Genomic DNA, 251,540 nt, shown 5'->3' with positions numbered 1-251,540 from the left:
AATTCCCAACAGTCACTTTGTCACTATCCCTCCACCTAAAGTCATTTAGCTAACTATCAACAATTACTCACTGACCCCAATAATCACTCAGTTACTGACCCAGACAATGACTGAGCCACTAAACCTGACAGTCATTGGGTCAGGGAAACTGATAGTCACTCAGTCAATAACCTGTCACTCCATTACACATCCCAGACAGTGACTCCGTTGCTAACCTATCACTCTATCATACACCCCAGTCAATAATACATCAAATTTCCAAATGACTATCTGCGATCTTTGGAATATAGTAAAAGAAACAGATCATTTCACCCTTACGCATGTTCTCATAGTAGTGAGGTCATGGCTAAACTTGGACTAAAGTCATTATATCTGCCTTTGCCCCATACAGCTTAATTTCTATGGTTAACAAATAAATCAATCTCGGATTTAAAATTTACAATTAATCTAACAATTGCCATTTTCTGAAAGAGTTCCAAATTTCAACCACGATTTGTGTGTGTAGAATTATTTTTTTAAATTTCGCTCCTGAAAGGTCTTTAATGTTTGGCTCTCCCTCTCAATTCTAGAAATCCCAACCAGCAGAAACAGAGGGAAACTATCAGTCCCTACCTGTTCTCATTAATATCTTGAAATCTTCAATATAATTATCACTATAACCTTTTAAATTAGTGGGAATACAAAATCCAGTTTGAGTAATCTTTTATTTGACCCTTGAAGTTCAGCTGTCAAACTGTTTCATCTGCACTGTTTATCCTCCAAGAAATCCTACTCAGAATCATTTGCAGTTCTTCAGGTGTGTTCAAACTAGGGTTTCTTAGTTGAAGTATGATTTCAAACTTATGTTGTAATGCCAGCATTCTGTTAAATTTTTGATTATTTTCTGTACCTGTTAATGACACAGGTCTCAAGCTGTCTGTAGCTTGTGCAGGTATCACAGGAAAAATGTCTCAGTATCTGGTTTGAGTTTACACCTGGTGTAGTATAATTCCAGATCCACCCCCCCCCCCCCCCCCCCCCCCCCCCCAGATCTTCATTTCTCTCTGATCTGAGAATGTATTTAGAATAGTACAACTCATGGATAGAATTCTAATCTTATTCTGTTCTGGATGGACTTCAGTAATTCCACACATTGTAATGCAGCTCCTCATCCATTTTAAAATATTGTGCAGAATTTTTAAAATGTCACAGAATGGTGAGAATTGAAACCATGAAACATGAAAACTTAGTAATTGAGTGCTTGGTACCTTTGCTGACCTGGCTGATTAGACCTCCTTGTTGTTGGCTTGAGTTTGGTTAAGTAAGTGGACAAAACTATGGCAAAAGAGTTCAATGTGGAGAAGTGAGAGGTTATCCACTTTGGATTAGTGAAAGACAAATTAGAATGGTTTCTTGCAAAAACTGGAGACTGTGAAGACCAGGTACAGAAAGTAATTGAGAAGGCTAGTTGAATGATGAATGTATCTTATGGAGATTAGAATACAAAGGAGGGAAAGGTTTCCTTTTGTCTTGCAGAACCTGCTAAACTGTGTTCAACTCAGGAAGGAAATATTGATCCTGGATGGACTAAATTTTTAAGGGCAATTCACATAAATTAGACTATATTCCATTGTGTTTAGTAGGTTGATGGGTGAATCAGGGTACAATCCCCACCATTTGAGGTTACAAGGACAGAGGCTTGGAGTACAGTGGTGAGTAACTTCATTGGATGAGTGCAGCTCTACACTATCCAGGACAAAGCAGCCTGCTTGATTGGCTCCCCATCCTTAAGCCTTCCCTAACTCCAGCCCCTGTGTACAGTAGCAATGTTGTGCCAGATGCATTACAGCAACTTGTTAAATCTCCTTCAAGTGCTTCTTCTAAACATGCAAAACCGCTGCCACTAGGGGGAACAAGGGAGGTAGATGCACCACAATCTGCAATTTCCCCTCCAAATTACAGACAACAGTTTTCTACTGTTTCCATGTCCAAATCTTTGAACTCCTTTCCCAACAGTATGCTGGGTGTATCTACAAAATTTTGACTATAGCAGCTGAAGGCAGTTCATCATACCTTCTCAAGGGAAATTAGACAAGGGCAATAAGTGCTGGCCTTGTCAGTAACGCTCAACATCCAAACAAAGAAGTCTTCAAAATGACCCACATTTCCATAATCCAAAATCATAATTTGTTTCCATTTCACTATAGTCAGTAACAGTAGATTAAATGGTCTGTTTTAGACAGAAGTGTATGTTCAGTGGTTGGGCTTAGGAGTTCACAATCAAATTCCATAAATCACTGATATCTTGACCATAATTAGTAAATAATGATATTTTTCAACGTACGTGTCCAAGTTGTGTTTGCAAATATTCACCTTCCTGTCTCTCAGATCTTCTTTCTTTTCCTGGATCCTATTCCCCAATGACCCTTTCAATTGTAAACCCAATAGTCACCACCCTCTCCACCTCTCATCCACCCCAGTCTGTACTCTGGGGAAGACAGTGGCATTGTGGTAACATGCCTGGTCTAGTAATTCAATACCTCGTGCTATAACTTTGGGGACATGGGTTCAAATCCTGCCATGCAGCAGGCAGAATCCCAAATAAATTAATCAACTCTGCAATTGAAAGCTGGTCCCAGTGACCTTGAAACGACTATCAATCATAAAAACTAAGTCCATTCTTTGTGTGGCTCCAGATGCAAGGCAATTTTGTCATCATAGCAAATGGTCTAGCAAGCTTCTCAGTTCAAGGTAAATTGGGTAACAAATACTGGCCATGCTAGTAACAATCAATAAATAAATAAGAATAAATGTTTAAAAAAAGTGCAATCTTAGAGTCAGGTCATTCAGGGTAAAATCAGGAAGCACTTCCTCACTTGAAAGATAGTGGAAATCTGTAATTCTCTGCTCCAAAGGAATATTAACGCTGGGTGTCAGTTGGTGATTTCAATATTGAAATGGATATGTTTTGTTACTTGTGTGTATTGAAGGAGATGGAGCAAAGGTGTATAGATATCATAACATCCTGTTTTATATCAGCAGGCTTGGCCAGACAGCATCACCATCAATGTGAACTGTATACAGGGTGTTGGGAAGCTTACACACAGGAGCCCTATGGTCTTTTTCATTCTTACAGCTCAACTCCAAGCAATTACATTTATTCAAAAGCAGAGCTGAGTGACATTGAAATGCAAGTCTTTAAACATACATGTTCCAAGAGGAGAGTCATATCATCTGTGAGCAGGTTGATTAAAAATACTAAACAGACATTTTCCTGGCAGTATTCATATAAATAACCAATATTTGCTCTTCTGGATAGTGCAGAGCAGATGCAGTATAGCATGGATAAATATGAGGTTATCCACTTTGATAGCAAAAATAGGAAGGCAGATTATTATCTGGCTGTAAATCGAGAGAGGAGAATATTCACCAAGACCTGGGTGTCTTTGTTGATGAGGACTTCATCTTATTAATAGGGATGACTATCTTGGTCAGAGCAAGAGCAAAGAAGTAAAAGGGTTAATGTTTAGTCAAAACCAATCTCTAATCATGCATTGAAACAGGGAATAAGTAGATGAATTAGTTAATCAATTCCTTTCAAAATAGGCAGTCTGGTAGATAGTAACAATAGAAAAGGATCCTGCCACAACAAGTTGCATTAAGTCAGATGTAATTTCCGATTGTAACAGGACAACTTGACTGAAAGGTCCTTTTCTGATTTAAAAAATATTGATTGCATAAACAAGTCAAATCTAAAATCTCCTTGCTCATTCTCGGGCTGTACACCTGCCTAATGGATTATACCATATTAATTAACCTGGGAAGATTTAAGCCAATGTTTTCAGCTGTTCCATGAACCATTGTCACCATTTCCTGGTCATTCAGACTGAATCAGTCTTACTTGACTCTAAACTGGATTTTGGTTGAAACTTTATTGCTGGAACAGCACAGCAGGTCAGGCAGCATCCAGGGAACAGGAGATTCGACGTTTCGGGCACAGGCCCTTCTTCAGGAATGAGCAGAGAGTGTTCAGCAGGAGAAGATAAAAGGTAGGGAGGAGGGACTTGGAGGAGGGGAGTTGGAAATGTGATAGGTGGAAAGAGGTCAAGGTGAGGGTGATAGGTCGGAGTAGGGTGGAGGCGGAGAGGTCAAGAAGAAGACTGCAGGTCAGGAAGGCGGTGCCGGGCTGGAAGGATCCGGCTGAGACAAGGTGGGGGGAGGGGGGATGAAGAAACTGGTGAAGTCCAAGTTCATCCCCTGCGGTTGGAGGGTTCCCAGTCGGAAGATAAGACGCTCCTCCTCCGACCGTCGGGTTGTTGTGGTTTGGCGGTGGATGAGTCCAATGACCTGCATATCCTCGGTGGAGTGGGAGGGGGAGTTGAAATGCTGTGCCACAGGTTGGTTGGGTTGGTTCGTCCGGGTGGCCCAGAGGTGCTCCCTGAATCGCTCCGCAAGTAGGCGGCCTGTCTCCCCAATATAGAGGAGGCCACACCGGCTGCAGCGGATGCAGTAGATGATGTGGGTGGAGGTGCAGGTGAATCTGTGGCGGATATGGAAGTTTCCCTTGGGGCCTTGGAGAGAAGTGAGGGGGGAGGTGTGGGCGCAAGTGTTGCACCTCCTGCGGTTGCAAGGGAAGGTGCCGGGAGTGGTGGTTGGGTCGGTGGGGGGTGTGGATCTGACAAGGGAGTCGCGGAGGGAGTGGTCTCTACGGAAAGCTGATAGGGGAGGGGAGGGAAATATATCCTTGGTGCTGGTCTAAACTGGATTTCCCATCCTACTGTCTCTCCATTACCAAGGCAGCATACTGCAGTACCACGTGTCAGTTGTATCTCAGTTAAAAGCAATTTTCGCCTCCAAGTCTAAAGTTGAGGGTTCAAGTCCGATTCCAGGGCTTAAGCTTAAAAGGTCTGAGCTGACACTCAATTGAAAAATAATGAAGAAACTTCGAAGACATGAGCAGCAGTAGGCCATTCAATCCCTTGAGCATGCCTCAACATTCAAGATGATCATAGCTGATCATCAAGCTCAATACTCAAACCCAATATCCCTTGATCCCTTTAGCCACAAGAGCTATATCTACCTCCGTCTTGAAAACACAATGTTTTGGCCTTACCCACTTTCTGTGCTAGGTGAATTCCACAAGCTCACTATGGGGTGAAGAAATCATTCCTCGTCACAGTCCTAAAAGGTTTACCCCTTATCCTTAAGCTATGACCACTGGTTTTGGATTCCCTCACCATCAGGAACATCCTTCGTGCATCCAATCTGTCTAATCCTATTGCATTTTATAGGTTTCTTTGACATTCCCACCCTCATTCTTGTAATTTCTAGTGAACACAGTACAACCACTCCTCATATGTCAGTCCTGCCATCCCAGGAGTCAATTTGGTAAACTTTTGTTGCACTCCCATTATATCAAGAACATCCTTCCTCAGATAAAGAAGCCAAAACCGCACACGATATTCCAGGTATGGTCTCAACAATGCCCCATATAATTGTAGCAAGACATCGTTGATCCTGTGTCAAAATCCTCTCACTATGAAGTATGAACATTACATTTTATTTCTTTACTGCCTACTGCACCTACATGTACCTTCAGGGGATGATGCACGAAGACACCCAGGTCTCATTGAATATTCCCCTCACTCGATTTACAGCCAGATAATAATCTGCCTTCTTATTTTTGCTATCAAACCTCATATTTATTTCTGGATTAGTGGTGCTGGAAGAGCACAGCAGTTCAGGCAGCATCTGAGGAGCAGTAAAATCAACGTTTCGGGCAAAAGCCCTTCGTCAGGAATACAGGCAGAGAGCCTGAAGGGTGGAGAGATAAGTGAGAGGAGGGTGGGGGTGGGGGGAAAGTAGCATAGAGTACAATAGGTGAGTGGAGGAGGGGATGAAGGTGATAGGTCGGGGGGGGGAGGGTGGAGTGGATAGGTGGAAAAGTCTTATAGAGAGAGGAGGAAAACTTCTTTACCTCATATTTATCCATATTATACTGCATCTGCCCTGCCCTGCCCGCTAACTCAGGCTGGGTAAGCACAGTATGGTCAGAGCTTCTTTATTTGGATGAAAGGTTAAATCCAGGCCCTACCTGCCTTCTCAGGTGAACATAAGATGATTCAATATCATTACTTTGAATACGAACAGTGCAAATTATCCCTGGAGCCTTGGCCAATATCTATCTCTTGATCATCACAAAATAAAGTATTATCTCATCATTACACTGGGATAACCTGATGAATGTCAACCTAACAAAAGCCACAGTCGTAAAACCCTCAGAACAACTTGTTCCCAACTCATGACCAATACTGGCAAAACAGGCGGTTATTCACATTTCTACAGAGCTCTCACCAGCTCAAAGTATCCCAAGGTGCTTTATAACAAATGAAATACTTGTGAAGTGTAGTTATTATTGTGAGACGGGGGGAAAAAAGTCCAGTGTACAGTTGACCCCATTACATGAGCTAAAATCAGTAATCCATTGTCTTGGTCATTGTTGACTTAGTTACGTGGCCACAGGTGTTTCCCATGAAGCTGAATATACAATATTGCTCAGAGATGCAATCTTCAAAATCAGCCAGAAGTCCTTGGAATAATGTGCTTTCCAGGTTCTCATAGATAATGCACAACATTGATAGTCGAGTGAGTTTTCAGGATTCTTGTTTACTTTTGAAGTTACTTCTGGATTATGACAGGTTGCACACATAGACACTGTTTTCACATCAGCAGGAAATTAAGATATCCCGATGTATGATGTGTATCTTTTTTTTAGCACTCTTAAGATTTTCTTGGGAGTTACCTTTTAATTCTCACTAACTCCTTTATTGGGTAATGCAGTCACGTAGCAACATTCGCATCTGTATTTTTGACCGGAGTATTTGGTCTCAGATAGCAGCAAAATTAGAAGAATTCAAGAACATCTTCAAGAAACATTAAATATAAAACTACAACACAAAGGAAAGCATTGTTTTCAAGATAGGACAGTATTTAAATTGGCACACGATGACAATCATAAGTTAGCAACAAATTGAGTTATAAAAATTACTGACAAGAACAAAATGCAAAAAAGCCATCTGCAGATTCACCATAGACAGCGTCCTCTCTGGATGCATCACAGTGTAGCTCGGCAACTGCTTTTCCCAAGACCACAAGAAATTACAGAAATTATAGTGAACACAGCTCAGTCCATCACGCAAACGAGTCTCCCAACCATTGACTTCATCTATACTTCCACTGCCTTGGGAAAGTAACTACATAATCAAAGGCACCTCTCATCCCAGTTTTACTGTCTTCCAACCCCTTCCTTTAGGCTGAAGACATAAAGATTTGATTACACATACAAATAGATTCAAGAACAGCCTCTTCCCCACTGTTATCAGATTTTTGGACAGACATCTCAAGTGTTAATTCTGATCTCTCTTTTTCTGACCCTTCTCTTGCAGCTGTAACACTGTATTCTGCACTCTCTTCTGCTACCCTCATGCACTTTGTATGGTACGATCTGCCTGCAGCGCATGCAAAACAATACTTTTCATGTAGCTCGGTACATAAATAAATCAATTAACTTGCCGACTGGGGAAGATCATAAATTCTTTATCAGAGTCACTCACTTTGAGCAATTTATAGTATGGCATATGGCCATAAGACATGGAGCAGAAGTTAGGCCATTCAACCCACTGAGTCTGCTCCACCATTCAATCATAGCTGATAAGATTCTTAACCCTTTTCTCTTGCTCTCTCCCTATAACCCTTGATCCCCTTAACAATCAAGAACCTATCTCTCTCCATCTTAAATACACTCAATGACCTGACCTCTACAGCCTTCTGCGGCAATACATTTGATAGATTCACCATTCTCTAGTTGAGGAAGTTTCTCCTTATCTCCGTTCTAAAAGGTCTTCCCTTTACTCTAAGGCTGTGCTCTCAGGTCCTAGTCTGTCCTACCAATGGAAACATTTTCCCAATATCCACTCTGTCCAGGCCAGTCAGTATTCTGTAAGGTACAATTAGATCTCCACCATTCACCGCGCCCCCCCACCCCCACCCCCATCCTTCTAAAGTCCATTGAGTATAGACCCAGAGTCCTCAAACATTCCTCATATGTTAAGTTTTTCATTCCTGCGATCATTCTTGTGAACTTCCTCTGAACCCGCTCCAGGGCCAGTACATCGTTCCTGAGATATGGGGCCCAAAACAGTGCACAACATGCAACAACACACACATGAATCCATGAAATAAAACTATTCAGGATTGTAGGGAATTATTTCATTCAAAATTCTTTTCTGTCAAAAAAATTGAAACCTGACCTCAGCTTAAAACGTAGATTTGAAGTGGAACCTCACGCCTAAAGTGCATTGTCTAACTTGATGTCACCTCTTGTACATTGATAAACCCTTCAATTATCTATGGACAAAGACCTGAAAGGAATCTGGATTTTGCATTTTAATCAGCAGTCTACCTCCTAGCTCATTAAAGGATTCAACAGGGCAGCTAGTTCTAAAGTTGTTAACTTTTTGTTTATAAATATTATGTATTATATCTCTCTATCATAACAAGCCTGAGGAAGAAGCTGAGCTCGGAAAACTTGCAATTTCCAAATTGTAGTGTTGCACTATAACCTGGTGTCGTTTGATCTTTGGCTTTGTGCACGCCAGTCCAACTCCGGCATCTCCACATTAGTGTTATTTATAACAGTAACATTCATACAAAACGTTATTCTTTGTTGAACATGTTTTCTATTCAGAGGAGTTCTCCCCCCCGCCCCCACCTTGCTGCCTGCCCCTCCTGCTTCAATAGCTCTCTCTCCCAAAACTCTCCTCTCCCTTTGCTGAGCTCGCCAGTGCCACTTCCTGCTTGCCTCTATGCCCTGCTACCTCAGACAGCCATGATATGGAGGTGCCAATGTTGGACACTGAATTTATAGTAAAAGCTCAGTTTAGTATGATTCTGCCCCCATGAGCTACCTGTTGAAGGAGCAGCGCTCCGAAAGTTTGTACTTCCAAATAAACCTGTTGGACTATAACCTGGTGTTGTGTGAATTTTAACTTTGTCCACCCCAGACAGTGGCAGCACTGTGCACCTTTTCTCTGCATTTTCCCTCAGAGGTGGCTTCCCTCCCACGTTTGCTACAGCCAGGTTCACTATCAGCCTATCAGTTACAAGAGCAGGAAAGTCCCAGCATCTGATTAGATGGAGAGTTTTGCCTTGATTTGAATGTATCCAGGTGGAAGGCCACTTTTATCTGACTGGATTTTCCTGAGTGTTGCGGACTTTTGGGGATGGGTGGATTCGACTCTCTGCTCTGGATCTTTTGAGCATTGACCCGGAAAAATAAATGGAAAATTACATTCAAAAAATGTTTTGCTTCTGTAGGGAAAGTACCTAAGTTTATTCCAAATAAAATCTGAAAGAATTGCAGATGCTGTAAATCAGAAACAAAAACAGAAGTTATTGTAAAAGCTCAGCAGGCCTGGCAGCAGCTGTGAAGAGAAATCAGAGATAATGTTTCAGGTCCAGTGACCCTTCCTCAGAATTGGGGAGGGGTCACTGGACCCGAAATGTTAACTTTGATTTCTCTTCATGGATGCTGCCTGACCTGCTGATCTAGATTTATTCAGTCATTTCAGATATACACACTTCAGAATCTAATAACAGTTTAAGACTGTTGTGCTCAGTGAATCTGATTTTAGTCCCATAAAAAACAAAAAAAAATCTGAAAACAAAACACGATCAAACTTTTGTTCAGTTTACTACAGAAAAAGAAATGCTGTTTGCTGGATAGTATAGGCCTATGAAGCTGGGAATAATTTTAAAGCAGCATTGATTTGGGAATGAGATCTCACCTATGCAACCATAAAACTTCTATATGAAGGGAGGTAGCTGATTGCAAACCACCTCCAAAAGTAGATAGGTGGTAGCAAATCTTTTTTTGTAAACCTACAAAGGAGCTGCCAAGATGATGAACAGAGCATGAATTACAGTGAGAGTGATAACAGAAATGAAAAGACAGAACAGTAAAAGAAAGTGCTATTAAGCCTGATTCAAGGTGACAACATATTACTTTTGCTATAAGACAAGCCATGTGAATGTTATGAAAATGAAAACTAAGGTTTTGTCTATGTCCAGTGGCTGTTCTAGAAAGTTCTGTACAAGTGAAGCTGTGAGAACTGGATACCTGAAGAAGGGCTTATGCCCGAAACGTCGATTCTCCTGCTCCTTGGATGCTGCCTGACTTGCTGCGCTTTTCCAGCAACACATTTTCAGAACTGGATAAAAAAACTGACTTTTTTTTGTGGATATAGGTCAGAACAAAACTGATCCTGGAAGTTTTATAATTGATAAAATAATTCAATTCTTATCTGACAGGTGAGCCATAAATCATTACCTTTAGAGGGTAATGTGAGTAAACTAATGTGGCAGAGGAATGGGAACCAAATGAGGAGGTTAATGGGCAGTAAGGAGATAGGAACTAAAGCCTGTAAGGAACTAAATCATGAAGTCAGTGTGCTTAAGGGGAAGAGTAGGCAGGGAGCAGATGATAAATGCAAAGGGACTGGTGGTCTGAGATGCATTTGCTTTAATATGAGAAGTGTAGTAGGTAAGGCAGATGAACTTAGAGCTTGGATTAATACCTGGGAGTATAATGTTATTGCTATTACTGAGGCTTGGTTGAGGGAAGGGAATGATTGGCAACTAAGTATGCCAGGATATTGATGCTTCAGGCGGGATAGAGGATATCACAGCTGTGCTGAAGGAGGGCACTGTGGAGGACAATATGGCAATATGAGCAGAGCTCAGATTTAGGAAGAGTGCAGTAACAATTTTGGGGCTGTACTACAGGCCTCCCAACAGCAGGTGTGAGATAGAGGGACAAATATGTAAACAGATTATGCAAAGATGTAGGAGCAACAGGGTGGTGGTGATAGAGATTTTATTTTTCCGACATTGACTGAGATTCACTTTGTGTTAGAGATCTAGATGGAGCAGAATTTGTAAAGAGCATCCAGAAGGGTTTTCTAGAGCAGTATGTAAATAGTCCAACTCAGGAAGGGGCCATATTGGACCTGGTGTTGGGGAATGAGCCCGGCCAGGTGGTTGAAGTTTCAGTAGGGGATTACTTTGGGAATAGTGATCTCAATTCTGTAAGTATTAGAATACTCTTGAACAAAGACAAGAGTGCTCCTAAACGAAGAGTGCTAAACTGGGGGAAGGCCAACCATACCAAAATTTGGCAGGAGCTGGGGAATGTAGATTGGGAGCAGCTGTTTGAAGGTAAATCCACATTTGATATGTGGGAGATTTTTAAAGAAAGGTTGATTAGAGTGCAGGACTGATATGTCCCTGTGAAAATAAGGGATAGAAATGGCAAGATTAGGGGATCGTGGATGACAAGTTAAATTGTGAGACTAGCTCAGAGGGGAAAGGACGCATACATAAGATCGAGGCGACTGAAGACAGACGAAGCTTTGGAAGAATATCAGAAATATAAGACTGACCTAAAACGAGGAATTAAGAGGGCTAAAAGGGGCCATGAAATATCTTTAGCAAACAGGGTTAAGGAAAATCTCAAAGCCTTTTATTCATATATAAGGAGCAAGAGGATAACTAGAGAAAGGATTGGTCCACTCAAGGACAAAGGATGAAAGTTATGCATGGAGTCAGAGAAAATGGGTGAGATTCTAAACGAGTACTTTGCATTGGTATTCACCGAGGAGAGGGATATGATGGATGTTGAGGCTAGAGATAGTTTTATTTTACCCTAGGTCATTAGGAGGGAGCAAGTGTTGGGTATTCTAAAAGGCATTGAGGTGGACAAGGCCCCAGGTCCTGATGGGATCTATCCCATGTTACTGAGGGAAGTGAGAGGAAATATTGGGATCTTAATGGATATCTTTGCAGCGTCTTTGATCACTGGTGAAGTTTGCAGATGACACTAAGATTGGAGGAGAAGCGGATAGTGAAGGGGACTATCAGAGAATACAGCAGAATATGGATAGATTGGAGTGTTGGGCAGAGAAATGGCAGATGGAGTTCAGTTCAGATAATTGCAAGGTGATGCACTTTGGAAGATCCAATTCAAGAATGAACTATACATTAAATGGAAAAGTCCTTGGGGAAAGCTGACATACAGAGAGATCTGGGTGTTCAGGTCTATTGTTCCCTAAAAGTGGCAATGCAGGTCGATAGAGTGGTCAAGGCAGCATACAGTATGCTTTCCTTCATCAGGCGAGGTATTGAGTACAAGAGTTGGCAGGTCATGTTGCAGTCATATAAGACTTTGGTTTGGCTACATTTTGAACACTGCTTACAGGTTTGGTCACCACATTATCAAAAGGATGTGGATGCTTTGGAGAGGGTGCAGAGGAGGTTGATCAGGATGTTGCCTGGTATGGAGGACACTAGCTACAAAGAGAGGTTGAGTAGATTATGATTATTTTCATGAGAAGAATGGAGGTTGAGGGGGTCTGATGGAGGTGTACAAAATCATGAAAGGTATAGAGAGGGTGGGTATCAAGAAGCTTTTTCCCAGAGTGGGGGATTCAATTACTAGGGGTCACGAGTTTAAGGTGAGAGGAGAAACGTTTAAGGGAGATATGCATGGAAAGCTCTTTACGCAGAGGATGGTGGGTGCCTGGAATGCATTGCCAGCAGAGGTGGTAGAAGTGGGCATGATAGCGTAATTTAAGATGTATCTTGACAGATACATGAATGGGTAGGGAGCAGAGGGATACAGATCCTTAGAAAATGGGCGAAAAGTTTAGATAGAGGACTGGATCGGCATAGGCTTGGAGGGCTGTTCCTGTGCTATAATTTTCTTTGTTTTTTGTTTGTTGATATGGGGTTGGATCAAGCCCCGCTGTTAGCAAAATATGTGATTTTCTTTCTAGAAATTGTGTGAAATAAAAGTGTTTCATGCAAAGCATCAACTGAAAGTGTTAATTATTCTATTGTATGGAATGAACCTTAACTATCCTTTAGTTATTTAGTCTTATAATATGGGAGTCGTGTCCAAAATGCCTGATACTAAAGTTGATCTTATCTTCAGAAACAATCTGGCAAGTATGATACTTCTGAACATTTCCATAGAATCTGTTGAGATTATTAAAGCTAAATCTGCATTGTTGAGATGAATGGACATGGGAAAACCTATGCTTGTTTCTGAATCTGTTGTGGAGGATAATGGTTTGACTGAAGAGTTGTCAGTTCAAAACACTGAAATTGAAAAGACATTAAAATCTCAGACTGACAACAAGGAGTTAACAACCTTTGAAAATGATTTGACTCTGAATCAAATTTGCCTCAGATCATAATCCACAGGTATCAAATCAAAATTCAGCAGTCTTCGAGTCTAATCAACAAACAGTAACAATGCAAAACAAGGTAACTTGGCTGGAACTGATGTTGTTACTGTGGAACTCTGAACAAATTGAAAATAAGAAATCTGTGGATCTGTTGCTTAGAAAGAATTGCACAAAGTTCATGTTGAGTGGTAGGATGAGAATGTATAATAACTTTAAAACTGACTAAAATTAAGTGAAAGGGGCTGAATCTGACTGGAAATCAGATAAGTGTCATTTACGTTGAATTTCATTGAGAATTTCTTCCTCAAGGCTAAGATAGTTTTCTCGTTCTAGCTTCCCACATTCACCTCATTACTTGTGCCCTATGCCCTTGTGGCAATGCTCTCTCCTTGTTTTCTTACTTTCTGAACTGGAAGTATCGCTACCACTGACTCAGGATCTCTGGTGCCAAACATAGCAAATAGGATCAGGTGTAGGCTATGTGGCCCTTTGAGCTTGCTCTGCCATGCAGTATGATCATGGCTGGTCATCCTACTCAATACCCTGTTCCCGCTTTCACCCCATACCCTTTGATCCCTTTAGTCCTAAGAACTGTATCTATCTCCTTCATGAACACAGTCAATGTTTGGCCTCAACAGTTTTCTGCGACAGAGAATTCCACAGGTTCACTCTCTGAGTGAATACATATCTCCTCATCTCATTCGTAAGTGGCCTACCCTATACCCTTAGACTGTTACACCTGGTTCTGGACTCCCTGGCCATGGGTTATATCTTGCATTTACCATGTTTTAGTCCTGTTGGAATTTTATAGGTTTCTGTGAGAATCCCCCTCATTCACTGCACTTCCTCCACATCCAGAATGTCCTTCCTCAGACAAGGAGAACAAAACTGCACACAGTTCTCCAGGTTGTGTCATCAAGCCCCTATACAATTGCAGCAAGATATCACTGCTCTTGACCTTAGATCCCCTTACAATGAAGGCCAACATGCCATTTGCCTTCTTCACTGCCTGCTGCTCATGCAACAGGTGTACAAGTACAAGTTTTGTTGTACCTCCCCCCTTCCCAATCTATTGTCATTCACATAATAACCTGTTTTCCTGTTTTTACTACTAAAGTGTTTGTTTACATTATACTTCATCTGCCATACATGTGCCCACTCACTCAACCTGTCCAAATTTCACAAACCATCTCTACATCTTCCTCACAATTCACCCTCACCCCAACCAGCTTTGTGTCATCTGCAAAATTGCGGATATTACATTTAGTCCCTCATCTAAACCTTTAATATATATTGTGAACGGCTGGGGTCCAAGCACTGATCCCTGCGATACCCCCTGGTCACTGCCTACCATGAAGAAAATTACCCATTTATTCCTATTCTTTTTGGGGCGGCATGGTGGCTCAGTGGTTAGCACTGCTGCCTCACAGCACCAGGGTCCCAGGTTCAATTCCAGCCTCAGGCAACTGTCTATGTGGAGTTTGCACATTCTCCCCGTGTCTGCGTGGGTTTCCTCTGGGTGCTCCGGTTTCCTCCCACAGTCTAAAGATGTGCAAGTCAGGTGAATTGGCTGTGCTAAATTGTCCATAGTGCTAGGTGCATTAGTCAGAGGGAAATGGGTCTGGGTGGGTTACTCTTCGGAGGGTCGGTGTGGACTGGTTGTGCTGAAGGGCCTGTTTCCACACTGTAGGAAATCTAATCTCATCTAAATTTACAGAGCAAACACACTGCATGTGCCTTATTTCCTGTCTGCCAGTCAGTTCTTTATCAGTGTCAGTCCACCACTCCCAATCCTGTATGTTTAATTTTACATGCTAATCTCTTAAGTGAGACCTTAACAAAAGCCTTCTGGAAGTCCAAGTAAACCACATCCATTGGTTTCCCCCTTATCAACTCCACTAGCTCTCTGTCAAATCCTGCTACTGGTTTCCAAGAGTTCTGCTTTTAATTCTTTTATAACTGATTCTAACATTTTTCCTACAACTGATGTCAAGCTAACAGATGTATATTTCCAGTTTTGCCTCTACCTCCTTTTTTTAAATAGAGATTTTGCATTCGCTACATAGGAACCGTTCCAGAATCTATAGAATCTTGAAAGAATGTGTCCAATATTTCTAGGTCCACTTCCTTAATTAGTCTGGGATGTAGATTATCAGGCCCTGGGGATTTGTCATCCTTTAATCCCATCTATTTCTCCAACACCATTTATCTACTAATATTGATTTCCTTCCATTTGTTTCCCACTCTAGACCATGCATTCCCAACATTTTTAGGATGTTATTTGTGTCCTTCTTTTTGAAGTCAGTCTCAAGATATGTATTTCATTTGTCTGCCATCTCTTTGTTCCCCATTATAAGTTATACTAAAGACCATTGTGCACCAGTCAAGCGATGTCACTCTGAAGTGGCCCTGCATGGTTCCTGTGAATTGTTCCAAGCTTGGGAAGACAAGGGAAGATTGGCTCTAAGCTTTGCAGACAGGGACCTAGAGGACCTGGTGTATGGGTGCTGGAGAAGAGGGCCATCCCTCTATCCCAGTACGAGCAGAGAAGGCTACAACACCAGACTCCGCCAGCTGAATCCAAGGTTACTCCCCTTGCATCACTCAGGGGCTGGGAAGAATCCTCCCAAGATGTTTCCACTGGAGCATTGACACAACCTCAACAAAGATCTTAGAGCAGCTAAAGAGGATTTTACTCAACAGAGTAAAATGAACAAAGACTGCAGATGCTGGAAACCAGAGTCTAGATTAGAGTGTTGCTGAAAACGCACAGCAGGTCAGGCAGCATCCGAGGAACAGGAAAATCGACGTTTCGGGCAAAAGCTCTTCATCAAGAATAGAGGCAGGGTGCCTGCAGAGTGGAGAGATAAATGACAGGAGGGTGGGGGTGGGGAGAAAGTAGCATAGAGTACAATAGGTGAATGGGGGTGAGGATGGAGGTGATAGGTCAGACAGGAGGCTGGAGTGGATAGGTAGAAAGGATGGGGATGGTGCTGATTTCCTCATTTCCCCTTCCCCCACCTTACCCCAGTTCTAACCTTCCAGCTCAGCACTGTCCCCATGACCTGTCCTACCTGCCTATCTTCCTTTCCACCTATCCACTCCATCCTCCTCTCTGACCTATCACCTTCCAGTATTTAAAGAGGAGGAGGGTCATTCTGTTATTTGTCTGACTGAGGTGGAGGATAAAAAAAATCTACACTTGCAACAGGGAATGGAAAAGTAACTCCTGAGAAAATGTTGAGGATTCTTAAAAAAAAATGACTCCACATCATGCATCAGGCGATTTTTTTAAATTGCTGTTGATGTATAAGTGGTTGCAATCTCTGTGTGTAATCTGTCATAATTCAACATTGACTTGGAAAGTAGTGAACGATCCTGGAAACTAATGTCATTGTTGCGCATTATATTTGAGGACCTGGAAAGCCTGTTACTCCAAAGCCTCATGCAACGCTTTGAAGATTATATCCCTTAGAAATGTTGGGTGTTCAGATCCAAGGGAATACCCAATGGCCAGGTAACTATATTGACAATGTCTGGCAGAGCTGGTTACCAACTTTAGCTCAATATAATGGGGTCAGACGTAGATTGTGCTGCCTTTTTCGCTGTCTCACAATAGTAACTGCACTTGACAAGCGCTTCATTTATTGTAAAGCACATTGGGACATTCTGAGCTGGTGAGAACACGATATAAATGTGAATGACGATGTGTTTTTGCCAGTATTGGTCGTGAGCTGGGAACAATAAGTTCTGAGGGCTTTATGACTGTGGCTTTTATTTGTCAGATATTCACCAAGTTATCCCGGTGTGTTCACGTTTTTGGAAATTGCTGGGAGAGATTTATGTGGTCTTATGATTTCACTCACTGTTCATTTGATGCAATATCTTATCCAGTGTCCACATTTGTGACAAATGACCCACAATTCTGACAATTTTACCACATTTCAAAGGCACAAAGGATAATGTGCAGAAACTGCAGCTGCTGACATGTTCATTTCTTCTGACGTTTTTAAAACACTATTTATCAAAGTGGTCAATGAAATGGTCAAACCTAATGGTGTGGGATAATAACTGCAAATGTGATAATGCATTGTGGCAGATAGATTTTTGAAGTTCTGTAAGAATTATTACTGCATTTGATGCCTAGTGCTCAATAATCCATTCCAACTTCACAACATTCAACAAATACCAAAGATTAAATACCACTGAAACAAGAGTAAAATATAATCACATAGAGCTTTCAGTGCTGGAAAATAATCTGGAATCAGACCTTGGATTTCTGGTCCAAAGACTGACGCCAGAATCTTCCCAGCTCTTCAGCAGCATGAACAATGGCAAGATATTTGCATGATTTGAAGATGCTGGTGTTGGACTGGGGTGTACAAAGTTAAAAATCACACAACACCAGGTTATAGTCCAACAGGTTTAATTGGAAGCACAAACCTGTTGGACTATAACCTGGTGTTGTGTGATTTTTAAAGAAATTTGCAAATCACATAGCAGGAATGAAAGAACAAGATTCATAATCTCGAGAAAAAGAAGTCTGATTTTACCCTTAAGGCTTCAACAGTTAGGTGAAAATCTTGCTAGTTAGCATCAAAAGCCCTGTTTGCAGGTATTAGCATCTTGTTATTAGCTAATCAACACTCATTTTTATGCAGTTTGTGAGTTTCCCATGTGAGAAATTAGATGGAACCAAGTCCCAACTTCAAAGTCTAAGCACTTACCTGGCACTGCAATTCACTAGTGTATTCTCTTAACTTCCACGTTTGCAATCATTCCATCCCCATAGCCATGGATGTCAGCATTGGCAAAGCACTAGTGCAATCACCTCCTCATCGCCTCAGAAGGCAATTCTGTACTCATTACCGCACTTCAGAGCTCACTAGCACCTTGCATTGAAATGATCCTGCCAGGCCATTTTGTGCACAGGGCCATTCACACATCTCATGCATCTGCACAGGCTGTATATCAGGACACTGAGCTTTTTCTTTAATTCACTCATGGGCAAGGCCAGTTTTTATTGCATGGCCCTAGTTGCTCTTGTTTAGATGGTGATGATCTGCCTGTTGAATTGTTATAGTCCATATGCTGTAGGTAGACCCACAATGACCTTAGTGAGGGAATTCCATGATTTCTACGCAGTGACAGTGAAGGAATGGCGGTATATTTCCAAGTCAGGATGGTGAGTGACTTGGGAGGATCTTGAAGGTGAAGCGTTTCCATGTATCTCCTGCCCTTGTCCCTTTAGATGGTAGTAGTCATGGATTTGGAAGGTGCTGTCAAAGGACCTTTAATCAATTTCTATGGTGCATCTCTGTAGATATTGCTGGTGGATTGTGAATGTGGTGCCAATCAAGAGGGTTGCTTTTTTCTCAATGGTTTCATGCTTCTTCAGTGTTGTTGAAACTGCATTAATCTCCAGGCATGTGGGGGTGTATTGCTTCACAGTCCTAACTTGTGCCTTGAAGATGGTGGACAGGCTTTGGAGAGTCAGGGTGAATTACTTGCTGTAATATTCCTAGCCTCTAATTTGATCTTGCAACCATCGTGTTTATATTTCTCGTGCAGTTAACTTTCTGGTGAGTGGTCAATAGCTTGCTTTATTAGAACTCACTCAGTTTATGCTTACTTGGACACTCACTCCACTTTGTTTTTAGGGCAGACAGAAAACCAGGCAGCTCATCATTGCCAGCCAGTACTGATCAGATAAGGAGGTTGGACATGTGGCTGTACAGCAGTGTGCTATGTCAATGGCACACCTGTAGCATCTGCCAACAGCTTCTGTAGAAACATACTGCATGTGCTTCACCCTCATGGCCAAGTCTGAAACTCTAAGGGGACTTGCCTAGTCAGAACTATGGTCAGTCAGTGGTGCCATCAGAATCAGGGAAGGGCATTGACTGATCTCAGTTCAATGGATTTACCTTGGTCAGAAGAGCACTTGGTAGGATCAGATTCTAGGATTTGGCCATGGACAATCCTGCTGATCAAGTCTGACCAGTCTGGGGAGCACAGGTAAGTCAGTCAGGGAACTGCAGGGACATCAATCAGGTGTCTACCGTCATCAGTCAGGCCTGTTCTCACAAGTCAGTCCAGAGGATGGGACATGGTCAGTCCCAGGGTTTTGGATAGTAAATATCAAGAGGGTTATCAGAGACCACAAATACCAGGTTGGGGAAAGTAGGAAATGCAAGTGTAGAGATTGGAGACAATACACTGCAATACAAAGGAACTAATGACTATGAAGGGGGTCAACTTCAAAAATAAGGGTGGCATCTGATATGGCATGGGATACTGCAGGGAGTTGGAAGGGTGCATGGCATGTTTACAAGTCAACTCCACCTGACTTCAGTGGTAGGACAGTGGATTTCAATTGCAGACGGTGCTATGAAACAGACTGGGGCTGACTGAAAAAATAGGGGCTATTGATTGGTAAGTAAAAGGATTATATGGGAAGAGGGGAAGCCTCAAAACTGATGGGGTGATAGGGACAGTGATACAAAGGATACCTTAAGGGCTGGAGGTGGAATCTTGGCTTTGAGGCAGAGCCTGGAACTCAGTCTCATGAGTGTGACCTGGATACCGTTGCATCTTCCACCAAATCACAACATTGTAGCAAGAATGAGAAATGGCTGCCAGCACATTCACAGTGGATAGAGTAAGTTTGTTTTGTTTCCTCTGTTGGGGGTGAGCTGCACTTGTGGGTGATATGATGTTCTTCAAGCTGGAATTGCATTCAGGGGATGTACAGATTCAACGACGACACATTTTTGGCATTGACTTACTCTAAACGTGTTGCTCAGACACTGACTAACAACGCACATTACATATCATGGCTTCAAAATCATGGCCATGCATTGATCATCATAAATTAATCCTAATAAATTTTGTGAACAGAGGTGATTGCAAAAGGTGTTTACTGTTGGTGTAAATTTTCAATCAAAAGATCTTGTGGCTATCTGCACAAGAACACAGAGCTTCTTCCTCTCAAAGCGAAGTTGAAGTATGTGTGAACATACGCCCTTATGTTCATTGTTATATTTAGGGCCTGATTGTGATGGTTGGCCAGGGCAAAAGGTACTATTCCTACCAACCTCAGTTACACTATCCCAAAGTAGTTCTGCTTGTGATGGCAGGGCTTGTGATACATACATCTACATTGTGTCCATGGTCCACTTCATTGCCCTCATTTTGGGAGACCTCATGTCATATTATAAAGTGGTCTATGGTAAACCCTAATTTATGTTTGATACGACCACCTGGGAATCACCTCACTGTTGGGGTGTTATGTTTTTGATAATCCCCACATAGGATCTTTGCATCCATCCTGAAAGATTCCCACACACGTGCTGTTATCTCTATTGCAATCAATACAAAGACAATGCAGGTGAATTTGGGAGGTTCAAAGGCACTAGAAACACAGCAATCTCAGGCAGCTGCCTGACACCCTCTTTGTGAAGATGTTGCAGCAAAGGCTCCTCCCAGAAGGTGCAGGAGTTTTCAAAGGCCCAGATTGTACTAGCCTAGCTCTCATCTCCTTCAGATGACTGAAGCTCAGTGTAGGCAAAGACTGAAAATGTCCCGTAACAGGAGAGATCCCATAATAGAACTGTATCATCTGCTGGAGTAGGACGTGCTCTGAAGGAGTCAGTGACCATCCCCTTCTAACTGACTGTCAAGGTGAAGGAGGACTTAATTTTTAGGAAACTGGCTCAGTCCTCAAATATAAGTGCACCAAGGATGTTAAAAATGCAACTTATGCAAGACCATACCACTTCATACCATTTCCCTATGATGGGGTCAGTGCTACAGCCTGGTCAGTGGGATTTTCCAACATCACTGACTACTGCAGGTGCAAAGTGCTATAGATGGCTCGCACATATTATAATGTGGCTGAATTCATGACAGGAAAGGGTTTCACTTGATCAATTTTCAATTCATCTGTAATCATTGCTACCATATCTTCCAGGTAATCCAGAAGCCACAATGATGCCTATATTCTTGATAACTTGCAAATTCCTGCCTTGTTCCAAGGTGAAATGCCTTCCAAAGGTGACGACTGAAAGGGCCACACTCTCTAACACCTATAAGGAATCCCTTACCAAGGCAAAACACAGATACCTTGCAGCACACTCTTTCACTGGACCATCACAGAACAGACAATAGGATTCCTCGAGATGAGGTTCCAGTGCTTGAGTTGTTCTGGAGAGGGCATTGTAGTACACTGCAGATGGAGCAGGTTAGGTATGAAGAGGGGTTGGATAGGCTTGGGTTGTTTCCTTTCAAGCAGAGAAGGCTGAAAAGGGACTTTATAGATTATGAGAGACGTGGATGGGGCAGATAGAAAGCAACTATTCCCCTTAATTGAAGGTAAAAGCAATGACTGCAGATGCTGGAAACCAGATTCTGGATTAGAGTGGTGCTGGAAAAGCACAGCAGTTCAGGCAGCATCCGAGGAGCAGGAAAATTGACGTTTCGGGCAAAAGCCCTTCATCAGGAATACAGGCAGAGTGCCTGAAGCACCCTTCAGGCACTCTGCCTGTATTCCTGATGAAGGGCTTTTGCCCGAAATGTCGATTTTCCTGCTCCTCGGATGCTGCCTGAACTGCTGTGCTTTTCCAGCACCACTCTAACCCTTAATTGAAGGGTCAATAACAAGGGGACATAATTGTAAAGTGAAAGGTGAAAGTTTAGAAGGGATTTGAAGAAACTTTATTCCCAACAGTGTAAGAGGAATCTGGAATGCACTGCCTGGGAGGGTAGTTGAGGCGGTAAACCCCATAACCTTTAAAAGTACTTAGACAAACACTTGAAATATCCTAACATTCGAGACTATGGACCAAGTGATGGAAAATGGGACTGGTGTAGATTTAGAGTAGCTCTTTGGAGTAGAGTAAGTGCAGATGAGATGGGCTGAAAGGCCTTTGCTGTAATGTATGATTCTATGAGAGTGCCATTAATACTGGTTTGCTGTTCCCTGCACAATTTGAGCAGGAAAAGAGGGGATGTCATGGGCACTGAGGAGTTGGGTAAATAGCTGCAGTCTTCTGAATAGGAAAATGAAAGCATTGCATAGGAGGGACATCACTTTCACTGGCACTGAGTGCAACAAACCAGACTGAACTTCATTGATACTCACTTTCAAGAGGTACTGAGTTAGGTGAGTATGCCATTCACTGCATATACATATCTTTTGTCACAAAGACAAGCAGCAATATTGATGTATAAAAACAAATGCATTTTCTTTGTTATTTCTTTCTCTGCCTTTTCTATTGTGTGATGTTAGTTACTGTTATCAACTGTTTGAATGCATTACATCTTTACTGTTCACATTCAAGATTGACAACATTGTCTGTTCGGATAGACATTAGAGACAGATTAACACTGATTCAAACCATATTCTAACATTGTTTGGCACTAAGGCTTCCATCACACTCAGGCGTCCAAGAGCTACGCATTGAGGTCTGCCTTGGCCATTACCAGTGTGAAAGGCATTCCTACGTAGACCCTTCTTACTCACCCAATATGGTGCATCATCTGTGAATTTGCACTCTGTTAAATGAGCATGTAGTGTTTCAGTAAACTTTTCTACAACATCTAAAGTTCCAGACAGTGCTTAAAAACTCTTCTCCAAATATACAAATGCAGTATATGACTGTAAGTGGGAGTATTGGACATCATTCACCCTGGAATGAATGAGTGCCTCCTTCTAAGGCATAAATGTAGAATGAACCTTTGACCCCCTGAGAATTGTAAAGTCATGAATGAGCACTTATTTCCTCACACAAAGTGACCATAAATGTGGCACGAGCGGAGGCAAGTAGGGAGGATATTTTCATTAATTTTGCAATCAGCAATCTCCTCACTAGCATACCAAGTCTTGGCTGTGGTGATGAATGTAATTGTTGAAGGATGTGTAGAATCTGTAGCTATTTAGCATGCCATTCAGATATAAGCAATGTCTCACTATTATAACTTCTAACTTCCATGAGATGTCTGAAGGGATTGCTTAACTTTGAAATGATCTTCAGTTAACCAGGTTCTACATCTAAAATGACAGAGATTGAAGGTGTACATATTTACAGATGTTTCTATTTACAATGCAATGTAAATGTGTCATCTTTGTGTCCTAAGGGTTTTCTTTTTCTTTGCCTTTCTACTGTATCTAGATGCAATGCCAGGTTCCGCAGCGGGGATGAAGAGAGCCTGCTCTGTTATAGAGCCTGCTGGTCTTGAAGATTTGAGCGAATGACCTGAGGCAATTTGTGGCTGGGAGATCTAGATATGTTGAGAGTGTCCTGGCCAGATACTGTTGCACACTCCTTAGCTGCAACATCTACATGACTGGGGATCGCAATCCCCAAAGGAGATGGAGGGGCTGGACAACTCTGGAGAGTCCTGGGAGAAGACTCCTTGGAGGGGGGGGTGATGTTGCTAACTGCAGTTCCTCCTCCATCTGGATGCCTGCTAGCACTGCCTTGTCTCCTGTAGAGGAAAAGTCATATGGAGTGAGTTTGAAGTCTTTTGTTCCCACGTCACCTTGCAGTTAATACTAATCACCAATGGCCTAAAGTGATGGTGTGCAGATCTGTGTGTGTTTCTTGCAGTCACTGCAAGTTCTGCTGGACCTGACATTCTGTGCTGCCACAGAATCTCTCCGTGGAGACAACCAGATACACTCATGTCAGAGAGAGGACAGTACTGAGAACAATGATGGACTCCTCCAACCTTTGATTCAATGTTCAAGTGTTTCTGATAAATCTGTCTGCCTGAGCATTTGCACAAATGGATTTAATGGCTGACACCACAGGGTCATGTCCTGTCTTAGGATGAGTAGATAGCTGGTCTCTGACATTCCTCTGAGTGCCAGTGGCTAGGGGCATTCCTTTCTCAGCCAGTTCCAGATACATTCCAGTGATGTAGTCAATAAAATGTGCTCGCGATTCTAATCTGGATAAAGTAACTAGTGAGGAATTGGTATCTGAGCTGGTAGAGAGTGCAGGAGGCAACTTTCTCAAGTGCATCCTCTGAGGGATCTGTGTCTGTTGGCTGGATGGGCTGACTTGCTGTGAAAGAAAACTGTCTGGGTGTCGTTGGTGCCTGCAGCAGATGGACAGAGAGAAATAGTTGCGCAACAGGAAGGTTGAGAATATTATGAACATGTGGTGCTGATGGGAGAGCATCTTAACAGATCACAATTAATTTTATTTGATTGCTTGGCCATGGAGATCTCAGCATGTGTCGCTAATTCTACAAATTTTTTTTTAAAGGGGTGAATGTTTTTCACCCTCCCACATGTTTCTGCTCTTTCTGATATGTTATGAGAAGGTTTCCCCTGCCGTAAGACAAAAGGAGGGATTGAGTGAGGTGAAAGTGCCTAGAAGGACAGTTAATTAGGGTGGTGCAGGAACAGGATTGTTGGTGAGATGTCCCTAGTGAGTGAGTAGGCAATGCAGAGGGCAGGAAATCTCATTGTATAGGAAAATGAGATTGGGTAAGCGCTGTTAAGTGAGGACCATGTGTACAATATTGACATTGGTAGACCGTGTGCCTTTGTGGGAGTTGTGCACAATGGCAGTTTAATAATAGGTAGTATAGAGAACTTGGTGGCATTTACCCTTGTGATGTGCAGAAGGTCATTAACCTCCTTGAGACATTGCTGCACATTTCTCCAGACCATTACCTGGGTGTTATCTCTGACCAGGCTGACAGACTTTGGTGCCATTAGTCCTGACAGATGAGGATCATTATGTTCTCTGCCACTCCGTCCACCAAGACTGCCAGCTCCCTGTGGTTCTTTTTGGATTGCAAAGTTCAGAGTGATGTGCAGCTGGCGTTTAACTATGTATTGGTAGTTGCTGACAGCAGGGAGCATTCCCGGTTCTGCAAGAGCACAAATCAATGAGAAGGGCACCATAGAGGCTGGTTGCATAATTAATGAAATGAGCAGAGGAAGACTATGTGAGAAAGGTTGCCAGGACTCATGGAGGGAAAGCCTCCGTGAAATTCCCTGAAACTGACAATTAGCCAAGATCCAGCCCTGTGTTTAAAAAGAACATCCTATTAATAATATATTGTCTGGTTCTGCATGAAAGCAAATGCATACTGAGATTGGATGAGAAATGGATTTATAGTGCAGGATTCTGTCCCAGTTTACAGCTTATACCTAATGGAATTTGAAAATCACTGGAATTGTCTGTCAGTTTCAGCCTTGACAAAATTCCCCATTCCAAATCGATTGGGAAATCTTTTAACCTAAAACATGGGAAGCACTGTGAAATTGACACAACAGAAATCTTCTGTGACACATAACTGAAGGTGAAGCCACTAGTCGTGAAACTAATTCTTAGTTAAATAAGAAGAACTAACTCCTAACTTTATAATCATTTTTTGATAGAGGCTAAACTTTGTGATGTTGTCAAGATAGATTGTCAAGTGGAAAACTTTGACAACAAAATTCAGAAATACTACTTGAGCTGTATATCGTAAGTTTGTGGGTTGAGTATTTAGAATATCTTATTTCAGATCATGGTTTTGAAAAATCATCATCATGGCATTTCATCTTTTAGGGTTGGGTATGAGATTCATAAGATTACTTTGTTTTTGAACTGTGTCTTTAGCATAAGATTAAACTGTTCATGGGACCCTGTCCTGATGTCTGCCTAACATCAAACCTTGGTGAGGGGTCTGTTAAAGATTAAAGGAAGGCCCACACTTATTTATTGGAATGAAAGGTGTTCACATAGAGTAATGGATTCATACAGCATGGAAACAGACCCTTTGGTGCAATTCATCCATGCCAGCCAAGTTTCTCAAACTAAGCCAGTCCTACTTGCCTGCGTTTGACAAATATCCCTCTAAACCCTTTCTATTCATGTACCTGTCCAAATGTCTTTAAATGTTGTAACTGTACCTTCAACTACTGCTTCATCGGGTGGTTCATTCTACATATGAACCATCCTCTGTATGAAAAAGTTTCCTCTCAGGTCCCTTTTAAATCTTTCTCCTCTCAGCTTAAAAATACATCCCTCCAGGGAAGAGACCTTTGCTATTCACCTTAGCTATGCCCTTCATGATTTTATAAACCTCTCTAAGGTCACTCCTCAATGACAATAACAATGTGATTATTGGTTAGACTTCATCATCAAAGTACCAGTAAGGTATCAAAAATGCCTTATTGTAAACAGTTATACTTCAGATTGTCCATTTGATACAACTTAAAACAGAGTTGGAATCTAAAGAAAATTTAAACAGTGGTTCTAACTGAATATAAAGGCCACGTAATTCACATTGTGTTGAAGATGGGCTTTGAGAGGGGGAAGAATCTATTGGAAACTATTTGTGGGATTGGGTGACAGGTTTTCCTTTCTTGGAAGAACTTCAGCTTCCTCAGTCTCAACCAATTGATCCAGAACTGCTGGAATTGGTAAAATCATCCCCAGTGAAGGCACTTTCCAATAAAATATCAACACCATCAATGGGCAAATTAAGCGCAACATTCACAATTATACAACTACCAATTAAACCACACTTACACACCAGCTCTGACCACCAGCAACCTGGCTGATCCAAAATCTCTAAAAGTAACAACTTTAATTCCTTTCTTGGAGACAGTGTCAAAGAGATTTACAAAAAATGATTCCAGAGATTAGAAATAATGTTTGTTAAGTGATTAAGATAGATTGGATAGGTTCAAACTGATCTCCTCAGAGAGAAGGCTAAAAGGAGATCCGATCAAAGTTTTGAAAATCATGAGAGATCTGGATAGAGTTGATAGAAATGGTTCCTGCTGGTAAAAGGATCAAGAACAGGAGGGCAAAGAGTTAAACTGATTTGCAAACAAAGCAAATATGTTGTGAGAACAAAATGTTCTTCACACAATGTGTAGTTCGGTTCTGGAATGCACAGCTTGGAAGTGTGGTGGAGGCAGAGTCAATCGAGACATTCAAGAGGGCATTGGAAGATTATTTAAATAGAAACAATGTGTAAGGGTATTGGCAAAAGGCACGTGAATGGCATTGAGTCAGAATGGCCCGCTGGAGAACCAGTGCAGGCACAATGGGCCGAGTGGCATCCCGCTGCATCATAACAATTCTGTGACTACACAACAATGAGAATACTTCATCTTTAAACAGAAAACTTGCATAATCCCTTGCAGCCAGTCCCATTGAATTAGTGAAAGCAGGAGAACCTGAAGGTTTGTCCTCAGTTTTACCCATTGCAACAGTAATTTCTGGAGAAGTACTGAATAGTTCCACAAATGCTCCAATCTTGCTTTATACTTCCTAGCATTCCACTTTTACTTGTCTTTTCTTAATGAGAAATATGAAACCATTGAAACAAATTTAATTACAGGATTGTCTCTCTTAGTGGTCTGAGAAGAATTTGCAAACATAATCTGAAAAAAAAAGTCCAACTTTCTTCTGGACATTATGGTTTCATAGTAATGTTTTGAAATGACATACAGTGCATTTCAACTCCTTCCTCACTGAATTTATGTGCTATGTGAATATTGCTTCCCAAATTAAAACCAAGAGTTACATCTAAGGCACACTGATCAATGTGTGCAGAACTTCATAGAGGCTGCACAGGTTGCACAACTTAGAAGGAATGTTGCATACATACCTAGAATCATAGAATCCCTACAGTATGGAAGCAGGCCATTCAGCCCATCATGTCCACACTGCCTCTCAGAAGAGCATCTCATCCCCTCTATCCTAACCCTGTAACCCTGCATTTCCCATGGCTAATCCACCCAGCCTACACATTCCTGGGCACTATGGCAATTTTGCATGGCCAATCAACCTAACTTGCACATCTTTGGACTGTGGGAGGAAACCAAGGCAGACACAATGTGCAAACTCTACACAAACAGTTGACTGAGGCTGGAATCAAACCCAGGTCCCTGATGCTGAAGCAACAGTGCTACCACTGAGCCACCATATCATCCTATGTTACCAGAACTAACATAAGTATTGCCTCAGCAGGTAAGCTGAAGGCAAAAGCTGACAACACAATGGTAGATCACTTGTGAAATGAATTTAAAACATGAACAGATTAAATTAAACTCAAGTCATAAAAGCAAGTACAGAAACAAGCTAGAAATAACGTGGAGTTATTTTGGAAACTTAGAGGGGGGAATGGTATAATTCCATCACATCATTAAAGCACTTTAAATTTTGTATGAGACACTTGCACCCTACAGGAAAGTACAGGTCTGATTGTTGCAGTAGTCAGATTAGAAAGGATTGTTCATTTTACAATTCTGTGTGCTGCACAAAGGAACACTTGCTATTGATGTACCAGAAGAGAAGTACAAAAAGGAACACAACCATCTACTGTTCAAAGTGAGGAAGAAGGCAAATTTGAGCTTTTTAACGCAGATATCATGATTCAGATGGCCTGGTGTTTCTCTGAACTTTGTCAAGGCTTGCTAAAGGAAGACAACAGCAGGTAGTAAAAATGTGCAGGAGTTTCAGGGCACTCCAGGAAGATGGGTGGCTTATTAAGGGGAAAGAAATCAAATAATAATGACACTAGTCACCAACTGAAATACCACTTTCTGTTTGTCTAACTTGAGCTGTTGAGATCAGTGATTGCAGCGAAATATGAGAAATTAATATGCTGTGAACAAATCAATGGCAGCAGTACTAGCTGAGATAAGCATTGTAGAAAGATGAGGAAGAATGAGACTAACAAAATATCTTGAGTTTACAAAAGTATGATTGTTTGAATAGCCTCCTTCTTTGCTGCAAGTTTCAATTTGAGGGTTTTGGCCCTACCATTCCAAACTCCATTATTAAGACAGACTAATTGATTGATTAATCAGATCATTGACTGAGACTTGGAGTGCTCAGACATTTCATAATTGTACCACACACAATCAGCCTTCATGATATGCAAGCTCAGAACCAAAGACATAGAGCTTGTCTCTCAATATATCATTGTCACAAAAGGATTTAGTGCTGTTGTCCAATAATAAGCTGCATTAGTTAGGTGGTGTGTAGAATGTTTTATAATGCTGCTGCTGAAGACGTACAAGAGGATTGCCTCTCAGACAATTGTAAGGACAGTTTGATATTTCCTCCCTTTTTCCAGCTACGACCATGACAGCCCCATTTCTAGTCTGTGTCCTTCCCTCCTGACCAAATGGAGACCACAAACCCAGTGTGTCCAAAAACTTCATAGCACCTCATTTTATAAAACTCTCTGCACTGGTTCATCAGATCAGTCACTAGTCTCAGTAACCATTCCTTTCACCACTGGTGCGCAGTAACTGCAGTGTCTAACTAGAACAATGGTTCTCAAACTTCTGGGTTGACAGATCACTTCTAAATTGATTATTTGTCACAAATTCTAACTATAAAGACTCAATGTGATAGCATAGTATGTAAAGACAAATTTAATAATGTCTTTAAGAAAATGATAATTACAAAGAGTAACATTTTGAGAACTGTCTCATCGGTGTAAGCAGTGAGGAGGCAGATTGGATAACGCTAATGTATGTGTAACTCCACTAACAATCTAGTTTTTGCCAAATGAAGTAAATTCTATGTGATTAAAGATGGTCTGTTAATACCATAAATAGCCAATCAGTTCTTAGATTATACCAGCTACAAATAACTTTTGACAAATCTTTGTAACAGTGGTCTGACCTTGCTCAACAGCTCAAGGCAGGTTCTTATTTAAATTTAAATAAAATTTCCAAAAACACGAGTTTTATTCTCTCCAATTCTGTTGCCAAATCGGACATTCTCTGGAATATTATTCAGACCTGTACTAATCCAGTGCAACTTTTTCTGTAGCAAAAATAGAAAACACTGGAGAAACTCCGCAAGTCTGGCACCATCTGTGGAGAGAAAGCAGCGTTAACGTTTTGAGTCCAGTTAACACTTCAACACAACTGAAAAAGCATGGTACTTGAAGAGTGCTGAAAAAGAATCCCAGCAGACTGAAATTGTTAACTGTTTCTCTCTGCACAGATGCTGTCAGAGCTGCTGAGTTTCTCCAGCATTCACGGTTTTTGTTTTTTCAATAAAAATTCTTTGCTTTTATTTCTGGCCGAGAACATTCACGTTGAAGTCGCAGATTGTTGAAAAAGTACATTCAGGTTTCCTTGTGGATTTGAACCATGGACACCCTGGCAAGTACACTATCACTGCACCAACAAACACCCTCTGGCTTAGTGGTAATGTTTTGGCTCTCCTTTCAGTGGGAAACAGTTAATAGAACTGGTTCCTAACCAATCAGAAATGAGTTTGTATTATTGGAGTCGTTCTGCCCTAAGACAATGAGCGCCAGGTGAAACATTTTTAAGTGAGGGAAAATTTTAACAAAATTGCAAAATGGAAGAGCGGGTATCTTGACAGTGAGCGGAAAATGGTTGTTAAGAGTTGGGGGGTATTTTAAAAATATAACGTGCATTTGATGTTACCTTCCCATGGCTATTAGTCACGTTATTTTGTTGAGGTATTTAACCCATCGTTTGTTCCTAGAAACAGATAGCTTCCTCACAAATACTTGGGTGATAGAAGGTTTAATTTCAAGCCATGGTTTCATTTTTCGAGAATAAATTCTTCATTTAGCGGCGGAATTTCCGGATTAATGCGGTAGGGTTTCAGGAGTTGGCGGTGGCTGGGTGGAGAGCCAGGCTGAGATGGAGAAACTATGCCACTATGAGATTGTTGGGGAACTCGGCCGAGGGAGTTACGGAACTGTGTACGAAGCAAGACACTGCAAGAGCCAAGTTAAAGTCGCCTTGAAAAAAGTGCTGTGTGGCTCTCCTGAATCTTCGGAACTGGCTCTGCAGGAGTTCTGGGCGCTGAGCAGGGTGAAGAAGAGACACCAGAACGTGATCTGGCTCCATGAGTGCATCCTGCAAAAGGAGCAGGTCATCCAGAAGATCAGGAAGGAATCTCCGGAATCAGACAGCCACTTGCTCCTCATCGAGACTTGCCTTAAGGGGAAGTGTTGCTTCGACCCTGGAACCACCCCCCTCTTGTGGTTTGTGATGGAGTTCTGTGATGGGGGCAATCTGAATGACTACTTGCTGAGCAGAGACGCTGACCGAAGGCTGAACAGTCACTTCATACAGCAGCTCGCTGCTGCTGTGGTGTTCCTGCATCTCAATCAGATCATTCATAGAGACCTCAAACCAGACAATGTCCTAATTGTTAACACTCCAACCGGACCCCTCTTAAAGGTGAGGAGTGAAGTTATTATTCCTTTACGCTAGAGGGTAATTAGAGGAATTGTTGGCACTTCCGTTATGGAGAAAGTGAGGACTGCAGATGCTGGAGAGTCAGTAGAAAAGTGTGGTGCTGGAAGAGCGCAGCAGGTCAGGCAGCATCCGAGGAGCAGGAGAGTGGATGTTTCAGGCATAAGCCCTTTGGGAATGTTATGGTGACTTTGGCCCACTGTCTGCAAAGGTTCTGATACCTGGTACCAATTGTCTCTGTGCCCATATTCCTGCAGACTGCCTTCTATCCAATACCCTTTTGAATGCCTTTACCTCATTTTGTGACTTTAGGATGACAGTGCTGCGTCCAGTTTTGTTTGTCGTTTATGTAAATAAATTTAGATGAGAATATTGAAGGCATGGTTAGTAAGTTTGCAGATGACATCAAAATTGGTGGTCTAGTGGACAGCGAAGAAGGTTATTTAAGATTATGATGAAATTTTGATCAGTTTGGCTGAGGAATGGCAAATGGATTTTAACTTGGATAAATGTGAAGGATTGTATTTTGCGAAAACAAGAGGACAGGATTTAATAGTTAATGGTAGGGCCCTTGATAGTGTTCTAGAACAGACCTAGAGGTACAAGTACATAATTCTTTTGAAGTTTATTTCTCACAAATAAGGTGGTTAGCATGCCTGCTGTCACTGTTCACTCCTTTCGATAACATGATATCCCAATTCCTGTAAATGTTGTCCAGGATGTTTGTAAGATCTCTTCTGTCGTACTGTACTGTGTATAGTTTTGGTTGCCTGTTTAGAGTAAGGACATCATTAAACTGGAGATGGTTCAGGAAAGACTTATCTGGTTGTCACTGGAATGGAGGGTTTTTTAATAAGGAGAGCCTTTTTCCATTGGAGTGTAGGTGGTTGAAAGGTGACCTTTGTAAAGCTCTAAAATCATGAAGGGTATAGATAGTGAAGACAGGTGCCTTTTCCTTAGGGTGGGGAATTTCAAGACTAGGGGACACATTTTTAAAGCGAGAGGACAAAGACTTTGGGGGCAATTTTGTTTTGGTGTGTGGAATGACCTTTTAGAGGGGGTAGTGGATGTGGGTACAGTTAAAATGGTCAAAAGACATTTGGATAAGTACATAAGAAATATTTGGAGAGTTATGAGCCAATCATAAGCAGGTGGGATTATGGTTGGCATGGACTGGCTGGACTGAAGAATCTGTTTCTGGACTCTGACAAAGTGCTTCACCGCTGATAAAGTGTAATCACAATTTTATGAAAGATACCAATTTGTGTCAAACAGGCTCTGAGATAGACAAGAACATCAGAATGACTAAGCAATCTGTTTTCCATGTTGAAGTATCAATATTGTTGAGATCTCTACTTCATGTAAGACCTTAACAAATAGGAGCAGGAGTTTTCCATTTGGTTTCTCGAGTCGTCTGTTTCACTATTCAGTAGGATTATAGCTGATCTGATATTTCTCACCACTTTTCTGCTCTTTCCCCATAACCCTTGATGCCCCTACTGATCAAGAATCTACATGTATCAGCCTTCAATGTGCACAAAGACTGTATGGCAAAGAGACTAAAGTCTCTCAATCCCGAAAGAAGAAATACCTCCCCATCTCAGTCCCAAATTGGTGCCCCTTTTTTATTTTGAGACTCAACCCCCCTGATCCTAGGTTGCCCCAAGAAGGGAACCATCCTCCAACTCTACCCTGTCAAGCTCATTGAAACAAAGATTCTTAATGAGATCACCTTTCTTTTTAACTCCAGTGAGTCTGAACTTCTTCAGCCTTTGTTCCAAAAGATAACCTGTCCATACTAGGAATCATCCTGGTGAACCTCCTTTTTGAGTTGACTCCAGTTAAATTATACCTTTTCTCTTGCAACTAATGCAGCAGGATCTTTTGCATCTGGTACTCAGTGTGGTGACTGAATCTTAAAATGCAGTTGCACAGTCCAGAGTTTATGCATCATCTTTTGTAAATGGGCTTGAACCTATGACCTTGATCAATGTACAAACTAAGTAATTTTCTTTCTGGGGATTCACTCTAACTTTAAGGACCCAGACACTGTAACCTACTGACTCCATTACCTATTATTCATTCAGACCTCAGCTACTGATTAGAATCTAATTTTCCCATTAGAAAGAAGCCTTGCAATCTTTGAACCTGAAATGTAATTCTTTCTTCACCCTGGAAAAAATAGCCTGACCTCATGAAATTATCTGTTTAAAATGCAGCCATCACCATTTGAAATTCTTCTGATCAGTTGGTAGTGCACAATCCTGCTCCATTGTAGGTCCACACCTATTCTGAAAGGCCCATATTCACTCTTGAATTCCTTTTACCCCACTTCCCCACACCTTTGTTTTAAATGTACATTTTAATCTGAATTGTTGCAGAATAAGCTGGAAAATATCCTGTCCCTGATATATGCTTACTCTGGCACAAACATTTCAGTTCACACTTCTTGAAAAAAAAATTTACTCAGACCAGATCTGACCATCATTCCTCTTAATATATTTGCAAGCCTTGTCAAGTTAGTACAACTTAAACATTCAAAGTCTTTTCATAATTTTAAAAAGTGAGCTATTGCAAAACATTAAGCTGAGTAGATTTTACAGTGTGGATCTAATTGAAAAGTTATTAATGGCAATATTTAAATGATAAAATTTAGAAGGAAATCACAAGCTGGTTGAACAGCTGAGACATGGACCCTGACTTTTAATATTGGCTGTAACAGCGTCTTAAATTGACTGACTGTAGCAGATATAATTTTTTTTTAAAAGTCATCTTTACACAAGTGTCATAGCTTACAGACTGAGTAAGTAGTTGAACCAGGATCCTGCATTTGCATCCAAGCTCGTGGATACAAAGTTCAGTTTATGTGCAGGTGCTCCGGGAATGTTTTTGATTCCCGGAGAACAGCATCTTGAGGGGCTAAGAGATGAAAGTGAACTGGGCTCAGATGAGATTAAAGTATGAGAACAAAAATGAAAAATTGCAAAGGTGGAGGGCTGAGTGATTGATTTAAAACCTGAAGCAGAATAATACGACTGTGTAAAACCTAGGATGCTGTTGTGCAAAGAGGCCACAAATCAGAGTTTCCATATTTAAAAAATCTCTGGATATCAATTTAGTGTGGAGGGTTGACCTCTGCAGGAGAGAGGCTAGGTTTGAGAGGGGGAGAATGGGATTGTTTTTGTTAAGATGGGATCATTGCAACACTCCTATTACCATAATTTCAGGGGATTAACCCTGGCTCTGTGAAGAGTGCAGGAGGGCATTCTAGAAAGCCGTAACAGGAATACCTGAAAATAAGACTTCAACCCAGTGAAGCCACCAAACAGGATTACTTGCATGCCAAACAGCATAAGCAGCAAGTGACAGCTATAGATCCCACGACTGATGGATCATCTCTTAGCTCTGCAGTCCTACCACACATACCGTCAAGAATGGTAGTGGACAATTAAACAAGCCCATGGAGAAGAAAGGCCCACAAACAACCCCATCAATAATAGAGCCCCACACATCTGTGCAGAATGTAAGACAGAAGTATTCACAGCAATCTTCAGCCAGTAGTGCTGACTGGATGATCCATCTCAGCCTCTTCAATGGTCCTCAGCATCACAAACTAATCTTCAGCTAATTTGATTCACTCAGTGATATCAAGAAATGGTTTGAGGCACTGGCAAGTGCAAAGACTGTGGACCCTGAAATATTCTGGCAATATTTATGGAAGAGTTGTGCTCCAGAACTTACCACTCCACTAGTCAAGCTCTTCTAGTAGTTATAACACTAGCATCTACCCAACCAATGAGGAAAATTTGCCCTGGTGTAGCTTGTACACAAAGCAGGACAAATCCAACCCAGCCAATTACCATCCCATCAGTTTACTTTCAATCATCAAAATGATGGAAGCTGGCCTCCCCAATGCTATCAAACAGCACCTGCTCATTAACTGACCTCATTATGGCCTTGATTCAAACATGGACAAAACAGCTGAATTCCAGAGGTGAGAGTGACAGTCAAATGCAGCCTTGATGTCAAGTACTGTCAGCAGAAACCCTAGCAATACTGGAATCCATGGGAATTGGGTGAAACTCTCTGGTTGGAGTCATATCTGCCACTTTGGAAAGTTGTTGCAGTCATTGGGGGTTCAGTCATCTCCGCTCTAGGACATCTCTGCAGTAGTTCATCAGGATGATGTCCTAAACCCAACCACTGACATTGCCTCCATAATAAGGTTGGAAGTGGGGATGTTCACACATGATTGCGCAATGTTTCAGCACCACTTGTGACGACTCCAATATTGAAACAGTCAGTGTTCAAATGCAACAAGGTCTGGACCATATCCAGGCTTGGGCGGAGAAACAGCAAGTAACAACTATGGTGCACAAATGTCAGGCAGTGACCACGTCCAATAAGAATTAATCTACCTACTGTCCCTTTTGCAATTCAATAGTATTTCCAACATTGAATACCCCACAATCCTGGGGTTTACCATTGACCAAAAACTCAAATGGACTCACCACATGAATGGTCTCTACGAGGGTAGGTCAGAGGGTACGAAAACTGTGGCAAATGTCTCCCCATAGCCTGTCCACATCTACAAGGCATGAATCAGGAGTGTGATGGAAAGATTCCCATTGCCTGGAAGTATGCAGCTGCAGCAACACCAAGCTTAACATACCCAGGACAAAGCAGCCAATTTGATTTGGCACCACATCCATTCTCTCCATTGCTAACGCTCAGCAGCAGTCTGTATTATCTACAAGATGCACTGCAGAAATTCACCAAAAGTCTTTAGGTAGCACCTTCCATCTAGAAGGTCTTGGGCAGTGGATATAGGGGAATGCCACCTCTTGTAAGTTCCCCTCCAAGCCATTTGCCATCTTGACTTAAAACATACCACTGTTCATCTAATGTTACTGGGTCAAAATCCTGGAATTCCCTCCCTTAGGGCAGGTGGACTGTAACATTTCAAGAAAACCGCTCAGCACCACCACCTTCTCAAGAGCAACTCGGGATGGGTAACAAATCTTGGCCAGCTAGCAGCATCCACGTCCCATAAGTTGTCAATAAAACATTCTTTAATATAGGCAACTGTTCAAGTAGCTGCCTCCAGTGCAGTAATATTTCCGATTCCATTATCTCCCCTCTATCTGCTTTTTCCTAGCTTAGCAATGGACATCAAACACTCAATACCAGCCAAAAAATTGACAATGGTAATACTGCATGATAAACAATTTTTGGCAGGACATGCAAGGGAACTAAAGAATTACAAACTTCTAATTATAAATGCTGAGGGTTGCCAGCTGTTCTTTTTTTTTTTACTTTGATTTTCAGCTTCTGTGATTTTTTTTTTGTAGCTGACCGAATCAGTGCTGCTTTTCATTCAAATGTGGGAGATTAGACAGACTAACACCACTTCAATGTTGTCATTGCTGTAAACACCATCTCCTAGTTAGTTCTCAACCACTTTTTGAAAAGAGAATTTAACTTTCTGATTTGGTACTTAACAATTGAGTCTGAAATTCATTCATTGAGTTAATGACTTGAAGCAGACAGTGCAACAGTATTTAAAACTGGGGTAGATGGGTGGTGGAAAGAATAAAGGGGTGTAGGAACCAAGCAATTAATATATTAACACTGTTGTCATAGGAAGTTAAACACCAATATGGACATGCTATTTCTGTCCTATAATTGCATGTTCCTCCTCAATTTTTGCTTCTCTTGTCCATAATGTGAAATCTACTGGCTTAAATCACAGGCCCATCTGCTAAAATCCTGGTTTAATTAACCATCTGATTATATTCAAATGGTCAAGAGCAATGAATGTTACAAATCTTCTCTTTTTAAGATAAACAATCAAATGCTCATGGATCCCACAGAGATCCCCATTTCCCAACTCTTGGTATCTGGTCAGTAGTTTACTCTCCAACATGCAAATGTGAAAAAAAAGCTTTTGAGAAAATTGTTCATTAAGCATGAACAGCATGGTAATTAATCAGTGAGAAAGTTTGCTTCAGTGTGTCCTCTGCTCACTTCTTGTATTCCAGGTGGCTGATTTTGGCTTGAGTAAACTGTGCCAGAATAAAGGCAGTGTGAATCAACGGCAAATGTCAACAGCATGTGGCTCTGATTTCTACATGGCACCAGAACTCTGGGAGGGGCAGTACTCTGCTAAAGTTGACATCTTTGCCCTTGGGATCATGTTCTGGGCCATAATTGAGAGAATCACATTTCGAGATGCTGAAGTCAAAAAGGAGCTGCTGGGTGAGTGAATATCCACCATCTGTTGGTTGGGTGGGGTGTTGTTACTGGGTGTCAGAATTCTTCAAACGCCCCTCTGATAGCAAAAGTGACACGTTGAGCCTTCAAATATTGCCTTCCATCACAAGTAAGCTGTTTATCTACGTGGAACAGACCTCAAAATGAGCACCACTGGACCAACAAGGTTGTGACTTATACAGTGGCTTTAAAATAAAATGGCCCAAAAAATTCATGAAGTAACATAAAATAAAATTTTCTGGATCCTTTTAAGGAGACATTGAGCTAGGTGGATTTTGGGGAGAGGGAGACCTGGAAAGGCTTGGATGAATTTCCAGAGCCTGAGGCCTAGGCAACTGCAGACAGTGATGGAGTGATTTTTAAAATTGGAGTTGCTTTAGAGGCTGCAACTGGATGAATGCAGATTTCCTACAGAGTTAGTGTTATAGAAGGTTATGCAGATGTGGAGAGACAGTGTCCTGGAAGAATTTGATGTTAAACCAGGAGACGAGCTAAGTCTGTGAGCATAGGGGTGATGAGTGACTGGATGTGAATTAGAACATGCATAGCAGACTTTTGGATAATGACGTTTGTAGAGGATAGAACATTATTGATGACCAGGAGTGTGCTAGAACAGTCAAATTTCCCTAAAATGTAGGGATGATGGGTTCCAGTGTTGGGAAATAGGTTCTAGTGATTGGCTAAAATCAGAAGCTTATCTCTAGGTCAAGTATGATACTTAAGTTGGAAATATTCTGTTTGTCACCTTCTCCTGGAAAGGATGGAGTTGGTTAAATGGACTGAGAAAAGTTGTGCTTTCTCTATAATTGGAGGAAACTTCTCATTCACAGTGGATGGTACAAGCAGTTTAGTGATGAGAGGTGCTGGTGATGAACGTAGTGTCATCAAATTGCATGTGGAATCTGATGCTGTGGATCTTTGCATCATGTAGGTAATCTCTGAGCAATTGGCCTTTGCAGATTTAGGTGTTACAAGCCAGACACTGAACTTCATTGTTTCTGCATTAAAGTACACAGTAAAGCAGTAAAATAAAAATAAAAATGGAATGACACTAAAACAAATTGCTAGAGAAACTCAATAGGTTGGGCAGCATCTGTGATGAAAGTTTGATGTTGTTTGAGTTTAGTGACCCTCCTTCAAAAGAGAGAAGGGCCACTTGATTCAAAATGCTAACTTTTTTTTTCAGATTTCTTTTTCTAGCATCCACAGTTGTATTTTAGTGTAATATTTGAGACTGACACTTGTATCTCTCCACAGGTGCTACCAGACCTGAATATTTGTTTTGTTGTTTCAGACCTAACACTGCCTTAGAAATGTGATGCATTTTTCTCGCTACTCTGTTATGACGGAGGTGCTGAAAGGTCCTATCTCAACACCTGCATTCTCCATTGCCCCCCAGTCCAGCTCCTAAAGAAAAATGTTTTGATCTTACCCACTTTTTCAGTCAGGTTGATTTTCAATTGGAGGCTTTTTTTAAAAAAAAAACTTTTTAGACTTTGTTTACTTAACTAAAAATTTTCTTTTTCAAGTGCTGATTTCAGGTTAGACTTTTGAACATGATTGGAATGTAAAATCAGTGACAATTGACTGTTGCACAAATCCTCACCCAATTCAATGAAAGGACATGCTGTTAGACCACATCTTTAAGTGCCAGTTGTACACCCCAGGCAGGAACTTCACAACCTGCCTTGATTATTGTCCAGGTGAGCAATAATGCATTGTTCTCACTCATGAATATTGAATCTTAACCTCATGAATAAAGGAATTGGAACACCCAAATATTCAAGTTACTCAATGTGATCTAAAACCAATATTTAATTTCACTGCAGTAACCTTCCATCAGATTACAGCAAAATGTGAACCATTCCAGCTTCACAAAGAAAGGAAGGGGATTCATCCATAATTAGCCTGTAAACTTTTCTCCCCCATTCACTATAATTTTGCACTTTGCCACTTTTCCCTCTGTCCAATTTTGGATGTTGTCCGTCTGGCCTGATCTTTCCTAATGTCTCACTTTCTATTGTCTAACCAAGATTCTGGTATTTTTCCAGTGGTTGTACTTGCTCAGTTTCAAGAAAGGGAATAGGATAACTGAAATGTTGAAATTTTTAAGGGGTGTTGGGTGGTATCCGAACCTTCTAATGTGGGATGTTTGGGTTTGCTTTTGCAGGTATATATCTTTCTCAGGGGCATGAATTGGTCCCTGTGGGAAAGGCATTAGTGGAAAACCCCAGCCTGGCGCTTCCAATTCCTTTGAATAGTAAAAGGACTATGAATAAAGATATCAAGAAACTTCTAAGGGACATGCTGGCATTTAACCCACAAGAACGGCCAGATGCCTTCAGCCTACAGGAACAAGTTGAGTATGTCTTCAGGAACAAGATGATTCTCCCCTGAACCACCCACAAACTTCTCCTTGTTGATCTATGGGAAGATTTGAATGAATGTGAACTTATCCACAGAGCTGACACTGGCCTAGTTTTTAGATATTATGCTGGATGCTTATTAATGTAAAGACTTGGGCTTGTGCATAGAATTGATGTGTATTGAGTTGAGGTGTACATATTCAGTACAGGTTACAGTTCATGTCTCAAAAGCAACTTTTCAAATATTTGTAAGAAATAAAGGACCGAATCAGTTTTATTTTGGACTATGAATAACTTTGTGGTGAGTGGGTATGGCTGTTTGGCTTCTTGTGTATTTGCACACTCTTCAATAATTATACTTTAGCTACTGGCTACCCACTAAGCAAAGGTAATTTTCTTTTAATGACCTATTGCTTATTATACGTCAGGATAATACTGTACTTCACTAGGTTGATAAACTAATCTATATAATGGATTGTCTCCATTCAAACTGAGATCAGTCTCAGGACTGAGATCTGAACAAAGGTAGTGACCTTTGTTCAGATTGGTACCACTTTCATCTTCCCAGTTCTCAGATGGATAGTTAGTTGATTTTTAAATCTTTATGGTGTATGTACCAAGACTTGTCACTCTGGTCTGATTTTGTTGATCTGTCTTGTAATGTTTTTATCAACTTGTCCAGACTTATGACACATCTTTGAACCAGGTGGGACTTGAACCCAGGCCTCTTGGCTCAGAGGTAAGGTCACTAGCACCACATCACAAGAGTCCAGTTCTGCCTTGTAACCTGGAGTAAATGGTACTATGCCAGGGATTGTATGCTAATACCTGACTTTCATTTCCTTAATGTTTTGGGACACTGCTTTGACTTTGGATCCCTCTTCTTTTTTACCTGTTGGTAGACTGTGAATTTTCTCTCTTGATTGGAAATGTGCAATTTATTTTTGTTGTTTGTTGTAAATCTGAATTTTGAGAATCTTGTCCTGGAATTTTCCAGGACTACTTACTTTTATTTTTGTCTCCTGGGATGGGGTTTTTTTAAAAAAAAAAAAAAAGTGCTCTCAATCTGTGCTGGATTCCAGGTTTGTTGGGAGACCATTGCAGTCTGTTTGGTTTCAGTAGAACTCCTATTTACATGCAATAATGTTTTGGGTGCTGTCTGAGGCTTATTGTCTATATTATGTATGAGTTATACTAGGTCTTTAGGCAATTGGACACGTTAATAATTTCTGTTTGTCTACCTATGACTTTTCTGAACCTGATGTTGAAATGTCAACCTTTTACCTCAAACAGGTATCCTGCAACTAGACCACAGGATAATACCCTATCACACAAAACTCTACTCTGCTGTCAGTCTTTTAACAAAAACACCATAACTACTGAGACTGCAATAAACTTCCTGAACTGCCATAGACCAGTGCCATAACCTTTATGCAGGACTGGGATACAGTGGTCTGTACATTGAAATAATTTTAACAAATCCTAAGACTAGTGTATCTGTATCTGAAAAAGCTTCAACTTCCCCTTTTTATTTACACAAACTCCTAAGAGACAAGGGGTGGTCAGTGATTGAATAGAAAGATAGTGATGAAAAGGTTCTTATGATCTGATTTTGAGTTTGAATTTGTCCCTACCCATCTCTGTATAGAATAGATAAAGTAATAAAATCTCTCTCTCCTATCAATAGCAAGAGTTGAAACTGATGAAATGAAACCACCTAGCTTGATTTAACTTTTTTGCTATGGGTGAATCACTTGCAGAGATGAGTCAGTCTCTGCATCTATTACTAAAACAGTCCATCATCTCTGAAATTCATTCAAAAGGTTGGTAGCTGTTATGTTGACCAGCCCAGACTTGATGGACTGAAGAGCCCTTTTTGTGCTATAACTCTATGATAGCTGTTACAGGAGTAGTAGTAATGGACAACATAAATGAACTTCTGGGAAGCTCTGGTGAAAACATCATTCTGTAATTGTAAAACTATGAAGTATTACTTAATCTGTTAGCTAAATCCATCAAAGAAGCTCAACATCTTCCAGGAGAGTGCACCCAGCTTGACTGACCTCTTTATACTGTTTTGAAACTTTATTGCTGGAACAGCGCAGCAGGTCAGGCAGCATCCAGGGAACAGGAGATTCGACGTTTCGGGCACAGGCCCTTCTTCAGGAAAATGCCTTCCTTGAAGAAGCTCTACCTCACTTTCTTTTTGACCTCTTATACTACCTTGAGTATTCACTCCCTCCACCAGTGGTGTACAGTGGCAGTAAACATAAGCTGTTGGAGAAACTCTGCAGGCCGGGCAGCGTCTATGAAAATAGAAATTAACATTTCCAGATTGGTATGACTCTTCAGAACTGGAAAGGTGTCAGAAATTGCCTCTGTCAAAAGTATTTTAAAAAGGTATTTTGTCCATCCTAGTCCACTCCTGTCATTTCCTAATCCTATCTCACTCCCCATGATATCTTCCTATGCAATAGCAGGTGTAACAGTTGCCCATTCACCATCACCTCAGCAAGGCCCTAAATACACCATCTAGCTGAAACAATGTTTCACACATACTAATTTTGATCTAATCAAAATTGAGAGACACCAAATACTGACTGGAACACCTCCACTCTGTCCCTGACCTCCAGTTTTTTGCCATTTTCAATAAACTGTCCTGCTAACATTTAGAATTCCCTACAAGTGTGGAAACAGGCCCTTTTTGCCCAACAAGTCCACACTGGCCCTCCAAAGAGTAACCCACCCAGACTCATTCTCCTACCCTATTATTCTATATTTACCTCTGACTAATGCACCTAACCTACACATCCCTAAACACTATGGGCAATTTACCATGGCCAGTTCATCTAATTCGCACTTTTTTTTGGATTGCGGGTGGAAACAAGAACATCCAGAGGAAACTCACAGGGAGAATATGCAAACTCCACACATTTAGTGGCCTGAGGCTGGAATCGAACGTGGGTCCCTGGTGCCATGAGGCAGCAGTGCTAACCACTGAGCCTTTCTATTCTGAGCCTGGTGCAGTATTCCAAGTTCTAGGAACAACATTGTACTTTACAGCCTTAAATTCCCTGCACTGCAAAAAGAGGCTGTTTGGCACACTGAGTATGCACTGAACCTTCAAACAGCATCCCAGTAACTCCGCATTGGTTTTTACCCTGGTATTCCTCTTAATGTTCACATCAGTGGATACTACAAGGCAATTTTTTGGCTCTGCACATCTTTGGACCATCTGCAAGCCACATACCATCCTGATTTGGGAACTGTTTTAATATACTTTTATGGTAGACTAATAGTTCAGAAGATGTCACCTCCACACCACCTGGAGGCCAGTTGGGGTTGGACAATATTAGCTAGCCTACCTAGTGATACGCACATCCTGTGAAAGAATAAAGAAATGGAAAATTCTCTCTAAGAAGTACAGCACAAAGGTTTTCTTTCGAATGAGCTCTACAAATAAGTTTTAAATATATGTGGGACAGTTTATCATAGCCAAATACTCCAACAAACAAATTAAATGCCTGCATATTTAATAGAAATTCAATTTGGCTGCAAAAAGGTATTTAACATACTAAACAGTTATAGGTAATTTAGCTTAATGTGATAATACAGTAATGGGCCAGCAAACTCCAATGACAGATGTGTATTTTTTAAATACATGCCATCCCTTCCTGTCTGATGATACCCAGTTTAAAGAATACAAAGGTCAATTTCCCAATGGAGGATTAGAGTTTGCCCATCTATTTTCTGACAGTCCTGCCCTACTATTGTCCATATTTGTCACTTGGATCTATATAAGTTTTATATCTTGCACATCTGGATCTTTAGGTGTCAGGTTGCTCTGCTGTTATTTTAAGCACTATTAACAATTTGATATTGCTCTCACTTCAAAGAAATTCTGCATTGGGTCAAGCAAAGAACAAGCAGAGTTAGATTAGATTCCCTACAGTGTGGAAACAGGCCCTTCGGCCCAACAAGTCCACACCGACCCTCTGAAGAGCAACCCCCCCAGACCCATTCCCCTACATTTACATCGACTAATGCACCTAACACTACAGGCAATTTAGCATAGCCAATTCACCTAACGTGCACATCTTTGGACTGTGGGAGGAAACCGGAGCACCCAGAGGAAACCCACACAGACACAGGGAGAATGTGCAAACTCCACACAGACAGTTGCCCAAGGCTGGAATTGAACCCGGGTCCCTGGTGCTGTGAGGCCACAATGCTAACCACTGAGCCACCAGTTCATCACAATGGAACTCACCCAAATCACTACATTTCTTGGAATCAGTTTATGGGCTGAGAAAATGCAGGAAAAAGGGAAGAAGTATTTCAGGAACATACTTTCTAAAAACCTTTTTTTAATCTTAGACACGAGATAACATTGCAGAATTTCATCTGCTTTTGGCTCATTATTGAACGTTAAAGCGATCTCTGATTGCTTAAAAAGTGTCTTTGCTGACTGTGAAACCAATTAAGCACTCGTCTATTGAAGATCATCTATTGAAGATCATCTATTGAAGACCGCAGTGAACCAAGCTGGATGACCCCTTTACACAATGTGAGCCATTCTTATCAGCCCAGTAAGTCACTCAGTGATTCACTCTTCTCTGTAATGTGGTCATTCAAACTAAGCAATGGAAGTGAAAATTGCTGAAACTTTCTGGAAAGAATTTCACGAAATGCTTGCAACTCCTCAGCGAGAATCTCCACACAATCCACCTCCCACTAAGTGCATAATTCACACATAAAAGCTCTGATTTGTAATTTGTACTGGAGATTACAGTATGCAGCATCTTGCTTTTTTCTTTAAAGAAAGGATTCATTTTCTGCACCAGCTGATGCATTTTCCATATAGAAATTACTGCACAGTCGAAGGAACAGAACTGTGAAATGCTTTTTTTTTGCTTTCTGAGGCTGAAAAGATTTCTGCTCCTGTGAATACCGCTTATTTAATGGCTGATAGATTAATGATATTGAGCTCAGCAGTGGCCTGGTTAAGAGTGAGAAGTGCCATCAGAGCCACATCATGTAGAGTGAAAATGAATCAAGGTGTCTATAATATGTCTGGAGGTGGCAGAACAAGTGTTAATTTCCTCAAAATTTCTCCCATTCTATGTTATACCTGGTCAAAAATCTATTCCGATGCAGTGAAGAAATACATCCTCACTAAATTTGCAACTATCCCTTTAGGCAGAGTTGACCAAATGGGAAGACATAATTTTTGAACTGTAACTTTGTTTTTGGGCTTTCAGTATTCTGGCAAAGCCATCATTTATTGGCCATCTCTAGTTGCACCTGAAAATGTAGTGGTGAGCTGCCATCTGGAACTGCTACAATTGATCTGGTACAGGTACACCGACAGTGCTATTAGGGTGGTACCGGGGCCTGATCCAGTGACAAGTGAAGTAATGACAGTATTGTGCCAGGTGAGGAAGGCTGATGACTTGGACAGGAACTTGCTGGTCGTGATGTTCTGATGCACCTGCTGCCATCATTCTTCTGGGTAACACAGGTCAAAGCTAAACAAATGTTGCACATTATCTTAAATAAAATGTTTCAGTTGAACAGGATTTGCTTTAAGATTTTGGTCTACATCTTAAATATATTTTCTAAACAACCTGTTCGGGGATTTTATTATGCACCTCTGGAGCAGGTGGGACTGGAATCCAGGTCTCTGCTTAGATTTAGGGTCACTACCACTCTTCCCCCAAGATGTTTGATTTTCAGCTATTGCTGGAGAGCTTTAGTCTCCGTATAAAGACATTGGAGGCGTCTTAGAAGAGGTTTCCTAAATTGATACCTGAAATGAGTGGGTTGTCTTGAGAAAAGGTTGAACAGACTCGGCGTGTTTCCACTAGAACTTAGGAAAGTGAAGGGTGACTGTATTGAAGTGAATAAGATACTGAATGGTCTTTAAGAAGGTTTACATGGAAGGATATGTCGTCTTGTGGATCAGTCCAGAATCAGTGGCGCTGTTTAAAAATTAAGTGTACCCTTTTAATGCATATGGGCATTATTCCTCTTAAGGGTTTTTCAGCTTTGGAACTCCCTGCCTCACGGGGCATTGAATATTAAGGTGGAAGTAGATTCTCGTTAGTCAAGGGAATCAAAGGTTTGGGGATAGATGGGAATGTGGAGTTTGAAACATAAATAGATCAATTATCTTACTTAATGCCAGAATAGGATCTAGGGCTCCTTCTGCTCCAATTTTCATATATTCATATTTTAAGAAAGAAATCCATCAAAACAAAACATTCTGGGATTCAGTTCACCATCTGTCAGTGAAAAAGTCAATACTTAAATGTGAGATCAGCACAATGATCAACAGAATATGAGAAAAACTAAGTAAGGAAAGTTCCATGTCAGTTTCAGTAAGGGGAGGTGGCTCCACACAATGGGAGAGCAGTAGAGAGCCAAGACATGGAGCTATTGATAAGAGGCTTTCAGTGCCTCCAGTATGAATCTTTCACTGTTTCACAGTGGAAGCACTTTGCTGCCAATATGGCAGCTCATTCCCTCACCTCCAGCTTTTTTGTTGTTTTGTTTTGCAGTAAGTAAATTAATTCTGTGATGAATGACTTTCCCTTTGGAAAAATTGTACTGTAATAAGATAGTCCTAAGTGTACAGTTTGAGAAAAATTGTCTTGCTTGTAGCAAATGTGTGTATGTGTGTTATCTAATAAAAGATGTACCAAGTGTTCAGTCAAACTCTCATTGATCACCTGGGGCAGTTTTAGTAAAATATAATTAGATAATCAAACAGATCACCACGAATCTAATAGGCGGGCAGCAAGCTTGTGGAAAATGACCAATACTGAGAAAATAATAATTGAAGCAGCTAAAAACAAAGAACTAATAAGTCTTATGAGCAGCACTTAAATTTGGGAACTGTTAGTAGTGGGGCACCCCAGCACAGACAGAAGTCAGCCTATAGAGTAATTACTGTGTCAGAGATCATTAAGATCAGATGATCACTGCATATGTTAGCACCATTAATATTGTCAGTGTCTGCTGGAACCTGTGCGAAGTGAAAAAAGGGATTGGAGGATTGCTCAACTATTTCAAACCAAAATGAACACGTTTGGTAAAGTACTGCCAGCTTCATGAACAGAAAATGACATTTAAAAGTTCCCACTTTATTGAATTAAGTATGCAAAAGATTTTCAGAATTTCAAAATATGTAACTCAGCAATGTCTAATTTTTGCAGCTGAACTGCACTGGATGATCTTTCAATCTGAGAAGTCCATGACATTTTTTTCCCCAAAATGTGCTTCCATGTGATTTGTTGCAAAGATTGGCAGCACTCACAGCTGTTAAATCGTTTGAGAGTAGTTTCATTTGTAACAGCCTGCTGTTGCATTTGACTTTCCACATAAGCAAAGTCAATGAGTGAGCCTATCTGAATTTGTAGGCAAGACTTCAGCAGATCAATTCTACAGTTGCTACAGGGCTCGGGTGAGGAGTGGAAGTGGTGAGATTTAGGGTGGTCTTTGTCAGGGAAACAATTTTTTTTCAGGGGGGTGGGGGAGAAGAGGAGGAAGAGATGACAGGGAGGAGAAGGCAGTGATCAGATGGTAGTGTTTTTAGGTTTTAGAATCCTTTCAGTGGAGGAGATTGTCCTGATGGCGTGGGAAGGGATGTCATGCTGTTCTAGGCAATTTCTCTTCTGTATTTCACATAACTTTAGTCCAACAATTTTTCTACCACAATGGTGAAGCAATCCTACAAATACTACAACTGAGATAAAGAAATTAACCCTTTGAAATAAACATCCTTTACCATAATGTCAAGATTTGTTGAACTCATTACAAAAATAATTCACCCCTTTTTAATCAAGTAAATGATAATGTTAAAATGTATTTAATATTTCAAACATTCATCAGTTAAATTGTAATGGTTACTTTTGCACCACCATCTCAATGGACCTTTACCAATGACTGACCAATTAACCTGTAAATATTGTAAACTCCATTTCCTAAAACCACCTGCTGTTGAACAACTTCAACAGCTGGAACGAGTGCTCAGTCCCAACAACCCAATCTGTCAGAGTCCTGTGTATGGAGAGGCAGGTGCCTTTCAACCTTGAAGAACAGAAGAAATATGGGAAGAGGAAAGCAAAATCTATGAATCAATAAGTAATTCGATATTTCAGTGGGGAGCCAAATAACCACCTGTATCCATCATTGTCTTGTGTGACAATATAAAATCCTCCTTTGGCTGGATCCACACGTGTATAACAAGGATAGTCTATTGTTGTAACAGAGGGGAAGCCTGCTCACAATCCTTATGTGACTGAGGTCATGTTGGACCTGACAATCAATTGCCATTTTCAATCCAGACAAGCCACATAGTTTGTCAAAACTAGCATAATGAATCTATGATTTTGCTGATTGGGTGGTTCAACAAAGCAAAATCATTTTTAAAAGCACAGCTTGCAGTGGTCAGGATTTTCAAACAGCACCCTGCTCAACAATTGCTGGAAAATGAACGAGCTCAGTCCAAACGTTTGACCATATACGGTCCTTCCAATTCATAACCAATCTTCCTGTAGTAGTTCCTTGTACCAACACCTGGAAAAGAAAGGACATCACATTAAGGAGAATCCAAAGAGTTTTTACAAATATATTAAGGACAAAAGGGTAACTAGGGAAAGAATAGGGCCTGATTCCTGATGAAGGGATTTTGCCCGAAAAGTTGACTTTCCTGCTCCCTGACCTGCTGTGCTTTTCCAGCATCACTCTAATCTAGCGCCTCCAAGATCAGCAAGGCAGCCTTTGTGTGGAGCTGCAGGAGACGGGGGAAATACTAAATGAGTATTTTGCATCAGTATTTACTAAGGAAAAGGACATGCAAGATATAGAATGTAGGGAAATAGATGGTGACATCTTGAAAAATGTCCATATTACAGAGGAGAAAGTGCTGGATGTCTTGAAACACATAAAAGTGGATAAATCCCCAGGACCTGATCAGGTGTACCCTAGAACACTGTGGGAAGCTAGGGAAGTGATTGCTGGGCCTCTTGCTGAGATATTTGTATCATCGATAATCACAGGTGAAATGCCGGAAGACTGGAGGTTGGCTAACGTAGTGCCACTGTTTAAGAACAAGCCAGGGAACTATAGATCAGTGAGCCTGATATCGATGGTGGCAAGTGGTTGGAGAGAAATCTGAGGGACAGGATGTACATGTATTTGGAAAGGTAAGGACTGATTAGGGATAGTCAGCATAGCTTTGTGCGTGGGAAATCATGACTCTCAAACTTGATTGAGTTTTTTGAAGTAACAAAAAGGATTGATGAGGACAGAGCAGTAGATGTGATCTGTATGCACTTCAGTAAGGCTTTTGTCAAGGTTCACCATGGGAGACTGGTTAGCAAAGTTAGATCTCATGGAATACAGGGAGAACTAGCCACTTGGATACAGAACCAGCTCAAAGGTAGAGACAAAGGGTGGTGGTGGAGAGTTTTTTTTCAGACTAGAGGCCTGTGACCAGTGGAGTGCCACAAGGATTAGTGCTGGGTCTACTGTTTTTCATCATTTATATGAATGATTTGGATGTGAGCATAAGAGGTATAAGTTAGTAAGTTTGCAGAATTGGAGGTGTGGTGGACAGCAAAGGTTACCTCGGATTACAATAGGATCTTGATCAGATGGGCCAATGTACTGAGGAGTGGCAGATGGAGTTTAATTTAGATAAATGCTAGGTGCTGCATTTTGGAAAAGCAAATCTTAGCATTACATATATACTTAATGGTAAGGTCCCAGGGAGTGTTGCTGAACAAAGAGACCTTGGAGTGCAGGTTCATATCTCCTTGAGAGTGGAGTCACAGGTAGATAGGATAGTGAAGAAGGTGTTTGGTATGCTTTCCTTTATTGGTAAGAGTACTGAGTACAGGAGTTGGGATGTCATGTTGCAGCTGTACAGGATATTGGTTAGGCCACTGTTGGAATATTGTGTGCAATCTGATCTCCTTAGTATTGGAAGGATGTTGTGAAACTTGGAAGGGTTCAGAAAAGATTTACAAGGATGTTGCCAGGGTTGGAGGATTTGAGCTATAGGGAGAAGTTGAATAGGCTGGGGCTGTTTTCCCTGGAGCGTCGGAGGCAGAGGGGTGACTTTATAGAGGTTTATAAAATCATGAGGGGCATGGATAGGATAAATAGACAAGGTCTTTTCCCTGGAGTGGTGGAGTCCAGAGCGAGAGGGCATAGGTTTAGGGTGAGAGGGGAAAGATATAAAAGAGACTTAAGGGGCAACTTTTTCATGCAGAGTGTGGCGCATGTGTGGAATGAGCTGCCAGAGGAAGTGGTGGAGGCTGGTACAATTGCAACATTTAAACGGCACCTGGATGAGTATATGAACAGGAAGGGTTCGGAGGGATGTGGGCCGGGTCCTGGCAGGTGGGACTAAATTGGGTTGGGATATCTGGTCGCAATGGACGAGTTGGACCAAAGGATCTATTTCTGTGCTGTACATCTGTACGACTCTCTGAACAGAAACCTAAAAAGACGACAAGGGATTTCATCATCTGCCATTTCACCAGCTCAAACCCCATCTGGCTAATTACCAGTAATCAGCTCAAACTACACTGGCTCAGTGGCGGTAACCAGTTCAAACCCCACTGGCACAGTGCTGGTAACCAGAGCAAATCCCACTGGCACAGTGCCAGTAACCAGCTCAAACCCCACGGGCACGGTGCCGGTAACTGGCTCAAACCCAACTGGCATGGTGCCGGTAACTGGCTCAAACCCAACTGGCACGGTGCCAGTAACTGGCTCAAACCTCACCGACTTAGTGCCGGTAACTGGTACAATCCCCATTGGTTGCTTTTCAGTAAAACGGCTCACACCTCATTGGTTAAAAGGAAGGTTTATAGTTAGAGATGATCTTATCCGCCTCAAGTATATATGTGTGTTCTATTTGAGGAGACATGGAATACCACATCACTGTGTTAACGTCTCATTGTGTATACAGTGATGCCATTACTGGACTCTCAAGTCCATGTGCTAAACCCAGATAGCTCTGTACACAAAATATGAAGTAGTGTCAAAAAATATACACATTTTGCCCTGTCGAGCACCCATATCTATCCATTTACTGCTACGATGCCCCACAAGGATATACAATTCATACACATTATATTGATGAGTAAAACAAAGCAATTGTGTATTGAGGTATAGAAATCAGACAAAACTAATGCACATATTGGAAGAGTGTTCAAGCATTTTACTGTAATGTTGCCCTCTCAAGGGATTTGGAATATGGAGAAGAAAATGATTCTTCAGTTGGACAGAGGTCAGTTGGTTGGAATCATGTGGAGAACTGCATTCAATTCTAGGCCATCCACAGTTTAAAATGATGATGGAATTAGACAATTGACAGAGGAAAGTTCCTTCCTTTAGTGGGGAATCCAGAGTTAGACAGGAAATCAGGAAATACATCTTTATACAAAAGGCTATGGACTGTGATGATTAGAGCTTTCAAATCAATGATTAATATTTTATTGTTAGATGGGATATCAAAGGATCTGGAGCAACAGGGAGTCAAGATGCAGATCAGCTAATGAACCAACAAGATGGGTCAGACTTGAGGGTCTGAGTGTCTGTCTCCCTGTTCTCACAAAGAGACAGCTTTCTGTCCCACAATCACACACCACTTTGTTCCCACCCATCCAGCAGCAATCTCTCTAAGAATAGCAGCAACCACGTGACTAGAACAAGTCCAATCCCCAGCTATCAGGTTAAGTTGCGTCCACCCCAGTGACAGCTCTTTCAAAGTATGGAAAGGAACCCGAAAGTCAGCAGTGTCTGCAGAAACTCTGCTCAATGAGTTACTACTGTCAAGAAAGACGGCGGGTGCAACAATCAGAAGGATCGTAAGAGGAGGAATATAAAAGATCAATATTATTAGCAGACATCTGTGTTTCACAATAAACCATAAAAACACAGCAGAGACAGCAGTGAATCTTCCTGAGTAGAGGATATTAACATTTACCGGAATTATATTGACGCAAGCACCTCACACACCAGTGAACTCAGGAAATTTAGAATCTGACAGAGGCAGCACATTAACCCCAACAGTTTATAGGCATCTTCCAGCTTTCAAAATACATTCTGAATATTGATTTATAGGCAACAGCAAACAAACTATATATATATATATACACACACACACGTGAATTGTTTGAAACTGTGAACAGTACTTTTTGCTAAAATGCCCTTTCACTCTTTTTGCTGGATTCAGACTGCTGGATTCTCTCTCTCTGCTGGCTTTTAAAGGATCCTTTTCTAAAAGAGTCTGGGCAGTCCTAGTTTAATTCCAAATGGTTATTTTGGTGAGATATAACATAAATTCTTGCTCCCAAAAGCCAGGACTCCTGTGTATTAATCGAAACTTTTAAGATGGAGAACAGTAGATTTTTGCTGAACAAGAGTATTAGGGAATGTGGAACAAAGAGAGAGTTGAGGTACATTACAGCAAAGATGTAATCGGATCACTGAATAGGCTCACGGATCCAAAACCTGGTATTTTGAGTAAAACTCAAATAAACAATTGTACGAACTCCATTTGTAAGAATGTCAAACACTTGGAAAGGCTTTATTAGAATGGTATTGGAGAAAAGTTTGTGGAAAAGTTGCGGTTAGAGAAGAGCAGAGAAGATCATGAATAATGACCGGCTTTGATAAATTAAATAAGAAAAAAACTATCCAGTCGTACAACGGTCAGCAATCAGAGGATGCAGTGAATTAAAATGATTGGCAAATAAACCAAAGATGAGAAGAATTCTTTTAATACTGTGAGTTGAAGCAGAGTGAATGGCAACATTCAAAAGAGAACTGTATAAATTTAGAAAGCTATGGGGACAGAACAAAAAAATGGGTTTAATTAGATGGCTCTTCTAAAGAACTGGCACAGGATATAACAGGCCAAATGGTTTTGTTGTGCTGCAATAATTTCATGATAAACACAATTGGAAAATAATGAGCTTTAACTGTGTGAAATACCAAACAGTTCATCAGCTTACATGTTACACATAGTGCACTGCTCCAAAGATTGTGGATACTAACGTTATTTGGTGTTACTTAGCTTTCTACAGGGCAAAACTTCAGAGTTACTGATGGAGATTCAACCAGGGAATCTGTATCACAGGATCATTAATCATTGCAATTGTAACATCTGTCAACCCTTATCTTGTAATTACACGAGGCATTCTGAGTCACAAGGACCCCTTGAACCCAAGTGTAATGGAGAGTATCGTCATATACTGCGTCATTATGTAAATTTGCTCCCTCCCCATTGGGGGAAGGGAATGGAGAGCCAGCCTGAAGACGTCCATCCTACTAAATATAGCTCTATGCTTCCAAACTCTGCATAAATATATATGTATCAATTTGCAGGTTATTGTGCCACAAGTGCAGTTATTTTGTTTTTGAAGTGTAGCTTCAAGGAATTACCTGATGCAAAACCTCCCACTTCCTTTCACAGCTCCAAGCATCACTGTTTTTCACACCTTGAACCAGTTTATTTTCACAACAGCAGCTTTGGAACTTCTGAACTAGAATAATTCAGTTCATCCAAAATCTCATGGCAAAATTCTCTACATTCACTACTTTATTTCAGATTTCTATCTTGGGGACAGGAGAGGGGATGTAGGATCTGAAAGCACAAGTTCTTTCGGACATTTTATTCTATTAAAGCCATTCATTACAAAAATGCAATTTAATTTCAAATGCTTGTCATTGTTCATCTTTTAAATGACTTCTCTGGCTCCTCTGATAGCTTAATGGCTTTGTCGAGTGAGGAGTTGAACACATGGACTAGGTCTGCCATTAAAAGAAGAGGCTCAACCAGCATCCTGAGGTCATTTGGAAAAGAAAACACATCACACCCAATTGCTAATCTGTTCGACACGTGACTGCAGTCTCTCACATAATGCAGCTGACTAAATGCCCATTGCTGTGGACTCGTAAGCTACCCGGTTCTAGCAATCATTATGAAATTCAGTAAGAACAAGAACATTGCACAGACCAATCAATAAGGATCCAAATAAAATTAAAAGAATGCATTTTACAAATTAATCAGTCATTCACCTTCCAAGGTGTGCTAAATGTTTTACACAGGTAAAGACAGCTTCTGTAGGCATTCAGGTCATTGCTGCTTTAGTATCATGAGATTGGAATATCTGTTCCTGTGGGATAAGTAGGCCACTAAATTATTGTTTCACTCAAACATCTGACATAAAGGGAGAAGAAGGGGTCTTGTGGAGCAGCAGTTAATATTTATAAAGAAAACAGCTGCCCTGTGGGTATTTAGAGTTGGACGTCTTGCAATCAATCTTGCCACTCTTCCTCAAACAAAGTTCATTTTGGGAACATCCAGCTGAAAACTTGCTTAAAACAAGATGCACCCTGTGTTGTACTGTAGACTCCACTAGGAAAGTAATTGATTACTGCTTCATTACTGGAGAAAATTCTAAGGCAACTTGGGTTACCAAAAAATAAATTTTAAAAAAAGGGGGGGTGGATTTGGGGTGGTGGGGAGAAGAAGTGGCAATATGTTCAAGAAATAAACCACACAAAAAGAAATGTAAGAAAATTAACTCTGAGAACAGGGTTTAGAGGAGTAAAATAAATAAGGATGGAATTAAAATAAAACCTGTGAGAAATTTCTTTAGAAACTGCAGAATGAGTTCACAAGAGTATGTAATCATCTCACAGTGATGCCCACAGTTGTTATCTAGGCACAGACAGGAAGAACGGTGACTGGTGGAGGGGTAGGAGTATAACAATTAAAAGAAAATACAAAAGATAAATGAGCAAAGTTCAGGCAGACTGGGGAACATTACTTGCAATTTTACCTTTTAAAAAAACTACTAGATTTAAGGATGTCCAGGACTTGAACCAGAAGTGAAAATAGATGTGAATGGATGTCGTGACATGTCAGCATTCTCATGAACCACTGGAGTAAGCAGCTGGCATGGTTCCATTCACTGCTCTTCTAACGAGATCGAAGCATTTTATTAAAGCCCAGTGGATGTAAGTTAAAGCTTGAGGCTAAGGCTGGGATCACAAGCTGCCCTGGTGACAGTTGATAATGGGCCATCTCATTAACCTTCAGCTATGGTATGGGTGTACTAGCTAGCAGCAATCAATAGGTATCAATAAATACACACACAACTCCTAAACTTAACACTGGGATTCCAATGCCGCAGAATTAAGAATTACCCCCTTGTCTACTTTTCACAGGTGGGATAATGCTCAACTTAAGCAGCTATCACATTCAAAGTATAAGCATTTCAGAATTAAACATTTTCATTGAGCTAATGGCAGCTTCTATAGGCACTCAGATCTTTAAGTATCTAGTATCATGAGATTCAAACATCAGTTCCTGAGAGATAAGCAGGCCATGAAATTAAAGGTTCATTGAATCATTTGGACACTGTCACAGTATATAAAAGAATATATATATGGAGGTTTTTAGGGTGCAGTTGTAGTGTCCCTACCTCGAAGCCTAGCTTCATCCAAATCCTCCAGAGGTGTGTAATAACATCTCTGAACAGATTCATTAGAAAAAACCTATAAGGGAAGAAGGGCTCTTGTAGAGAAATATCTAACACCTGAAGCTGACTTTGTACGTATCAGGCTAGTATAGGAGAATCAGTTCAGATTCACAGATTTAGCTGGAGATTACTGCTTGCTGTGTGATCAGAACTAGTCACTTGATATCTCATAATGCTTGAACTGACTGGAAATATATTAAATGGAATGAACGGAAAGGTAAGCCACGATACTCCCACAGGACTATAGACAGTTCTCTCTTCATTGGAGAGATGAGACCGGGTGGTGAGTTTAACCTGAAAGTGGAATGAGTTTGAGAAGGTGACCCACACTGATTTGCAAACCAGTCGTCTAGCTAACTGATCAACAAAACAGAATTTCATCATACTTATAGCAAATAAACAGGCATTGCACCCAATAGTCTGTGTCAGTGATTGTTCTTCACCGAAGCTTGCTCCCACACCTCCTCATTTCACACTTAGTGCAAATCTTTCTGTTGCTTTTACCCTCATATACTATGCATATACTACTCACTTCAACTGCTAAGGTTCTACATGCCCACCACTCACCGGGTAAAGAAGTTTCTGCTGAAACCTCCGTTGGGTCTTTGGTGATTATCTTACAATTACAACATATGTTTCAGACTCCCCACAAATGGAAAGATAATTAGTTTCTACTATCTTGTCTAGCATAATTTCAAAGACTTCGAACTGCTCACTATTAATATTCTCAATTCTAGAACAAAGAGATTCAACCTGTTATATCTTCCATGATAGTTATAATCTCAGATCTGGTGTGAGCCTTGTAAATGTTTCTGCACCTCTTTCAGTGCCTCTTGATCAACTTTAATTTGTAATAAGGAGACCAGCACATGTCCACATAGTCTAATCATGGTTTTATACAAGTTTAACAAAACTATGTGCATTTCAATTTAGTTACACTGAAAATGAGCCCCAGTGCCTTGTTTGTAATTTTTTATGGCCCTTTTAAACTATGCCGCTATTGCTAATGATTTGTGCAACTCTAATCCTAACTCTCCCCCATTGAAACTATTATCTGATCAGTATATCACATCTTATTCTTGCTAACAATAGGGACCACCTCATCCTTAGCTACATTAAATACATATGCTATTTATCCACACTTTCCGCATGTTTACTATTATATCATTGCATTTTGTCATTATCTTCATCAGTATCAATTATAATCCCAATTTGTCGTCATTCACAAATTTTGAAATTGCACTTCTGATTCCAGAGTTCAAATCACATGGGCAAATTGACCCAGAATCAGGTATAAACAATAATTAAAAAGGCTCTGGGAAGTTTGCCTTTTGTGTCAAAGGAGCTAGAATACAAAGAACAATACAGCACAGGAACAGGCCCTTTGGCCCGCCAAGCCTGCGCCAACACATTTTGCCTTTCCATACTAAAACTGTGTTCATTTACAGGATCCATATCTCTCCATTCCCTGCATATTTATGTATTTGTCCAGATATTTTTTGAATGCCACTATTGTATCTGCTTGCACCACCTCCACTGGCAGTATGTTCTCGGCACTCACTGCCCTTTGTGTGAAAAACTTATCTTGCACATCTCTTTTAAACTACTCCCCTTGCATGTGGAACCTGTATCCCAGAGTAATTGATCCTTCCACCCTGAGAAAAAGTCTCATACTTTCCATTCTATCCATGCCATTCACAATCTTTTTAACTTCTAACAGGTCACCCCTCAACCCCCTGTGTTCCAGTGAAAACAAACCCAGTCTTGCCACCCCTTCTTCATAGCTAAAATTCCCCCATTCCAGGCAACATCCTGGTAAACCTTTTCTGTACCCTGTGCAAAGCATCGATATCCTGCTGGTAGTGGGGTGACCAGAACTGTACTCAATATTCCAAGTGTGGTCTAACTAAAGGTCTATAAAGCTGCACATCACTTGTCTATCCTTAAACTTGTTGCCACTTCCAATGAAGGCAAGCATGCCATATATCTTTTTACTACCTTATCTACGAGGACTGCAACCTTCAGTGATCTGTGGACTTGCACACCCAGATCCCTCCGCATATCAATATTCCCAAGGGTTCTGCCATTCAGTATATAATTTCCACCTGTACTTGACTTTCCAAAATGCATCACCTCACATTTGTCCAGATTAAATTCCATCTGCCATTTCTCTGCTCAGGCCTCTAACTGATCTATATCCTGCTGAATCTTCTGACAATGCTCCTCACAACTCCAACAATTTTTGTATATAAAAGCATGAAGGCTATGCTAGAGTTGAATAAAGTTCTGATCAGACCTCGTCTCGAGTCCTTTTTCAACTCTGGCACTGTGTGGCATCTAGCTCTAAAGCGGAAGCAGATAATACTGGGTTAATTTATATAAACGTATAAATCAAGAGAAGGAATAGGCCATTCATCCCCTCAAGTTTGCTCCACTATTCAATAAATCTGACTGTAATCTCAAATTGATACTCCTGATAATCATGGTTAACGAGAATCTACCTACCTCTTGTTTTAAAAGTATTCAAGCACTCAGCATCCACAGTCTTTTCAGGGACAGTTCTGAAGGTTCATGTATCTCAGAGAAAAATGGGAACTTCTGATTTTTAAACAGTGATGCCTGTTCTGGAATCTACCAAAAGAGAAAACATCCTCTCCATAGCCACTGTGTCAAGATATTGGTGGACTAATCTATAGACCCCCTGCATAGTTACCATATTATAGGACAAAGAATAAATCAGGAGATAATGAGAGAATGTAAAAAAAGGCAGCACCTCAATTATGGATGACTTCAATCTTCACCTGAACAACACCTGATATTTCGCCTGGGCTACTTATAGCCCAGTGGCCTCAATGTTGACTTCACCAGCTTCAAAGTTCCTCCATCTCCAGCCTTATCCCATATCCGCACCACCATCCTCCTCCTCACCTCCCTGACCTGAACTAATCAGGAATAGATGATGAAGGGCTTTTGCCCAAAACATCGATTTTCCTGCTCCTCGGATGCTGCCTGACCTGCTGTGCTTTTCCAGCACCATTCTAATCTAATCTGTTCAGCTTCCTACTCACCTATCCGCTCCCCGCTCTCAACTGACCAATCACAATAACCCCCCTACTGCATCCACCTATCACCATCCCATCTACCATTCCCCACCCCCTTCCTTCTAAATACTTCACCGCTCCCCTCCCATCTCCAGTTCTGACAAAATGTTTCAGCCCAAACCGTTGACTTTCCTGCTCCTCAGATGCTGTCTGACCTGCAGTGCTTTTCCAGCTTCACATCTATTGACTCTGGCTTCCAGCATCTGCTCTCAATCTTCATGTAGATTGGGAAAATTGAATTAACAGAGGTCGCCATGAGAAAGTGTATCTGGGACAATTTCTGAGGACAACATATTGTGGATCCAAATAGGGATCAGACTATTTCAGATCTGATAACTTGTAATGAGGCAGGTTTAATACATGATCTCAGAGTAAAAGATCCCCAAGAAATAGATACCATAACACTGTAGAATTTAGCATTCTGTTTCAAAGGAGGAAACTTTGGGTCAGAAACAATGCTGCTAAGCTCAAATGAGAATAATTACATATGAATTAGTGCAGAATTAGCTGAAGTGGACTGCGAAAGAAGTTTAATGAAAAGGGGTTTAGCAGGAAAGACAGTTCAAGAACAATGGCAGATGTTTAGTCAAATCAATTATGACTCACCATAAAGATATATCCCAGTGAAGTAATAGTACTTTAGGAAGGGCATTAACCAATCATGGTTAACCAAGGAGGTTATAGATACCTTTAAAATTAAAGATAAAATGTACAATGTAGCAAAGAGTAGTGGTAAGCCAGAAGAGTGGGAACATTTAAAAAATCAAATGACCAAAACAAAGGAAGAAGAAAAGGGTAAACTAGCTGCAATATAAAAACAGCATAGTAAAAGTTCATTCTAAACATAAAATGAAATAGAGTCTCTGGTCACTCTGGATAAGTAAAAGTAAAACTAGATGGGGGCAGTCCCACTCAACCTGACAATGCTAAAAGGTATTAGAGGCGGATGGACTTGATGCCTCTGTGTGAATAAGTAGGATATAATTATGTTAAATTTAAGTTTCATGTCCTTGCTGAATTACCTTCTGAATTCAAAATTACATTTCATAATCACTACTCCCATATTTTCAGACAATAAGTTTTAGTAATGGTTCTGCTTTTGCCATTTACATCTCCTTTAGATCTTCTGTTTTACTTGCCCCACAGTGCTGCCACATCCTCTGGCTTTGTTCCTTTTTTTTGCCATTTAATCTCTCCTGCCCCCATCCCAACACAGATCAACCCTTTTGTTCTTCACTTCCCTCCCTGCACTTGTATAAAAATATTTAAACACTCTGCAGCAAGAAAAAAAAACAAAGTTTCGAGTCCAGTGATCCTGCTTTTATCCCTACAGACACTGCCAGAACTGCCGAGTTTCTTGAGCAATTTTTTTTGACATTTGTTTCAAATCTACACCAACCATAGTTGTTTGTTCTCGTACATAAATTCTCTGGAGACCTGATGAAAGATCGTTAATCTGAAATGTCAATTCTTGCTTCATTTAAAAGATGCTGTTTATCTGATAAGTATTTCAGCAAGTTCTACTACTTCTATAATTGTGCTTGTGGCAACTCTTTCTTACTACATTGCAATTTTTATGGGGTGGTGGGAACTGTACTTGAACCAATCTTAATACCCTGCCCAAATATCTCCTCCTCTCTTGACACTGTGTCTTAGGGTCCAGTTGAGAGATTAAAACTGCTCTCCATTTATCACTTGCATGGATATGCTTGAGCATAACCTGTGAATGTTGTTAGGCTAATCCTTCTTTGGTAGAAACTGAATTTAATGCAAAGACAAAGAGGATTAAATCATGCATATAGATCAGCCGCGATTAATTATTTTTCGTTTTATCTTTTCATAAGATATGGGCATCATTGCCAAGGTCATTATTCATTACTCATCCCTAATCAAAGATTCCTGATTATAATCGCTTCCAACCTCTTCAGTCCAGCTGATGATACAAAAGCCAACAGAATCAAGAACATCTTCTTCCCTGCTGTTATTAGACATCTAAATGGAGTCCTCAAATTTTAGATTTAATGTTGATCTTGCTCTTTGTACACCTCCTCTGCAGCTGTCACACTGTATTTTTCACTCTGTTCTGTTACCCTAATGCACTTGTATGGTATGATCTGATCGTACTGCATGCAAAACAAAACTTTTCACTGTACCAAGGTGCAAATGACAATAATAGATCAAATCAAATCGAATCTAACTATCCTCGAACTGAGTGAGTGATTTTCTAGGGTAATTCGAGCAGGTAATATTCAACTAAATAGCTGTAGGTGTAGAGTCACAGATCGATTGGATCAGAGAAAGACATCAGATGTAAACCAGATGGATTTTCACAACAATTAATAACAATTTTGTGGTCACCATGTTAGTGAGACTAGGTCTAGAATTATTAGTTTAAAATCTACCAGTTGCCATAGTGAAGTTTGAACCAAAGCCCCCAAACTTTATGATGAGTCTCTAGATTGTTGGTCCGGTGATAATACAACTAGCAAAATGAACTGAATGGTGGAACAGACACAACAAACTTAATGGCCACCCTCCTGTAATGGGTTCATGGGACAGGATGATTGACATTCTGATTGGGCTAAAACCTGTGACATTACAGTATTTCAGTTGAAAAACAGTTGTTTCTAAAATCTCATGTGTGACTCTATATTCTTTTAAAAATCTACTTGAAATAGCAAAGGATTACTGCATTTCAAAGGTTGTTCACACTATAAACGCTGTGAGATAGTTAGAATGAAAGTAGGAAGCATTTTTCTTAAACAAAACAAACAGAGAAATCAGGAACATTTTCCCCAAAAGGCCATTGAGCTGAGAGTCAATAAAAATTTTCAAGACTGAAATCGATAGACTTTTGTTGGATAAGGCCAAAGGATATGGAAGAAAAAAAAGTGTAGATCTAATACTATATCAAATTAAATAATGGAATGTGCATGAGGGGAAACAAAAGCCAACATACATTATCCTGATTCGTAATTATTAATTTTAATTATACTATATGCAACTTTAATTCAATTGCATTTTCATGGTGTGATCCAATTAAGGATCTTTATCCTCAGCGCCATACCACTTGCCTTATATAATGAGAAGTGTTAGAACAATCCTATCAGCTTCAAGACTCTGACAGATTCTTTCTACCTTTGCTTCATTGTCTGAAAATCTCATTGGAATTGGTAGTCTGCAGTTCACACTCTGATACCTACTTCATTGTTAGTTTTCTGCATTCTGTCTGTCCATTACAAATTGGTGCCCTCAGAATGGAATTCAGTTTTAGACCTGTCTTCAGGAAAGGTATGACAGAAAATGAAAGACGACTAGCATCAAGGAAACAAACTTAAAAGCAAGGTTTCATTTGGTCAGAAAGCTATTATATTTGAATCCACTGTACATGTACTAACAACCATCTTTAAAAATGCTGCATAATGCTTGTAATTCAATGTAACTCTTAATTCTCCTTTAATTTAGTCTCTAACTTCATAGTCAGAGTGGAAAAAGGACTGAGAATTCTAACAGTTACCATGAAAATGTAACCAGTGCCTACAAGCAATTTAATAAATGTTGCAATAACACAATAAGCCAGCTCATTATTATCTCAGGACCCAGAAGTACATCATTGGGTTTTAACTGTGGGCAACACTTGCTGATCATTGTGATAGGGATGCACATCAAAATCACAATCCATGAACTGTGGTAATAGTCTGACGCCTCCAAATAATCACTTTGTGCAGTCTAGACCCATACGCTGATTTATGAGAGGCTGTGAAGGGATTAACTGGAGGGATCAGGTACAATTCATCAAGGCCAATGACTGCTGATTCAACATTAGTATTGTGGTCAGAACACTGAAAGTCTTCCACTTAACCATTTAAACGTCTTATTGCAACTGCTAAAATTCAAATTAGCCGGCAAGCATGAGAAACTTTTATTGTGGCTGCTTCAGTAATTCAGTTGTTATCTGTTCATTGATCATTACCAGTGCAAAGCAATAACAAATACTATTAGCCCTATAGCTTTCTCCAAAGAACTATCGAATACAATCAAATTATGCATCTGCTATTTGAGTCATTGTGTACCATTCTTCTCCTCCCATGAAACTGTACTGACTTCACTGTGTGACTTCACACTCAGACTTGTCAACATTCACACTTTAGGTTCAAGAGGAAATTCTACCATGTGCTTCAGCAGTTCGATCTAATAACATGCCCAGGCTGGAGCAATGAAACTAGATTTATATGCAGCAGAAAATGAATACTTTCTTTTGCCAGATTTGACTCAACTACAGTTAATGTCACTTGACATTAAACATAATAATGTTTAAAGCTGGTTTTTCTCTACTTGCAATTTGTGCAATAATGTATAGAGGCTTTAAAACTTAAAAACCACTCTATGAGTGATAGAGAGAGCCAACGATAAAATAAGGGAAAGTAATACAAAAATATTCACATTTTTCCCTTTATTTGCCACATGTCATAATCAGAGTCATAGAATTGTACAGCACAGAAACAGATCCTTCAGTCCAACTCATCCATATCGACCAGATTGCCTAAATTAATCTAGCCCCATTGCCAGCATTTGGCACCATATCCCTCTAACTTTCATATTCATATACCCATGCTGATGCCTTTTAAATGCTGTAATTGTACCAATCTCCACCACCTCTTCTGGCAGTTCATTCCATACATGCACCACCCTCTGTGTAAAAAAGTTGCACCTTAGGTCCATTTTAAATCTTTCTCCTCTCACCTTAAACCTATGCCCTCTAGTTTTGGACTCCACTATTCTGGGGAAAAAAAACCTTGGCTATTCACCCTATCCATGCCCCCCCATGATCCTATAAATCTGTAAAAGGTCACCCACAGCCTCCGATACTCCAAGGAAAGTAGCCCTAGCCTATTTTACCTCTTCCTATATGTCAGACCCTCCAACCCTGGCAACATCCTTTTAAATCTTCTATGAATCCTTTCAAGTTTCACAACATCTTTCCTATAGCAGGGAGATCAAAACTGAATGCAGTATTCCGAACTGGCCTAATCAATGTCCTGTACAGCAGCAACATGACATTTCAACTCCTATACTCAATGCACTGACCAATAAATGTCTCTTCACTATCCTGTCTACCTGCGACAGTATTGTAAGGTAGCAAACACTGCAGGCAATTTGCACACAGCAAGCTCACACACACACAAAAAAGCAACAATCATTACAATCTACTTTTTGTAATGTTGACTGGGGGACTAAAGATTGGACAGGATTCTGTGGACAAGAACCTTGCTCATTTCCAAAATTGTTAGCACTGGATATTTTATATTCACCTGAAAATTTAACACTGAGGTGTTTTCATTTTAATTCAAACAGTGCAACATTCCCTGCACCAGAGTATCAACTTTTTTGAGCTCAAATCTAGAGAGGATCCAAACTCAGAACTTTGTGACTTAAAGGAGAAAGTACAATCAACTGAGCTATGGCTGACATTGAGGAATTTGTACTGCACAACTAAGGAAATTCTTACAAACAACACATAGGACCACAGTAAACATCCAAACTCAATACCAAGCAAACAAGGAAGAATAGCTTCTGAATTTCTCCAAGCACATGTGCAAGTGAGGAAGGTGGCCAGCACACTGCCCAAACAAATTTATTCATGTTTGAAAGTTTGAGTAGAAGCTAATGAGATCAGACAGTGCAGCGTGCAGGTAGTCCTTTAATATCCACGGAACCCAACTTTTCCACAACTTCAGAACCTCCTTTCCCGATGTGTGCTGTAGTTTAATTTTCATATTCTGACCCAGTCTTGACTTGTGTTGTGGATTAATCTCACAGATCATGATAGGAGGATGACATCTCCCCATCTAACTGAGCATGAAAAGAATCCAAGAGATGTCTTGGCCAAGATCAATTTCTTCAGGGACTGTACCGGAGATATTCCGAGAGGTAATGCTTACTGCGTGACAAACTTTTATCCACTGGACCATGGGGTGAGGGCCCATGGTACAACGACGAGATCAGGTCCCTGAGGAAAATGCATGTCTAGGAATCATATGAATTACCCGTTTACTTTGGACTTCACACTCACTTTTCAATGCATCGTCTCTTTTGTCAGTGGCATATTGGAAATTCACACAAAAGATGTAAAGAACCATTGAAACTAAAAGCTGCCTAATAGATTAACCATGCATTTCACAATATGATCGTTCCTCACATTCAATCTGTATTCAACGAAGTTGTTCATAAATGTGCTTTCACTATCTGGCTCATGCTGAAACCTGTGATGAATGGCAGCTGGTGCTGACTGTGTTTTGTAAGAAAATGTATTGTCCAGTCTTCTGAGAGCAATCTAACTTTAAAGGAACACTCATCTTTCTTATTTAGCAACAGCACCAAGTTTTCAGTACTGCACACAGATACACAACATCTTGGGCTCCATTTTCTCTGGCTTATTAGTGTCCAAGATTTATCAATGACCAGAATCAAGCAATCTTCTGATAAATATTTAATATACTTTCAGGAAGCTAATTTATACACTCACAACTGGGCTTGTAACCGGGCAACGCACTTAGATAATTTACGAACAATGATGAATGGAAAATAACTTTTTGATCCAATCAGCCTGTCAACTGTGATATATTGTACATGACAACGTTTATATTCCCACCCAACCCAAATCTGCGTGATCTTCAGCAAGATGCAAAATTGGAAGGAAACTTGGTAATTACTCTCCAACTTATACTCCGGCTTCTGATAACTAAAACCAATCTAAGGATATGCTCACAGCTTCCAGAGGACTGAACCATGTAGTTATAATAAAGTCTGAAACGTTGATTCCAACCAACTAGCCAGCCACAATGGACAGCAAAGAACATTATACTGCAATGGCATTGTGACAATGCTGTCAGAAGCAGTAGAGTAAGACATCTGCATTAATAGAATTCTGTAGTCCAGTAAGAAATGAATTTAATGGCCCAATACTGTCAAGGTGAAGCTCTTCTTCATCTAAATCTTACAGTCCAAACAGACCAGCACCACCCTACTATAGCCTCAGCATGGTACCCCTCCTCCTTCAGTTTCCCATTCCTCACCTCCAATCACATTGAGACATCTAACCCCTTTGCCTCCCACTCAACTTACCTACCACACACGTGTTTCTACTTTTTCTTAACAAGCTAGGTTGGATTAGGTTGCCTCACGTGTGTGGTAGGTCAACAATAACCAACTGATACGCTTCCTGCAGGAGAAGCTGACACAGCAGAAGAAAGAACAGAGACTCCAAAACATGAGGCAGGCATTGACAGTCTGGCCCAGAGAAAGGGGAACAGCTTTGGTCAGATACAGCACGTATGTTTGCATTTTTCTCTCATTTAGGTATCAAAATGGCTTCAGTGCTAGTACACTTGATTCTGAGTCAGATTGCTGTGAAAGCCCGATTCCAAAGACTTGAATACAGTGATTGTTCAGTACATATTCAACGATGAAAAACCAATATATTTGAGAGATATGTACAAAGTAAAAACATGCATTGTAGAAAGAAGTGCATTAGGTGAGAACAATGAACTTTTCATCAGCCTTGAGTGTTAGTGCACCAGGATGTATTCTCGATGAGTCTGAATTGAAGAATCAGCATGTAAAATTTGAGAAATTTAAAGCTTGACTTAAAATTATATTCAACAACTCCGCACCATGTCATAAAGGACTTGAAAAGGAATTTCACTGTCAAGAACTTCAATAATTCCATTAAAAGTTTAAAAGTCAATAAACTTTCAGAGCTCCTCTGATGCAAACACACAGAATGCTGGAGAAACAAGAGTTATATTGGACTCAAAACATTAACTCTGTTTCTGGGTCCTCATATGCTGCCAGACCTGCTGAGTTTCTCCAGCATTCTCTGTGTTTGTTTCAGATTTCCAACATTCACAATATTTTGCTTTTATTTCAGAACTTGGTTGTGTGGCTCATGGTTGAAAATTTCTACATTGCAGTGATTCTCCACAATGCAATATATACAAGTATCACATGGTTGCAGGAAATTTTGTGTAGGAACATTGTCATCAGTGCAAATGTTGCCATCTAGAGATCACGAAGACAAGGCAAAAGCTGCAGCAGGACAAAAAACCAGGAGTTTTTTGGGGTGGGGCGTTGCAAGCACTGGGAGCAGTATGGATGGAGTCTTCTGTTTTGCCCGTGGCGGTGAGAAGATTGGGGACACTGGGAGGCCACGTGGAAAACGAGAGAGAGCAGGAGGCTGCTATGGTAAAAACAATTCTTCATGTTATCATGCAGGCTGGTTCACTTTACACTGTAAAGAACCATTTTTAGACAAGCAGCTTTTTCCTGTCACTTGAGAATTATGAACTGAACTGTGTAATTATAACACAATCTGAAACATTGATTCCAACCAACTGGCCAGCCACAATGGAAAGAGGTAGCAGAGCAGAGGAAAGAACATTATACTGCAATGGTGTTGTGACAATGCTGTCAGAAGCAGTAGAGTAAGGCACCTGCATTAATAGAACTCCATAGTGCAGTAGGAAATGAATTTAATGGCCCAATACTGTCAAGGTGAAGCTCTTCTTCACCTAAATCTTATGCTCCAAACAGACCAGCACCACCCTACTATAGCCTCAGCATGGTACTCCTCCTCCTTTCACTTCCCATTCCTCACCTCCAATCACATTGGGACATCTAACCCCTTTGCCTCCCACTCAACTTACCTACCACACACGTGTTGCTATTTTCTCTTAACAAGCTAGGTTGCCTCATATGTGTAGTAGGACAAACAATAACCAACTGATACTCTTCCTGCACTACCCTATGTCAATTTTTATTCTGTTGTCTGCAGCACCTTGAGGTGGCAGAGGAAACTCCATCTTTCTTCACTACAGCAATAACAACACTTTGAAAGTAACTTCAGAAGCTGAAGAATACATATCCAGTGTTTGTGTAAAAGCACTATAAAAACGCAAGTCTTCTTTTTCCTTTATTTTCCTAAGTGCAGCATCCTCGTCACTCAAACTCTTGCCAAGTTTCGTCTTGTTCCACTTTGCAAGTTTTGCATTGCTGCTAACTTTCTTTTATTTGTTGGTTCATGGGATGTGGACATTGCTGCCTAGGCCAGTATCCATTATTCTTTTTTAACTGGACAAGGTGGCAGTATCTTCTTGCACTGCTGTTGTCAATTTGGTGCTAGACACACTCTCAGTGCTGATAAGGAGAAGTCCTGGAATTCTGACCTTATGACAGTGAAGGAACTGCAATATGCTTCCAAACCAGGGTAGTGTGAGGCTTGGAGGGATACTTACACGGAATAGTGTTCCCATGCATCTGGTGTCATTGTCCTTCTAGGTGGTGGTCATAGGCTTGAATGGTGCTGTCAAAAAAGTCTTAGTGAGTTGACGCAGTACATCTTATAGATAGTACACCCTGCTGTTACTGTGTAAATATGGTAGATGGATGCCAGTCAGGTTTTGTCCTGGACAGTATTGAGCATATTGAGCATTGTTGGAGCTGCACTCAACTAGGCAAGAGTACAAAGAACAATACCTCCAAGCCTGCGCCGACACATTTTTGCCTTTCATAGTAAAACTATCTTCAGTTACAGGATCCATATCTCTCTATTCCTTTCCTATTCATGCAGATAATATGTCTGCTTCCACCACCTCCACTGGCAGCTTGTTCCAGGCACTTACCATCTTTTATGTGATTAACTTGCTTTGCACATCTCTTATAAACTGCCCCCCCCCTTGCACTTTTAACCTGTGTCCCCTGGTAATTGATTCCTGAGGGAAAAAGCCTCACACTTCCATTATATCCATGCTATTCGCAATCTTACAAACTTCTATCACTACACCACTCAATCTTCTGCATTCCAGTGAAAACAAACCCAGTCTATCCAAACTTTCTTCATAGCTAAAATCCCCCATACCAGGCAACATCCTGGTAAACCTTTTGTGTACCCTCTGCAATGCATCGATATCCTTCTAGTTGTGTGGTGACCAAGTGTGGTCTAACTAAAGGTCTATAAAGCTGCAGCAATAACTTATCTATCCTTGTACTCAATGCCCATTCTAATGAAGGCAAACATGCCATAAGCCTTTTTTTAACCACCTTATCTACCTGCGCTGCCACCTTCAGTGATCTGTGGACCTGCACACCCAGATCTCTCTGAATATCAATACTCTTAAAGATTCTGCCATTCGCTGTGTAATTTCAATCTACTTGACCTTCCAAAATGCATCACCTCACATTTGTCCGGATTAAACTCCATCTACCATTTTCTGCCCATGCCTCCAACTGATCTATATCCTGCTGTATTCTCTTGACAATTCTCCTCACTATCTGCAACTCCACTAATCTTTGTGTCGACCGCAAACTTACTAATTAGACAAGCTATGTTTTCCTCCAAATCAGTTAAGTAGAATTCCATCACACTCCTCTCTTGTGCCTTGTAGATGGTTGACAGGACTGGCTGCTGCAGGTTACTAGCTGCAGGATTCCCAGACTCTGACCTGCTCTTGCAGCCATGGCATTTATATGACTGGCACAGTTCATTGTGCAATCATTATTGCACAGCCCACTTCTAACTTTATGATGGAGGGAAGGTCTTGTGGGGTATATTCCCCTGATTCTCATCAATTCAAGCATTGCTAGGGCTCTTCAATGCAACACTAGATTAAATGCTGCCATGACCCTTCATCAGGAAGGTGAAACGTTGATTTTCCTGCTCCTCAGATGCTGCCTGACCTGCTGTGCCTTTCAAGCACCACTCTAATCTTGACTATAATCTCCAGAATCTGCAGTACCCACTCCTGCCTAAATGCTGCCATGGCATCAATGGCAGTCATTCTCACCTCACATCTTGAATTCAAACTTTTTGTCCATATTTACACGAACAATACCATGAGGTCAACTCAAACTAAGCATTCGTGAACAGGGCATTGCTGAGTTAGCGCCACTTCACAGCACTGTCAGTAACACCTTTCATCACTTTGCTTATGAACAAAATTAGATTGATATGGTTGTAACTGCACTAGTTAAATTTGTGTTGCTTTTTATGGATATGGCATACCTGGTCAGTTTGGCATATTACTAGGTAGCTGCACTGGATCAGCTTGGCTAGAGGCATGGTTAAATGTGTAGCACAAGTCTTCAGTACAATTTCTCAAATGTGGTCAGGTCCCATAGCCTTTGTAGTGTCCAATGGCTTCAGCTGTATCTTGATATCAAGTGGAGTGAATCAAATTGGCTGAACACTGACATCTATAATGCTGGGTACCTCTGGAGGAGGCCAAGATGAATCATCCACATGGCAATGGCTGTCTCACCATATTAGTAACATCCAGAGATGCTCCATTATCTTCAATGCTACTTAAATATTACCTGTTCAAAATGTATATAATATTCACTAAACAGGACTCATCTTTAGTAATTAATACTGACTTTCTTCGATGAGTTTGTGCAACAGCATAATCATCCTGTTCCTAATGCTCTCATAAGCTTCTGCACAACAGACATCAACCTACAACGCCTATAATGTTTTTAGTTTACCTTTCCTTGCTTTCTTAAATGACGTGTGATGCTGGGAAATTCACATTACAGAAGTCTGTCTCAAGAATTTTGGATGATCATGATTAAAGTGTCTTCAGAATTTTGTTTAACCTATTGCTTACAATACTCTGGGTTGGAAACCATTGGTCTTGGAGGTTTCTCGCCATTTCTAGATTCAGTATTTTCTCAAATATTGCTCTTTTTAAAACTTGTATTAAACTCTTAAGTTCCTCCTCTCAATTTATTTTTTGTTTTCCTTCTATCTCTGATACTTGATCTTCATCCTCAACAGTGAAGAACAATTTAAAGGAACTGAATTCCAGAAGGTCACATTGGTTTCAAAACATTAACTGGGTCTCTCACCACAGAAGCTGCCAGACCTGCTGAAACGTCCAATACTTCGTTTTTATTTCAGGTGGGCAAGCATTCAAATTATTTTACTTTCATTTGTATAAAAAGTATTTAGCAAGGCTATCATTTCCTAATTTTCAATTATACTACCACTTGCATCTATCTTTACACATTACTTTTACTTTCTGTCATTGAATATACTGTATATCTAAAATACTTCAATGTTGCCCTTGATAAGGTTTTGTTGGTATTGCTTGTTGTTTGCTGATCCAACTAATTTCTCTGTATCTCTTTGCTGTTTCTATCTCTTCCAGTCAAGAGGGGATCTTGCATTTTAATTTTCCATAACCTTTTTGACCAAGTTTGTTTACTTATATAAAAGACAGCTTGCCAAGGTTGTTTGCTTATCCAAGTAAATCTCTTGGGTGCAGACAGAACTTGTATCTGATCAAATACTGTACTTAATACTTCCCACTGCTCATCTGTGGTTTCATCTATCAATTGTTCTGACCAGTCGAGTATTCAATTTCTGCCTCATCTTCTTGACCATACCTAATTTTTAAACCTCCATTATGACTCACCCTTCTCCCGCTCAAAGCTAATATCAAATTTAATCATCCATGGTCACTCTTAGTCTATCGTAGGTGAAAGTTCCAAGGAACTGCTTTAAATCTGACTGCAGGTAATAGGAGTGGAAATAATCAAACATTTCCTTTCAATTCCCTACAATCATAATTATTTACCTCCTCATTCCTTGTCAATGTCTTGCTTTGGTTTTATTCCACATCCTGTTGGAATGAACTGCCAGAGGAAATGGTGGAAGCTGGTACAATTGTAACATTTAAAACTGGATGGATACACGAATAGGAAGGGTTTGGAGGGATATGGGTCGGGTTCTGGCAAGTGGGACTAGATTAGGTTGGGATATCTGGTTGGAATGTACTAGTTGGGTCAAAAAGTCTGTTTCCATATTGTACATCTCAATGACTGTGTAGATATATCTTTTCCCAATAAACAGCGCAATCTGTTCTTTCTCAGCCTGTAATCAAAACTGCCACTGAGAAAGGGTAACAAAGGTTCACCAGGTTTGTTCCCAGGATGGCAGGATTGTCCTATGAGGGGAGGTTGAGCAAAATGGGCCTGTATTCTTTGGAGTTTCAAAGAATAAGAAGTGATCTCACTGAAATTTACAAAATCCTTAAAAGTCAGAGATAGGACAGATGGAAGTAAGAAGTCTCCCTTGGTTGTGGAGTCTACAACTAGGATGCACAATTTAAAAATAGGGAAAATGTCATTTGCCTGAGATGAGGAGAAATTATTTTACTCAGAGGGTTGTGAACCTTTGTAATTTTCTACCACAAAGGGTTGTTGATGCCCAATCTTTGTGTATGTTTATGGGAGAGATTGATAGATTTCTGATTATCAGTAGCCTACAGGGTTATGAGAATGGGTTGGTAAAAGGCATTGATGTGTTTGATCAGTCATGATTGTATTGAATGATGGGCCAAATGGTCTACTTCTGCTCCCATGTTCCAATTGTATGCTTTGAGTGCGCTTGGGAAGGAGAAAGGGAGAACAACACTGAATTTGACAACTGACTACAAAAAACAGGACCAATCCAATGCGGCCAATTACTTCTCTTATCAGTCTATTCTCGGTCATCAAACTGGTGGAAGGGGCTGTTCTTTCAAGTTGCATTGCTTAGCAATAACTTGTTCACTAACACCAAGTTTGGATTCAACCACAGTCACTCAACCATGACTTCAGTACCCAACTCTACCTACATAGATTCTACACCTTCTGACCCTATATTGTGTTTTGCTATCAATTTAATTTCATTTCTTCCTAACAATGCAACCCTGCTCCCTCTGTCCAACTGCCTGCCTTTATGATAGGACATGTACTGCTAGAAATTTAATTCCCAGCCTTGATGTCCTTGATGTCCGTTATTACAAATAAATAAAGATAATATTCTCATATATATGGGCATAAGAAAACTGCTTTTCTTTGCAAATACTTTCTTCACCGGAATGGCACACTGACCTTTGCTATGACTGTGAAATATTAGTTGAATGCAGTGGTAAGCTGGAATCAGCAACAAAAAAAGTGACAAGTTAATCTGATCAGCTGCCCATCTCTCTAGTTACAGCTATAATATCCTTTATTCTATTGTTAATGAGAGTACAATGAGATTGCCATCATCTTTCAATGTTCAGTTTGCTACCAGTCCCCTTAGTCATTTATAATTTATGGAGCAGCAGTTCCTCAATGATAATATCAGCTTTCAGAATGTAATGACAGAACAAATGCCATCAGTGACAATTGTGTCCAATACTCGGCTAATGAACCAGCACACCAGATGGGATTGCTAAATGTTGGAAGCAGTGTTCCCAAACATGCTCAATCCAACTGCTTTCACATGATCAGGATGTTGGACAGTCTAGCAGGACCACTCATTCTAGACTCACACATACTTAGGGCATTCATCCATGTAGAGCATGAAGATTAATTGTTGTGTGCTGCGCTGCAGATGAAACCATGACTAATTTGTGTTGAAACACAGTAATATCTGCTAAAATGTTGTAAAAACATAGCTGGTTATCTAACTATCCCACCGCACAATGTGATTCTAGTCTTATCCTATGTAGTGATGCATTCAGGACCACCAATGATATATGATAAATACTACATTGCCAGCATTGACCATCTCTCAAGGTCAAATTATAAACAGAACATGAGAAATGGTGAAAAAAAAGTAATGGAAGTATAGATGAAGCATTACCACAGTAATAAAGGGCAAATGATCCATTTTTATAAAGAAAAACCAGATCTTAAGCAGGAGAATTTTGACATCTGGACATTCCCATTAAAATCTACGAGAAACGTCAGAATCAGCTTCTTTACACAATGGGTTGTGGAAATCTGAACATTTTCCTCTGAATGGCTAAGGTTGATGGATTTTTGTTGAATAACTGTATTTAAAGTTAGGGAAGCAAGGTGGACAGATAAAGATGCTATACAGATCAGCCATGATCTAAATCAATGGTGGAACAATTTTGAATCCTATTCCTGTGTTGCCAAGCTGGGAAAGAGTACTCTTATTTACTATTCACTTCCTGTACACCAAATCCCAAATTACCAAAAAACAACTTAAATTTTACATATATTACAAGTAACAATGAGTTATGTTTTGAAGTCTGTTACATTTTGTGCCAAATCCTTACACCTCTACTTTCTGCTGATGCTCATATCCATGCTTCTTCAATGAGAATTATTACAAAGAATTAGCAAAACACACTATACTTAAATGTGTGTGCTGGAAAGAGAGAGAGCAAGCCTTATACTTCAAAACTGTTAGTCATATCAACCACACCAGCCCTTCATTCTATGAACTGTAAGTGAAGGTTACCTGAAATAACAGCTATTTTGGATGATCCGTGTTCTTCTCGAGCAATCCGTTCTGCCTCTTCCATTAAAAGCATTCCAAAACCCTGGAAAACAGAAATTTTAACAAAACTGATCAACTATACAGATCAGCCATGACTTTACTGAATGGCAAAGCAGACTCAAGGGGTGGAATGTCTACTTCTACCCCTATTTCATATGTACAAAAGTGGCAACTCCAGATAAGCAAGAACTACGATTCAGACGAAGGAACTGAGGGCAGATGACACAAAGTAGGTGGAGGGACTGGTAGTGCTGAAGAAGTGGGTAGGCTGTGGGCGTGATGGGAAAGTGGGCAAAGATGGATTACAGACGGGCTAGAAGTGTGGGCAAAGAAGTGGCAGATGGAATAAAATGTGGGAAAATGTGAAATTATGGACTTTAAAAAATAGTCTACACCTCTGTTCTCCCTATTAAACAGGGAACGGCTTCCGAAATCTGAAGCACAAAAGGACTTGGGAGTCATAGTTCAGGATTTTTTTAAAGTTAAAATGAATGTGCAGTTGGCAGTTCAGAAAGCAAATACAGTATTAGCACTCATTTAAAGAAGGCTAGATTAAAGAGAAGAGATGTACTGCTGAGGCTGTATAAGGCTCTGGTCAGACCCCATTTGAAATATTGTGAGCAGTTTCGGTGCCACCATCCAAGGATGGATGTGCTGGCATTGGAGGGGGTCTACAGGAGGCTTACAAGAATGATTCTGGGGATGAACAGTTTGTCAGATGGGGAGCAGTTGAGGACTCTGTGTCTGTACTTGATGCACTTTTGAGGATGAGGATGAATTTGTTAGTCACTTACAAAATGCTGAGAGGCCTGGATAGAGTGGCTGAGGAGATGATGTTTCCACTGCTAGGAGAGACTAGGACCCGAGAAGTCAGCCTCCGAGTGAAGGGATGACCCTTTAGAACTGAGATGTGGAGGAATTTCTTTAGCCAGAAGATGGTTAACTTGTGGAACATATTGCCTCAGAGCAACTGTAGATGCCAAATCATCAAGTGTAAGAAAGACAGAGATAGATAGGTTCTTGATTTGAAAAACAATGTCCAGTCTCTTTTCTTTCTGGATTTTACCTCACCCTCTGTTTGTTTTCATTTCCTAAGAGCGTATTCCTCATTGCATTCATTCGTCAAAGCAACAGGATACCTTGTTTTAAATGCTTGATTAATTTTATTTAGGATAAAGGACTCTTCACAATGCAACACAAGATTTCAGTTTCGTCACGCACTAGTCCTTTTAATTACAAATGTAATTTATTGATTATGTAGGGCTATTTGTGTAAATAGACACCCTAAAGCACTTAAATGGAAACATGCAAAGAAACAGATGGAGTACTTTTAAAGTGCAGTCAATAATGTAGTGTACAAAATATGACAGCCTGTACATAAATTGTCTACTGTATTTCCCTCATTTTAACAGTAACTGCTTTTCAGAACTACTCCATTTGCATTATTTTCCCTGTCCATATTCACTTGTGCAATACTGAATTATTTATTTATATTAACAATGATATAAAATGCAAATTATATTAAATAAAATAAAAAGGTTGACACATGGAGACCTGAATGAAAAGGATAACAATGATAACTACTTCGTGTTGAGTTCTGTATTTGAAGAGTGCTTTATCCTAATCAAAAGAAATCCTGCATTTTTGATCATACTTCATTTCTTTTTTCGAAAGGATGCAAGAGGAAATGAGATACACAAAATACTGAATGGCAAAGCATAACTGTTTTAACAAGGCATCAGGATAAAATGGAAAAGAAGAAAATCAGGTGAGTGAGTACTTTCAGAATCATCAACAGTTTTTCGGCAGGGAAGAGGTTGAAGTGAGGACAGTGAACTGATTCAAGTAATATTGAGATGACATATGGGAGACAGAAGGGTTGAGGCCAAATCAAATAATTTTCTGATTGTGTATGTATATCTGAAGCTAGTAGAGAAGAAGGAATAATGAAAACAGGAACAGAAGTTAGGAATTGTGCCCAAGTCTTTGTTGAAGCATGACAATCATCTATTGGAAATTCCTTCTTACTATTGAAATCCTAATTTCAAACAATGGAAATTCACAGTACAGGTTCCAAAGTACTTGAATACAACACATTTAGGCCATACAACATCACATGGCTTAACCTGATTTGAGGGTTAAGAGCAATGCAAAAGTTTTATTTTATTCATATTTTTACAAAGGTCTTCAAAAGAGAAAAATTCAACTTAACTAAACACTGTTGCTATCAACAAATCACAATTGAATACATTTTTCTTTATACATACAGGATTGGTCTTCTTACAAGTGAGCATTAACCACTAGTATTTATCACTGGCTCATTTATTTCTTGTTAAATTTCTCAATAGCAGTAAATACATCCAATGAGGTAAACTCATGAGTGAAATGAAAACGTTCTACATCTCTATATTTCTAGGTAGATTACTTAGCCACATAGAGATGCCATGCAAAAATTAGTTTTGACATTCAGTAACAATGGAGGGAGAAAAAGTTCTTATATATAACAGGTTTGCTTGGACAATGTACAGATGTTAGCTTTAAATCTTTAGGAGTCGGTCAACAACTCAATGGAGTTAACATGCCCTGACTGCCTTACCAAGCAACAATGCCCCCCATCAGCGAGAAATATAATGAAAAAGATATTGAAGCATCTTGCAAACTCGGTGAAGCCCAAGGAGCTTATTGGTTTTACTAGAGTGACATCAATCAAACATATACCCTTCTAAATCTGAACAAATGCTGTGTGATGGGTCCAGTTTGTAATCTATCTGCCCATTGTTTTTTTTTTAAACTGTCAATGTCAAGTGACAGGCCTCAATGTCTGGGCAGTCAAAATAAAGCTCATAACTGTGAGATCGTGGAAGTACTTCATCAGAACCCCAAAGGCAGTTTAAGCTTGTGAAGAGCAAAACTAGGGACCATTAACATAGGACAGTCACCAACAATCCTAAGAGGGAAATGAAGAGAAGCTTCTTCAGAGAAAATGGAATTCACAACCACAAATAGTGGTTGAGACAAACAGAATAAATGCATTCAAGAGAGAGAGAAATATTATATTTGATGAAATGAGACAAAGTAGTGTGGGAGGAGGTCATGTCAGACATAAACAGTCTGAGACAATGAGGCTGAATGGTCAAGTATTGTATTGCAAGTAGCATGCAACTTCAGGATGTTGACACTTTTACAACATGCAAGCAGTGTCACAAAAGGGGTGTTTCAGTACTCTTTTGCGTTATGGCAAATGGGGGGGGTAGCAGGGCTGCATGCAGGGTCCTGCCCACGGCTCATCCGCCCCCGCATGCCTTCTTCCCTTCTTCTTTTATTTATACTCTTTCTCTTTCATTTTTTCCCTTTTGATTTTCTTTTCTTTGGAGCCTTTTGCAGCAGGTTAGTCAGCAAAATCAACAAGGAATGGTGGCTTCTCTCAATGATCGGAGGCGATGGTGGCAGCAGCAGCGGGCAGGGACATCCCCCCAGAATTCGGGACTTGCGGCAGCAGTGATGACAAAGCTCCTCCAATGATTGGAGGCGGTAGTGACAGCAGACATTTCAAGATGGTATCGGTGGCAAGGCAACATCTCAGAGGAAGGCGGCCAGAGCAGGACTCCTGGTGAGGTGGCAGCAACATGATATGCCCAGAATCGGGACTCCTGGCATCATCAAGGCAGCAGTGGAGCCAGGAACCCCTGGTTGTGGGGTGAATGTAGGTTCAGCTTGGGATCCTCATCAGCAGTGGCAAGGTGGGCCCAGCAACAAAGAGCTAGCACCTGCAGAGAATGGCGGCTTCTATGTTGGTGGGTCTGGTGCAGGTGGTGAAATGGTAGAGGAGGGGTGGTGGCACTGATGTCGTTGGTGAGCTGGCTCAAGACTCTCTTTCACTTGATATCTTTTATACTTTTTATTCTTAAATAATTCAAAATGGTACTGGATTGTGGCGACTGTTGAAGCTTTTTGCTGTATTTTACTGTATTATTCATCATAAAATGTAAGTGACAATAAATAAACCATAAAACATGCCTCCACTGATGTGTGATTAATCCTCAGCTAAGACAGTTGGCTGACAATTTCACTTATCATCAGCTAAAAGGAGACTAGAAATTGCAGTTTTTTTTCTTGCACTCATCAGACAAAGACTAGAAAGAAGAGACGCCATTTTATATGGAATGATGGCCAAAAGCCTTTGTTCGCCAGTCAATGCACATATGGGGATTCCTACAGTCCCCACAAGCTACAAGACCAGTTTTATTAGCAACCTCATGAATACAGCCCCAATCATCTTCCCAATTTGTAAACTTGATGGGAGGTAAGACATAAGAAGACTATTTTGTGTGATCTGATCAAATCATCACTTGCTGTACATTGCAAAAACACAAGAAAGGGCCGTACCCACCACATTTGACTCTGAGCATTACGCATTCTACCTCAGATTACCTGGGAAGGGAAAGGTGTCTCAAAAATGACAACAGGTAAAATTAGCTGCCACGTGCTGCTATAATGCAGTAAATCCTTGAGTGTTTTTCTCTACCAGCAGGATGTTGCTATCAAACCATAGAGGTATTTTGCCTACCACACAAATCAGTAATGTGATAGGTGAGTTTCAGTACTGGTGTAATGCCTGGTATGTGTGCCGTACATCCCAATAACTGGCAGACTGTGTCAAAAAACCATTGATCATTCATAGCTAGCAGCATGTCACTAGTGCTTATCCAGACCTTGCTTGCAAGCCTCAGAAACGTATGTCCCACCATTAGATGTGATTCTACTCTTGGAAATTATTTCTTAAAAAAATCCAGACCATGCTAAGAATTACACCAGAAGTCAGTTTAAAATCATCAGCTGGGCCCACAGTGTGATGCATTTGTACAAGTTCATATTGCTACATGTCGAAGTACTGTTTTATGTAGAGAAAAGAAATTTACATATATTGCACCGTTTTCAAAAAAGGGAATTATGGAAACAGTCAAACTCTGCCATCTTCATGGGGTAACTCCCTGACCAATTAGAATTTACTTGCCCAGGTCTGAGAATTAAGATTAATAGTTAACTGTTCTGCTGCATCTCCATGCCGATGATGACTCAAACAATCAGCATCTCTTCTCATTGTTAAATGGTCTTTCTTTCAAACTTGTTTCTTGTGTCTTAGTTCTGATGAGTGCAAAACCAAAAAGCTTCAACTTTTAGTCATGATTTGGAGATGCCAGTGTTGGACTGGGGTGTACAAAGTTAAAAATCATACAACACCAGGTTATAGTCCAACAGGTGTAATTGGAAGCACACTAGCTTTCAGAGCGCCGCTGGTGGTTCCTCCTGATGAAGGAGAGCGGCGCTCCGAAAGCTAGTGTGGTTCCAATTAAACCTGTTGGACTATAACCTGGTGTTGTGTGATTTTCAACTTTTAGTCTACTTTTAGCAATGTTTGAAATTTCCAAAGTTCAGATGTGGGTCAACAAATGGAGATTAAAATAAATGATCATTTGCAGAAATAAGAATATTTACAAATCTTTATGTTGGTTTCAATGATTGTTCCTGTGGAAATAAATTGCCCAAATGCTTTATCCTTACCTGATGTTGGAATTTGGATGGATCCCTCGCGCTGACAGGCACTACACTGCCATATACATGGAGTTCTCGCACAATAGACACTCCTCCCTTCAGCTCTGTTCTAAACGTTTCCTCAGAGCATTTCCGCAGGCGAAGTAGTCCGATTAGAATGTCCTGTTCGGGATCTTCATAGGACAAGAATGTTTCCCAGCCACCACTTGCAACATAATCTCTTCTCACCAATTCTACCTGAAGGAAATTAACCAAGATTCTTGTGCTACAGAGGAAAGATTATTTAATTAACTACTCACTTAGACTCTCCCATTACATGGGCAGATTATTAACATAACTACCCATTCAGACCCTTTAACGGCAGGCAGCAGGCTATTAAAGTAACTACTCATACAGACACTGCCATTTCAGGGAGCAGACTATCAAATTAAGCACAAACTCAGACACTTTTATTGCAGGGGATAGGCCTTTAAATTTTTTTTCTCCAAAGTGGCATGCAAACAGAGCTTATAAAATACAGCACAGGAACAGGCAATCTGGCCTAACCAGTTCACTGGTTGTTATCCTCATTGACAGCAGCAGCCATAATCCTATATGCCTATTCTGTTTCATTTGCATTCATTCTTCATTGCATTCGCAATACATCTCAACTATTCGTAAATGCCAACATGGTCTTTGTTTGAATCACTACCACCATAAATGTATTTCAGAGTCACACAACCCTTGAGATAAGAAAAGTCAAATTCAAACCTTCAAGCAAAATGTCCTGACCACTTGTAACGTTAAAATCCTCAACCAAATTACCCCTTAATGCTCCCTGACATCTTCCCTGAGTGACCTAGTTCTCAATTAAGATTGTACCCATTTGTTCTGGATTCTGAACCGAAGGAAAGAGTTTTTTTCTCCATCTACTGTACAACATTCTTTTTCATTTTAAACACTGACATAAGACCACCCTTTGACCTCATCCAAACTCAACCCCATTTATGGTGAAAATGTCTTTATTTATTCAAGTTCACTTGAAATCTGCAAGGGATCAAGCCAGTTTGGTGCAACAATATCTGCTATCAGGATCACAGGTAGGTTTTTCAGACGCAGAAGATTCAATGATTGTGACCTCTTGGATGTTATGCACACTCAACCCTGTTAAGAAACAATTTTGTTTTATTTTGTCTCGCATTTATCTCTGAGCTGCAGCTCAACATACTTTACCCTCCTGAGAACTGATAATCAAAAGTTAGTAAGGAAGTAAATGATGTGGAGTAGAATCTCAGCTACCATCCCCCTCAGCACTTCACTTAAGTGTACAATGCTTATTTACCATCCAAATTACTTCTGTCACTCAAGAAACACACAGATTATAATCTGATAACCCAGGAGTAATGATGCTGATAAGAATATAAATGCACCAGGGAACACATAGAAGGAGGAAGGTGTAAACTTTCTTATAAGGCTTTGAGAGTTGCTGCAAATAGGGAATGGTGCAGCTTCCTATAATTTAAGAACTACTTCCACTTTATAGCGTGCAGTTCATTCACTGACCATTTCACAAACGATGAACTGATAGCAGTTGCCTGACTCACACTGAATGGGATCAAATACTGTGGAAGTAGCAGTTGACAGGATGTGCGATCCCCAGCATATTAGTAATCAAAATGCAAGGGAGAGGGTGGTTCGCGTGTGGAGTGAACTTCCTGAGAAAGTGGGGGATGTGGGTACAATTGCAATGTTTAAAAGATATTTGGATAAGTATATCAATAGGAAACATTTGCAGGGAAATCGGTCAGGATCAGGTGGGACTAGTTTAGTTTGGGAACATGGTCAATATGGACTAGTTGGATCAAAGGGTCGGTTTCCATGCTGACTCTGTGAATCCATAGAGGTGCCACATCTGAGCCTCTAACCATCCTCACCATGTGCCATTTGAACACAGTCCCAGTGATTCTTCACAAAGCCAACAAAACCAGAGCACCATTCATTACCAACCAATTCTGTAAAACCGTCATGACAATCTAAAAGATGCTGTCATGTGGAAGAAGAGATTGTAAGTTTCTAGAAGAACTAAATGGACGCAAGGACCTTCACCCACACATTTTTTATGCCATGAAATATTTAAAGCTAGGTTTCAGAAACGAAAGGCTCATTTTTAAAGTCTGGAATATATGGGCATTGTAAAGTGTGGCACTCTGACCACCACCTTCTGACCCCCCCAAAAAAAGTACTAAGCATGTACTCATTACACTCATAACAAGGGCTGCACTTACCTGATATGGTCGCACTTTGTGATGAATTTCCTGGATTCCAACCTCTCTCGTTCGCACATCGCGACACTGAGGATAATACACGACAAAATGTCAAATCTCTAAGGCTCAATTATGAAGAATCGCTTCATAATTAAATGTTTCTTCCACAGTCTCAGTGAGATATAATACAAACATGCAGCATCACTGCCTGGATATAATTGCACTGTATAACTGTTTAGATGGAGGCAGCACAAGCTGAATTTTTTAAAAATAAAGATTGTTAAGAACTCAAACTTATTGGATAAGTATCATAGATTAAAAGATTTATTTACTGGATTGTGATATTTTATTGTGTTAATCACATGATATGTCTATTGTAACACATTTGATCAGGCAGAATGAAATGATTTTTTTTAGAACAATGTGTATATTTTCTTTTGACACTTTACCTCAGTTCCCCAATCTTTCATCCTGGCCAAGGCTAGTTCTCTTAGGTTCCCATGCTCCACTCCAGAGCTGACCAGGGGCATTGGGATGTCTCTGCATTAAAAGAAATACAAACTAATCGTCAGATTTCACTAAATAGCAGAAGCAGATACGTTCATCAGAGTCGAGAGTGTGGTGCTGGAAAAGCACAGCAGGTCAGGCAGCATCAGGAGAATCGATGTTTTGGGCAAGAGCCCTTCATCAGGAATGTCGACTCTCCTGCTCCTCGGATGCTGCCTGACCTGATGTGCTTTTCCAGCACCACACTCTCGACTCTAATCTCCAGCATTTGCAGTCCTCACATTCTTCTTCATCAGACTAGCTGTTCTTCGAAAACTATCTTTTTTTAAAGGTCCCTTCCAGTATTCACTTGTTAGGCACACAGATGGCTTAGGCATCAAATTATGGAAACAGGTTGAAATCAATGACTAGGGAGGATGGAGCAATGGACAATTGCAAGAATAGCAGCAAAGCAAAGGAAGCTTCAGTGGCTACACAAGGGGGTTAAATATAGCTTAAAAGTAGAGAAAAGCTAAGCGATACAAATAAAATCATAACAAATCGAGAATATGCGTTCACAAGATCCACTTCCATGGTCAAAAGTCAAACAAATAAAAGCCTAACCTGCTTAGTAATTCTCGATAGGTCAACCCCTTCATTCCAGAAATCACTGTAGTGAATCTGTTTTAAACTGCCGCCAAAGCAAGTATATTCTTTCTTATATATGGGGACCAAAACTGTACACAGTACTTAAGATGTGGCCTCAATAACACCCTAAGACAGATGTAACAACACATTCTTATTTTCAAACTCCAATCTATGAGCAATAAAGGCCAAAATTCCATTTGCCTCCTTCACTAGATGCTGAACCTATGTGCTAACCTTTTGTTTCATGCACAAAAATGCCCAGATCCTGCTGTACTGCACTTTTTTGGAGTCTCTCCTTTTGAGCAATAGTCTGCCTTTTGATTCTTCCGAACAAAGCATGACCTTTTACTTTTCAACATTAAAAGCCATTTTTGCCCACTTCAACCTATCTATATTCTCTTATATCCTCATCGCAAAATGCCTTCCCAACTATTTTTGCATTGTCAACAAATTTGGCTGGATTACACTCTGCCCCCCACATCCAAGTTATGAATATGTGTAGTAAATCATTGGGCCCGAGAACCAAACTTTGTAACAGTCTACTAGTTACGCCTTTCCACCCTGAAAAGACCTATTAATTGTGAGTTTGTTCTGTGTGGCAATCAGTTCAAAATCCATGCTAATGCATTAGCCCCGTCATAATGTGAGCTCCTAACTTCTGCAATAATGCTTTTGTGTGGCACCTTATCAAATGCCTTCTGGAAATGCAAATACTACATCTTCTATTTCCCCTTTATCAAGGTCTAGCTCGAGATTCAAGCTCAGATCTAGATAGGATCAAAAAGCTATGCATCATGAAAGTAACTAGTTTGCAAAGATCAGAACACACAGAAAATTGTGTGTGTTGTTTTTTGAATGTTTGAGGCAAGTTGCAGTATGAGAAAAGCAGTAGGTGTAGAAATGTGGGGTGCAGATCAAGTAATGATATTGCATCAAATGAAAATTAACCAAAATCTGACCAAACTGGATAAGCTCATATAAAAAAGGGACAATCAGCTATTCATGATAAAAAAATTCAAAATCTTGTATGGTTACATAGCACCAAGGTCAAATGGAATACTGTTTTTAACTAAGGACATAGCCCAGTTTTTGAGAGAGGAGCGATCAGAATTACTTGGGCTATGGTGGAGTGGTCTAAGAGGCTGGGTTCAGGTTGTAGCCTCCTCAGAGGCATGGGTTCGACTCCCACTGCTGCCTAATGTTTTCGACAGTATTCACTACAGAAAACAACAATGCTGTCGAGGAGAATACTGAGATACAGGCTACTAGACTAGGTGGGATTGAGGTTCACAAGGAAGAGGTATCAGAAATCTTGCAGAGTGTGAAAATAGATAAGTCCCCTGGGCCGGATGGGATTTATCCTAGGATCCTCTGGGAAGCCAGGGAGGAGGTTGCCAAGCCTTTGGCATTGATCTTTAAATCGTCATTGTCTACAGGAATAGCGCTAGAAGACTGGAGGATAGCAAATGTGGTTCCCCTGTTCAAGAAGGGGAGTAGAGACAACCTTGGTAATTATAGACCAGTGAGCCTTACTTCAGTTGTTGGTAAAGTGTCAGAAAAGGTTATAAGAGATAGGATTTATAATCATCTAGAAAAGAATAATTTGATTAGAGGTAGTCAGCATAGTTTTGTGAAGGGTAGGTCGTGTCTCACAAATCTTATTGAGTTCTTTGAGAAGGTGACCAAACAGGTAGATGTGGTGTATATGAATTTGAGCAAGGCGTTCGATAAGGTTCCCCACAGTACGCTATTGTACAAAATGAGGAGATATAGCAGTTTGGATGAGTAATTGGCTAGCTGAAAGAAGACAGAGGGTGGTGGTTAATGGGAAATATTCATCCTGGAGTCCAGTTACTAGTGGTGTACCACAAGGGTCGCTGTTGGGTCTACTGCTGTTTGTCATTTTTATAAACGACCTGGATGAGTGTGTAGAAAGGTGGGTTAGTAAATCTGCACATGACACTAAAGTCGGTGGAGGTGTGGATAGTGAGAAAGGATATTGTAGGTTACAGAGAGACATAGATAAGTTGCAGAGCTGAGCTAAGAGATGGCAAATGGAGTTTAATGCGGACAAGTATGAGGTGATTCACTTTGGTCGGAGTAACCAGAATGCAAAGTACTGGGCTAATGGTAAGATTCTTGGTAGTGTCGATGAGCAGAGAGATCTTGGTGTCCATGTACACAGATCCTTGAAAGTTGCCACCCAGGTTGACAGGGTTGTTAAGAAGGCTTACAGTGTTTTAGCTTTTATTAATAGAGGAATCGAGTTCCGGAACCATGAGGTTATGCTACAGCTGTACAAAACTCTGGTGCGGCTGCACTTGGAGTATTGTGTACAGTTCTGGTCACCGCATTATAAGAAGGATGTGGAAGCTTTGGAAAAGGTGCAGAGGAGATTTACTAGGATGTTGCCTGGTATGGAGGGAAGGTCTTACGAGGAAAGGCTGAGGGACTTGAGGCTGTTTTCGTTATAGAGAAGACGGTTGAGATGTGACTTAATAGAGACATATAAGATAATCAGAGGGTTAGATAGGGTGGACAGGGAAAGCCTTTTTCCAAGTATGGTGATGGCGAGCACGAGGGGGCATAGCTTTAAATTGAGGGGTGATAGATATAGGACAGATGTCAGAGATAGTTTCTTTACTCAGAGAGTAGTAAGGGTATGGAATGCCTTGCCTACAACGGTGGTAGATTTGCCAACTTTAAGTACATTTAAATCGTCATTGGACAAGCATATGGACGTACATGGAATAGTGTAGGTTAGATGGGCTTCAGATTGGTATGACAGGTCGGCGCAACATCGAGGGTCGAAGGGCCTGTCCTGTGCTGTAATGCTCTATGTTAATGCTCCTGTTTTATGGGTGGCACGGTGGCTCAGTGGTTAGCACTGCAGCCTCACAGCGCCAGGGACCCGGCTTCGATTCCTGCCTTGGGTGACTGTCTGTGTGGAGTTTGCACATTTTCCCTGCGTCTGTGTGAGTTTCCTCCGGGTATTCCGGTTTCCTCCCACAATCACAAAGGTCAGGTGGATTGGCCATGTTAAATTGCCAATAGTGTTAGGTGCATTAGTCAGAGGGAAATGGGTTACTCTTCGGAGGGTCGGTGAGGACTTGTTGGGCCGATGGGCCTGTTTCCACACTGTAGGGAGTCTAAAAAAAAATTATAAGCAGATTTGATCTCCAAGCATGGCACACAGTCAATGACAGCAGCCATAGCAGAAGGCTATTCTGAACCTTCAGCATGGTTTCTTGTGTTTACATTATTTATTTCTTTGCAGTGGAATTATTTTAGGCAGGGACTAGATGGGATATAATATTCCATTTCACACCAAGCGGCTGATGAGACTCTGCAAATGAACAAAGAAGGCTATTTCAATAAGGCAGCAAACTAATAGGCTCCCACCTACACTGTTGGAGGTTTCATCTTTGTGGTGAGGACCCAAGCCTTTCAGGGACATAGGCAAAATCAAAATAGTATTATTTTAAAAGACAGAAGAGCTTTCTTATGAGTCCTAGGAAATGTTAATTTCCTAATCATTATTAAAGCCATTTACTAGGTCTTTAACATGTTACCATTTCATACTGCTATGTTGAGATCGCTCTGTGCAAAAACTGGTTGCCACATTTTCCTATAAGGCTGATTGCACTTCCAATGTCCTTCACTGACTTGAACGTACTTTGGGATGTCCTATGGTTGTAAAAAGAGTGTGTTAAAACAAGTCTGATTTCTATCAAAATTGGGGCGATGCAGGGAAAAGGCATACAATTCACCCAGTAAATTACAGAACTGAGTTAAGAATAAAAAATGCAGATACGGACTGACCTTTTTTCAAATTTGGAAAGGCATACACAAAAGGTGATCCTGAAGAGACACATAAAAAAGCTAGGCAAGAGGCACAGGTTCAAACTAGTAAAACATGGTAGTAATAGCAGGAAATTCTCTTCACAAAGGGTTATAAAGACATGGATAGAGTGGTGGAGGCAGCAAACCTGTAATTTAGGAGATAGTTGGATGATGTATTGAGGCTAAAAGGAAGGGTATGGACTAACTAGATAGATGAGCCACAAATACTAAAAGGACTCTCCTCTCGAGAACACTGCAGGAGAAATAGAATTGCTCCAGGAATCAATATGAAAACAGTGATCTAATCCCAGTCCCCACATTACCAATTTATAATCCAGATCATTAAACTGGAGCAAAGACAAAGAAGGGCAACTCTCTCTGGGAGGGAATATTCAAACTAGGAAATGTGAGATCGTTCAGTAACACGTACATTATATATTGTATATATGGCAGTGTTCCCATTATTTATGAGAGAGGAGAGAGAACTTGCAGTATTTTCCATCTCCTTTAAATTTCCTTTCTAAATTACTGTTCATTTCAGCTCCTTTGTTTTCCACTTCTTCAATTATCACAACACCTCAGCACTTTGGATATGACTTGTTTGAATTTCACGTCAGTTCATCATGTTGAGCAGTTTGATCCAATTTGCTCCCCCCAATTTAAAGTTTTCTGAGCTGCAAATTTGAAATAATGACCCTTCGTAAAGCAGCTCTTTTATCACACACATATGCGTGGAAATAAAAGAGAACTGGTGACCCATGTGCCAGTTAAGAGATAGTCAAAATTCACTGATCACAGCAGACAAATTAACTCATAACTTTCAAACATAGACAGCAGGGAGAAAGGATGGAAATCACAAGTGAGTCAATAATTTAAGAATTCTGCTGATACAAGTGACGTGGGCATATCATTCTTCACTCAGTCCATTTTACTGCACCAGCGTAGATTCGAAGTGTCATTTACTTTTTAAGAGGCTAATTTTAAGTCAGATTTAAAAGATTTTCAAGCCATACAATGCAATACAGAGCACAATCATCATTCTTCAATAGATTGCTTTATGGGCAGAAAATTCATTTATCGATCCCCAAAGAACAAAATACCAAGCTAGCCTCAAAACTCCTGTGGCAACATTTTTCAGTATGAAGTATAATAGCAGTGGGCTTCTACTTCACTATGTCATGTGGAAATTGGATTTTTACTCTTAGATACATTATAATACTGAAGATATTAGAACTCAAGTTATGTAGGTGGAGCAGGTAGTTATAAAAGGAAATCGATTAACTGAGTGAGCAAAACTATGACAATTGACGTAAGAAGGTGGGAAGATAAATTGGAATGCTTTCTTATTGGAGAGACTGCAGGAATTGTGGAGGATTAAAGGGAATTTTGTGCTCAGTTACACAAATAATTAAAGGTTAGAAAGTAGACAAAAAAAAGCTAGGTTTCATCACAGAAGTCAGAATAAAAAAAGGAAAGTTTTTCAAAGTCTTGGTCACAATATTGCTTTGGTACCGGAAACCAGGAAGGAGCTACTGGCCTGGGAGGGAAAATAATGCATGTTTATCAGAATTGTAATCAGTAATAAAATGTTAATATACAGCAGCAGGTTGCATGAGAGTACAAATGGGTGAACACCAAAAACTCTTTATTCCTGTCTCGTGCAAAACTGCAAAAAGAACAGTAGCCTAACCATGGTTTCTGAGGGAAGTTAGAGATAGTATTAAATATGAAAAACAAATTGGCAAGATAAAAATAGACTTGAGGATTGGGCATAGTTTAGAAGTCAGCAAAGGAGGACCAATGGATTGATCAAGAAGGGGAATAAGCTTGCAGGGAACAAAGGAACACACCGTGAAAGTTTCTAAAAATATATCAAGAGAAAAAGATTGGGTGAAAACAGATCATGTCAGAAGCGGTGGAATTTATAATGACTGACAACGAAATAGCTGACAAACTAAACTCACACTTGACTTCACAAAGGAGGACATGAATAATGTACCAGAAGTGTTGGGCAGCAGAGTTTAGTGAGAGGGAGAAACTGAAGCAATCTGTGTTAGCAGAAATAATATTGGAGAAATTGATGGGATTGGCATCTGATAAATTCCCCAGGGCCTGATCATCCTAAGAAAGTGACCCTAAAAATAGTAAATGCATTGTGGGTCACCTACCTGAAACAGTTCCTACAGCTTGGAGGGTAGCTCAGTTAACCCCACTACTGAAAAAAGGAAGATAGAGAGTAAATGAGAAATTGTAGACATATGAACTAAGAAATAGGAGCAGGAGTAGGCCGTTCCGGCCCTTCGAGCCTGCTCCACCATTCAATAAGACCATGGCTGATCTTTTTGTGGACTCAGGTCTACCTACCCGTGTTCTCACTGTATCCCTTAATTCCTTTATTATTCCTTAAAAACATTCACTGAAGCAGCGTCAACGACTTCCCTGGGCAAGTAATTCCATAGATTAACAATCTCCTGGGTGAAGAAGTTCCTTCTCAATTCAGTCCTAAACTTGCTCCCTCTAATCTTGAGGCTATGCCCTCCTGTTCTAGCTTCACCTGCCAGTGGAAACATCCTCTCTACATCTATCTTATCCATTCCCTTCATAATTTTACATGTTTCTATAAGATCCCCATTCATTCTTCTGAATTCCAATGAATATAATCTCAATCTATTCAGACTCTCCTCATAAGCCAACCCCCTCAACTCCGGAATCAACCTAGCACCCCCTCCAGTGCCTGTACATTCTTTCTCAAGTAAGGAGACCACAACTGCGCACAGTACTCCAGGTGTGGCCTCACCAGCACCTTGTACAGCTGCAACATTACCTCTCTGTTTTTAAACCCAATCCCTTCAACAATGAAGGACAAAATTCCATTTGCCTTCCTAATTACTTGTTGTACCTGCAGATCTACCTCTGCACAAGGACACCCAGGTCCCTCTGCATGGTAGCATGTTGCAACTTCTACCATTCAAGTAATAATCTTTTTTACTGTTACTCCTACCAAAATGGATGACTTCACATTTATTAACATTGTATCCCATCCCACAGACCTTTGTCCATTCAAAGTATCCATGTTCCTCTGCAAAGTTCAGTCCTCTGCACACTTTGCTCTTCCACTCATCTTAGTGTCAGCTGCAAACTTTGACAGCCTACACGTGGTCCCCAACTCCAAATCATTTATATAAATCGTAAATAATTGCGGGCCCAACACCGATACGTGAGGTACACCACTAGTTAGAGTGCCGGCCAGAACGGCACTCATTTATCCCCACTCTTTGCTTTCTGTTAGTCAACCAATCCTCTATCCATGCTAATACTTTACCTGTAATGCCATGCATCCTTATCTTATGCAACAGCCTCTTGTGCAGCACCTTGTCGAAGGCCTTTTGGAAATCAAGGTCCACTAGGTCCCTGTTGTCCACCTTGCTTTAAATGTCTTCATAGAATTCCAAAAAATCTGTCAAGTATGACCTGGCCTTCACGAACCTATGCTGCGACTGTCCAACAGAACAATTTCTATCGAGATGCCCTGCTATTTCTTCCTTAATAATAGACTCAAGCATCTTCCCCACTAGAGAGGTTAATCTAACAGGTCTATAACTCCCCATCTCTTTTTAAACTGTGGCGTCATATTAGACATTTTCTAATCTGCTGGGAGTGCCCCAGAGTCCAGCGAATTTTCGAAAATTACTGCCAGTGCACCTGCCATTTCTCCTGCCATCTCTTTTAGTACCCTGGAATACATTCCATCAGGACCAGGAGACTTGTCTATCTTTAGCTCCATTAGCTTGTCCAATACTAGCTCTTCCGTAATAATGATTGTTTCCAGGTCCTCACCTACCTTAGTCTCTTTGTCAATTACTGGCATGCTATTAGTGTCCTCCACTGTGAAGACCGTTACAAAACACCTGTTCAATGCCTCAGCCATTTCATCATATCCCATAGTAAATGCCCCTTCTCATCCTCTAATGGACTAATGTTTACTTTAACCAGTCTTTTTCATTTTATGTATTTATAGAAACTTTTGCTATCTGTCTTTATATTCTGTACTAGTTTTTTTCTCATGTTCTATTTTACTTTATTTCTCTTTTTGTGACTTTCTGTTGACCTTTAAAGTTTTCCCAATCTTCTAGTTTCACGCTGTTTTTGGCCACTTCGTATGCCTTCTCTTTCAATTTGATAGCCTCCCTTATTTCCGTCCGCACCCATGGCAGGTCGCCCCTTTTCTTACAGTCCTTCCTTTTCACTGGACTATACTTTTGCTGAGCATTTTGAAAAATTGTTTTCAAAGTCCTCCACTGCTCGTCAACCATCCCACCATAAAATCTTTGTTTCCAGTCCACTTTAGCCAGGTCCTCCCTGATTCTATTGTAGCCCCCTCCTTGTTCAAGCACAGCATCCTGGTATTGGATTATCTTCACACTCTCCATCTGAATTCTAAATTCAACCATACAGTGATCACTCCTTCAAAGAGGATCCCTAACGATGAGGTCATTAATTATACCTGTCTCATTACACAGGACCAGATCTAGGATAGTTTGACCCCTCGTCAGTTCTATTACATACTGTTCAAGAAAAGTATCAAAGATAACTCAACGAACTCTTCCTCAAGGCTACCCTGACCGAGCTGGTTCGACCAATCTACATGTAGATTAAACTCCTTCATGATAACAGCCATACCATTTTTACAGGCATTACGTTTTTTTAATGCCCACCCCTATGTAATGTTATTATTTGGTGGCCTATAGACTATGCCTATCAGTGACTTTTTCTTCTTAGAATTTCTAATTTCCACCCAAATGGATTCAGCCTCATTCTCCATAGAACCGATATCATCTCTAATGTCGTCCTGATGTCATCCTTGAATATCAGCGCGACATCATCTCCCTTACTTTCCTGTCTGTCTTTCTGAATAGTTTGGTAACCCTGAATATTTAACTCACAGTTGTTGACCATCCTGCAACCATGTGTCCGTAATGGCTACCAAATCATATTCATTCGCGATAACTTGTGCCGTTAACTCATCAACCTCGTTACAAATGTTACAAGCATTCAGGTAAAGTGCCTTTATGTTACTTTTATTAGCCTCACGATTTCCAACATCTCTAATAATATCTCCTGAGTTATCCTTCCTTTTTGCTTCTTTCATCATCTGCCTTGAACTTAAACCCTCCAGCACACGCTAACCTGCTGCTTACCTTTTTATTTATCATCATACTTCCTGTCGTTTTGCCTTCCCCTTCCCCCAACTCACAAGTTTAAAGTCCTAGTGACCACCCTAATTATCCTTTTCGCTAGAACACTGTTCCAGATTGGTTTAGGTGGAGACCGTCCGATTGGTACAGACCAGTTAGTCAGGTGGCGCATGCTAATGGCGAAGATGCTAGTCCATTATCAAGGATTTTATAGCCGTGCACTGAGAGAACAGTGGCAGAATCAGATACAGTCAGCATGAATTTCCAAAAGGGAAATCATGCTTGGCAAATTTACCGGAATTCTTTGAGGATATGCATTAGAGTTGATCAGAGGGAGCCAACAGATGTGGTTTATTTGAACTTCCAGAATATTCTCTACAAAGTCCTAAAAAATAGATTAACATGTAAAAATTAAAGTACATGGGATCGGGCAGTGTATTGAGATGGGACAGAAAATTGGTTAACAAGCAGGAAACAAAAAGTTGGAATAAATGGGTCTTTTTCTGAATAGTAGGCAGTAACTAGCGGGATGCTGCTGGGATTGGTACTAGAGCCCCAGCAATTCACCATACTTATTATGATTTAGATGAGGGAACTAAACGCAATAACCAATGACACAAAGCTGGGTAGAAGGATGAACTGTGAGGAGGATGCAGAGATGCTGCAGTGTGTTTTGGACAAGTTGAGTTAATGGGCAAAAGCGTGGCAGATGCAGTATAGCATGGATAAGTGTGAGATTATCTACAAAAATAGGAATGCAGATTATTATATGAATGGCTGTAATTTGAGAGAGGGGAATATTTAATTGAGACCTGGATACCCTCGTGCACCAGTTGCCAAAGCAAGCACACAGGTGTAGCAGGCAGGTAAGAAGGCAAACGGAATACTTGCGTTTATAGTGAGAAGATTTGAGTACAGGAAGAAAAATGTTTTGCTGCATTTTTGGACATTGGTGATATTGTGCACAGTTTTGGTCTCCTTATCTGAGGAAATATATTCTTGCAAGAGAGGGAGTGTAGCGAAGGTTTACCAAATTGATTCCTGAGATGGCAGGACTGACAAATGAGCAAAGATGGAGTTGATGAGGATTTTATTCACTGGAGTTTAGATGAAAGAAAGAAGATATCATACAAACCTATAACATTCTAACTGGGCCAGACTTGTTAGGTGCAGGAAGGATGTATTGATGGTGATTAAGTTCATGGGGTCATAGTTTAAGGATAAGAGGTAAACCTTTTAGGACTGAGATGAGGTCTTTTCTTCAGAATGGTGAGCCTGTGGAATTCACTACCACAAAAAGTGGTTTAGGCGAAATATTATACATTTTCAAGAAGAAGGTAGATATTGATCTTGTGGCTAAAGGGATCAAGGGGAGGTTAGGATTAGGATATTGAGCTCTATGATCAGCCATGATCACAATGAATGACAGAGCAGAGAGGTCAATTGGCCTATTCCTGCTGCTGTTTTCTGTTTCTTATAAACTTGACTTGTAGCCCCTCAAGTTTCAAATAATAAAGGGTGATCAAATCAAGATTGTTAAAGAAAAATGAAGGCATTTAATAACATCAATATATGGGGTAGTAATGGCACAGATTGGCTGTGATCCAAGGGAACAGTGTAATAGACAATGGACTGAATGACCTCCGCTTGCACATGAAAACATGAAATTGATGCAAGTAGTAACTAACTGGTCCATCAAGCTTGCATGCCCTTTCCTGTTCCCATCCACAACAGGTCAGCTAACATTTCTTGAGCAAGTGAAATATTTAACAGCTTTTCCTTTTCAGATGCTGACTGACCCGTCATATTCTTCCACCAACTTCTCTGTATTTCAGATTTGCTTTGCTTCCTATCACTGAGCCAATTTTGGATCCAGCCTCCCACTTTCCCTCAGGAAGGCTCTTACTGTTGTGACCAGTATGCTATGTGAGACTCTGTCAAAAGCCTTGTTAAAATCCAACCTACATCAAACACATCAACATTATCATTACCATCCCAATACGAGGTTCTGCTGGCAGAAAGGTTCTGTACTGGGACTACTTCCAGGTCAAAGAAGTAACCTTGGTTGGCAAAAGGCAACCTCTTGGGGACACATGCAAGGGAAGAATGAGTAATCTTTTGTAACATACCACATGCTGTTGTGAGTGAAGTTTGAGAGAAGTGCAAACACATTTTGCAATACACAGAATAACTAGATGAATTCTACATACAATATTCGCAGTGTGATTTTTTTTACTGAGTATTCTATCATAAGGAAAGCAAATTTGGCTACAATCAGGCAAAAAGGAGTGTTCTTTAGAACCTGATGGAAGATGTCACTATTAAGTACCTCTGAACACGGTACACCCGTGTCCATGAAGGAACGAGTGCAAGGATCCGAGCCACCAAATCCACAAGTGTGCTGGGTGAATAACTCTTGTATCTGCCAGTTTTCCAGAGCTCATAAAGTCCAGTGCCACGGATCACCAGTGTAGGATACAGCTTCATACCATCAGGGCGGAATGCTGGGTTCTCAAAGAACTCCTGCAACACATCAAACAGCATAATTCACTGGAAAATGCACCATCATGATACTATTATGAACCTTTTATTAAATCCCAATATAACTGGCTCATGTAAGTGAACACTACCCAGGTGAGTGAGTAGGTCTGTGATTTTAACCACACCCAATCCTACAACACTCCCTCCTCAAATCTCATTCCTCATTCCTCTGAATCTGACCTCAAGAATCTTTCACTATGGTGACATCATTAGCAGCCTAGTCTTCAACCACCTAAGCTGGAGACCCTTAAATTATTTCATCATCTTCTCCTCCTTAAAACACTTCTCTGTCTCTATCATTTTTCTCATCTGCTTAGAATTTTATTTTTTAGTTTGGTGAAGTAGCTAGAGACTTTTCTGTACATTTATGAAGTTGTTGCATAGAATGAAACAGATTGCAGTTAGGGAGAACAGTATAACTGTAATACCCAATGAGCAGCAATCTAAAATATAACTTTCACTGGGTTACAAGATTGCCTGTATGCATTAAGAATACTTCCTTTTTTTGGATTAATCTAAATCCTTTGGGGGGACAGTTGAGTCTGTGTGAGGATGTCAATAAAACAGATAAATTTATCAGTCCCAGTTAGAGTGGAATTTTCCCTAACTCTACAGAAAATCACAGCAGCAGAACTCCAAATTGCTGGTGCTGGTGTAAAAATCTTGGGGGATTTATTCCATGATGTAACCATGACCAATCACATATTAGCTATTGTTCAGGCAGATTAACCGGTTAATTATAATCCATGAAACCTAGATATTTTACAGAGATTATTTTGATAAATTTTGAACTACCTGCCATTATAATGGAGCAGGATTGTCCTAATGGAATACACGCATAACAGCTCTTTGTGCATGATGTCTGTGCCAGGTTTATCTGTGTATTTGGCATTATCATTGCTTTTTAATACCAAAACAATCAAGTATAGATCTAGTTGATGGTGTTGTGTTTATCAGTTATCAATGAGATGCCTCAAGAGTTAGATTTATTGAAATTAAAATTTGTTAATAGAGGTCAGCAGTTGATTTAATCTCTGTACTACAATCATCTCAATGACAACCAATTAATCGGCTTATTGCTTATTAAAACTGAACTGATCAAACAACACCACGCTAAACAGGCTCATTTAGAGTCATAGAGCTGTACAGCATGGAAATGGACCCTTTGGTCCAACTTGATTATGCCAACCAGATATCCTAAATTTATGTAGTCCCGTTTGCCAGCATTTGGCCCATATCCCTAAACTGTTCCTATTCATGTACCCACCCAGGTGCCTTTTGGATATTGTAATAAGAGGGACAGAAAGATCCATTTCAGCTTACTAAACCCATGCCAGTATCTGTTGTTTTATGGAAGTTGTTGTCTCTCCCCTTCCTTTGTTCTCTCCCTATAAGATTAATCCTGAGTGTTCTATTTCAAATTTGGTAACATTACAAATTTTGGAGCAAAATTCAAATCAATTGAATCTAATTCAATTGAGAAACACTACTTCGAATGAAAAGACCCAGAACCCTGAGCTTACGTATTGGCTGTGCATGGTCGCAACCTAAAAAATGACCTCATCAGTATCATGCTAAAAGGAAGAACAGGGTGAGTGTATTATTGCAATAATAAAAGATTTTTAAAAACTCATATCCACTCTCACATTTTAACATCAAACAATGAAACACCGCTACTGCCACTCTCCAAAATGAAGCATGATAACATACGCCCACTGCCTCATCCCAAGATCAAACAATAAAACACACTCCCATTTTTATCACGTCTTGAGCATGGGTATGTTCCATAAGGTTGAGTATCAACTGTATTTGTCATTGAGAATCAGAGACCTGAATATTTAGAAGATATACTTTGAGGAAAAAAACCCAGCAAGAACAAGGAAAAGAATAACACTAATCAATATTGCTGAATATCGCTGGTTAAGGATATACCATATCCTCAAGGCCATGTTTAGGTATGGTAAATAATTTCAATTTCCTCGATAAATCAGGTTGTCAGCATTGGGAAGGATCTAACTTTCATTGTTTTATTTTTGTCCTTTTAGTCAATGGGATTCTATTAAATATTACCGAATACATTATCCTAAAAATAGAAAGTACGGGAAAAATCCAACAGATCTGACAGCATCTGTGGAAGCTGAAATGGTTTCATCTTGAGTCTACATATTCCAAAACTGAGATAATCATAAAAGATGTAGAAACATTTGAAAATAACAGAAAAGATCACTGATCGATTGGGCTTGTCCCATTCTGCCATGTTGTAACTAAGATATCACGAGTGCTACTGTTCCCACACAGCAGCAGCCATATAATATTTTGGGAGAAGCGGAGTGTTGCCAATTTAGCAGGGGCTCAAACAACAACACCAATGCACAGTGCTATGACTTAATCGTGCAAAACTCAGTCTTGCATCTACAACCACACTGTCTGTCACAAGCCAAGACCTGTGTGTTTTTAAATTTGACTGGAATGCTTGGCTTTAAGCTTTAACCTCTAGCCATGGTTCAATGTTTACTGCAGGTATTGGGGGAGTCTCTTTTATCTCCCTACCTCTCCTGAAGGGCAGAAAATGCAGACTAAAGACAAAAAAGATTGATTTGCAGGTTAAATAATAATTTATAATTATATAGCACCTTCAGTGTAGTAACATGTCTCAATGTGTTTCACAGTAATCAGACACAATCTGACATCAAACCACACGGAGTTCTAATGGTTCAGGTTGGTTTTCAGCCTTCACTGATTTCACAGGAAGGGACTCCATCTCAAGTTTGTTTTTATTATAATCTTGTCTTCCATTTCCTTATCCTCTATTGCCTGTCAGCTCGCTATGTTTTCCCATCTTGCTTGTGCCTCTCTGTTTTTCTGTTACTCTTATCTTTCTCAGCATTATTTTTCCTCTCACTCTCTATTTGTTTCCGATTCTGTCACTGTTTCATTTATTCAGTGACTGTCTGTCTCTTTACACACAGGATGTCCTATTTTCTTAGGGGTTATGCTGTTTTACATTCTCCCCCTTAAATGTTTAAGCAAACCAAGTGATATGACTGATAAAGGAATGAAACTTTTAAATCTCATTTTTCATCTCTGGCATCACTTTCCAGAAAAAATCTTGAACAGAGTAAAAACTTTCTTCCACTCTGTCACAGCCATGGTTTGAACCACATCTTCAGTAAAGTCCTTCTGCCAGGACCCTGTATGGTGCTTTTAACTTTTCAATGTTCAGAGATTGTTAGGTTTGTGGCAGATTCAACATTATTTGCCTTTCTTACCAAAGGATTAATTGTGGTGAGAACAATAGATTGATTCCTTTGTTGAGGTGAATGCTCTATAAGGAGAGACTGGATTGATTAGGTCTGTGTTCCCTTGAGTTTACAAGATTGATGTGATCAAATTGAAATGCATAAAATTGTTAAGACAATTCATAATAAATGCTGGAGTGGAAATAGAGCTTACAGACTCAAAACGAGGAATTAGACATGTTAGAATTAAACGAGGAGAAATCTTTTCACTTGAGCGTTGTCAATCTTTGAAATTCTCTACTTGAGGACACTGTGAAGACTCAGGTCTGAGAATCTGAAAGACCAAAATTAATGGGTTGTTGGACAGAAAGAGAATCAAATGATAAAGAGATATTGTAGGAAAGTGGAGTTCAACTAGAAAATCAGCAATCCTTTTACTCAACAGCAGAACTGTCTTTAAAGGTTGAAAAAGGTACTTTTGTACCAATTTTTTATGATTTCTTCTAAAGCTCAGTGAAATCCCAACTACTTGGAAATTGACGGAGACAAGCTCATTCACTTCAGACAGCTACAACTGTCAAAAAGGTTTCCAAGATTTTTGGCTCAATCAACTCAAACTCAGCTACAGAGGGAAGAGTGCTCCTCCTTAACTACTGCTGTTGTCTCTCATTTGGAATGATTCATTTTGTTTTAAAATATAATATCTGATACTCCTCATTTCACAGTACAAAGATAGCCTGACATATTTTAAGTGGCCTTCCTCCACTTGAGTAGAGTTCTTAACATTTCCTCAGTTCTGATGGTGCTACTTATATCCATTTTGTTATCAGAATCTGAACAAGTAGTTAGGCTAAATTCAGACTGGAACTCCAGCATCTTACAAAGCAGTTTCACTTGATAGTTAACTTGCCAGTACAACAGAATCTGGAGTCATAGCCTCCTTAAAACAGAACCAAAGCAAAATGAACTTCCTAACAAAGACAATCACATTGGTCAGAATGATCCATCCCTGACACCCTGTTTACAATGCTGTGAAGCCAAAACCATTTTGCATAAGCATAAACATTTAATGCAAATGCACTTTCAGAGAATCTGGATTTACAAAAAGCAGTCTTCCTATTATAAAATCAATAGAACCAAGCTTACAAGAATGATCTCGGGGGGGGTGGGGGGTGAGGTGAGGTATTTACTGAGGACCATAAATTACTGCATGAATATTACGATAGTACAAAGTGACTCAACTTACTTGGAGAATAACACTTTCACTGAAAACCACTGCTGGAAAAAAATTGGAGGAACATATGCAATCAAACTTAACAAAATGGTCCTAAATTCCTTACAGAATAAACCATTCATGATTTCTTACACTGTAGTTTTTTGAAGATAACCGCATAACATATTAGCACCATGAACGCTTAAGTGTTAAGCATGCTAAAAGCTGCTAATAAAGCTGTTGAGTTGTTACAAAATCATAACTGATTTTCTGCTTAGGGAAAGAAGCTTTGCCTTTACTTGATTCCAGTCCCCACTGACGTGGTTGACTCTCAATTTCATTCTGGAGTGCCCAAGCATGCCTGTCAATAACACCCGCACCCAGGGAATTGTTCCTTTTGCCCCAGTTCCAGATAATTTTGATCTGGAATGTACCACTTGAAAGGGTGGTGGAATCATTTTTAATCTTAACTTTCAAAAGGCATTTGGTTCCATGGCTGGAAAAGAAATTAATAGACGATACCGAATTACAAAGAAAACTGGATTGCTCTTTAAAGAGCTAACAAAAACATGATTATCTGCTCCTGCACTTTGCAAAGATTTTCAATGACACAGACTCATGTATACCGTTGTGTTGAACAGGCTATCAAACATCTTTCTACATTTAAAACGAAGACACTGTTGGATAGTGAAGGTTATACCAATTGCTTGGTCAAAGAAGAACCCAACTGATGGACACTCACAATGAACTGTTCGATGTCTCTCTCCAGGCCAACATTAGGAAGGTCAGGCATCATGTGTGCCACAACTTTAAAGCCAGCATCCTTTGCCAGCTGGAATGACTCACACACAGCCCTGACTGTGTGACCCCTGAAGAAAGAAGAGAAGCAGAGGTTAATCTTATTCAGATCCCCTAAAAATCTTTGTCTCCAACAAGGACAGCACCAGCTCCTTCAATCAAAGCTTGCAGTTAGAATTTCTCATTCTCGGTTCAGGTAAGTTGTTTTGCCCCCTCTCAAGGTTTCACATTCTTCCTGATGTGTGGAGACCAAAATCTGGTACAATATTCTAGCCTAATTAGACCTACCCTGTTTTTATGCTCAATATCAATATATAGTTCAAGATCCCTCGTTTTGCTAACCACTCTCTCAATCTGTCTTATCACAATCAAAAGTCTTTCCAGTTTTATAACATTATCTGACTTTACTCGATCTCAATATGTCCTGCTACTGAAACGCTCACTTATACTTTCATCATCTCTGACTATTCTAATGCTCACCTGATCTGGTTAGGAAATTGGCAGAGCGGAAGATGCTAGACAGTGTGGATAACAGCAGGTAGTCTAATTGGCAGGATATAACCAGTGGCTTCACACAAGGGTCTCTGCTGCCTCAACTATTCTTTGAATTCACTAATGGTTTGGCTAACAGGACAGAAAGCCACATATCTAGTTGCCAATATCTCAAAGACAGATAGCAGTGTAGGTGTCAGCATAAAATTGCAATAAAGATAGATTGAATGAGTGAATGTGCAATAGTGTGACAAATGAATTCCAATAAGAAAATGTTAAGTACCTAAAAAGGACAGATCAAGGTAATTTCAAAATGGGGAAAAGCTAGAAGAACCGGAGGACTACGGCATCCATGTACACAGACCATCAAACTATCATGAGCAGACAGAGAACAAAAATCTAAATATAATGGAATGCTAGTCTTAATATCTAGAGAACTAGAATAGAAGGAGCCAGAAGTTATCCTTCATTTACACAAGGTCCTGACTCAACACCAACCGGAATACTGTGAACAGTCTGGGCACCATAGACTCAGAATGGGACTGAAGTGAGGAAACAATTCTTCAGTTAAATTGTTGTAAATCTTAAGAATTTTTTACCTCAGGGACTGTGATTGCTCTAAGTATATTCAAGTCAGAGATCAATGGATTCCTCTGCTTTAAGTGATTGAGAATATATGGGGATTGAGTGGGAAGGCAGTGTTGGATTAGACGATCAGTCATGATCTTATGAATGGTGGAAAGGATCTCAAGGGTTGCATAAAGCTCTCTAGCTCTTATTTATGTTCTTAATTGTTCATTTTAAATCAGAGATTGATTTTTTTAAAATTAGAAGCTATTATGAAAAATTGAGTAAAGGAAGATGTAGAGTTTGACCACAGCTTAATATAAACCAACTGAATGGCAGAACAAACTTGAGAAGGTAAATGATCTATTCCTGTTCATACGATGCAAAGCAGCAGTGGCAGTTTTGACAATTACAAAGTCAACAGTTTGGATTCTGAAAAATTCCCCACCTGTTAGTATCTCTGGCTACATCCTCATAGACACTCTGTACCCCAATCTCCAGGCGTGTACAGCCATATTGCAGCATGTCACTGAGATGGCGCTTCAGGCAGTAGTCTGGTCTGGTCTCAATGGTGATGCCAACACACTTGGTATTGCTGCGCTCAGAGTACCTGAAATCAGTTTAAAACTATTGATCTGGTCAGCAGTAATGCCAAAACAATAAGTGTCTCTCACATAGTGCTGGATCACTGGTATATTCAGCTTACATCAATCATACACTCAGTTTCAAATACTGGTCACAGTCATCACCATTGCCAGAAACATGAAAGGCAGATTATGGAGGGAGGAAACAAACCTAATCTTTCCTGTGGAAGGCCATCCTTCACCCAAATAGTTATAAGGACCATCATGAGATTACTTTGCTCAATCCCTGCTTTTAACTGGCTCAAACTGATTATAATTTAACTCAGTACTAGTCACTGATTATCAATAATAGAAAGTACCTTGCCGTTATACATTAGCTTTCACAAGACATAGTAAAACATTCCGAGATGTTTCATGATAATGGGATCAATCTAAAATTAACAACCAATCAAAATATCGAGAAAAACACTAAGAACTGTATCAAAACACTGGGACAAAGAGGTGGACAATAAGGAAAGTCTTAGATGAAGAGAGTTGGAAAGGGTTAGGAGGGGAAATCTGAACTTAAAGCAATGTGGTGCTGGAAAAGCACAACAGGTCAGGCAGCACCCGAGGAGCAGGAAACTCGACGTTTCGGGCAAAGGGCCTTTATCAGGAATGATTCCTGATGAAAGGCTTTTGACCGAAACATCAATTTTCCTGCTCCTCAGGTGCTGCCTGACCTGCTGTGCTTTTCCAGCACCACGCTCTCGGATTAAAACTGGGGATGTATGCAAGACCACAGTCAAAGGTTTCGAGGAGCAGTGACATTGTATTTCAGGGAGTACAGGGAGGTTGATGGGTGAATGCACTTGATTCATGCAGCAGGACTCCTTTGTTTTAATGCAACACTAGACATGCCACAGGGAGGGATCTGATTAGGGATGGTCAGCACCATTGATTAATATTGCCCAGCCGTTGAAGTCTCAGAACAAACATAAGCGCTGGAACATGAAATGTGATAGAGAATAGTTAACAGAACACAACATTACCCTGCAGCTAACTTTTCATATTCACCATATACAGCATTGCTGGCTATTTGAATCTGTTGGTCTATAGGAATGACTGATCAACTTTCACATCTTTGTCCAGCTGACTATTATCTTTTTTGATTTGCCCGCAATAATCACATACATTGTTTCAGATTGATGGTTCATTAAAAAAGCTATTATTTAGAATCTAAACATCAAAACATTAAATATCTCACTGAATAAAAAAATCATAAAAATCTGTATTAATAAATGGTACACTATGCCAATCAATATTTAATCACCAGTTTCTCAATTTGAGCAGGTGTTGAAACAGAAGCTTGTTAAAATCTGACTGAAGAAAAATTACTTCTTCAATGAAAATGACAAAGAACACACTGTCGTCTTAAAAGTTGTATCAATAATTATCTCAGTCACTGGCTGTAAAACCAAGGCAGTGTCCCACTTTCCAGTCAATGCTTCTGAATGACTTCATGGAAATTAGAATCTGCAATGTTTCTGGACAATAGTGTCAGCTTTTGCCAGTTTTCCTCTGCTGCTTTGCAATCAATCAGCCCTGTCTGGAACACCCTGCCTAGTCAAGATGACAGACTTCCCAATCTACAGTCTAACACATGGACAACCCTTCATAAAGGACAATACAGGACTCCATGTCTAGATTGCTCTCTAGACACTCCTCTCCTCAAGGGGTCAGTAATTAATCTGACCTCTTCACAAGTCAGTGTCTTGACTCCTAGCTGGACAGTTTTGTCCTTCAAGGGTCATGTTTCTCAACTGTACTATCAATATGCTGCTCAATGATCAGTGGCATGATTATCTTGCCCTCCAAAGGATCTGTGGTTGGACTGATCTCGGAATTTCTCTCTTCCAGGTTCTGAGTCATTTCTACTCTCTGGTTACTACACTTCTTTCATAATCTGTACCTGGGACTTGACACTCTATCACGGCTCTGTTTCTAGTTTTTCCTTTGAACAGTCTCACTGTCGTTTCCTATTTGCCACGTCATAGTTTAAAATCTACAATCTAAGGAATTTCTATGAATAGCAAGTTGACAGGATCCAAATGTAGACAACCTGTGTGTAGCTCAATGATGCTGTTTAGGATTAAACCTGCCCCTGTGCTCCCCCACTACCCACAAGACTTCATAATTTCCTTGTTCAAGAAATTTCTGCCATTCTGATCCAGCAAGCAAAATCAATGCCCACTTTCAAAAATTGCCTCAAAACTTTGAGAGCGCCTAGCAGTTTGGTGTCTACTGTATTGTTTTTGCCTAAACTATACTGTTCCTTGAAGTGTTGCAAGAGAAAAGAACTACTTGCTTTCCTGCACATGGGCAATGCTATATAAATACAAATTCCCATGGCTCCATCTCCAGTGTTGCAGCATCCTGTTTAAAGTTACAGCAAGGAGAGTTGATAGGATTCAGTGTCAATAAGTATATGAAGATACTAAATAGGAAGAGAAGACAACTTTTTGGCTCTTTAAAACCACTCAAAATGGCTGATTGTATTTTGAATTCCACATTCTTATCTAACCCTGAAAATCTTTGATGGGTATAGCCGAACAAAAATCTACCAACCTCTTTCCTAAAAGTATTCAATGATCCTGCTTCTACCACATTTTAAGGCAGAGGGTTCCAAAAGTCACAACACTCAGAAAATAAATTATCCTCATCTTTGTCCCAAAAGGGTGATTGCTACTTTTTAAACTGTCCCATAGTTCTTGAACGATTCATAAGCAAAAACAGTTTTCCAAGACCATTCAGGATCTTACACATTTCAAATAAGTAACCCTTCACTCTTCGAAGGCTCTAGTGGAAATAAGCTAGCCAGTCCAACCTATCCACTTTAGTCAACTTTTTCATTCCAGATATCATTCAGTTAATTGCCTCCAACACATTTACATTTGCAGAACATATTCCTGTAACAGCACAGCTTTAAACCTGGGTCATGAGCAACAAGTCACTGGTTCAGTTAAATGCTCTAATTAGACTATCTCCATTCCAAACACTTCTCTCATAGTGTCAAATTTATAGGAAGTTTCTTGTGTGTGAAATAGAGTAGGAATTTGATTCAGTCCAGAATCATTCACTTCAAACCATCATAGTGAGCAAGAGGACATGTTTCAGCTCATTGGTTAAACTGAGCTGCAAATTATCATCGGTATATTCACCGAGGTGTATGAGAGAACATTTGGAAAACAAAGGTTCTCTACCAGCCTAATCTTGCCACACAACAGTCGAGGGAATGCACAATGAACCCTGCGAAGCATTGAGGATTAGCGGGGCCTTAGTGTGCATGTATACTGGTCCCTCAGGACAGATAGATAAAGTGGTTAAAAGGGTATATGGTATACTTGATTTCATTAATCAGGGCATAGAGTTAAAGAGCAGAGAGATTATGCTGGAACGGTTAAAAAAGTTGGTTAGGCCATGGCTGGAGTACTGCATGGAGCTCTGGAATCCATAATATAACAGGGATGAGATAGCATTGGAGATTTACCAGGATGTTGCCTGGGTTGGACAGCTTCAGTTATGAAGAGACACTGGGCAGATATGCTCTTTTCTGAAGAGCAAAGGAGAAGAGAAGGGACATTGTTGAGATATATAAAATTATGAGGGGATTACAAGAAGGAACACAGAATGGTTCTGCGGCTGAACACTTTGACTCCCCCTCCCACTCTGCCAAGGACATGCAGGTCCTTGGCCTCCTCTATCGCCAGACCATGGCAACACGACGCCCGGAGGAAGAGCGCCTCATCTTCCGCCTAGGAACCCTCCAACCACAAGGGATGAATGCAGATTTCTCCAGCTTTCTCATTTCCCCTCCCCCCACCTTTTCTCAGTCCCAACCCTCAGACTCAGCACCGCCTTCTTGACCTGCAATCTTCTTCCCGACCTCTCCGCCCCCACCCACTCTCCGGCCTATCACCCTCACCTTAACCTCCTTCCACCTATCGCATTCCCAACGCCCCTCCCCCAAGTCCCTCCTCCCTACCTTTTATCTTAGCCTGCTTGGCACACCCTCCTCATTCCTGAAGAAGGGCTTATGCCCGAAACGTCGATTCTCCTGTTCCTTTGATGCTGCCTGACCTGCTGCGCTTTCCCAGCAACACATTTTTAAGCTCTGATCTCCAGCATCTGCAGTCCTCACTTTCTCCTAATTACTTAACCTCAGTCAGCTAATCCTGCCCAGAAGCTCAACATCCTCCAGGACAATGCACCCAGCTTGAGTGACATCCTATGCACTACCTATAGCATTCACTCCCTTCTACCACTGGTATACAGTGGCAGCAGAAACAAGTGCAGAGGATGCTAGATGAACTGCAGCTCTGGCAGCATCTGTGGAAAGAGAAACAGGGTTAATTTTTTGAATCTGACATAACTCTTCAAAACTGAATGATGTTGGAAAAGTAGGATTAGAGAGGAAAAGAGACAGACAGGAGAGAAGTCAATGAAAAGAAAGAAACCATGAAGGAGTGATGTGGCCTCTGTTCAAGTTTTTCAGAGCCCATACTCCTAGAAGGTTGGACAAGTTAGATAGACTAGCTTCCAGTTAAGTTTAGAAGAGTGAGGGGTGACTTGACTGAAGTATATAAGATCCTGGTGAATCACCTGATGAAGGAGCGTCGCTCCGAAAGCTAGTGTGCTTCCAATTAAACCTGTTGGACTATAACCTGGTGTTGTGTGATTTTTAACTTTGTACACCCCAGTCCAACACCGACATCTCCGAATCAAGATCCTGAATGGTCTTGACAAGTTGGACATGGAAAAGATACTTCACCTTGAGGTTAAGTCCAGAATTACGGGGCACATTTTTTAAGATGAGGATTTGCATTTCAGGACAGAGTATGCCCGACAGCTAGCTAACATCAGTTCCTCGGTAATCATAGAATCCCTACAATGTGGAAACATGCCGTTCTGCCCAATAAGTCCACACTGACCCACCGAAGTATAACCCAGCCAGATCCATTCGCCCCGACCTTATTACTCCTCATTTGTCCCTGACTAATTCACCTAGCCTACACATCCCTGAACACTACGGACAATTTAGTCTGGCCAATTCACCTAAGCCGCACATCTTTGGACTGTGGGAATAAACTCTAGCACCCGGAGGAAACCACACAGACACGGGGAGAATGTGCAAACTCCACACAGACAGTCGCCCGAGGCTAGAATCGAACCCAGGTCCCTTGCGCTGAGGCAACAGTGCTAACTATTGAGCCACTGTATTTGCGGCTAAATGTAGGATGTCACAACTGTGGATGTCACAACTAATGCCAGTACATGCAAGGACTCAAAGTTAGCTATCAGTCAGCTAGTTGACATCAGCAGCTAAGAGGATTTACAGTTCATGTTATGTGAGAAGCTGTGAGATTGTGTCATTGTGTCTGAACAGACAGTTAGCAGTTGAGAGGATTTGGGCCTCCCTCTGCTGGAAATGAATGGCTACTGCAGGAATAGCAAGTGATTTTCAGGAATTGAGCACGTCATGATCGAAACATTGCATGAATGAACAGACTTGAAAAGTGTGTGCATGCATGCACCTGTGTGCCTATGTAAGAGTGTGCGTGCCTGCATGTGTACATGAGAGGTTGGGAGTGAGGCAATTCTACAACCAGTATTTCAACTAATGAAATCAGCAGAGGAACAGATCCAAGCAACACACATCCATCACAGTCTCGAAGTCCAATAAAACAAGATGTTTTCTATTTCATCAATCCAATGAAAATCTTTAAACTCATTACTTACTTGACAGCCTCTGCCACATTATTGGAAGTGTGACCAGAGAGAGCGTCATGCAGGTTACGGATGAAGTAATCCCTGTATTCTTCTGGTAGTGCCATAAAAGTCCCACCCATCACAATGAACTCAACCTTGTCCACACTGTGTCCCAACTGTTTCAACTAAAATACGAGAGAAATGGAGGAAAAGTGGAGAGTAGAAATATCACATCGGCAAGCCTGAATGCAGTGACTTGTTTACATTACTGTTAATTACAGTACTAAAACTTTGCTTCACATTCACATTTCCTCTAAATATCATTTGGAACCTGCAACACTGCTCCATGACTCCTCATTGCGTCGACACAACATGCAAAATCTAGATGACATAATTACTGCTGAGAGACCTTGACCAATTAGTTATTAGGATGTTGATTCCCCGCATGGAGAATGAAAAGCTAAGGGTCTCTGGATATGGGGTCAGCTACACAGGACTGAAATGAAAGTTACTTCATTTGGAGGTTTATGATTATTTGTTATTCTTCGTACCAAAGGATTGTGGATACTCAATGTTGCATATGTTAGGCTGAAATCAATATATTTTTAACTCAATGGCATCAAGGTTTGCAAATAAGACCATGCAGTTGAGGTCAGAAATCAATATGATCTTATTAAATAGCAAAGCAAGCTCAAGAGTCTAAGCCCTATTCCTGCCCCTATTTTGATCAAGTCCTCCCAGTTCCTTATCCCAAAATAGGTGCTGCTGTGGGTCACCAACACATATCTTGTCATTTCACCAAGAATCTTTTCCACTTTATACTTTAATCATTGTTTTACATTTCCCTGTTGAAAAGCAGCCAAGAGCACTAGACAGACCCTTCCAGAGAGAGATGAGACCACCAGTTCAAGAGCTGGGACCAATTAAAGCTGCTTCACTGCTTGATTTTGATATCAAACATAATTAACACACTCCAACTATAACCACAGTCAAAGCTCTGCAAATTAACATCTCTCATATATGGAATGTCACATGAAACACAGGGTGATGGCGCCATAATTTCAAATACACAGGAACCTCGATAATCCAAACGAAATGAGCGAGCACCATTTCGTTTGGATACTCGATTATTCGGTTAATCGATTAAATGCCTTTCCTCTGGGGCTCGGAGATTTTTTAAGTCTGCTCCCTGTTCAGGAGATGATGCAGCAGCACACCGCACAAGCACCCCCCCCCCACCCCACCCAATCCAACACTGCTCCCACCCGCCTCCCAATCCTGATCAACACTGCCCCCCCCCCGTCCAACAAGACTGCTGCTGCTGTCTTTTGGGGGGTGAGTCTCCAAATAGCACATACACGCACATAACTTTTTACTGCAAAATTTTGACAGCTTCCACCTTTGCCCAGTACAGGACAATGTTGGACAGATTATCTGGGGAAGGGAGGTTTGGGATAACTCCAAGCAAAGTATGTGGTGGAGAAAGAGAGGGAGAGAGAGATGAACGGACTTTGATCCCTCTGACAGAGGCAAATGACAAACCTTGAACTGAACATACCTGCTCCACGCGGTGTCTTGTTTGTAAGTAGGGGTCATATCTTGCACGTATGGCTCTCATAGAGGTTGGCTATTTTGAAGGGAATACAGGTAAATGTATAATGCTCAAAATTGGGCAAGCTTGCAAACAAAAACAGTCCTTACAGAATATTAGATTTAGCAGACAATTCACCAGCTCGGCCCATGGTAATAATCATAAATCATTTTAGCTTTTCAGATTTTACATGCACATAAACATTATATATTTTGAAAGAGGGAGTGTAATAGCGGCAGTGGATATGGGGGGAGGAAGGTATGCATGTAAGCCTCCTCCCTGCCGCTGTCCCCAAGTGTGTATTGCACCATCTCCACGACCTGCTCCAACTCCTACTCCTCTCCACACGCCTTCCCTAATCCGTGCATACATGCCAAACTTACTGATACCAAGTAGTTTGAAAGACACCAGGCGATTGTTGGTAAATTGCTTGGAGATGATTGTTGGTAAACTGCCTGGATTGTTGGTAAATTGTTGGCCCGGAGGTGCTGGTAACACGTGTTTCTTACCTCATACCCTGTGTAAGATTGAGTTGAATATTCAAAGTCTGAATCTGGACCCCCAGGGCAGTATCTGGAATTCAAAACTAAGTTTTAGTTTCATACCCAAACCATTTTTGTCAGACAATGTGTGTGTTTAGATCTTCTTGCTCTGTATCAGCTAGCTATTTCTTCTCCTGACTTTCTGTACAATGGAAACTGATCAGTTCTATAAAATAATTGCTTTTCAATTTTTGACAAACAGTCTCAATTCCTCATTCCATGATGGTTTGGAATGAGTCATTCACATTTTGCTCCACCCCAGTCATGCAACTTATAGAATCTTAAAAATAGTACAGGACAGGAGGTTATTTGTCAATCAAGTCTACGCTAGGGCTCTCAGAGAACAATTAGAGTCATGGCTTCCCCTCTTTCCCCATTTCTTTGGGATTTTTTTTCTTTAAGTATCTGTCCAATTTTCTTTAGAAACATGACAATTGAATGTGAACCTACTATCCTATTAAGCAGTAAATACAAAACCTAACCATTTACTGCACACACAGGGCAAACTCGATTATCCGAATGACATGGGCAGGGAGTATTTTGTTCGGGCAATTGAATGTTCAGATAAGACAATTTACCCAAGCATCGGGACCTTGAGATCTTGTTTGGATAATCCGAAATTTGGATAATTGAGGTTGCCCTCTAAATACTTTTCTTCATGTGACCTCTGGTTCTTTTGCCAGTCACTTTAAATTTGGACCTTCTGGCTATCAATCTTTCAGTCACCAGCAACAGTGTTTAGTTATACTCTTCATTAATTTTAACATGATTATTCAATTAATGTAACTGTAATCAGTCATCCCTGGAACATTCTGATGAATCAACTGTGCAGAAAGCATCAAAGTTAACAGATGGATGCTCCAAGCAATTGGGAAGATAAATTCTATGATGGTTTTTAGTCAAGGGGATATTCAAGGATTCAAAGGCATTATGCATTTTGGCAGGAAGAAAAGAGGAGAAAGAACTACAGAAAACTACAGAAGAGGTATTTGAGAGTCTTCACCTATGATTCACAAAAAGCTTGTATTCAAGTTCAGCAGATGGAATGCTGGCCTTTATTTCAAAGGGAATAGAGTATAAAATTAGGGAGATTTTGTTAAAACTCTATAAGACACTAGTCACACCACAGCTGGAATAGTGTACAGTTTTGGACTCCTTATCTAAGGAAAGATATGTTAGCATTGGAGACTGTCTAGAGAATGTTCATTAGTTGATACCAGGGCGTGGAGGGACTGTTTATGAGGCAGTGTTGAGTCAATTGTGCCTGCATTTGTTGGGATATAGAAGAATGAGAGATGACTTTAATGAAACATACAACATTCTTAGAGCACTTGACAGGGTAGATGCAGAAAGACCAATTTGATTAGTGTAAGAGAATTTTTATGGGAGAATCAAGGACCAGCAGGTATAATCTTAGAACAAAGGGTCACACATTTAGGTCAGAGACTAGGAAAAATTTCTTTTCTCAGAGGGCTGCGAATTTGTGGTGTACTTTACCCCAGAGGGCTATTGAGGCTGGGGTATTTATTCAGTATAATCAAGGCTGAGATAGACAGATTTTTAATCAGTAAAGGAATCAGGGGTTATGGGGAGGAGGCAGGTAAGCGGAGTTAAGGTTTATCAGGTCAGTCACAATTTTATTGAATGGTGGAGCAGACTGGATGGCTGAAGGTCTACATCTGCTTCTATATCTTACAGGAACGACATGAGTTAGGACATCTTGGTAGAACTGTATAGAGCTTTTGTGATGCACCCAGATTACTGCATACAGGTTTTGGTATTCATGTTTAACAATGAATGTACTTGCCTTAGAAGGGGTAGAGCGAGGTTCATGAGAATGATTCTTAGAATGAGCACAGAACAGAATGAGTGTATAGTTTCTGGACTTCAGCTGAATGAGAAGTTATCAGATTGAATCATACAATTCTGAGGAAGGTTTGACAGTGTAGAGGGGCTGTGCAGGGAATGATTCCCCTGTCAAGTTATCAGTTAGGCAATGTAATACTAAGTTGGTCATTCAGTGCTGAGATGAGGAGAAATTTCTTCACATAAGGATTTACTGACATGGACATGATAGACCAAAGGACTACAACATTGACTGTGGAATTGTGGATCTTTGGAATTAATATATCAAGTAAGCTGTGGGATCCAGTGAGTGAATGCATTCAAAGATTTTTTTGGATTCCAACATCAAGTGAGGAATATGGAGCTAGGACACAAAAATTAATTCAGGTCAAATATCAGCTATGAACGTACAGAAAGGCGGAACCTGTCATTTGTCTGCCCATTTTACCATCCTGTCTATGTCCTCTTGAAATCTATTACTTTCCTCATTGAATTGTGCCATCTATACATTTTGAAATTATGCCTGCAAAACTAAGCCCAAGCGATTAGTGTATTTCAGAATTTCCAGTGGCCTGGAGGGTTTTTTATTTATTTATTTATATAATATATAAATGAAAAATAACTCCTATATATATATAAAATAATTCTCTCCAGTCTGGCGATTAAAGTCCAATTTATTATGTTTTTAATTGCTGAGGCAATTTTGTATACATACTGGTGACAAGTAAATAGGTGTACTTTACTAAAATCATTTTGAACATCACATACTCAACAGCTGTGGTATCAGCTATCCTCCATGTTTGCTGTAAAATACATGAATCAAGTTAGTCAAGTATGGTTTGCTCCATGTTGCCTTTCCTTTGATTACTCCATTTTTAAAGGTAGCTATTTAAACAAAACAAAATCAATGCTTTGCCACTACTATTATTAAAATGACTGGCATCTAATTGCCGGGTTTACTCTTCTCCTCACATTCAAGCAAGGGCAATATTTCTAATCCTCCAATATATTCTGGCACTGCTCGTTATCTAAAGAGGGATAAAAGAAGGTCTGCACATGGAAAATTTCTACCCTGACTGCCTGTGACTTAACCTCAACGCTAACACTTCTAGAACAAGACTAACACTTGCAACAACCATCTTCATTTCCAATTTAACACGGAATTAAATGCCAACATAACTTAGACAATGGCAGGAGAGCAAGGTAGCTGGCCACTGAATGGACTACCTTGCAGAGATGGTTCTCATACAATGAAGACAGATGATTATGAAACAGTTAATGAGCAATCTTCAAAAGTAAGGAATGGAGGGGTTAGGGTTTGGTATTACCTGCAAGGATATGTATCCAGGCATCACACTCCTGTCTCTGAATGATCAGTTGTTGAGTAGAGACATTTGTGGCTGCAGGATAGGGGTCTCTTTGAAAGAATGGGTTTGGGAAAGTAATCGAGGAAAGGGTCATGGGCTATGGGCAGATGATATATTAACAAAGGAGATGGCAGTGCAGCAGGCTACACAGACGGCCTGGATTTGGCTGGCAAATAAATTTAAGTGATTCAGAAACACATGGTCTGGGAGTTGGTAATGTGAAGAGATGGTTCAATGTAGTTGAAGCAGTGTCCCCAGTGTGAAGTGAAACTTTATGAACTTGCTTATTTCAGCAACAAATAGCAGCGTGTAATCTTTCCGCTACTTCTATGGTCATTACCATCAATACGTTCGTTGTAATTTTTGCAAACAAACAAATTCCTGGAACCAAAGGACAGGCACTTCAGTGAAGATTGTAAATTTGCTCGCTGAGCTGGTCGATTTGTTCTCAGACGTTTCGTCACTATGCTAGGTAACATCATCAATAAACCTCCGATGAAGCACTGGTGTTCTGTCCCAATTGCTATTTATGTGTCTTGGGTCTGTTGTGGTGGGTGACATCACTTCCGGTTCTTTTTCTGAGAGATTGGTAAACGGGATCCAAATCAATGTTTGTTAATTGAGTTCTGGCCTCTAGGAATTCCTGGGCATGTCTTTGTTCAGCCTGCCCCAGGATGGATGTATTGTCCCAGTTAAACTGGTGTCCCTCTTTGTCTGTGTGTATGGATACTAGCAATACTTGGTCATGTCTTTTGGTGGTGAGTTAGTGCTCATGTATCCTGGTGGCTAGTTTCCTGCCTGGCTGTCCAATGCAATGTATGTTGCAGTTCTTGTCGGGTATTTTGTATATGACGCTCGTTCTGCTGGTTGTTGGTATGGGGTCCTTTAAATTCATCAGGAGCTGTTTCAGTATGGTGGTAGGTTTGTGGGCTTCCATGATGCCTTGGGGCCGAATAGTCTGGTTGTCATCTCAGAGATATCTTTAAAGCATGGTAAGGTGGCTAGAGTCTCTGGGCATGTTCAGTCGTCTTGTTTAGGTCTGCTGTTTAGGAATTGGCAGACTGCCAATGGAGTTGGTGCTGTCAGGTGTTTGTGTCCTCAGCTCATCGAGTGGTAAGGCCAGTTTTTCTTTGGCTAGGGCGACATTTATTGATGTGCACATGGCCATCATGTCGAAGTAAATAGAGTCACAGAGATGTATAGCATGGAAACAGACCCTTCGGTCCAACCTGTCCATGCCGACCAGATATCCCAACCCAATCTAGTCTCAACTGCCAGCACCCTGCCCATATCCCTCCAAACCCTTCCTATTCATATACCCATCCAGATGCCTCTTAAATGTTGCAATTGTACCAGACTGCACCACATCCTCTGGCAGCTCATTCCATGCACGTACCACCCTCTACGTGAAAAGGTTACCCCTTAGGTCTCTTTTATATCTTTCCCCACTCACCCTAAACCTATGCCCTCTAGTTCTGGACTCCCCGACCCCAGGGAAAATACTTTGCTTATTTATCCTATCCATGTCCCTCATAATTTTGTAAACCTCTATAAGGTCACCCCTCAACCTCCGATGCTCCAGGGAAAACAGCCTCAGCCTGTTCAGCCTCTTCCTATAGCTCAAATCCTCCAACCCTGGCAACATCCTTGTAAATAGTTTCTGAACCCTTTCAAGTTTCATAACATCTTTCCGATAGGAAGGAGACCATAAATGCACGCAATATTCCAACAGTGGCCTAACCAATGTCCTGTACAGCTGTAATATGACCTCCCAACTCCTGTACTCAATACTCTGACCAATAAAGGAAAGCATACCAAACACCTTCTTCACTATCCTATCTGCCTGCGACTTCACTTTCAAGGACCTATGAACCTGCACTCCAAGGTCTCTTTGTTCCGCAACTCTCCCTAGGACCTTATCATTAAGTGTATAAATCCTGCTAAGATTTGCTTTCCTAAAATGCAGCACCTCGCATTTATCTGAATTAAACTCCATCTGCCACTTCTCAGCCCATTGGCCCATCTGGTCAAGATCCTGTTGTAATCTGAGGTAACCCTCCTCACTGTCCACTACACCTCCAATATTGGTGTCACCTGCAAACTTACTAACTGTACTTCTTTGCTCGCATCAAAATCATTTATGTAAATGACAAAAAGTAAAGGATCCAGCACTGATCCTTGTGGCACTCTACTGGTCACAGGCCTCCAGTCTGAAAAGCAACCTTCCACCACCACCCTCTGTCTTCTATCTTTGAGCCAGTTCTGTATCCAAATAGCTAGTTCTCCCTGTATTCCATGAGATCTAACCTTTCTAATCAGTCTCCCATGGGGAACCTTGTCAAAAGCCCTGCTGAAGTCCACATAGATCACGTCTACTGCTCTGCCTTTATCAATCCTCTGTTACTTCTTCAAAATACTCAATCAAGTTTGTGAGACATGATTTGCCATGTTGACTATCCCTAATCAGTCCTTGCCTTTCCAAATACATATACATCCTGTCCCTCAGGAATCCCTCCGACAACTTGCCCACCACTGAGGTCAGGCTCACTGGTCTATATTTCCCTGGCTTGTTCTTACCACCTTTCTTAAATTAGATTAGATTAGATTACTTACAGTGTGGAAACAGGCCCTTCTGCCCAACAAGTCCACACCAACCCGCCGAAGCGCAACCCACCCATACCCTACATTTACCCCTTTAACCTAACACTATGGGCAATTTAGCATGGCCAATTCACCTGACCCGCACATCTTTGGACTGTGGGAGGAAACCGGAGCACTTTCTTAAATAGTGGCACCACTTTAGCCAACCTCCAGTCTCCCGGCACCTCACCAGTGATTATCGATGATACAAATATCTCAGTAAGGGGCCCCGCAATCACTTCCCTGGCTTCCCACAGAGTTCTAGAGTACACCTGATCAGGTCCTGGGGATTTATCCACTTTTATGCGTTTCAAGACATCCAGCACTTCCTCCTCTGTAATATGGACATTTGTCAAGATGTCACCATCTATTTCCCTGCCATGTCTTTCCCACAGTAAATACTAATGCGAAATAGTCGTTTAGTATCTCCCCCATCTTTTGCGCCTTGACACAAAGGCCGCCTTGCTGACCTTTGAGGGGCCCTATTGTCTCCCTAGTTACCCTTTTGTCCTTAATGTATTTGTAAAAACTCTTTGGACTCTCCTTAACTCTATCTGCCAAAGCTATCTCATGTCCCCTTTTTGCCCTCCTGATTTCCCTCTTAAGTATACTCCTACTGCCTTTATACTCTAAGGATTCACTTGATCTATCTTGTCTACACTTAACATATGCTTCCATGCTTCCTTTTTCTCTTAATCATAACCTCAATTTTTCTAGTCAATGCTCCCCCACCGACACCTCAGTCACCTGCCCTGCCTTATTTCCCAAGAGTAGGTCAAATTTTGCATCTTCTTTAGTAGATACATCCACATACTGAATCAGAAAATTTTCTTGTACATACTTAACAAATTCCTCTCCATCTAAACCCTTAACACTATGGTAGTCCGTCTATGTTTCGAAAGTTAAAATCCCGTACCATAACCACCCTATTATTCTTATGATATCTGAGATCATCCTACAAATCTGTTTCTCAATTTCCTACTGACTATTATGGAGTTGATAATACAATCCCAATAAGGTGATCATCGCTTTCTTATTTCTTAGTTCAATCCAAATAACCTCCTTGGATGTATTTCTGGGAATATCCTCCCTTAGTACAGCTGTATTGCTACCCCTTATCAAAAACATCACTCTCGCTCCTCTCTTGCCTCCCTTTCTGACCTTCCTGCAGCATTTGTATCCTGGAACATTAAGCTGCCAATTCTGCCCATCCGTGGGCCACGATTCTGTAATTGCTATGATATCCCAGTCCCATGTTTGTAACAATGCCCTGAGTTCATCTTCCTTCCCTGTTAGGCCTCTTACGTTGAAATAAATGCAGTTTAATTTGTCAGTCCTACCTTATTCTCCTGCTTGCTCTGACTGTTTGACTCGCTTCTTTTCTCAACTGTACCAGTCTCAGATTGATCTCTTTCCTCATAATCTCCCTGGTTCCCATTCACCTTACTAGTTTAAATCCTCCTGAGCAGCTCTAGCAGATCTCCCTGCCAGTATATTAGATTAGATTACTTACAGTGTGGAAACAGGCCCGTCGGCCCAACAAGTCCACACCGACCCGCCGAAGCGCAACCCACCCAGACCCATTCCCCTACATTTATCCCTTCACCTAACACTACGGGCAATTTAGAATGGCCAATTCACCTAACCTGCACATTGTTGGAAACCGGAGCACCCGGAGGAAACCCACGCACACACGGGGAGAATGTGCAAACTCCACAGTCAGTCGCCGGAGGCGGGAATTGAACCCGGGTCTCTGGCGCTGTGAGACAGCAGTGCTAACCACTGTGCCACCGTGCCGCCCACTATTTTAGCCCTCTTCAAATTCAAGTGCAATCCGTCCTTCTCGTACAGGTCACTTCTACCCCAGAAGAGATTCCAATGATCCAAAAATGTGAATCCTTCTCCCACACACCAGCTCCTCAGCCAAGCACTCATTCTCTATCCTCCTATTCCTTCCCTCACTAGCTCAAAGCACTGGGAGTAATCCAGATATTACTACTCTCCTTTTTAAATTCCTGCCTAACTCTGTAATCTCCCTCAGAATCTCATCCTTTCCCCTTCGTATGCCGTTAGTTCCAAGGTGTACAATGACCTCCTGCTGGGCCCTCTCCCCCCGGAGAACATTCTGCAACCTCTCGGAGACATCCTTGATCCTGGCACCAGGGAGGCAACACACCATTCTGATTTTTCACTGCTGTCCACAGAAACATTTGTCTGTGCCTTGGACTCCAGAGCCCTCGAACACAATTGATCTTTTGGAATCCAACGTACCCCTCATTACATTAGAGCCAGTCTCGATACCAGAAACTTGGCTATTTGTGCTACATTCCCCTGAGAATCCATTACCCCAACATTTTCCAAAACAGCATACTTGTTTGAAATGGGGTAGCCATAGAAGACTCATGTACTACCTGCCTACTCATCTTACCCTTCCTGGAGTTAACCCATCTACCTGACTGTATCTGCAGCTTTTCTCCCTTCTTATAATTGCCATCCATCATACCCCCTTGCTTTTGTAAATTCCTCATTGCCTCTAACTGTCTCTCCAACTGATCCATCCAATATGATAAGATTTGCAACCAATGGCATTTATTGCAGATACAATCCTCAGTAACCTGTAAACTCTTCCTAAACTCCCACATCCGACAAGAAGAGCATATCATTCTACGAAAGGCCACTTTTGCTTCTTTCAATCTTAGACTCAGAAAATAGCACTATCTTATTCCTCTCCAAAACATTGCTCCAGACTAACTTAATACTTATGGCATATATTTTCAAGTTTAATCAAGAGACATATCTTAATAAAACATATAATCAAGAAAGAACCCACTCTATTCACTATTGCAGATTTATAGTAAGGCCACACTTAAAACTATTCCCTTATCTGTTTCTGTGCTGGGACCTCTCCCAAACAGGTTCCTCCAAGATCAGTTGTGAATTTCACTGTTTGTTACTTTTTCCAGATGCACTCCAATGTTCAGCGATACATGAATTCAAAAATCTTGTCGTCCTTTACCTTGGTGTCTTTGATGATGTTAAGGAATTCCTGGGTGGAGTGGATGGAGTGGCTCGAGTGTTCTGTTATGTGTTTTAGTTAATGCTGCAGTTCCTTTGCTAGTCTGTATGTCAGTGTGCCGGGAAGTGAGACTATGGGTTTGGGCGGGGGGAACCTAGTTTATATACCTTTGGTAATACATAGAAATGGGATATGTTGGATTCTTCAGGTTTCATTCTTTGGAGGTCTATCTTGTTAATTTTACCTGGCTTATGAAGTTTCCTCAAGAAACACAAGGCTCAAGGCCAGACAAACCAAAGATACAAACACCTGACAGCACCAACTCCACCAGCAAGGACAACAGCCTCAAACTAGTAGACCTGTGCCTCACAAACCACTTCACCTTCAACAACAAGATCTACAAATAAATCAACGGGATGCCTATGGGATCACCAATATCAGGACTCTCAGCAGAGGCAGTTATTCAGAAGTTAGAATGAACAGCCCTTCCCACTATCCAGTGCAAACTTTGGGTCCACTATGTGGATGACACCATTGTCATCATGAAATGCAACAAATTAGAAGAAACCCACAAACATATAAACAACATTCTTACTGATATAAAGTTCATCAAGAGGAAGAGAACAATAACAGATAACCCCTTCCTGAATTCACAGTAGAACGACAAGACAATGGAGAGGTGCAGACCAGCGTCTACAGGAAAGTCACACAAACTGACCAGAATCTCAATGACAGGAGCAATCATCCCAACAACCACAAACGGAGCTGCATCAGGACATTATTTAAATGAGTCATAACACACTGCAGAACCCAGGAACTAAGAGAAGCCAAGGAAAACCACGCATACAAAGCATTAGGAACAATGGGTATCCGATAAGTGCAGTCCACTGATTCCGACACAACAGACCTAAACAAGAAGACACAACACGCCCAGAGACTCTAGCCACCCTGCCACACATTAAAGACACCTCGGAGATGACGACCAGACTATTTTGGCCCCTAGGCATCATGGTAGCCCACAAACCTACCACCACACTGAAGCAGCTCCTGATGAATTTAAAGGACCAAGTACCAACAACTAGAAGAACAAGCGTCATATACAAAATACTCTACAAGGACTGCAACAAACATTATACTGGACAGCCAGGCAGGAAACTAGCCACCAGGATACATGAGCACTAACTAGCCACCAAAAGACATGACCAAGTATTGCTAGTATCCATACACACAGACAAAGAGGGACACCAGTTTAACTGGGATAATTAATCCATCCTGGGGCAGGCTGAACAAAGACATGCCCGGGAAGTCCTAGAGGCCAGAGCTCAATTAACAAACATTGATTTGGATCCCATTTACCAATCTCTCAGAAAAAGAACCAGAAGTGATGTCACCCACCACAACAGACCCAAGACACATAAATAGTAATTGGGACAGAACCCAGTGCTTCATCGGAGGTTTATTGATCAAGTTACCTAGCATAGTGACGAAACGTCTGAGAACAAATCGACCAGCTCAGCGAGCAAGCTTACAACTGATCCACAATCTGAGCTACAAGTCTTCTCCAAAAATCACAAACTTCATTGAAACTCTGCAACACCAATACCTTCAACAAGGCTGGTGTTGCTGGTTTTCTCTTAATAAAGTACTCCACTGGCCAAACAGAGTGAAAGGAAAACAATAAAACCTGCTCAGGCCCTGCAGAACCTTTGTCCATCAGTTGATGCAGATCATCATTGATGGTATATTTTTGCTTCCTGGACCACTGGAATTACCACTATTGTTAAGGTAATGCTAAAGCCACAGCAACTTTGTACAAGACTAGAGAGTGCCCTGTTTTCATTACTCCACTATGGGGAATCTGGATGCAAAGACGAATGTGCTTTGAATAGTGAAAGAACAGGAGCATTTAGGAACAAACTTCCCCCAGTCATCCACTGTGCTTTCAAACACTGAATTGATAAACCGTGTTGCTTCTAGTAACTGAATTAAGAGCTGAACAGCAAATAAACTAAAGTTACTTAAAAAAAAATCAGAGCAAATGTGAGGGAGCTTCAAATTCAGAGGACAAAACTTACACACAAATGTTTCCTGTGAAGGTGATGTGAGGGCATCGGTGTGGTTTACACATCACTGCAACCACTGCAATCTGTGGACAGAGGAAAGAGAGAGTCTAAGAGAGACAAATAGCTGCATCATGATGTAAATTAGCAAAGCAGCTCTGAGTTCAAGACAGAAGCTAGTAACCGAGGGCATAATGCCCAAAATATATGCACCATATCTCTCGGTTCAATCCCTAGAAGAACGATTTGCATTCTTTACAATCACCAAAGAAATTGAAAGCCCAAAACAAAATGTGGCAAGTTTCAAATAAAAACAAAAAGTGCTGAAAGCATTCAGCAGATTAAGTAGCTGTGAAAGAAGAAACAGAGTTCATATAACATCAGATTGAAAGGCTGTTGTCATATGAGGAACAGTCCCTTCAGCAGTAAGGATTCAGCCAACATCTGTCTCTGATGATCAGTCAATTCCTGTTTACAGTCTTCTCTCTGAAGGCCCTTCATCACGCAGATCGTTCAACTGGTATCACCAAATGTATTGGCATTTTGCAATAAGCACCCAGCTCTCAAATCCAAATTTGGATATGTGAACCAGCAAATAGGGCAAACCGTTAGAATGGAATGCAATTTGATTTGATTCATGGGCTCAGCTGGCAAATGCTGAGATAATAAGGAACAGATGTGTTTGTAGGGTTTTTAAAAAAATTAATTAATTCATGGTATGTTGGTGTTCCTGGGTGGGCCAGCATTTACTGTCCATACCTTGTCGCCATTAAGAAGGTGGTGGTGAGCTGCCTTCTTGAACTGCTGCTGTCATTTAGTGTGGAGGGGAGATTCTGAACCAATCTAGGATTCTGAACCAATAACACTGCAGCATGGTGATATATTTCTAAGTCAGGATGAGGAGTGGCTTAGAAGGGAATTTGTAGGTGGTGATGATCCAATAAATCTGCCATCATTGTCCTTCGAGACAGCAGTAGTTGTGGGTTTCAAAAATGCTATCTAAGGAACCTTGGTGAATTTCTGCATTGCATCGTATAGATAGTACACACTGCTGTCTCTGAGCTTTGATGGTGGAGATAGTGAATGTTTGTGGAAGTGATGCCAATCAAATTGACTGCTTTGTCTTGAATGGTATTAAGTTTCTTGAGTGTGCTGGAACTGCACTTATCCAGCTGACATGTGCTTTGTTGTTGGGGATAGACTCTGGGGAGTCAGGAGGGGAATTACTCACTGCAGTATTCTAGCCTCTGACCTGCAGTTATAGCCACAGTATGTATATGGCGAGTTCAGTTCAGATTCTGCTTAATGGTAACCTCTAGGATGTTGACAGTTGAGGCTTCAGTGATAGCAATGCCATTGAATGTCAGTAAGCAATGGTTCGATTCTCCCTTTTTGAAGAAGGCCATTGCCAAAGCCCTTTTGTGGGACAAATGTTGTTTGCCATTTGTCAGTCCAAATCTGAACAATGTCTAGGTGTTGCTGCATTTGAACATGTATGAGGAGTCATGAAAGGTACTGAACATTTTGTAAGCATGAATAAACATCCCCACTTCTGACCTTATGCTGAAGAAAAGATCATTAATGAAGCAACTAAAGATGGATGGGTCTAGGACACTAGCCTGAAAAACTTAGACAGAAGTGTGCTAGAGCTGAGCTGACAGACTGCCAATATAATAAAGAAAGACAATTAGGACAAACTCAGAATAAGATTTAGTTTCATAAAATGAGATCACTCAACAGTTCAAGAGTGAACTCACAACATGATTCTTTCTATTTGTCAGGCTGTCTCTGCATATTTGTCAGCACATATGCCAACATTTTATTTCAATCCAATATAGATTGTTTTATTGCTTACCCCACTGGCTGTCCGGATGGGTTTTGCTTTCAGTTTTGGTATTAGCACTTTTTTGTACTGAGGGGGCACAGCTGCAATGATGTCCACAAGACGAGGTTGTGAAGTCAGTCCATACTTGGATGAAGTTTTTGTTTTCACTCTTTTAAAAAAAAGAGAGCAAGGGTCAAACATTAAAAGATAGATAGCACATAAACAATAGGTAGGAATCTCAAACTAGCAGCACCCAATTTCATTGGATCCAGATCAATCGGTAGCTAGAGACAGGCATTCCAAAGCTGTCAGACTGGGACTCTAACTTGCTGTCCCTGCAGGATACCAATTCACAATCTGACATCACTGCTAGAAAGAGCCTGGGATTCAACTGCCCACTGTTCAATAATCTCTTCATCAGCATTGCTTTCTCTACTGTTACAATTTCTGATAGTATGATCCTGATTCTAAGATCCAAGCTCCCCTCTATGATCTAGGAAAAAAGTGATGACACCAGATGCTGGAGATCAAAGTTGAGAGTGTGGTGCTGGAAAAGCACAACAGCTCAGGCAGCATCTGAGGAGCAGGAGAATCAACATTTTGGGCATAATTTTGGATTCCTGATGAAGGGCTTATGCCTAAAACATCAATTATCCTGCTCCTTGGGTGCTGCCTGACCTACTGTGCTTTTCCAGCACCACACTCTCGACTCCCCTCTATGAACTCTTGAGCATATCCAATTTTAATTGCTGCACGACTGCTAGTCATGTCTTCAGTTGCCTGGGTATTAAAGTCTGGAATCCCTTCCTCAGACTCCTTCCTTTAAAACGTTCCTTAAAACCCAACCCTGAGCAAGCTTTTGGTCACCTCTACCAATATTTCCTTCTGCGTCTCAGTGTTACTTCATCCGTTTACATTCCTGTGAAGTGCCCTGGGATGTTTCACTGCATTAAAGGCGCTATGAAAATACAAGTTTTCATTTAAATTCATTCATGGGATGTGGGCATCACTGACTAGATCAGCATTTATTGCTCATCCTTATTTGCTCAGAGGGCAGTTCAAAGTCAACCACATTGACGTGGGTCTGGAGTCACATGTAGGCCAGAACAGGTAAGGATGGTACTTTCCTTCCCTACAGGACATTAGCGAACATTACGGTTTTTCTTGACAATTGATAATGGTTTCATGATCATTATTAGACTCCTAATTTCAGGTTAGGAATGTGATGCGCTTTATTGCGGTATACAGAGTACGACCAGGGGTAGATTATTTAAGTTTTGCAGCAAGAACACAGTTTTAATTAAGAAAATAAGTTGAAAAATTAAGCAGCACAGATTGGTACAACACTGATCAGCCATGATCTCACTGAATGGTGAATCTGGCTCAAGGGGCTGAATGGCCTACTCTTGTTCCTATGCACCAATAGCCAGGACTGCACAAGAATATCTCAGACGATCTTCCTAACTTCAAGGTTCATGACCCAATACCTCCCTCATAACTTCACACTAAGGGATGGTGTCACTCCTGGGTATCAAGAATTCAGAATTTTTCTAATAATCAGTCTCTGCATGTACTGGATCTATTTGATATTCTTTTAAACCCATGTGTAGTATTTCAATCTGATCCATTCACTGACTATGTGCAGTAATGATATCTGTTCTCCACCACTCTGTGGTTTAACATTCCACTTTAGACATGGCTACTTGCACTGGACTGAACACCACAAGCAACGCATCAGTAAAAAAAATCATTTCTAACTGTGTCTTAACAGACTATATACCTATATTTTAGTGTCTGATAGTAGGAAGAAAAGTTAGTATTAGATATCTGTCCTGGAATTTTGATGGCCTGTTTGCCTGTGGAGGGAAACCATTGAAATTAGCACAGGTGAAGGTCATAGGGGCATCTCCAGTTAGCTACAGACTGGTTCCCCAATGTAGACATGATCCTCAATGAAAATAAATAATTTGCTTCAAAAATCTATTTCCTGACTTTAAAAATCTGTCTGAATCAGATCAGGTCAGGTCCCAGGAAAGCAGACCACCTGCATTTTTTGGATGATGCTTGCTGTTAGTTGAAAATGTGCAATTTGACATGGATATGTTAACCCTAGTTTTGCACTTATGAACAAAACACTGCAGGGATGAAGCCTTGCCTTAGTTCATTCAACAACAAATGTTTATATAGAGAAATGTCTCTAGGAGGGAAATCAGAGAAACGAGAAAAAAAAAATCAACATTTGAAGTGTATACATAGGGGAGGAATGTAATAGAATTAGTGCACAGAAAATGAGCATCCTACCACTCTGGCAGTAAACCACATTACAGTTCCTTTTTGTTTTCCTGACAATATTGATGATTTTGACAATAGTCATGGCACAGTTTACATCTGATAATCCAAAGCTATTTCACCGTTTAAAAAATAACCAACAGATTTTAATTATCTAATCATTTCAATTGAACAACAAAGCGCTCAGCATAGACAAAATTAAGCGGTAAAGAGTTTCAACTGCAATGCTGAATTACAATAAAGAAATTGGATGTGGTAGACAGGGAGAATTCTTTCCTCTGACTGGCTGAGTCCAGAACATAAAATCATAAGTTACAAGCAGAAACAGGCACCTTTGCCTGTCGAGCCTGCTCCATCATTCAAACGGATCATGACTGATGTGGCGGTAAACTCAACTCCACATTTCCACCTCCAATCACCTTTATCCTTCTTGCTTACTAAGAATATATCTACCTCTGACTTATAAATAATCCAATTACTCTGCTTCCACTACCTTAAGAAGAAGGGTGCTTCAAACACACAAACCTCAGAAAAAAAGTCTTATCTTTATCTTAAATGGTTAAGCCTTTGTAAAAAACCAGTGACTCAACATGCACTCTGCCAAGACCCCTCAGGATCTTATATGTTTGTCTTTTACCTTTCTAAACTCCAAAACATACAGGTCTAGTCTGTCCAACCTTTCCTCATTAGGCAACTAACCCCATTCTTCTATTAGTTTAATAAACTTTTGCTGAACGGCTTCCAATGCATTTATATCCTTACTTAAATAAGGAGAACAATATAGTATTCAGTACTCAAGATGAGGCTCCATCAATAACTGAAACATAATGTTCACAATATTGTATTCTATTCCCCATATGATAAATGATAACATTCTATTGGCTTGCCTAATTAATTGCCCTACCCACACACTAGCCTTTTGCAATTCATGCACAAGGACGTTTGGATCCCTCTGCTATTTCTCACCATATACTTCTTTTGTATTGTTCTTGCCAAGATGGACAATTTACATTTTCTCACATTATAGCCCATCTGCCAGATCTTTACCCATTTACAAAACCTATCTATACCTCTTTGTAGCTTCCATATATCATCTTTACAACTTACTTTCCTACTTTCATAAGCATTTTAGCACAAATACCTACTTGTTAAGGTTAACATCCTTCCCCTGTTCATGAGCTTCAATCAGCTGCTTGAGGACATCGGCAATTGTCATCATCATCCGCTCAGCATGGCTGAACTCCACTGTAAAAGGTCAAATGTTAAGACATTTCACACAGCTGTAATCAGGCTGAAATGTACCAGGCGCTAAAGGATGACATCGCAGGACAGGTAACCAGAAGCCAAGTCAAAAAAGGGTCTAATGGAAGAAAGATACGTAGGCAGGTTAAGACCTTTCAAAGAGGGACTTCCAGAGCTTAGGTATCAAGATAGCTGAAGATTAGGTCACCAATGAGTGATTAAAAGAATTGCCAAGGGGTTGCTTAAGTGGTTGTGTGGTTGGGGAAGATTATAGGGTGGAGAAAGTTACAGAAACAGAGAGGGGAAAGATTATGCTTGAGGATTTTAAACTAGAGAGGTTGGGGACATTGTCTCCCTCCCAATCATAAGGGTTATTCGTGAGCAGCACGTGACCGAGTTCAGGACAAGAACCGGATAACTAAACTTTATCCAAAGTTGAAGATGGAAGGCTAGTCAGACAAACACGAGAGTAGTCAGGTCTAGTGAAAATAATAGCATGCATCAGAGTTCAGTAGCAGGTGTAGTAGTAGGGTGGCACAGTGGCTCAGTGGTTAGCACTGCTGCCTCACAGCACCAGGGTACCAGGTTTAATTCCAGCCTCGGGCAACTGTCTGTGTGGAGTTTGCACATTCTCCCCATGTCTGCGTGGGTTTCCTCCGGTTTTCTCCCACAGGTCCAAAGATGTGCAGGTCAGGTGAATTATCCATGCTAAATTCCCCACAGTGTTAGGTGCATTAGCCAGAGGGAAATGGGACTGGTTGGGTTACTCTTCGGAGGGTCGGTGTGGATTTGTTGGGCCGAAGGGCCTGTTTCCACACTCTAGGGAATCTAATCTAATAACTTCAGAGGACAGAATGAACTGAGCTGGGTGTAGAGTTTGATGATGTTATGAAATTGGAAATAGGCAGACTTTGCCACAGGGAAGATATTGGAAACAGCCTGGTTTTAAAGGATGGGAAGGAAGGTTGCAAATGGATTCATCAACCTGAGAAACACTGGATAAGGGCATGAAACTGATTATAAAGAGTATGGGGATTTGAGTAGATTGAAATCATGGCTTGACCAGCATGCAGATGAGGAAGAGTCTAACATCAAAAGTTCGGACAGTCTAAAGGTTAAGTGCAGTTGTAGGAAAAGAGGTTATCGCTCATAATGCTGTGGCTACCACTGCACAGCGGAACCAAGTAGAGGCCGTCCCTCTGAGCCAGACTAAAGAAGGAAGGCATTAGCGACATGTTTGGAGACAAACTAAGTATAAGGAGTAATGATACACCATAACCATAATTAGAGGAAAAAATGCACTTATATTGCATCTTTCAAGACCTCTCAAGACATTACAAAATTATTCATCATCAATGAAATACTTTTATAATGCAAACTCCCATAAACAACTGTGAGGTAAATGACCAGATCATCTGTTTAATGGATTGGTTGAGGTATAAATGTTGGTCAGGACATCGAGGAAAACTTTGATAAAGTATCAAAGGAGCTTGTACAGATGCCTTTTCTCCGGTCTCCCTCCTATCGGAAGGATGTTGTGAAACTTGAAAGGGTTCAGAAAATTACAAGGATGTTGCCAGGGCTGGAGGGTTTGAGCTCTTGGGAGAGACTGAATAGACTGGAGCCATTTCCCTGGAGCTTTGAAGGCTGAAGAAGGACCTTATAGAGGTTTATAAAATCATGAGGGGCATGGATAGTGTAAATTGACAAGATTGTTTCCCCTGGGGTGGGGGAGTCCAGAACTAGACAGCATAGGCTTAGCATGAGAGGAGAAAATTTTAAAAGGAACCCAAGGGCAACCTTTTAACAGAGGCTGGTGCGTGTATGGAATATTTGATGGAGACTGTTACAATTATACAGCATTTAAAAGGCATCTTGATGTGTATATGAATAGGAAGGGCTTAGAGGGATACGGGCCAAGTGCTGGAGAATGGAACTCGATTAATTTAGGATATCTGGTCAGCGTGGATGAGTTGGACTGAAAGGTCTGCTTCTATGCTGTAAATCTCTATGACAGTGTTGTGGCAGCAGGTTTAATCATAGCTTTCAAAAGAAAGCAACAGCTGTTCTCCCTTCCTTTTGGAAATACCTTCTCTATATCTACTCTATCAAACTGGATCATAATTTATGGATCTATAACAGGTTACCCCTCGCCTTCTCTTCCCTAAAAAACTCAATCCTGTTCAGTCTTTCCTCCAGGTTCTCAGTTCTGTAATTATTGTCGTGAGTCCTTTTTATTACCCTTTTTTAAGATACGGTGCAAAAATCACCGTATCTTTTCTATAACATGGGCACTGCAAGTTGACATGACAAAATTCTTATTTCAGCTGCTCAGTCCAATTGAAGGTAACTACCAGAAAGAAAACTAAAGGTGCTTTTGGACATCTTTGCTTGTTCATTAATAATATGGAGATTGAGGAGGCTCTCTGACTGAGAGGCGGTGTGTGCCTTATACAACCTCCAGAAATAAAATGACAATCTGGAAAATAAAAACATTTCAAAATAACAAACCAACCTTTCTTACGCGGCTTCCCCATGCTTCAATATTTAAGCAGCTGCCGGAAGTCAGGAGCTCACTGCACGGCACTGACGTGAAATCAACGACAGAGTGTCGCAAAACGGACGCAGTCCGGAGCGAAACAACTGTGGGTCACGTGACCGGACGGACGCGATCAGGTCAGGGCTATGGCAACGGGGGCGTGGTATGCTGTGAGGGAGCGGGGCGTGCTATGAGGGGGCGGGGCGTGGTATGATGTGAGGGGGCGGGACGTGGTATGAGGGAGCGGGGCGTGCTATGAGGGGGCGGGGCGTGGTATGATGTGAGGGGGCGGGGCGTTGTATGAGGGGGCGGGGCGTGGTATGATGTGAGGGGGCGGGGCGTGCTGTGAGGGGCAGAGCTTGATTTGAATTGTGGGAGACTGGACTACCTCCTATACCTGTGTCTTTCCTTGGAGAATATAGTTTTAATGAACCTGTTCGGAGATGTTTTTACACATTTCTGGAGCAGGTGGGACTTGAACTCTGGCCTCTCGGTGCAGGCGTAGGGACACAACCATTTCTCTGTTTTCTAAGTGCAGTCTCACTAGCACATTGTATAGTTTTAGCAATTTTTCTCTATTTTAGTATTCTATTTGCTTTGAAAAATGATCATCAGTCCATTTATCTTCCTATCTGCTGAATTTGGATGATTTATGCGAGTGACTTCCAAGTTCCAGTGCAGTCTTTCTCTATTTAAATAATATTCAGTCTTCTATTCTTCCTGCCAAAGAGCAACCCCTCACCGCATTATATTCCATCTGGCATCGTCACAACTTGCCTCCCCATTTATTTTTGTGCCATCTGCAAACTTATATTATATTTTAAACATTAGAATTTTGCCTGAATACTTACTGACCTGGCTTTAAGAAGGACACAAATGTTTCACAGTCCTCCTACTAGGTGGAGCAGAGATATTGCTGATGGAATTTGCCGAGTGTATTTCTGTGTCACATTTGCATCGTCCAGGTCTCATTGCAATACAGGAGTGTGACTACAATAACTATGTATTTTCTGTGACTTTTGCTGGCTTGAAGAATTCTTTGTTAACATATTCAGAGAAAGTAGAGTTGGAGTAGTTGTGGATCTCCTCATTGTGAGAAACAAAAGCTCACTCACTTTAATAATTTCAGTCCGAGACAAATATCTGAATCCGCCATTTATTTATACACCTATAGGTGGGTGCCCTGTCTCATTACCAGGTAAGGTAATGACAAAATGCACACCAAATCCAACAAACTCTCGAAATTTATACAGTTTGAATCCCCATATTTTTCCTTATTCCATTGTTTGTTCCCTGCTTCGCTTACGTCACTCATTTCCTTAAGACTTATCCCACAACTTCTGTTTATCCTGTTTTGTCCGTGACAAACTCTTATCTCTGACTCCCATAAGGGTGTTTGACGTCAGTCTATTATAGATTATTGATTAGGCATATCTTTTCTTCTATCAGCATCTATTTCCATCCAGAGGCCACTTTGACCTCTTTAATTAGGGTTTGTTCCTGTGTCTCTGCACAAGCGAGGAGAACAGATATTTTCCTGTTTGCCCATATATCCACCATTGTTCTGTATTCATGTCTCATGCTCACATATCCTTTCTTTTTGCTGAATATGTATTTTCTTATTCCTGTTCTGTATCAGAATTTATACTTGCAGAAATAACATTAATTCATTTATATCCCACAATTTCCCCTTTTTCTTTTCATTACTATCTGTTATCTTCTGCATTTTTGTCTCTTTCTTTTTTTAAACATTGTTCCCAAAATTCGCAAGCATTATTTCAGAGATTTCATCCATCTTAGTCTCACTCATTTCCTTATTATTTAGTTGATAAAGTTGCTCTGTCTGATTCCCCTCAGGGGGATTCGTTTCATCAAGGCTGTTTCAATCAGCCTCTGGGTGAGCCCTCGTATACAGGGTATGATACAACAGCCAATGGCCACCAATACCCCGACTACTACTATCAGGGAAGTAAGGATAGAAACCACCACCCCCTTTCTCTGCTAAAATCATATCAAGGGCTATTCTATTTTCCCATGCTATCCTACTTGTCGCATCAAGCTGTTCTGATATTCCTTTAACCGCCTCTCTCGTATAATTTTATAAATCGCTGTTGATTATAAAAAATGTAATTTATCCAGTCTACATTTTTATTAATTGTTACCCACCAAAAGAGGGCTGACTCAAAGCCTGCTGCAATCTGGTTACGAGCTTTGAATTCAGGTACTCCCCTAGGGACTCCTACTGAATCAAGATAAATCCTGTCATCAAAAGAAGTATCTAACAGTAATCTCTTACCCCTTCCCTTTTTCCCTACTATCTTTTCCTTCTCAAATGCCAGGGTAAATGGAATTGCCAATTGTACAATTGCGCATATCCCTCTCCAATCCGGAGGTAGGGTGGGTCTCAATATTTTTCCTCCACAGTACCACCACAGATCCGCTCGGGGAACCTTTAATGCTGAGTAGTTCCCTCCCTTCTCCGTTTCGGTAACATTCTTAATCTCTGTACATAATTTCAGCTCCCCCAAATCTCTCGACCAACTCGTACCTCGCCTGTGCACACATGACGTGTGATTTCCAACTGCAGCGGAAAATGTGGGGGGAACTTTTGCATCTTTCTCCTCCAAGGGAGGGAACATCAGAGATAGGGAGGTACAATTCCTATCATTCCATGCAGTCTCATCCTGATACAGGGCTATCATACATTTCATGCCCTTCCTGTCTCGCTTCCACCCGAGCGGAAAGGGAACCACCTGGGCCACTGACCTACCGGAGGCACATGCATAGCAATTGCTTTTGTTCAGACTTTTTACAGTATACTTTACCCATTCAACCCAGGCATTTGCATCCCCGTACCCAGTCTCTATCTCGATGGTCTGTTTCAAATCCTTTACCTCTATAATTTTTACTACTGTAGGATCATTGGGAGGGGTGAAAGGTTGTATCTCATTACCCAGTAATTCTACCCATTTTCCCTGTCCTATGCTAATTCGAAAACAACAGCCCACAAACTCCTTCCCATTTGCTTTCATTTCAATCCCAAATGTTTCATTTAATTGTACCTCATAAGTGCCACCTCCCAAAACCGCTCCGTGCCATGTGGTTTTTCTTATCGTTAAATATATGGGGTTACACTTTTTATTGGGACAATCGCGTGCTGGTCGGAAGGGGGCCCGGTGTATTGTGACAAGACCATTATACCAGGTACCATCCCCGAGGCCATCCCCATAGGACTTAAGATGTATCTCTGAGTTGCGGTATTGTCTCTGATTAGCTACATTCCCACAATTTACTAAGCTACATATATCAGTGTCTATTACTTGTGGATTGTCAGACTCAGGAACCATTAATAATACATATGAAAATGATATGTGACAAAATCCTAATACCAAGAGGGCTAGCATCATAACTCTAAGCATTCCCAGTATTCTGATCATTATGCTAGAACACAAAAAGGCTTAATATACAATCTTACAGAAATAATTCCGCACTCGCGTCGCCACTGTATAGTCAATTACTCAAAGTCTCTTTAGTCTGAGTTTCAGCAGGTCTTGCGTTGATTCGGCTGTCCAGACTTCTTCCTCAACTGGAGGGTCCACTGGCCCTTTGATCCGAGTATAATGAGTCCAGCCTTTTTCCGCCATCCTTATTGCCGTTTCGGTAGTCAAAAGAGCCTGGTATGGCCCTTCCCAGTCCGGCTGCAGCTTAGTCTCTGTCCATGATTTTATTAAGACCCAATCTCCTGGCCGGATGGGATGAACAGCAAATTCAAGGGGCGGAGTCTGTGCCAACAGATCCTGTTTTCTGAGGAAAGATAAAGAGGAGGACAAGCCCAGTATATACTTCTTTAAAAACAAATCTTTAGTTTCGGGAATTGGCAATTCTCCCTGTGTTCCCAGATAAGGTAATTCAAATAAGATTTCATAGGGGGATAGTCCCAAATCTTTCCTCCGCCAAGGGACAAGCCCAAAAGGCATCCTTTAAATCTATCACACTAAACCATTTGTGATCATGAGGGATCTTACTTAATAACATGTAGGGGTTTGGCACTACTGGGTGCCTGATCTGTACTATTCGATTTAATGTTCTCAAATCCTGCACCAATCGATAAGTTCCATCAGATTTCCGCACTGGTAGAATTGGGGTATTATAAGGAGACATACATGGCTCCAACAAACCATCTCTAATCAGTCCCTCAATTACTGGCTGCAGTCCCCGTTTACCTTCTATGGAAATAGGATATTGTCGCTCACAGACAACGTCCCCTTTCCGTTTTAAATTTATTAAAAGGGGAGGGATCTGTAGTTTTCCACGATTCCCTTCTCTAGCCCATACAATAGGGTCTATCTCTCTCTCTGCATCCTCTGTCAACATCGCCAGTTGTACAACTAATTCTTCTTCCTGAATTCCAATCTCCAGTCCTAAAAGGATAATTAAATCTCTCCCCAGTAAGTTACTTCCTATATCAGGGATATACAGCAGTTCCCCTGTGATCCTATCCTTAGGACCTTCTATCATCATAGGTTCAAATACTGGAACAGTAAATCCTTCCCCTTTCACCCCCGAAACAGTAATTGACCGTGTTAACATTTCTACTTTCTTTGGTTTAAAATTCGGCAATGACCGTGCTGCCCCGTATCTACTAGGGAGATTACCTCCTCCCTACACGGTCCCACCTTCAAGTTTATCAAGGGTTCCTGGTGGGCCCCTGAGGGCAGGAACCCCTGAGACCCCTATTCTTCATCATAATTCATAAGCGGAATTGCCTTTTTCTTCCCTTTGTAGATCAGGATACTCCTGCTTAAAATGCCCTATCTTTCCACAATAATAGCATCCTGCCTGTAGCGACTTCCATCTCTGCCCCTGTCGCTCAAACCCTCTATCAAATGCTGTCCCTTGTCCTCTCCCTCTTTACAAACACTTTCTGTGCCTCTCTCAACAATTCATCTAATGGTTTTTCGCTCCATCCTTCTATCTTCTGTATCTTTCTCTGTATGTCTGGCCATGCTCTTGTCACAAAATGTACTTTCAAAAGACCCTGTGCCACTGGGTCCTCAGGGTTCATTCCAGAGTATTTCCGCATTGAGTCCCTTAATCTTTGCAAGAAAGCTGAGGGAGTCTCATCTTTCTCCTGTCTAATTTCAAAGGCTTTAATCAAATTCTGTGACTTCGGAACTGCCTCTCTTATTCCTTTTAGAATCAGGTCTTTCAATTCCCTCATTTCTTCTCTATGCTCTGGGTTTTGGTTTTCCCACTGGGGGTTTCTGAGGGGAAACTTCATCTCTCCCTGTCCAGCATCCCCATCTCCAATCGGGTGTTCCCTGTCCCATATTTTAATGGCAGTTCCTCGTACAAGTCCCCTTTCCTCCCCAGTAAAAATATATTCAAAATAGACATTAATTCAGCCCAGGTATACAGACTGGGCCCCAAAAATTGATCAATTTGTTCAGACAACCCCACCGGATCCTCAACCAGGACCTCCATTTCCTTTTTAAATGTTCTGACCTCCCCACTGGTGAGTGGGCACTTACAAACCCAATCTCTTTGTCCCCTATGGGCACCTCCCAAAGCGGATAAGTCGTTACGTTTTTCCCCTTTTTCTTTTTTTTAAAGAAATATTGCAATATTTCTAGCTCCCCATAACTTCAAACACCAATTCATCAATTCACTTCAAAGCCTGTTCCTAACTTATAAATATATTTATATATATTTACGTTCATTTCTTCAGTATTTAATAGTTAAAATGCAAAATGCATACAGTTCCCAATTTTGCAATTCACTGTAATTACCCAGTGTTAGTCCTTTAATTTAGATCCAGAATGAGTTTTCCTAAATAGTCCTGGCCAATCATTGCTCAATTACAATACTATAGGTCGTAAAATAATCAGAACTTGCCTTAAAAGAATTTGTCTACTCAAGTTTTTTTAAAAAAAAACTTCTAATGCATGAACAATGGCTGAATCCAAGGTCACAGATATTAACCATAGAATTTTGCTTTTACTACAATCTAATGTTGAACTGAAACTTCAACTGTCCTCCATAAATCGCTTTTATGTAAAGATAAAAGAGATTAGTTAGAAACTGATAGTAAGGCAGTCATGATCTGTAAAAAGAACAGGAGTTATCATTCCTTTTTTTTTTCATAATCACAATAGAATCCTTAACCTTAAAAGAAATCATGTTAAGTTTCCATAACAAAATCAGATTCAAAACAGTCCTGGAACTCAAGCTCCAGGGAATAAAACACAAACATTCAATCACCAACAAACAAATGTTCACTCAAACCAAATCACAAAGGGTTAAACTTCCTACCAGCTGTACAGCTCTTTTCATTCTCTCTCTCTCTCTCACACACTCTCTCTCTCTCACATTGACATATAAACTCAGATATTCACAAACCCAGTCTTCGTCCGATCTGTACTTTGGCCAGAAGACAGCGGGACGAAGAATGGAGTCCTTAGTAACAATATTTAATCATCTTTCTCCCTTGCACAAGTATTATTTTGCCAATTTCCACAACATCCTGCCCAAAGGACTTTCCGGAGGAATGTTGTAAGGGACCCCGCCTCCATTTCCATTGCCTTTTCCTTACTTTGTTTCCCCGGAGGCTTTTTTCTTACCCAAAGCGCAAGCCATATTGAGTTCCTTCGTTAGTCCCTTATTAACTACTAAAACTCAATCCCGGCCACCAAGGCAATACTTAAAAGTCAATTTTCTTACCTTGGTCTGTGCACAGAGTTGCCTGGCCCCTTTTGTCACCGTATTTTCTATCGAGCTCCTATCACTGTCTGATTCAGATGTCTCTCTTATAGGATTCACATCAGTCACCCAAGGGAGCAGACCAAACCGGGACACGAGACCGCTCCTCAATGGGGAACGGGACGCGTCTTCCCAGTGTCCAAGGCCAGCCACTCCTCCCGGTGATGGAAGAAAATCCCGGACACGAGCCCCCAATTGTGAGAAACAAAAGCTCACTCACTTTAATAATTTCAGTCCGAGATAAATATCTGAATCCGCCATTTATTTATACACCTATAGGTGGGTGCCCTGTCTCATTACCAGGTAAGGTAATGACAAAATGCACACCAAATCCAACAAACTCTCGAAATTTATACAGTTTGAATCCCCATATTTTTCCTTATTCCATTGTTTGTTCCCTGCTTCGCTTACGTCACTCATTTCCTTAAGACTTATCCCACAACTTCTGTTTATCCTGTTTTGTCCGTGACAAACTCTTATCTCTGACTCCCATAAGGGTGTTTGACGTCAGTCTATTATAGATTATTGATTAGGCATATCTTTTCTTCTATCAGCATCTATTTCCATCCAGAGGCCACTTTGACCTCTTTAATTAGGGTTTGTTCCTGTGTCTCTGCACAAGCGAGGAGAACAGATGTTTTCCTGTTTGCCCATATATCCACCATTGTTCTGTATTCATGTCTCATGCTCACATATCCTTTCTTTTTGCTGAATATGTATTTTCTTATTCCTGTTCTGTATCAGAATTTATACTTGCAGAAATAACATTAATTCATTTATATCCCACATCATCAATGATGGCCTTTTGAGAGAGGTGGCTGCCATGTTAGGGGAAGTGGTCAACATATTCGAGAGTATCTACTCCAGCAGAAACTACACGACAAATACACACCAGAAGCTGTAAAGCACCAAAGTTGTAAAAGGACCTGTAGGAATACAAGTCCTTATTTCTTCTCATTATGAAGCAAATGACTTTCCCATCTAAGATCAAGGTGCTTTTTGAAAACAGCATATTATAGCACAATTAGGCAATTTGCCTCTTCAAGTCTGTTCAATCATTCAGTGAAATTACAGTGAACATTTGAGATCCCCAACTCTGGTCTCTGCAGGATACTGCAAGTCACATCAAGAATATTAAGACCATAAGACATAGGAGCGGAAGTAAGGCCATTCGGCCCATCGAGTCCACTCCGCCATGGCTGATTGGCATTTCAACTCCACTTACCTGCATTCTCCCTGTAGCCCTTAATCCCTTATGACATCAAGAATTTATCAATTTCTGCCTTGAAGACATTTAGTGTCCCAGCCTCCACTGCACTCTGTGGCAATGAATTCCACAGGCCCACCACTCTCTGGCTGAAGAAAGGTCTCCGCATCTCTGTTCTGAATTTACCCCCTCTAATTCTAAGGCTATGTCCACGGGTCCTAGTCTCTTCGCCTAACGGAAACAATTTCCTAGCGTCCACCCTCTCCAAGCCATGTATTATCTTGTAAGTTTCTATTAGATCTCCCCTTAAACTTCTAAACTCCAATGAATACAATCCCAGGATCCTCAGCCGTTCCTCATATGTTAGACCTACCAGTCCAGGGATCATCCGTGTGAATCTCCGCTGGACACGCTCCAGTGTCAGTATGTCTTTCCTGAGATGTGGGGACCAAAACTGGACACAGTACTCCAAATGGGGCCTAACCAGAGCTTTATAAAGTCTCAGTCGCACAACAGTGCTTTTATATTCCAACCCTCTTGAGATAATTGACATCATTGCATTCGCTTTCTTAATCACGGACTCAACCTGCTTGTTTACCTTCAGAGAATCCTCAACTAGCATTCCCAGATCCCTCTGTACTTTGGTTTTACGAATTTTCTCACCGTTTAGAAAGTAATCCATGCTTCTATTCTTTTTCCCAAAGTGCAAGACCTCGCATTTGCTCACATTGAATTCCATCAACCATTTCCTGGACCACTCCTCCAAACTGTCTAGATCCTTCTGCAGCCTCCCCACTTCCTCAGTACTACCTGCCTGTCCACCTAACTTTGTATCATCGGCAAACTTCGCTAGAATGCCCTCAGTCCCTTCATCCAGATCATTAATATATAATATGAACAGCTGCGGCCCCAACACTGAACCCTGCGGGACACCACTTGTCACCGGCTGCCATTCCGAATAAGAACCTTTTATCCCAACTCTCTGCCTTCTGTCAGACAGCCAATCCTCAATCCACACCAGTAGCTCAACTCGAACACCATGGACCCTCACCTTGCTCAGCAGCCTCCCGTGTGGCACCTTATCAAAGGCAACTCTGGTCTCTGTGCCTATTGTATCTGTGCCTCTTGCATTTTAGCCGATTTCCTAAATAAGTCAATACTTTACCTACCATTAACTCCAAGTTTAGTTAGTAGTTTCATAAGATGGGCTTTATCAAACACCTTCTGGAAGTCTTTAACAAAAATATTCATAGATGTGGCATAGGGGCGGCACAGTGGTGGGGCAGCACGGTGGCTCAATGGTTAGCACTGCTGCCTCACAGCACCAGGGATCCCAGGTTCAATTCCAGCTTCGGACAACTGTCTGTGTGGAGTTTGCACATTCTCCCCGTGTCTGTGTGGGTTTGCTCCAGTCTCCTCCCACAGTCCAAAGATGTGCAAGTTAGGTGAATTGGCCATGTTAAATTGCCCGTGGTCTTAGGTGCATTAGGCAGAGGGAAATGGGTCTGGGTGGGTTACTCTTTGGAGGGTCGGTGTGGGCTTGTTGAGCCGAAGGGTCTGTTTCCACACTGTAGGGAATCTAATCATGATCCACATACACCTTCATTCACCTCTCCAACAAATTCATTTAGGTTTCTCAGGCAATACCAATCTTGTACAAATCTGTGCTGTGTCTCCGATCTGCTGAAAATTTTAATATGTTTGACAACTTTGTCTTAACTGTAGATTTGCCAACACCAATTGTTGGAAAGCTGTTCTAGAAATCCCTGGATTTCCTTGCTCATCTTCCTTTAATAACAGAATAACACAATACTAAAATAGGAAGTTGTAATCCTTAATTCAGGGAAAAGCAGATGTGAATAGAGGACACAAAAGTTGCAGGATAGTTTTGATGAGGCTAGCTAATTGGTCTTAAATGATCTTATAATGTTATTAAAATAATTTACGAAATACGATGTCAGTGGAAAGGCCTTGATGGTGAACACCTATCTTAAACTGCTGTACTTCTTGGGGTCAAGATACCATATTGCTGTTAACAGGGGAGTTTCTGGGGATTTTGACCAAGTGACAACGAAGGAAGAGAAATATGGTTCCAAATTCAGATTGTGTGTGGAATTTACAAGAGGTAGCATTCCCATGTGTCTGCAGCCCTTATCCTTCCAGGTGGAGTTTGGCAGGTACTGTCAAAGGATTCTCTGAGTTGCTGCAGTGCACATTGGTGCCATCATATGCTGTTAGTGGAGTAAGCAAGTGTGTGGAGGACTGCATACCAAGGGAGACAATCAGGACATACAGAACCTGCGAAAAACCAGGCTTGAGGCCTTCAGATCAGGAGACCCACTCAAATAGAAGGAATCCAAGTATGACCTTTGCAGAGCCATTAAGACAGCCAAGGACCAATACCAATTCAAACTAGAGACCCAGACAGACACCCGGCGGATATGGCAAGGACTGAATGACATCACAGGTTCTAAAAAGAGACAGTGCAAGATAGCATATGATGACATATCCCTTCCAGATTGTCTCAACATCTTCTATGCTCGCTTTGAGCAGAATTTCAGTGGAGAGGTGACACTTATTCCAACAGGTCCTGACGAACCTATCCCAACAGTCACTGCGTCAGAGGTTAGATCAGGTTTCCTTCATGTGAATCCAAGGAAAGCAATGGGACCAGACGGAGTACCAGGCCGTGCACTCAGAGCATGTGCAGATCAACTGGCAGAGGTCTTCTCGGATATCGTCAACCTCTCTCTGCAGCAGGCCACTGTCCCTGCCTGTTTCAAGAGGGCCAACATCATCCTGTGCCTACGAAGGCTCATGCAGCATGTCTCAATGACTACCACCCAGCGGCCCTAACTTCGGTGGTCACGAAGTGCTTTGAAAGGCTACTCATGACATTAATCAACTCCAGCCTCCCCACTATTGACCCACTCCAATTTGCCTATCGGACCAAAAGATCCACGTCAGATGCCGTATTGCTTGCCCTTCACTCCTCCCTGGAACATCTTGACACCAAGAACAGCTATGTAAGAATCCTACTCATTGACTACAGTTCAGCCTTCGAACCTATTATCCCCTCGAAACTGATTGATTACTAAATGTAGTGATCTCTGACTAAGCTCCACTCTCTGCAACTGGATCCTCAGTTTCCTGATCCACTGACCACATACAGTGAAGATTGGGGACAATATTTCATCCTCACGAACACTCAACACGGAGGCACCAAGGGGTATGTACTCAGCCCCCTATTGTACTCGTGGTATACCCATCACTACGTCACCAAATACCAGACTAATGCCAGTTACAAGTTCACTGAAGACACCATGTGGTGTAAAATTCCAAGCAGTGGAATGTGGTGAAACGGTTAAAAATTATGTCCCAATACATGTGTGAATCTAACCGGAATGGAGGTGTTGCTTAGTCCCGTGTGAATCTTCTTATCTGTATGTAACCAGAATGGAATGTGTTTTTTAGCCTTGCTCTGCTGTTCACATGAATGTTTATATCTGGAAAAGAATAAAAAGCTGGAAAAGTCTCCAGTTCGGTGAGTCTGCTCCGGGGTTACGTTTAACCGCCGAGCGTGGGTTGTTGGCAACCGCTCTACAAGAACTGACGGCTCCCAGTTTTTGTAACATGTAGAGTGAGCATAAACCAGACCCGTTGTGCGACACTGCGGGGAATAAAATGCCCATATTCTAGCAGTCTCGCCTCTTGGTCGTTTGTTCTGTGTCAGACTACTCTCCTACGAACCTGACCTTGAGAATTTTTTAAAACATTTGGCGTAGTCGAGCAGGGTCAATCGCAATTGAGGAGAGATTTTGATACAGAACAATGTTTTGGAAAACGACTAAGAAACCAGAAGAACAAACTGTGGAGGTCCCGACCGTCCCGGGATGGCATGGATGTGGGCATGTACGTGGCAGTTTGTTTGAGAAAGGATCCCAGTCCTGCCGAAGAACCCCTTGCCTGGGGTACAGCGGAGGATGTGGGCATGTCCAAAAGGCTGAAGCGGAGTTAACAGAATTGAATGGGATTGAACTGAACTGAACTGAGTGGAACTGAAGTGAATCAAATTGAACGGAACAAAATGGAACTGAGCTAAATTGAATTGAAATGGACGGAACTGAATTGAACACAATTGAATTGAACTGAACAGACCTGAACTGAGCTGAATTGAACTACACTGAATTGACTGAACTGAAATTAACTGAAACGAATTGCATAATGTAACACATGTATTGGGCCAAGCAGTGGAATGTGGTGTAAAATTCCAAGCAGTGGAATGTGGTGAAACGGTTAAAAATTATGTCCCAATACATGTGTGAATCTAACCGGAATGGAGGTGTTGCTTAGTCCCGTGTGAATCTTCTTATCTGTATGTAACCAGAATGGAATGTGTTTTTTAGCCTTGCTCTGCTGTTCACATGAATGTTTATATCTGGAAAAGAATAAAAAGCTGGAAAAGTCTCCAGTTCGGTGAGTCTGCTCCGGGGTTACGTTTAACCGCCGAGCGTGGGTTGTTGGCAACCGCTCTACAAGAACTGACGGCTCCCAGTTTTTGTAACATGTAGAGTGAGCATAAACCAGACCCGTTGTGCGACACTGCGGGGAATAAAATGCCCATATTCTAGCAGTCTCGCCTCTTGGTCGTTTGTTCTGTGTCAGACTACTCTCCTACGAACCTGACCTTGAGAATTTTTTAAAACACACCACCATAGTCGGTTGAATCTCAGATGGCAATGAAACAGACTACAGACAGGAGGTGGAAGACCTAGAAAAATGGTGCACTGAGAACAACTTAGCTCTCAATGTCAGCAAAACCAAGGACCTCATTATTAACTTTCTGTGGGATGTTACTCATGTACCCCTACACATTAACAGCACAGAGATGGAACGAGTGGAGAGTGTTAAACTCCTGGGAGTGATCATCCACAACAAGCTTTCTTGGACTCTCCATATGGTTACAAATGCCGAACAACATCTCTTCTTCCTCAGGCAGTTGAGGAAATTTGCCAACTTTTATAGGTGCGCCATCAAGAGCATTCTGTCTGGATGTATCGCTACCTGGTATTGCAACTGTACCATTCAAGATCGGAGACGGTTACGGGAAGTGGTGAACTCCGCCCGGATAAACACAGAGACCAACCCCCCATCTATAGAATCCATCTAACAAGCCCACTGTCAAGGTCCATGCCGACCAAATATCCCAACCCAATCTAGTCCCACCTGCCTTCACCCGGCCCACATCCCTCCAAACCCTTCCTATGCATATATCCATCCAAATGCCTTTTAAATGTTGCAATTGTACCAGCCTCTACCACTTCCTCTGGCAGCTCATTCCATACACGTACCACCCTCTGCATGAACATCTTTCCCCTCTCACCCTAAACCTATGGCCTCTAGTACTGGACTCCCCCACCCCAGGGAAAAGACTTTGCCCATTTATCCTATCCATGCCCCTCATAATTTTGTAAACCTCTTTAAAGTCAGCCTCCAATGCTCCAGGGAAAACAGTCCCAGTCTGTTCAGCCTTTCCCTATAGCTCAAATCCTTCAACCTTGGCAACATCCTTGTAAATCTTTTCTGAACCCTTTCAAGTTTCACAACATCTTTCCAATAGGATGGAGATCAGAAATGCATGCAATATTCTAACAATGGCCTAACCAATGTCCTGTACAGCCGCAACATGACCTCCCAACTCCTGTAACTCAATGCTCTGACCAATAAAGGAAAGCATACCAAATGCTTTCTTCACTATATATGCCTGTATTTAAAATCTAATTATCTCACACTGTCACTTCTTTCTTTAGGAAGTTATTTGAAATGAAGATCTGAAGAAAAAAACAACTTTAAGCCTGTAAGAGGAAATTAAATATTAAATTACTTGAACACAAGTGCTTGAAACATAATGATGTATGAGTTTCATATAATAGGTATTAGCATATTTACAAAAGATTAAAATATGTTTGCTAGTATTGGTTATACAAGGACATTTTACAATAAGCCGAGATGTCCATTCTCAGGACTTGTTACTTAAATTCTTTCACTTTGTGTCTTTCATTGTTGTTGATTTATTACATGCAATAGCACAGGGGATGGACAAGCATTGTTCAAAAATGCACTAAGGTCACTCATGACAAAGTGATGTTGCAAATGGTCTCACTCCAACCCTGGCCGGACTATCTTCTGCAATGCTGGAAATGTGTTGCTGGAAAAGCGCAGCAGGTCAGGCAGCATCCAGGGAACAGGAGAATCGACGTTTCGGGCATATGCCCTTCTTCAGGAATGGCTTGTCTACTGCCTCTGAACCTAGCATTCGATTTCCTATACATATTACCCCTAGTTGACATTATCTCTAAATATGAGAGCTCCACACGGATTCTAAAAGCCTGGTTTTACCTTACCACTGTTTATCTTGACCCCCACCAACATTGTAAGCCAAGTTGTTCAATGTCCATTTCTGAGGGAGCTTCAGTTTCCTTCAATTCAACTTTGGGAAGAGCAAAGACATAATCTTAGGGTCGCAGTCACAAATTCTGTTCACTTTGCATCCCGCTACCTGATCAAATTGCGGACTCTTTCTAGTTTCCACAAATGCTGCCAGTTTCCCCTGCTCTCTCTAAATTTCTATAAGATTTCCAGCCTTCCTCCGGTGTGTTGCTTTTCTTTTGTTTGGCTATGAACTGCTTTCTGGGCAATGAGACCCCCACCCACCCAATCCCATGAATAAGTAAACGTTACAGGCACAAGCAGGAAGATGACTATGATCGCAGGCTAGCTGAACCCAGTGCTGTATCTGATCGGGTTAACTGGCACGAGACACTCAGAGGAAGGCTCGAGTTCCTTCGTGCACGAGGACGTCACCTGACCAACGTCTCCCTGGGCGCGGGCACTATGGAGACGTGCGCGTGATGGGAAGTCCGGGCCCAGGGCAGGAGGCCATCCGAGTGTGAGGGGAGTTGCTGGTGTCTGCGACATGGAGGGTTCCGGGGATGAGGATATCCAGCCGCTCCTTGACAGGGAGCGGAGGAAAGGTGCGTGACCGCGGCTTGTTGGACAGTGTCGGTGGGTGCTGTTACCCGACTCCCAGGGCTGCCCAGTAGCTACCATTCTCTTAAGATGTGTCCCGGCCGCAAACATCTTCTCTCCTCCCTCCCCCTCGGAAAGACTGCAACTGTTTTTGTCACTGACTACAGCGTAGTCATTAAAAAAGCGAAACGTCTGCTCGTCCCGTCCTAGATGTGCTGGCTCTTTGAAAGCATTCTCATCCCCGGAACGATTCCCCTCTGTCCTCATTTGAGGTCATCCCCCCCCCCCCCCCCCTTTCAAAATATATATTTTATACGTGTCCCCTCGTCGTTCAATATGCCATTCCCCATTTTAATTACCTTTTACTTCCTGATCTCTCGCATCGTTGGTTCATTTCTCCACCAGCATTGTCAGATTATCTCCTCGGAGGCTGTGCCCTGCAATGGAAGAGCTTTTGTTTTAAGTTCCCTGCTCAGGTGCTGAGGTAAACTTGGGTTTTAACATTCTTTTACGTTTATCTGTTATTTGCATCTGTATTTGGATTAGAACTGCTGTGGACATTTTCTTTAGAGAATTCACTGCTCATAGAGTCGTGGAGGTCTACAGCGCAGAGAAGGACCCTTCGCCCCGACGCATCTACTTGGGTCAAAATCAACCATCTAACAACTCTAATCCCATTTTCCAGCGCTTGGCCTATTGCCTTGTATGCCTTGGCAACGCAAGTGCATATCTAAATAATACTAAAATGTTTCTATTACTCATACAGGCAGTGAGGTCCACATTACTATTACTGAGTGAAAACATTTCTCTTCACATTCTCTCTGGCCCCTAACCATAAATCTCTATGCCATCTGTAGGTACTTTCCTGTGTGTATTCATTGTTTTGCATTACAAATTATTTAACCTAGGAATGCAGTGCTGTACTTGTATGGCACAATATGCAATATTTTATGCATACAATCCTTACTGTGTGGAAGCAGGCCAGTTGGCCTATAAAATCCATACCAATCCTCCCAAGAGCATCCCACCCAGACTCGCCCTATCCCAATAATTCCCTAACAAACCTACCTAGCCTACGCATCCCTGGACATTATAGGCAATTTAGCATGGCCAGTTCACCTAACCTGCACATCTTTGGACTGAGAGGAAACTGGAGCACTTGGGGGAAACCCGCTCAGACACTGAGACCGCAAACTCCAGACAGGCAGTTTTTCCAATGGTGGAATCTAACTTTGATCTCTGGTGCAGTGAGGCAGGAGTGCTGCCCCAATTTTACATTGACTTTTTGGACAAAACATGTTCTCAGGAACCTAAGTCTGGCTTGAACATTGATTTCTAAAGTCATTTTTCACTGAAAGTCATTTCACTAAAAGTCATAATTTGCACAACTCAATCAAAATCTCATGATTTTTAAAAACACTTAATCTCTCAACTTCCAATCAAGAGAAAATAACCACCATTTCTCCAATCTTTCCATATAAGCACATGCAGGAGGTGGGATTAGTTTAGAATGTTGCCATGGTTGGCATAGACCTGGTGGGCTGAAGGGCCTATGCCTGTACTGTACTATTCTATGTTGTCCTATGACTAAGGCCCCCCAATCCATGGCCACATACGATTCAAGCTCCTTTGCATTTCCCAGGTTTTGACATCCATGCAGTCTATTGCTCAAACTTGAATACAATTTTCCATATTTGTTTTATTTGACATTTCAAAGCTTGACATAATGTCCTCGTGTACATATTCTCTTGCATTGCAAAGTCAAAGGTTCATTATGTTTTTAATAAAACTTGTCTTGCCATCTTCAATTCATTTTTTGTAAATTTGGGAGATTTATGAATACTAAATGTTACAGAAAAAAACGTAATTAAAGGTTTCACCATACACCTATCTCAGCCCAATAATAACGAACCTTTTAACACACTTTTTCCTTATTGATAGGGGAGTTATTAGTAAATGCAGTTGGTGGATTGGCAAATTTATAAATGGCAACAGTTTGTAATGAGTACTTGAAATCATTAAGTTCTAAAATGCTGAGCTCTGAACTTCAATGTGTCTGAATCGCTAGTTAATGTTTAAATGAAGAAATCGTAGTCTCTAAGTTTTCTAATTATGCTTAATTACTTTTTAAATTATGCTTAATAAATCTGATTGACCTCAATGACAAATGATCTCATTGTGCAAAGGCTTTGCCGTCATGGTTTTTCATATTGTAAAATATTTTGTAGACAAATTATCCTTTGGCTTCTGTCTTCATGATGTAAGTCTCAAGACAGGATTTGAATTAAGAAATTGCAGCATACATTAATTTATTTTCATATATTGAAAGCAGTAATGGTGTGTCAGTGAACAAAACCAGATTCATTGTTAAAAGTTGCAAGAATTAGAATGGCTGATTCTGAAACACTAGAGTTACAGTGATGTAACTTTGCTCTAGTCTCCAAAGGTAGCAGTGTGTATATTTCCAACCTATTACTTATTGGGTGAATTTTTATGGTTTTTCTTTATCTTTTCAGCAGGGTGTGTAGCTGTGAATGGAAGCAATGTGCCCTTAATAGTTTATACTACTAAAAAAAGAGACTGAAGGGGTTAGAAAAGCATTGAGTGAAAAGCATTTAAAAGACCAACAGATGAAGTAGGAAAGCATATTTAGTTCACTGATTAATTTATTTTTTCAACGCTGTTGTTCTATGGAAATGTGCCACCATTTCACGTTTCTGCCGAAATCTCTAGTTTTATTATTAAATTTGAGACTGTATGTAATGTTAGATTGATATATTCTATTCTCAATATTCCCTTCAGTTTCAGCATGCTGCTCAGCTCGATGCAACTTGGCGATTTTGGCCTTTTGGGGATTTTTTGTTGTGTACGCACTACGTGTGAATCTCAGTGTAGCAATGGTCGAGATGTTAGATAATAATGCAACATCATTGAAGAATGGGAGTGTTGAGGCATGTCCACCACATTCCAATTCTACTCAACAAAATTATGTGAAAAAGGTAAGATAAACTGTCGCTGATTTGTTCATTCAGATGAGCTAATCAGTATTTGTGAAAGGTAGTGGAAAAAAAAACCTTTTAGCACAAAATATTTTTAGTGTGTTTAGTTAACTTTTTTCTTTTTGTATATGAGCTGATGCTCAAACCTGATGCTATTATGTAGGTGTCTTTGGCTGCATTTTTAACTTGGCATTTCTGGTGACTGATGATTTCTATCAACGTTTTTGCTATAAATGCTGTGTCTTACAATCTTGTACTCCACAATCACCTGATGAAGGAGCAGCGCTATGAAAGTTAGTGCTTCCAAATAAACCTGTTGGACTATAGCCCAGTGTTGTGATTTTTAACTGGTGACTGATGCAATGTACAATTTAAGATACTAGTGCTTTGAATTCCCTTTCGTTATATTGTTGATCAGGGAGGAGAATCACAACAGTAGCATTGAAATGACTGCCTGTACAATTTTTCAAAAGTATTTTGACTGTTGGACTGGGCAGCTGTTCATGATTTCCAGTTAATGCTTTGACTCTTGACAGAATAAAACTATTTGAGTGAAGTCTGCAGGACAAAACATCTAGTGCCTTATAAAATAGCACCAGTGCTTTCAAATGGAATTTGCTGTACAGATAGCTCTGTCCGAAATTTACTTAAAATGATACTAAGTCCTAATCTTAATGCAACTGACTGTTTGTTTAGTTTATTTGAAATGTGTGACAGTGCCTAGAATTTGATGATTTAATTAGTGGTTATGTAACTTTGGAAGTTTTGCACAGGTATATTTAGCATGATCCCACTTGTATCATATGGTTCCAATGGTAGGAAGATGCAATTGGAGAGGATTAGGAACAGAGTGGGAAAAGTGGAGGCTGCTGTTGGAGCTTATAGCAGAGTGGGAACACTAGTTGTGTAAGCTTCTGTAACTGATCATTGCAAATTTGGATATGAGAAACATAGACCATTTGTCCCTTCAAACCTGCTCTGACATTCAGTATGATCATGACTGAATGTCCAGCTGAGTATCCTATTTCCATTTTCTCTCCATATCCTTAGGTCCCTTTTAGTCTGAAAAACTGTATCTAACTCTTTGAGAACATTTTGATGTTTTGGTCCTAACCACTTTTTATGGCAGAGAATTGCACAGGTTTATCACTCTTTGGGTGAAGAAATTTCTCCTCTTATCTTCAGTAGTTGACTGCATACTTTTAAACTGTGATCACTTGTTCTAGACTTCATGGTCATTGGGAATATCCTTCCCGCATTTACCCTGCCTAGTCCTGTTAGAATTTTATAGTCTTCTAAATGACAGTGAATATAGACCACTAAGCCAGACTCTTTAGTGGGTGATGGATTCTTAGGGGAATGTAGCACGAACAGCCAAGTGTCTGGCATTGAGACTGGCTTTAATGTAATGAGGGGTACATCTGGTTCCAAGCGATGGACTTTGTTAGGGGATTCTAGTCTGAGGTACAGACAGACGTTTCTGTGGCCAGCAGCGAAAATTCAGAATGGTGTGTTGCTTCTCTGGTGCCAGGATCAAGGCTGTCTCCGAGACGTGCAGAATGTTCTGAAGGGGGACGGGCCATCAGGAGGTCATTATGCACATTGGAATCAATGACATAGGAAGAGAAAAGGTTGAGATTCTGAAGGGAGATTAGAGTTAGGCAGGAATTTTAAAAAGGAGGTCTTTGAGAGTAGTAATATCTGGATTACTCCCGGTCCGAAAAGCTATTGAGGGCAGGAATAGGAGGTTAGAGCAGATGAATGCATGGCTGAGGAGGTGGTGTATGGGAGAAGGATTCACATTTTTGGATAATTGGAAGCTCTTTTGGGGTAGAAGTGACCTGTACAAGAAGGACGGATTGCACCTAAATTGGAAGATTTGCTAGAGCTGCTCAGGAAGATTTAAACTAGTAAGGTGGGTGGGGGGGGGGGGGTAGGAGAAACCCAGGGAAATAGTGAGGAAAGAGATCAGTCTGAAACTGGTACATTAGAGAACAAAGGCGAGTCAAAGCAGAGAACAAGGTAGGACTAATAAATTAAACTGTATTTATTTCAATGCAAGGGGCCTAACAGGGAAGGCAGATGAGCTCAGGGCATGGTTAGGAACATGGGACTGGGATATCATAGCATTTACAGAAACATGGCTTAGGGATGGACGGGACTGGCAGCTTAATGTTCCAGGATACAAATACTATAGGAAGGACAGAAAGGGATGCAAGAGAGGAGGGGAGTGGTGTTTTTATGGGATAGCATTACAGCTGTACTGAGGGAGGATATTCGTGGAAATACATCCAGGGAGGCTATTTGGGTGAGACTGAGAAATAAGGGAGGATCACCTTATTGGGATTGTATTATAGACCCCCTAATAGTAAGACGGAAATTGAGAAACAAACTTGTAAGGAGATCTCGGCTATCTGTAAGAATAATAAGGTGGTTATGGTAGGGAATTTTAATTTTCCAAACATAGACTGGGACTGCCATAGTGTTAAGGGTTTAGATGGAGAGGAGTTTCTTAAGTGTGTACAAGGAAATTTTCTGATTCGGTATGTGGATGTACCTACTAGAGAAGGTGCAAACCTTGACCTACTCTTGGGAAATAAGGCAGGGCAGGTGACTGAGGTGTCAATAGGGGAACACTTTGGGGCCAGAGAGCATAATTCTATTAGTTTTAAAATAGTGATGGAAAAGGATAGACCAAATCTAAAAGTTGAAGTTCTAAATTGGAGGAAGGACAATTTTGTCGGTATTAGTAAAGAACTTTCAAAAGCTGATTGGGCACAAATGTTCGCAGGCTGGAAAATGGGAAGCCTTCAGAACTGAGATAACGAGAGTCCAGAGAAAGTATATTCCTGTTTAGGGTGAAAGGAAAGGCTGGTAGGTATAGGGAATTCTGGATGACTAAAGAAATTGAAAAAGAAGGAAGCATATATCCGGTATCGACAAGATAGATCGAGTGAATCCTTAGAGTATAAAGGCAGTAGGAGTATACTGAAGAGGGAAATCAGGAGGGCAAAAAGTGGAAAAGAGATAGCTTTGGCAAATAGGGTTAAGGAGAATCCAAAGGGTTTTTACAAATACATTTAAGGACAAAATGGTAACTAGGGAGAGAATAGGGTACGTCAAAGATCAGCAAGGCTGATTGTGTGGAGCACAGGAGATGAGGGGGATACTAAACAAGTATTTTTCATCAGTATTTACTGTGGAAAAGGAGAAGCAAGATATAGAATGTCGGGAAATAGATGGTGACATCTTGAAAAATCTCCAAATAATAGAGGAGAAAGTGCTGGATGTCTTGAAACGCATAAAGGTGGATAAATCCCCAGGACCTTATCCGGCTTACCTGAGAACTCTGTGGGAAGCGAGGGAAGTGATTGCTGGACTTCTTACTGAGATATTTGTATCCTCGATAGTCACGGGTGAGGTGCCGGAAGACTGCAGGTTGGCTAACGAGGTGCCACTATTTAAGAAAGATGGTAAAGACAAGCCACCGAACTATAGAGTGGTGAGCCTGACGTTGGTGGGCAAGTTGTTGGAGGGAATCCTGAGGGACAGGATTTGGAAAGGCAAGGACTGATTAGGGATAGTCAATATGGCTTTATGCATGGGAAATCATGTCTCATAAACTTGATTGTGTTTTTTGAAGAAGTAATAAAGAGGGCAGAGCAGTAGATGTGATCTATATGGACTTCAGAAAGGTGTTCAACAAGTCTCCCCATGGGAGACTGGTGAGTAAGGTTAGATCTCATGAAATACAGGGAGAACTAGCCATTTGGATACAGAACTGGCTCAAAGGTAGAAGACAGAGGGTGGTGGTGGAGGGTTGTTTTTCAGACTGGAGGCCTGTGACCAGTGGAGTGCCACAAGGATTGGTACTGGGTCCACTACTTTTCATCACTTATATAAATGCTTTGGATGTGAGGATAAGAGGTATAGTTAGTGAGTTTGCAGATGACATCAAAATTGGAGGTTTCGCGGACAGTGAAGAAGGTTACCTCAGATTACAACGGGTTCTTGATCAGATGGGCCAGTGGGTTGAGAAGTGGCAGATGGAATTTAATTCAGATAAATGTGAGATGCTGCATTTTGGGAAAGCAAGTTTTAGCGAGGCTTATATACTTAATGGAAAGGTCCTCTGGAGTGTTGCTGAACAAAGTGACCTTGGAGTGCAGGTTCATAGCTCCTTGAAAGTGGAGTCGCAGGTGGATAGAATAGTGAAGAAGGCATTTGGTATGCTTTCCTTCATTGGTCAGAGTATTGAGTACAGGAGTTGGGAGGTCATATTGCGGCTGTACAGGACATTGGTTAGGCCACTGTTGGAACATTGCGTACAATTCTAGTCTTCTTCCTATAGGAAAGATGTTGTGAAACTTGAAAGGGTTCAAATAAGATTTACAAGGATGTTGCCAGGGTTGGAGATTTGAGCTATAGGGAGAGGTTGAATAGGATGGGGGTGTTTTCCCCGGAATGGTGGAGGCTGAGGGGTGACCTTATAACGGTTTAAAAAATCATGAAGGGTGTGGATAGGGTAAAGAGACAAAGTCTTTTCCCTGGGGTCGGGGAATCCAGAACTAGAGGGCATAAGTTTAGGGTGAGAGGGGAAAGGTATAAAAGAGACCTAAGGGGCAACCTTTTCACAGAGGTTGTATGGAATGAGTTGCCAGAGGAAGTGGTGGAGGCTGGTACAATTGCAACATTTAAGAGGCATTTGGATGGATGTATGAATAGGAAGGGTTTGGAGGGATATGGGCCAGGTGCTGGCAGTTGGGACGAGATTGGGTTGGGATATCTGGTCGGCATGGATGAGTTGGACCGAAGTGTCTGTTTCTATGCTGTACATCTCTATGACTCTGTGACTCTCTTCCTATGAGGTAAAAACAATGACTGCAGATGCTGGAAACCAGATTCTGGATCAGTGGTGCTGGAAGAGCACAGCAATTCAGGCAGCATCCGAGGATTTTGATTTTGCCTGTCCTCGGATTTTGATTTTGCCAGCACCACTGATCCAGACTCTCTTCCTATGTCAGTCATCCCAGGAATCAGTCTAGTAAACCTATGTTCCATGCCTAAAGTCAGAGCAGGTAAGGAGTCCAAAACTGCACTCTGCTCCAGATGGGGTTTCACCAAAGTCCTGAACAAGTGCAAGATATCCCTGCTCCTGTACTCAAATCCTCTCGCTATAAAGGCTAACACACTATCTGCCGCTTTCGCCACCAGCTGCATATACATGTTTCCTTTCAGCATCTAGTGTACAATGACACCCAGATCTTGTGCACCTCCCACATTGTTAATCTTGCATCATTCAGATAATTTGCCTTCCTTTTTTGGCTGGAAAAAGTGAGGACTGGAGATCAGAGCTGAAAATGTGTTGCTGGAAAAGCACAGCAGGTCCGGCAGCATCCAAGGAACAGGAGAATCGACGTTTCGGGCATGAGCCCTTCTTCAGGAATCAGGAATTCTCCTGTTCCTTGGATGCTGCCTGACCTGTACTTTTCCAGCAACACATTTTCAGCTACCTTTTTTGGCTAACAGGCTAATTAACTATTCGCACATTATATTGCTTTCTTTTGCTGAAAGTTGATTTTGCAGATCAAGGTCAAAGTTCTGTGACCAGCCCTCAAGAACTTTGCATCTCAAAGAAGAGATATAGAGCAGGTAGTGTGTTCATTGTTCTAGTAACAAAAAAAAACTGAAACAGCAGTGTGGAACCTAAAATAGCATCTCCTCTTCAGCTTAGTATGTTAACAAACATTTCAAAATTAAACTACCTAATGAAAGGAGAAGGTGTGTTCCTTATTTTCACTTAACATTTGGACATGACAGTCCAATGACTGCTGTGGATTAGTTGCTGTTTGAAATGGCCGAGTAAGGATTCCGTTGTCACCAGTAACACCATGAGGGCAGTTTGGAATAAGTGATAAATGCTGGGCTTGACAACCACATTCTGTAAAAGAGTTTTAAAAAAAAAATGCAATTCAACCTTCAGAGATGGAGAGTCAGCAGAGAAGGGAGTTCAAGAATTTAGGGAGAAGAGGTGCCGACACCATTAGTCAGTCACTCAATAAACATAAATGTTTAGTTTTGACCACTTTGAAGAAATTATCTGCCTCCCTCAGATGCGAACTTGGCTCCCCCTACCCCCACCACCATTCCTGAAGAAGGGTTATACCCAAAAAGTCGACTTCTCCATCTCCCTATGCTGTTTGGCTTGCTGTGTTCTTCCAGCTTCATGCTTTTCTACTTTGGAATTCAGCATCTGCAGTTTTTTTTTTGACTCTAAATAAATCTACACCACTGTGAAATCTCTTCAAAGGATACCCACTTTAAAGAAGTGCTCTGCCTCCCTCAGACATGAACTCAGCTTCCCCCATCCCTACCTCCATTCCATTGGCAGTCAAACTAGTTTTGGGACTGGTATACTTCTGGGAGTGTCTTGTTGAAATTTAATTTCATATTTGGAGTAGGTGGTAAGATTTATAGATCCAGGCTGGATGGCTAGTCAGTTTAACTTCAGTGGTAGGGAAACTTCTAGAAACTATTATTTGGGATAAAATTTAATAATCGCGTGGAAAAATGTGAATTGATTCAGAAAATTCCACATGGATTTGTTGAGGGAAAATTGAGTCTAACTAATGTGCTGGAGCTTTTCATAAAGGCAATATAGAGGGTTGATGAGGCAAGCCAATTTATATAGTGTACATAACTTGCAAAAGACACGATACAGTGCAACACAACAGACTTGTCAGGAAAGTTATAGGTCGTGGAATAAAAGGAACAGGTTTCCCACCAAGAAGAGAGAAGCCAGCAGTGTTAAGGAAGACTAAGTTCTTCTATTAAGTTGCACAGTTTCTTGAAAAAAGAATATTAATGTTTTTTTCCTTCATTTATCATTGGATCAATACTCTGTAATACCGTAGTTAACCACATGATGGCACACTTGGGAAGGAATTAGTGCATTGGAGAATGGTTCGAGGGATGAGACAAGATTGAAGAAATTGCAACTGTTTTTCTTGGAGTGGAGAAAGCTAAGAAAAAATCTAATAAGTTTACAAAATAATCAAATTTTCAAAATGGAAGCAACGTGCAGAGGTTTTGAAAAAAATCATGAGAATGGCATTCATTTAAAGTGCTGAGAACAGATGTAGATGTGAAGGCTTCCTCCTGCGCTAGCGATTCTGTGCTTTGCAAGCTGTAATTTGATTTGAAAATTGAATGTACTTTAATATTAATTTGAATAGTATGTACATTTCATTAAGGGTATCTATGTCACACAAGTTAGAATAACACCCTGAAAAGGAGAAATCCAAAGGCATAGCAATATGAATCAGGAAATTCTCCATCATAATGGATTGTTGTACTCCGTCACAGGTTTATTATTGAATTTTACTTCAAAGTTTTTTTAAGATAATTTTTGTAAGTATAAAATTAATCAAGCAACTTGAGGCTATTTTAAAAATTTAAAACTTTTTCCATTGATCACATACCAGACTTAAGCATTCCAAATAACCCACTTTAAAGTTAACATAATTTTGCCCCAGTCAAGTGACATTGCCCGGTTATTATCACTCTATGATTCAGAGTTTTTGCAGTACAGGTTTCAATTCAATCAGAATTTTTCAATCCTGTGCTAACAGGTAATCAAATTTGGCTTTCTTCATTCTTCTTTGTGCTCCCTGCCATCTGGCCTGTCTGAACAAGAAGAGAAAAAACTAGCAATGTTATAGGAACATTGAGTTTTTCTCTTAAGTTGCACAGTATCCCAAAGGTAGAAGACAGAGGATGGTGGTGGAGGGTTGTTTTTCAGACTGGAGGCCTGTGACAAGTGGAGTGCCACAAGGATCGGTGCTGGGTCCTCTAACTTTTGTCATTTACATAAATGATTTGGATGCGAGCATAAGAGGTACAGTTAGTAAGTTTGCAGATGACACCAAAATTGGAGGTGTAGTGGACAGCGAACAGGGTTGCCTCAGATTACAACAGGATCTTGACCAGATGGACCAATGGGCTGAGAAGTGGCAGATGGAGTTTAATTCAGATAAATGCGAGGTGCTGCATTTGGGAAAGCAAATCTTAGCAGGACTTATACACTTAATGGTAAGGTCCTCGGGAATGTTGCTGAACAAAGACCTTGGAGTGGAGGTTCATAGCTCTTTGAAAGTGGAGTCGCAGGTAGACAGGATAGTGAAGAAGGCGTTTGGTATGCTTTCCTTTATTGGTCAGAGTATTGAGTTGTGAAAGATGTTGTGAAGCTTGAAAGGGTTCGAAAAGATTTACAAGGATGTTGCCCGGGTTGGAGGATTTGAGCTATAGGGAGAGGCTGAACAGGCTGGGGCTGTTTTCCCTAGAGTGTCGGAGGCTGAGGGGTGACCTGATAGAGGTTTTCAAAATTGAGGGGTTTGGATATGGTAAATAGGCAAAGTCGTTTCCCTGGGGTCGGGGAGTCCAGAACTAGAGGGCATAGGTTTAGGGTGAGAGGGGAAAGATATAAAAGAGACTTGAAGGGCAACTTTTTCACGCAGAGGGTGGTACATATATGGAATGAGCTGCCAGAGGAAGTGGTGGAGGCTGGTACAATTGCAACATTTAAGAGGCAATTGGATGGGTGTATGAATAGGAAGGGTTTGGAGGGATATGGGCCGGGTGCTGGCAGGTGGGACTAGATTGGGTTGGATATCTGGTCAGCATGGACCGAAGGGTCTGTTTCTATGCTGTATGTCTCTGACACTGAGTATCATGAAAAAAGAACATTAATGTTTTTCTTTCATTATCACTGGAATACCTTAGCTAACCATATGATGGCAACGTTAGCATAAGGTTCAAGAAGGGCCACCTACCTTCTCAGTGCAACTTCAATTGGTAACGAATGTGTCGTCTTGCCAGTGTTAACCATATCCTAAGTCTGGACAGAAATTTGCACGTTCAATGGAAATTGGATAGTTGAAATATTTCTTCCAAATGATGTGTATGTTAACTAGATGTTGGACCTTTTCATGTGTTATTGATTTATAGAAGTTTAAATGTTTTACACATTATGCACTTATAACACAACTGGCCTAAGGATGTTTTTCTTAATTTTGAAATAAGGTCAATTTTGAGAGGTAGTATTTTTACTGGAAATTTTTCTGTTTCTAACAGGGCAAGGTATATAAATGGAATTCAGACATACAGGGATGGATCCTTAGCTCTTTCTTCTTTGGTTACATCGTTACTCAGATACCAGGTGGATATCTGGCAGGTCGATTTGGAGGGAAGCTGTTACTTGGCTTTGGCATACTGGGCACTTCAGTTTTGACCCTCCTGACCCCTCCAGCAGCAGCATTGAGTGCTTACTGTGTAATTATATTGAGGGTTCTTGAAGGTCTGGGAGAGGTATGGTGTAAGTTTTCCTTTCCAAACGTTTAAGCATTTTACTTAATTCAAACATTCAGGTGTGGTTATAAATCAATAGTGACTAACTGTTTTTGACTATTTGGATTACATGATTCCAGGAAGTATACATCTTCACTGGGAAGGAAGACCGTGAAATTGGCACAATTTGAGTTTTTATTTTAAAACATCATGGTTTTTAAATTGTGATGAATGGTTTTGAATTTTCTGTAGTTATTTAGTTGTAACTAGTTTACTGAATTTCTACTCGTTTATCTGCTGTCAATAATTAATCATTGTTGTCCAAATTACGTATGACTGTTGATAAGGTCATATTGACATAAAAGTTGAGGATGAGGAAAGAAAGTTCCAAGCTGCAGCATATTACAAAGTGTATCCTTTTGAATGATGGAAATTATTTGAATATATCCTTGGACAGCCTTGATTTAGTACTCGCCATGTCCAAAAACAAAATAGTGTAGATGCTGGAAGTCTGAAATACGAACAAGTACTGAAAGAACTGAGGAGGTCAGGCAACGTCTGTGGGTTGAGAAGAAGAGTTAACATTTTAGGTTGAAGGCCTCCTGGTTCTGTGCAAATATTGGATTTTCAAGTTAATATTTTTTGTACTTATTTAGTTAAGCTTTCATATGAAGAAATGACAAATGGGCTTCCCCTAATATAGAATTTATCTAATGATAGAACTTTGAACACCTATAACTACAGAAAAAAATTCCCTAATCAGAATGCTTTGGAAAGTGTAAACCTTTGTCATTAGAAATATTATTGTCATAAAGTTTTATGATTTTAATGTTTACTGATATATAGTATTGAAAAATAGCATTTGATAAGTGTAAATATGCAATGTTTAGAAAAAATCTTTGCTTTCTAAAATAACTGAAAGTGTTGGAAATTCTCACATCTGACAGCATCTGTGGAGACACAGAAACAACAGTTAATGTTTTAGGTTACTCGCCGTTTTAATTATAACTACATACATAGTAAGAACAGCAAACATTGTAATATTCTCCAACACCATTTTAAAAAAAAGAAAATCAAGCCAAAGATACAGAAAAACAATAAAGCTTCTTCAAACAGGTTGATCTTAAACGAGAGAAGCAGAGAGATTTAAGGTGAAAATGGCTCGGGAATTCAATACATGAAGATACTGCCATGAATGGTTGGGTGGGAGAAGCTGAATCTGAGCAAAACTGAATTCTCTGGACTCCTACATCGCTAACATTTGTAATTGTTGAGTCTGGTGATAAGAAAGACATCACTGAATATTTCAGCAACAGGTGGGTTGTAGCAGTGAGCAATACTACCAAAGCAGAAGAAGGCTGCTTTGGTGATGGGTCAATATGGGGTTACGAACACAGTTTGGTCTAACAGAATGACAAGGTTTTGAATGGGCCTAGTTCAGCCTGACTGGCTGGGGATGTGAATAAAATTGTTGACAAGTGAGTAGAGTTTAAAGAAATGGAGTTTCCCTCCAATTTGGCTGTCACTAGCTTTTAAGATTAAACTTTTTCTTGTGTCTATTCTGATTATGTAATAGGGTGTGACCTTCCCTGCCATGCATGCAATGTGGGCTAAATGGGCACCCCCTCTTGAACGGAGTACACTCCTCAGTTTATCATATGCAGGTGAGTTCATTCATAGAATCTCTGATGTCTAAGCAGGCCGTTTGGCCCATTGAGTTCACACTGCCACTGAGCATGCCACCCCTGTAACCTTGCACTTCCCATGGCTAATCCATTCAGCCTGCACATCACTGGACACAATGGGCAATTTAGCATGGCCAGTCCACCTCGCCTGCACATATTTGGACTGTGGGAGGAAACAGGAGCTCCTGGAGGAAACCCACACAGACGTGGAAAACGTGCAAATTCCGCATGCAATTGCCTGAGGGTGGAATTGAACCTGGGTCCATGGTGCTAACCGCTGAGCCATTGTGCTGCCCATTGTATAGAACCTACCAAAGGTGGTGCTGAGTGAGTGGATTCAACATTAGTTATAATATTTTTTAATAAAAGTGTCATTGTCAGTTTCATATTCAACCCACTCATTGATTTATTCACCTTTTTTTAAATCAATATCCTGATAATATAAACATTTGGTGTTTAAACAAAACAAATCTCAAAACAAAATCATTGACATTTGTTTTTTGCAATGGTTTGTGTATTAAAAGGGATCCTGATTGTGAAACACTATTCTTCAGAGGTTCCTCTCTTGTTTTCTGCCCAGTCCGTTCTTGGATCAAGTTGCATTCATTATCTGATCTACAATGTTCAGTTATGTTTCACATGTTGCATGTGTTTCTAAATGAAAATGTAATGATCTGCATCTGGTTTTAACCTCTTTATGTCAGTATTTGTTCTTGGAATATACAAGAAAGTTTTGAACTTTTCTAGTGCCATTACAATAAACTTGTTGATTTGTAGGGAAATATTGTGTCCAATTTATGTAAAATTACAGTGAGATTTGTGGGGTAGATGTCCACTCGCATTTGATGGGCTGTTTTAAATGACTATTGAAACTGAATACTAATTTGGATATGGGTATCCATTTAGTACCCAAAATACTTATCAAGTAGTGGGGTGGTTTCTAAGTCTGGAATCTTATTACTTTCTAGGTGCTCAATTTGGAACAGTCGTTTCCCTCCCATTGTCTGGAATGATTTGCTATTACTTAGATTGGTCATATGTATTCTACATATTTGGTAAGATTTTCTAATTGATGACTATAAACTGTCTAACATGCAAAGTATTCTCCGATATTTTATTTGTCTTGCTTTCCTTCTACACTCTTATCTCAAATGTCTACTGATATTTCCTGTTTAGTTAGGAATATGCATGTGTGAAGTAGGAAGGAATATTTTATTTTCCCTGTTCATTTCTTAATAATCTTGGGAGAAGGAAGCTGGTGCAATTATCAGTAAAAAGGCCACTGTGTTTGTAAATATTTAACCTCAGTTGCCATTTTTGCTGATCTCATTGTACGTTGTCCAGGAGAACCCACTCAGTTTTATCCCCCATTGACACTGGTAGTATCCCTTTGCAGCCCTTGTCAGAAGCAGCCATCTTTGGGGGTTACACTCAGGACATTGCTGGTCTGTATGCTGCTGTACAATGTGAAATGAAATTATTATTCTTGTCCTAACAAGAGTTCTAATAATCCTTGGTGAAAATTTAAATTCTCTCGTGACACACCTTGACACCTGTAATTATGTGGCTATGCTTTTTTTTGAGAATATGGATACAAGTGCTTTGTTTGTAGTAAAGGTAATTAAAATGATGAGTAATCTTTATCATAGGAGAAAGGCCACGTGTAGAAAGTTCATTATTGGTGCATATAATTCTGCAGCTGGTTTCAGACCTTTAGTCTGATTAAAATGCTGTTAATTGCATACAGGACATTGAGAAGCAATGCCATACTTTATGACAAATTCTCATATGTAACCATTGTTTTTGGATGCAAATGCTTGTAATATCATTTTGATAATTGTGGAGGCTTACCTATTCATAGCTTTGGATATCTACCAGCAAATTAAAATTAAATTAGCTACAAGGTTGTTTGTCATTAAATTTCATCCTGAACATATCCAGAGCTGCCTGTTGAGGTGGCCCCATACAGTAGGGACCAATGGTTTTTCCATGGGTGTCTCATTGTGTCAAGCTATGTAAACATAGAACTAAATCCATTTGGTGGATGTATTATTGATTTGTTTTGATTTATTTATTGTCACATGTCACAAAGTACAATGAAAAGTGTTGTATACTATCACCACTCTCTAATGCCATCTTAAAACAAAAATAAACTAAAACATCAAATATAAAGGCAGGAAAATGAATAAAGAAAGTGTCCAACTTTACTGACCTTCTTAAGTGTTCCATCATGGGCCTGGTGGCCAGGTTTGAGTCCCCTTTGCTGAGCCATTGCTGCTGGAATGAAAGTTTTCACTCTTAGGTGCCATCTTTCCTCCACTAACACCCTCGCCATTTACTTCTTGCTGGTCCTTGCCAGTGCAAACACCACTTGTGGTGGGTACCAGACTGGACTAATCTCAACTCTGTTGCTGCTATGAGTCCACTTTGGGCCCACGTCACTAATGCTGCTGATAACGCCAGGTCTCGTACTGGGTCCAAATCCACTGCCTCCATGGATCTACACTGGATGTAGACATAGTCAGGAAACCAAATTTGCCTCTGCAGCAGCAGCCATGAGTTGGCGCTGGGACCATCTTGATGAAGTAGAAGCCCTGATAATCCAAACCTACCACTGCCACAAGTCCATGCTGCTGGGCCCACTCGAGCCTGTGCAGTGGCTCGAGTGGGCCCAGCAGCACAGGCTCAAGGGGAAAAAAGCAGGAAAGAAAAGAAAAGTGGATGGACTGGACGAGCCCCTGGCCACAGCAGCCCTACCCTGTCAACATCTTACCGGAAGACTGCCAAATTTGGTTTTGTTTTGGGATCAGTTTTTTTTTAAAGTAAGTATTAGATTCCAGGGACTTATTAAAAGAATCAAGCCACAATATTCCACTGTTTTGATTAAACAAACTTTTTGTTTGTTGAGGCTGATGTGGGTAAGAGACAAACTATGGTAGAACATCTCTCTCAGCATTTCAAAAGTGAATGCGGTTAAGACAAATGGCATCACCCAATGCATATACTGTATACAGACCAACATTAATGACGGTACAAGGAATTCCAATTCCTTTCTTTAGAAGATGTAGCTTTGTAATTCCTTCAAATGCCACTGTTTCAGATCACTTCAGTGCTCATCTGGTAGCTCACTTTCCTTTTCTAGGTCTAGACTGCTGTGAATTCTGGAAACTGTAATCCATTACTTAGCTACAACTCCAGCCTTCCACAGACTGCTAGCTTCACTGAACCTGTACTACCCATTGTTTTTCGTCTTGCTCAACTGTACCAACAGTATTGCTTGTGGGCTTTTCAATTCCCATAGACAGTTACACTAAAGAATTAGAGACTTCTTCTGAGCCCCTCACAGCTTCCAGAAAGTTTGAGAGCCCTGGCTCCTAGGCTTCCCCTGAGTCGTAACTGCACAAAGCTATCCAACCTCTTCCTGAGTCCCACTGACACAGCCTTCTGAGGAACACAGCTTAACCACACCACTTTTCTGCATCAATCCTGCTTCTTTCTCTGTTGCACTGTCCAACTGACTGTAACTTTGAACTCCACGTGAATGATCCTTAAACTGTTTTGAGTGAACTATTCTCAGCATTTTACAAAAATCTTTAGTTGCAGTGTGGGGATGCCTCAGCAGGACACTTGTAGGGAAGACTGCCATCATTTACCGCAAATTTTAGTTTCAGCATTAATCTGCAATTCTGCTAATTACTGAAGAAATCATGGACAACTGATGATTTTAATTTTACTGCATTGCATAAACCAGGCCATTATCAATTATTGTATGTAGAAATAGTTTTCACAATTATGCATACCAATTTGTGAGAATTTTAAGATATAACTTATTCTGCTGTATAAATCTCTGCATTTTGCCTTTTAATAGCTTGTTTTTTTAAAAAAATCAGGTGCATTTGGAGTGGCCTGGTGCCTGATATGGTTTGTGATGATTAGTGACACACCGGAAACCCACAAAACTATATCCAGGGCTGAGAGAGTGTATATAATGAATTCACTTTGTGGCCAGGTAAGATGACGACAGTCAAAGGTAATTGATTGAACTAGTACCAAACAAAAGCCTACTATTTTCCATCTTAAACTTCAATTGACTCAACATTCACAGACTCTGGAAGGGACATTTTCACTACCATGGTCAGAAAATACCTCTGTAAACATCCTAGCTTTTATTTTAATATTATTCTGGTTTGACTCCCCTTCTCACTCATGTTTATGTACGTGCCCTATCAAATTCTTTAATAATCCCACTTCTGATCTAATGCTGGAGGTAAGGTAAAGCAGCTGAAAATTGTTCAGACATAGATGCTGCCCTGTGAAACCCTGCATTGAATTACAGGGACTGAGGTCATTAAACTTCAACAATCACAATTGTCTGTCTTTGTGTCAGGCCTGATGACCAGGGTAGTGGTTATGGAATTCAGCTATTTTGTTTATCATGGAGTCTGAAGCTGAGTAGTACCTGCAAAACCTAAAGTTGAAATAAGTGAGCTGATTATTGTTGAGTGAGTGCTTGTTAGCACTGTGGACAATTCCTTCCACCACCATGGTGATTATTGGGAATATTTGACTGAAATGAACTTGATTGACTCTTTGTCAGGACACATCTGCATAATTTTTCAGGCTTTTCAAATTACATTTCCAAATAAGCTTGCTTCCTCAATATAGTAAGTTCCTTCATTTGGAAATAATTTGTTCGCTATTGATCCTGAAGAGTAAAGTAGACAAGCCAAAGTGTACTTTGTTTTGAACAGGTAGTTGAACAATCTTTCTAAGATTGAAATGAGGCTTTTGTGCTTATCATGAAGTGGGGAAACTTAATTAAATTTTAATTGTTCTTTAAGAGTAGTTTTAAAATGATATGTAAAAATACAAAACAAGGTTTAAAATAATCAACATTGTTTAAACTTAACAGTAAAACTTATTTGATAAAACATAAGGACATAGACAAAAATAACATTCAGTTTGATTTATTTGTAGCATTTTCTGCTAGCATTAGCATTTGGGTTGCTTTCTCCTTTAATAACGTCTGCATTTTGTTTTGTTTCATTTCTGTAGCATTCTTTAAATAATAATGTACCCTGGAGATCTCTATGGCAATCTTTGCCACTTTGGGCTATAATCGTTCCTCATTTTTGCTACAACTGGACTTTTTACACATTATTAACCCTACTGCCAACATACATGGAAGAAATTCTACAATTTGACATTAAAGAGGTAAGTCTGACAAGGTTGTTATTTTCGCTTATTGAGAACTTAGTCTTTTTTTTACGATAACTTTGAAAGAAACCATCAAATTGGAACTAAATAGTCTATCCCAGTCTTTTTAAGTTGCTTTGTAAAATATTAGAATATGTTGCAGATTGTGGCTTCATGAAAATTATTTTTAATCATGCTATTGCTAAAAATATGATCATGACCACTCTTCAATGCCAGTAATAATGCTCATTATTTATTTACCTTGGATCATTCCAACACCGGCTGGCAAATATTAGAAGCTTATAATTTGGGGGCTGTTCCCCCTCATAGAGTTTCAGGATTTGCACCAGATACTATTCTTAGTTCAGTGTCATCAATTACTTCTGCAAATTGACTTGTATAAGAGCAGAAGTATGCTATTCAGCCGATCAAGTTTGCTTTGCCACTGAATGAGATCATGGCAGATCTGATCATCCTCAACTTTTTTGCTCTTTCCCCACAAACCTTGATTCCTTTACTGATTAGAACTTTGTCTACCTCAGCCTCAAATACACTTAATGACACAGCCTCTACAGCTCTCTGTAATAAAGAATTCCACAGATTCACTACTGAGTGAAGAAATTCCTCCTTGTGAACAAGTGACATCTGGTCTATATGTGAGAAGTTTTAATTTCTGGAGCTGAGATCTTTTTTAAAAACTCAGATAAAGAAGAAAAAGTCCTGTAGTGATACGGATTTGTTTGTATTGGGTGTGTTTTTCAATTGGACATAGTAAACATTGAGAAGCATGAACTTCCTTTCTGTTTGGAAGGATAGGAATTCTTTTGTGCTTGCCTGTGTACATGTAGGTGTTGGGGTGAGGCTGGACCCATAGCTTGGAAAACTTGTGTATTTTAGTTTGCAGTGGTCCAGGTGGAACTTGGATCCAAGAAACAGATTCTCCTGAAGAAAGGACATAGAATAGAATTGCCAGGAAATAACTTACCTCAATGGAAGGATTTTAGTTTGAAAATTCTGGACTGGAACTCATTAGAATTCTGAAGTGAAGGAATTATTTGAAGTTGAGAGAGTCTAAGCTCAGTTGTGATACAGTTTAAGGAAGTGGCTACCAAACCGTCAAGACTTGGAATTGAAAGAAACAGTTAGTCCTATAGACGTGGTAGAGCAGAAATCCCTCTCGATTTTGAGTACTGTAAAGTGTTGAGATGATTGGGATTCCACTTCTTACTGAATTTCAAAATTTTTCCATTTGTGTTCTATGTAAATAGTTCAGGTTTATTTCTTTGTGTGCTTTTGCATAATAAACTTCTGTTTAATTGCTTAATTGTTATTTCATTAATTTTAGTTTTATTTCAGTGAAAGACCACGTGTTAAATAGAAACCACACGAAATATCTATTAAGTCAGATTTCAGTCTCGGATCTAACTTGCATGTTGCCATGTGAATGGCAATTTCTTGACTCAGATTTTTTTTTAAATTAACTTAGATTTAGTGCAGGGTGTAGCTGTAATTTGAAATCATCTTGTCTAAAACTTGGCTAAATGTCAGGAAATTTTAGGGTGGTGAAATGTGCAGAAGCTGATAAATGGACTTAAATGCAGAGATGTGACGTACTGCACTTTCAGAGTAGGATAACATATGGGATAACAATATACCACAAATCGCAAGATTTTGAAAAGTGCAGATGAGCAGAGAGACCTCTGTGTGTCCATGTACACAAGCCATAAACATATTTTTCAAAAAAGAACTTAAAGATTTATAAACAGAAGAATAGGCTGGAACAACAAAGAGCCCATACTAAAACATTCCTAATCATGTGGCATTTGTTGTATCCAAGACTAATTTGTTTTTAATCCATCATCTAAACATCTATAATCATACCATAGACACACTAATTCAGTTCACCACTAACCCGGCGCTGTTTGAATGCCTTTACCTATCGTTGGTTGTCCGTATCATAATTTTCCTGCTTTGAGCTTTCATTTGGTTATATTATGATTTTGAAATTTTTGATTCTGCCACATTTAAGATGTCACTGTAGATACAGAATAATTTTACATTTTAAAAATTAAGTGATTTCTTAGGGTATTCAGTTTACAAAAAAAACACAATGTGAGTAGGTACTAAGACCCAGGACCTGTTCTGCCAAGTTAATCTAAGACTTATACCCATCCCTGTTCCATACCCCTTAATACATATAACTAGTGAGGAAAAAGAAAATCACACTCAGACTTAAAGTCTAGATATCATTTTGATTAAGTTTATAGTGCCCTTTCTCCAAGGCTAGTATATTTTTAAGGTATGGTGCCCAAAATTACTAAGTACTCTAGCTGTGGCACAACCAGGGCTTTGTATAACTAGTTTAACTTCTACCCCTTGTGTTCTAGTCCTCTAGATAAAAAGTGTTACATGACATTAGTCTCCTTGTGAATTCTGTGCCTATCCATGATATTTTAATATCCTGTGAGTAATTAATATCAATGGTAAAGAATATCCTTTTATTAAAAGCATTTCAAGTTTGGAAAGCGCAATTACTTCTAAGAAACAAAACCAAAAATTGCTGAAAATAACTCAGCAGAAGGGTCATTGGATCTGAGATGTTAACTCTGTTTTCTCTATACAGATGCTGCCAGATCTGAATTTTTCCAGCAATTTCTGGTTTAGTCTGATTTCCAGCATCTGCAGTTGTTAGTATTTTTTGTTATCTTTTTAAGTCCTTTTCTAATGACAGATACGATGTGAACAACTTGAATATTGGAATACAATAAAATTGCAAAATTTGCTGATTATGCTGAACTTGGAGTTGTGGTAAACAGTGAGAATACCCATTAATTACAAGGTGGCATTGTTAGGCAGAATGGGTACAAATTGTAAAAATGGAGGTGTGAGGTGATGAACTTTGGCAGAAAGGTTAGGGAGAGGCAGTTTTATGGCATAATTCTGTAGAATATAGAGATCTAAGGTGTTTCAAATTCAATTATTTATGAAGGTGATGGAGTATATTGAGAGAATGGTTAGCAAAGCATGTGGGTTTTGGGCTTCATTAATAGAATTGAGTTCAAAGTCAGGGAGGCTTTGGTGGACCTTGAATAAAGTACTGGTTAGAACACAACTAGAAGGTCATGTCTAGTTGAGAGACTTTTGGAAGGATGTATAGGAGATCTACCAGAATGATTCTAGGGATAATGGTTTGTTCTTGAGCAACAGAGATTGGGGGATCTGATAGCAGTATATGAGTTTATGACAGGCTTAGGTGAAGTTGATGAAGAAAAGCTATTTATATTAGTTGGTGGTGTAAGGACAAAGGAGAAGCTTTGGGGTAGAGATACAGAGAATGAGAGGAAGAACTTTGTAAGATAGTTGAATGGCAGTGATCTGGAACTCTGTCCATGAGTGAGACTTGATCAGTGATTTCAAAATTAAATTGGCTGGGCAATTAAAGGAAATAAGCTTAATGACTTTGATCCTAAACGGGACTAGCCTCATATTGGAAATGTAACAAAGCTTTTTAAATGATCATGGAACTGAAAGATGCACGTGCTAAATCAGCAAGCTCTTTGATTAGATTAGATAGCTTACAGTGTGGAAACAGGCCCTTCAGCCCAACAATTCCACACTGACCCACTGAAGCGCAACCCACCCAGACCCATTTACCCCTTCACCTAACACTACGCACATTTTTGGATTGTGGGAGGAAACTGGAGGACCCGGAGGAAACCCACGCAGACACTGGGAGAATGTGCAAACTCCACACAGGCAGTCGCCTGAGGCAGGAGTTGAACCCGGATCTCTGGCGCTGTGAGGCAACAGTGCTAACCACTATGCCAGCTTGCTGCCCACACTCTCTTACTGAGCAAAAGGCAGTTGATGCTTGAAAATTAGATCATACACCTATCCAAATAATTCTTCATGGAACAACATCTCTACGTAAACTTGTGTTTATCCAAAATTCTGCTCATATTATCATCAAATCCTATTCATGCGTCACTCTCTGGTACTAGCTGACCTATGTTGTCTTCCAGCCTGACAATTGCCTGATTTTTAAAATACTCCTCTTTCTTTCAAAATTTTCCATGGCGCCTCCACCCTTCGCCACCTCTTTACTTTCTCTATACCTAAAGTCTTTGAGATCCACCAATATTTGCACATCTGTCGTCTTAGTTGCCTTGATCATTGACAATTGTGTTTTTAGCTGATTGGGCTCTAAACTCTTAAATTCCTTCTCTGAAACTCTCCAGCTTGCTCCACCTTTCAGGCAGTCCTTAAAATCTACTACTTTGACCAAGTTTTTAGTCATCTGTCCCCATAGTTCCTTCTATGGCATGGTGACAAATTTAATTAACAATCTTGAAGTGCCTTGAGACATTTTGCTACATAAACAATTTATATAGCCCCTTCATCTCAGTCTGTGTTGAGTAGTGTAATTTGAGTTACAATTCCAGACTTTTGCTTCTCAGAAATAGTTTCCCTTCAAAGATTGTTAGGGGTGAAGTCCATTAGTGGGTAAATTTTCAATGGTCAATGGATAAACATTATTTATTGTTATATTCTTGTGCTCATGCTTTAATTTGTGCAGAAGTTTGTACTGCAATATAGCTAATTACTTTGTTTATGTAGAATGGCATTTTATCTGCCCTACCGTATTTCTTCTGTTGGATGGTGATGATTACTACTGGGTTCATTGCTGATTGCCTGATAAAAAATCACAATTTTACTACATCTGCTGTGCGTAAAATGTTTACCATTATAGGTAAGATGTTTTAAATTTTAATTTGTTGTGGCTGAAAACACTTTTGAGAAATATACTTTTAAATTCTGATGTAGAAATCCATGATAGTGTAAACGTATTGGTTTAGAATGTAATGGTATTGGGGACTTCACCAAAGCTTTATGGGATTTGGAGGTAAAGTTGAGATATACAGTGTCAGTAGAAATGCAATAGCTATATGGATGGGTATGTAGATAGATTCCACATTGACAGTTAGTTGGTAAAACGAAGCAAAGGATGTTATTGGTTAGGTAATTGATTTAAAATAGGAAATTACATAAATAGAAGATAGTGTATATGCATAACAAAGACCACATTTTGGATCTTTGAGATGATTGGTCATTGGTTGGAGTTGGATTTCAGTGTGTAGCTTGAGCAAGGAAGTGAAGAAGCAAATAATTACAAGCAGTAATTCAGCAGAGATCACGGGTTTATTGTGAGTAAAATTGGTTAAGCATTGTTCGGCTGTGGTTTTCTTTATAAGTAAAAGAATTTGGCATTAGCAAGCGTTTTTTAAGAGTATTGATGAAAAAAAGTAAATATTGTTTCTCTATATGACACTGGTCAGGTCCCATTTGGTTGCTTTTTGACCAGAATTGACTAGGAACTGGAAAAGAACTCAGCTGAAACTTTACCAGCAATCATAAATCTGTGGACTAAACTATCTAGGAAAACTTGTAAATTAAAAACATAAATTAGTTTGCAGCAATTTGGTGAAGTTGGGAAGGTTTGGATCAACAGATGTTGAGAATGGGCAGGGATGACCCATTCACTGTCTCTTTTTGATCCAGTAGAACAATTTGCATGATTGATACCAAAAACTAGCCACCAGGATACATGAACATCAACTAGCCGCAAAAAGACATGACCCACTCTCTCACTAGAATCTTTACATACAGATGAGAAAGGAGACCACTTTGATTAGGGCAACACATCCATCCTAGGACAAGCCAAAGAGGGACACATGCGAGAATTCCAACAAGCTTGGCATTCCAACCGGAACTCAATCAACAAACATTGACTTCGATCCCATTTACCACCCCCTGAGAAAAAGAACGGGAAATTACGTCACCACAGGAAATGATGTCATTCAACCCAAGAAAACCTAAACACCAATAAAAGTGGGCCATAGCACCAGTGCTTCATCCGGAGGCTCACTGATATTACCTAGTATGGTGACATACCTACATCCATGATTGATATCACATTGTTGCAAATACATGTGTAAGATACAAGTTTTTAAAGAGTTAAGTTTGGACTTGAGTGGCAAGTTGGGCAAATGCATGGCAAATGAAGTATAATGTGGATATATGTGAGGTTATCTACTTTGATAGCAAGCAAAAGAGGCAGATGATAAATTGGGAAAAAGGAAGGTAAACTAAAGCTGAATTTCCTTGTACATAAGTCGCAGAAAGTATGCATGCAGGTGCAACAGGCGGTGCAGAAGACAAATGGTATATTGGCCTTCATAGCAAGAGGATTAGAGCCCAGGCGCAGGGATATCTTGCTGTAATTATACAGGGTCTTGGTGAGATCACATTTGGAGTATTGTGTGGGGGTTTGATCACCTTATGTGAGGATGGATGTTCTTGCTATGGAGGGAGTGCAACATAGGTTTACTAGACTGATACCTGGGATGGTAGGACTGAAGAGAGGCTGATTGGTTAGGATTATATTCACTGGAGTTCACAAGAATGGAGGGAATCTAATAGCTATAAAACTTTAACAGAATTAATGCAGGAAGTATGTTCCCAATGACCAGAGAATCCAGAGCCAGGAATCACAGTCTAAGCATATAGGATAAGCCATTTAGGATTGAGATGAGAAATTTTGTCACCCAGTGTGATGATCTTGTGGAATTCTCTGCCACCAAAAGCAGTTGAGGCCAAATACTGAATGTTTTCAAGGAGTTACATTTAGTTCTTGAGGCCAAAGACATCAAAGGGGATTTGGATGAAAGTGTATACTTATAACGTTTAGCCATGACCATATTGAATGGAGGTGTAGGCTTGAAGGATTGAATGGCCTACTCCTCTTTTCTTTGCTTCTGTGTAACTGTAGGATGATTTATATAATTTTAGCTTGTATTGCTTTTAAATTTAGAAGGCTGTGGGATATTCTGATTCAATGATTCTCAAACAGTCTTTGTTCAGAAGCCTCTTATTTGAATGGATTGAAAATCACTAAATTAAGAAAAAATGGCTTTCTGTTTAAACTTGTACTTTGGCATCCTTTCCCAGTGTTTAACTATGTGGTATTTAATTTTTTTAAAAGATATCCTCTCAAACAAATTTAAACTCACTTGGTGTCTGCTACCAGCTAATTGCAGGTCTGCTTAGAGGTCTTGGTGCCATTCTCCACACTCCTCTAAATATAAACAAAAAGATAAATAACTGTGGATGCTGGAAATCTGAAACAAAACAGAAATTGCTGGAGAAACAAACAGATCTGGCAGCATCTGTGGATAGCAAGCAGAGTTTACATTTTGGGTCCAGTGACCTTCAAAACTATTTGCTCAAAAAGTATATATACTAAAGGAGGAGTAACAGGTGGGAGTAAAAGAGTAGACGATAGATGGAGCCTACAAGGAGAGAACAATAATTGGTCTGACAAAGAGATGAATAATGGTGAGCTGGAGAGAAAGAAAAGCTGATAATAGGGACTATTAGGGAGTGAGAATGGGTTGGCTATGATGAAGGTAGCCCATGTGGTGACAGGGCCATGGTATGGGACTGGGGTAAAGGCTATGGAGTGAGGTATTCGGGCCCTAAAATTACTGCATATTAAGTCTTGAAGCTTGCAAGGTCCCCAAGTGGAAAATTAGATGTTCTTCCAGCTTACACCGAGCCTCACTGAGCACTGCAGTGAGTCCAAGACAGAAATGTGGGCCAGGGAACACCAGCAATCTGTTAAAATGGCAGAGAACTCGAAGCTTGGGGTCATTTTTGTGGACAGATTGTAGGTGTTCTGCAAAGTAGTCACCCAGTTTGTGGTTCATCTACCCAGTGTAGCAAGGACCACATTGTGAGCAGTGAATTTGGAGTCAATTGCAGTAAATTGTTGATTCACCTGGAAGATGAAGTGATTGCTGGGTTTTTTGTTGAGATTTTTGAATCATTGATAGTCACAGGTGAGGTGCTGAAAGACTCGAGGTTGGCTAACCTGGTGCCATTATTTAAGAAAGGTGGTAAGGAAAAGCCAGGTAACTTTAAACTGGTGAGCCTGACATTGGATAAGTTGTGGAGGGAATCCTGAGGGACAAGATTTACACTTATTCGGACAGGCAAGGACTGATTGGGGATAATCAACATGGCTTTGTGTGTGGGAAATAATGTTTCTCAAACTTGATTGAGTTTTTGGAAGAAGTGATGAAGAGGATTGATGAGGGCAGAGCGATGGCCGTGATTTATATGGACTTAAGGCAGTTAACAAGGCTTCTCATGGTAGACTGGTTAGCAAGGTTGATCACAGGGAGAACTAGCCGATTTGATACAGAACTGGGACGAAGAGTGAAGACCGAAGGTAGTGGTGGAGGGTTGCTGTTCAGACTGGAAGCCTGTGACCAGTAGTATGCCACAAGGATTGGTGCTGGGCCATTGGTTTTTGTCATTGATATAACTATTTGGATGTGAACGTAGGATGTGTGGTTAGTACATTTACAGATGATACCAAAATTGAAGGTGTGGTGGACAGCAAAGAAGGTTACCTCAGTACACAGGGATCTTGATCAGATGGGCCAATGTGCCAAGGAGTGGCAGATGGAGTTTTATTTAGATAATTGTGAAGCGCTGCATTTTGGAAAGGCAAATCAGGGCAGGACTGTTACATTTAATGGTAAGGTCCTGGGAAGTGTAGCTAAAAAAGTGTGCAGGTTCATAGTTCCTTGAAAGTGGAGTCGCAGGTAGATAGCATAGTGTAGAAGGTGCTTAGTATACTTTCCTTTATTGGTCAGTGCATTGAGTTGGGAGGTCATGTTGCAGCTGTACAGGATGTTGGTTGGCCACTTGGAATACAGGTAACCCACACTTTTCAAACATTCGCTTTACGCAATTTTGATTTTAGAAAAGCCCTACATTAGTTTTTGCGAATCTGAAGAGTTTTGCTTTTAAGAAAAACTGTGTACTTTTTGCCAAATAAATTGTGCATCTTCGCTTTTATGCCATTTCTGGCTTACAAAAGGTTTCCTGGGAACCCTCTAGTTTTGGATAGCAGGTCTACCGGTGTTGTATACAATTCTGGTCTCCCTTCTATAGGAAAGATGTTGAGACTTGAAAGGGTTCAGAAAAGATTTACGAGGATGTTGCCAGGGTTGGAGCAATAGGGAGAAGTTGAATAGGTTGAGGCTGTTTTCCCTGGAGCACCAGAGCTAAGCGGTAATCTTTAGAGGTTTATCAGATCATGAGGCGCATGAGTAAGGTAAGTAGACAAGGTCTTTTCCCTGAGGTGGGGGAGTCTCGAACTAGAGGACACTGGTTTAGGGTGAGAAGGGAAAGATTTAAAAGGGACCTAAGGGGCAACATTTTCATGCAGAATGGTGCATGTATCGAATGAGCTGCCAGAGAAAGTGGTGGAGGCTGTTAGAATTAAAAACATTTAATAGACTTGTGGATGGGTATATGAATAGGAAGGGTTTAGAGGGATATGTGCCAAGTGCTGGCAAATGGGACTAGATTAGTTTAGGATATCTGGTTGGTATGGATGAGTTGGATCGAAGAGTGTGTTTACGTGCTGTACATCTGTGACACTGTCGGGGGTCCCTGGACCCGAAATGTTGACGCTGCTTTCTCTGCGGATGTTGCCAGACCTGCTAAGTTTCTCCAGCAATTTCTGTTTCTGTTTCAATCCTCTATCGATGTCCTCCTATGAAGGAACCTACCCACTTAACGCTGTATACGTTGCAGTTGCACTCTGCAACCAACATCTAGAAACAGCACCCATTCACCAACTCTTAGTCATGGTATTATGGATGGTCCTTAACCCCTAATGTTAACCCTATTAGGCAAAGATTTTAATATTTTGAAGAACTCCTGGAAAGTTTCCATAGGTTCCTGGGGGTCGGTTTGAGAACCGCTGATTTAATTGAGATATTTAAATCCAATTGGGTTGGAGAGCACAGAATCTATGCCTAACCAAGGTAATGCTATCCAGCAGCTTTCATCACAATGGGAAATTTCATCATGAGCTGTCAGCCTTCAATCAAATGGAATGACTGAACCAATTCAGCTAACACCAGCTTCCTTTTCGATCCAATAAGATTATCCACTATATAACTAAATCAAGACCTTCATGTAAGGGGTTTTGGCAAGTAGGTATAATCAACTAGGAGAAAGTGAGGACTGCAGATACTGGAGATCAGAGCTGAAAAATGTGTTGCTGGAAAAGCGCAGCAGGTCAGGCAGCATCCAAGGAGCAGGAGAATCGACATTTCGGGCATAAACCCTTCTTCAGGAAGGCTTATGCCCGAAACATCAATTCTCCTGCTCCTTGGATGCTGCCTGACCTGCGCTTTTCCAGCAACACATTTTTCAGCAAGTAGGTATAATTACAATAACAATCTTTTTTGTTTTGTTTAGGTATGGTCGGACCTGCAATTTTCCTAGTTGCTACAGGATATGTGGGGTGTAACTATACAATGGCCGTGCTATTTCTCTCAATATCTTCTGCCTTGGGTGGTTTCAGCACATCTGGTTTCAATATTAATCATTTGGATATTGCACCATCGTAAGTGAACTATTTGAAACTATTGACCCTGTGTTTTCAATCTTCTGCTGAAAAATAAATTAATCTTTCAGTGTCTCCTTTTAATATGAAGAAATCTCTGAAAAATAATTTTTGAAATTGCCTTCTCTCCAGTTTGAACATGAGCATGAGTTACCCAAGTGAGCGGTCCATCTTATTTTCTTTTATCTTTATTCATTGTTCATGTTATACATTAACAACCTGGATAAAGGAACTGAGGGCATAGTTGTGAAGTTTGCAGACGTTACAAAGATTGGTGGAGGGACAGGTAGTGTTGAGGAAGCAGGGAGGCTGCAGAAGTACTTGACCAGGTTTGGAGAGTGGGCAAAGAAGTCGCAAATGGAATGCAATGTAGGAAAGTGAGATCATGCACTTTGCTAGGAAGAACAGAAGTGAAGGTTATTTTCTAAATTGGGAAAGGCTTTGGAAATCTCTAGCAGAAAGGGACTTGGAAGTCCAAGTTCAGGATTCTCTTAATGTTCAGTTTGCAGTTAGGAAAGCAAATGCAATGTTAGCATTTATTTCAAGAGCAGACATGTACTGATGAGGTTGTATAACATTCTGGTGAGACCGTATTTCGAATATTATGAGAGATTTTGAGGCCCGTATCTAAAGAAGAATGTGCTGACATTGGAGGGGTTCCAGAGGAGGTTTAGAAGAATGATCCTGGGATAAAGGACTTGCCATATGGGCACTTGTGGCCTCTAGGTCTGCACTCCATCCAGTTTAGAAGGGTAAGAGAGATCTCATTGAAACCTGCAGAAAGCTTAAAGGCCAAGATAAAGTTGACATTGAGAAGATGTTTCCACTAGTAGGAGAGATAAGGACCCGGAGGGCACTGCCTCATAGTGAAAGAACTTTTAGAACTGAGATGAGAAGGAATTTCTTCAGCCAGAGCATGATGAATCTGTGAAACTCACTGCTGCAGAAGTCTTTGGAGGCAGTCATTGAGTGTATCTAAGACCGAGATAGTTGTTTGACAGTAAAAGGATCAAGGGTTACAGGGAAAAAGCAGCAGAATGGGGTTAAGAAATATAATGGCCATGATCGAATGGTCGAGCACAGTTAATGGGCTGAATGGCTTAATTATGCTCTGATATCTTATGATCTTATTAGCAGATTTCTAACAATAATGATCAATCACTCAATGGAGTGAGGTGCATAAATCACATGCAGCATCAGCCATCCTTTCAATCGTTTAAATGTATTTATTCTGCTTTTAATGCAGAAACAATGTCTGATTTGTTGATATTTAGGTTAAATCAGAATTTGTTCATCTGTCTATGAAAACACCAATATAAGATTCGGATTTAAGTCCATAAGATAAAGGAGCAGAAGTTAGGCCATTCAGCCCATCAAACCTGCTCTGCCATTCAATCATGGCTGATAAGTTTCTCATCCCCATAATCCTTGATCCCTTGATAATCAAAAACCTATCTATCTCAGTCTTAAATATGCTCAATGACTTGGTCTCCGCAGCCTTCTGTGCCAATCAATTCCTCAGATTCACCCTCTCTGGCTGAAGAAGTTTTTCCTTGTCTCCGTTCTAAATGGTCTTCCCTTTACTCTCAGGCTGTGCCCTTGGATCCTAGTCTGTCCAACCAATGGAATCATCTTCCTAACATCCACTCAGTCCAAGCAATTCAGTATTTTGTATGTTTCAATCAGATGTCCCCCTCATGCTTTTAAACTTCATTGAGTATAAACCCAGTGTCCTCAAATGTTCCTCATAGAGTCATAGAGATGTACAGCATGGAAACAGACCCTTCGGTCCAACCCGTCCATGCCGATCAGATATCCCAATCCAATCTAGTCTCACCTGCCAGCGCCCGGCTCATATCTCTCCAAACCCTTCCTATTCATATACCTATCCAAATGCCTCTTAAATGTTGCAATTGTACCAGCCTCCATCACGTCCTCTGGCAGCTCATTCCATACACGTACCGCCCTCTGTGTGAAAAGTTGCCCTTCAAGTCTCTCTTATATCTTTCTCCTCTCACCCTAAACATATGCCCTCTAGTTCTAGACTCCACGACCCCAGGGAAAAGACTTTGTCTATTTATCCTATCCATGCCCCTCATAATTTTGTAAACCTTTATAAGGTCACCTCTTAGCCTCCGCTCCAGGGAAAACAGCCCCAGCCTGTTCAGCCTCTCCCTGTAGCTCAGATCCTCCAACCCTGGCAACATCCTTGTAAATCTTTTCTGAACCCTTTCAAGTTTCACAACATCTTTCCGATAGGAAGGAGACCAGAATTGCACGCAATATTCCAACGGTGGCCTAACCAATGTCCTGTACAGCCGCAACGTAACCTCCCACCTCTTGTACTCAATACTCTGACCAATAAAGGAGACATACCAAACGCCGTCTTCACTATCCTATCTACCTGTGACTCCACTTTCAAGGAGCTGTGAACCTGCACTCCAGGATCTCTTTGTTCAGCAACATTCCTGAGGACCTTACCATTAAGTGTATAAGTCCTGCTAAGATTTGCTTTCCCAAAATGCAGCACCTTGCATTTATCTGAATTAAACTCCAGCTGCCACTTCTCAGCCCATTGGCCCATCTGGTCCAGATCCTGTTGTAATCTGAGGTAACCCTCTTTGCTATCCACTACACCTCCAGTTTTGGTGTCATCTGCAAACTTACTAACTGTCCCTCTTATGCTCGCATCCAAATCATTTATGCAAATGACAAAAAGTAGAGGACCCAGCACTGATCCTTGTGGCACTCCACTAAGCTTTTCATTCCTGGGACTATTTTTGTGAACCTCCTCTGAACACTCTTGGGCCAGTACATCCTTCCTGAGATATGGAGCCCAAAACTCTGTATAATACTACAAATATGATATGAAAAGAACCTCAGGAGTACATCCCTGCTTTTATATTCAAGTCTTCTCAAAGTAAATGCCATCATTGCATTTGCTTTCCTAACTAATGACTCAACCTGCAAGTTTACCTTGAGAGAATCCTGGACTAGAACTCCCAAGTCTCTTTGCACTTCTGAATTTTCTCCCCATCAGAAAATAGCCTGTGACTCTATTCTTTATACCAAAGTGCATGACTTCACACTTCCTCACTTGTACTCTATCTGCCACTTCTTTGCCCATTCTTCTAAGTGTCCAAATCCTTCTGCAGCCTCCCCACCACCTCATTGCTACCTGTCCCTCTACCTATTTTTGTATTGTTGGCAAACTTAGCCAGAATACCATCAGTTCGTTCATCTAGATTGTTAACGTATAAAGTGAAAATTTGTGGTCCCAACACTGAGCCTTGCAGAACGAGCTCCTGTCCTGAAAAGGACCCTTTTATCCTTGCTCTCTGATTTCTGCCAGACAGCCAAGTGTCTATCCAGCTAGCACCTTGCCTCTGGCACCTTGGGCTCTTATTTTACTCAGTAGCCTCCTGTGCGGCACATGTCAAAGGCCTCCTTGAAGTCCAGGTAGGTAACACCCATTGGCTCTCCTTGGTCTAACCTGCTTATTACTTCCTCAAAGAGTTCTGACAGACTTGTTAGGCACAACATCCCTCTAGAAACCATGGTGATTTTGCCCTATTTTATTGTACACTTCCACATATTCAGAAATCTAAACCTTCACAATGGATTCCAGGATCTTACTCATGACTGAGATTAGGCTCATCTGTCTATAATTTTCTGTCTTTTGCCTTACTCCCTTTTTAAACAGGGGTGTCATGTTAGCCATTTTCCAGTCCTCTGGGATCCTTCCTGATTCTAGCGATTCCTGAAAGATCACCACTAACACCACTATTATCTCTTCAGCTATCTCCCTTAGAACTCTGGTGTGTAGTCCATCTGGTCCAGATGATTTATCCACCTTCAGGCCATTCAGTTTTTCTAGCATCTTCTCCTTGATGGCCACCATATTTCACTCTGCCCCCTCACTCTCTTGAATTTTTGGGCTACTACTCATGTCTTTCACAGTGAAGACTGACGTGAAGTAATTCTTCAGTTCTTCAGCCATTTCCTTGCTCCCCACTACTATCTTTCCAGTGTCACTTTCCAGCAGTCTAAAGTCCACTTTTGCCTCTCTTTTGCCCTTTGTTAGAGTTTCTTTAGATATACAGTCTTCCTTTATATTACTGGCTAGCTTACCCTCACATTTAATCTTCTCCCTCTTTTTTTTTTTGTTGCTCTCTGTTGGTTTTTGTAGGCTTCCCAATCCTCTGGATTCCCACTGCCCTTCACCACATATGCTTTCTATTTTTGCTTTTATGTTATCCCTGACTTCTCCAGTCAGCCACAGTTGCCTTGTCCTTCCTGTACCATGCTGCTTTCCCCTCGGAATGAATCTCTGCTGTGTCTCCTGAATTACTTCCAGAAACTCCTGCCATTGATGTTCAACTGTCTTTTGTACTAGGCTCCTCTCCCAGTCAATTCTACCCAGCTCCTCCCTTATGCCTCTGTAGTTGCCTTTATTCAGCTGTAATACTGTTACCTCTGATTCTATCTTCTCCTGCTCAAATTGCAGAGTAAATTCAATCATGTTATGATCACTGCCCCGAAGGGTTCCTTCACCTTAAGCTCCCTTATTAAGTCTGCCTTGTTGCACTACACTAAATCCAGTATTGTCTGTTCCCTAGTGGGCTCCACCACAAGCTGCTCCAAAAATATTGCAGACATTCCACAAATTCCTTTTATTGCAATTCACTACCAACCTGATTTTCCCAGTCCACCTACATTTTGAATCCCCCATGATCACTGTAACTTTGCCTTTCCTACAAATCATCTCTCTGTCCTGGTGTATCTTGCTGAGTGGTGATGAGAGAAACAGCATATGAGTCAGTCTGTACAGCTGATGGGATGTGAGTGTGGGCATGTGGGGCAGGGGAGGAGAAGTTGGTTGGGTAGAGGGGTATGTTTGGTTGTAGCAGAGGAAGGCTTCACTAAGTCCATCACCATGGAATAATGAACAGTTTGGTTGAAACCTGTGTGAATACATAAAGTTTTTACTAAGTATATTACATACAGATTTTCATATTTAAATTATGTATTGCATGTGTTAATCTATAATATACAGATCAAACTTTACTGCACCACTTTTTTGCTGGCAACGGGTGGTCATGTTTGTTATTTAAAAACAATATTTTTTTGTGCAAGTTTCTTAGCTATATCCCATTAACAAATGTTTATTATTAGTAAGGCCAACCTTTGCTACCCATCCCAAATTGCTCTTAAAGCTGATGGTGAGTTAAAATAGGGTCACATTGACAATGCTTTGCAAACAATTTTCCATAGCCTTTTGCTTTACTTTGCATGTACGTAAACCAGCAAGGTCATGTTTTCTTCATCCTGTACTACTTGCACTCTCTCTGCATTGAATGCTGAAATGCTGAGGTCACGAGTGATTTTATTATGAATGCATTGGTACACCGTTATGATGGTAATAGGCAAACAAAGGGAAAATTAACATCTCGACCCGCTTAGTGTATAACTATCCCATTTGAAATTGCCCAAATGCATTTGTATTTCATTATAGACAAATGCTGTAACTACATAATCCCTAAACTCTCAACTTTTACGCTTTTTTGTTTTTGTCTTTGCCATTTTCATCCTGATTATTGTTCACTTTACCTGAAAGAGGCTGAGATCGTTAAGCTGGATGTTGATTATTAACAGGAAGGTACATATTTGCACACAAGGATTAGTGATCACACCATTTAGAAGATACACCTGTAGAAAATATAGTTGCCAGGCTCTCATTAATGTCATTGATATTCCCAAAATATCTCGAATATGGCAATTTTTTCATCCAATACAACGCCTAGGTATCAACCACTTCAATGAGCTATTGAAAACTCTCCTCTCCATTTTCAACAAATGCCCCAAACCTATAACTTTTTTGAAATTTCTAAGATTTTTAATAAAAAAACACAACTGCTGTTTCTTCCCTACCTTTGTTTGTTGCTATAAGGCTGCCCAAAAATAGACTATATGATTTTTCAATATATTGTCTTAAAATTCCACTTGAAGAGACATTGTAGTATCTGCACTTTGGAACATTTGTAACCTCAAGCTTCTTTATGCATTATTTTCCTTTCCAGGGAAATGGGGGAAGGTGGGTAGAGGGGGGAAGAGGGAGGGCAATTGAGGGACAGACAATTATACATGTATCTGTCTAAGGAAAACTGAATAAATATTTGAGGTGGATGACTTTATTCTGATTTCTGTGATAAGAGTTTAGGACAGAGCCTGCTTGTGTTTATAGTTTATAGTTCCGCAAGCTTCTCTCTCTCTCTAGGATGACCAAATCGCCGTCACTTAGTTATTCACTGTTCAGCATCGCATATATTAGGAGCTGATTGAAGTAATAAGATTTACACTACCACTTTGATCATTGTGATTAGTGTTCCAGTGTTCACTACCATTGTACTACCCAGTCCAGAGTTTGTTGTTGGTTGAACACAGAACCAATCTGGCGTTGGAATCTTTTTCTCCAGTCATCAAATATATTATTGAGTAATGTTTTGGAGGGGAACAGAAAATCTTTAACTTTTGCAGTTTTTTGAATACACATTTATTATGGAAATTAAATTTGATACTTAATAATTACCAGGTACGCAGGAATTTTACTTGGAATCACAAATACGTTTGCTACTATACCAGGAATGGTAGGACCAGTTATTGCCAAAACCTTGACATACAGTGTAAGTATAAATTTCTGTATGCTTACCAAGTGAGAAATCTTGCACTGTGAACTTCCACGTTCAGCAAACTATTTTGGCCTGTATTTGTATGTTTGAAAACAATGAAATAAACAGTTGTTTCAAATAAATCACAGGGCAAACAAAACATCGCATCTTCTTTCAAATAAATATTATTTACATAATTTTAGAATTTAGTTCGAGTCGTGGAAATTATTGTATAATGTTATCAATTTAGCAGTTTGAAATGCTGAGTCACTGAGCTAGAAAATCATATTTGTCTGTTAAGTAGAACTGTCCTGAATAAAGCAGCATGATTTATCATAAAGAAATGCTTCTAATTTGATAATATGCAAGACCATCCAGTGAAATTTCCTTTGTATTTAATGAAGTCACTGTTACACTGTTATGAAATCAAACTGTTCACAAAATTAGTTTATAATATATTTATCTTATAAGGATTATGCTGCTGTCTTCTCACAAACTAACATTGCTAATGACAAGAGGATTTGCCTGTTCATTTTAAATTTAATAGATTCTGCAGATGCTTTCTTAATCAGAATTAGTGTTTATTTTTGCTTTTCTCTTTTACTCCACAGCATACAATTGCACAATGGCGAACTGTATTCTACATTGCTGCTGCTATTGATATATTTGGTGCTGTGTTTTTCACCATTTTTGGAAAAGGTGAAATCCAGTCTTGGGCAATTAATAACTAAATATTTTGCCTGTGACCTTTTGTACTTAAATCATGTGACCTAAAAGTGCCTCTGTCCATTGTTATATTGCCATGTGACCTGGACTTACTCATTGTCCTTTACATTGCTGATCTTTTCTTTTCTTACTGCCAACAATAGTTAGCAGATTATCTAATTGTATCCCCCTATCATGCTTAATCCATGAATTCTACTTTAAAAAAAGTTAACAAAGTATTTTTGTGCAAATTTTAAATGCTGAAACTGAACATGTACAACTTTCGAAACTGTCCATAAATTGGTTAATAAAGGAATAAAATAGACTATTAGTGAAAAATCATCTATTTAGTCATTATTATAGAGTTATAGTCATACAACATGGAAACAGATCTTTTGGTCCAACTATTCATGCTGACCATGGTTAGATATCAATTTTTGTTCCTGGTATAAAATGTGATGTCTTGCATTTATAACAATGACCAGATTGGTCCTTTAACTTACTGATCAAATGGATTTCCTGATGACAAGAATCATTGTGAAATAACACTGCCTTTAATTTTAAGACTGTCATTGTGAAACCCACATTTGTGTCAAGTACAGTCCAATTTGTATATTGATAATCAAACAATGCATCCAACTGTATGCTATCATGATAGATTCAGACCAGTAAACTGAAGAGAAAGATGGCATCAAGCTAAAAGAAAAACCCTGCACAGACATAAAGTGGAAATCCAGTAGACAGGGAGAACTAGAAAAAGCAAGACTGGGGAAATAAAGGAATATGAAAGAAATTAGACAGGTAGAATTATTAAACAAATATTATATATTTTCCACATAAACTAGGATAAACTATAAAGAATAATGGTATAACGGAACTTAAAATTACATGAATGAGGTAAACATTTTAATGGTGTAAATTTTGTGCTGAAATCAAACAGCATCTACAATTTCCAAACTTTGTAATTTATTTAATAAAGGAATTAAATGGTACACACTTAATAATTTGTACATTTTGGGGTGTAGGTCAACCTTGAAGCTTCAAAATTGTGGGTTTGACTTGTATGCCCAAAGTATAATTAAACTGCGAGCATGGTTGTGGTCATTTTCAAATGTGATTGGCATTTAATGCAGCGGGCATGACTTAAACTTCCAAGTGTCTTTGCAACATTGTCTGGTTATGCCCAGGGAAAAGATACCAGTAAAAGAAAATGTGCATTTGTGGGATGAAATATTTAAGGCTGAGTGCTACTCATGTCAGTATAGCATGTCATGGCTGGAAAGGGGGACCAACCTGTTTAAGTACATGCAAAATCAGTTTTGGGGCTGAAGAATGTGATATTAGAACATAGAATGGTATGGCACAGGGACAGGCACTTCAGCCCATCACTTCTGCACTGACCATGATGCCAATCTAAACGAATTACGTCTGCCTGCACACTGTCTGTATCACTATATTCCCTGCCCGTTCATGTGTTTGTCTAAATGTCCGTTGAATATTGTTCTTGTATCTGCTTCTACCACCTCCCCTGGCAGTGTGTTCAAGGTTCCTACCACCATGTGTTTAAAAATAAAACTGCCACACGCCTTTAAACATTTACCCTCTCACCCTTAAACCTAGCAATTGCACATTAGGGATAATGGTCAGAGTAAGTTAGAGAGTGAAAGCCACATGGGGGGAGGGGGAAGAGAGAGTGTGTGTGAAGGTCAGTGAGAGAGACACTAGCAGATAGACAATGGTAAAGGTCTGAGTCTGTGCTGTGATAGTGTCTTGAATGATGGGTTTATTCATGTGATTTTTATAGTAGGATAACAATTTTTATTACTGGAAAGGAATGTGATGTCACCATTCCCATTTATTTACTGTAAATAAATGCAACTTCAGATCAATAAATCACCAAGAACTGAGAGGTTCCATTTTGGGATATTAGAATCAATTTTCCAAAGTTTTTCCCTTTTTTTGTGCCTTTTGGATTGGAAATGTCAATTTGTTCACAGAAACCAAAAAGTCACCTAAATTAATGACAGTTATGAGGAATGTAATTGGAATCTATCATTTGTTCAAATCTTCAGTCTGACTTTAGTGAGCTGATCAGAGATTCTAGATATCTGAATAATCTAGCTAACTATTTTGAGAAACTTTTTAGTATGCTAGATAGGAAAATGTCTCTGGATGTTGTCTGTGGTGGACTTTCAGAAGGCATTTGAAGAAGTTCTGTGCAGAAGATTGAGTTGAAGTAAAATTAAATGGAACTGGAGGTATCCTGAGAGGTGGATGTTGTGAGAAATAAAGGATTTATTTTCTAATTATTGGCATGTCCAATAGGGGTTTGTACTGGGGCATTACCCTTTCACAATATGCATCAATGAATAGACAACTGTTTATCTAGATTTGCAAATGATAATTGCAGGAAACATAGATGACTCCAGATGGTTATAGGAGAACAGACAGATTAGATGATTGGATAAGATAGTGGCAGATGGAATTAAGAGTGAGGTCATCCACTTTGGAACCAGGATTAACCAATCCAAATATTTTTGTGTGAAATAGTAAAGAGGGTTTGGATAGACTGGTTCAGAAATCACTAACTGTAAATGTACACGTATATACATTGATGCCAAATGTGCAAAAAGTGTAATCTGGCAATAATTTGGCCTAAATGTGCAAAGAAAAGAGATTTTCAGGATGGAATTCTGGAGCATAAGGCTAGATAGCTGAAGGCACAGCACCACTAGTGAAAGAACCGGAGATAACCATTATCACAGGGTTGCGGAGCTGGAAGAAGTTAGAAATGTAAAGAGAGGAGATAAGAGGCAATGGAGAGAATTAAGAAATTTGAACTTGTGGTCAGTAAATCAGTGTAGGTTAGCAAGTACAGAGGTGATTGATGAAAGTGACTTTGAGAGAGTTCAGATACAGCAGAGGAGTTATGCATACATAAGCTTGTAGTTTTGACAAGGGTAGAGTACAGTTTTAATAGAATAATACAAAGTATTAAAGAGTTACATGGAGGATATGTTTAATAAACTTGTATTTCCTTGCAATTTGAAGTTTTATGGATGATATTATTGCAGTGTTTTAAAAGATAATTACATAGAATACAGAAATTATTTCCTCTGGTGGAAAATTTAGAACAAATGTGCACAACTTTAGGATAGAGCTAGGTTAAAATCTCTCACCTTTTCCCAAAAAGTCTATGACTGCAAGATCAATTGGTTTTATTTGATTAGGAAATTTAGGTATTTAGACCAGATGGGTAAGACTGCAGATCATCTGTATTACAGCTGAATAGATTTGAGGGAATGCATTCAGAGAAACTGCATTTCATGAATATTTCTTGTAGTCATGGCCCCTCTAATCAGAGAGCTGCAAACTACAGAATTGGGTAATCTGTTTTCCACTGTTGAGGTGAAAAACAAGTGAGACTGCTGCATCTTAAAAAGCCTGTTAAGAAAACATTAAACATTTATCTTAAAAAAGGAAGCTACAGCTGAAAGGAACAGTTTCCCCATTTCCTTGGAATGGTGAAGTTAGTCACAACACTAAACGTGTGATAAATTTTCATTTACAACAATAGTACTTTTATACTGATGTATAGTTTAGCTAAAATCAATACCCCAATTATATTGCTTGTAATATATAATTATATTGCATGTAAATACAACTATGCTTGTTCATAAACAGAAATGTAGTAATTGCTCCAAGTGGTTCAAATCAAATGTTTTGAGCATATCGATGGGGATGGCATCATTTATCTATAGTTAATTTAAAAAATTTCAAGGATATTCAGTTTTGTGCCATATTTAAAGAATAAAAATTATTATAATTGTAGCTGATTTTCCAGTTTATAATTCCTTGAAATGACTCACTTGGACCAAATATTATCATGAGCTACAAACACTTCTTGCATAAAATAAAATTCTAGATTAGAGCCTTAAGTAAGCCTTTTACCAAACAGGTAAGCGCTACCATCCTTAACCTAGAAAGCAAGCCGCTTCTGCAGAATTAATCTATTTGACCACTAATTTCTACAGCCATGGATGATTGATAGACAGAAAAGGACTTAATTAAAACTCCCACTACACTATTTATAAATAATTTGTCGTGATGGGACTAGCCTAGAAACTCAAAACTTTTCACATTAGTTTAATCAGCCCATGCCAACACTAATAAATAGGTTCAAAAGGAGTTTCATTACTGCTTGCCATGGAGAATAAACAGCAACATGCACTGATTAAGCCAATCAACCTGTTTGAGTTGTAGACTACAGAAAACATTCTTCAGAGTAAAGAATCTGCTATCAATGTGATTCTAGTCCTGCAACTTTAGTTAACGGTTTGTGGGTAATCAAGGTTGAGCAATAAATGCTGTTTTGCTCATATTGCTTACATTCAAAGAAGAATGGCACGGTGGCTCAGTGGTTAGCACTGCTGCCTCAGTGCTTTGGACCTGGGTTCGATTCCAATCTCTGGCGACTGTCTGTGTGGAGTTTGTGTATTCTCTGTGTCTGAGTGGGTTTGCTCTGGGTGCTCCGGTTTCCTCCCACATTCCAAACAATGTGTAGGTCAGATGAATTGGCTATGCTAAATTGCCCATTGTGATAGGCGCATTAGTAAGGGGTAAATGTAGGGGAATGAGTCTGGGTGGGTTACTCTTTGGAGGATCGGTGTGGACCTGTTGGGTTGAAAGGCCTGTTTCCATGCTCTAGGGAATCTTTAAAAGGATTTGCTTCAGCAAAAATATAGTACTGGAAAGCAATAGTCACTACTGAATGATATCCTCTAACAACTCCATGTAACAAAAGGAATAAAAATAAACAACTTGTATGCCCACATTGCAATGCTCTGATGTTTGCAGCATCTGATGTCCATAATAAATTACTAACACCAGTTTACATTGCAACCATGATGAAAATTGAGATTTTTATCTATAGAAATAACATCTTTTTAAAGTTTGGACTTCAGACTGGTGATGTGTTGGTTTTATTTTTTTTGTAAGGGGGTTTAATAATTATTTAGGTCTGTCTTTTTGGAACTGTTATTTTAAACTGGTACGTGTCAAAGTCAATAACTGGAGGCCTCCTGGAAGGTTAATTGAAAGTTGTTGACAATGTGGGGTTTTGCTTAAGCCATTAGCTTGTAGAAGCTTGGATAAGCATTTTCTTTTAAAGAAAATATAGAAAAGACAGTTTGGAGATCTGTCTGAAGTCAGATATAAGAATAGTTTCTCTGAGAAAAAGATTTGTTCAGAACGGTTATAGCAGTAAGTTATCTCAGTAAGGGTTTCAGTTTGTGAAAACATCTAGACCAGGAATATTGAATTGGAACTCCATAGGCTATTGAAGGACTTCGAAAGTCTAAGATCCAGCGTTTTCTCCCTGTAAGCTGTGTGGCTGCCTGTGCAGATCCAGAAGTCAGTGTTGTGCATAAGTTTTGGAAATCCATGCTGCTGGTAAGAATATTAGAGAGAATGTTGCTAAGATCTCGGTTACGTGAATATACAGGAAAAGACTTTGTAGCTCAGAATAGGAGCCCAAGAAAAAGTAATTAAGTCAAAGCTACAGATTTGATAGGGAAGAGAAATTTCTCTGGATTTTAATTAATTGTTAGGTGATTGTATTGAGAAGTACATAGGAATCAGTTTGTCAGGAAAGCTTTAATTCTGGGATCTGGCTTGCCCAGGGGTAACATCAGCTGCAGCGATAAAAGTATCCAATTTGGAGTAGTATTGTTGAATAAAATTTGATGCTGAACTGCACGAGATATTCAGACTCCTTTAACCAAAAGCTTGGTCAGAGACATAGTTTTTAAGGAGAGTTCACTCCTCTTAGGGAAAGATCCTGGTTCTTTTTAAATAAGTGGCAAAGTAGCTTTTGCTCTGATGGATTATATATCAAGCAGGTGTATTGAGCAGCTCCACTACGCCTTGATTTTCTTTTGTAAATCACAATAACAATTCATTCCTAGATTAACTTTTATTTGCGAAATGTCTACAATGTTTTTTCAAACTGATAAGGCCTGCTTGAAAAAACTAGCTTAATTAACAAAATCTCATAACTTCAGCTAGGGTTTCTCAACTAATTTCCAAGGGTTTCTATTTTGAGAACACAATCCTGACAATATAAGCATATTTTTAAAAATTAGATTTTCTTTTTAGACCATAAGACATAGCAGTGGAAGTAAGGCCATTCGGCCAATCGAGTCCACTCCGCCATTCAATCATGGCTGATGGGCATTTCAACTCCACTTACCCACATTCTCCCCGTAGCCCTTAATTCCTTGTGACATCAAGAATTTATCAATCTCTGCCTTGAAGACATTTAGCGACCCGGCCTCCACTGCACTCTGCGGCAATGAATTCCACAGGCCCACCACTCTCTGGCTGAAGAAATGTCTCCACATTTCTGTTCTGAATTTATCCCCTCTAATTCTACGGCTGTGTCCACGGGTCCTCGTCTCCTCGCCTAACGGAAACAATTTCCTAGCGTCCACCCTTTCCAAGCCATGTATTATCTTGTAAGTTTCTATTAGATCTCCCCTTAATCTTCTAAACTCCAATGAATACAATCCCAGGATCCTCAGCCGTTCCTCGTATGTTAGACCTACCATTCCAGGGATCATCCGTGTGAATCTCCGCTGGACATGCTCCAGTGCCAGTATGTCCTTCCTGAGGTGTGGGGACCAAAACTGGACACAGTACTCCAAATGGGGCCTAACCAGAGCTTTATAAATGGGAGTTATGTACAGACCTCCTAACAGTGGTCAGGACCAGGGGCGCAACATGTACTGGGAAATAGAGAAGGTATGTCAGAAAGGCAAGGTCACGGTGATCATGGGAGACTTCAATATGCAGATGGACTAGGTAAGTAATGTTGCCAGTGGATCCAAAGAAAGGGAATTCATGGAATACTTACAGGATGGCTTTTTGGAACAGCTTGTCATGGAGCCCACAAGGGAGCAGGCTATTCTGGACCTCGTGCTATGTAATGAACCAGACTTTATAAAAAAATCTTAAAGGAAGGGAACACTTAGGAAGCAGCGATCATAATATGGTAGAGTTCAGTCTGCAGTTTGAAAGAGAGAAGGCAAAATCGGATGTAATGGTGTTACAGTTAAACAAAGGTAATTATGAGGGCATGAGAGAGGAACTGATGAAAAAGCACAACGGTGCTTTTATATTCCAACCCTCTTGAGATAAATGACAACATTGCATTCGATTTCTTAATCACGGACTCAACCTGCATGTTTACCTTTAGAGAATCCTCGACTAGCACTCCCAGATCCCTTTGTACTTTGGCTTTATGAATTTTCTCACCATTTAGAAAGTAGTCAATGCTTGTATTCTTTTTTCCAAAGTGCAAGACCTCGCATTTGCTCACATTGAATTTCATCAGCCATTTCCTGGACCATTCTCCCAAACTGTCTAGATCCTTCTGCAGCCTCCCCACTTCCTCAGTACTACCTGCCTGTCCACCTAACTTTGTATCATCGGCAAACTTCGCTAGAATGCCCTGAGTCCCTTCATCCAGATCATTAATATATAACGTGAACAGCTGCGGCCCCAAAACTGAACCCTGCGGGTCATTGCTTGTCACCGGCTGCCATTCTGAAAAAGAACCTTTTATCCCAACTCTCTGCCTTCTGTCAGACAGCCAATCGTCAATCCATGCCAGTAGCTCACCTCGAACACCATGGGCCCTCGCCTTGCTCAGCAGCTTCCCATGTGACACCTTATCAAAGGCGTTTTGGAAGTCTAGATAGACCACATCCACTGGGTTTCCCTGGTCTAACCTACTTGTCACCTCTTCAAAGAATTCCAACAGGTTTGTCAGGCACGACCTCCTCTTACTAAATCCATGTTGGCTTGTTCTAATCCCCTGCTCTTCCAAGAAATTAGAAACCTCATCCTTAATGATTCTAGAATTTTACCAACAACTGAGGTTAGGCTAATTGGCCTATAATTTTCCATCTTTTGTCTTGATCCTTTCTTGAACAAGGGGGTTACAACAGCGATCTTCTAATCATCCAGGACTTTCCCTGACTCCAGTGACTTTTGAAAGATCTCAACGCCTCCGCTATTTCCTCAGCCACCTCCCTCAGAACTCTAGGATGTAGCCCATCGGGGCCAGGAGATTTATCAATTTTAAGACCTTTTAGCTTTTCTAGCACTTTCTCTTTTGTAATGGCAACCATACTCAACTCAGCCCCCTGACTTCCTTTAATTCTTGGGATATTACTCATGTCTTCCACTGTGAAGACTGACGCAAAGTACTTATTAAGTTCTCCTGCTATTTCCTTATCTCCCATCACTAGCCTTTCAGCATCAGTTTGAAGTGGCCCAATGTCTACTTTTGCCTGTCGTTTGTTTCTTATGTATTGAAAGAAACTTTTACTATCGTTTCTAATATTACTGCTAGCCTACCTTCATATTTGATCCCCTCCTTCCTTATTTCTCTCTTTGTTATCCTCTGTTTGTTTTTGTAGCCTTCCCAATCTTCTGATTTCAGTGCTCTTGGCCACTTTATAAGATCTCTCTTTTTCTTTAATACATTTCCTGACTTCCTTTGTCAGCTATGGCTGTCTAATCCCTCCCCGGATAATCTTTCTTTTCTTGGGGATGAACCTCTGTACAGTGTCCTCAATTATACCCACAAACCCCTGCCATATTTGCTCTACTGTCTTCCCCACTAGGCTCTGCTTCCAGTCTATTTTCATCAGTTCCTCTCTCATGCCCTCATAATTACCTTTGTTTAACTGTAACACCATTACATCCGATTTTGCCTTCTCTCTTTCAAACTGCAGACTGAACTCTACCATACTATGATCGCTGCTTCCTAAGTGTTCCCTTCCTTTAAGATTTTTTATAAAGTCTGGTTCATTACATAGCACGAGGTCCAGAATAGCCTGCTCCCTTGTGGGCTCCATGACAAGCTGTTCCAAAAAGCCATCCTGTAAGTATTCCATGAATTCCCTTTCTTTGGATCCACTGGCAACATTACTTACCCAATCCATCTGCATATTGAAGTCTCCCATGATCACCGTGACCTTGCCTTTCTGACATACCTTCTCTATTTCCCAGTACATGTTGCGCCCCTGGTCCTGACCACTGTTAGGAGGTCTGTACATAATTCCCATTATGGTTTTTTTGCCTTTGTGGTTCCTCAATTCCACCCACACAGACTCCACATCATCCTGTGATGATTTCAGCCACTGCTACAATTAACTCAGGATGGTAGAGTTGTGGATGGCAGAGTTCAGGGATTGTTGATTAACTAACTCACCCCAAGGCTTTTAAGACTGTTCCTCATCTAATAAATCTTGTAGTAATGAATTTGGTTTGTTATATTCAAGTTCTAATTGGATGAGGTTACACATTTCTGAATAGTTTAACTCATTACCCATAAATATCTTGCTTATGTTACATAAATTATGGTTTTATTCCTACTTTAATGGTTAACAGAATTGGAAAGGTCATCTGTGACAAGCTTCATCGAATACTCTTTCCACTTAAAACTTAAATTTTCTGATATTTTCAGCTCATCTCTCTTACCAAGTTCTGGACGAATTGCCAATTAACTAGTTGTGTGAGCTTATAGATATGGAAGGTGATGATGTAGAGTTGTAAAAGTTCAGATTTGGCATCCCGATGACCCACCAAACTAAGTCTTAGTTTTGATCTAATAAAGGAGCACTAACTGCTTGATCTTAGGAACTCTGAATATGCGAATGTTAAAATCAGCTTGAGACAAATTTCCTTAATTTAGAATTCCAAAGAGTCCTATTGGTTAATTTCTCAGGGCAGTTCCTTGACATCAGAATCAAGTAGCCTAGTTTAAAATTTAAACCTGGTTGTTAAATGTCAATCACCATTAATGGGTGCATTCTCCATGGCTCTACCAATCAGTGCCCACTTGCAACCAATTAGCCTATGCATGTCATGCAGCATTAAATGTGGTTTTTCTCTTGATTTGGTATTCTTGTATAATGGAAGAAAGTAAGGTATGCAGATGCTAGAGATCAGAATTGAAAGTGTGGCACTGGAAAAGCACAGCAGGTCAGGCAGCATCCAAGGAACAGGGGAGTCAACATTTTGGGCATTAGCCCTTCATGATGAAGGGCTTATGCCCAAAATGTCAACTCTCCTACTCCTCAGATGCTGCTTGACCTGTGCTTTTCTGGCACCACACTTTTTGATTCTTGTAAAACATCCTGATAACTGCAAGACAAAAAGCTTTGATAAAATGTCTTTTTTCAGTAATACTCAAATGTGTTATTATTGATATGGGAATATTATAACCAAAATACAATTAATGGCATTATTGTCCAAGGAGGATTCGTGTCCCCTTTGTGGACCTAACCTTCATTATCAGAGAGTAAACCCAAGAAGCAAATTGCTTTATAAGTATGCAATTTGGAAGAAGCGAACATCCTTGAACATTCTGGATTATTTCTTGTGTATTTTTTATCAAAAGGAATGACACCAGTGGTAAAGATATTAAGTTATTGTCTCAAAACCAAAACTTTGAAACTATTTGATAAAACTTGTTGAATCTTTAAAGGATTGCTTGAGTTTACTCTTGATTGTAAATCATATTTTGTGCCTTGAGATTGTATAAGAGCTACTTTCTTTCAGATGTGCAGAAGTAACAATCAATTTCTTATTGCTTCTGCTAGCATTGTTTTTGTCTCCAATTTTCTTTTATCCCAGAAGATTCCAATTCATTTATGATCCTCCACAGTGAACACAGATATGAAGCACATGACCACAGAGTTTAATCCTGTTCACAGTACATTTACAGAACCAGATGTCGGTTTGTAAACAGTAAGGAATCTTGCTAATTTTTTCCTTTCCTAATCCAATATGCCATCTGCTCGGAATAGTTAATGTAGCACAAATCAGGAATTAAAAATAGCCTGGATGCCCATCTTCTTGAAAAGCATACTTGGACTGCATATTATTTGTTGGGGTGTGGGGCATAGTTCATAAGGGCTGAATTATTCCATGTTCAGAGATTCATTCATAATGATTTGTGGCTTCATTTTTAATATTAGGAATAAAAGCTTTATAAACATTAAATGAAGGTTTAGTATTCCAGCAGGAGTATTTCTTCAAGTTTTTGGCTTGTTCGGAGCAGAAACATGAGTCTATTAAATAAAGAAAGCTACACCTAATTTTTTGATATATGGAGATTATTTATTCAAAGTTTGGGAGAAGATTTGTAGCTCGGGTGCTTGTTGTGGTTGTGTTGGCCGAGCTGGGAATTTGTGTTGCAGATGTTTCGTCCCCTGTCTAGGTGACATCCTCAGTGCTTGGGAGCCTCCTGTGAAGCGCTTCTGTGATGTTTCCTCCGGCATTCATAGTGGTTTGTCTCTGCCGCTTCCGGTTGTCAACTTAAACAATACTCCTTCAAAACCCACAATCGTAATTAAGTCAGATAAAAGACAAATGGTTCAACGCCGATACTATTTTTGCAATTATGAAACACTATGAATCAAAGGACAACCATAATTGTGCAAAGTTTGATTGGGTGACCTTGGGTCTAACATGAATTCTTACTTTTAAGCTTTCTTGGATTTTTTTTTTCATTTCCTCCACATGGAGGAAGAGATGCTCTTTGTCTGCAGGCTCTGGATGTTTCTCATTCTCTGCTTAATCTTCTGGTATTTACAACTTTTTAAACACTCTGTAGCCTAACCAATCAGAGGGCTGTTGCCAGACTGAATTAACTTCAAAAGACTCTCTGCCATTCAACCTCAAATTTTCCCTCGTGTTTTGCATCCAAAAGCAACATTTTCTTGTCTGTGATTTGAACTGGTTTAGACAGATCCAGTCTGAGATTTGGACAGATTTGAATAGATTTGGAGTACGAAAAAAGCCCAGTAGATTTAAACACTTGCTGGTTAGTGTCCTAATCTTTAAATAAAACACAAGTGAGACAATTTAATTTTGGTTACTTGTGTTTGGTTAAAAGTGAGAGAAATGGCTCTTAAAATTGCTAAACACATTCTGGGATTTGAAGATGATTCCAAAATTTGCCAAGGAAGTTTAGAAAGAGAAGACCATACTCTTAGAATTAGCAAAGAGGTTAGAATTGGGTTTAACCAAGGACGACAATAAAGCTGAAATTGTAAGAGAATGACTCAAAACACTTAGAGGTGTCAGAGAAATAGATAAGTGCAGTAGAATTAGAAAAACGTTATTTACAATTAAGGAAAATTGAGTTAGAAGATAAAGAGAGCCAAAGAGAAAGAGAGCGAGAGATGAAAAAGAGAGAAGGTTCTTAGCTGAGCAAAGAGAGAGAGAAGATTCTTAGCTGAGCAAAAAGAATTTGAACTGGAGAAGCTGCGACTTAGCAAAGTCAAGTTTACAGAATGAAGATTAAAAGTGAACATAGTGTAAGATACAAATATGTCAAAACTCTGCCACATTTTGATGAGAAAGACTTTGAAGTTGCCTTTATTTCATTTGAAAAATCGGCTCGGTAGATGGGGTGGTCCCGAGGATTTATGGGGTAATGCTAGTTCAGACTAAACTGGTAGGCAGAGCTAGTGAGGTATTTGCTGCGCTCTCAGATCAGGTGTCAAGAGATTATGAAGAGGTAAAACAGGCTATTTTAAGTGCTTATGAATTGGTACCAGGAGCGTATGGACAGCGGTTCAGAAACATAAAGAAGGAACCAGGCAGACTTATGTTGAGTTTGAAAGAACTAAACATAGTCATTTCAATAGATGGGTGCGAGCCTTAAAGATAGATGAGTCCTATGAGGCTCTGAGAGAGATTATTCTGTTAGAGGAGTTTAAAAACTCACTTCCATAAATGGTAAGAATTCACATGGATGAACAAAAAGTTCAGGAAGTGAGAAGGACAGCAGAATTAGCAGATGAATACATGTTGGTGCATATGACAAGCTTACAGCCAGAATTTTGACCTGTGGGGGATAGAAGTTTGGGTAAAGGGAGATCCTACACTATGAAACAAAGGGTACAGAACACTGGTAAGAGTTTACCACAAGTTAAAGAGGCCCAACAGGGTGGAAAGGAGGTGAAAGGCCTCAGGCGTTTTCACTGTAATGGAGTGGGACATAGAAAATTACAGTGCTGCTGGTTAAAGAAGGGCACTGGGAAAAGGTGTTTTCACTGCAAGAAAGTGGGACATGTAAAGTCACAGTACTGGTCATCAAAGAAAGGCACTGTGGGAAAAGATGTGATAAAAGAAGCTAAGCCAGTGGCATTAGCAAAAGGAGTAAAGGAAACCCTGAGAAGCGTCGTGGCACTGCTGCAGAGTACATGGCTTAGTCAAGGGCGGGTATGGAGTTAATGCCTGATCTCTAAAAAGGATTCGCCTCCGTGGGTAAAGTTCACTCTGAAAGAACAGGAGGCGAAGGACAAGAAGTTATAATTTTGAGAAACAGAGGATCTAACCAATCTCTAACAGAAAGAGATGAGGTAATTTGCATTCTTTCTGATATGTTACCCGAGAGTTTGGTCATTTGTGGGGTAGATGGTCAGAAATTTAGCATTCCTCTATGTAACATCAGGTTGGAGTGCCAACTCAAGACTGGGGAAGTAACAGTGAAAGTGATTGACAGATTGTCAATTCCAAGAATCCAGTTTATTCTTGCGAATGACCTAGCAGGGTCCAAGGTGGGAGTGACACTCCTTGTTGTGGAGAAGCCCAAGGAAAATCATAAAACTGAGGACTTACAAGAAAAATATCCTGTTATTTTCCAGACTGTGTAGTAACACAAGCTGTAAATAGTTGTGGTTTTAATGTTCTCTGTTGGACTTAAAGACGTGGGCGGCACGGTGGCACAGTGGTTAGCACTGCTGCCTCACAGCGCCAGAGACCCGGGTTCAATACCCGCCTCAGGCGACTAACTGTGTGGAGTTTGCACGTTCTCCCCGTGTCTGCGTGGGTTTCCTCCGGGTGCTCTGGTTTCCTCCCACAGTCCAAAGATGTGCAGGTCAGGTGAATTGGCCATGCTAAATTGCCCGTAGTGTTAGGTAAGGGGTAAATGTAGGGGTATGGGTGGGTTGCGCTTCGGCGGGGCAGTGTGGACTTGTTGGGCCGAAGGGCCTGTTTCCACACTGTAAGTAATCTAATCTAATAAATGGTTAATTTTTACTTTAAATAGTGAAATCTGGAATAGCTCTTTGCCTCTCAAAATTTAACAGATTATAGCACCAGGTTAGCTTCTCTGTGTGTCAGATTTAAATTAGCAGAGAGGTTTACCCCGTGTTGTAACACTTCTCACTTAACCTGTCTATATCCATCTGTAGACTGTGTCATCTTCATCATGTGCTTTCACATCTATTTTTGTGTTTTCTGTAAACTTGGTTACAACACATTTATTTTCCTCAATCAAGTCATTAATATACATTGTAAAGAATTTTGGCCCCAGCATTGATCCCCGTGGCATATCACTAGTTACACATCATTACTTGTTGCCATTCTGAAAATTCTTCCCTTACTCCCAACTCTTTGTCTTCTGTTAGTTAGCCAGTCCTCTATCCATGCTAATATACTATAGTAAACATTGTTTTAACCGGCACTTTATGAACTGGCATTCACGATAAACTGGCAAAATTATATACCTGAAATACCGGAAGTTTACTGTCTTTCTGCGATGTCCAAGTCGTCAGTTGAGGTTGCGAACCAGAACTCTATCAACAAACACACTGACTTGGATCCCATTTATCACCCCCTGAGAAAAAGAACAGAAAATGACATCACCACAGTAGATGACATCACCAACCCAAGGAAATCTAAATACATGAATAAAAAGTGGGCCATACCATCAGTGCTTCATCCTGAGGCTCACTGATGATGTTACCTCGTATGGCGATGAAACGTCTGAAAATGAACCTTCCAGCTCAGCGAGCAAACCGACATCCAGAACCTCAACCTGAGCTACAAATCTTCTCAAAACTCGCTAATGTCACCAACTTGCTTCATAATTAAATAGTATCAAGTATGTGTCTGTAATATCATTTTTAAAGTAATTTTGAGAATTGCGGCCTGGTTTTCTTTATCTTATCACCATTTTGAAACTGACCCATTGATGATACTATAACTAGACTGACCCTCCTTCACTTCTTTGATTAGTATAAAGCTGTACTTAGGTAGTCAATCTGACAATCACCCCATATATATTAAACTGTGACATATAAGTAAACTGGAATACATTGTTTAGCCTCCAAAATCATGATTTTTGCGTGCATTCAGCATTTATGTAAACTCACTTCCAACCCCCAAAAAAATCTTTTAGGTTCAATATTCTACACTTTGGTCATCAGCCTCAATTTTTCACCATAAAAGAGCATGTTTTTGTGGCAATCTAGGAACAGGAGTAGGAATAGATCACTTGCATCCTCAAAGCTACTCTGCCATCTAAATGGATGATGGCAAATCCACCGCAGTGTCATTATCCCCAGATCTCTTGATGTCTTTAATATATTGAAATACATTATTTCTGTGGGCAGGGGTGAGAAGAATTCCAAAGATTTGTTACTCTGACTGAAAAAAAACCTCCTCATCTCAGTCTTAAATAGCCTACCCTTCCTCGAGAATCCTTATCCAGGGAATCTAACCTACATCTTTCCTACATCTAACCTTTTGAGCCATATAAGAATTTTGTATGTTTCAATGAGATCACCTCTCATGCTTATAAATTCTAGAGAATGCTGGCTCTCTAATCTCTCCTTTCAAATGAATCCCACCATTTGAAATCAGTCTGATCAACCTTTGTTGCATTCTATAGCAAAAATATTCTTGTTCAAGTAACAACCGTAATAAAGAGTGTACTGTACTCACTTCGCCAGGTGCTGTGTCACCTAAGACTCTAAACAATTGCAGCATAACATTTTTACTCATGTGCTCAAGTCCTCTTGTAATAAAGATCAACAGATAATTTGTATTCCTAATATATTGTTACACCTGCAAATGACTCTTAGTGACTTATGAATGACAACGCCCAAATGTCTTTGTACATCGATACTTACCAATCTCACACTATTTCAAATAGTCTGCATTACTGTTTATTGTTTCAAAGTGAATAGTTTTGCATCTCCCATTTCTATCTCCCATGTTCTTGCCCATCCAATTAATCTCTAAACTCCACTGAAGCCTCTTTGTATCCTCTGTACTACTCACATTTTCATCTAGTTTTGCATCATTAGCAAACTTGGAATATGACAATTGATCCCCACATCCAAAGCATTGCTATAAATTATGAATAGCTGAGGTCAAAGAAATGATCCTTTAATTACCCACTAGTCACAATGCACCAACCTGAGAGTGATCTATACTTTACTAATCTTTGGTTCTCTGCCTACTAAGCAATTTTAAATCCTTGCCAGCATATTAGCCCCAATCCCATTTCCTCTAATTTTGGTCACTAAGCTCTCGAGAGAGACATTTAAACATATGAATTAGAAGTAAAGGTAAGGCCACAGCCCCTTTAGCACGGTCTGCTGTTTATAATGTGATCACTAATCTGATTACAGTCCCATCTACCCCTAATAATCTTTCCCTCTTTTGCTTTTCAAGAATCTATCCAACTCTGCCTTAAAATCATTCAAGGGCTCTATTTCTACTACCTTTTGAGGAACAAAGTTCTGAAGTCTTATGACTGTCAAAAAAAACTCTCCCCAACTCTGTCTTAAATGGGTGATCCCAGATTTTGAAACAGTGACCTTTATTCTAAATTCTCCTACAAGAGAAAATAAAAGAATACAATATGATTTAAGTGGAGAACAACTGCAGAAAGCTGCAACACAAAGGGATTGGGGTACTTGTGCATGAAACACAGAAAGTTAGCACACAGGTAATCAGGAAGGCTAATAGAATGTTGACCCTTATTTCAACAGGGTTGGAGTATATGAGTAGGGAAGTCTTTCTGAAACAGTACAAGATGCTGGTAAGACCACATCTGGAGTACTGTAAACAAAATTGGTTTCCTTATTTTGAGGAAAGATATCATCTCATTGGACACATTTCAGAGAAGGTTTATGAGGATGATAGCTGGTATGGAGGGAATGTCTTATGAGCAAAGGCTAAACAGTTCGGGACTCCATTCACTGGAGTTTAGCAGAGTGAGAGATGATCCCATTGAAATGTGTAGGATTCTTAAGAGGCTTGATAGGGTAAATGCAGAGAGGATGGGAGGGTCTAGGACCAAAGGGCACAGCCTTAGAATAAAGGCTCGTCAGTGAGTTTTGAGAGGATTTGTAGCTCAGGTTGAGGTTCTGGATGTAGGTTTGCTCGCTGAGCTGAAAGGTTCATTTTCAGACGTTTCATCGCCATAATAGGTAACATCATCAGTGAGCCTCCAGGCGAGGCACTGCTGATGATTGCTGCTTTCTATTTATATGTTTGCATTTTTTTGGGTTGGTGATGTCAGTTTAAGACTGAGATGAAGAGGCATTTCTTTTCTCAGAGGGTTGTAATTCTTAGGAACTCTTTGCCACAGTTCTATTTTCATACAATCATAATTGCCCTTAGTTCAGTTTAAAATACTACACATGAAGTCAATCTTCACTTTCTCAAACTAAAAGTAAAATTCTATCATACTATGTTTATTGTTCAATCATACTCTTTGCCACAGTTCTGTTTTCATGCTAGACTTGAAGTCAATCTTCACTTTCTCAAACTAAAAGAAAAATTCAATCATACTATGTTTGTTGCACACAGTACTAGGTCATTCATTTATCCTATCTCTTTGTGCGATATCAGATCTAGTACAGCCTAACATCTGGTTGGCTCCTGAGTACAGTATCCTAAGAAACTATCTGACAAATACAGTCTGTAAGCTCATCTAGGTTGCTTTTGCCCATCCAATATTTCCAGTCTATTTGCAGATTAAAATACGCATAATTATTGCTGTACCTTTGTGATAAATTCTCATTATTTTTCCTTTATACCCCACCCTACATTGAGTCACTATTAGTGGTCTGTATATCATTCCCACCAATCTCATCTATTCGACCCAAACTAAACTAGTTTCACTTGCCTGCATTTGGTCTATATCCCTTTAAACCTTTCTTAATCATGTACCCGTCCAAATGTCTTTTAAATATTGTGACTGTACCTACATTTACTACTTCCTCTGACAATTTGTTCTGCATACAAACCACCCTCTGTCAAAAAGTTGCCCCTCAGCTCCCTTTTAAATCTTTCTCCTCTCACTTTAAAAATATGTTCCCTAGTTTTTAACTCCCCAATGGATCAAAGGGTCTGGTTTCATGTTGTTTGACACAATGACTTGAATTTATCATTTTACAACTCTACTCAAATTGCTACTGCATCTTAGTATTCTGAACTCAGGACATCCCTCTCTGTTGTGTTAATACTATCATTGATTAACACAGCTACACTACCACCTCTTTTTCTTGCTTTCTAACCTTCCTAAATGTTATATAATCTTTTATGTTAAGGTCCGAATCACTTCAGTCCACTGTCATCTTTCTGTAATGGCTATTGCATTTTACTTACTTATATTTATGTGTACGTGTGCTCAGTTTTTTGTTTGCTATGTGCATTCAGATACAGAGCATTTAGTGATTATTTTTCTCGTCTTTTGAACAATCTGTGGACTTATTCATGGATTTGTACTCTATTCCTTCCTGTTTATTATTTTCCACATTAGCATGATTCTCTCTTGCCAAGTCTCTACGATTTACTGTGTCCTCTCAAATTTGATCCTTTACCCCCATTACTTAATTTAAAACCCTTTCTTCTTTCTAGTTATTTGGTTTGTGATAGAACTGGATCTTGCTGAATACTTTCTGAAAATCCAAATGCACCAAAGCCACTAGTTCCCCTTTATCTATTCTGCTAGTTCCATTCATAAAAAAATTCCAACAAGGCTGGATAGGTTGGGACTTTTCTCACTGGTGTGTAGAAGGTTCAGAGGCGACCTTATAGAAGTTTAAAAAGTAATGATGGGTATAGACACAGTTAATAGTAGTTGTATTTTCTGTAGAACAAAGAAAATTACAGCACAGGAACAGGCCCTTCAGCCCTCCAAGTCTATGCCGATCCAGATCCTCTATCTCAGCCTGTCACCTATTTTTGAAGGGTTTGTAGCCCTTTGATCCCTGCCTATTTATTTATCTGTCTAGATACATCTTAAATGACCCTATCATGCCCACCTCTGCTGGCAATGCATTCCAGGCACCCCCACCCTTTGCATAAAGAACTCTCCTAAACTTTTCCCCCTCGCTTTGAACTCGTGATCCCGAGTAATTGAGTCCCACATTCTGGGAAAAAGCTTCTGGCTATCCACCCTGTCTATACCTCTCATGATTTTGTAGACCTCAATCAGGTCCCCCATCAACTTGCTTCTTTCCAATGAAAATAATCCTAATCTACTCAACCTCTCTTTGTATCTAGCACCCTCTGTGAGAGATGATTTCGGTACAAATAGTTAAGATGTGCATGACCTCAGAGTCTAAGGGGAATAGAGCCGTGGGGGTAGGGTAAAACATGCTTCTCTATAATAAAGGACGAGACATCTGCTGCTACAGAGTAGAAAAACAAGTCCTTGATTGATAAGACCACTAACTCTGACAGAGAAGAATAAGTCCTTGACTGATAAGACTACAGGGTAGAAAAACAACTCGGGAAACTGTTGCAGACTTTGTGAGAATGTGAACCTCGTGACTCTTTAGAGCTATAGAGGGGAGGGACTTGTACTGTATTTAATCAGAAACATTGTTAGCCTGGCGCGCCTTTTTTTTTCAAGGGTGCCCAACTCTGCAGACTTGTTAATAAAACTTTGTTTTCCTGAATTTGTCTAGAGCGATTATTGAGAAGCGATTTTCGTTTCTAACAAACTTGGGGGCTCGTCCGATCAACACTCCGGCCGCGAGGGGGGCTGAGGAAGGACATCGGAGAAGGTGCACCCTGCCGAGTTCGGCAGTCCCTGATTCCTTGCTTGTCGCCCCGCGCGGCTTGAGCGAGTGATATCCGGAAGGCTCAGGAGAACAAAGGAGGGGTGTGGCCGAGGCAGTGGGGACGGTTAACGGTCGAGTAATTTCGGTGCACCGAACCCAGGTAAGAACAGACTTGCGGGGACCGTCTTTCCGGAGGACTGGGGACCTGCGGAGTGCCTGTAGATTTTTCTACAGAGACGTGGGACTCAGGAATCTAGAGACCGGGGCTCGTCTGTGCGGGATTTTGCAGAGACCGTGTTTGCGGAGGAACGTGGACCTACGGGGTGCCTGTGATCTGTTTCACAGAGACGTAGGACACAGGAATCCAAAGACCAGGGGTGCCTGCAAAGGGACCTGGGCGATCACGGGACTGAAGGTCCGGGAATTGGCTAAATAGTGATAGATTATCACGGGATAATACAGGAATCTCCGATTTTACAAAGTCCTCGGCAATGGGAAATAAGGGATCCAAGGCGAATAAGGGAAAGGTAGCTTGAGCGTAGACAATGAAAAATACCCCGGGGTACCTGACGATAGTCCGTTAGGAATAATGTTAAATAATTGGGATCAGGGTAGGAGAAAAGGAAAATCTAGAAAGAAGATGGTGAGATACTGTCAAACGTGGTCCCAAACCACGTGGGCGGCACGGTGGCACAGTGGTTAGCACTGCTGCCTCACAGCGCCAGAGACCCGGGTTCAATTCCCGCCTCAGGCGACTGACTGTGTGGAGTTTGCACGTTCTCCCCGTGTCTGCGTGGGTTTCCTCCGGGTGCTCCGGTTTCCTCCCACAGTCCAAAGATGTGCAGGGTCAGGTGAATTGGCCATACTAAATTGCCCGTGGTGTTAGGTAAGGGGTAAATGTAGGGGTATGGGTGGGTTTCGCTTCGGCGGGTCGGTGTGGACTTGTTGGGCCGAAGGGCCTGTTTCTACACTGTAATCTAATCTAATCTAATCTAATCAAACACCTATTCAGGGAGACTCAGTGTGGTGGCCTAAATTCGGCACTGATGAAGACTGGGTCCGGCAAGCTCTAATTTTATATGTCAATTCGAAACCTAATGTTACTCGGGGGGAAAGTGATTACGCCCTTTGTTGGCTGCCAGTCACACTATCTTGCAAAATGAAGGTAACCAATGAAGACTCGAAAGGGCAGAAAGAATGGGAACCTTTAGATCACTTACCGCCGCCCTACGTGACCCCGTCGGCCCCGCAAAATGGTCCTTTGGGTGGCGACGATTCAGGGGAAGGGGAAGAAAGCGGGGAGGAACCACCAGGTGCCTCAGGAGTACAGACTAGATCTCAAGCTGAAAAGAGTCACAGACGGAACTCTGTCCCGATTGCAAGAATGAATCCACTCCGGGAAGTGCCCATGGGAGGCGTGGAAGGAGGGACGGGATATGTGAACGTCCCCTTAACGAGTACTGAAGTACGGAATTACAAGAGGGAGATGAAGGGCCTACTGGAGGACCCCATGGGCCTGGCTGAACAATTAGATCAGTTCCTGGGGCCAAATACTTATATGTGGGATGAGATGTATTCCATCATGGGAACATTGTTCTCTAGCCAGGAGCGACAGATGATACGACAAGCTGCGCTGTTGGTCTGGGAGAGGGAGGGAGGAGCAGGAGGGAAGCAGAAATTTCCCCTCACCGACCCCGAGTGGGATAAGCAAACGGAAGAAGGAAGACGCAACATGAGGGATATGCGGGAATATTGGATAAAAGGAATAAGGCAGGCAGCCCCGAAGGGGCACAATTTTACCAAGGCCTTTGGGAATCATCAAAACCCGGAAGAAACCCCTACAGACTTCCTAGACAGGATTAGGAAGAACTTGCAGCAGTTCGCTGGGGTGGACCCTGAGACGGAAGTGGGACAGCAACTCATACGGGTAGAGTTTGTGTCAAAAGCCTGGCCGGACATACGAAAGAAGTTAGAGAAAATGGATGATTGGGATAGTAAACCTCTGAGTGAACTACTACGGGAGGCGCAAAAGGTGTTTGTGAGAAGGGACGATGAGAAGCAAAAGAAGGCGACAAAGATAATGATGCAGACGGTGCAACAAGTGACAGCTGGAAGGAGGGAAAAGGGGGAGCCGTGGCAGGAACCGGAAAGGGGAGAGTCGTGGCAAGAGCAGAGGAAAAGAGGACCGAGGCCGGAACAAAGGAAGGGTGGAGGAACTCGAGGCCGCGACAGGGAAACGAAGAGGATACTCAGATGTTACTACTGTAATGAAGAGGGACATTTTAAGCGAGAGTGCCCCCGCTACAAGCGTGAAGTGCGGTCGTACGCCCTGATGGAGGAAGATTAGGGAGGTCGGGGGTTCCTACCCTTGGGGCAAAAGGACTATCGACAGGAACCCCTGGTAAACTTGAAAGTAGGGCCCCAAGGGTCGGAGATCACATTTATGGTGGACTCGGGAGCCGAAAGATCAAGTATAATCCAAATACCCCCCGGCGCCCGAGCAGGAAGAACAGTTATGGGGGTATCTGGCATTGGAGGAAAGACATTGCAAGTCCCAGTAGTGGAGGACGTGGAAATTGGGTATGAAAACAGAACTACTAAACGAGACCTCCTTCTACTGCCATCGGCGGGGTTTAATTTGTTAGGAAGAGACTTGCAGGTCAAACTAGGGATCGGAACGGTACCAAGTAACGGGGAAATGGTGGTACGGTTGTTCGCCCTCACCGAAGAAGATGATCAACAAATAGACCCGGGAGTTTGGTACCGGGAGGGGAACAGAGGGGGTCTAAACATCAAACCTCTCCAAATCACCATGTTACCAGGAAAAGGCCCGGTAAGAAGGAAACAGTATCCGATTGCTATGGAAGGACGGGAAGGGTTACAACCTGTGATAGAAAGATTAATCACAGATGGACTACTGGAGGAATGTATGTCCCCTTTCAATACTCCAATACTCCCTGTGAGAAAGCCGGATGGGACGTATAGGCTGGTGCAAGACTTGCGGGGGTTGAATGAAGTAGTCCAGGCTAGATACCCGGTGGTACCCAATCCCTACACGTTAATGAGTAAAATTCCCCCCGAACATGAATGGTTCAGCGTAATAGATCTGAAGGATGCCTTCTGGAGTTGCCCCCTTGACGAAGAAAGTCGGAACCTTTTTGCATTTGAATGGGAGAATCCCTTCACAGGACGAAAGCGACAGTTAAGATGGACAGTCTTGCCGCAGGGATTCACGGAGTCACCCAACTTGTTTGGACAAATACTAGAGCAGATCTTAGGAGGATTTCGGTGTAACGCGGAGAATCAATTGCTCCAATATGTCGATGATCTCTTACTCTCAGGACCGAGAGAAGAGGAGGTACGAGCAGACACCGTTGCCCTGCTGAACTTCCTGGGGAAACAGGGCCTACGCGTCTCCAGGACAAAACTCCAGTTTGTGGAGCAAGAAGTAAGATATCTGGGCCATCAGGTTAGTAAGGGGCATCGCCGTATCACGCCAGAACGAATATCGGGGATTACGGGTATGCCAATACCCAGGACGAAGAAGGAAATCAGACAGTTCCTGGGGCTAGTAGGGTATTGCCGGATATGGATTGAAAGTTACACCACTCTAGTAAAGTTTTTGTACGACAAACTGGGACAAGAAGAACAAAAACTGGACTGGTCAGATGAGGAGGAGCAGCAATTTAATATTATTAAAAGTAAACTGATCCGAGCTCCGGTATTGGCTTTACCCACCCTGAAGGAACCGTTCCAGTTATATGTTAATAGCGCCGGCGGAATTGCCCAGGGTGTGCTTACCCAGCTGCGGGCAGGGAAACGTCAGCCGGTTGCATTTTTGTCAAAAATGTTAGACCCTGTGTCACGTGGATGGCCGACCTGTATCCAGGCAGTGGCAGCTACGGCAATGTTAGTAGAAGAGGCCCGGAAACTTACCTTTGGAGGAAGAATCACAGTATACTCCCCACATTCGGTTAGTACCATACTGGCTCAAAAGGCTCACCGCTGGTTAACAGACTCTCGCATCCTGAAGTATGAGACGATTTTGATGACCGGAGACGATCTCAATTTTGCAAAAGATCTCAGTTGCAACCCTGCCCAGTTTCTATACGGACGTCCTGCAGATGGGGAACAGGAGCATGATTGTGTGGAATTTGTAGACTTACAGACCAAAAGCCGAGAGGACCTGCAAGAGGCTCCGCTGGGTGAAGGACAGGAACTGTACATCGATGGGTCCTCCCGGTGCATAAATGGGGTACGGTACAGTGGCTATGCGGTCGTAGATGGCGCAACGAAACGGACGATCGAGTCCGGACGACTGCCCGGGAAGTGGTCAGCCCAATCCTGTGAGTTGTACGCCCCCCAGAGGGCCCTGAAATTGTTGGAGGGGAAAGTGGGGACCATATATACTGACTCAAAGTATGTATACGGAATTGTTCATACTTTCGGGAAAATCTGGAAAGAGCGAGGATTGATAACTTCCCGGGGAAAAGAATTAGCTCACGAACAAATGATCAGCCTAACGTTGGAAGCCCTGGCGTTGCCTACAGAACTCGCAGTAGTCCATGTACCCGGTCACCAGAAGGGGTCGACACCGGAAGCGGTGGGAAACCGGCTGGCAGATGAGGAAGCCAAGCGGGCAGCGGTCGAAAAATCCGTCCAATTATTAACATTAATACCGTTGAGGAAAGGGCTCGCTAAACAACCCGTCTTCACCCATGGGGAGATTGATAAAATGGATCAATTGGGTGCCCGGCTAGAAACTAACGGGAAGTGGACGGTTCCTGATGGGAGACAAGTACTAAACAAACAGATCACCCGGAGTATTCTGCACCGATTACACCATCAGACCCACTGGGGGGTGCAAGCCATGTGTGACACGATCCTGAGAGACTATGTATGTAGGGGGATATACACGTTAGCCCAACAAGAAGTAGTCGGATGCCCCACTTGCCAGCGAATTAACAAGAAAGCCATGCGTTCTATGCCAGCTGGTGGTCAGCCCCTCGCAATTAGGCCATTCCAGAGGATCCAAATTGACTTTACAGACTTACCCCCAGTACAGAGATGGAAGTATCTGCTAGTAATAGTAGACCATTTCACTCACTGGGTAGAGGCTTTCCCAACCGCCAAAGCCGATGCACCAACCGTGGCCCGTCAATTGTTAGAGAACATAATCCCGAGATATGGCATGATGGAATCTATAGACTCAGACTGCGGGACACATTTTGTTTCTAGGCTACACCATTTGATCTGTACTGCCCTGGGTATCCAATGGAAATTCCATGCACCCTGGCATCCCCAGAGCTCGGGTCGAGTTGAGAGAATGAATGGCACACTCAAGACCCAATTGACTAAGCTGATGTTAGAAACTAAGTTACCATGGCCAAAGTGCCTTCCCATTGCCCTATTGAGAATACGTACAGCACCTCGCCGGGATATCGGGGTCTCCCCCTATGAGATGCTGTTCGGATTACCATATTGGAGTAAGGTTGATGGGTGTCCCACTCTACAAGGGGGAGATGTATTTGTCAGAGACTATTTACTGGCCTTATCCCGTTCTTTTGCAGAACTCCGGAGGAAGGGTCTCCTGGCTCAAACTCCGCCGCTCGACTTCCTCTTACATAAGGTGGAGCCCGGAGATTGGGTACTTGTAAAGACCTGGAGGGCCGAAAAGCTCCAGCCGCAGTGGGAAGGACCGTTCCTGGTCCTGTTAACAACTGAAGCCGCTATTCGGACGAAAGAAAAAGGGTGGGCCCACGCATCGAGGATAAAGGGGCCTGTTTGTCTAGAGCGATTATTGAGAAGCGATTTTCGTTTCTAACACCCTCCATACCAGGAAACATCCTGATCAACCTCCTCTGCACCGTCTCCAAAGCATCCACATCCTTTTGATAATGTGGTGACCAGACCTGTACGTGGTATTCCAAATGTGGCCTAACCAAAGTCTTATACAACTGTAACATGACCTGCCAACTCTTGTACTCAATACCCCGTCTGAAGAAGGAAAGCATGCCGTATGCTGCCTTGACCACTCTATTGACCTGCGTTACCACCTTCAGGGAACAATGGACCTGAACACCTAGATCTCTGTATATCGATTTTCCTCAGGACTTTTCCATTTTGGATCTTCCAAAATGCATCACCTTGCAATTACCCGGACTGAACTCCATCTGCCATTTCTCAGCCCATCTCTCCAATCTATCTATATTCTGCTGTATTCTCTGACAGTCCCCTTCACTATCTGCTACTCCACCAGGATTTAAAGACTAGGGGACATATTTTTAAGGTGAGAAGGGCTTCAAAAAATATGTCAGGGGTAAATTTTTTACAGAGGGTGGTTTGCATGTGGAATGAACTCCCTGCCCTGTGGAAGTGGTAGATGTGCGTACAATTAGAGTGTTTAAAAGATAATTACACGAATAGGAAAGGCTTGGAGCGATATAGGCCTGGAGTAGGCAGGTGGGACTAGTTTGTACATGGACAACTAATTTGACATATTTGCTGGTGAGGTAAAGCTTTCAGGGAAAGATCAATGGGGACAAACCCTCATTACTAATAAAATATTAAAACACAAGAGATTATATGTGAGATTACATTGCCCTCACGTCTTTTTTAAAATCTTTCTCCTCTTGAAATCAGTAGACTGGGAGAAACCTCCTGGCTTCCATTGATGGATGGACGAGATCCCAGAAGACGTTAATTCAAGTGATTGGCGAAAGATGCAAGGAGGAAAATTTTTTTTTCAGGCGGTAAGTGATCGGGGTGCGGTGGAGGCTTTCGAAAGAGAATTATATGAGGAGGAAAGGGTTTCTGGAAGGTTAGGGGGGCGTTAGGTGAGGGAGACTGGCTCTCGGTGTTGTTGCTCTTGAGGCAGCAGGGAGACATCGGGCCGAAAGGTCTCCTGCGCTGTGGATAACATTCTCCCATTTCCCCCCGAATCCGTTCATGCGGCAGGCGAGCTCGAGCTGTTGACTTGAGGAGGGGGTCGGGGGCGGAGTCGGAGCGCGAGCCGGGTGGGGAAACGGACGGACGGACGTGTGTGGGGGGGTTGCAATTGAAGTCAATCGGCGGACCCCCTCTGGTACCTATTAATAGCCATCACGCAGCCGCTTTCCGCCTATTTGCCGAGCGCGTGTGAAACAGGTGGGTATCGGGCAGCCCGTTCGCTCGACGCATTGACCATCTGCCGGCGATAACCACCATCTGCTCCGTCGAGAGGGTGAGAAGGTGAAGCCGTGAAGGAAACAGCGGGGTTTGTGGTGCTGATGGTGCGATTGAGCTGAAGGGAATGGAAGCTGCGGGCTAGCTCCGTTAGATTTCGGCGGTCGGTGACTGGTTTCGGCTCGATTTGGCTAATTCCACTGTGAATGGGGGCTCTCCGACCCCTAATATTTTGATTCCCTGTTACGGGATTTGCCGAAACAGTCTATTTTTCTCTCTCTCTCCCCGTCTCCGTCTCCCTCTGTCTCCTCTTCACCGCTGTTCGCGTCTGTGACATAGAATAAAACCAGAGAGATTAGCCGACAGGTGGGCGGCGTTCCTTGTGTGTGCGCGCTCTTTATTTTGTGAAGATGTTTCTTTTGCCATTTTTCCTTTTAAACGTTGGTTATGGTGCAGCGAAGATTGAGTAAATCTTATTACTGACTGTGTGTCCAGAGGAGCAGTGGGGGAGGGAGCCGCGGCTCGGTGCCCGCCAGTGAGAAAATGGCCGGTGTGTCCGTGCGGTTATTGTCAGTCAAAATGGAGGAGAGCAACATGGAAAAGGCGGGGGGGGGGGGCGTCAGAGAGGGAAAGGCAAAAGGTATCTATTATTGTAACAATTCGGAGAAATGGACAAATATGCGCTTAAAAAGGAGGGAAAGCAGCTGGAGGTCGAGAGAGGCGCTCTCTCTTCTCATTCAGAAGATCGTTGTCTTTTCGAGTAAACCAACTGACTCCTGTAATTTGAAGACATGGAGGGCTGCATCGAGTTACTGCTTTCTTAACTTTTTTTTAATTGTTGACCAATTTAACCCCCATCCCTGGTTCCTTTAGGGCTGAGGCAACATCCTTTGGCAAAAGCAATGGGTAAGGAAAAGATCCACATCAACATTGTTGTGATTGGCCATGTGGACTCTGGCAAGTCCACCACCACTGGCCACTTGATCTACAAATGTGGTGGCATTGACAAGAGAACCATTGAGAAGTTTGAGAAGGAAGCTGCTGAGGTGAGAAAGCAAGATCAACTTTATAATTGTTGTTGTACTCTTGGAAAGTTACCTTGTATGGTTCTATCATTAAAAATGTGATGAGTATGATAATATTGTAAATGCCATGTAGGATACTGAACAAACTTGCATTATAATGAAATGTCTCTTTTTAACCCTCCCACTTCAGTTGTATCCATCACTGCAACTAGACATGAAGTTACTATACTGTTTTTGTGGATCCAAGCTCTTGAAAAATGAGAATGAAACTACCAAAGTCAATGGTAGGCTAAATTCTGAAGAGAATCCAAGGTGTTGCATCTGTAGAATCAGCAGGATTTGCACTTATCTATCTCCTTTTTTTCCTCCATTTTTGCTAAGCTTTATTATTACTGAAGGCTACTAATGTACCACATGTGGTACTGTTTTCTGGCTTTTGGGTGGAAAGAAAATAAACCTTTTGAGTATACAAGTTCTAATCCAGTAACCATTAGTAGATAGTGTTTGATTCGAGTATGATCCAAATTCCTTTGTCAATTAAACTGAAACTAGAATGAGATTTATGTCCCAATTTGTTCTGGCCTGGAAAGAGCTAGAGTGCTCAAAGGGTTAAATTGCTTATTGGTCTTGCATGACTGGAGCATTGAATTACCAGGGTTCCTATACAAGCATGTTACTATCATTGTCTTGTTTGCATTTTCTTTCTTTAGAGAAGCATCTGAATAGCAAATCCTGGAGTAGGTTGTGCTTCAAGGATTTGGATTCTGAGTAGCTATATTGATTGGGTGGTTGGCTGATCTAATCTGTGCCGTTTTTGATTATTTTCATTTTAAAAGAAAACTAATGTAAGCAAATTTGAAAATTTAAAGCTACCCTATATGGGCAGGGGAAAACTTTCAAGCATTATTTTGTCAAAAATGTTGCTTATGTGTATCTAACTTAATTACATGCCGCTGACAGGTTTCAGACCTGTTTGATCTTTGGTCAGGTGCAACAGTTGTAGTATACTATCCGAATAAATCACTTGGGTGTATTGCAACTTAACCAACTGTCAGCTGGTTTAAAAAAATAACAATTTAAATTATTTTTGGTAAGGCTGCATTTCCATTACAGAGTTGACTTATTACTTTGTTAGCTTGAGATTGATCTAGAATAGAGTTCAGAGGAACGCTGATTGAAATATTTGTTGTGGTTCTGTTCGCCGAGCTGGGAATTTGTGTTGCAGACATTTCGTCCCCTGTCTAGGTGACATCCTCAGTGCTTGGAAGCCTCCTGTGAAGCGCTTCTGTGATCTTTCCTCCGGAATTTGTAGTGGTTTTAATCTGCCGCTTCCGGTTGTCAGTTCCAGCTGTCCGTTGCAGTGGTCCGTATATTGGGTCCAGGTCGATGTGCTTATTGATTGAATCTGTGGATGAGTGCCATGCCTCTAGGAATTCCCTGGCTGTTCTGTTTGACTTGTCCTATAATAGTAGTGTTGTCCCAGCTATCCTTAGTAGCCACACATACAGATGACAAGCAACATGAATTCGACTGGGACAACACTACTATTATAGGACAAGCTAAACAGAGAACAGCCAGGGAATTCCTAGAGGCATGGCATTCATCCACAGATTCAATCAATAAGCACATCGACCTGGACCCAATATACCGACCACTGCAACGAACAGCTGGAACTGACACCCGGAAGCGGCGGATTCAAACGACTACAAATGTCGGAGGAAAGATCACAGAAGCGCTTCACAGGAGGCTCCCAAGCACTGAGGATGTCACCTAGACAGGGGACGAAACGTCTGCAACACAAATTCCCAGCTCGGCGAACAGAACCACAACAACGAGCGCCTGAGCTACAAATCTTCTCACAAACTTTGAAATATATTTGAAATTCTATCTTTGCAGAATTTGTGTTGAAGTTAGGTACATATATTCTGTATAAACAGCAAACAAAAACAGTTCTCATAGTGCAGAAGGACACTGTTCAATTTGTCTCGTCATCCTGGTTTTCTTGAGAAATTTGGCTGAAACCTTTTTCTCATAACTGAAATCGCAATCCCCAGAGCCATTTCTGTAACTTGTTTTCTGTGTGTTCTCTATAAGCCTCCACATTTTTCAAAATGTAATGCCCACTGAAGAGCTGGAGAAGAATCACTGCACCTTAAACATTGACTGTTTTGTCTCTCTAGTTGCTGCCAGACCTGCTGAGTTTCTTCAGTTTCTGTTTTTGTTTAAGATTTCCAACATCTACAGTTATTTTTTGGTTGTGTTTTATGAAGGCAGTTAACTTCCTTGCTTTTTTTATTGTATCTTAATTAAAGCCCAGGATTCGATTATGGCTTACTGACACTTTCTCAACATGCCCTGCCATCTTCAACATTTATGTTCAATTTTTTTCTGCTCCTGTATGCTATTTTAGAATGATCACTTTCTTTATTGCTTTTAATCATTAGTCCCATCAAAATCTTTTATTTCATCTTTGTCTATACTTGCCATCAACCTGTACAGCTTTAGAGCTGTAACAAAAATAGGAACAGGAATAGGTCATTCAGCCATCCAGCGTTTTATATGATGATGGCTGATCATCCAGCTCTGTACTTATTTCTGCTTTCCCCTATTCCTCTGTCCTAAATAGCTTACCCTGTATCGTTGAGTTGTGTCATTATCTTCCTTTTGGTGTTCTTCCAAGATTTGTCAATTGTAAATTTTGAATTTGTGCTATGTACGTCCAAATCTAATCAATGATACCCACGAACAGCAATTGGTTTAACACTGATCCCTGGCGAACTTCACTATTCACTGTCCTGCAGTTAGAAAAAGAAACGGTCACCATTGCTGTTTCCTATTATTCTGGTTACCATGCTGTCATTCTTTGCCCACAGGCTTCAATTTTGCTGGCAAGACTGTTATGTGACACTGTCTAATGCCTTTTGGAAGTTTTTGTATGCCACACAACCCTTAGCAATAGCTGAATAAACTGCAGATGCTGGAAATAATTACAAAAGTAGAAATTGCTGGAAATAAGACTCTGGTCTGGTAACATTTGTGTTTTGGTCCAGTGACCCTTTTCTTCAAAATACAGTTATAAAGGATCACTAGATCCGAAAGGTTAACTCTGCTTTCTCTCCACAGGTGCTGCCAGACCTGCTGAGTTTTTCCAGTAAAGTGTTTTTTTTTCTGATTTCCAGCATTCGCAGTTCTTCTGGGTTTTGTTTGTATAGACATTTGCAAATCTGTTAGTTGAATTATGATATCATTTGCTTCTAAACTGTTTTTGTTTTCAAAATGTTTGTTTCACTGAATTGAAAAGAAACAAGTAGGACTAGCCTCTACAGTAGAAATGAATAACTACTTTCACATTTTGTTTGACCCAGAAACACTGGTCTTGCCAAAATTACAACTCCTTAGGAAACCAGTGCATCTGCTGAACTTGGTTTGTACTAGCCCTTCCTTCCAAGGGAAAAGTGAACAAAAACTGTGAGAAAACACTGTATCTTTGCTGTCTTGTCAATTCTGGATAAACCACCAATACCTCATGACATCTGGACGGTTATCTTCACATCCAATGGCCTTTGCATGAACATTGGAACCCCAGTTTCATTCCTGTGAATACTAGCAATTTTCCATGATTGATTTGTGATTATTATAAGAGAATGCGACCATTATAGTTCACAACAATTTATGCTAGGGGCTTATTTTCTCCGGTAAAAGCTAGATAAAGATGTAAGCAATATTATCTCCAACAGTTAGAACTGTTACTGGAGACCTCTCAAGAAGTACAGGACAGATTCGAGTATACGTTTGCATTCTGCAGAAGGGGAACAGGCAGGGAGGTTGACATAGAATTTCAACAGTGCAGATATACTAAGCTTTGTGGTCTTGAATCTTTGCGAAACAATAACTTATTGTGGCTTTGGTATGTAAAACATTGTGACAAGTGCTGATGTAAAAATCTAGTGGTTAGTGTACAACATTAATCTGCATGACTAAGATTTGCTTTTATAATTTTGTCTTTGTAGCGTGTTTTAATTTATCAAAATCTCTGGACACTAGAATTGTTTCTATATAATTGTAGCATTCTGTATTGGCTTGCAGCAACTCTAATGTACAATAACTATCTATTCTTCCAGATGGGCAAGGGGTCTTTCAAGTATGCCTGGGTGTTGGACAAGTTGAAGGCTGAACGTGAACGTGGTATTACAATTGACATTTCTCTCTGGAAATTTGAAACCAGCAAGTATTATATTACCATTATTGATGCTCCTGGTCACCGAGATTTCATTAAAAACATGATTACTGGTACTTCTCAGGTATGTCAAGTTAAGAACCACCAGGGCAACATTTTTGAAAAATGACACTAGGAGGTGATTTATATAATGTTTATTTATTGTTTTAAAGGCTGACTGTGCTGTATTAATCGTTGCGGCTGGTGTTGGTGAATTTGAAGCTGGCATATCTAAAAATGGCCAGACTCGGGAGCATGCTCTTCTGGCCTACACCCTGGGTGTGAAACAGCTCATTGTTGGAGTGAATAAGATGGATTCTACTGAACCCCCATATAGCCAAAAACGATATGAAGAGATTGTTAAAGAAGTCAGCACTTATATTAAGAAAATCGGTTACAATCCAGACACTGTAGCATTTGTACCGATCTCTGGCTGGCATGGTGACAACATGCTGGAGGCTAGTTCTAATGTGAGTACCTTTGGGACTATTGTTTTAAAAAGCTATTTCATTTGTAGCAACCTTGTGCAATCTTAAATATGAGAAGGTGCTACCTTTACTGATGGCCATGATCATGTTGGGCTAATGGGAATTTTGCCCACTGTTCAGAGACACTGGGACCCTTGGGAATTCTATTGGACCTTCCCTGTGGAATTGAGTGCCTTTCAGGCAATTAAATAACGTTTCTCATGATTAGGGTCTCCTGTGGTGTAGACCCCACACTGCTGCTGCCACTCAAAAGTTAGCAACTTTTCATTGTTAGCACTGGAGTTGTGCTGATGTAATCTACCTAATAGAGGGCCACGATCATCATGGTATCCAAGCCAGCAGCAGTGAGGGTGAGTTGGAAGCAGCAATTTTGAGGTAAATTCAATTATCCTGCATCAACTCTTCTTACCTTACTATCAGTTAGGGAGGCGTTGCAGTTGCCAACTGATTTTGATTGAGCTTACCTAATTGTGGATGAGGGGTCAGGTCAATGTTTTCTGCATTTAACAGGAAGGTTGGAGTTAATCTAATTGAGTTGATTGCCTCTTCCAAAGTTATGTACCCTAGTTGTCTTATTTGTTTTTGTGGAATCTACTGATAATAAAGGAAAATTATCCATAGGCTATATTGCTGTTCAGTAGTAGGAAGTAAACATTCAAGGTGCTTCTTTTACACAGATGACTTGGTTCAAAGGTTGGAAGATCAACCGTAAGGAAGGTAATGCTAATGGAGTTACTTTGTTGGAGGCTTTAGATTCTATCCTCCCACCACAACGGCCAACAGAAAAACCTCTTCGTCTTCCTCTGCAAGATGTCTACAAAATTGGTGGCAAGTATTACAATAATTCAGATCTGAATGTTGTCAAGTGGCTGTTTTGAAGCAAAATATATTCTTCATTTCTCTATTAAAACTTAGTGGTAGATTTTTCCCTGTATAAAAATAATCCATCAGTGGATGTCAGAAAAGATCATTTGACAAAAGTGCAAATGCTAATTTAAAATTTTGAATACTCTCCAGTTAACCTGTCTTCTATAGGTATTGAGACTAAGCAAATTCTTTCCCAATCACTGCTGTGTTTTCAACTGTGAAATTCTGAAACAAATAGCTATGATAAGCTTCTTGAATATCAAAGAAGCCGAAAGTGAGCAAACCTGTAATCCATGTCTCCTACTGAGTAAAAATAAAATGCATACCATACTTGCATTGTGGTATGATGAGAATGGGAGGGAACACAAGTAATAACTTTAGAAATAATGTGATCTGAATGACCACTGTAACCACTCAAGTAATAGTGTGGTATTTGAATCCAAGGCCTTTATTTTTTTTAAGAAACAATTTTAAATGGTGATGTTATTGAACTTTTGATTTTGCTAAGTGTACATTTGGGTTGGCGAGCTGGAACACTGATCTTAAAGTATGAACTTTCTATGTTCACTTGCAGGTATTGGTACTGTACCAGTGGGTCGTGTTGAAACTGGTATTCTGAAACCTGGAATGGTAGTTACATTTGCACCTGTAAACGTGACAACAGAAGTAAAATCTGTTGAAATGCACCATGAAGCCCTGACTGAAGCTATGCCGGGTGACAATGTTGGCTTCAATGTTAAAAATGTATCTGTAAAAGATGTTCGCCGTGGTAATGTTGCTGGGGATAGCAAGAATGACCCACCGATGGAAGCTGCCAACTTCACTTCACAAGTCAGTGCTTTGGCATTGTTTTCTATTAGTCCAGATTATTTACAGGATTGTTCTTTGGCATTGAATGGAAACTTGTATTGTCCCTTCATTTATTTTTAAATTTTCAGTTTTTTTAGTGGCAAGTTGCTATCATTGGCAAGGCCAACATCCAATATCCATTTCTAGTTCCACCAGGGAAGGTGGTGGTGAGCTACCTTATTGAACTGCTGCAAACTGTATGGTGTAGGGATACCTCCCGGTGCTGTTCGGAAATAATTTTGACCTGGTGACATTGAAGGAATGGTAATAATGCTCAGTCAGGGTGGTGTATGGCTTAGTGCAGATGGCGGTGATGTTGCGGATAGAAATCACATCCAGTCACCGTTTCAAAATGCATTTTGAGGTTGGGGCAACAGAAGTTGGAATGATGTCTGCTTGTATCTGAAATTTGTCAGAATCAAGTCATTGTTTGGCAATTATATTAATTGAGTTTTGATGGTTAAGAAAATATTGCCTTATTATCAGGACTTTATCTATAAGCAATGATTCCTAGCAGACCTATTGACAGATATCATCTTGGCTGTATTGTCAGAATCATGGAATCCCTACAGTGTGGAAGGTGGCTATTAGGCCCATAATGTCCACACTGATCCTCTGAGTGTCCCATCCAGACCCACCCATCCCTGTCACCCTGCTAATCCACCTAGCCTAAATATCCCTGGGCACACTATGGGCAGTTTAGCATGGCCGTTTCAATTTGTTTTCACCTAGCAATGTAGGCACCAGCTACAGCTGTTTTAAATGTTTTAAAGTACACATTTTGAGGCATGCTCCTCAATTTGTCTAATTACAGAATAGACCATGGGTACTGATGTAAGTTTGTTGCTGACTCCATCTAACCAATAGCAACTTCATCAGGCCTCCTAACTTTAAGCTTAGTTTTCCCCAGAAATTATGTTCACTCCATTCTGCCGTTCTGTGGGTTGCTTGTGCATCTTTAATTTTCTGGTGTTCTTTTTCAAGATGCATATTTTTGCTGTTTTGCACCTATGCCATTCCATTCACTTTGTTTTTCACTGTTCCCGTCTTCTCCATCCTGTGTATCTTCAAAAAGTCAGTGTAAATTCCTTGTTCTGTACGACTGCATAAGGTGTTGCATCAAGTTTCTTATTAGATTTTGTTTCCTACCTTCCTCTGTTTCTATACTGAATTACCTTTATTGATGATTTTTGTCTTCCACCTGTACTTTTTATTTGGGTCTATTGCTGCCTTTTCCTCAATCTCTTCTGGCCGCATCCCCGAATCTTTTTAATTTTGTGTGACCTGTTACACTCATTATGAACGCTAATTAGGCAAGGACGCCTGTTATTTCATTATTGCTCTATGCCCTCAATTACCTTCCCTATCCAATATTGTTTTCCTGTCCTTGGGGGAAATAAGCTCTTTCCTTGTTGGGTCTTGACTACTTCTAAATTGCCAATATTTGGCCTGGAGCATCATTCACTAGATTACACTTGACAACCTTAATGTCACATTAAATATTTACTGTCTTGACTGAATTGTTCCTCATATTTTGGTAATTTACTTTAATTATCACCACCTCTAGCTGGACACTTTAAAGCATTGTCAATTATCCTGTTGATCACTAAAACCGTTGACCTATTCGATGAACATTTGGGCATGAAAATATAATCTTCTCTTCAATGTAAACTATGTTCTTAAATGTCCCTTGCCTTCAGTAATAAATGCGAGGAGCTTCATGGATTTTTTTTGTCACAAAATTCAAGACTGGTCAACTTTTGCTGTTTCTCTCCTTACCCAGTTCAACAAGACAAATGTGTTATGTATTATCCTCTCACCTGATGTCCTGAATCTCTTCCATCGCTTAGAGTCCACTCCCCTTCCTCTCCTATTCTGAACAAATTGCTGACCAATTAACATTCCTTTAGAGCTTTCACATTGATTACTGTTAACAGCGCCTCCCTTCCACATTTTTAGTCCCCTCCTAAATTTACTATCATCATCAATATTTGCATGTAGAATCAAAGTGATGAGCTTTGCAGTCATTTTTAAAGTTGCCTTGCATGTATACAACTTCAAGGGAATGTTGCTAATGTGTGGTGAGCTGCATAGTATTTAAGCCACATGAGAGCACAGCACTTGATAGAACATTGGTCATCACTACTTAAATTCTCCGTTTAACCTCATTTTATTTCCCTCTGAATTTCTTGAATTTACTTGTAGCTTCTAAATCTGTGTGGTTACTTTCTCAACTCAATGTTTGAAACCTTCCAAAGAAGTTTCTGGTCCAGTAACAGCTTGAAATGACTGAGTCTACACATTCTTTTGTGATTAAAGCTGACTATTCACTCTCCTTCCAAATCCTGTTTACTGTTATCAAGCTGTCTTAGCTTTGTCTACTCTGATCTATCCTGTTGTAGCTAGAAAATCTGCTACAGAGGATTCTCCCCTTGTTCTGTTACTTATTCTTTCCTTGGCCCCTTTAACTTCTCATCTACATCTATACAGTTAGCTTTTGGTGATACCTTCTAAGACTACAGACCAGAAGCCATATATGTGCTAGTGACATTTGGTTCTCGCCACCACTCTCCATGGACCTCCTACTTGTCAAGCTGCATGTCTGAATAGATGGCTTCTCCAGTTAAATATTGGGAGATCTGTATAGCCAGTATCTTACACTTCCCAACAGTTTGTTCCCTGACAGCAGTTTTCATTCTTTGTAACCAGTCTTAAACTGAGCATGATCATTCATGATCTTGGTGTTTGTATTTGATCATGTTTCAAAGCTAATTTACATAATCACCAACACTGCCTATTTCCACTGGCTGCATTATTCAACTCTGACTCAGCTCAGCTTATTTGCTTAAACTTGTATCTCTAGACTTGATTATTCTAATGTGTTCCTGACCAACCTCTCATTTTTCCATCCTCCAATGTTTTAATTATCCACATCTTCATGTCTTGACTATACTATTGAACCATTGTTCTGTGCTTTTTGATCTGCATTGGCTCCAAGTCAAACAGACCTGGATTTTAGAGTCCTCCACTTTTTTTTTGCTTTCAAATTGCTTTGTGGCCAACTGTTGCCCATATCCAATTTTCCTATGTTCTCAGTTTTACTTCTCCATTGGCAGCCATATTTTCAGTTGCTTTGCTGTTGATGTCTGAAATTCCCTCTGTAAACTCCTCTGTTTCTATGCCTTATTTCCTTAAGGTATTTATTAAATCTGACTTTATTTTAAAAAACTTTGTGGGTCATCTGCCCTAAGATCTTTGCCTGTGGCTGTATGTTTACTGATAATTCTCTCATGCCTTGGTGCTTTAAATATACTAAGTTAAAGTTTCACCTCTTCTGAAAAATATTTGCCCTGAAGTTTATTGCAGAATGAAAACTGATTTTCTTTTAATGCAGGTAATCATTTTGAACCACCCAGGACAGATTGCTGCTGGTTATGCTCCTGTCTTGGATTGCCATACTGCTCATATTGCTTGCAAGTTTGCTGAGTTAAAAGAGAAGATTGACCGTCGCTCTGGAAAGAAGCTAGAAGACAACCCCAAATCTCTAAAGTCTGGGGATGCTGCCATTGTGGAAATGATTCCTGGGAAGCCCATGTGTGTTGAGAGCTTCTCTGAATACCCACCTTTGGGTAAGTAAAACTGCATACTTTTTCACCTGCTGTCAAATTAAACTTGAATGTAACCATACTTTTAAAAATATTCCAGGTCGTTTTGCAGTTCGTGACATGAGACAAACTGTAGCGGTTGGTGTCATCAAAGCTGTTGAGAGAAAGGCTACTGGTGCTGGCAAAGTAACCAAGTCTGCCCAAAAGGCTCAGAAAAGCAGATGAATTCGAGATTTGTCGGTTGCCACTTCAGCCTCCACAATTGGAAGCCCAGGTTTAGAGTGGATGATCACAGTTTACCATTTAAGCTCCATAATAAAAGACTGGTTAATCAAAATGCATCGTAAATACTTCCGAAGGAAAGGATTGTGGACCATTTCATTAATCTACGTTGTAGCAGTTTTAAGTTATTAGTTTTAAAAGCTGTACTTTTAAGTGAAAACCAACGCCTTGACAATTCTGTCATAGAAATTAAAGCTGTTAAACATGATTTTGAATCTGGTTTTCTCCATTTTTCTGAGACCATGACTCCAGAACACACTCACTTATTCCTTAATTTTTAGAAGAAGTTTAAAAAGAATCTTTTGTCTTTTTCCTGTTCTTATTCTTTGCCACCATTACGATAAATGCTTTTGCATCATAGCCTGTGGTAGCCTTTTATCAAACCTCTAGCAATTATGTGTTTTTTTTTAAACAAACCTTGTATTTGACTTAATGATCTTTTTTGCCAAATGGTGAATAACTGTAGTGATGGAACTAATTTCTAAATTCTGCTGGTTGAAGTGAAATGAATTGGCTAGTTTAAAAACACCACTGGTTAAAAGCCATTCATCTGTTGAGTTGTGCAACCACCTGCTCTTGGTTGTTGTTTATAGTTAAGATAGTTGAGGTGAGTTTTTGTGCATCAAAAATGATAAAATTCGCAGTAAATGAAACAATTTCTCTCTGGTGTAATAATGCATTATTAAGGGGCATCAAGTGAGGAGCAAGGGGGATAATAAGGGAAGGTGATGGTCTTGTGGCATTATTGCTAGACTGTTAATCCAGAGACCCATGTAATGTTCTGGGTACCCGTGTTTGAATCCCGCAATGGCAGATAGTGGAATTTGAATTCAATAAAAATTGAGTGAAGAGTCTAAAGATAGTCATTGTTAGAAAAACCCATCTGATTCACTAATGTTTCCTTTTAAGTGCGGAAACTGCATCCTTAACTGGTCTGGCTTATATGTGACTGCAGAACTGCAGCAATATGTCTATCTCGTTTGGGCAGTTGGGGGATGGGCTGTGATTTGCTGGCCTAGCCAGTAGCACCCATTTCCTGTGATTAAACTAGTTAAAAGAAAACAAAGTGTACATCTCGTGAAGGAAGATGTGGAGCTAGGGCAAATACTACTAGAAATCATGGTTTTTCGTTGATTTTAAAGTTGCAATTCATGACATTAACTATTGTGATAAACTGCTCAGGTTAGTGCCTTTACATCATTTCTAGGTATCTATTCTAAAACTTGCAATTATTTTACTAGAGTTAGTTTACTTGAAGGCATGATTGCATACTGGTGGTTACACTGGAGTAGTAACACAAGTTCTGCTATGTTTTAATGCTTTACTAATTTGTACATCACTGCTAGACAAAGACTGCCAGACAGTTCTTGCAAAAGTTGAAGGTCAAGTCACCATAGTCCTGGCAGACCTTGGGGCTGCTCTTCTCTCGAGATGCACTGCTGGTGGTGGTTTAAACTGAGGGTCACCATGCTTTAGGCAAGGGAACAAGTTGAAAAAGAGTCCATGGTAAGCTCATCAGGTATAGCAACTCAACCCATGCTGTTGGCATTATTCTGTATTGAAAGCTAGATATCCATCCAACAGTGGTAAGCTTTTGTAAGCAATATTGCAAATACAGTTTGAAATCCAGTAATTTACTAACTTTCCTTTGCAAATTTTGAAGCTAATCCATATTGTAGCTTTCATAGTTTTTGTCAGCAATCATTATGTAAACATTTGACATTTTGGGCAAAAGCCCTTCATCAGGAATAGAGGCATAGTGCCTGCAGGGTGGAGAGATCTCCGATTTGTCCGAAACATTGATTTGCCGCCTGAACTGCTGTGCTTTTCCAGCACCACTCTAATCTAGACTTTGGTTTCCAGCATCTGCAGTCCTTGTTTTTTTAACCTATTATGTAAACATTTACTGTAACAGTTGGTGCTCTCCATGGTCCTGGAATTTTTGCTTTGAGCCCTATCTCTGTGAGGCCATAAGTGGGAAGGATCAGTCAATGATTGATTGATTCCTTCTCAAGAACTGGGGAGGAACCTTGAGACTTGTGTTTGAGAAGGATAAAAGGTCAGGGTTATGAGCAAGCTATTCACAAAACCTAGACTCCTGAATGAAAATGCTTTGGCATATTGCATTAGGATCAGCGGTGTGATATCTCTTAAGTAGCATTGTGTCTGTAACCACTTTTTAGATTGTGCATGTGGATTTATGAATGAGATGTGACTCTCATCTCTGCTTTCTCAGCAGTTTAAACTTATTAGTGCCTCTGTTACAGTTGGTAGTGCTGCTGTGCTAGTGATTTCAAGATTGAGTGAATATTTATGACCACATCTTGCTTATAGTACTGAAGACTTCAGTTTCAAAACTGACCACACCTCTAATCAAACTTATTATATAGCATACACCATTGAACAATTTTCTACATTATCACTAATGTTGTCTATAAAAGACAAGATGGCAATTGGGCTTCTCCTATCAGTCCATTTAATCAGCAGCAAAGTGATGAATGGTATTGTTGGTAACACTATCAAATGATAGTGAGTTTTGAGAAGATTTGTAGCTCAGGTTGAGGTTCTGGATGTAGGTTTGCTCGTTGAGCTGGAAGGTTCATTTTCAGATGTTTTGGTACCATACTGGTAATATCTTCAGTGAGCCTCTGAGAAAGGCAGCACTTGCTTGGCTGCTATAATAAACTTGAAATTATTTGGGGAAAATGTGGAATATCCACTAGTTGGAGTTCATCTGAGCACAGAAAATGTTTGTTATAGGAAGCCAATAATTTCAGCACTAGGATATTGTCAGGATTGTGCTGTAGTCCTGCTGTCTTTGACTGATTCATTACTGACCTTTGCTCCAATTTAAAATTGAAAGTGGTAGTGCAAATTGCTGAGCAGCACACATCTGGCACAACTTCAGATACTAAAGCAGTCTCTGTCAAAAGGAAGCAAGATCTAGGCAACATCTGGACTAGGGCTGATTAAGCAATTACTAGGCAACGATCATCAGCAACAGGTAAGATAACCATCTCCCTTTTAATATTCAAAGGCACTGTCAGAGCTAAATTTACCCACTGATAATATCCTGGATGTTGCCACAGGACAAAACCTTCATTGTACCATTTTAACAAGCAAATATGAGACTCTGAACTCTGGTGATTCCTGAAGCCTATCCACCACCTGCAAGGCATAAGTCAGGCGTGTGATGGATTCCTTTCCATCTTTGGATGAGTGCTGCCATTATAGCAGTCAAGAAACATGATACCATTCAAGACAAAGCAATTGCTTAGTTGGTACTCTGTTCACTTGTTTGGCCCCTTTCCCACTGATATGCAGTGGCAGTGGTGTATGCTGTTAACAAGTCGCACTACAATAATTTGCTGTGACTTCTTCAACTTAGAGTAACATCAGTGTCAGAAACAAGAGACCGTATACTGAAACTTCCTCTCCAGGTGGTACTATCCAAATTTGGAATTGCATTACTGCTTCAATTTTTCCTGGGTAAAAATCTTGGAATTCCTTTCTAACATACCTGTGAATATTCCTACATTGTGTTCAAAAGGAAACTTCGTTCCATCTTCTGAATGACTGTTGTGAATGGGCAATGACTGCTGGCCTTGCTAGCAATGTTTATGTCCTTGAACAAATAAATACATATTACATCTTATCATCCTGATGTGCCTGCAGACTTGCTATAATTAACAGTCACACTGAGATTCAGTTTTTAAAAATTTCACTTGATTGAGTGGGGTTTTTTTCTGTTTTAATTGAGATTATAAAACTTTTTTTCTTTAAGGGAGAAAGTCATATTGCCCAGGTCAAAATTAATGTGTTTATAGTGACTTTTATGGATTAATTTAATGTAAATTGTGAAAACGCTCTGAGGCAAAAGGTATTTACTCAAAGTTCCATGTTTTAAAATTGTTGTTTTGAAACTTAAAGCTCGTAACAGGCCTATGGCATGTATGTAAAACTTTGGCATTAGGTTTTGTATACTTGAGCTTTTTAAGCTCAATTGGGATATTTGGGGATGATATTAAAACCCTAGGGGATGAATATTTTCTAATCAACCTATTCAGAGATATAAGTTTCTGGAGCAGGTGGGATTTGAACCCACAGCTCCCAGCTCAAATGTAGGACATCACCATTGAGTACAAGTGCCCTCCCTGGGTGACACTGCATACTTTTGGCAGACACGCCATCTGCCTCATTGGTGCTCTGATATCTTGGTAAATGGTAGGAATTAATGTTACTAAAATGACCACACTTCAAGAAGTCAATTCAAGTTGTTGGCAGAAACAAAAACAGAAATTGCTGGCAAAGCTTAGCAGGTTTGGCAGCATCTGTGGATAGAAATCAGAGTTAATGTTTTGGGTTGAGTGTCCTGCAGAACTGATGGTAGCTAGGAAATGTTGGTATATAGGCAAATGATAGGGCAGGGACAAGCATAAGGAGCAAATGATAGGTGGGGGTAAGGCAGGGAAGGGAAGAACAGTTGGTCAAAAAAGTGGATAATGATCTGGCTAGAAGGATGAATAACTATTAATGGGGACTATTTAGTAGTTAACAATAGGTTGTGAGTAGCACAGTCTGCTATTACTTACAATCCATTGTTAGCCACTAACAATCTCCATTAATAGCTGTTCACCCTCCTCGCCAGATCGTTATCCACTCTTTTGTCTATATGTTCTTCTCTCTTTCTTAGCTTATCCCCACCTATCATTTACTCCTTATCCCCTGTTCCTGCCCCCACCCTCAACCTATCTTCTGCCTAAATATTGTACTGACCTTTTCCTAGCTGCCATCAGTTTGAGGAAAGATCACTCAACCTGAAATGCGACCTCTGATTTCTCTCCACAGATGCTGCCAGACCTGATGAGCTTCTCCAGCAGTTTGCTGTAAAAACAAATAAAATTTATCTAGTTAATCCAAGATTGACAATGAGCTGTTCATGATTTGTTAATGTACTAATAGGCTAATTGGAGCACTTGGTGCTCTAATAATTAATTTCTGTGGATGGCAATTTGTAGGGATTAATAAATCTGGTTCTCAATTGTATTGTATGCAAAGAGAATGAAGAAGACAAAGAGATCTTTAGAACATAGGAAGTTATAACGTCCCAGTCAGCTGGAAATTGAGAGCTAATATTCCATTGTGAATTGGCTGAGGAGGAGTGTATTGACAAAGATTTTTAATTATACTTAGTGAATAGCTATATCACACTTCAATATGGACATGTTACAAGTCAAAACTAAGCCAATGACACCATTTTGTGTAAGAAGAAACCATAATAAAGCACAATATGCAACACACAAGTATAATGTTTAAAAAGGGAGAGTATTACAAAAAGAAATAAGAATAGGCACATTTTGAAAGATTTTTTAAAATCGTTAAGGCACTTGATTATAACCTGAGACAATGGTTAGATAATATGACACAGGAGAAGAAGTAGGCTATTCAGCCCATTGAGTCTGCTGTGCCATTCAATAAAATCATGGCTGATAATCCTCAACTCCACTTCCTTGCCTTTTCTCTATAACCCTTGAACCTGTCTATCTCAGCCTTGAACATACTTATAGACTCAACCTCTGCAGCCCTCTGTGCTAAAGCAGTGCATAATTTGTTGATATTCTTGAGTTCTCAGTGCATGGATATTTCTCCAATTTGCTGTATCAAAGGGGGCTGATTTTGGGGAGGCTGAGAATAACAGAGAGAGAGAGAGAGCAAACCAACCAGTTCTGCTTTTATGAATCTATTTCCCTTCCTGCTCGGTTGAAAAGCTGTTGCCTGAAATTTCATTCTTTTGTATTTTGCTATGTCTAGCTTCATTGTTTGTAGGTTATGCAGATTGTTTTTTTTTCAATGTTCACCTCAATACTGTATATCAAACTTCTAGAAAAGTATAAATCAGCCAGGAGATAAAGATGACATGTTAGTTTTAGTTCAGACTGGGTGTTGTTATTGATGATTTCATGGACTGGCTCAGCCAGTCAGTTGATCACTATGGCTATCTTAAGTCAGTGTTTTCCTTTTGTAAAACCATTTTAGCTCATGAAAGGTCCTGAGTGTTAAAAATCAAATGATGGAAGATGAAACTTGATAGTCCATTTTTACCATTATCATAATAGGTTTGTATTGTAGTATTGCCAAGTTGGCACCTTGTTTTTAGTTATGCCTGGTGCTACTTTATACAAGTCTCATCAAACTAGGCTTGGTTTCCTCGCTTAAAAACAAAATGTTGGCAATATTCAATAAGTCAGACAGCATTTGTGAAGAGAGAAACTGAGTAAAGGCTTCAGGTTGATGGCCTTTCATCAGAACTGGGAAATGTTAGAATTATAATAGGTTTTGAGCAATGGGTGGATAGATAAAAAACAAAAAAGGTTTTTCAGTTGGTTCCCCTGGCTTGTTGCTAAGTTTAGAATGAAGCACATGCCAAGCCATGATGTTATGCATTGTGATGTTGAACAATTCTGCTACTCGTGTCTCAGAATCTCATATCACTTTGGAGCGAGAGAATTCTAGTTCATATGTTTGTAGTCAACATAGTTCAATGGAACATGTTCTCCATGTGAGGATGGGACCTGATCTCCAGAGGAATTGTGCAGTGGTGACTCTGATAAGTGTGGATAGAGACATCTACAACATGCAAACAGGTTTGGATGAGATCAAGTATTTATGATGGTTCTCTCATCATCTGTTGCTGTCCTGTTATAGTAGATACATCTTCCAGGATGCAGCAAGCTAAGCCAGTAGTCCCCTCCTGAGCCACTCTTGTTGGATGTTGAATTGTCCTGTTCAGAATTTCTGTGTCCTTGCTAAAGTGCTTTGCCAAGTAGTGTTCAACAAGAACTGATTTATCAGCTGAGGGCGGGCACAGTAGACAACAATCAACAAGCAATTTCCCTGACATGTTTGATCAGTTGTCCGGCATCTAAAGTCAATACTGAGGCATTCCAGGGACATTCACTCTTTACTGTAAATCAATGTGTCACCATCTCTGTCCTGCTGATGGGATAAGATGTTCCAAGGATGGTGATGGAGGAATTTGGGTCATGCAGAAAAGTATGATTTCATGAGAATGACTGTCAAGCTATTGTTTAACTAGTCTCCCAATTCTTGTATATTCCAGATTGCAGTTGTGAATAGAATTTTGCAATGCCAATGGTGATGTGTGGCATTGTGTCAGCATTTATGGGGTCCCTGCTGGTATATTAGGGATTCCCTGTTAATACTAAGAGTTTGCCACTATCTACAGGCTGTCCCTGGGAGTGCAATATAGGTTACACAAAACTCCAGGAAACATATTACAATTTTGAGGGGGGTCAGAGGTATGTGTCAGTATCTACAAGGAATTACTGGGTGTGTGCCGGCTCTTCCAATGAGTCCTGTTGTCAAGAAGGGAGCTTGTAGATTTTAACCAGTGACAGTGAAGGATTGATGATCTTGTTCCAAGTTAGCACTGTGTGACTTGGAGGGGAACTTGTAGGTGCTGATGTTCCCATGAGTAATTTTTCTAGATGGGAGATTGAAGGAGGCTTATTGTAGTGCAAACCTAGTTCCAGAGGGCCTTAGAGCTGTTCTCTCATTAGATAGATAGACAGACAGACAGACAATTTAACCTGAGTGTCACTCTGCCTCAGGTGAAGTTGAGAAGGCAGCATTTTCATGGTAACCTCAGCTGGAATGGGAATTGAATTTGTGCTGTTGACGTCAGAAACCAACCATCCAGCCAACTGAGCTAACTGATCCTATATCTTGTGGATGGGGTAAATATGTTTGAATTGGATGAGTTACTTTGACTTGGAGGGTGTTAAGCTTTTTGGGGGTTGTTGGAGCTCTACCTATCCAGGTAGATTGGTAATATTCTGTCACACTTCTGAATATGACTTATGATGTGCTGGCATAGGGGAGAAAGGAGGTGAGTAACTCACTGCAGAATTCCCAGCCTCTGACCTATTTTTCTAGCCACAGTATTTATACGGCAGGTTCTAGTCAATGGTAACCATAGCAGTATGGGATTTGGCCCCTGGGTAAGGGGAAAACGTTCTCCTTATCTATCCCATCCATGTCTCCTCATAATATTGTACACCTCAAAGTGACTCCCTCTCAGCCTTCTCTGTGCTAAAACGTTCCAGCCTACCTTATTTCTCTTCATAGCTGAATTGCTCTAGTCCAGGAAACCATCCCAGCGAATGTCCTCTTTACTCTCCTCAGTGCAAATACCTCTTTCCTGTAGCATGATAACCAGAACCACACATCACAATATTTTAGCCTAATTTAGGTTAAATACAGTTTCATCATAGCCTCCCAGCTCTTATATACAATGCTTTGTTTAAGAAAGGCAAGGATCCCGTGTGTCTTCTTAGCCAAATTATTTACCTTCAAGGATCAATGAACATGCACACACCGAAGTCTCTCTGCACCCCTATACTTCCCAGGGCCCTACCACTCAAAGTATAACTCTATTGCCTTGTCAGTTTTCCAAAAATGCATCACCTCAAAATTTCAGGATTAACTTCTTTTTGCCATTGGTCAGTTAATCTGACCATCTCATCTACACTGTTCTGTAATTTAAAGCTTTCCTCTTCATTATTTACCATATCATCAATTTTGTTTCATCACCATCTACCTCCCACATTCATGTCTACATTATTAGTATACACTAGAAAGAGCGAAGGTCTCAAATCCCATGTTATGCCACTGGACACAGGTTTCCAGTCACAAAAACAACTTTTGACCATCACCATCTGCTTCCTGCCACAAAACCAATTTTGAATCTAATTTGCCAAATTGCCCTGGATCCCAAGGGCTTTTAGTTTCTTAACTAGTCTGCTATGGGAGACCTGTCAAAAGTCTTACTGAGGTCTATGTAGACTACATCAACTGCATACCCTCACCTTGGCACCTAGTCACATGTTCAAAAAAAGTCCAATATATTTGTATGGCATGAACCCCCCTGACAAGGTCATGCTATCCTTGATTAGTCCTTGCCTCTCAGTGTGATGATCGATTCTAGCCTTCAGTATTTTTCTGATAATTTCCCTACCACTGATTGTTATATGTTATGATAGAGGCAACAGTTGGGGTGGGGTTGTGGCGAATGACATATATGTTAGAGTATCTGTAGGAATGAAAACTCAGGGTTCCTCATTACCTACAGGGAAATCTCAGGATGTGCACAAATTATTGCCAGTATGCGGACGTCTGTCAATAATTAATGGAGTTAACACTTAGAAAGATGGGTTTGTTGTCCTTTGCCAGATGACCATTCCTGGCCTATTGTGATATTTGCCACCTCGATCTTAATGTGCTTCTCGGCGTGCAGTTGTTTGAAGTAGTTTGCTGTCACCAATCCTTATTTGGTTTTGCTTTGTCTTGGCCCTGTCAACAGGTTAATGATAAAGGGAACACCACAGAGGAATATCTGTAGAACAACTATTCTTAGTTAATAAGAAAGTTTTATTGCAAGATAGGAGTAAATAAAAATACATTTGGTAAGGTTTGATTAGCAGGACCTTTTCAGGAGTTGGTACAGATAAATCTGCTTTCTCTGAAAGCTGGAGTAGAATCCTTGTCTCCAACCACAGAGTGGGTGCAGGAATGGGTGTGAGCAGGGAATGGCTGCAGGAATGGGAGTGAGCAGGGAGTGGGTGTAGGAATGGAAGTGTGAGCTGGGAGTGAGTGCAGGAATGGGTGTGAGCAGGGAGTGGGAGTGTGAGCAGGGAGTGAGTGCAGGAATGGGTGTGAGCAGGGAGAGGGAGTGTGAGCAGGGAGTGAGTAAGGAATGGGTGTGAGCAGGGAGTGGGTGTAGGAATGCGAGTGTGAGCAGGGAGTGGGTGCAGGAATGCGAGTGTGAGTCCGGTGAAGAGACGCAGGATTTCCCCCAGGTTTCGGGGCGGGAACCAAACCAGGTTTCGTTTCTGGCTGCTGCTGATTTTGAAGATCGCGCGTAAAGTCGGTTTGCAGCTTCCGAGCGAGCGATGAGCCAGAGGAAGGCGCCGGGCCGAGCGGGAGCGAGCTCCGGAGCTGGAGCCAGGGCCAGGGGGGTCGGCAGCGGGAACGCAGGGAAACCAGATAGCTCGGGCCGAGCGGCCGCCGGCGGCCCGAAAGGCCAGGCGGGGAGAGGATCCAAGGGGGAGGTACTGCGGGAGAGCAACAGTCCCGCAACAACCCGCCTGAAGAACAGCGGCAGCCCCGGGGGGGATGTGGGGAAGAGCGGGGGCAGTAAGGCGGGGGACGGCAGGAGGACGGGCAGCGGGGTCCGGGGGAAGGGGAGGGCGGCTGCCGGGGATAGCAGCAATGTCCCCGGCGGCAGAAGGGCCGCGGAGCTGAACAAAGTCCTGCGGAATGTGGTGGAAAACCTGAGGATCAAGTCGGTGCAGAAATCCCGGGCATCGAGACAGGTCAATGAGGTGGTGGATCACTTACTGCGGTACATCAGGAAGGAATCTGCAGGTTGTTTCACTGACATGGAAAAGTTATCGAGCGGCAGCTACTACGAGAACGTGAAGGTAATTAAATTATTTTTTAAAAAGAAATTCATCCGCTGGTTTCCACCCTCTCCCAGATATTTCCTGCCCTCTGATTGCGCTTTTACTTTCATTTCCTCCGTGTTTGGGAGATGATCTGATGGGGAAGTGTCTCGGTCAGCCCCAAGGAACCTGCTCCCTTCAGGTGGATCTCCCCTCTCGGTGCAACTTGTGTGAACCTTTGTCCCTTTTTCCGCCTGCCGAGAGCTGCAGGGTGGTCAAAGTAGGTCCTTCTCTGGGCTTTATCGACTGCACGTTTCTCCTGTCCATTCGGTCCTTCTGTTTTGCTGCTGGCCCTCAGAAGGTGCATGGCACCCCTGCTCTATCCTTCTGCCTCCTCCTTCTCTGTGGGACCTGTCAGCTCCGAGCAAGTGGCAAACTTTTCGCTCAAGGTACAGGGAGATCTGGGGAGTGGGAAGAGGGGCTGGTGGTGAGGCTTTGGGGGCATGAGTCACCTTACCCACCCCACCCACCGGGCTTTAATGTGAGACCTCAGCAAGCTGCGGGCAGGTTTGAGAGTGAATTTGGGATCTCCTCTCCATTCACTGACCCTATCTCTCTCTCGCTCTCTCAAGCTCCACCCTCTCACCATCGCTCCGCCCCCCTCCCCAACACCACCAACCATTACCCCATCCCTCCAAATGACAGGATCCCTCCCTGTAGCACTGGAGCAGCTGCAGTGGTGGGAGATTGGAGGAAAGCTGCAGAATAGCCGGCCCTGCTCAGATGGTGTGCCCAGGGAGGGAGGTTGTGGGTGACAGTGTGTCCCCATCGAGGGGGAGGTTTGTTGGTTATAGAGAGAGTCCCCAGAGAGGGGGGTTGTGGGTGACAGTGTGTCCCCATCGAGGGGGAGGTTTGTTGGTTACAGAGAGAGTCCCCAGAGAGGGGGGTTGTGGGTGACAGTGTGTCCCCATCGAGGGGGAGGTTTGTTGGTTACAGAGAGAGTCCCCAGAGAGAGGGTTGTCGGTAACAGAGTGTAAGCATAGGCAGGGGTTTGTCGGTGGTCAGAGAGTGGAGGGGTTTGTCAGTGATCAGAGAATGTCCCCAGGGAGGGGGTTGTCGGTGACAGTGTCCCCAGGGAAGGGGTTGTTGGTGACAGTGTCCCCAGGGAGGGGTTTGTCAGTGATCAGTGTCCTCAGGAAGGGATTTGTCAGTGGTCAGAGAGTGTCCCCAGGGAGGGGGTTGTCGGTGATCAGACTGACACCCACCACCCCCTCCCTGGGGACAGTCTGATCACCGACAACCCCCTCCCTGGGGACAATGGTCAGAGTGACCCCAGTAAAGGGATAATGGTGGTCAGTGAATGGCCCCGGAGGAGAGATTTTATTTTCAATCACTCGTTGTACGTGTTAGGATCTCTGATGAATTTCTGCAATGTATTTTGAAGATAGTACACACTGCTACTACTTAGCGTTTGTGGATCTATGGCAATCAGGTGAGCTGCTTTGTTTGAATGGTGTCAAGTTTCTGGAGTGTTGTTGGAGCTGCACCAATCCAGCCACTGGGGGAGTATTTCATCACACTCCTGACTTGCGTCTTGCAGATGGTGGACAGACTTTGGGGAGTCAGGCGGTACGTTTCTTGCAGCACTATTCCTAATCTGTGAATTATTCTTGTTTATGAGATATGTCCAGTTGAGTTTCTGGTGAATGGTAACCCTCAGCATGTAGATAGAGGGGCATTCAATGATGGGAACACAATTGACTGTGAAGGGGTGATAGACTGCCTGTTATTGGAGATAACTATTGCCTGGCATTTGTGTACTTGCCACTTGTCAGCCCAAGCCTGGCCTGTTGTCCAGATTTGAACATGGACTGCTTCAGTATCTGAGGAGTCACAGATGCAATCATTGGTGAACATTCCCACTTAAGATGGAGGGAAATATTGATGTAGCAGCTAAAGATAGTTGGGCCTCTGATATGACCTTGGGGAACTCTGCAGAGTTGCCCTGGAGCTGAGATGATTGACCTCCAACAACCATGACCATCCTCCTATGCACCAGGTATAACCCCCAACCTAGGGGTGGAGAATTTATCCCTGGATTCCCATTGATTCCAGTTTTGCTGGGGCTCCTTGATGCCATACTCGGTCAAATGAAGCCTTGATGTCAAAGGCTGTCATTCTCACCTCCCCTCTGGAATTCAGCTCTTTTGTCCATGTTTGAACCAAGGCTGTAATGAGGTCAGGAGCTGAGTGGCCCTGGCTGGGTGTCACTGAGCAGATTACTGCTGAGCAGGTGCTTCATAATAGCATTGTTGATGCATCATTTTACTGATGAATGAGGGTAGAGTGATGGGGCATTATTTGGCGGAGTTGGATTTGTCCTGTTTTTTCTCTACATGACAAACCTGGGCAATTTTCTACATTATCGGATACAATAGAAGAGCTCTGCTGGGGCACCAGCAAGTTCTGGAGCACAAGTTTTCAGTAACATTGCTGGAATGATGTCAGGGCCCATAGCCTTTGCAATATCCAGTGTCTCCACCAGTTTCTTGATCCCATATGGAGTGAATTGAATTGGCTAAAGCCTGGTATCTGTGATGCTGGGGACCCCTGCAGGAGGCTTAGACAAATCATCCATTTGGCCCTTCTGACTGAAGATTGCTGCAAATGCTTCAGTATTATCTTTTGCACTGATGTATTAGGATGTTCCGTCATTGAGGATAGGAATATTTCTGGAGTTTCCTTCTCCAATTAGTTGTTTAATTATCCACCACCATTCACGACTGGATGTGGCAGAACTGCAGAGCTTAGATCTAATCTGTTGATTGTGGGATTACTGTCTGTCTCTGTTTATACTGTTGTGTTGCAAGTAGTCCTAGCTAGCTATACCAGGTTGATACCTCATTTTTAGGTATGCCTGGTACTGCTGTTGGCATGCCCTCCTGCACTCTCCATTGAACCGGGTTGATCCCCTGGCTTGACGGTAATGGTTGAGTTGGTCCATGAGGTTGGAGATTGTGCTGGAGTACAATTCTGCTGCTGCTAATGATCCTCGGCTGTGAGATCTGTTTGAAATCTACCCCACGTAGCCCAGTGATAGTGCCACACAACATGAGTGATTTCTCACTGTGAAGACAGAACTGGAGTCTTCACAAGGACTGTGCAGTGGTCACTCTTACTGATACTGTCATGGACAGATGCAACTACAGTCAGCAGATTGGTAAGGATGAAGACATAGATGTTTTCCCACACCACCTGCTGCAGATCCAGGCTAGCAGCTATGCCCAACTGAATGGCTTGTTAGGCCATTTCAGGGGACAGTTGAGAGTCAACCACATTGCGGTGGGTGTGGAGTCACATGTAGGGCAGACCCAGTGAGGATGGCAGATTTCCTTCCTTTAAGGACATTAGGAGAGACAGATGGGATTTTTCCTGGATAATTGACAATGGTTTCATGGTCATCATTAATTCCAGATTTTTTTTATTGATTTCAAATTTCACCATTTGTTGTGGAAACCTGGGAACCCTGGAGTGACCCTGGAGAGGGGTGACCCAGATCCTATGGTAGGTGGGTCCTAGATAGTTAATTAGATGGTTAAAGTATTCTGAGATTGTGCAAGTTGCCAAATGTCAGCGTTTCTCATTCTGAGTCGGTCCTCACCTCATGTTGGTAACATGCCTTAGATAATGATAAGTTAAAAATCACACAACACTAAGTTATAGTCCAACAGGTTTATTTGGAAATACTAGCTTTCAAAGCGCTGTTCCTTCATCAGATAGCTATGAAGCAACATCATAAGACACAGAATTTATAGCAAAAGATCAGTGTCATGCAACTGAAACAAGTTTATTCAATATATTGTTTCAGTTATAGAGTCGTAAAGATGTACAGCATGGAAACAGACCCTTCGGTCTAACCCGTCCATGCCGATCAGATATCCCAACCCAATCTAGTCCCACTGCCAGCACCCGTCCCATATCCCTCCAAACCCTTCCTATTCATATACCCATCCAAATGCCTTTTAAATGTTGCAATTGTACCACACTTTGCGTGAAAACGTTGCCTCTTAGGTCTCTCTTATCTTTCCCCTCTCACCCTAAACCTATGCCCTCTACTTCTGGACTCTCCCACCCCAGGGAAAATACTATTTATCCTATCCATGCCTCTCATAATTTTGTAAACTTCTATAAGGTCACCCCTCAGTTTCCGATGCTCCAGGGAAAACAGCTCCAGCCTGTTCAGCCTCTCCCTATAGCTCAAATCCTCCAACCCTGGCAACATCCTTGTAATCTTTTCTGAACTCTTTCAAGTTTCACAATGTAATGGAAAATTATCCATTTACTGTGAAATTAATTATCCATTTACTGTGAAATTTAAAAGAAATGCTTTTCTTAAATTCAATACTGTACTGAGCTTTGTAAACAATGCTTTGATGAAGGTCTGCAGTTAGCTTGTCTTTGTTTGAATTCTGTAAACATTCAACTTGACCTTGCGATAGTCGAACTCAGCGAAAGCTGAAGAATTGTTATGTCTAGGACCAGGAGATGAGGGGATAACAACTTGAGTTTCCCACAGTCTCTGCCCTTGAGTGTGAGATAAGGAACACTATAAGGCAAGCATCTGTACAATGTTCGGGGCTCTTTGCATTGACGCATCTGGCCTAATGTAATGAGTCAATCCTACAGGATTTAAAATAAAGATCCTTTCTTTGCTCTTGCTAATAATTGAGTCAAGATTTAATTTCCACGACACACAACATCTTTCTGATATGAAGGAGACCAGAATTGCATGCAATATTTCAACAGTGGCCTAACCAATGTCCTGTACAGCCGCAACATGACCTCCCAACTCCTGTACTCAATGCTCTGACCCATAAAGGAAAGCATACCAAACACCTTCTTCACTATTGCATGACACTATGATCTTTGGCTATAAAGTCTGTCTTAAAATCCTGCTCCACAGCTACCTGATGAAGCAGCAGCGCTCTGAAAGCTAGTACTTCCAAATAAACCTGTTGGACTATAACCTGGTGTTGTGTGATTTTTAACTTGCCTGCCCCAGTCCAACACCAGCACCTCCACATCTTAAATAATGATAGCAAATTTTGCTAAGTCTATGTGAGGTGGATACATCCAAATAACAATAAAGCTTAGTGATGAAAGTGTTAAATGTTCTCTTTCCCAGTTTGTTGCCATGCCATACCTCACTATGTCTGAGCAAAGACTCCTTTCAAATCTCATAACGAAGTTAACCAATATGTAAGCAAGTACTCGACTAAAAGCAAACTACTGCAGATGTTGTAAGTCTGAAATAAAAACAAAGTATTTACGGATGTGTTGTAACTGTGTTTCAGCCTTTTTACACAAATTTATTTGTCACATGAATGAACAATGTAAGGTTTATCATTTCAGAGACCGAGGATACCTACTGCAGTATTGATACATAGCAATTACCAACTGTCAGACATGCTGAGCTCAGATATAATGAGATTCCTCCATAAATTAAATCATTTATGATGCTAGAGTAAGGGTGTAGCTCATCCAACACAGATCAGACATAGAAGCACCCTACAGCAGGGAGATTTTGAAACACTATGCAATGATGTTGTGGAAACCCAAAAAAAGGAAGGCAAGAGATCTTCTAAGGGAAGGAGAATACTACTCAAGGGAAGTTTTTAAGGTTGGAGGATGTAATTGGATGGAAACAGTCTCTGGGGTCCAGGGTAGAAAGGTAGGCATTCCATAGGCTGGTCTCAGGGGAGGGTGCATGGGGAGGAACAAGTGCTAGAGGTAATGGAACACTTGTTCAGATGTTGCAGAGGAGTTGGTGCCTTTCATAAAAAACATAAGAAATAGAAGTTGGGGTCGGGAATAAAGCTTCTTGGACCTGAGCTATTTGCTAAGATCAGAGGTGAACTTTGACACCAAGTTCATTTTACCTTCCCTCCTGACGCCCTTACTTTCAGAAATCCAATCAATCAATCTCAGTCTCCAAACTAAACATTCACAACCATGTGGGGCAGAGAATTCCAAGATTCATAACCTTTTGAGTGAAGAAATTCCTTTTTATCTCAATCTAAAATGGCTGGAGTGGGGAGATGGGTTTAGTGTTGGGATCATTTGGAGGTGGTGCAAAAAACAAAACTATTTGTTGAATACAGAGCCCAGTGAGTTTTGTGTGTGTGTGTGTGTGTGTGTCTGTGTGTGTGTGAGAGAGAGAATAAATGTGTGTGTGTGAGTGAGAGAGAGAACATTTGCGAGTGTGTGATGGGATCATCTTTATTTCAGCATTTTACTTTTGGTCTCTGCAGATTTCAGAACCAAATGAATTTGACATAATGATCGTCATCCCTATTAAAAGAATTGAGTTTCTGGAAGTGGATGCTGAAGGTGCTTTCTACCAAGTGATATTTAAGAGAAATCCAGGTGCCAACCCCCTCAGTCAGTTTGTTTGCAATGACACACTATCAGCTGAAGAAATGATCTGTTACCTCAGGAAACTCATCAAAGAAGGGGCAAAAACTCTGTCAGGTTGGTATTAGGTTGTGGTTATATAATTTACACATTCCTCCAATATAGGGTGGCTCCTGCTAAGTAAAATTGGTCATTGTGTTTTTCACCATGCGTTGAAATCAGAACAGGCACCCATCCAATCCTTATCCAACATACTAATAGTGGCTGCAGTGGATAACTGAATGAGTGGTTTACCTTCTCCTAAGTTCATGGGGCTTTACCACACTGACTGGGCTCAAATAACTCAGCCCATGTATGAAGATACGGGAAATAGCTGAAAAGGTAATGGATGAATTAGCCAGAATATTACAGAATTCACTGGATTCTTGGAAGGTTCCTGTGGATTGGAAAATGCTCATGTGACACTCCTGTTCATGAAAGGAGAGATACAGAAACAACAGGCCAGGAAGCTGAACATCGGTCATTGGGGAAATGCTAGAGACAGTTGTTAAGTAGCAGCAGAATATTTGGGAAGGCTTAATGCAACCAGAGGCAACTGGGTTTTGTCAAAAGGGAAATCATGTTTGATAAACTTGATACAGGCTTTTGAAGATATAACAAGTGTAACAAGTCAATAGGTTCAGTAAATGCAAGAAGTTGACAAATGTAGTATAATATGGGAAAATATGAAGTTGCTTATTTTGGAAGGGAGAACAAAAGTGCAGAACATTATTTAAATAGAGAAAATTTGCACAACACAAAAAACTAACACACAGGAAGAAATTGGGAAAGCTAATGGAATGTTGGCCCTTGTTTCAAGAGGTTTAGAGTATAGGAATAAGGAAGTCTTACTGCAACTGGTGAGACCACATCTGCAGTATAGTGAGCAGTTTTGGTCCCCTTATTTCCAATGAAATATTATTTCATTGGAAGCAGTTCAGTGAAGGTTCACAAGGATGATCATGGTTTTGAGAGATCCTTGTATATATTTAAGGTTGAGATAGATTGATTTCCCTACTGATCAAGAATCTATGCTTACAGTTTGCAGGAAAGTGGATGTGGTCAGAGCAGCCATGATCCTATTGAATGGTAGAGCAGGCCTGCTGGGGAAAGAAGGCCTACTCTTCTATTGCTTTTTGTGCTATAGTTGATAATGAGGAACCAAGGTAGATGGATTTCCAGATAGTATTTGAAAAGATGCCACATAAAAGATTACTGCACAAGATAGAGCTCAGTATTGGGGATAATTAATATCATGGATTGAGGGTTTGATAATACATAGAAAACAGAGTCAGGACAAACGGGTCTTTTTCAGGTTAGAAAGAATAACTAGTGAAATGCCACAGAACTGCACTGGGGTAGTTCTAGAGGATCTAATTAGACTGATTCCTTTGATGAAGGAGTTGATGGATCAAGAATGGTTAAACAGGTGAAGCCTTTATTCATCAGAGTTTAGAAGAATGAGGGGTGATCATATTGAAACAAAATTCTGAGGGGTCTTGACACTGAAGGTTTTGAGAAGATGTCTCCATTCGTGCGGGAATCTCAGACTAGGGGGCATACTAACAGAATCAGGGGATACCCATGTAAAACTGAAATTCAAATATATTTCTTGTAGAAAGAAGTGCATTCTATAATTTTCTCTACTCCAGAGAGCTGTGGAGGTGAGATCACAGAATTTGAAGAGGAGTTAGGTAGATTTCTGAAACAGCAAGGAGTTTAGATAGATAGATATTCTACAGTATGGAAACAGGCCCTAGGGCTTATGCCCGAAACGTCGATTCTCCTGTTCCTTGGATGCTGCCTGACCTGCTGCGCTTTTCCAGCAACACATTTTCAGCTCTGATCTCCAGCATCTGCAGCCTTCACTTTCTCCTCTTTGGCCTATCAAGTCCACATGGGCCCTCCAAAGAGCCACCCACCCACACCCACCCCCGAATAATGCACCCAATGCCATGGCAACTTAGTATGGCCAATTCACATTTCTCCACAGGATAGAGAAAGGGAAAAAGTTCTGGATAATTTTGGTTCCTCTTTATACTTAGTATTAGCAGGAGCCTCAATGTACTGCAATTGGTCTAAACTTTGATTCTAAAAGTGTGGCACTGGAAAAGCACAGCAGGTCAAGCAGCATCAGAGGAGAAGGAGAAGGCATAAGCTTGAGGGCAATAAGAAAGTGGGGCCTACGACAGATCAGTCATGATCTTCTGGAGTAGCAGGGCAGGATTGAGGGGCTCAATGGCCTACTCCTGCTCTTACTTCTTATGCTCTTGTGGATCATGGAACTTCCTGTTATGAATAAAGGGATAAGAATGGTTGATAGAAAAAAAAGTATGAAAATTCATGGGCAAATACAAAAAAGTTGTGAAAATCTCAGACAATGGCAAACTTACTGAATAACGAGAGACTGGAAAATTAAGGTATTGTTATCTTAGCTTCTAGTGTTTTATAAAGTTCCAACATAATCTCTATTGGTATGCTGTAGACCATGGCCACTTTCATATTCCATAAACCGTCTTCACCTTTTTAAAATCTGTCCTGCTACAGTGAGTGCATTATAGGCATAATCAGAAGTTCCCTTTGTCCCTCTGAACTTTTATGAATTTTACTATTTGTTTTCTGTGCCCTTGTGCTGCAGTCCTCAAATATATTATTTGGATGAAATACCAGTTGCCACTTGTGTGCCTGAAACAAATGATGCAATAAAATTATCCACCATGCATGTTTAACTCCAGAATGGCATCAGAAAGCTACAGTCCATTTACAGCAGCACTTGTGTCTGAATGCATCCAAAACAGTGGAGTGAAAAATCAAGAGGGATACTAAAATTGTGCAAGTGTGAACTCTGGGAGGTACTGTGTTCCCTCGCACTGAGTGAATGTCGTTAAATGCTCACTCACTTGAAATGGAAGAGATGGCAGTATAATTCTTGCACAATTAACATCCTGTGACAAAGCAGCAAATTAAAGGTAGGAACACATGAGAGTACACATGTCGCTCCCAGTAACCTCACGAGGTAGCCAGTTGCTAAGTGCGCCCTCGTGGTGGATTGACTGAGCTGCGGTGAGGCTCTACTCTGGCATTCAGATCGTTTCTCAGGCAGCTTGGACTTCAGTAATCAAGTGAAAACCTTAGACCAAAGTTGAATGTGCCAACAACTCTGGAGAGGCAGAAAATTGTTTCCAGGAGTAAAATAAAATTCCGCATTTGGCAGAATGTTGAAAAATTCGAAGTTTGCCAAAATGGTACAGTTTGATATTCAACCAGCTCTGGGTGGCTGGTTTTCATTTTAAACACTTTTGTGTCACATCCACCAAAATTACACAAAGTGTGAAACTTTCTACACCAAAAGTGTGGATGTGAGGAGTCCATTGAAATTTTCAAGAGTGTGACTGAAGGATTATTGTTGGATATTAATGTCAAAGGATATGAATAAGGGACACGTAAATGACGTTCTGGTGCCTAGATCTACCATAATTTATTTGGATGGTGGAATGGCCTCTTCCTATTCCGTGGGAATAGCCACTTCACCTTTGGTTGGCTTCTTCCTGTTGACCATTAACAATTTACTTGGGAGGAGCAACCTTTAAAGCTAGTAAATCTTTTGTGTTCGTGGTCCAAATCCTTTACTCTGCAATTATTGAGGATTATTATAATTATTTATCATACTCCACTGGTTAGAACACTTACTCCTTTTAAACTCCTGTTTGACAGAATACAATATAAAATTGGAAAGAAGAAAGCCAGGATGTCCTGCTGTGACCCTTCAGATTGAGGACAAGGAATATGGGCCAATCTCACTGGACATGGTTTTGGCCCTGGAGGTTCATTCACAGAGCTGGCCTAGCAGCACCACTGATGGTCTAAAGATTGGAGATTGGCTGGGAAAGAAAGTCAGGAAAGAATTCAGAATGAAGCCGTTTTACCTTGTACCAAAACATCCACTTAACCTGGCAGAAGGAACACGCAGTCAATCACAGAAAGGTAAATTACCTTTACATCCATACATACACCCAATACACCATCTTCTCTTGTACATAATTGCCATATACACAACATCTTCATAACTTACACGAATTAATGTTACTAAATGGTAAAGGATTAAGTGGGACAAGTTTCTTCAGATCTTACTCTCCCTACCATAACTTAACCAAAAACTCTTAAGCATGGAAATTAGGTTTCCACAGAAAAAGTCCTTACAAAACCAGTAGGGGAGGTCAGAGAATTTCCTCTTCACAAGCAATTCTAGCAAAAAACAGTCAAAAGAATTCTGAATCTGGAGCTGTATTTTCATAGAATCCCAACAGTGTGGAAGCAAGCCATTCGACCCATTGAGTCCACACTGACCCTCTGAAGAGCAGCCCACCCAGACCCAGTGCCAACACCCTCCCCCACAACATCCTGATAACCCTGCATTTCCTTTGGCTAATTCACCTAACCTGAACATCCTCGACATTGTGGACAATTTAGCATGGCTAATCCACCTAACCTGCACATCGTTGGATTGTGGAAAGAAACATGAGCACCTGGAGGAAACCCACACAGAGACAGGAAGAATGTGCAAACCTCACACAGATAGTCGCCCAAGGCTGGAATCGTGCCTTTGTCCTTAGCGCTGTGAGGCAGCAGTACAAACCCACTGAGCCACCATATCGTCCTGATTTGGTGGCGTACTATTGCACTTCTGCATGATCACAACAGGAGTGTCAAAAGCCAGAAATCTATTGGCGGAGGATCTGGCTGCATGAAGCCTTATACTGGAATTCACAAACCTGATTGCAGGGAAATGAATAGTGAAGCAGGAAGTATTGGAATGGCACAATTAATACTGCTTTCTGATTGAAGCCTGAGCTTTTCACTATTTTTGATTATGTTTTAATCATTACAGAAGTGTGGCGGATTTCATTCTCACATATTGAGAAGATGATGCTCCTGAACCATGGCAGCTTAAAAACTTGCTGTGAAAATGGATCATCTAAATGTTGCAGGTGAGACTTATCACTCATTGCTGTCGCCTGTTACTGATCTGGTTAGGAACAGTGGGAAGCACACATGTATTAAGTGAAGCAAATCATGTGATGTCAACAGCCAAGGTACTTTGATCACAGTTCTCAACAGCTAAGGTTCTTTGATCGTGGTAAGTGTTAGGTTCTGGGGACTTCATTAAACACTTCAGAGGTTTGTCGAGTCGTCAGCTGCAGGATTTGACAGAGTGGATCATAAGAAACACAGGAATAGCAGTAGGCTGTTTTTCAGCTTGAGATTAATCTGTCTTTCAGTGAGATCATGGTAGATCTGTGACTTAACTCCTCATGCTCCTGAATAATTTTGATTAATAAAATCCATCATTCTCAGATTTAAAATTAACAACGGATCCAGCATCATTTGCCATTTGCAGAAGAGAGTTCTAAAATTCTGCCACTCTTTTGTATAAAGATGTTTCCTAATTTTACTGCTTTGAACTCAGGTGTTATGTACGCTCTAGTTCTAGACTCCCAATTCAGTGGAAACAGTTTGATCTACCCTTTAATATATTAAAAACTTTGATCAAATCGTCCCTTAACCTTCTAAATTCCAGGGAATACAACCAAGCTCTGTGAAATCTGTCCTCATAATTTCAACCTTGTGATTCAGACATCATTCTAACGAAACTAGGTTGTACTCATTTCAAAGTCAAGAGTGTGCTGCTGAAAAAGTACAGGTCAGGCAGCATCCGAGGAGGAGAATCGACACTTTGGACAAGAGTCCTTCATCATGAATTCTGATTCCTGATGACTGGCTCTTGCCCGAAGTGTTGATTCTCCTGCTCCTTGAATGCTGCTTGATCTGCTGTGCTTTTCCAGCACCACACTCTTGACTCTGATCTCCAGCATCTGCAGTCCGCACTTTCTTCCTGTACTCATTTCAAAGTCAGTATATCCTTTCAAAGGTTTAGTGTCCTAAACTATTCATAGTACTCCAGGTATACTCTAATCAGAGTATTGTAAAAACAGATTTTGACTTCCCTGTGTTCTCGTGCTCTGATGGAAAGGCCAGCACTAAATTAACATTTTGGATTATTATCTCTATATTTTGCACTGTCACTATTTTTACTTCTAACTATTTAGAAAATAGCCTGTTCTATCCTTTTTAGATCCTTACATTGAAATCCATTTACCAAAGTTGGACCCATCACTTAATCTGTGGATATAGATACTGCTTATAATACCACTGCCTATGTGCAAATTAGATACTTGCCCTTCTATACCATGAGGTAAAAACAATGACTGCAGATGCTGGAAACCAGATTCTAGATTTGTGGTGCTGGAAGAGCACAGCAGTTCAGGCAGCATCCAAGGAGCTTCAAAATCGACGTTTCGGGCAAAAGCCCTTCATCAAGAATAAAGGCAGTGAGCCTGAAATATCCCTGGACACTATGGGGCAATTCTAGCATGGCCAATCCACCTTTCCCACAAATTTCCTAATCATGTCAGTTATTTGTCTTCTGTTTTAGATCTCTTATGAGGAATAAGATCAGATGCCTTCTGGAACTCCATATTAATGACACCCAGAAACATTTCTTAGAATTTCTCATAGTTAAGTGTGTTTTGGTACAAACTAGAGAACTTATAATGTAAGAGCAGGAATAGACCATTTGCTGTGCCATTCAAGGGATGCCCGATCTGATAATCCTCAACTCCATTTTCCTGCATTTTCCCTGTAACTTTTGAATTCCTTATTGATTAAAAAACTGTTTAAGTCTTTAATATACTTCATGGACTAGCCTCAATAGCCAGCTGTGGTAAAGAATTTAATACATACACTACCCGCTGAGAGAAAAAATTCTCCTCAGTGCTGTCTTAAACGTCCCTTATTTTGAGGTTACGCCCTCTGATCCTAGACTCTCTCACAAACTCCCCTGAAGACTGAGGCAATGGAGTGTAGATGTGTACACCTCTCCAGCAGACCCTGAGACTACTGGATCCAGCTCTCTAACATGTCCATGGGGTCAGCCAGGTGACTGCTTACTTTTGGTGCTTGGGCCCCCACGGTGTAGCTGAACTCCTGCAGCATCCCACATACCCATTTGCTACTTCCTGCTCCTCCCTGTGCACGTGGACAAATTCTCTGATTACCCACACCACAAGGTCCTCTCCTGCCTGGCACTGAGCGGCTACCTGACCAGCAGTGGAGTTGTTGAAGTGAGGTGCTCACCAGCTTGTGCTCCCAAACTTTCAAAATGTGACTTTCTCCCCGAGGTGTTGGTATCTGAGCTGGCAGGGGGTGATACTTCCCCCCACACAGGTTGAGGAGATGGCTTCTCCTTGTCCAGGCTGTTTCTCCACCAGGACCATGGTCATCCCACTGATACCTGCAAGACACAAGGGAGTGAAGGTGACACAGCTAATGGTTAGAAGTGGTGTGCAATGAATGACACTGACAGTGGGGTTAACGCGAGAGCTGCAGTGGAATGAAGAGTGGCACTTACTGAGTTGGCACAACATGAGTATCTCTGTGTCCATGAAGGATGGATCCCGGCCTCCTCCTGTGAGGGTTCTCTCGTCATCATCTTAGAACCTGATGTCAGGTACCTCTCCAATCATCTGGGCCCTTTCTGACTTATTGTGAGTTGTCTTCATCTATATGGAGAGAAAGGGAAGTTTTGAGAGAGGTGGAAGTGAGTGGCACAGCTGGTGCAGGTGACGCAAAGGCAGTGAGGTGTCCTGGGGGACAGATAGTAGAAAAGCCATGTATACTTAGTGCTGGTGATAAGAATGAGGGAGGGAAGATGTTGTAGGGAATAGAGAGAGTGATGTTGCATGAGACTTTGATGGGAGCTGGGTGCAGTAGCTCAGATAGAGTGAGTGTGAGATAAGACAGAGAGGTGTGTGACACTTACCCTGGCAGAGCAGAGATCTTCTTGCCAACCTGTTGGACATTCCTGTGGGTTGCAGAGATGGCAGTGACCTGGGTAATGCCCTCAGACAAGCCTGGTGATCTCCTGTCCTCTGCACACCTTGTCCACAAGGACCACCAGGCCCCTACCAGAGAATCGTGGTGCCATTTTCACCTTCTCTGATATTTTCTAAATGAATGTCCATTTCTGAGCAGAGCAACTTTGGAATGCCAGTACTGTGGGAGCACAGCGGCCTCTTAAATAGGGCATGGGCACCGGGGATGGTGGTCTTTTGGCAGATTGCTGGTCAGTGGTCTTCTGAAAACAGCAAATGGTAAGATGGGGCTGAAACTGGGTGAGAAAGGTGCCATAGGCAAGGGGTAGGTAATTAACAAACAGGTTTTGCAAGATATGGTGAGAGACCTTGCTCAGCACCACAGTGAGAAATCTTCAATAAACTGGGTGAAACTGACACTTGACCAGAAGACATGGAATTCAGTCCCAAGATTTCCTACAGGTACTTAAAAAGGAAAAGTACGAGAGAAGTGAATGTGGATCTTCTAGAGAGAGTGAGAATGAGGAGTTTTGGATAATAAAGAAATGGCAGATAAAATGAACAAATAATTTGCTTCCACCTTCACTCGAGGATACAAAAACTTTCCAGTAGTACTTGTGAATCAGGAAGAGATAGGGGAGCTTAGCAAAATTACAATCATGAGGGAAGTGGTACAGAGCAAACAAAGTTTATAAGATTCTGAACAATGCTGACAAGCTGGAGATGCTGATCTACATGCTGTTGTAGGTCAGTCTAAAACCAGGGGACACTTCTAAAATTAGTGGTCACTCTTCCATGCTGTACATCTCTATGACTCTATAATCGATAAAGATATCTCACAGAGGGTTGTGTGACTTCGAAATCTCGGGAGGAGGAGGGGCATATTTTGAGATGGAGATGGATCGATTCTGGTTAGGCAAGAGTCGTGAGTTATTGAATTGGATGAGAATGTGGAATGTGAAACAAACAGATTAGCCATAATCGTTTTGAATGGCAGAGCAGATTTAAGAGGTGGAATTCTACTTCTGCTCCTATTTTCTACATTCATATATTTTCACTACTCGTCACTAGTCACCTGGTCAAAAAGTTCATTTGAGTGAGTCAGACATGAGCTACCTTTTCCAAATTCATGCTGAATCTTTGTGGCCAGCTGAAAAGTTTCAAGGTGTTCAGTCACCCTAATTCTTAATTAGACTTAGGCAATTTCCCAGTAAAAGTTATTCAGGCTTATCAAAAGTTCTCTGGTATTCCATTCCACCTTTTTAAAATAGCCGAGTAATGCGCAACTTTCCTAAAGGAAGACTTCGTGAATCAAGCAAACTTGGAAGATTATGGTTTGGATATCTGCAATGTTCTCACCTCCTTCTTTTAGAAACCTGAGTGGAAACCATCCACTGTGGGGGCTTGTCATTATTCTCTTCATTAACATTTTTGTTATATTAATTGTGATTATTCCTGTCCAAGATTTAATTTTAGATTTAGTGATTTTTCGGCCCGTTTGACCTGATTTTCTATTGTAAATACTGATGCAATTTTGTTGACAGAACTACATCACCATTGTTTATTTTCCACAGCTCAATGCTTTCTGGCCACTCATTCTGTGGTTAAACAAGTGTTGTGTTTGAATTCCTTGTGAGTTTCTTGTCATATTCTATTTTTGTCATTTTCACTGTTTTGGGATCCTTTGCCGGATTTGTGCTTTTTTTAAAATTTATGTCTTCTTAGCTTTAGATAATGGTTTTCATCTGTTTAGATGTCCATGGTATTTTGTGGCAAAAAGAGCTCACGCTCCTTACACACATAAATGGATTGTATGTACAAATGCCACATTCCATTGAAGTCAGCCTTGCACAAATCTAGTGTATTAATTGCTTTTTATCGGTTTTCCTTCATTTCTAAACAATTTAAAAAAAATTATACTCTCATTACTATCCAATTAGAGCCATAGAGTCCTACAGCACGGAGACAGGCCATTCAGCCCAAACTGGTCCATGCTGACCAAAATGTCTATCCTCATTTCCCTGCACTTGGCCCATATCCTTCTAAATCTTTCCTTTCCATGTATTTGTTCAAATGCCTTTTAAATGTTGTTAATGTATCCACCTCAACTACTTTCGCTGGTAGCTCATTCCATATGACTGCATTCACCTATCTATGCACCCTGAAGATACCCCCTCAGTCTCCTACACTCTAAAGAAAAAAGTTTGAGCTTGTCCAACCTCTCCCTATAACTCAGATGGTTGAGTCCTTGTAAATTTCTTTTGCACACTTTCCAATTTAATAATATCCTTTCTATAGCAAGGTGAACACAATACTCCAAGTGCGGCCTCACCAATGTCCTGTGTAACTGCAACATAACTTGCCAACTTCTATACTCAATGCCCTGTAAAGGTCCCTCTGTTCCATCACATTCCTTAAGGTCCTACCATTCACCATGACTCATACCTTGATTTGACTTTCCAAAATGTAAGAACTCACACTTATCTATATTAAACTCCATTTACCATTTCTTGCTCCACTTTCCCAGCTGATCAAGATCCTATTGCAATTTCTGATAATGTTCCTCATTGTCCGTGATACTACCTATTTTAGTGTCATCTGCAAACTTACTAACCATACCTTATATATTTTCATCCAAATCATGCTACAGATAACAAACAGCAATGGGCCCAGCACCTACCCCTGAGACACACCACTTAGTCACAGGCCTCCAATCCAATCAGCATCCTCCTACTTTTACTCTCTGGTTCCTATCATCAAGCCAATTGTATATCCAATTTGCCAGCTCTCCTTGGATTCTAAGCAATCTAACCTTCCAGAGTAGGAGAAAGACTGTAGATGCTGGAGAATCGTTGAAAATCCTGATGAAGGACATTTGCCTGAAATGTCAACTCTTCTGCTCCTCAGGTGCTACTTGATCTGCTGTACTTTTCCAGCGCCACACTTTTTGACTCTAACCTTTCAGAGTAGCCTATCATGTGGAACCTTATTAAAGGTCTTACTGAAGTCCAATTGGACGACACCTACCACCACGCCCTCATCAATCTTCCTGGTCACTTCATCAAATAACTCTTAACAAATTTGATAGGCATGATCTCCCATGCACAGAGCTATGCTGGTTATACCTAATCAAACAGTCTTTCCAACATATGTATATCTTATCCTTCAGAATCGTCTCAAGTAATTTACCTACTGTAGGAGCATAACCCCCTGACCGGCGACAAATTTTCAGGAGGCAGGCAGCATTCAGGCAAGTGGAAGATGTTGATTTGAGTAAAAAATAGTTAAAGCAGGGAGAAGGCCAAAGGATTGTTCCTGAATCTGGCTTCAACATAGGAACTTAATTATTTGCTTAATCTTTAGATTAGATTGAAAGAGAGATCAATGACACACTCTGATTTTACAGTAAAAAGCAGTATTTTTATACATTGAGTTATCATGATCACATACAACGTGGTCACTATGTCCTTCCCCCTTACTCTGTATACCCAATCCTATGAGACACTTCATCAATGATGGCCTTTCCTATGGACAGCCCCAGATCCCAAGATCTTATGGTGTTAACAGGTACTATAATCTCTAGGCCTTGGAATCTTCCTATGAGTCCTATTCATTCACAGTTCAACGTGACGAGCTATACTCGGTCTGTCTCAGATTGGCTTATCTCCAAGGACAGCTTCAATTCTGTTACTCATTGGATTTCCCACTGTCCTAATTATATATGTACAAATACAAAAGACAATTTTAACTTACTTGCTATAAGATTTATAATATTAATTCAAGTTATAAAGTGTAAAGTTATATAGTTATTTCTACTATCAGCATTTCTTGATTAATGGGCTGTTAACAATCTATTTTGTTCACACCATAAGAGAAGTCATTTCCTAAAGCTGGTTAACATCACATCTAGGTCTAAATGCTTTTCTCTTAATATTTATATTATGCTTTGGCTACATGTATCTATATGTTGAAAACTACCCATATGATTCTCTGAAGAGACTTCAACTAGAACCTATTTTTATATTCTGAAGTATTCCTGAAAACTAATTACTGCAAAGTAACTTTGGTTGTTCTGGCAGCTGCTTAGGGAGTTAATATGCTGCATCTTGCACGTGGCGTTTATTCATCCACTGGGATAATTATTCTTCGAATTGTCACTTGTTTATTTTGTAAGCATGCTGTTATCAAAACTATCTGGAACAGGCTGTTTGTCCTGTTTATCTCTTCTCAGCCATTTAGTGTTTTACTGCTGGGACAGGCTGCACCATCTTGTTTGTCAGCCATTGTGAGAGCATGACATGGGTCATTTTAGTATAAGCATGTAGAGTATGGTCCTACACCTATCAAAGATGCTAGGCTTACTTACCTAACACAGATGCTAGGCTTCTTCAGCTGCCTTGGGTACAGATGATAGTACTCCGCTTTGACCCTCCATCTGGGTGGAGCTGGATCCTCACTGGCTGATCTATTAAGAATGGTGGGTTACGTGTGAGGCAAGAGGGAAAATACCACTTGAGGAATCAAAGTCAAGGTGAGCAGAAAGTTGCACAGAAAAAAATGTAGACTGAAACTGCTTTAATTTTTCACAGGAAGCCCTGTCTGAAGCTTTTGAAAAACCTCATCCAAAAACTTAAGGAGAAGAATCCTCGCATTCTGGCAAATGTCTGTTCGTACCATGCAAAAACAACGCTGCTGCATGCGTGTGTCAAAAGACCTAAAGATGAATTGTGGCCTTTTGAAGAACTTGATACCTGCTTTCTTCAGCTGGTGGATGACTTCATCGAACACCTGAAGACATCCAACCTTCCTCATTTTTTCATTCCTACCTACAATCTCTTTAACCCTTCTTTATTTGGTTCAAAATGCAGGGAAACACTGTTGCGTCTAATTGAAAATGAAAGGAAGAATGACTTTCCAATCTTCTGAAGGCCCAATTAACTGTATAACTGTCACTGATGATTCAGTTTGAGAGAAACATAGATGGTAGGAGAATTTGAGAAGTTTAGTTTAAAAGTAACCTCTGGAATCCTGAACTAAATGCATACCAAATACAGCACATAGGTAAGGAAGCTATGCAAAATGTTTGTAAGTCACTGGTTACACCTCAAGCTGGAGAACTGTGTTAGCTTTAGTGAGTGTGCAGAGATTTACAGGAACAGTGCTTTGGATGAGGGACACAAGTTGTGCAGAGAAACTGAACAAGGTGGAATTATTCTCACAATAGCAGAATGGGTTATGAGAGCTTTAACAGCAGTGTTTAACTCATAACATATTTCTGATTCAGGAGATATTGAGGCTGAGAGCAGGGACAGTAACCAGAGGGGGACAGATTGAAGGTAACTGGCAAAAGAACCAGAGGGGAGCACCGCGTTTTGTCACAATGAGTTGATCTATAATGTGCTGCTGATGAAATGGCGGTGGAAGCAGCTTCAATATTTGAAATTACTCAAAATATTCAAACAATAATTACTTGAAAAAGTGAAATTTATCAGGCTATTGTGAAAGAGCAGAAGAATGGGAATAATTAGATACTCTTTTCAAAGAGACAACTTGGGCACAATGGGTTGGATGACCTCCTTTTGGTGTAATATGTCACTTTGTTCTACGAAATGAGAATCTGATGGATTTATGCAATACGTTTTGAACCAATTTGGTCAAATACTGGAATTTTGCTCTCAACTTGGTTAATTTACTGGGGTTTAAAAATGCACAAACTATTGAATTTAATACAAAGACAAGCAAGTTCAAGCATAACAGTGCAGCAGGAACTTCAGGCACATTTTTAGAAGAGCCTGTCTTTCCATATTTAGCATTAAACCTGAAGCTATATGGATGGACATGGTTAGCTCACTGGTCGGATGACAGTGTTTGTAATGCACATAGTGATGCTAACTGCATTGGTTCAATTCTCACACAGGCTGCAGATACAATGAACGCCCCATCTTCTTGACCTCACCCCTCACCTGAGCCATGGTGACCCTCAAGTTGAGCCACCAGTTGTCTCTCTCTAACAAGAGAGCAGTCCTCTGGGACTATGATGACTTTATGTTTTTGTGGCCAACAGAGCCATCACTGGATGTAATATGAGTGTGACTAGTTTACAATGAACAATTCTGAATACAAATTATGGACCAAAGGTATTATAATGAAAACATTTTTATAAAAGGCATTTGATATGCTTTCCTTTATTAGTCACAGTATAGATTTTAGGATTTGGGAGGTCATGTTGCGGCTGACAGGACGTTGGTTAGACCGTTTTAGAAGGATTTGAGCAATAGGGTGAGGCTGAATAAGCTGTTTTCCTTGAGGTGTTGGAAGTTGAGGGGTGACCTTAGAGAGGTTTATAAAATCATGAGGGGCATGGATAGGATAAATAGACAAGGTATTTTCTCTCAGGTGAGGGAGTCCAGAACGAGAGGGCATAGGTTTAGGGTGAGAAGGGTAAGATATAAAAGACACCCAAGGGGCAACGTTTTCATGCAGAGGGTGGTACATGTATGGAATGAACTGCCTGAGGAAGTGGTGGAGGCTGGTACAATTGCAGCATTTAAAAGGCATCTGGATGGGTATATATATATATATGTATATATAGGAAGGGTTCAGAGAGGAATGGGCCAAGTGCTGACAAATGGGACTAGATTAAGTTGGGATATCTGGTTGGCATGGGTGAGTTAGACTGAAGGATCTGTTCTGTGCTGTACATCTCTATGACTCCATAAGGACATCGCTGTTTGTCCTTTGACAATGATGTCCATTCAGGATTGCAGGTTTCTACTGTGCATCTTCATGTGACTGACCAGGCTGATGCTCACAGGCACATAGGGCAGGACATTCTAGTGGCACCCTGGAGTGCAGCATTTGTTTCCATTTCTCTGAAGCATTTTGCTTCATCATGAAGGATCCAAAGTGTGGTGTTACTATTTTGAATGAGTGGAAGCAGTCTCTTCTCAGTCATTAATGTCAAATGCCATCAAGCTTCTGAGTGTCTTTGTAGTGTTTTCTTTGTCCTCCCAGAGCATTGCTGTTTGAGAGGTGAGGAAATATATCCTGGTGATCCTTGTCAGGCATCCAGACAGTGTCTGATCCATTGTGGTTGATTTTTGCACATATTTTGAACCTTTATAGAGCTGGCCTCAAGGAGGATACAAATTTTCTTTTGAGTTGTCAAGTTTTTCATAGTGCTATTGTATTTACTGCTGTCATTAATTTATATTGAGATAATGCAGATTCTTATCTCTGTCACAAGATGGTTGAGAAATAAATATCCAAATTTCCTGAGCTACCTCCGTGAGCAATAGAAAAGAGCCTGCTTTCTGTTTGTTGTATTGAATGTATCAGGTTTAGCTTTAAGTAACATATCCTGAAAATGTTCAGTATTCTACACAGTATTGGAAAAACAGTGTTACCCTAAGAATGGATTCACCAAAATATGCTTTTATACTTTTTAATTTGTTAATATAAACTATAGAACCAAAAGGAGACAAGCAGCAGGGTGGAAGAACACAGCGAGCTAGGCAGCATCAGCAGGTGGAGAAGTCAACATTCTGGGTATAACCCTTCTTCGGGACTGGGTGTGAGTGCAGAGCTGAAGATAAAGGGGCACGGTGGTGAAGTGGGGGTAGGTGAAGACAGGATAAGGGTACGACCTGGTTGGTCAATGAGAGGAATGAATCCTGTTGGTGGCAGGGAGGATTTGAAGAGAGGAGGAAGGGCTTGGAAGGGAGTCAGGGGATGGGAAGGGAGGTTATTTCCAATTCTCTAACTTCAAATAATCTCCCTTCCCATTCCCCTGACTCCCTTCCCAGCCCCTCCCTATCCCATCCACTGCTCCTGCCACCAACAGGATTCATTTCTCCCATTGACCAACCGGGCTGTACCCTCTACCTGTCTTCACTTATCCCCACTTCACCACCCTGACCCTGCCACCCCTTTTATCTGAAGCTTGCCGTACACCCACCCCCAGTC

The 251,540-nt window shown here is 40.9% G+C and overlaps 4 protein-coding genes, 1 long non-coding RNA gene and 1 pseudogene across 10 annotated transcripts; 4 read left to right on the top strand and 2 right to left on the bottom strand.

The window, feature by feature from the left end:
• Positions 1 to 30,942: 30,942 nt before the first annotated feature.
• LOC122548632 (serine/threonine-protein kinase PDIK1L pseudogene) lies at positions 30,943 to 40,396 on the top strand (annotated as a pseudogene).
• A 7,600-nt stretch (positions 40,397 to 47,996) lies between these two features.
• On the bottom strand, positions 47,997 to 128,320 carry elp3 (elongator acetyltransferase complex subunit 3). Of its 2 annotated transcripts, XM_043680446.2 has the most exons (15): positions 128,232 to 128,320; positions 125,620 to 125,719; positions 122,216 to 122,354; positions 120,376 to 120,446; positions 109,400 to 109,463; positions 108,858 to 108,926; positions 107,330 to 107,484; positions 101,416 to 101,577; positions 99,853 to 99,979; positions 94,447 to 94,640; positions 82,395 to 82,485; positions 81,967 to 82,032; positions 79,712 to 79,939; positions 74,111 to 74,192; positions 47,997 to 48,722 (listed from the first exon to the last, which is right to left on the bottom strand). In XM_043680446.2, exons 1-15 carry the CDS (start codon positions 128,251 to 128,253, stop codon positions 48,646 to 48,648), a joined length of 1,647 nt encoding a protein of 548 aa, XP_043536381.1. In that variant the 5' UTR covers positions 128,254 to 128,320; the 3' UTR covers positions 47,997 to 48,645. The 2 variants fall into 2 exon arrangements, with proteins under 2 accessions (XP_043536381.1, XP_043536400.1); XM_043680465.2 differs by lacking the exon at positions 79,712 to 79,939.
• Positions 128,321 to 143,124: 14,804 nt separating this feature from the next.
• slc17a5 (solute carrier family 17 member 5) lies at positions 143,125 to 180,662 on the top strand. 2 transcript variants are annotated; one of them, XM_043680479.2, is made up of 11 exons: positions 143,125 to 143,255; positions 146,053 to 146,249; positions 155,382 to 155,615; positions 157,171 to 157,258; positions 158,248 to 158,334; positions 161,170 to 161,288; positions 162,335 to 162,493; positions 167,093 to 167,225; positions 172,817 to 172,964; positions 179,557 to 179,647; positions 180,244 to 180,662. In XM_043680479.2, exons 1-11 carry the CDS (start codon positions 143,198 to 143,200, stop codon positions 180,361 to 180,363), a joined length of 1,434 nt encoding a protein of 477 aa, XP_043536414.1. In that variant the 5' UTR covers positions 143,125 to 143,197; the 3' UTR covers positions 180,364 to 180,662. The 2 variants fall into 2 exon arrangements, with proteins under 2 accessions (XP_043536414.1, XP_043536423.1); XM_043680488.2 differs by lacking the exon at positions 155,382 to 155,615.
• A 10,950-nt stretch (positions 180,663 to 191,612) lies between these two features.
• Positions 191,613 to 207,429, bottom strand: LOC148150569 (uncharacterized). The gene is made up of 3 exons (XR_015752810.1): positions 207,321 to 207,429; positions 194,932 to 195,041; positions 191,613 to 191,741 (listed from the first exon to the last, which is right to left on the bottom strand). It is a non-coding gene; the product is annotated as an uncharacterized LOC148150569 (long non-coding RNA).
• Positions 207,253 to 218,936, top strand: LOC122542581 (elongation factor 1-alpha 1). Of its 4 annotated transcripts, none has more exons than XM_043680525.2 (8): positions 207,253 to 207,378; positions 208,270 to 208,442; positions 212,543 to 212,722; positions 212,811 to 213,107; positions 213,803 to 213,953; positions 214,567 to 214,823; positions 218,236 to 218,470; positions 218,547 to 218,936. In XM_043680525.2, the coding sequence occupies exons 2-8, from the start codon at positions 208,299 to 208,301 to the stop codon at positions 218,669 to 218,671; spliced, it is 1,389 nt and encodes a 462-aa protein (XP_043536460.1). In that variant the 5' UTR covers positions 207,253 to 207,378; positions 208,270 to 208,298; the 3' UTR covers positions 218,672 to 218,936. The 4 variants fall into 4 exon arrangements, with proteins under 4 accessions (XP_043536460.1, XP_043536453.1, XP_043536470.1 ...); XM_043680518.2 differs by having other exon boundaries at positions 207,323 to 207,454; XM_043680535.2 differs by having other exon boundaries at positions 207,342 to 207,462.
• Positions 218,937 to 228,601: 9,665 nt separating this feature from the next.
• LOC122542602 (cyclic GMP-AMP synthase-like) lies at positions 228,602 to 251,205 on the top strand. The gene is made up of 5 exons (XM_087978473.1): positions 228,602 to 229,230; positions 235,503 to 235,722; positions 239,359 to 239,628; positions 240,533 to 240,632; positions 248,165 to 251,205. The coding sequence occupies exons 1-5, from the start codon at positions 228,700 to 228,702 to the stop codon at positions 248,499 to 248,501; spliced, it is 1,458 nt and encodes a 485-aa protein (XP_087834599.1). The 5' UTR covers positions 228,602 to 228,699; the 3' UTR covers positions 248,502 to 251,205.
• The last annotated feature ends 335 nt before the right edge of the window (positions 251,206 to 251,540 follow it).

This window comes from Chiloscyllium plagiosum, unplaced genomic scaffold (assembly GCF_037043375.1).
Source record: "Chiloscyllium plagiosum isolate Xiang-an unplaced genomic scaffold, Cpla_swu_hap1 HiC_scaffold_3, whole genome shotgun sequence".
NCBI classification, from domain to species: Eukaryota; Metazoa; Chordata; class Chondrichthyes; order Orectolobiformes; family Hemiscylliidae; genus Chiloscyllium; species Chiloscyllium plagiosum.
The sequence above is the reverse complement of the archived record's forward strand: the minus strand, read 5'-3'. Positions and strand labels throughout refer to the sequence as shown.

Coding starts and splice junctions, on each gene's coding strand:
- LOC122542602 (XM_087978473.1), top strand. CDS start 228,700: ATGAGCCAGAGGAAGGCGCCGGGCCGAGCGGGAGCGAGCTCCGGAGCT. Junction 229,231..235,502: donor GCTACTACGAGAACGTGAAG/GTAATTAAATTA, acceptor TGGTCTCTGCAG/ATTTCAGAACCAAATGAATT. Junction 235,723..239,358: donor AGGGGCAAAAACTCTGTCAG/GTTGGTATTAGG, acceptor CCTGTTTGACAG/AATACAATATAAAATTGGAA.
- LOC122542581 (XM_043680525.2), top strand. CDS start 208,299: ATGGGTAAGGAAAAGATCCACATCAACATTGTTGTGATTGGCCATGTG. Junction 208,443..212,542: donor TTGAGAAGGAAGCTGCTGAG/GTGAGAAAGCAA, acceptor CTATTCTTCCAG/ATGGGCAAGGGGTCTTTCAA. Junction 213,108..213,802: donor TGCTGGAGGCTAGTTCTAAT/GTGAGTACCTTT, acceptor TCTTTTACACAG/ATGACTTGGTTCAAAGGTTG.
- elp3 (XM_043680446.2), bottom strand. CDS start 128,253: ATGGGGAAGCCGCGTAAGAAAG. Junction 125,720..128,231: donor GGGGAAGCCGCGTAAGAAAG/GTTGGTTTGTTA, acceptor GACCTTTTACAG/TGGAGTTCAGCCATGCTGAG. Junction 94,641..99,852: donor GAGACATCGAACAGTTCATT/GTGAGTGTCCAT, acceptor GATGTGTTGCAG/GAGTTCTTTGAGAACCCAGC.
- slc17a5 (XM_043680479.2), top strand. CDS start 143,198: ATGGAGGGTTCCGGGGATGAGGATATCCAGCCGCTCCTTGACAGGGAG. Junction 172,965..179,556: donor CATTTGGATATTGCACCATC/GTAAGTGAACTA, acceptor AATAATTACCAG/GTACGCAGGAATTTTACTTG. Junction 179,648..180,243: donor CCAAAACCTTGACATACAGT/GTAAGTATAAAT, acceptor TTTACTCCACAG/CATACAATTGCACAATGGCG.